This window comes from Pseudophryne corroboree, chromosome 4 (assembly GCF_028390025.1).
Source record: "Pseudophryne corroboree isolate aPseCor3 chromosome 4, aPseCor3.hap2, whole genome shotgun sequence".
NCBI lineage: Eukaryota > Metazoa > Chordata > Amphibia > Anura > Myobatrachidae > Pseudophryne > Pseudophryne corroboree.
This window is the reverse complement of record NC_086447.1, coordinates 890,065,362-890,353,719: the sequence shown is the minus strand read 5'-3', so window position 1 is coordinate 890,353,719 and position 288,358 is coordinate 890,065,362. Positions and strand designations below refer to the sequence as shown.

Genomic DNA, 288,358 nt, shown 5'->3' with positions numbered 1-288,358 from the left:
TCTACTGTCTCACTCTCTTCTCTATAAACGGAGAGGACGCCAGCCACGTCCTCTCCCTATGAATCTCAATGCACGTGTGAAAATGGCGGCGACGCGCGGCTCCTTATATAGAATCCGAGTCTCGCGATAGAATCCGAGCCTCGCGAGAATCCGACAGCGGGATGATGACGTTCGGGCGCGCTCGGGTTAACCGAGCAAGGCGGGAAGATCCGAGTCGCTCGGCCCCGTGTAAAAAAAAATTAAGTTCGGGCGGGTTCGGATTCCGAGGAACCGAACCCGCTCATCTCTAGTATACATGTGCCGCAGCATGTGGATACTTGTGTTGGTACTGTAAGCCAAAAAAGTACCAGTAAGGACAAAAAATATACACTGTACTGTACCATATGCCATCTTGAATGGGGTATAACTGGGTAGGACACGCACATACTGCACATGTAAGCTGTAATACTTAGTAAATATGTATACATAATTAAAAAAAATTTAATTGCAGCTTTTTTTTATTATTCTATTAAATTGGCTATCATTAAATGAGGGCTTATTATAACCAATCAATAAACATAATAAAATTAGGCAGGTGGGGATGAGGGGTCATTATTATTGTGCCTAGGTGTGCCCTCACCCCAAAATCCACCCCTGGTTCAGCCCCTGAAGCCCAACATTGATTGAGATCGATTTTCATTGATTTTTAAATTAATTAAAATTGATGAAAGTCGACCTTTAGTAAATATCCCCCCCCCCACCCCCAAGTATATGAGGACACATATATAGAGACTTTTTATTAGTACACACAATACCACAATACTAAGTTTCCTATAAATGCTATGCTTATTTGACAACCTTTTTAGTGCCCCCTCTGGGTAATCCCGGTTAGGAGGTCCAAAAAATTGCATCACCGCCCACTACACTGGCAAAGGGCAGGAACCCTGAAACTGATGTTCTCCTTCAAGAGTCCAAGAGGATTCTCAGAAATTCGGGCGTGTCCCCAGACGTCCGAGGAGAATTAGGGGTATATTCAATTGAAGACGAAAACTGCTGCCTGTTGAAAAGACGTCAGTTTTCGACTTTTTAAGGTCGAATCCTGATTCGACCTATTCAATATATACCAAAATTTTTCGACAAGTCGATGAATTCGACTTGTCAAACAGCATGTGGATCGGCGGAATAGATGCCAATCCATGTGCTTGTGTCAAAAACTGTCGGTTTTGGCCCCCTTTTCGACCATCTCAGTCCGACATAAAAAAATGTCGGACTGAGATGAGGGATTAGAGCAGGAGAGGGGGAGAGCCGCAGGGAGACGGGGGGATAGCCACGGGCAGCCAGGGGAGATCAGTGCTACACCACAGCGCTGCAGCAGGATGTCTCACAGCCGCGCCGCTCACGGCAGCTTCCACCCGGCTCCAGCAAATGAGATCACGCTTGCTGGAGCCGGGTGGACAATGCCGTGAGGTCGGGCGGCTGTGTGACATCCTTCTGCAGCGCTGCTGTAGCGCTGATCTCCTCCGTCTGCTGGCGGCTGTCCCCGCTGCTCTCCCCACGGCCCCCCCCTCCTCTCCTCCTCTGGGTCCCTCAATTCGACTTGAAAAAGTCGAATTAAGATGAGATTTGAATAGGGGTTGTCGGATCCATTCTGACAAATGCATGTCGGAATGGATCCGACTTCAGTTGACAAAAGTTGGTGTTATGCGGACAATGGGGCGGGTCACCTGACAGCATTGTCAAACACTTGAATTGGATTAAACCCCCCCCCCCCCCCATCCCCCACGTGGGGAAGATTATTTAAAAAAACGCCCTGAATATCTACCAGCAAGCAGCATGCATTCACTGGCAGGTGAGCAGTTTACAATCCCACTACGCTGATGCATCAATCCATTGGAACCAGTGTGTACTACAAAGAGTGTGGCTGATGGTACCTTTTATACTTTAATAAATCAAGAGCCATCTGCTGGTGTGTGCCTCCACACACATCATCCCCAACAGGTGTGGATTAAAAAGATCAACAGTGTCTAAATAGACAGTCAACAGGTCTACAGCATATGGCCGACAGTCAATAGGTCACCATGGTCAAAAGGTTGAAATGTAAATTGTCAACACGGACTTATGTCATCAGGTTTAAAAAGTATACAGGGGTCAAAATGTTAATATGCAAATGGTTGACACAAAAAAAAGGATGGCAGGTGTTTTTTTGTGTGTTATTTTAACCCTAATTCTAAACCTAACCCTCCCCCTAGAGCCTAACCCTAAACCTTACCCATGGTGCCTAACCCTGCCCCTGGTGCCTAAAGGTCAGTTATCCCAATAAGAGCTGTCATTTGTGATACTAGGACTTCTGGACATTTAACCCGGGAGTCCTCCTGCACGAGTCGGATGAATCAGAGGGATCTGAATGGATCCCTCTGTGTGCACATTGCGAAAAGAAGCCTATAGGCTTCTATGAGGCAACACAATCTACAGATGGCCTTTTCTACCAGGTTCAGGCTCCTAAATGTATCGCATTCTGGAACTTCTGAGAAATGCGACCAAATCTCAGAAAACTGCATTTTTGGAGGTCTGACCACATTTTTACCTTTGATGCATCCCGCCCTGTACACCATGGCTGTAATGTACCGATATGTGTGCCGATTGGCGTTTATGGGCGTCACCAGGAAACCACGATCAGAGCTGAGCCTTGTCTTCCCCAGCATTACTCTTGAAGGGGATGTAGATAATATCCCGGGAGTCACCATCCTGACAGAAGGAATACCAATGGTAAGTACTGGGGTCAGGGTTAGGGACTAGGGGGAGGGTTAGGGTTAGGCTACTGTTGGGGTTAAGGTTATGCTGTGGGAGGTGTGACAGGGTTAAGTTGTGGGAAGGGTGGGTTAGGATTAGGGTAAGGGTTAAAATACTAACCGGGATCCGTCTGGGTTTCTAATGCCGGGATGCCGCTGTCGCCATTCTGACCTTCGAGAGGGTGACTGCCGATATTTAAATAGCATTCCCTCTGGATGAGCTGCATTGTTGTGTCGATGTAATAGAGGTTGTATGTGCGTTGTTGTGTCGATGTAATAGAGGTTGTACTGTATATGCGTTGTTATGTCGATGTAATAGAGGTTGTATGTGCGTTGTTGTGTCGATGTAATAGAGGTTGTATGTGCGTTGTTGTGTCGATGTAATAGAGGTTGTATGTGCGTTGTTGTGTCGATGTAATAGAGGTTGTACTGTATGTGCGTTGTTGTGTCGATGTAATAGAGGTTGTATGTGCGTTGTTGTGTCGATGTAATAGAGGTTGTACTGTATGTGTGTTGTTGTGTCGATGTAATAGAGGTTGTACTGTATGTGCGTTGTTGTGTTGATGTAACAGAGGTTGTATGTGCGTTGTTGTGTTGATGTAATAGAGGTTGTACTGTATGTGCGTTGTTGTGTCGATGTAATAGAGGTTGTATGTGCGTTGTTGTGTTGATGTAATAGAGGTTGTACTGTATGTGCGTTGTTGTGTCGATGTAACAGAGGTTGTATGTGCGTTGTTGTGTTGATGTAATAGAGTTTGTATGTGCATTGCTGTGTTGATGTAATAGAGGTTGTACTGTATGTGCGTTGTTGTGTCGATGTAATAGAGGTTGTATGTGCGTTGTTGTGTCGATGTAATAGAGGTTGTACTGTATGTGCGTTGTTGTGTCGATGTAATAGAGGTTGTACTGTATGTACATTGTTGTGTCGATGTAATAGAGGTTTTACTGTATGTGCGTTGTTGTGTCGATGTAATAGAGTTTGTATGTGCGTTGTTGTGTTGATGTAATAGAGGTTGTACTGTATGTGCGTTGTTGTGTTGATGTAATAGAGTTTGTATGTGCGTTGTTGTGTCGATGTAATAGAGTTTGTATGTGCATTGCTGTGTTGATGTAATAGAGGTTGTACTGTATGTGCGTTGTTGTGTTAATGTAATAGAGTTTGTACGTGCGTTGTTGTGTCGATGTAATAGAGCTTGTATGTGCATTGTTGTGTCGATGTAATAGAGGTTGTATGTGCGTTGTTGTGTTGATGTAATAGAGGTTGTACTGTATGTGCGTTGTTGTGTTGATGTAATAGAGGTTGTATGTGCGTTGTTGTGTAGATGTAATAGAGGTTGTATGTGCGTTGTTGTGTCGATGTAATAGAGGTTGTACTGTATGTGCGTTGTTGTGTCGATGTAATAGAGGTTGTACTGTATGTGCGTTGTTGTGTCGATGTAATAGAGCTTGTATGTGCATTGTTGTGTCGATGTAATAGAGGTTGTACAGTATGTGCGTTGTTGTGTCGATGTAATAGAGGTTGTACTGTATGTGTGTTGTTGTGTCGATGTAATAGAGGTTGTACTGTATGTGTGTTGTTGTGTCGATGTAATAGAGGTTGTACTGTATGTGTGTTGTTGTGTCGATGTAATAGAGGTTGTATGTGCGTTGTTGTGTCGATGTAATAGAGGTTGTACTGTATGTGCGTTGTTGTGTCGATGTAACAGAGGTTGTATGTGCGTTGTTGTGTCGATGTAACAGAGGTTGTATGTGCGTTGTTGTGTTGATGTAATAGAGTTTGTATGTGTGTTGTTGTGTCGATGTAATAGAGGTTGTACTGTATGTGCGTTGTTGTGTCGATGTAACAGAGGTTGTATGTGCGTTGTTGTGTCGATGTAATAGAGGTTGTACTGTATGTACATTGTTGTGTCGATGTAATAGAGGTTGTACTATATGTGCGTTGTTGTGTCGATGTAATAGAGTTTTTTATGTGCGTTGTTGTGTTGATGTAATAGAGGTTGTACTGTATGTGCGTTGTGTTGATGTAATAGAGTTTGTATGTGCGTTGTTGTGTCGATGTAATAGAGTTTGTATGTGCATTGCTGTGTTGATGTAATAGAGGTTGTACTGTATGTGCGTTGTTGTGTTGATGTAATAGAGTTTGTATGTGCGTTGTTGTGTCGATGTAATAGAGCTTGTATGTGCATTGTTGTGTCGATGTAATAGAGGTTGTATGTGCGTTGTTGTGTTGATGTAATAGAGGATGTACTGTATGTGCGTTGTTGTTTTGATGTAATAGAGGTTGTATGTGCGTTGTTGTGTAGATGTAATAGAGGTTGTATGTGCGTTGTTGTGTTGATGTAATAGAGGTTGTACTGTATGTGCGTTGTTGTGTTGATGTAATAGAGTTTGTACATGCGTTGTTGTGTCGATGTAATAGAGCTTGTATGTGCATTGTTGTGTCGATGTAATAGAGGTTGTATGTGCGTTGTTGTGTTGATGTAATAGAGGTTGTACTGTATGTGCGTTCTTGTGTTGATGTAATAGTGGTTGTATGTGCGTTGTTGTGTCGATGTAATAGAGGTTGTATGTGCGTTGTTGTGTCGATGTAATAGAGGTTGTACTGTATGTGCGTTGTTGTGTCGATGTAATAGAGGTTGTACTGTATGTGCGTTGTTGTGTCAATGTAATAGAGCTTGTATGTGCATTGTTGTGTCGATGTAATAGAGGTTGTACTGTATGTGCGTTGTTGTGTCGATGTAATAGAGGTTGTACTGTATGTGTGTTGTTGTGTCGATGTAATAGAGGTTGTACTGTATGTGTGTTGTTATGTCGATGTAATAGAGGTTGTATGTGCGTTGTTGTGTCGATGTAATAGAGGTTGTACTGTATGTGCGTTGTTGTGTCGATGTAACAGAGGTTGTATGTGCGTTGTTGTGTCGATGTAACAGAGGTTGTATGTGCGTTGTTGTGTTGATGTAATAGAGTTTGTGTGTTGTTGTGTCGATGTAATAGAGGTTGTACTGTATGTGCGTTGTTGTGTCGATGTAACAGAGGTTGTATGTGCGTTGTTGTGTCGATGTAATAGAGGTTGTACTGTATGTACATTGTTGTGTCGATGTAATAGAGGTTGTACTGTATGTGTGTTGTTGTGTCGATGTAATAGAGTTTGTATGTGCGTTGTTGTGTTGATGTAATAGAGGTTGTACTGTATGTGCGTTGTTGTGTTGATGTAATAGAGTTTGTATGTGCATTGTTGTGTCGATGTAATAGAGTTTGTATGTGCATTCTGTGTTGATGTAATAGAGGTTGTACTGTATGTGCGTTGTTGTGTTGATGTAATAGAGTTTGTATGTGCGTTGTTGTGTCGATGTAATAGAGCTTGTATGTGCATTGTTGTGTCGATGTAATAGAGGTTGTATGTGCGTTGTTGTGTTGATGTAATAGAGGTTGTACTGTATGTGCGTTGTTGTGTTGATGTAATAGAGGTTGTATGTGCGTTGTTGTGTAGATGTAATAGAGGTTGTATGTGCGTTGTTGTGTTGATGTAATAGAGGTTGTACTGTATTTGCGTTGTTGTGTCGATGTAATAGAGCTTGTATGTGCATTGTTGTGTCGATGTAATAGAGGTTGTACTGTATGTGCGTTGTTGTGTTGATGTAATAGAGGTTGTATGTGCGTTGTTGTGTAGATGTAATAGAGGTTGTATGTGCGTTGTTGTGTTGATGTAATAGAGGTTGTACTGTATTTGCGTTGTTGTGTCGATGTAATAGAGCTTGTATGTGCATTGTTGTGTCAATGTAATAGAGGTTGTGTGCAGTACCTAGGGGTGTCAGTAACTCAGTTTATCTTTAATAAGGTTCATTTAACGAGGGTGCGGGAAAAGGAGGCATCGTAAGTAGACAGGACCTGCTTTACAGCAGGGAAAAGTGGGCATTGGCACGTAGCGGGTACGTGTACCTGTGTTTGCTTTTTGAGGTGTTGTGTTTAAAACAAATAGAAAAAAAGGGAGATTAACAGCACTGCATTCAGTGTCTGTTATCAAGAATACAAATCAGATAATGCTGCAGTTAACAGGTAAATGATTATATCAGCATTTATTGACAATGAAATAGTGAAATATTAAGTGTACACAGAGCTCTGATAGTTTTATCATATGATTTTATATTGCTTATATCTATGTATGTGTACATTTAATATTTCACTGTCAATAAATGCTGATAGAATAATACACCTGCGAACTGCAGCATTATCTGATTTTTATTCCTGATTATAGACACTGAAGATAGCACTGTAACTCGCCCTTTATTTCATGTTATTGATTTATGGTTGACAACCTACTAAGAGCTGCTTGGTTCAGTCAATTTAAAGATACAATTATTCAGTTCAGTTAATTACTCTCCTATTTCAGTGCATTGGGTGTATGCCGTTTGTGTTAAAAACAAATGTTTTGTTTTTGTTGTTACCCCATTTCTCTGTCAGCTCATATAATCATACTTTTGATGCCCTCTGTTCTAAACAAAATATGTACCAATTGTTATCCCATTTGCTGTCAGACATATTTCTATGAGATCATTTCCCCCCCGGTGTCTAGAAGCTCAAAACATGAGTGCAGCGTCATTGGACACTGACAGTGAGCATATCAGTCCTTGCACATTCAGACACACCCACGTACACTGATGGGTCAGTACGGATGGTGTAATGGTTAGCATTACTGCCTCACAGCACTGAGGAAATGGGTTCGTTTACCACCATGGCCCTAACTGTGTGGAGTTTGCATATTCTCCCCGTACTTGTGTGGGTTTCCTCCGGGGACTCGGTTTATTCCCACAAACCAAAAATGTACTGGCAGGCTTCTCAACAAAAAAAATCACCCGCGTGTGTGTGTGTGTGTGTGTGTGTGTGTGTGTGTGTGTGTACATGGGCAGACTAGATGGGCCTAGTGGTTCCATCGTCAAATTCTGTGTTCTATGAAGGGCTTTGTAGCGACATTAGCATAAAGTCGTAGACGAGACTGCAGGAAGGCTGTGTCCAACTCACAATCAGGCCATATGAGGAGGAATCCTGTCCCCTTAACAGACCGTACCCACTCAACAGACCCCACCGCCAATAGGGCTGCTTACAGAAATTTCCTGAGTTGATTTTCCATCCCAATCTGCCATTGACTGACGAGGCTGCCATCAGAAATTGTGGGGCCCGGGACTGACCCTAGCACTGCCGCACTGCTTTCATCCGGAGTTTCCCAGTAGGAGAGAGAATTGACAGCATAGGAAAGGAATGAGTTAAACATCTTGTGAGGGGTGGACCTAGCTGGAAGGAAAGTACAGCCCTTGGGAAAAGGGGAGGGTTAGTATATATAGGGAAGGATAGGCCATTTTGCTTCTCTCTTGTTGGTGAAATTGTTAGTTAAACGTGATGCTTCCTTGTGTTCCACTTCCTATGTATTTGTTAGTCCATTTTGTCAGTTGCATTGTCTCCGCCATAGTGGTGGCCATTTTGTTGAGGACATTTCTATACAGTTATAACCTCGTCCACAACTGCAGAGGCGGTACCCCTGTTTGTCTGGGCCCAGGACAACAGTCCCGGCAGTCCTGCTTACTGTTCACTGTGCAATGGACAGTCCCGGTGACCCTGCTGACTGGCAGTGTGCAATGGATTCTGGGTCCTTGGTTCAATTATGCTGCCTCCCCCCTCACCATGCTCTGGCTTGTATGAGGAATGTGCGCTATGCTTCGATTCTATGACCACCTCCACCTGCCGCTGTTGACATATTTCAACCACACATGTCTACGGTATGTCAAATCACAGGTGAGTGTGGTCAGGTGGCTAGCTTTATCCCCAGGGCCTGCGATGAAGGGGGGGGGGGCACCTGTACCGGGCCCCAAGGATTAGAGGGGCGCCAAGGGTAGGCCACTTAGTGTCCGGTAGGAATGTGAGCCAACTTGTCAAAATGGGGCAGCAAGCTATAGGCAATGTGAGCGCAGCCTCAGAGTGAGAGGAGCCTCTCACACAGTGACTGTGTGGCACAAGTGTGCACCCACTCTTCTGGGTCCAGCTCTGTAGCAGGCGGTTATGGTACATGGAAGCAGCTCCGTTGGCCAGGATTCCCGTGACCAGTGCTGCCAACCTCTTCTGGTGGTGTGTGAGGGCTGCATGGTACCTGCTCTGTGGTGTTCAGGTCTGGACACTGGGGAGTGTAGCGCTGGTAAGGGGATACAGGGCTCTGGGATGGGATGAGGGAGCTGGGAATTCAGCATGGAGTCATTGGGGAGAGACAGATTGTGGGGTGTGAGGGAGCAAGTAGAGAGGGAGACACAGACTGTGGAGTGTGTGTGGTAGGCAGGAGAGATATATATTTATATATGTGTATAGATAAACAAATATACTGTAAATATATTTTATTTATAGTTTCGTATATAGCGCAGCATATTCCGTTGTACTGTAATATATAAATATAATCTGGGGGGCCCCAGAGATATCACTGTACTGGGCCCCAAGATTTTTGTTGCCGGCCCTGTTTATCCCTCTAGCAATTTCAATATGCATGTTGCCGGAACTTGTACAAAAATCTTCCCATTCACTAGCCTTTGCCTACATTGCCTTAAAACATGTCTCTGGCACTTGTATTTATCAATATCATGTAGAGTTATGATGCGCTCATATTAATAATATGATATAAGGCGCCCATAATTTTATTGCGATTGACATAAACACTTCTTTAAGCTAGCTTACCACTAAAATAACGACACACTAAAATAACGACATGGACACGGTTAGCTGTAGTTAAAGGTCAGACGATATTTATTGATTGCTGACCTGTTCTTTGAACTATAATTGTAATTGAATTGATTTTATATTGGTGGATGGCAAAGGAAAAGTCGCTACCAGACACCAGCTCCAGTCATTTAGATTGAAACACAAAAACTGAGGAGGGGACTAAACCACCACACCGCCTCCTCCCTGCATAACCCGCATTGTGCAGGACTCACCACTCTTTTCTCTGGCAAACGTTCGGTTCCCGCAGGGGAAGTCGAAATGTCCAACCGCAAGGTAAGGACACACCTGCCATCCTTCTAAAGAGGGTGCCCCACAATGACCACTTATGCCCATCTGACCGCTGGTTGGTAGCGACTTCCCGCCAATCTGGCTGTCAAGAGCCCACCGAGAAAGACAAGATGCAGGAAAAAATATAGTCAGGGCGAGCGGGAGGGCATTACAAAATTGCAAGAGGAAGTCTGAGGCACATGACCATGGCTTATATATTATTCCAAGACCAACCCCTAAAACCCTTGACGGACAGCCCTATAATCCTATAGGAAAAATACCCGAGAAAAACACTAATCTACCTAGCAACTGCTTAGTCATAAACAACCAATCACAAAAAATTGGGCTCTTATATGGCCTCAGGCTTATGCAGCCTTCAGCTTATCTGAACGTACATATTCTGAAATAAAACATCCATATTGTATTATGCAGTATATGTATTACGAAATTCATATCACATGCCCGAATTTTGTTTATATCATTAGTCTTCCACTACATTGCAATAGACAATGTTTATAACCACATCAGTGTACTAGTTTGTACAGTTTTTTTTAACACTTGTTAAACCTTCTATCGGATGAAGTGTGTCATGCGTGTAAATCACTTCAACAACTAAAAAGTACAGTAACAATTTATAAAGACATGGAGATATAGATTTGTCTGAAAAAATATTAGTTGTTTATTAACTTAACTTTAAATTTAGTTAAGGGACAGTATGGTGGCAAAGAAAGGATGGCCAAAGTCACTGCAGTCTACAACGCCCAATCTGAATCAACCACTTCATTGCCAAGGGATACCGCCCAAGGTGCACAAACACAGCTACAAACTACAAATCCTTTTAACAACAAAGGTGGATAGTCAGACTTATAACTTGACTATCCACCTGTTTGGGTGTGTCAGGAATCTGCATTCTCCATCGCATCACTACTGTGGAACTACAGGTTCCAGCAGTTCAGTTCTGTTCCAGTTCCAGTTTTCAGTCTACTGCAGCCTGGAGTACGCAGTGCTTCAGCTAACCCACAGCTGATCTGAACACCTAATCCAGCAGGGTGTGTCCTCACAGATGCAACATCCAATCATCACAGACCAAGGTGTATAAACTCCAGTTCCTGGCTCAGTCTCATCGCTTTGGACAACACGTCACATTCTGTGAACAGGCGTCTCCTGTTTGCAGTCCACTGTCTGCAGAGATACCCCTGTGTATTGGACCTGTGGAACTACAGGTCCCAGCAGTTCCGTTCCAGTTCCAGGTTCCAGTCTTCAATCCTTTGTTTCCAGCAGTCTTCTATTTATTGCATCTCCAAGTCATCTCCCTGTTCCAGTGTTCCTGTGGAACTACAAACTCCAGCCACAGCCAGCCACAATCCACCAGCAGTAAGAGACTCTCCTCAGGTGTTTTATCATTATCTACCTGTGCACTCATTATCAGTTACCATCTGTGCATCTCAGCAGTTAACATCTATTTGCTTAGGCCCTCATTCCGAGTTGTTCGCTCGCAAGCTGCTTTTAGCAGCTTTGCACACGCTAAGCCGCCGCCTACTGGGAGTGAATCTTAGCTTATCAAAATTGCGAACGAAAGATTAGCAGAATTGCGAATAGACACTTCTTAGCAGTTTCTGAGTAGCTCCAGACTTACCGGTACTCGGCATCTGCGATCAGTTCAGTCAGTTTCGTTCCTGGTTTGACGTCACAAACACACCCAGCGTTCGCCCAGACACTCCTCCGTTTCTCCAGCCACTCCCGCGTTTTTCCCAGAAACTGTAGCGTTTTTTCGCACACACCCATAAAACGGCCAGTTTCCGCCCAGAAACACCCACTTCCTGTCAATCACATTACGATCACCAGAACGAAGAAAAAACCTTGTAATGCCGTGAGTAAAATACCTAACTGCATAGCAAATTTACTTGGCGCAGTCGCACTGCGGACATTGCGCATTAGCGACTAATCGCTCCGTTGCAAGAAAAAAATAACGAGCGAACAACTCTGAATGACCCCCTTTGAGACTGTCTCCTGCTTAAGCCCATTAGGCTATCTGGACTTGTGCTTCATAGAGACTGTACAGTTATCAGAGTTCTGTTTTTCCAAAGTTATTTCATCCTGAGTTATACTGAGACTGTGTGCTTTTTACAATTACCGGAGTTCTGTTTGTTTCAATCATAGTTACCAGTGACTTTTGAATATTTATTTCCTGTTATTTCTGATTTTGCATTTCCACTGCACCTGTTATTCAATTGCTTTGTGATCCCTGTGACATAATAAATATCAGCGCCTATGCGCAGGACTATTCTTCGGTCTCCTCGTGTATTACGTCACACCAACACTGACCCACTAGCGCCCCCGCCGGGGACAGACAGAATCCTGACAGTTTGTCCAAGGCCCATGGACCCGGATGTTGGTCAGAGTGTAGGGTCAGGGTCACTCCAAAGTTTGGTGTCTACAGCCCAAGGAGGGGTATCCAATGTTCAAGCTCTAGTAGAGGCATATGAGTCTTCTCAAAAAGGAGTTTCTGATCTGTCAACCCCAGGAGGGGTGCTGGAGAAAACAACCCTGAGAGAGGTGTCTGATTCGTCAACCCCAGGAGGGGTCACCGAAATTTCAGCCCCAAGGGAAGTATCCAGAGCCAAGTTCCCAGATGGAAATTTTTGTGCTACAGATGCAGTTATGAACTCCTGTTTGCCGTCTTCAGAGAGCACCACCCTGTTGGCATCCAGCATGGACCAGATCCAGGATGGTCTAACTGAACACTTGGATACCACTCATTCCGGTTCTAACCGGATTCTGACTCCATCAGTTCCAGCTGATTCAACTGTCTCCGGACCCAATCCGGTCCCATCCGTCTGTCCGGTTCAGCCTCCTTCGGTTCCAGCCGATTCCAGTAAGCCTCCTTCGGTTCCAGCCGATTCCAGTAAGCCTCCTTCGGTTCCAGCCGATTCCAGTAAGCCTCCTTCGGTTCCAGCCGATTCCAGCATCCTCGGATCAAATCCGGTCCTATCCGTCAGTCCGAGGACTCCACCGGTTCCAGCCGATTCCAGTAAGCCTCCTTCGGTTCCAGCCGATTCCAGTAAGACTCCTCCGGTTCCAGCCGGTTCAAGCTCTTCTGGACCCAATCCGGTCCCATCCGTCTGTCCGGATCAGCCTCCTTCGGTTCCAGCCGATTCTAGCATCCTCGGATCAAATCCGGTCCTATCCGTCAGTCCGAGGACTCCACCGGTTCAAGCTTTTATGGACACAATCCGGTTCCATCTGTCTGTCCAAAGTTGCCGTCGGTTCCTACCGATTCCAGTTCCTCCGAACCCGGTGTGGTTCTCTCCAGTGTGTCAAGTAATGAACTCCTGTCAGTCAGTTTTGGAGATGACGTCCTCTCTCCACCCTAGAGTATTTCAAGTTGATTCTACTCCTGCTTATGAATGCTTATTCCAGTCCTCTACTCTCAAGTATCCTACAGTGTCTTCTGAGACTTCAATTGACATTCAGCCTTCCAAGTTCCAGCGTGGGTGTTCGGTGCCCACCCATAAAAGGGGGGTACTGTCAGGAATCTGCATTCTCCATCGCATCACTACTGTGGAACTACAGGTTCCAGCAGTTCAGTTCTGTTCCAGTTTTCAGTCTACTGCAGCCTGGAGTACACAGTGCTTCAGCTAACCCACAGCTGATCTGAACACCTAATCCAGCAGGGTGTGTTCTCACAGATGCAACATCCAATCATCACAGACCAAGGGGTATAAACTCCAGTTCCTGGCTCAGTCTCATCGCCTTGGACAACACGTCACATTCTGTGAACAGGCGTCTCCTGTTTGCAGTCCACTGTCTGCAGAGATACCCCTGTGTATTGGACCTGTGGAACTACAGGTCCCAGCAGTTCCAGTTCCGTTCCAGTTTCCAGTTCCAGGTTCCAGTCTTCAATCCTTTGTTTCCAGCAGTCTTCTATTTCTGGCATCTCCAAGTCATCTCCCTGTTCCAGTGTTCCTGTGGAACTACAAACTCCAGCCACAGCCAGCCACAATCCACCAGCAGTAAGAGACTCTCCTCAGGTGTTTAATCATTATCTACCTGTGCACTCATTATCAGTTACCATCTGTGCATCTCAGCAGTTAACATCTATTTGCTTAGAGACTGTCTCCTGCTTAAGCCCGTTAGTCTATCTGGACTTGTGCTTCATAGAGACTGTACAGTTATCAGAGTTCTGTTTTTCCAAAGTTATTTCATCCTGAGTTATACTGAGACTGTGTGCTTTTTACAATTACCGGAGTTCTGTTTGTTTCAATCATAGTTACCAGTGACTTTTGAATATTTATTTCCTGTTATTTCTGGTTTTGCATTTCCACTGCAATTGCATTCCACTGCACCTGTTATTCAATTGCTTTGTGATCCCTGTGACATAATAAATATCAGCGCCTATGCGCAGGACTATTCTTTGGTCTCCTCGTGTATTACGTCACACCAACACTGACCCACTAGCGCCCCCGCCGGGGACAGACAAAATCAGAATCCTGACAGTGTGATGATACTAACCCCCATTAGAGTGGTACTTCCAGGGCCGTAGAGACCCACACTGGGCCCCATTAAAGGGGGGCATGACAATGACCTTAACTATTATAATATGGGGGTGCAATTTTAACCTAGGGGAGAGGGCAGGGGGTGACGCAGGGGAGGGCAGCCGCTTCCTGCCTTACTTTCTCGGACGCGGGTCTCTCCTCTCCAACTGGCGCCATCTTCCCAGTGATATTTGGGAAGATGACACTGTCCACTAGAGAGCAAAGACTCTGGCACAGAGTCTTTGCTTTGTACAGTATGTGTGGCGCCATCTTCCCAGGTCCGACGCCAGCAACAGCAAAAGTATACTGGTGGTATCGGACCCAGGCCCCTCCCCTCTTAGTACCACTGGGTACAGAAAACTACCAGTGAACAAAGGGAGTGCACCTAATCAAATAAACTGTAGCCATACTAACTCCTGACATTTCATGCCACAAAAATAGCCAACACAAAAACCACCAAGCATGCACAAAGGGAAGGGAGGGTGAAAAGACGTGAAACAGTCTCACGCCCCTTTACCCATGGCAGCGGTGCAAGTATGCGGGTACGCTCGGGTACGGAGTACCCTTAAGAATCTCACAGCGGGTACCACCTGCCACACACTTTGCCATTACCACAATCATAATGTGCCACAAAGCAACAAGACCATGGTGCTTGGCAGCATGATGGCTCCTCCCATTTTGTCAGGGTTACTGGGAGTGCGACAGTGGCTGTATTTTCCTGTTATAATGGAGGCATTACTATATATTGTTACTAAATTGGGGACATTACTATATATTTCTATTATACCGGAGGTATCACTATATAGTTTTAGCCTTGCCTCCAGATTCCCTCCCAAAAAAGGGGTTGTTGTATCGCCATGCCGCTAGTGTCATATAGCCACTCCCACTAGCAGCATGTGGCCACGCTCCTCACAACACATTACCACGCCCATTTTTCAGCACTCAGTACCACTAAGAAAATATTTCTACTTGCACCACTGACCCATGGCCACACCCCCGTTACCTTTGGCTGTGCCCCCTTGAATTCAGTGTTCCAATTTTTGAATGCAAAATGTTGGAGGGTATGCAACCATAGGCTACCAGGGATAGTGATCAGCATTCATGCAACCCCCATACCACAGATTTAAAACACCTCTGTTCTTATGACAGGCATTCCTGTACTATTTAAGTCATCTGTGCTCAAGCATAGATATCACTAAAACCTGGACTATTAGGGCGGTATTCAATTCTTTTCACCCCCTTCCACACCCATTCTATTTCTGCCGATGGGTGTACTATAATCATTGCAGCTTGCTACCACCAGGGTAGCGAGAGCGCACAACCCTTTACGCAGCTAAACCTGATTACTATGGAAGCGATATGCGCAATAACGGGGATCACTTTAGAAAGGAGATTGAGCGTGATATATCATTTTAATACCACCCTTAGTATGCCTTGAAGGCCAATGTTGGGAATGCCTGCTTTATGGCAATAATAATAATTATAATAAAGGATAGGAAACAAGTCTTCAAAATAATCTGTAAAAACAAAAAAAAAATTAGACAACATTCAGCGCTACTAAAATGTATTTTTTATTGTTAATGTTTATGTGTAAGGGGGGAGTTGTTTGAGTGCAGTGGTTACAGTAGTTGCAGAGTGCTTCTTGGAGCGCTGAAGCAGGATCTATTTATATTTATATATTGTATAGAACCCTAAGGAGTGATATAAGGAGATGGGGAAATTTTAGGAGTCAAAGCGGAGAATATTATAGGGTCTGAGTTTATTGTGTGGGACAAACTCGCACCTTCTCGCACAATTGAAGGTGTGAGTTTGTCCCACAACTCGGTAAATGTAATAGCCTATGAGTTTGCAAATTTGGGACTGTTGCATTATGTGAGTTTTATTACAAGGTGCAAGTTTGACAGAAGCATGCACGGATCAGTGAGATCCATGCATGCTTCTGTTGTAAAAGTGAAGAAATAGTTCAAATAAAAAAATTAAAAATGACATTGGGTGCCCCCACCAAAGCATATCCAGCCCCTGGCTCTTTGAGCCGGTTCCAAAAATACAAGGGAAAAAATGTGTAGGGTTCCCCTGTATTTTAATATCCAGCACCAGGCTCTTTGATGGGTCCTGGTTTCAAAAATATGGAGGAAAAAAAGATGTAGGGGTCCCCCATATTTTAACCCCAGTGCTATCCCTGGCACCCCTGGGCTGTGGGTACTGAGTTGATAGCCTATTAGTTTAGTTTAGAGTTGTTAAAAAATATTAGCTATTACAGAAGTGACTACAAGTCCCAGCAAGCCTCCCTCACATGCTGGTACTTGGAGAACTACAAGTACCAGCATGCAGGGCATTAAGGGCCCACTGGTACCTATAGTCCCCTTGTAAAATAAATATTTGACACACATACCGTGAAAGTATAACTTTAATAAGCACTTTTGTACACTCACACACACTTACCTACACTCCCTGTATACATTCATGTCCTCTTGTCCAGTAGCAACCACGTATCCTGTAAAAAAATAAATAAATCCATACTCACCTATTCTTAGTGTAGATTACATCCTCTTTAGTCCAAGTAGGTATCCCAGGGCTTAAAAAGATAACAAACTGAAGACCCGAAACTATATGGACAAGAGTTAACACACACACTTTCTTTTCATTAATGGCCAGGACACATGTGAGTTCTTTCACTGTAAAAGCCGCCAGCCAATCAGGAGACACCTACATTGGATCTGAGTGCTGATTGGCTGCGAGCGGCAGGCTGTCAATCAAGCCCATCCCCATAGTCTTCAATGGTGGGAAACCTCCAATGTAGTCTATGGTACACACCGCTACATTGTATCCTATGATGGGAACCACAATATTCACCTCATTTAACCTTGTGGTTTCCATCACTAACCACAAGGTACTCTACATGTCCACAAAACTAGAAGTCAGATTAATGGTCCACACAATGCACCTAATGCTCAATGACTAGACCTAGGATTGGTCATAATATGAGAAGTATGTCTTGGAGATGTACACAAACAAGCTTCTGTCAACAGCATGCATGCCTGTACTTTACAAAATGGACACTCTTCTCTTTTCCAGCCATGTCACAATTACTTCCTCGTAAAAGAATTATCACACTGTAATGTCAAATTCGCCTAGTGACAACTACGTCTGTGACAACTATTAAAATCATCTGGGGTACACATTCTTTCAAAGAACAAAAAAAGATGACCAGGTGGCAATGTCCACAGCGGACAAACTATTCTTGGAAATAATGGAGGATGGACCAGTCAAAGATGATGCAAACAGCTGGGTTGCACCCCTACCCTTTAGGACACACAGACGATTCCTACCTAACAACTGTCAAAGTCGAAAAATCTTGTAATGCATGCCCCACGTACTAACCCCATGCACATGCCCGCTGCGCGTGCACTCAGTCTGCCGTGCGTGCACATATATCCGCAATTTGCGTAAAGGAGCTTTCCACGGCCATGCGCCTTAAGCGCGTGGTATGCGCATTTACGGTAGAGTTTGTGAGCGCGTAGAGGGTTATTTGAACATTACATATTTAACCAAAATAGTGCATTTTGTACCCATAGCTCCCCTACACCACATCAGCGAGTATTAATAGTTTAAACCGTTCCAGGACTAAGAGATTCGCCTTTGCATGATAGGAAGGGTCAGATAAAGGTTGGAAGGTGATGTCTAGTATCCAGCTGTAGGGTATTTTGAGGGTAACATTCCGGTGTTGGTTAGAGAAAGATTGCATGTTCCAGCGTATAGTTATGTACAGAAGTAGAATATAGATATTAACTGTATTTACTGTATATTATGTATGCGGCGGGAATCCAGAGGATACCACCCACAGGAGCAGTTGGGGAAAGACATCGCCCACCTTTTCAAATCAACCTATGACCTCACCTGTAATGAAAAGACACATATCTGCGTCCAATGGACAATGAGATTACAGTGACCATTGTATTGTGTATGTAAGTTGTGTATAAAAAGACCGTTGTTGCCTGGCCGGTCAGAAGACTCTGAACGATTTCTATCTGACTAGCGGAGGACCGGCCGGGTTGCGCTTGCGAACATTCTCACGTATGTACATTCTCTGTAGCCATTATTCTGTTTAGATTTATCTTGTTAGCCTGTAGTGTATGATTTGTACTGTTTACCTTTTGGAATAATCCACAGTGGCCTTAGAACCCTGTGGTTTCAACTACAAATCGGTGTTGTGTCTTCACTTTCCTGCAAGGGTTTTAAAGTGTATTTATCTGTATGAAGTGTATAAGTATTGATAAGGTGTACGCACTGCAGGTACTTTATACCGTCAGCGCTACTTAAGGTTTAAGGTATAACATCATTGCAGTACTTTGCTGCTAAGGGTTTAAAGCGTAATCACATCATTGCATTGTATCACTATCAAGGTTTAAAGGTTATCAATTGTGTGTGCGCACGCTGTGTGTACTCTGTACACTCAGCGCGGCGTGTGTACGCCAAGTACGTACCACGTGCAGGACTCTGTACGCAAATAGCGTACAAAGTGCGTAGCACGTGCATTCAGTCTAGCGGCCATAGCGGCTCCACGGTAATAGAGTACTTAGAGGTTTAGCTTTTCGGTCTAAGGTAATATCGACATTATCAATTGGGAGCTCGTCCGGTTCCTCCTCATACCCGCAGCCTAGCAGGTTTACGCAGACTTTATCTATCAGCAAAGGGCGGAAAGGTATCCCCTGTAAGCCTTCTCACTAGTGCTGATTCGATAAGCGTCTGCCCTGCATGGTTTGTAGGGATGCTGGAGGGATCCATAAGGTAAGAACGCAAAGCTATTTTTTTATTTTTTTTAAATCTGTGAAATTTCTGTTTTGGCGCCAAATGCGCACACAACACACGCATACACCTGTATTTTGTACTTTGCATATCTGCTCGCATTATTGCCATAAGCATTGATTACTAGATTCATTTTGACCTGTACTGAGAAAATTTGTTGCTATTTAGTTAAAATATATAGTTAATAGTTAAGGAAGTAAGTGTAAGACGCACACGCAGCCTGGCCTAGTTGTAAAGGTTTATACAGTAGAAACTGTGTGGTGTGTCAAGTGAGCGATTATAGTTAAATATCGCTTACATTTATAGAAGTGTGGGATTTGTAGTACTGCGGACGTACGGCCTTTGTACACGTGTCTCTGACAAAGTACGGGACTGCGTACACAACGTAAAGGCATACGCACGTGGCGTGTTTACGCAATGTGCCTAAAGGTACGCCCACTAAGTACAAATCACACAATAGCAGTGTTTTAGTTTAGGCGAGACGGTAGCCACGCGATAATACCACAAATTGATCAGTTTTCCAATATTTAGTTTAAAAACCTTTTTTACTGTATTACCTCTGGAACTAAGGCTGTTTTATCTGAATGAAAGTTAATTTTCTGTACAGAAAAACCAAAGTGTATATGAGTGAACGAGAGTGAGTGTGCAAACAATAAAGGTTTTGTGGACCCAGGGAATTCGGGATCCCGTAGGAGACCACACCAGGTGAGTGGACACTTGGTGGCGTGAGAGTAACTTGCTCAAGTTAACATTGATTAGAGTACAAAGGAGCAAGTAGTAGATAACAGCAGACCAAGAGGTCAGCGAAGTCAGAAAACCGCTGACAAAGTCAAGCGAAGCTCTGAATACCGCGGCCTAAAAGGTCAGCGGAGAGTTGTGTAGAGAGCGCAGCCCAGGTGGTTGGCGTAGAACCCATATAGGCCCGTTTTTAAACGCTCCGGCTGAGGTTTCGCAGCCTGAAAAACTATTCCATTGGTCGCATGGCGGATAAGTAACAGTGACCTATACGCTGGGCGATTGGACCGCGCGTTCGTGGGTGCAATACTTAGCGCATCGCGATACCCTTTTACGAGTTTTGCGTAAAAATCGCGGGATCATAAGCGCTAGGTGTAGCACAGGCAACGTGATTTGTGTAATAATTTTTTTGTTTTAAGGGAGTTTTCGCTGGTCACTCAGGAAATCTCTAACGACCAATATTTACTGGGAAGGGTAAGTCACTCCCATATACTCTCAGTAAATAGAGGTTACACAGGGGCCCTAGGTTGGGTACGACCGGCGCTGACGACAGTGTTTAGGTATATTGGCCAACGTGGACGTGAGTGGGTGAGAGCACTCGTTGAACTTTCACCGTTGCCTTATAATTGAGTATTTTGGTTTTTTGTAGGAATTAGCTGAGAAGGCAATACCTGCAAAATATGGGGGCCAGTTGCTCAAGTAAGGGACGATCAACCAGGGTTCAGGTTGATATTCCGCAACCCAAGGGGTCGGCGAGGTACATAATGTGTGAGAAATATGGATCACACGCAGAGGTTTTATGCAATGAATGGGAACGAATGACTGCGGAAGATAGGGAACCATTCCCTAAGGTAGGCAGTTTTAATCCAGAGGTGTTGCAGAATTTAAGGATTAGGATATGTCTGTTAAAATCCCGAAAAGAAAGGATCAGACACTCAAACTGTTTACATTTATGGCAACGAGAGAGTGATATGCAAAGGGAACTAGCTCACGCAGCCGGTTCCAACCCTAGCAGGAAACTGATTGCAACTGCACCACCACCACCACCGTATATTACAGGGGAGAAAGTGGCTACAGACAATGGCATACTAATATATGATAAGAGTGAACTTGATAAATGAATTAATGTTAACCCGTGCAAGTTGTATCCCATCTTAAACTTCCCTCAGGACTGCGACCAAGAGGGACAACGACAGGTGTTGTGAGTTAAGAGAATCTCTTTCACCCCCTGCAATACCGGGTGTGTGGCTCACAACCTCCACTGACCGGCCGGTGAACTGTTTTCATTCATACCCCAGTGCACAGGGGAATGAGTGTTTTAAAGTTTTGGTTACCCTTTGAATCATATGCTGCTAGCTTGTGCAGCCAGAAAGGATATAATCTATGTTGAGTGCTTTGGCTAAATGTGCTCTAATCCTGGATCAATGCAAGATGTGGGTTAACCTATTTTACTAATTCTGCTTCTATCCTTTGGCAATTGGTCTGCCAGTCTTTGCAGTCTTACAGGAAATCATTTATATCATTTCTGCTTCATCCATTTGGGCTGAAAGAACTTTGTGTGGCTACATAATAATACTAACTCTGCCATATATCCCTTAAATAGGGATGATTAGAAGGCTGCTTGGATAAAAGGAATGCATGCTTGCTTACTGGTGCTTACTAATCCATTGTGCTAATTCCCTGGACTTTCAATACAGTGCTTTCCATCTTTTACACTTTATATTATAAGTCTGGATACTCCTTCTTATCATACTGTTAGGGCATTTTTATGCATGAATCATTATTAGTACAATATCAATGCTAGTATTAAATGATATAATATCAATTTGAGTGTAAGCTTTTTTAGGATAGATCTTGAATCAATTGGTACATATATTTTATGATTAAATTTCAATTATATTTATTAGTGTGATACTGGCCGGTATCTTTATGTTTGTATTTTTGTGAACATCTTTACATATATATATATATATATATATATATATAAAAAGTGAAAAACCACAGTGGGTAGCGCTGTCTTTTTTTTGTTTCCATCTTAAACTTCCCTCAGGACTGCGACCAAGAAGATGAGCCCAGCACGATATCGGCACTCTCTCTAGCAGCCACCATACAAGACACACAAGTGGGCACGGCCCAACCAGTAAGAACAGTAGCAAAGGCCCCTAGCGGAGGGACAGGTGAGGTCGTGTCCACAGGTAAGTACGGTACAGTACATTATGCAGAGACAATTGCACCTCACATTGTAGAAGCAACTCAGAATGATGTAATTGAACTAAATCCTGTCAGGGTGATCGCAGTCCCCAATGGGAAGACTGATGCTCAGGGAATCACTCCCGTCAGGAACATTGCTATGCATTGTCCTTGGTCCCGGACAGAATTGAGGACAATTATGTCTGAATTTCCCGATCCCAGAAAGGATCTAGCTGCATGTCAGAGGTTTATTAGAGAACTAGGTAACGCCACCGAACCCACAAACAAAGATTGGCGGACAGTGCTACGGGCATGTTTGCCCTCCAATATTGACCCTGTGAAATTCATTGCTGATTGTAAATTAGACGCAGAAGTACCTCTCACTGATGAATACACTCAGGAGAATGCACGACAGATCAATCTGCAGTTAGGAGTATATTTCCCTACTGTTGTCAAGTGGAATAAAATCTTTTCCATAAGACAAAAAGAAGGTGAAACTGCTTCTGAATATTTCCATCGAGCACTGCAGGAAATGGCTAGATACACTGGGGTCGAGGACATTAAGGAAAATGTACATCATAGAGAGGTAGCTGTGTCCGTATTAATGGACGGCTTAAAATAAACGTTGAGAACAAGGGTACAAACCACTCAACCTAACTGGAGAGGTATCTCGGTGGCTGCATTAAGAGAGTCCGCTATCGAGCACGATCGGAACATCATTAAGCACAGGGAGTCACAGGGGGATAAGCTGATGACCGTAAGTATCAAAGCCCTGACAACGAAGCCACATCAGCCAAAACCCCAGACCCCTAATGGTAAGTCGTATGTAGTAAAATTTTATAATTGTCAGAGAGAAGGACATTACGCATGGAATTGTAATTATAAAAGCAACGTATATCGACCCCCTAGACCAGAACATGACTCACAGCATAACACACGTAATTGGGATCTGGGATCGCACAGGAGGAATTATGAGCCATGCGCAGGGGAAACAAGGAGGTACCCACCTAAGAGGGACTGGCAGACCTCTGGAAATTCTCAGCTACCCCCCTCACACATTGTAGCTGCCAGCGCGCTGCGGGAGGGTCACAACATACAATAGGGGTTAGGCCACACCTGTAGTCTGCAGCCAGTGAAGTTAATTGCTAGCCTTGGAAGTGAACCCGAGGTTACGGTTGATGTAGCTGGTAGATCACTACCTTTCCTTGTAGATACAGGGGCGGCCAGGTCAGTGTTAAATTCAACGGTAGGTATAAAAACCACGGGTAAAACAATTTAAGCAATGGGGGTAACAGGAGTAGTGCAACACTACCCTTTAAGTAAACCAGCGGAGATTACGATAGGGCCTTTGCAAACCAAGCATTCCTTTTTGCTGGCTGCATCGGCTCCGACTAATCTACTTGGGAGAGATTTCTTGTGTAAAATGAGGTGTGTCATATATTGTACTCCTGAGGGTGTCTTCTTAGATATACCTGAGAATCACGTTCAGGAAGTGCAGGATATGTTAGACACCCCACAAAGGTTAATGTCACACTCTGCTGTTATAGACAGGTGTCCAGCCAAGGTAGAGGAAATGATCTCCCAGATACCGGAATCCCTCTGGACCAAAGATGGACAAGACACTGGATTGATGGCAAATGTAGCTCCTGTAGTAGTGCAAGTAAAAGATGGTAGGATAGCTCCAAAAATCCCACAGTATCCTCTGAAGCCAGAGGTGGAATTAAGAGTGTACCCAGTCATAGAGCGCTTGCTACAACAGGGCATCCTAGTCCAGCACTGCCAATAGTCCCATTTTCCCTGTGAAAAAGAGTGGGGGTAGGGGTTACAGGCTAGTGCAGGATCTAAGGGGGATAAACAAGATAGTTGAGAGCCAATTCCCCGTAGTGCCAAATCCAGCTGTCGTCCTCATGCAAATTCCCCGTACTGCGAAATTTTTCACTGTCATTGACCTCTGTTCTGCTTTCTTTTCGGTCCCCCTGCACCCTGACAGCCAATATTTGTTTGCATTTACATACAGGGGAGTACAGTATACCTGGACTCGCCTACCCCAATGTTTCATTGACAGCCCAAGTATTTTCTCCCAGGCTTTGCATGACTGTTTACAATCCTTTCAACCTGAGAGCGGATCAGTATTAATACAGTATGTAGATGACTTACTGCTGTGTTCTGATTCACTCGAATCGTCCTTGAAAGACACGAAACAGCTTCTGTTTCACCTTTCTAATACGGGACACAAGGTTTCAAAGGATAAGTTACAGTTGTGCCAGACCAAGGTAAAATATTTGGGACATTGCTTGACACAAGGACTTAGACACCTCACCGCTAATAGGATACAGGCGATTCGCGACATGACTCTGCCACAAACCCAGCAGCAGATCCGCACTTTCCTTGGAATGTGTGGGTACTGCCGAAACTGGATCCCAGGGTTCTCCATACTAGCTTTACCTTTGCAGGAAATGGTCTCCTCGAACAAACCAGATCGGATCTCTCACACAGATGAGTCCGAACTGGCATTTGAGAGACTTAAACAATGCTTATCACAGGCACCTGCATTAGGCATGCCAGATTATGGGAAACCTTTTGAGTTGTACGGTACGGAAAGTGCTGGGTGTGCGGCAGGTGTCCTAACCCAGAGACATGGTGATGCCAGCAGGCCGGTAGCTTACTACAGTGCACAGTTGGACACTGTAGCACGGTCTCTCCCCACATGCTTGCGAAGTGTTGCAGCGATAGCCTTGCTAGTGAGTAAAAGCGAAGCTGTAGTGTTGGGACACAACCTGACAATCCATACAACTCATGCAGTGTCAGCCTTACTGAATTCTGCTCAAACCAGACATGTCTCATCAGCACGGTTTACAAGGTGGGAATTAGCACTAATGGCCCCTGTAAACATCACCATAAAGAGATGCAGCGCACTAAATCCTGCAACTTATCTCCCAGGTGTACCTGGACAGGCACAAAGGGTGGAGGATGAGAATGACGGTGAAGGAGGATTTAGTATAGACACTGACACACATGATTGTATGGAATATCTGAACCAAACTTTCACTGCAAGACCCGACATTAGTGACAACCCACTGGAAGGCGTAGATTTTACTTTTTACACTGACTGTAGTTGCCACAGACAGACGGACTCGGGAGACTTGTGTACTGGATACGCAGTCGTAGATGACAAAGGTATCATAGAAGCTGAACCCCTGGGCCCACCGCACTCAGCACAAGTTGCTGAGCTGGTCGCCCTAACCAGAGCGTGTGAATTAGCTAAGGGTAAGTCAGCCAATATATATACAGATTCTAGGTATGCCTTTGGAGTTGTACATGATTTCGGGGCCCTATAGTGCCTCTGAAATTTCATGACGGCAGCTGGCACACCTGTAGCGCATGCATCCCACATAAAAAGCCTTCTAACAGCGATACAGGAACCTGACAGAGTGGCTGTTATCAAGTGCAAAGCCCACACTTACAGTCAAGACCCAGTGTCACTTAGTAACAGCTGGGCAAACGAAGCTGCTAAATCAGCAGCCAGCACCCCCATACAAACAGATATCACATCACTGATGATATTCAACACCGTCAATACACAAAAATTAAGTGAAATGCAAAATTTGTGTTCTCCACAGGAAAAGGCAGTCTGGAGGTCAAAAGGATATGGCCAGGAGTCCTCAGGACTCTGGACAGGGTAAGCCAGTCACCCCCAGAGCATATCTTCCAAGCTTAGCCGAGGCGGCACACGGTCTGACTCATCTGGGCAAAGAGGGTATGTGTAAGCTGGTGAGAGCCTACTGGTGTGCGCCAGGATTCTCTTCTCATGCGGGTAAGAGAGCAATGACATGTCTTATCTGCTTGAGGAAGAATATTGGAAAGTCAATACCAACAGAACCATCCCATATCCCGCCAACAGACGGCCCTTTTCAGGTAATACAAATTGATTTCATACAGTTGCCACCCTGCAGAAATTTAAAATATGTGTTAGTTTGTATTGACGTGTTTTCAAATTGGGTAGAAGTGTTCCCCGCTGCCACAAATACTGCTACGTTCACTGCAAAGAAAATTGTGCTGGAATTTGTGTGCAGATATGGTATCCCTAGGATAATTGAAAGTGATAGGGGTACCCATTTTACAGGTGAAGTCTTTCAGGTTATGTGCAAACTGATGGGAATTAATAGCAAGCTGCATACTCCGTACCGCCCACAGGCGAGTGCGAAAGTGGAAAGAGTAAACAGCACTATTAAGAACAAGCTGAGCAAAGTGATGACTGAAACAGGATTGTTGTGGCCAGAAGCTTTGCCACTTGTATTGTACAGCATCAGAACCACTCCCAGGTCCCCCCTTAACCTATCACCCTTTGAGATTCTTTTTGGTCGACAACCCCATGTAATGATTGACCCCCAGGATGATTTGAAATGCAATAATGAAGTGACTGTAAAATATTTGGTTAAGATGAGACAGCAGTTGAGGAATCAAAACAGAAATCTAAAGCTGGTGATTCCTGACCTACCAAACAGAAATTGTCATGACATTGAACCTGGGGATTATGTAATGATTCGAAATTTTCTACGCTCAGGTTGCCTTATTGACAGATGGGAAGGACCGTACCAAGTCTTACTAACCAGCACGACAGCATTAAAGGTTGCCAAGAGAGAGACTTGGGTCCACTCGTCCCACTGTAAGAAGGTCGCTGACCCAGAGAAAGCCCGTGACAAAGAGCAGACTGTAGAGAACATCGTATCACTGGAGTGTCTGTTCCGGGAAGATTGAGGTGGCACATGAGCAAGGAGAATAACAAGACCAGAGGCGGTTGTCGCACCAGTTTTCTTTTTCCTTTTTTATTATTTTCTCCACCTCCCATTACCCTCCTTTCCTCCCCCTCCTTGTTTACTTTCTCTCCCCTTAACAAGATGGACTTACCCCAAGAGACTGCATTCCGGGTTTTCCTGTTGACCCTGTTGTTGACCAGAGCAGTCTGTTTCGGTGAGAGTACCAGAGAGGTCGAGAAAGGATCTGGAATGGGTTCTGATGACAAGGACGGATTTGTAGAATTCCAAGAGCAACACATCCACAGAGCAAAGGCGAGTATCAGAACACGATCAGGTAGTCAAGAAACTAGGAGACACTGTGAAGGGTTATTGGCTGAGGAAAATTGTATTTGTAGAAACTGTGAAAACATAGTTGAGGATGGGTGCATCCAGAGATGTCAGTCCAGCCTTAATATCAACATGGACCGTCATCCATTGAGTGATTATCACTCATTAGTGGGTAAGGTTTTAAACCAAACAGAATGTTGGGTGTGCTCACAAGTAACTCAAGGTCAGAGCAAGTCAGGACTAGTACCGTATCCTTTAACAATAGATGAGGTACTTGAATTACGGGGTGGGAGACCGGTGGACAAGAAATTTAATATTTCTAAGCCCCCTAGTTTGAAGCTCCACCAATATCATGTGGATAGGTCCTTAGTGTGTTTCAACATTTCCAATTCCCGAAAGCCGGGAAATGGGACGTGACATGGAATAACCAAACCATGGCATTTTCACACAGAGCCGACAGAATGTCCGTAGACCCTGAACTTATACGCCAAATAGCCGACGGTGGAAGGTATTTTCGGTATAAGTATACTCTAGGAAGTAAGGCCATGCGGGTTGGAGAAGTATCACCAGGGTACTGTGCGCATATCATACAGCCTGATACGTGTACTGAACAGATGAGAGAGATAGGGATAGAATTTTTCACTTGGAAAGTTTGCAATATGGTAATGTCATATTCTGTCCCATATGTTCTCCCCGATGATGCATATTTCATATCCGGGAGGAAGGCGTATAAGTGGCTTGCCCCAAACTCAGAGGGATTGTGTTACATTGGAAGAGTGTTGCCTGAGGTTATGACCATAACCCATAATAAGATGAAAGACGTTCACCGCAATGCTCAAGATCCTTACACTCACACACTATGAACACATCGTTAAGAGACACCTTATAGATAGGACAGAGCACGCAGCCTCTGATTTGATCCACGAATCCACCGGGATTCAATTCCTTCTCGCGTTAGACATCACCCGTATTGCCAGAGGAATTATAAATTATAGGTATATCCACGCGTTAGCGAACCTAATAGATAATATCACTGAGATGTATGATGACACCTTCAGGTATACAGGGAGGGAGTTGCAAGCTTACAAAACGGAACTGATCCAGCACAGGATGGTTCTCAATTATATCACAGCGGTGACAGGCGGGTACTGCGTCACTTTGGCAACTCAGTATGGTGTGAAGTGCTGCACGTATATTACAAACAGCACTGATGACCCAACCGAGGTCATAGATCAACAGATGGACGATATCTTGCAGTTGAAGTGGGAGTTCCGAAGGAGACACAACCTTACCCTTACTGCTGTGAGTAATGAACTGACCGGCTGGGTCTCATGGTTGAACCCACGCAATTGGTTCTCAGGTTTAGGAGAATGGGCTCAAAATGTTATCGTGAGTGTAGGAAAGTTTCTCCTTTGTATCCTGGGAGTTGTCATAATGATTGGCTTGATATTTAGGTGTGTTCGAGTTTTAACACGGCGCAAGCGCAGTACCAAAGTGATGAGTTTGAAGAGCGGGGGCATTGTTACAGCAACTGATTTAATTTATGACCCATCAATAGAGACAATGTTGTGATAAGACGTGATTCCATGGTCCGTTTCTTTCACCCGTTTCTCCTTTGTTTTCCCTCAAGCAACAATACATCCATTCGGAAAGACTTTGATGAACAATACATCCATCCAGAAAAGACTTTGATTAACACTTTCAGCAAAGATACACCTATCCAGACAAGACTTCAACCAACACCAAAGAACGATTGCACGAATGTTATGTGAATGTATTTGTGATACGTGTCTTATCTTCATCTCTACAACCTTCAGGTAGCGTCACACATAGTCGATAGGTAATACCCATATATTAGCATACACATATGTTCCCCCTCCATGTATCATCAACTAAATGTGCACCCCATTTGTTGGAACAAGAAGCCGAAAAGAGCTCGGTAGTGTTTGTTGGCCCACTTACAGACCCTTAATATGGGATAAGAAGGATTTAATGTATACTTTGCAATACCTTGAAGCTTATCTAGAACATGTACGGCACGATGATACATGCCCCTCAGACGGATTTCATACATACATGCTTTTACTATCCCACTAGGTCATACATTTCCCACCTACACCTCTCCTCCTACCATCCAATCATCTGAAGAGATTGTATTGTATATTTTTCTGTTTAATGTTTAGATAGTGGCAGTTATTGTTGACTGCCAAAGGGTGGACTGTCAAAGTCGAAAAATATTGTAATGCATGCCCCATGCACATGCCCGCTGCGCGCGCACTCAGTCTGCCGTGCGTGCACATATCCGCAATTTGCGTAAAGGAGCTTTTCACGGCCATGCGCCTTAAGCGCTTGGTATGCCCATTTACGGTAGAGTTTGTGAGCGCATAGAGGGTTATAAGAATATTACATATTTAACCAAAATAGTGCATTTTGTACCCATAGTTCCCCTACACCACATCAGCGAGTATTAATAGTTTAAACAGTTCCAGGACTAAGGGATTCGCCTTTGCATGATAGGAAGGGTCAGATAAAGGTTGGAAGGTGATGTCTAGTATCCAGCTGTAGGGTATTTTGAGGGTAACATTCCGGTGTTGGTTAGAGAAAGATCGCATGTTCCAGCGTATAGTTATGTACAGAAGTAGAATATAGATATTAACTGTATTTACTGTATATTATGTATGCGGCTGGAATCCAGAGGATACCACCCACAGGAGCAGTTGGGGAAAGACATCGCCCACCTTTTCAAATCAACCTATGACCTCACCTGTAATAAAAAGACACATCTCTGCGTCCAATGGACAATGAGATTACAGTGACCATTGTATTGTGTATGTAAGTTGTGTATAAAAAGACCGTTGTTGCCTGGCCAGTCAGAAGACTCTGAACGCTTTCTATCTGACTGGCGGAGGACCGGCCAGGTTGCGCTTGCGAACATTCTCATGTATGTACATTATCTGTAGCCATAATTCTGTTTAGATTTATCTTGTTAGCCTGTAGTGTATGATTTGTACTGTTTTACCTTTTTTTTTTAATAATCCACGGTGGCCTTAGAACCCTGTGGTTTCAACTACAAATCGGTGTTGTGTCTTCACTTTCCTGCAAGGGTTTTAAAGTGTATTTATCTGTATAAAGTGTATAAGTATTGATAAGGTGTACGCACTGCGGGTACTTTATACCGTCAGCGCTACTTAAGGTTTAAGGTATAACATTGTTGCAGTACTTTGCTGCTAAGGGTTTAAAGCGTAATCATATCATTGCATTACTATCAAGGTTTAAAGGTTATCGATTGTGTGTGTGTGTGCACGCTGTGTGTACTCTGTACAAGTACGTACCACGTGCAGGACTCTGTACACAAATAGCGTACAAAGTGCGTAGCATGTGCATTCAGTCTAGCGGCCATAGCGGCTCCACGGTAATAGAGTATTTAGAGGTTTAGCTTTTCGGTCTAAGGTAATATCGACATTATCACGACAGAGAGCAAGTACTTAAATGCTTCTCTTCACTTAAAATCAACTCTCACAGGAAACCAGAGATGAAAGATAATTTATTTTCTTTTATGGACAAAATATTTGAGAATGGTCACGTTGCGAAAGCTCCCATTCTTAAAGGCACAGAAGAATGCAAACTCCTCAGAGTACTCATATGTTTCCGAAAGAACTCTATTGCCTTCACAGCCAACATTCAACAAATGCTCCATTGCTTCCTTGAGAGAGAAAAATACAGGAATTGTTTAAGATTTCTTTGGTTCAGAGACAATGACCCTTATAAAGATATTGCAGAGTATCACACAAAGATACATATCTTTGGTAACAGCCCTTCCCCTGCAGTTGCCATCTACAGATGTTCAGCAAGTGACGACAAGCTAGAGTATGTTTCTGATGTTGATGAAAAAGATTTCTACTTGGATGAATGTTTAAAATCTACGCCAACAGATGAGACAGCAACCAGCCTCCTCAAGAGAGCTCAGGAAATACTGTACTCTCATGTTATAATCTCATGCTTCACAAAATAGCCTCCAACAGTAAATGAGTGATAGAAGCCTTCCCTTCCCAAGATCATACAGTATTAGTCACTTAAGGGATTTAGATTTGGGAACTGAGTCTCCACCAGTTCAACATAGGCTTGGACACTTATGGGACCTGAAATCTGTGTTCTTTGCCTTCCAAGTGAACAGGTAAGAAAGGCCCTTCACTCGCAGAGGTGTCTTGTCTGCTATAAATAGCTTGTACAACCCCTCAAGATCTGCAGCTGTCACAATCCAAGGTGAAGCTCTGCTCAGAGATGTAACTTGTGAGTCATCTGACTGGGATGCTCCACTGACTCTACAAAAAATATATTTGTGGAAAGAGTGGAAAAATTCTCTGTCTGCCTTAACCAACCTTTATATTACACATCCATATGATCCTTTGCGTTCTTAAGAGACTTTGTGTATTCTCTGATGCTTCCATCCAAGCAATTGCTACTGTTGCATATCTTAAAACTGTGGACATTAAAGGACAAAGTGACATTGGATTTGTCATGGGCAAAGCAAAGCTAGCACCACTTTCAGAGCACACCATGTCCAGACTAGAACTTTGTGCTGCAGTACTAGCTGTAGAACTAGCTGAACTCAGAGTCACCTACTGAACTCGCAGGAACAGAATTCTACACAGACAGTAGTGTTTGCAATGAGACCAGATGATTCCATGTTTATGTCAGCAATCGTGTGCTACGGATCAAGAGATCCACCAATCCAAAACAGTGGCACAATGTATCTACTGCTCAGAATCCTGCAGACCACACTACAAGAGCCACCTCTGCCTGTCTCCTTAAAGACACTTCATGATTTATTGAGAGTAGAAGGTTGTCTTCAAGAAGCAAACTTAGGGTCAAATGAGAAAAATCCTTTAATCATCCCTGGAAGTCACCACGTTACTACTTTAGTTGTGAAACACTATCACAATGAAGTCAAACATTAGGGACAATTGTTTACTGAAGGAGCTCTATGATCATCTGGTTTCTGGATTATTGGATCAAAAAGGTGTGTAAGTAACACAATCTTCAAATGTATCACTCATCGCAGACTTCGTGGTACTTCTCAAACTCAGAAGATGGCTAATCTTCCAGCAGACAGGCTTAGTTCAGACTCTCCTTTTCCAATGTAGGTCTTGATGCATTCGGTCCCTAGACTATCATCACCTGACACGCTAAAGAAGTGAATGCAAATAGCAAGCACTGGGCAGTCATTTTCACCTGTATAAGCATCAGGACTTTTCATATTAAGGTGCTTCATTGCTATCTGTGGCCCTGTAAAACACATTGACTCTGACAGAGGTACTAACTTCGTTGCAGCAGCCAAAGAATTTCAAATTCACTCAAATATCGACACTAAAGGTGTGGAGAGATACCTTAGTGAGCAAGGTTGTACATGGACTTTCAACCCACCTCATTCTTCTCATATGGGGGGATCTGATAAAGGGTGATCAGCATAATATGCTAAATCCTTGATTCCATCTTACTGCAAGTTGGATCGGCAAGACTTACCCGGAAGAGTTTAACAACTTGGCTGAAGTGTTAGCTATTGTCAATGCCAGACCTTTGACTTCAGTTTCTAATGACCCAGAAGACCCACTTCTGCTTACTCTTGCCACTCTTCTTACTCAGAAGATCGGAACTATATGTGCTCCTTTTAGAGAATTCAACACCAAGGACTTATTCAAATGTCAAAGGAGACAAGTTCAAAGCCTTGCAAACACCTTTTGGGGCAGGTGTAAAAGGCAGTATATCTCTACTTTGCAGCCAAGGCACAAGTGGCAAGTTGCCAATCCCAACCTAAGACCAGGTGACATTGTGCTCATCAGAGATCACCAGTCCAAGCATAATGAACGTCCTTTAAGTCTTGTTACCAAAACATCCCCAACTAAGGATGGGAAGGTCCGTATGATCGAGGTCAAGATCTGTAAACAAGGAGAGACTAAGTTGTTTCTCGGACCAGTGTCTGAACTGTTCTTACTGTTACCATATTTTAAACTCTAAGAAGGTATCAGTGATACAAGACATGTTGTGTCATGCCTTCAGCATATGTCTGTTATGTATATCTTATTTCTGTGTTTCATGCCTCCATCATATACTATACATCTTACTTCTGTGTACAGTCATTTATGTTATCAACCCCATCTAGTGGTCAGCACGAAGTACAGCTGATCATTTGTGAACCTCACAGCCCACCATAGTAAGGTTCTCAGGGTATTCTGGGTAATTCACTGAAGGCATCTATTTTCAACGTCCCTCGTGGTACCAGCCAAACATCACACGCGCTTATCAACAGTATAGAATCCGATGGTAAGAAACTGTGTCAGATCTATGGTAGATTTAAGGGTCAATCAGTTGTGTATGCCAGCTGCAGCCAATCCTATGTACATGGATTAAGTAATGTTTGCATACTTTGTTCATGTTTATGCATCACAAGTGTTATGTTTGCATTGCATCTTATCTTTGCACATTGTAATTGCATTTCATAATTTGTAATTTCACAGTTTTACCAGTTTCCTCTATTGCATAATAAACACCATTCTTCAGATCATCAGGTCTGATTGGGGTAATTGAAAAGTAGAGGTGGTTATGCTATCTGTCTGAATTTGGTTAAAAGAAACTCCATAGTGAAGGCAGAACAGAGTACATTAATAAAACATTGCAGCAGGTAAAGTATTCTCTCCATGAACAATCACAAATGCACATTCAAACAAAATGTTAAGTAAATAAAAATCTTGTGCATAGTTCCCATTACTAAAAAGAAGAATTACACTCACATTAATACACAACAAGAAAGCTATTGTACATTACTGACAATGCACAACACTGTATCTGCAGGGGCAGAACACAGTGCTGCTGGGTACTTTGGAGCTTTGTACCACTGCTCATGCACTGGACTGTTGCTTACGCAATGAAACTCCAAATGGGCCCTGCAGCCTTGTTGACGCACTGAGCAATCCTTGTGAGTCACACATGATATCACATCATCAGATATACCACCAGTCCAAACTTCCAGTAATCAAAATGGCTTCATTCTCCATATGCCTGTAGTTTAATGGAAATGGGGTTGTTGTTCCCACCACAACTGTAATCTGTTCACCAATTAAAAGAACCATGGAGGGACGAATAGGCCTGACGGCTTCAAAACCACAAGTCAGCAAAAGATCGAGTTAATTAAATGTGCGGGGGAGGGGTTTTGGTTACTTAGGAAGGGTTGTTGATTTGTCCAATAGGAATTTAGAAGGGTGGCTAATGGGAGTGTTTTATCACATGATGGTCAACATTGACATTATAACTGTTGAGATTTTGTACCCAACCGTCCTGATAAATGTGCCCCTAGTAGTCTCTGGGGGAACAAGATCAAGGCAGGGGAAACTGGTATGGATAAAGTCCTGTTACTTGTCTCCCCAGGATCTAGAATATGCACCTCTTATAGCCCAGATTCAGTTTGTCTTATAGAACAACACTCAACTAGAGTAAATTAGATTTCTATAAAACGTAAGTTATTTGAAAGCATTATCATTGTGACTTTGGAATTCTGAAATAACTAATTATTTTATTCATCATTCATAAATATCCCCAAGTGCCTACATTGGTTACTAAGATGCCTCTCCCATCCCAGTGGTGGAACCATCAGCACTGAGAGCACAATAATAGGGTCTCTCCTCTTCATATGGTTAGATAATACCCTATAGGGTGTCTTTGCTGAGAACACCTTGTTAATCATTGCAGCCTCCTGTAGGACGATGGCTATGTACTGTCCTCTTACTGTGGAAGTTAATGAATGAGTTATGTTTGTGGTCTCGCTTACAATAGCTGTTTGTGTTCATTGTGTGTGCGCTCTTCTTAATCATTAATAAATATAACACATCTACACAATGGACTGTTGAGTTATAATTCTGTCTCTGGCATATATCCCAATTCTGGCCACCTGGGATGTTAAAAACACTGACCCATCGCAGCAAAGGAGCGTGTGAATGGCTAGGGTCCTGCACAATGTGTACCGAAAAGGCAGAGAACTCTTGTGCAATGTTTAAAGGCCAAGAACTCCACTGGGAATTGACTTGCACCGGAACCACCACCCCACCTCCCCCGGTGTGCACCAGGCAGTACCCAAGAGACAAGAAATAATTTCATCAGCGGTGATGATAATATGTGGGTCAGATGCTAGCAGTCTTTACATTACTCTCCAGCCTTTGCCTCCAGGTTTTATGGTCAGCTTTAAAAGATTTAAATAAATCAGGATTTGTAGATTTGAACTCAACCCTATGCAACTAAGATGAGCTAATCATTGATTCTGTCCCTTAAATAGCTGGTAGGTAGAACGTATATAATGAGGCACACGTCTAGGGGCCACAGTGTTTATCTTCTGATACCGAAAAAAAACCAAGGGCTAAAATTTATATTACATGACCTATGTTTATTCAGATGTCCTAAAAAACTACAGTAATCATGTCAGACATGGTTGGGTAGCCCCAAGACAGATGTATCTTCTTCCTTCTAAACCTTCACTCAGTGGTAATCTGTGAATCAGTTTTATAGGTCCTACATACTTCCTAAGAAAGGAACAGGACCACTTACCTGTATGTCAACGCTAGAGTGGGCACTGGAGCCTTCCACAAAGAAGCTGCCATCTCCAGTGTTGGGATCAGCAAGTTGGAGATCTCTTCTGGCTCTGGCTCCTCCAATCAGGAGTCAGAATTTTTTTAAATTGGCGCCATTGGCTAATCAAACCGGGCTCGGCAATCAGAGATGTACTGTATATTCAGAGATATATTACTCATTGTGCATGGAGCGGGTTTGTCTTCCAGCAGAGGAGCAGCAAAAAGCTCCTGAAGACAGAAGAAAGACGCCGCACCAAAAAGACGCCGCGCCAAAGAGATAACAGGCACCCACTTTGACCCCATATCTTATTATAGTTAACAAATGAGAGGAGACTGTGTGTGCCCCACAGTAGTTTGAGTCCATTCCACCATGCTACCAAAAGTTTTCCATACAGCACAGTAGGCGTCTGATTAGTGGATGGGTGCCTGCAATGCTGTGGACAGTTGCTAAGATGGTTGTAATATAATTTTCCACATGGCGGGTAAAATGGAGAGTAAAAAAGTTTCAGCCAATCAGCTCCTAACGGCCATTTTTTTTAAACACAGCCTGTGACATGGTAGTTATGACCTGATTGGCTAACACTTTTTCTCTATTTCATCACTCTCCAAGCGTTGATGCATCTATCCCTGAGAGTAATGCTACCACCTCCACTTAATTAACATTTGCATATCTCTGTACTTACAGTATTATATTTGTAAGTATAAACATACAGTTTTATTATTGTTGATTCAGGTCCAGTTGCATGGTGGGGAATCACGCAATGTACCTGCATTGGACCAGTACAATGCATGTACAGTACGGGTCCTGCGACCTCGGACGCAGTAAGGCTGCAGACGTCAGTTTATTGACAGGCTGCAGCCATTTGGGGGCGGGGAGTGGGCGGCGTGTTGCCTCCGGTTTGTGGGACTGCCGAGGGTTTCTGTCTTCCAGTGGAGATTTCCTGGCGTCGGCGAAGGAAGCTGCTGCAGCCATTCTGCATAACCTCATGGGTTACTCAGCCAACTAATGGTGTCGCAGGTAATGCAATGCTGCATCCTTGGAAGCAGCAGAGGAACACACATGCATGCAGGAGGTGGCTACTTATACCACACGCCTCTTGCAAGTTCTTAAGAGTCAATTTAAAAAAAAAAAGAACAAGAAGAATTGTCAGTCTGTGAAGTCTGCGTGTGAGAGCCGCGTTGCTCAATCATCAACCGGCAATACAGTGACCACAGAAGGTTTCTGTGGTGAGATAGCACATTCACATTGAACTGATAAATGCCGCTGAGGACACGTGGTTGGTGATTCCAGCTCTGGGTTAGTGTCGGTTTGAGAATGAGATGAGTTTTAGTACATTCATGGAATGACTCAGCTGACCAGTGCTGTGTATGAGAGAGAAAACGTCCATACTATATGTCAGGGCTGGAGGCAGAGACCGGTTGCCGCTGGGATCCCAGCGTGCAGGATACTGACGAAGAAATCCCAACAGCCGACAATGCCAACAGACGGAATACCAGCGCACTAGGCCTATTCGCACTCGTGGGTATCCACGACACCCATAGAGTGGAAACAGATTCTGTGGTGAGCGCAGCGAGCCACCGAGCCTGCAGCTTGGCAAACGCAGTTAGCCTGCAAGGGGACTTTTAGCGCTCGCCCCGCTGCCGTCATTCTGGCTGGGATGCTGCTGCCGCAACCAGGGTTTCCCCCGGCAATGACCCGGATTACTGCGGTGGTATGAAAGGGGTACAATCTGCATTCCCTAACTGTGCAACAAAAATGACTCTGAGATGTGGAATGGGGGTGGGCGAGAGGAAGGGCGAGATGACATGTCTGTAAAAGTAGATGAGAGCTATACTCACACTCGGATTGCCTTCTTCAGAGGTGTATTTTATTTGCGGAGGACCCTGGAGGCCTTTTGTAAAGAGATGATGATTATGATGACGATGACCATGAAGATGAAACCAGCTGTGGTACAAACTAGCGGCTTCTGATTGGCTGTTTGTACCCGTCTGTTCGGATTTCTTTTTTTATAATTTCCACTCGGACTACAGCATAAAAGAAGCGTCCCATGGGATTTATAACACTTTATACGAAAAGTAATCTGGCATTTATTTTTGATGACTTTATTTTTGCACTTATTAAGAATACTGTAAAGACGCCATTCCTTTTGTATACAGTATGTGACACATTATTTCATCATATAGTATGCGAAGCATACAAACGCTGAAAAATACAGATTGGTCTCTGTGGCCGGGATCCGTTCCACGCGGCCGAGATGGTGCTGCGGCACTGCAACGGGTAAAGCCTCGATGCACCAGTGGTGTATTTATTAATTTAAAGCCAAAAGTACCATGGCCCTCATTCCGAGTTGTTCGCTCGCAAGCTGCTTTTAGCAGCATTGCACACGCTAAGCCGCCGCCTACTGGGAGTGAATCTTAGCTTAGCAAAATTGCGAACGAAAGATTTGCAATATTGCGAAAAGACTTCTCTGTGCAGTTTCTGAGTAGCTCGAGACTTACTCTTCCAGTGCGATCAGTTCAGTGCTTGTCGTTCCTGGTTTGACGTCACAAACACACCCAGCGTTCGCCCAGACACTCCTCCGTTTCTCCAGCCACTCCCGCGTTTTTACCAGAAACGGTAGCGTTTTTTCAAACACTCCCATAAAACGGCCTGTTTCCGCCCAGAAACACCCACTTCCTGTCAATCACATTACGATCTCCAGAACGAAGAAAAAACCTCGTAATGCCGTGAGTAAAATACCTAACTGCATAGCAAATTTACTTGGCGCAGTCGCAGTGCGAACATTGCGCATGCGCAATTAGCGGAAAATCGCTGCGATGCGAAGAAAATTACAGAGCGAACAACTCGGAATGACCACCCATGTGCAGTGAAATTAGGGCCATTCTAACAGCTTTGTAGACCCTCGGCAAAGCAATGCACTGAGGCCCCTACCCACTCATTCATGGGGACCAAATTGTAAAAAATCATAACATACTCCTCCTGCGGTCCTGCGCTTTCTCTCCATATGCTTCCATGCAGTGAATGGTGGTTATCACATCTACCAATCAGTATGGCTGTTAGCTCCAGCCATCCACCAATCAGCATGCTGGCAGCCATTTACTCCCTGGCTGCAGGCTGGGGGGCAGGTGGCGAATGCTGCCTGGTCTCTATGATTGTGTTACCACCATCTGCCACTGATTGGAGGCCCCTAGAATTGTGTGGCTTTGGGCAGCTGCCCATTGTGCCTATACATTATATAATCAGATGACCCTGATTGTTCAACATGACTGCAGCTAGTAAAAACCCACTTCTGCAGCTCTCCGGAATCCTGTGGGGATTTGCACAAAGACCACTTTACAGATTGGATTAGAAGTCCCTGACCCCCCGATAATCCTAGTTACTTGGTCAGACCACTGCCCCGTCTGTATCTCAGTCATAACCCCACAAAATGAGTCCACTATGTATATGACCAGGTATCGTTACTTCCCAGCCCATGATAGCAAATTGGGATCTCTCTCCCGAAGTGGGTGCCTGTGAGGTCCTTCTATTGCTCATTTGTACATAGTAGTAGGGATGTGGCAGCCACAATCAGTGTCGGACTGGGGCATGAAGGGCCCACCGGGGGGATGCTGTGGAGGGGCCCATGCTTAAGGGTGTGGCCAGGCTCCACTGAAGCGTGGCCAGCCACCACAGAGGTTTGGCTAACCATTACAGAGTACATGTTCTGTGCCCCTTGGTAAATATATAATAAACCATATTATTGTGAAGTATAATGTAACATATGTATAATGCATAATTCAAGTGCACTAGGATAGAGTCTGGAACCTGATCCCTAGAGGAGGAGGAGGGCCCAAAGGCAGTGGGGACCACCGGTGCTTTCCCCTGTTAACCTGTGGGCCAGTCCGACCCTGGCCGCAATGGATACTATTGCTCCAGTTTTACACAGCCAAACTTACCAGACTTCAAAGTACTTTGGTATGATATCATTATCGGGGAGCTGATGAAGAGGAGTTGCAGGCTCGAAAGAAGAAGGCAGAACCAGGTGCGTATTAAAAGAGGAGGGTCCTGTGCATACAGTCTGTGTACCCCCCTCCCCCTCTCTAGCCGGCTGTGCAAGGGAGTACACTCCCGGGAACATGGCACCCCTGTGGGACTCCAGAGAGATGAGTATTAAGTTGTGGGTGCCCCTGGATCCTGCACTAGTTATAGGTTTACCACTGGGTTGGGTAGAACTATGGCATGGTAGAGGGTAAGTTGAAGTAAATCAAGCCTGCTGAATACCAATCCTCAGTCACTGCCAAGAAAGGAAGGGGATGAGGTTACCGGCGGCCACAGTCTTTGCTTTCTAGTGCACATGCACCATCTTCCCAAATGTCACTGAGAATATGGCGCTGGTCGAGGAGGAGGGACTCGCTTCCCACAAGCAAGGTAGAAAGCGGGTGCCTGTCCCGCCCCCACCCCCTCACCCCCAGAAGTAGAGTGCCGCTCCATAATTTTTTGCATTGCATTATTTTTAGGTGGTGTGGACACGCACCCTTTTTAGGCCACGTTCCCATTCATCACCGTAACCTGGTGTGGCTCTCTACGCATCTGAGCAGCGGGCACGAGGGTAATTAGTACATGCCCCCTCCCCGCCCCTTGTTCTGCTCTAGCCACATAACATACTGTACATTTCCCATTAAAAAAAAAGTGACACTACAGTAAATTTCCAAAATTCATTGAGGGAAAGAAATTTGTTTACAGATGAAGCAGTCTTTACTGTAATATTTAACTTATGTGACCTACCAGTTTCCAAGTCAACGAATGAGATTTGCTTTCAATGAAGTCTACTCCATCTGTAAGCTGTACAGTGAAACACAATACATATGCTGCAATATAAACTTTAATGTAGAGGATTATGTGCTGATTTACTAAAACCTCTTCATTTTCATGCCGCTCCTCAGCTGTGGGAGGGTGACTGCCTGCAAGAAACTCTTGTGTTATTGTTGCACTTGGTTAAGAATCACACAGTATATTGATTTCTTCATTATATCTCTATGAAATGAGGCGAGAACTACGTGAGAAATGTATTTCTCTCTCCTGTGCTGCTGCTCTGGAGCTTTGAAGATAAAAGGCATTTTCCACCACTTTCCCTGTGTTTGGTCAGACGTGTGATTTAATATGCTCAACAAGGTCACAATGATCTCGGTACCAGCTTCTATCTGATATGCAGCCCAAGATAAGGTCATTGAGTAACGCCATGCAATTAACCCTGCGCTGCCACAACAGGCGGCTCTGCCGGAGACCGGGATCATGACACAGAAGGCAATGAGCCGTGGTTTAATCAGCCTGTGTTATGAAACGTCTGGACGCTTTTATCATCCATCATCACTAGCAATTTTATTTCCACTGTTTTATAAAATGTTGATAAACAGATTCCAGGTTTACTTGATTTTCCTGTTCAAAATGGCAGCTATGAGGGCTTACTGTAAACAGGGGCTTATCAGGTAGCACATCTCCTCCACAAGAGATTTAGGGATCTATTTACTAAGCCTTGGATAGAGATAAAGTCGCTGGAGACAAAGTACCAGCCAATCAGCTCCTAACTGTCATGTCACAGGCTGTGTTTGAGAAATGACAGTTAGGAGCAAGGCTTAGTAAATAGACCCCTAAATCCTCTCAAAGATACAATAAACTTTTCAAAATCCAAGACTTATACCAGGGGTGGGGAGCCTTTTTCTACCAAGGGTCATTTGGATATTTATAAAATCCTTCGGGGGGGCCGTACAAATATCAACTTAAAAATTAGCCTGCCCACAGTAGATATACCCCCAGTCAGTTGTTATGCCCCAGTAGATATGCCCCCAGTATATATGCCCCCAGTCACTTATTATGCCCCATTAGATATGCCCGCAGTCAGTTGTTATGCCCCATTAGATATGCCCCCAGTCAGTTGTAATGCCCCATTAAATATGCCCCATTAGATATGCCCCCTAATAGCAACACTTACACACACACACACACACACACACACACACACACACACACACACACACACACACACACACACACACACACACACATTAAAAGGAAAAAAAAAACAATATTCACCGGCCCCACTCCTGCTTCCGGACCATTGCCTTCCGCCTGGCCGCCGGCTCCTCAGAACTACGGGAGAGACATCATGACATCTCTCCCATAGCACCGCACGCGCACACTGCCAGAGCCGGAAGGCGGAGCTCAGGAGTGAGCTCCTGCCTCTGGATGCTGCTGTCCCCTCCCCTAGAAGCCAGGGAGGGGACAGCTAATAACAAAATCTCAGTGGGCGCCCAGCATCTCCCTCGGTTAGGTGAGCCTGGCCGGGCCAGATCAAGTGGCGTGGCGGGCCTGAGGTTCCCCACCCCTGATTTATACCATACCCTCCTACACTCCTTGAAAAGTGCCAGGAGACATCTGAATCTTGGATGGCTGTCCTGGATGGCTGGAAAAATGGACAAGTCTCTGTCCTTCCCAACCTCCCCCCACCTCGGTTTGCCATTTGAACAGAGAGCTGGGAGTCTGCGCTCCTTAGTCATGGACCGGCCCAATAGGTAATTGGCCTTTCTGGCATTTGCTAGACGTGCCCTGCTGTCAATTAAAGTCTCTGCAATCTCAGGCACACTACAGGTTCTCGCATTCATAGAACAGGGTCAGTAGTGTGTGTGGGGGAAGGGGGGGGGGTAAGTACTCCAGACGTAGGATTTGAGGGGATCACCTCACCTCCACTCTCTAAGCAGCATCCCCCATGTCCCTGCTCTCATACAGAGTAGCAGCATACTCACTGTGGCCATGCCGAGGGGTGGGGAATCTTCTGACCAGGGTCAGCTTCAAAGAGTCCACCGCTGTGGAGGACTGCTACTCCACCTGGGAGACCAACTCCGGGGGTAAAAGAGCAGCAGGGGACGATGAGGAATAGGAGGCATTGAAGGATGGGAGAGAGCTGAAGGATGAGCAGCAGCAGAGCGTTGGGGAAGAGAGTGGCACAGACATCCTAGGATCAGAGGTTAAAGTAGCAGCAGGAGGCACAGAGCAGGTACAGTCTGGAAGCAGCCACCATGTGCAGCCTCCCCAGATAGCTCCCAGCCTTTCAGTGAGGGCATCAGGCACATCTGTGTATGGATGTGAGGTTTATACCATGCATGATGCTAATCTCCTTTATGATGCTGTCACTGAAGCCCATAGGGTAAGGAGTACAGAACCAGTGCCCATAGCCAGATGAAGGAGGGGGCTCAGGGCATACTGTACCCTGGGCCCCCTTTGTCAGGGTCCCCCAGCCAGAGGACATTGATATCACTATCTTTCCCTCTTATGCAGCAGTAGAACCAGGCAGCCAGACTGTGAGCAGGACAGTATGCAGCTCAGGCAGAGACACAGGAGTATCAGGTTTCATAAGCTACTGTACCTACAGAGCTTTCCGACCAGAGGAGAGATAAGAGGAGGGAGAGAGCTTTAAGTGACCCAGGGATCCCAGTTTTCCCTCCTCCCTGCCTGGGTGTCTACAGAGAAACCTCCTGAGTCCTGTCCCAGTGTGTAAGTAGTACAGTAGCTGAGTCTATTCTTGCATGTGACAAGATAAATTATAGATTTTATTTTTCTATGTGTATTTCAAGGTTGTTTGTGTTGTCTTTGTTCCACTATAAGAAGATTTTATAAAATAGTTTACTTTCAATTAAGAGAAGCTATAAAAAGTACCCAGGAATTTTTAAACTACTAGCTGTATACCAGTGCTTCAGTACGGAATTTCAAGTATTTCCATATGAATAACTTTAGTTTTGAAGCACTTCCTGGTAAACTAATTAGACTTACAACAGGACATGCTTCGCCCGTCGCTGCCAATCTTTGTCAGGCCGCACCTCTGGGCGGGCCTTCTCCGGATTGATGCTGTCAAAAGGCTGGTGCTGAGGGGAATAATCCTCCTTCTTCTCTGACCCATCCCGCCTCTGATGCTGCCCTGCTCAGGCTGTAAATGCTGGGATGACAGGCCAAGTTCTGCCCGCTGTATGTTAACTATGTAAGGTTTGTAGGAATAGGCTGACTCTATTCCAAAGGGCCCTAGGTCTCCTTGCTTAGCTTCTTGCTCTTCTTAGGGATCCTCCTTTGAGGTAAAAAGGTAAAGATTTTTGTACAACACCTAAGGTCACTGTTAGAGCTGTCGGTACCCTTTACACTGCAGATAAGCAGTTGCTGACTATCAAGCTTTCCTTTAATGTATTTAAGAGTCAAAATATCTATGTCTCCTTTCCTCCAATTGATCCCTGACAGGTTCAGCAGAGTTTAGTTCAAATGACAGGTTAACCTCTGATAATTGAGACACTATCCTCTCCTGACTGGAAATACTGTTGGTTGGTTGGTTGGTTGGTTGGTTGGTTGGTTGGTTGGTTAAGTACTTATATCTGAAATATATATATATATATATATATATATATATATATATATATAAAAGGAAAATACCACTGACTCATAACAAAATCTCTGAAACCATAAGGCTGGACTTCCTTGCCAGTGGCAGTTTTAGAGCAGTCCATTATTCAAATAGGGGAGCCACACCCAGCGATGTTTGACAGTGTTTATGGGTGGCAGTTGATTTGGCTCCTCTATTTGAATAATGGAACAAAGCATTGTGTCCTTCCCCCTCTGCGACTTGGTATCGCCGGCACCATGCATTCTTCATAGCCCTGGCTGAGTGGGTTGTCTTAACTCTCCTCTGTGAATGGGGAATTGTCTTACACCTTTTAACCCCTTTGTGGGTGGAATTTTGAAAAATCCCTTCTTAGTGCGTGCCTACATTACAAAAGCAAGCTACTGTCCAAATTTCAAGTTCCTGGTCCTTATGGTTCAGGAGATTTTGTGATGAGTCAGTGGTATTTGCCTTTTATATAGTGTACATAGATAAGTTCAAATCTAATATACACCATTAGCTTACATTTAATATACACAATCCATACATCCCAACATGACCCATTCCAGGAGGGACAAAATGCTTTCTACCTGGACTTCTCTCTTAAGTAATGATTGCAATCACCTGTGTTGAAATACTGAACCTTTCTTATCAATTAAATAGTTGAACACAGGTGACGTCAATCATATGTTAAGATGGAAGTCCAGGAGCATTTTGTCCCTCATGGAATGGGTCATGTTGGGAGGAATGTACAATCTAATGTATCCCCCCTCCACCGGGGCCCCCCTGCTTTAACTGGCCCGCAACCCCCAAGGCTTAATCTGGCCCAACCAGTGTCTACCTGTGTGGTGTTGTATGTTCGCACAGCAAGAAGAAATACAATGGCATTCCTATGGCATTCCTAAGAGATAAATCTAGGTAATACACTGTAACACACTGTATGGCACTGCTGTGTTATTATTCAGCAATTTCGTGTGATAGATTTGGAAAGTGCGTGTGCCAAATTATTGCCTCACTCTGGGTGCCGAAAATCCTAATTTTGGCAATGCATAGACCCACTAAGGTACCAAAGCAGAATTGAATGCAATTAATGACACTGGTAATGTACGTACAGGGCATATTCATCCAACCACGTTTGCATACCTCCCAACATTTATAATATAGGAAGAGGGACATCTGCACCCACCCAGCCAGAAAGGGGGCATGACCTATGAAAAAGGGGCACAGCTTCGCGGCAGTGTTGCGCTTGATAGCCACGCCCCCTGTTGTCAGTGAGGGGGCGTGTCCAGTGCTCTATGAGCAGCTGGCCTGCCCTCTCTCCCTCTGTCTCCACTGAATAGACGGCAAGCAGCAGTGACAGGAGCCACCCAACTGCCCCTCCCCCCCCCCCACACACTGCGGGACAGTGCTGCCCGCGGGTGGGACATACCACAAAAAAGGGGCTGTCCCGCGAAAATCGGGACAATTAGCAGGTACACATCTGTGGTTGGTGCCATCATTATCATGCACATTTACACTAGCCCCATACTTAGTGTAAGAAATTTGTCTGAAAGCAGGTGTAATCCCACATAGGCACAATTCCATCAACATGCCCTCGTCACTCTCTCGCTACAGTTTGCGAACGCCCCCTTGGCACCCCTTATGCCTGTTGTGCCGCAAGGTGGAAATGTGCCGTGATATGTGTACAACTCTGGGTCACCTGTGGTTGCATATGAACGTCTCAGGTGCATGATATTCCCGTGTTCTCTTACTGTGACTATTTATGAGCCAGGACTTTAGAACACCTCTGCTGTGTAAAAGATTTAACTATTCTGCTTCACATAAATAATATACTGTACTTCATGATTTTAATATGGAACATTTAATGCCCCGTAGCTCCGCTAGTCATAGGAAAGGCTGAGCTCTGTTATATGTTTAATGTTTAATAAAAGGTGATTCTTTGTGAACGTATCCCATTTAGCTGTCGCCCTAGGGAAAAGCTCAGTGTCACACAGGCATCAAACCTTTAACCAATGCGCCCGGTTTAGGAGAAAGTACTTAGATCTGAAAGCCAAGGTGGCCATGTCTGTGCAATGCAGCGTGTTACAGTACATGGACCAATGTGCAGAGGTGGGCACTACCTGGTCTATTCACCAACATGTGAAATGAGATATTGGTGGTCATTCCGAGTTGATCGCTCGATATTTTTTTTCCACAATGGAGCGATTAGTCGCTAATGCGCATGCGCAATGTCCGCAGTGCGACTGCGCCAAGTAAATTTGCTATTAAGTTAGGTATTTTACTCACGGCATTACGAGGTTTTTTCTTCGTTCTAGTGATCGGAGTGTGATTGACAGGAAGTGGGTGTTTCTGGGCGGAAACTGGCCGTTTTATGGGTTTGTGCGAAAAAACGCTGCCGTTTCTGGGAAAAACGCGGGAGTGGCTGGAGAAACGGGGGAGTGTATGGGCGAACGCTGGGTGTGTTTGTGATGTCAAACCAGGAACGAAACTGACTGAACTGATCGCAGTTGTCGAGTAAGTGTGGAGCTACTCAGAAACTGCTAAGAAGTGTCTATTTGCAAATCTGCTAATCTTTCGTTCGCAAATCTACTATGCTAAGATTCACTCCCAGTTGGCGGCGGCTTAGCGTGTGCAAATCTGCTAAAAGCAGCTTGCGAGCGAACAACTCGGATTGAGGGCCTTTGTTTTACTGAAAGAGATTAAGGGGCGGATCTACTAAACCTTGCTGCGTGGTAAAGTGGGGAGAAATAAAGTACCAGCCAATCCGCTCCTAACTGCCGTGTTACAGGCTGCGTTTGAAAAATGACAGTTAGGAGCTGATTGTTGTTGGGGTTTTTTTGGGCTTTATCTCTGTCCACTTTATCACTGTCCAAGGAACATTTTCCCATTGCAGTAAGGAAAGTGCATTTCTAAGAAAACGTATACAACTGTGTATAACTTTCAGCACACAAAAAGGACACACAAGAAACGGAGACAATCCAGGTGTCCCTTCTGTTTCAGGTGTATCTGAAAACCCACCAAGCTAATGTAGGTAAGGACGCAGGGACTCCCCTGAAGGCCAAGGAGTACAGTAGAGGTAATTACTAGATATTAAGGGGGTAATTCAGACCTGATCTCTAGGCTGCGTTTTCGTACAGCTGGTGATCAAGTCTAAACTGCGCATGCGTATGCATTGCAATGCGCAGGCGCGTCGCATGAGTACAAAGCGGGTCGCCGCTCAGCAATGGGTTTGTGTGAAGGATCCATTCGCACAGATGATCGCAAGGAGATTGACAGGAAGAAGGCGTTTGTGGGTGGCAACTGACCGTTTTCAGGGAATGGATGGACAAAAGCAGGCGTGTCCATGCGTTTGCAGGGAGGGTGCCTGACGTCAATTTTCGGTCCCAGAGAGGCTGAAGTGATCGCAGCGGCTGAGTAAGTCCTGGGCTGTTCAGAGACTTCACAAGATCTGTTTGTACAGTTCTGCTACACATGCGTTCTCACCAGGCCTACCATCAGGTGGGTACTGCAGGCACAGCTGTCCCGGGCCCTGCCTTTCTGACAGAGAGGGGAGGGACCGGGCTGCTCATGCAACTGGCCGCACGAAAACCATCCGCCGTCCGTCCACCACCATTGCCTTTGTGTGCCGACTCCCAGCGCCCGCAGCAGGCTATTGAATATGTTCCTCTAAAGATGGCCACCGCCTCAGAGGAGACGGTTATTAAAGATACTAGAGGAGGCTCTAGTATCTTTTACAACTGTCTCCTCTGAGACAGCGGCCATTTTCAATAGTTTTACTAGAAGCAGGCTGCTGAGGCCCTAAGTTGCATTTGGATGAAGCATTGATGTGGTTTGTTTGAGCAGAGTAAGCGCATTTGTCAAAGAAGTCTAATGTGTTCTAAGTGTGTCCACAAGGCGTAACTGAGAGTCAGTTCCAGCACACATTCTCTGTGCAGTCGCTGTGTTGGTTAAGGGCTTGGAATCTGGAACTCTGCGCACAGAGCACGAGATGAAGACACAATAGAGGGATCTGGCCCCGTATCTGCTAACACAATCTATGTTTCTGCTGTACAGTCTGTCAGGACGTAAACTCATTATCAGGGTATTACCTCGCCTGCAGCATTTATATATCCATCACACATTATCCAAACCACATCATCTTGGAAAATATGTCATATTTCACAGAAGTGCTTCCAACTCAAACAGCAAATGCTGTGCACAAAGCTCTTATCAGCATCCGGGTGATAGGAGCTAGGTAGACAGGGCCGTCAATGAAAGCCTTTGCAGTCTCAGTCACGCTATAGGTTTTGAGATGTTGTGAGAGGGCCGGGGGCCCTGCAGACGGTGGGTATAGTACATATCATTCCTGTGATGTTAGCGTGCAGAACTCACTTTATTTTACTTTGGAGAATTATAGGCGTCTTGCTGCCTCATCAACCTGACGGATTTCAAACATGGATAATGATTCCGTCTGTGTTTGCAAGTTACAAGTGCTTCCCAGTGACCTTAAACACACATGTTACGGGTCCCCTATCTGACTTAACACTTTATCTGCCGCAACAGACAACGACACCTTGCGGACGTCAGGAGTCGGGAATTGTTGTAACGTTTACTATTCATGACCACTGATTGTTTATACTGTATGTGTTATGCATGTCTAGCCGCTGTCGGCAAACTGACAGCCGACATCCCGTCTGCCGGGATATCGAATGTATCCCCTAGCAAACTAGCTTTGTTCTGATTATTATGCAATGCAGAAAGGACACATCAAGACTATGTAGTCTCAGTTCCTATGAATATATATATATATATATATATATATATATATATATACACAGGTAGCAGTTAATTTACCGACGAACAATTATGCCAGCATTTTCAAAATGCTGACATAGTCAGAATATGACATTTGAAATGCCGACATGTCAATGCTTACATGCATTTTTAAGAAAATTTTTGCCCCAAAACAGACTTGTTCATACTTTACCATCCCAGTGGACCTGGAATACGGTGCCTCGCTACACTCGGCACCGTGCCCGAAGCATGGCGAGCACACGCGGTACACTTACATGGTGTCCATGTTGACCTATGTCGACACTGAAACAAAAAGCAGAAAAATTCATGTCGGTATTTTGACATGTCGGCATTTCAAATGCGGATATTCTGACTATGCCAGCCTTTTGAACATGTCGGCATAAAGAATGTCGGTATTTTAAACGTGTTGGCATTTTAACTGTAGGCCAATGGCTGTCTGGATTATGATGGTCGGTAAATCATACTGAACCCGCTGGTCACTTACACACTCCTTAGTGCGACACTCGAAGGCATAACAAATGACGAAGGACACTGTATTAATTGATATAAAGGGGAGAGAGAGAGGAGGAGAGCGATAGAGAGAGATACAGTAGCGAGAGAGAGAAGAGAGACAGAGGGAGAGCGGAAGACAGACGAGAGGGGGGAGGGCGGAAGGGAGAAGGAGATACAATCAGTGTCAGATGTGACAGCAATAATATGACTTGTGTTCCATCGCTTGTTTGACAAATACTTATTGCTACACAACTATGTTGCAACTTGTATAGGAAGAGACACAAATGTTTGTAAGGCTCTTTGAAGTGCAGGTAAAGTTTGGAATGAAGCGTCGGCTCGGAGCTGCTGCACAATAATCTCTTACTTCATCATCCTACTTATTTTTAAACAAAATACTTACACTTTATGGGGGTCATTCCGAGTTGTTCGCTCGCAAGCGGATTTTAGCAGATTTGCTCATGCTAAGCCGCCGCCTACTGGGAGTGAATCTTAGCATCTTAAAATTGCGAACGATGTATTCGCAATATTGCGATTACACATCTCGTAGCAGTTTCTGAGTAGCTCCAGACTTACTCGGCATCTGCGATCATTTCACTGCTTGTCGTTCCTGGTTTGACGTCACAACCACACCCAGCGTTTGCCCAGACACTCCCCCGTTTCTCCGGCCACTCCTGCGTTTTTTCCGGAAACGGTAGCGTTTTTTCCCACACGCCCATAAAACGGCCTGTTTCCGCCCAGTAACACCCATTTCCTGTCAATCACATTACGATCGCCAGAACGATGAAAAAGCCGTGAGTAAAATTCCAAAATGCATAGCAAATTTACTTGGCGCAGTCGCAGTGCGGACATTGCGCATGCGCATTAAGCGGAAAATCGCTGCGATGCGAAGATTTTTACCGAGCGAACAACTCGGAATGACCCCCTATATACACACTTTGTTTTGAAAGTGTCAGTAAAACATGAGCATGTTTGTGAACATGAAAGTAATGTGATTCCATTACAAGTGACAGATTGGCTATTTGTATATTTTTAAGTATATTATTATTATTATTATTATTGGGGGTGATTCCGAGTTGTTCGCTCGCTAGCTGCTTTTAGCAGCATTGCACACGCTAAGCCGCCGCCCTCTGGGAGTGTATCTTAGCTTAGCAGAATCGCAAACGAAAGATTAGCAGAATTGCGAATAGAAATTTCTTAGCAGTTTCTGAGTAGCTCGAGACTTACTCAGCAATTGCGACCAGCTCAGTCCTTTTCGTTCCTGGTTTGACGTCACAAACACACCCAGCGTTTGCCCAACCACTCCCCCGTTTCTCCAGCCACTCCTGCGTTTTGCAACTCGAACGCCTGCGTTTTTCCGCACACTCCCATAAAACGGCAAGTTTCCGCCCAGAAACACCCACTACGATCAGCACAGCGATGAAAAAGCTTCGTTATGCCGTGAGTAAAATACCTAACTTTTGTGTAAAATAACTAAGCGCATGCGCTCTGCGAACATTGCGCATGCGCAGTTTGCGGATAATCGCAGTATAGCGAAAATCGGCAACGAGCGAACAACTCAGAATCACCCCCATTATTATTAATATTAATAATAATAATAATAATAATAATAATAATAATATTACTTATGTTTTGTAACTGAGCAGTTGTTTATGATTCTCCAGCTGTTGTGGAACTACAAATCCCATTATGGCTCACATGCCAAATGTTTCAGTCTAGAAGTAATTTGTTACTCCATCCTGATGGGGTGTACTGCTATAGGCCCTCATTCCGAGTTGTTCGCTCGTTATTTTTCTTCGCATTGGTGCGATTAGTCGCAAACTGCGCATGCGCAATGTTCGCAGTGCGCCTGCGCAAAGTAAATTTGCTAACAAGATTGGTATTTTACTCACGGCTTAACGGAGAAATTTCTTCGTTCTGGTGATCGGAGTGTGATTGACAGGAAGTGGGTGTTTCTGGGCGGAAACTGGCCGTTTTATGGGTGTGTGCAAAAAAACGCTGCCGTTACTGGGAAAAACGCGGGAGTGTCTGAAGAAACGGGGGAGTGTCTGGGTGAACGCTGGGTGTGTTTGTGACGTCAAACCAGGAACGAAACTGACTGAACTGATCGCAGTGGCAGAGTAAGTGTCGAGCTACTCAGAAACTGCAAAGAAATTTCTATTCGCAAATCTGCTAATCTTGCGTTCGCAATTCTGCTATGCTAAGATTCACTCCCAGTAGGCGGCGGCTTAGCGTGTGCAATGCTGCTAAAAGCAGCTAGCGAGCGAACAACTCGGAATGAGGGCCATAGAGCGATAGGGAAATCATGACCTCAGGTAACAGGAACCAGAGACTGAAAAAGTGTTAATGGCGTAACAATATAAAGTAATGACACTGTGTGCAGGGCCGTCTTTTCGTATGGGCTCAATGGGCTATTGCCCAAGAGCCCCAGGAGTAAAAGGGCCCTAGGCTGATTGCTGAGGGTCCCCTCTTTCCAGTGGTACCAGATTTTTTAAAATCGGCCCAGGGGAACCGGAGATATCCGACTTCAAAGCAGTGGTCCCCATCCAAGCCCGTTAATTGTTCTTCCCAGCCAGATATCTCGGGTTCTGGCTGACTTAGAGTTTTTCTGAGGGTACACTCCAAAAGCTGGGACTCTCCCCTTTCAGTGGACACTGGCAGCTTGTCTCTACTATGCCCAGAACCAGAAATATCAGCCTTCAAGCTGCTGGTCCCTACTCCAGCTCGAAACACCTAATATGCAGTTTTATATATTTGTTGGTGGATTGCTCTGGCACCTGAAGTCTGATCCCCAAGTCCCCAGTATCTCCTGAAAGGTGGGACTCTAGTTTTTTTTAACCCATTAAAGCTAAGAAAACTATTTCCAGGAACTAGAGATATCTGCAGTAAAGCAAGCTGCCCTGACCCCCGGAAAATTATGAATATTAAGCCCACTCCACTATCCAACCCTCCCCTGTGTATTAAACACCCCATACCACCATGGAAGTTATGTTCCAGGGCCCCTTCATTCAGCACAATGTCCCCTTCTACAGTTTAGTGTTCTCCTTCCCGCCCCATTTGTGCAGTAAAGGAGTAATTAGCAGAAATGATTTCTCCAGGTCCTATATGCTGAGCGAAAGATAGAACCCCCTACCCCCCGCGGAACATCAAAGATGCCGCTGATAACACCCCCCACCCCTACTGCTGGTGGGTGGGTAGGGGCCCCAGTGCATTGCTGTGCCCAGGGGCATACACTGCTGTTAAGACGGCTCTGACTGTGTGAGCCTAAGGCCATACTTAGAATTACCCTGGCTCCATGTTTGATATGGCCCTGGCTCAAGGTGGGACTGGGTAGTAGCCCAACTGATAAAGTGGGAGTGATTATATTAACGCAAGCACCACATAGAATGAAGGGGGTAATTCCAAGTTGATCGCAGCAGGAAATTTTTTAGCAGTTGGGCAAAACCATGTGCACTACAGGGGGGCAGATATAACATTTGCAGAGAGAGTTAGATTTGGGTGGGTTATTTTGTTTCTGTGCAGGGTAAATACTGGCTGCTTTATTTTTACACTGCAATTTAGATTGCAGATTAAACACACCCCACCCAAATCTCTCTCTCTCTGCACATGTTATATCTGCCTCCCCTGCAGTGCACATAGGGGGTCATTCCGAGTTGTTTGCTCGGTAAAAATCTTCGCATCGCAGCGATTTTCCGCTTAATGCGCATGCGCAATGTCCACACTGCGACTGCGCCAAGTAAATTTGCTATGCAGTTAGGATTTTTACTCACGGCTTTTTCATCGTTCTGGCGATCGTAATGTGATTGACAGGAAATGGGTGTTACTGGGCGGAAACAGGCCGTTTTATGGGCGTGTGGGAAAAAACGCTACCGTTTCCGGAAAAAACGCAGGAGTGGCCGGAGAAACGGAGGAGTGTCTGGGCGAACGCTGGGTGTGTTTGTGACGTCAAACCAGGAACGACAAGCAGTGAAATGATCGCAGATGCCGAGTAAGTCTGGAGCTACTCAGAAACTGCTACGAGGTGTGTAATCGCAATATTGCGAATACATTGTTCGCAATTTTAAGATGCTAAGATTCACTCCCAGTAGGCGGCGGCTTAGCATGAGCAAATCTGCTAAAATCCGCTTGCGAGCGAACAACTCGGAATGACCCCCATGGTTTTGCCCAACTGCTAAAAAATGTCCTGCTGCGATCAACTTGGAATTACCCCCGTAGTGTGGTTATGTACATCACTGCCAGTATCTAACTCACCGCTCACCACTGATCACTGCCATTATCTTACTCACCACTGATCACTGCCAGTATCTAACTCACCACTGATCACTGCCAGTATCTAATTCACCACTGATCACTGCCAGTATCTAACTCACCGGTCACCACTGATCATTGCCAGCATCTAACTCACTGCTCACCACTGATCACTGCCAGTATCTAACTCACCGCTCACCACTGATCACTGCCAGCATCTAACTCACCTCTCACCACTCATGACTGCCAGCATCTAATTCACCTCTCAACACTCATCACTGCCAGTAACTCACTGTTCATTATTCATTACTGCCAGTATCTAACTCACCTCTCATTACTGATCACTGACAGTATCTTACTCACTGCTCATCACTGATCACTGCCAGTATCTAACTCACCTCTCATCACTTATCACTGCCAGTATCTAACTCACCACTCATCACTAATCACTGCCAGTATCTAACTCACGCTCACCACTGATCACTGCCAGTATCTAACTCACCTCTCATCACTGATCACTGCCAGTATTCAACTCACCTCTCATCACTGATCACTGCCAGCATCTAACTCACCACTCACCACTGATCACTGCCAGCATCTAACTCACCTCTCATCACTGCAAGTATCTAACTCACCACTTATCACTGATCACTGCTAGTATCTAACTCACCTCTCATCACTGAAAGTATCTAACTCACCACTCATCACTGATCACTGCCAGTATCTAACTCACCTCTCATCACTGCAAGAATCTAACTGACCACTCATCACTGATCACTGCTAGTATCTAACTCACCACTGATCATCTATCACTACCAGTATCTAACTCACCACTGATCACTGCCAGTATCTAACTCATTACACATCATTTATCGCTGCCAGTATATAACTCACTGCTCATCACTGATCACTGCCAGTCATTGATCACTGCCAGTACCTAACTCTCCTCTCATCATTGATCACTGCCAGCATCTAACTCACCTCTCACCACTGATCACTGCCAGTAACTAACTCACTGCTCATTACTCATCACTGCCAGCATCTAACTCACCTTTCATCACTGATCACTGCCAGAATCTAACTCACCTCTCGTCACTGATCACTGCCAGTATCTAACTCACCTCTCATCACTGATCAATGCCAGTATCTATCTTACCACTCACCACTGGTCACTGCCAGTATCTAACTCACCACTTATCACTTATCACTGCCAGTATCTACCTCACCACTGATCATTCCCATAATCTAACTCACCGCTCATCAATGATCACTACCAGTATCTAACTCAGGCTCACCACTGATCACTGACAGTATCTAACTCACTTCTCATCACTTATCACTGCTAGTATCTTACTCACCACTTACCACTGATCACTGCCATTACAGGTTGAGTATCCCATATCCAAATATCCGAAATACGGAATATTCCGAAATACGGACTTTTTTGAGTGAGAGTGAGATAGTGAAACTTTTGGTTTTTGATGGCTCAATGTACACAAACTTTGTTTAATACACAAAGTTATTAAAAATATTGTATTAAATGACCTTCAGGCTGTGTGTATAAGGTGTATATGAAACATAAATGAATTGTGTGAATGTACGCACACTTTGTTTAATGCACAAAGTTATAAAAAATATTGGCCTAAATGACCTTCAGGCTGTGTGTATAAGGTGTATATGAAACATAAATACATTCTGTGCTTAGACTTGGGTCCCATCACCATAATATCTCATTATGGTATGCAATTATTCCAAAATACGGAAAAATCCCATATCCAAAATACCTCTGGTCCCAAGCATTTTGGATAAGGGATACTCAACCTGTATCTAACTCACCACTGATCACTGCCAGTATCTAACTCATCACTGATCACTGCCAGTATCTAACTCACGCTCACCACTGATCACTGCCAGTATCTAACTCACACTCACCACTGGTCACTGACAGTATCTAACTCACTTCTCATCACATATCACTGCCAGTATCTAACTCACCACTTACCACTGATCACTGCCATTATCTAACTCACCACTGATCACTGCCAGTATCTAACTCTTCACTGATCACTGCCAGCATCTAATTCACGCTCACCACTGATCACTGCCAGTATCTAACTCACACTCACTACTGATCACTGCCAGCATCTAACTCACCGCTCACCACTGATCACTGCCAGCATCTAACTCACCTCTCACCACTGATCACTGCCAGCATCTAACTCACCTCTCATCACTGCAAGTATCTAACTCACCACTCATCACTGATCACTGCTAGTATCTAACTCACCTCTCATCACTGAAAGTATCTAACTCACCACTCATCACTGCTCACTGAAAGTATCTAACTCACCTCTCATCACTGCAAGAATCTAACTCACCACTCATCACTGATCACTGCTAGTATCTAACTCACCACTGATCATGTATCACTACCAGTATCTAACTCACCACTGATCACGGCCAGTATCTAACTCATTACACATCATTTATCGCTGCCAGTATCTAACTCACCGCTCATCACTGATCACTGCCAGAATCTAACTCACATCTTATCATTGATCACTGCCAGTACTTTACTCTCCTCTCATCATTGATCAATGCCAGCATCTAACTCACCTCTCACCACTCATCACTGCCAGTAACTAACTCACTGCTCATTATTCATCACTGCCAGCATCTAACTCACCTTTCATCACTGATCACTGCCAGTATCTAACTCACCTCTCATCACTGATCACTGCCAGCATCTAACTCACCTCTCGTCACTGATCACTGCAAGTATCTAACTCACCTCTCATCACTGATCAATGCCAGTATCTAACTTACCACTCACCACTGATCACTGCCAGTATCTAACTCACCACTTATCACTGATCACTGCTAGTATCTAACTAACCACTGATCATTGCCAGTATCTAACTCACCGCTCATCAATGATCACTGCCAGTATCTAACTCGCGCTCACCACTTATCACTGACAGTATCTAACTCACTTCTCATCACTTATCACTGCCAGTATCTAACTCACCACTTACCTCTGATCACTGCCATTATCTAACTCACCACTGATCACTGCCAGTATCTAACTCACCACTGATCACTGGAAGTATCTAACTCACCGCTCACCACTGATCACTGCCAGTATCTAACTCACCTCTCATCACTTATCACTGCCAGTATCTAACTCACCACTCACCACTGATCACTGCCAGCATCTAACTCACTGCTCATCACTGATCACTGTCAGTATCTAACTCACACTCACCACTGATCACTGCCAGTATCTAACTCACCTCTCATCACTGATCACTGCCAGCAGGGCCGGTTCGAGCCCTCTCTGCACCCCGGGCAGAAAATGGGGGCATGGCTTAATACAGGGGGCGTGGCCATTTACGCGCCCTGTACAATAGTAGCGCCGCTTGAATACTGAGCGGTTCGCCGCACAGCAAAAGGTCCTATCCACGAAGGGAAACTAGACGCGTAGCGTCTAGTTCCCTTCGTGGAGAGGACCTTTGCTGTGCGGTGCGCGATTATGTCATCGCGCACCGCTCAGCAAAGGTCCTCTCCACATAGGGAAACTAGACGCGTAGCGTCTAGTTCCCTTCACAGGGGACATAGCCGCACAGCCGGGGGACACAGTGGGCAGCGGAGGGCACAGCAGTGGCTGATCTTGCCATGGTGCAGCGCCCTCCGGATTGCGCCCTCCGGAAGGCGGCACCCCGGGCAAAAGTCCTGTTTGCCCGTGGCAAGATCCGCTACTGACTGCCAGTATCTAACTCACCGCTCACCACTGATCACTGCCAACATCTAACTCACCTCTCATCACTGATCACTGCCAGTATCTAACTCACCGCTCACCACTGATCACTGCCAGCATCTAACTCACTGCTCATCACTGATCACTGCCAGTATCTAACTCACCTCTCATCACTGATCACTGACAGCATCTAACTCACAACTCATCACTTATCACTGCCAGTATCTAACTCACCACTGATCACTGCCAGTATCTAACTCACCACTTACCACTGATCACTGCCAGTATCTAACCCACCTCTCATTGCTTATCAATACCAGTATCTTACTCACTCACTACTTATCACCAGTGCCAGTCTTAGATATGAAGAGTCCACTAGGAAGGATAGTGTGGTAGGGACCCATGTCAGCCAAGTCCCTGACCCACTAACAGAGTAACAATGGGGGTGATTCAGAGTTGATCGTAGCTGTGCTAAATTCTATGATCATCCACACTGCGGGGGGATGCTCAGCACACTGCTAGCCCGCCCCGCATGTCAGTCCCTGCCCCATTTCTGAAGTGCAAAAGCATCGCACAGCTTCAATGCTTTTGCACTAAAGGAGTAGCTCCTGGCCAGCGCAGCTTTTGCGGACTGGCCGGGAACTACTCGTCGCTACCCGGCTCACAGCGGCTGCGTGTGACGTCACGCAGCTGCTGTGGCCTGCCACCGGCACGGTCCAGCCACGCCTGCGTTGGCTGGACCATGTTACAAAACAGTGGCCAAATGCCGCCATGCAGCCCCCTCCCTCCCAGCAACCGCCTCTGCCTGTCAATCAGGCAGCAGTGACTGCTAGGCAATGACAGCCATCAACTCACCTCTCATCACTGATCACTGTCAACATCTAACTCAACTCTCATCACTGATCACTGCCAGCATCTAACTCACCGCTCACCACTGATCACTGCCAGCATCTAACTCACCTCTCATCACTGCAAGTATCTAACTCACCACTCATCACTGATCACTTCTAGTATCTAACTGAACTCCCATCACTGAAAGTATCTAACTCACCACTCATCACTGATCACTACCAGTATCTAACTCACCTCTCATCACTGCAAGAATCTAACTCACCACTCATCACTGATCACTGCTAGTATCTAACTCACCACTGATCATGTATCACTACCAGTATCTATCTCACCACTGATCATGGCCAGTATCTAACTCATTACACATCATTTATCGCTGCCAGTATCTAACTCACCGCTCATCACTGATCACTGCCAGTATCTAACTCACATCTTATCATTGATCACTGCCAGTACCTAACTCTCCTCTCATCATTGATCAATGCCAGCATCTAACTCACCTCTCATCACTGCCAGTAACTAACTCACTGCTCATTATTCATCGTTGCCAGCATCTAACTCACCTTTCATCACTGATCACTGCCAGTATCTAACTCACCTCTCATCACTGATCACTGCCAGCATCTAACTCACCTCTCATCACTGATCAATGCCAGTATCTAACTTACCACTCACCACTGATCACTGCCAGTATTTAACTCACCACTTATCACTGATCACTGCCAGTATCTAACTCACCACTGATCACTGCCAGTATCTAACTCACCACTTATCACTGATCACTGCCAGTATCTAACTCACCACTGATCATTGCCAGTATCTAACTCACCGCTCATCAATGATCACTGCCAGTCTCTAACTCACGCTCACCACTGATCACTGACAGTATCTAACTCACTTCTCATCACTTATCACTGCCAGTGTCTAACTCACCACTTACCACTGCCATTATCTAACTCACCACTGATCACTGCCAGTATCTAACTCATCACTGATCACTGCCAGTATCTAACTCACACTCACCACTGATCACTGCCAGTATCTAACTCACCTCTCATCACTTATCACTGCCAGTATCTAACTCACCACTTACCACTGATCACTGCCATTATCTAACTCACCACTGATCACTGCCAGTATCTAACTCATCACTGATCACTGCCAGTATCTAACTCACACTCACCACTGATCACTGAAAGCGTCTAACTCACCACTCATCACTTATCACTGCCAGTATCTAACTCACCACTGATCACTGCCAGTATCTAACTCACCACTGATCACTGGAAGTATCTAACTCACCGCTCACCACTGATCATTGCCAGCATCTAACTCACTGCTCATCACTGATCACTGCCAGTATCTAACTCACCTCTCATCACTTATCACTGCCAGTATCTAACTCACCACTTACCACTGATCACTGCCATTATCTAACTCACCACTGATCACTGCCAGTATCTAACTCATCACTGATCACTGCCAGTATCTAACTCACACTCACCACTGATCACTGAAAGCGTCTAACTCACCACTCATCACTTATCACTGCCAGTATCTAACTCACCACTGATCACTGCCAGTGTCTAACTCACCACTGATCACTGGAAGTATCTAACTCACCGCTCACCACTGATCATTGACAGCATCTAACTCACTGCTCATCACTGATCACTGCCAGTATCTAAATCACCACTCATCACTAATCACTGCCAGTATCTAACTCACGCTCACCACTGATCACTGCCAGTATCTAACTCACCTCTCATCACTGATCACTGCCAGTATTCAACTCATCTCTCATCACTGATCACTGCCAGCATCTAACTCACCTCTCATCACTGCAAGTATCTAACTCACCACTCATCACTGATCACTGCTAGTTTCTAACTCACCTCTCATCACTGAAAGTATCTAACTCACCACTCATCACTGATCACTGCCAGTATCTAACTCACCTCTCATCACTGCAAGAATCTAACTCACCACTCATCACTGCTAGTATCTAACTCACCACTGGTCATGTATCACTACCAGTATCTAACTCACCACTGATCACAGCCAGTATCTAACTCATTACACATCATTTATCGCTGCCAGTATCTAACTGACCGCTCATCCCTGATCATTGCCAGTCATTGATCACTGCCAATACCTAACTCTCCTCTCATCATTGATCACTGCCAGCATCTAACTCACCTCTCACCACTGATCACTGCCAGTAACTAACTCACTGCTCATTATTTATCACTGCCAGCATCTAACTCACCTTTCATCACTGATCACTGCCAGCATCTAACTCACCACTCGTCACTGATCACTGCCAGAATCTAACTCACCTCTCATCACTGATCAATGCCAGTATCTAACTTATCACTCACCACTGATCACTGCCAGTATCTAACTCACCACTTATCACTGCCAGTATCTACCTCACCACTGATCATTGCCATAATCTAACTCACCGCTCATCAATGATCACTACCAGTATCTAACAAACGCTCACCACTAATCACTGACAATATCTAACTCACTTCTCATCACTTATCACTGCCAGTATCTAACTCACCACTTACCACTGATCACTGCCATTATCTAACTCACCACTGATCACTGCCAGTATCTAACTCAACTCTCATCACTGCCAGTATCTAACTCACCTCTCATCTCTGAAAGTATCTAACTCACCACTCATCACTGATCACTGCCAGTATCTAACTCACCTCTCATCACTGCAAGAATCTAACTCACCACTCACCACTGATCACTGCTAGTTTCTAACTCACCACTGGTCATGTATCACTACCAGTATCTAACTCACCACTGATCACAGCCAGTATCTAACTCATTACACATCATTTATCGCTGCCAGTATCTAACTGGCCGCTCATCACTGATCACTGCCAGTCATTGATCACTGCCAGTACCTAACTCTCCTCTCATCATTGATCACTGCCAGCATCTAACTCACCTCTCACCACTGATCACTGCCAGTAACTATCTCACTGCTCATTATTCATCACTGCCAGCATCTAACTCACCTTTCATCACTGATCACTGCCAGCATCTAACTCACCTCTCGTCACTGATCACTGCCAGTATCTAACTCACCTCTCATCACTGATCAATGCCAGTATCTAATTTACCACTCACCACTGATCACTGCCAGTATCTAACTCACCACTTATTACTGCCAGTATCTACCTCACCACTGATCATTGCCTTAATCTAACTCACCGCTCATCAATGATCACTACCAGTATCTAACTCACGCTCACCACTGATCAGTGACAGTATCTAACTCACTTCTCATCACTTATCACTGCCAGTATCTAACTCACCACTTACCACTGATCACTGCCATTATCTAACTCACCACTGATCACTGCCAGTATCTAACTCACGTTCACCACTGATCACTGCCAGTATCTAACTCACCTCTCATCACTGATCACTGCCAGTATTTAACTCACCTCTCATCACTGATCACTGTCAACGTCTAACTCACCTCTCATCACTGATCACTGCCAGGATATAACTCACCGCTCACCACTGATCACTGCCAGCATCTAACTCACCTCTTATCACTGAAAGTATCTAGCTCACCACTCATCACTGATCACTGCTTGTATCTAACTCACCTCTCATTACTGAAAGTGTCTAACTCACCACTCATCACTGATCACTGCCAGTATCTAACTCACCTCTCATCACTGCAAGAATCTAACTCACCACTCATCACTGATCACTGCTAGTATCTAACTCACCACTGATCATGTATCACTACCAATATCTATCTCACCACTGATCACGGCCAGTATCTAACTCATTACACATCATTTATCGCTGCCAGTATCTAACTCACCGCTCATCACTGATCACTGCCAGTTTCTAACTCACATCTTATCATTGATCACTGCCAGTACCTAACTCTCCTCTCATCATTGATCAATGCCAGCATCTAACTCACCTCTCACCACTCATCACTGCCAGTAACTAACTCACTGCTCACTATTCATCGTTGCCAGCATCTAACTCACCTTTCATCACTGATCACTGCCAGTATCTAACTCACCTCTCATCACTGATCACTGCCAGCATCTAACTCACCTCTCATCACTGATCAATGCCAGTATCTAACTTACCACTCACCACTGATCACTGCCAGTATTTAACTCACCACTTATCGCTGATCACTGCCAGTATCTAACTCACCGCTGATCACTGCCAGTATCTAACTCACCACTTATCACTGATCACTGCCAGTATCTAACTCACCACTGATCATTGCCAGTATCTAACTCACCGCTCATCAATGATCACTGCCAGTATCTAACTCACGCTCACCACTTATCACTGACAGTATCTAACTCACTTCTCATCACTTATCACTGCCAGTGTCTAACTCACCACTTACAACTGCCATTATCTAACTCACCACTGATCACTGCCAGTATCTAACTCATCACTGATCACTGCCAGTATCTAACTCACACTCACCACTGATCACTGCCAGTATCTAACTCACCTCTCATCACTTATCACTGCCAGTATCTAACTCACCACTTACCACTGATCACTGCCATTATCTAACTCACCACTGATCACTGCCAGTATCTAACTCATCACTGATCACTGCCAGTATCTAACTCACACTCATCACTGAAAGCGTCTAACTCACCACTCATCACTTATCACTGCCAGTATCTAACTCACCACTGATCACTGCCAGTATCTAACTCACCAATGATCACTTGAAGTATCTAACTCACCGCTCACCACTGATCATTGCCAGCATCTAACTCACTGCTCATCACTGATCACTGCCAGTATCTAACTAACCTCTCATCACTTATCACTGCCAGTATCTAACTCACCACTTACCACTGATCACTGCCATTATCTAACTCACCACTAATCACTGCCAGTATCTAACTCATCACTGATCACTGCCAGTATCTAATTCACACTCACCACTGATCACTGAAAGCGTCTAACTCACCACTCATCACTTATCACTGCCAGTATCTAACTCACCACTGATCACTGCCAGTATCTAACTCACCACTGATTACTGGAAGTATCTAACTCACCGCTCACCACTGATCATTGCCAGCATCTAACTCACTGCTCATCACTGATCACTGCCAGTATCTAAATCACCACTCATCACTAATCACTGCCAGTATCTAACTCACGCTCACCACTGATCACTGCCAGTATCTAACTCACCTCTCATCACTGATCACTGCCAGTATTCAACTCACCTCTCATCACTGATCACTGCCAGCATCTAACTCACCTCTCATCACTGCAAGTATCTAACTCACCACTCATCACTGATCACTGCTAGTATCTAACTCACCTCTCATCACTGAAAGTATCTAACTCACCACTCATCACTGATCACTGCCAGTATCTAACTCACCTCTCATCACTGCAAGAATCTAACTCACCACTCATCACTGCTAGTATCTAACTCACCACTGGTCATGTATCACTACCAGTATCTAACTCACCACTGATCACAGCCAGTATCTAACTCATTACACATCATTTATCGCTGCCAGTATCTAACTGACCGCTCATCACTGATCACTGCCAGTCATTGATCACTGCCAATACCTAACTCTCCTCTCATCATTGATCACTGCCAGCATCTAACTCACCTCTCACCACTGATCACTGCCAGTGACAATCTCACTGCTCATTATTCATCACTGCCAGCATCTAACTCACCTTTCATCACTGATCACTGCCAGCATCTAACTCACCTCTCGTCACTGATCACTGCCAGTATCTAACTCACCTCTCATCACTGATCAATGCCAGTATCTAATTTACCACTCACCACTGATCACTGCCAGTATCTAACTCACCACTTATTACTGCCAGTATCTACCTCACCACTGATCATTGCCATAATCTAACTCACCGCTCATCAATGATCACTACCAGTATCTAACTCACGCTCACCACTGATCAGTGACAGTATCTAACTCACTTCTCATCACTTATCACTGCCAGTATCTAACTCACCACTTACCACTGATCACTGCCATTATCTAACTCACCACTGATCACTGCCAGTATCTAACTCACGTTCACCACTGATCACTGCCAGTATCTAACTCACCTCTCATCACTGATCACTGCCAGTATTTAACTCACCTCTCATCACTGATCACTGTCAACGTCTAACTCACCTCTCATCACTGATCACTGCAAGGATATAACTCACCGCTCACCACTGATCACTGCCAGCATCTAACTCACCTCTTATCACTGAAAGTATCTAGCTCACCACTCATCACTGATCACTGCTTGTATCTAACTCACCTCTCATTACTGAAAGTGTCTAACTCACCACTCATCACTGATCACTGCCAGTATCTAACTCACCTCTCATCACTGCAAGAATCTAACTCACCACTCATCACTGATCACTGCTAGTATCTAACTCACCACTGATCATGTATCACTATCAGTATCTATCTCACCACTGATCACGGCCAGTATCTAACTCATTACACATCATTTATCGCTGCCAGTATCTAACTCACCGCTCATCACTGATCACTGCCAGTATCTAACTCACATCTTATCATTGATCACTGCCAGTACCTAACTCTCCTCTCATCATTGATCAATGCCAGCATCTAACTCACCTCTCACCACTCATCACTGCCAGTAACTAACTCACTGCTCATTATTCATCGTTGCCAGCATCTAACTCACCTTTCATCACTGATCACTGCCAGTATCTAACTCACCTCTCATCACTGATCACTGCCAGCATCTAACTCACCTCTCATCACTGATCAATGCCAGTATCTAACTTACCACTCACCACTGATCACTGCCAGTATTTAACTCACCACTTATCACTGATCACTGCCAGTATCTAACTCACCACTGATCACTGCCAGTATCTAACTCACCACTTATCACTGATCACTGCCAGTATCTAACTCACCACTGATCATTGCCAGTATCTAACTCACCGCTCATCAATGATCACTGCCAGTATCTAACTCACGCTCACCACTGATCACTGACAGTATCTAACTCACTTCTCATCACTTATCACTGCCAGTGTCTAACTCACCACTTACAACTGCCATTATCTAACTCACCACTGATCACTGCCAGTATCTAACTCATCACTGATCACTGCCAGTATCTAACTCACACTCACCACTGATCACTGCCAGTATCTAACTCACCTCTCATCACTTATCACTGCCAGTATCTAACTCACCACTTACCACTGATCACTGCCATTATCTAACTCACCACTGATCACTGCCAGTATCTAACTCATCACTGATCACTGCCAGTATCTAACTCACACTCATCACTGAAAGCGTCTAACTCACCACTCATCACTTATCACTGCCAGTATCTAACTCACCACTGATCACTGCCAGTATCTAACTCACCAATGATCACTGGAAGTATCTAACTCACCAATGATCACTGGAAGTATCTAACTCACCGCTCACCACTGATCATTGCCAGCATCTAACTCACTGCTCATCACTGATCACTGCCAGTATCTAACTAACCTCTCATCACTTATCACTGCCAGTATCTAACTCACCACTTACCACTGATCACTGCCATTATCTAACTCACCACTAATCACTGCCAGTATCTAACTCATCACTGATCACTGCCAGTATCTAATTCACACTCACCACTGATCACTGAAAGCGTCTAACTCACCACTCATCACTTATCACTGCCAGTATCTAACTCACCACTGATCACTGCCAGTATCTAACTCACCACTGATCACTGGAAGTATCTAACTCACCGCTCACCACTGATCATTGCCAGCATCTAACTCACTGCTCATCACTGATCACTGCCAGTATCTAAATCACCACTCATCACTAATCACTGCCAGTATCTAACTCACGCTCACCACTGATCATTGCCAGTATCTAACTCACCTCTCATCACTGATCACTGCCAGTATTCAACTCACCTCTCATCACTGATCACTGCAAGCATCTAACTCACCTCTCATCACTGCAAGTATCTTACTCACCACTCATCACTGATCACTGCTAGTATCTAACTCACCTCTCATCACTGAAAGTATCTAACTCACCACTCATCACTGATCACTGCCAGTATCTAACTCACCTCTCATCACTGCAAGAATCTAACTCACCACTCATCACTGCTAGTATCTAACTCACCACTGGTCATGTATCACTACCAGTATCTAACTCACCACTGATCACAGCCAGTATCTAACTCATTACACATCATTTATCGCTGCCAGTATCTAACTGACCGCTCATCACTGATCACTGCCAGTCATTGATCACTGCCAATACCTAACTCTCCTCTCATCATTGATCACTGCCAGCATCTAACTCACCTCTCACCACTGATCACTGCCCGTGACTATCTCACTGCTCATAATTCATCACTGCCAGCATCTAACTCACCTTTCATCACTGATCACTGCCAGCATCTAACTCACCTCTCGTCACTGATCACTGCCAGTATCTAACTCACCTCTCATCACTGATCAATGCCAGTATCTAATTTACCACTCACCACTGATCACTGCCAGTATCTAACTCACCACTTATTACTGCCAGTATCTACCTCACCACTGATCATTGCCATAATCTAACTCACCGCTCATCAATGATCACTACCAGTATCTATCTCACGCTCACCACTGATCAGTGACAGTATCTAACTCACTTCTCATCACTTATCACTGCCAGTATCTAACTCACCACTTACCACTGATCACTGCCATTATCTAACTCACCACTGATCACTGCCAGTATCTAACTCACGTTCACCACTGATCACTGCCAGTATCTAACTCACCTCTCATCACTGATCACTGCCAGTATTTAACTCACCTCTCATCACTGATCACTGTCAACGTCTAACTCACCTCTCATCACTGATCACAGCCAGGATATAACTCACCGCTCACCACTGATCACTGCCAGCATCTAACTCACCTCTTATCACTGAAAGTATCTAGCTCACCACTCATCACTGATCACTGCTTGTATCTAACTCACCTCTCATTACTGAAAGTGTCTAACTCACCACTCATCACTGATCACTGCCAGTATCTAACTCACCTCTCATCACTGCAAGAATCTAACTCACCACTCATCACTGATCACTGCTAGTATCTAACTCACCACTGATCATGTATCACTACCAGTATCTATCTCACCACTGATCACGGCCAGTATCTAACTCATTACACATCATTTATCGCTGCCAGTATCTAACTCACCGCTCATCACTGATCACTGCCAGTATCTAACTCACATCTTATCATTGATCACTGCCAGTACCTAACTCTCCTCTCATCATTGATCAATGCCAGCATCTAACTCACCTCTCACCACTCATCACTGCCAGTAACTAACTCACTGCTCATTATTCATCGTTGCCAGCATCTAACTCACCTTTCATCACTGATCACTGCCAGTATCTAACTCACCTCTCATCACTGATCACTGCCAGCATCTAACTCACCTCTCATCACTGATCAATGCCAGTATCTAACTTACCACTCACCACTGATCACTGCCAGTATTTAACTCACCACTTATCACTGATCACTGCCAGTATCTAACTCACCACTGATCACTGCCAGTATCTAACTCACCACTTATCACTGATCACTGCCAGTATCTAACTCACCACTGATCATTGCCAGTATCTAACTCACCGCTCATCAATGATCACTGCCAGTATCTAACTCACGCTCACCACTGATCACTGACAGTATCTAACTCACTTCTCATCACTTATCACTGCCAGTGTCTAACTCACCACTTACCACTGCCATTATCTAACTCACCACTGATCACTGCCAGTATCTAACTCATCACTGATCACTGCCAGTATCTAACTCACACTCACCACTGATCACTGCCAGTATCTAACTAACCTCTCATCACTTATCACTGCCAGTATCTAACTCACCACTTACCACTGATCACTGCCATTATCTAACTCACCACTGATCACTGCCAGTGTCTAACTCAAACTCACCACTGATCACTGAAAGCGTCTAACTCACCACTCATCACTTATCACTGCCAGTATCTAACTCACCACTGATCACTGCCAGTATCTAACTCACCACTGATCACTGGAAGTATCTAACTCACCGCTCACCACTCATCATTGCCAGCATCTAACTCACTGCTCATCACTGATCACTGCCAGTATCTAACTCACCTCTCATCACTTATCACTGCCAGTATCTAACTCACCACTTACCACTGATCACTGCCATTATCTAACTCACCACTGATCACTGCCAGTATCTAACTCATCACTGATCACTGCCAGTATCTAACTCACACTCACCACTGATCACTGAAAGCGTCTAACTCACCACTCATCACTTATCACTGCCAGTATCTAACTCACCACTGATCACTGCCAGTATCTAATTCACCACTGATCACTGGAAGTATCTAACTCACCGCTCACCACTGATCATTGCCAGCATCTAACTCACTGCTCATCACTGATCACTGCCAGTATCTAAATCACCACTCATCACTAATCACTGCCAGTATCTAACTCACGCTCACCACTGATCACTGCCAGTATCTAACTCACCTCTCATCACTGATCACTGCCAGTATTCAACTCACCTCTCATCACTGATCACTGCCAGCATCTAACTCACCTCTCATCACTGCAAGTATCTAACTCACCACTCATCACTGATCACTGCTAGTATCTAACTCACCTCTCATCACTGAAAGTATCTAACTCACCACTCATCACTGATCACTGCCAGTATCTAACTCACCTCTCATCACTGCAAGAATCTAACTCACCACTCATCACTGCTAGTATCTAACTCACCACTGGTCATGTATCACTACCAGTATCTAACTCACCACTGATCACAGCCAGTATCTAACTCATTACACATCATTTATCGCTGCCAGTATCTAACTGACCGCTCATCACTGATCACTGCCAGTCATTGATCACTGCCAATACCTAACTCTCCTCTCATCATTGATCACTGCCAGCATCTAACTCACCTCTCACCACTGATCACTGCCAGTAACTAACTCACTGCTCATTATTTATCACTGCCAGCATCTAACTCACCTTTCATCACTGATCACTGCCTGCATCTAACTCACCTCTCGTCACTGATCACTGCCAGTATCTAACTCACCTCTCATCACTGATCAATGCCAGTATCTAACTGATCACTCACCACTGATCACTGCCAGTATCTAACTCACCACTTATCACTGCCAGTATCTACCTCACCACTGATCATTGCCATAATCTAACTCACCGCTCATCAATGATCACTACCAGTATCTAACTCACGCTCACCACTGATCACTGACAATATCTAACTCACTTCTCATCACTTATCACTGCCAGTATCTAACTCACCACTTACCACTGATCACTGCCATTATCTAACTCACCACTGATCACTGCCAGTATCTAACTCACGTTCACCACTGATCACTGCCAGTATCTAACTCACCTCTCATCACTGCAAGTATCTAACTCACCACTCATCACTGATCACTGCTAGTATCTAACTCACCTCTCATCACTGAAAGTATCTAACTCACCACTCATCACTGATCACTGCCAGTATCTAACTCACCTCTCATCACTGCAAGAATCTAACTCACCACTCATCACTGATCACTGCTAGTATCTAACTCACCACTGGTCATGTATCACTACCAGTATCTAACTCACCACTGATCACAGCCAGTATCTAACTCATTACACATCATTTATCGCTGCCAGTATCTAACTGACCGCTCATCACTGATCACTGCCAGTCATTGATCACTGCCAGTACCTAACTCTCCTCTCATCATTGATCACTGCCAGCATCTAACTCACCTCTCACCACTGATTACTGCCAGTAACTATCTCACTGCTCATTATTCATCACTGCCAGCATCTAACTCACCTTTCATCACTGATCACTGCCAGCATCTAACTCACCTCTCGTCACTGATCACTGCCAGTATCTAACTCACCTCTCATCACTGATCAATGCCAGTATCTAACTTACCACTCACCACTGATCACTGCCAGTATCTAACTCACCACTTATTACTGCCAGTATCTACCTCACCACTGATCATTGCCATAATCTAACTCACCGCTCATCAATGATCACTACCAGTATCTAACTCACGCTCACCACTGATCACTGACAGTATCTAACTCACTTCTCATCACTTATCACTGCCAGTATCTAACTCACCACTTACCACTGATCACTGCCATTATCTAACTCACCACTGATCACTGCCAGTGTCTAACTCACGCTCACCACTGATCACTGCCAGTATCTAACTCACCTCTCATTACTGATCACTGCCAGTATTTAACTCACCTCTCATCACTGATCACTGTCAACGTCTAACTCACCTCTCATCACTGATCACTGCCAGGATATAACTCACCGCTCACCACTGATCACTGCCAGCATCTAACTCACCTCTTATCACTGAAAGTATGTAGCTCACCACTCATCACTGATCACTGCTTGTATCTAACTCACCTCTCATTACTGAAAGTGTCTAACTCATCACTCATCACTGATCACTGCCAGTATCTAACTCACCTCTCATCACTGCAAGAATCTAACTCACCACTCATCACTGATCACTGCTAGTATCTAACTCACCACTGATCATGTATCACTACCAGTATCTAACTCACCACTGATCACAGCCAGTATCTAACTCATTACACATCATTTATCGCTGCCAGTATCTAACTCACCTCTCATCACTGATCACTGCCAGTATCTAACTCACATCTTATCATTAATCACTGCCAGTACCTAACTCTCCTCTCTTCATTGATCAATGCCAGCATCTAACTCACCTCTCACCACTCATCACTGCCAGTAACTAACGCACTGCTCATTATTCATCACTGCCAGCATCTAACTCAACTTTCATCACTGATCACTGCCAGTATCTAACTCACCTCTCATCACTGATCACTGCCAGCATCTAACTCACCTCTCATCACTGATCAATGCCAGTATCTAACTTACCACTCACCACTGATCACTGCCAGTATTTAACTCACCACTTATCACTGATCACTGCCAGTATCTAACTCACCACTGATCATTGCCAGTATCTAACTCACCGCTCATCAATGATCACTGCCAGTATCTAACTCACCACTGATCACTGCCAGTATCTAACTCACCACTTATCACTGATCACTGCCAGTATCTAACTCACCACTGATCATTGCCAGTATCTAACTCACCGCTCATCAATGATCACTGCCAGTATCTAACTAACCTCTCATCACTGATCACTGCCAGCATCTAACTCACCTCTCGTCACTGATCACTGCCAGTATCTAACTCACCTCTCATCACTGATCAATGCCAGTATCTAACTTACCACTCACCACTGATCACTGCCAGTATCTAACTCACCACTTATCACTGCCAGTATCTAACTCACCACTGATCACTGCCAGTATCTAACTCACCACTTATCACTGATCACTGCCAGTATCTAACTCACCACTGATCACTGCCAGTATCTAACTCACCGCTCATCAATGATCACTGCCAGTATCTAACTCACGCTCACCACTGATCACTGACAGTATCTAACTCACTTCTCATCACTTATCACTGCCAGTATCTAACTCACCACTTACCACTGATCACTGCCATTATCTAACTCACCACTGATCACTGCCTGTATCTAACTCATCACTGATCACTGCCAGTATCTAACTCACGCTCACCACTGATCACTGCCAGTATCTAACTCACCTCTCATCACTGATCACTGCCAGTATCTAACTCACCACTGATCACTGCCAGTATCTAACTCACCACTGATCACTGGAAGTATCTAACTCACCGCTCACCACTGATCATTGCCAGCATCTAACTCACTGCTCATCACTGATCACTGCCAGTATGTAACTCACCTCTCATCACTTATCACTGCCAGTATCTAACTCACCACTCACCACTGATCACTGTCAGTATCTAACTCACCGCTTACCACTGATCACTGCCAGCATCTAACTCACTTCTCATCACTGATCACTGTCAGTATCTAACTCACACTTACCACTGATCACTGCCAGTATCTAACTCACCTCTCATCACTGATCACTGCCAGCAGGGCCGGTTCGAGCCCTCTCTGCGACCCGGGCTGCAAATGGGGGTGTGGCTTAATACAGGGGGCGTGGCCATTTACACCCCCTGTACAATAGTAGCGCCGCTTAAATGCTGAGCGGTGCGCCGCACAGCAAAAGGTCCTCTCCACGAAGGGAAACTAGACGCGTAGCGTCTAGTTCCCTTCGTGGAGAGGACCTTTGCTGTGCGGTGCGCGATGATGTCATCGCGCACCGCTCAGCAAAGGTCTTCTCCACGTAGGGAAACTAGACGCGTAGCGTCTAGTTCCCTTCACAGGGGACATAGCCGCACAGCCGGGGGACACAGCGGGCAGCGGAGGGCACAGAAGTGGCAGATCTTGCCATGGTGCGGCACCCTCCGGATGGCGCCAGCGTCCTCCGGAAGGCGGCACCCCGGGCAAAAGTCCTGCTTGCCCGTGGCAAGATCCGCTACTGACTGCCAGTATCTAACTCATCTCTCATCACTGATCACTGCCAGTATCTAACTCACCGCTCACCACTGATCACTGCCAGTACCTAACTCACCTCTCACCACTGATCACTGCCAGCATCTAACTCACCTCTCATCACTGATCACTGCCAGCATCTAACTCACCGCTCACCACTGATCACTGCCAGTATCTAACTCACCACTGATCACTGCCAGTATCTAACTCACCACTTACCACTGATCACTGCCAGTATCTAACCCACCTCTCATTGCTTATCAATACCAGTATCTAACTCACTCACTACTTATCACCAGTGCCAGTCTTAGATATGAAGAGTCCACTAGGAAGGATAGTGTGGTAGGGACCAATGTCAGCCAAGTCCCTGACCCACTAACAGAGTAACAATGGGGGTGATTCAGAGTTGATCGTAGCTGTGCTAAATTCTATGATCATCCACACTGCGGGGGGATGCTCAGCACACTGCTAGCCCGCCCCGCATGTCAGTCCCTGCCCCATTTCTGAAGTGCAAAAGCATCGCACAGCTTCAATGCTTTTGCACTAAAGGAGTAGCTCCTGGCCAGCGCAGCTTTTGCGGACTGGCCGGGAACTACTCGTCGCTGCCCGGCTCACAGCGGCTGCATGTGACGTCACGCAGCTGCTGTGGCCCGCCACCGGCACGGTCCAGCCACGCCTGCGTTGGCTGGACCATGCCCACAAAACGGTGGCCAAACGCCGCCATGCTGCCCCCTCCCTCCCAGCAACCGCCTCTGCCTGTCAATCAGGCAGCAGTGACTGCTAGGCAATGACAGCCATCAGCTGTCAGCCATGCACCGGCACACTGCGGCGCCGGCGCACTTCTGACCTGATTGCTGCGCTGCGATGAACGTCAGCGAGCGATCAGGTCAGAATGACCCCCAGTGTACTGTATTATTTGAGTGCATGGTCTGCAACTTGACCCAATGTGTTTTAACACCATCTGAAGATGGCACTGGCTATTTAAGAGAAATTTGGAAAGCTCAGATTCTGCAGTTGGCCGAACAGCAGCTCCTTTTCAGACTTACTATGGTCTGCCTAATGCAGAATAATGCTGGATATATCTGGAATATCTCCTGTGTTAGGGGTATATTTACTACAGCTTTTAATACGGAGAATTGGTAATATTGCCTTTCACAAACTGATAGACAGCATCTGATTGGTTGCTATGGGCAACATCACCAATTCTCTGTTTTAGAAGCTTCGGTAAATTTACCCCCTAAATAGCTATGTTGCTTACAGAAAGTCATGCAGAAAATATCATTGCCAGGTGGTATTGCAGGAAAATAAGTTTAATGAGTAGGCCCTTGGGGGGGGGGGGGTCTATTTATCATTCAATATTTGCAGCATATGTGTGTTTTCAAGGATACCTGCAAATATTAAGCATCACCCTAATGTACACTATGAAGGAGGGATAGCAGCAGATATCCACCAAGGTTCCTCTAGAAGCCACAGTCCCCATAGGTTTCTATGGCCGCGGCAAAGCTCTCTGCAAATATTACCGAATATTACTTCTGCAATGGTCACCGCACATTTATTTATTTATTAGAGGTAGGAGGGCCCTGCTCACAAGCTTACAATCTATGGGGAAATACATGCATGCGTGCTCATTGGATGGTACATACACATTGGCGCTGCGGAGGTACAAAACAGCTAATAGCGGTGATAAGAAATTTCAGGTATCCAGTCTAAGGGGGTCATTCGGACCGATGGCAGCAAACTGTGCATACCCAGTGGGGGCACAGTAGCTGCATGGCAACACACATTGCGGTCACATCCCCGATGGATGCATTGACAGCGGCGGGAATTTGTTGGGCAGCAATGCAGCGTGGGGGGGGCGAACCGGGGTGGGCCAGAACCGTTTTCGGGGCAGCCATGTGACATCACACACAGCCGCTCTACGCTAGGCTGCCCTGCAGGAGTCAACCTTAGTTCTGAATCTCAGATGCATCCGCAATTAGATTGCGGACGCAATGGAAGGCGGCCTCACACACGATCTGCATTAATATCTGAATAACCCCCTAAATCCTAATTATTGATACATAATGCCCCTCAGTGTCCTACCTCAGTGATAAGTGGCAGCACACATGTGTATGTTAGTAAGGGGCAGTACTGATGAGAACATCCACTCATTCTGACAAGTCTTTAGCAAGGCAGCGAGTAGGGGATCAAGGTTTGAAAGATTTTACGAATACACTGCATGTCTGGAATTCACTTCATGTCCATCAAGATCAGGCTGTCAATCCCAGTGATACCCATCTAGCAAACCTCTGTGCACTGGAGTCTCACCCATGACACTGCACACCTGCACAAACGCTTCTTATTCGTCTATTTCTGTCTACTACATAAATTGCAAGAGTTCTCCTGTCGTCGCCGGAATCCAGGAATCCTCATCACTCGAGGCGCCCAGAAACATCAGCAATTTCCACGTCTCTATATATTACTCTCTCACGTACTCAGACCCATTCTGTCTACCTCTAGCTCTCCTTCACGTCCATGCCTGTATAGCACCCCCCCCCCCCCCCGCCCCCCTTCTTTGTCTGTCTTTTCATTACTGCATCACACAAAAACTACTGGATGAATTTGGATCATGCTTTCACTGTATAACTTGTGCACCTAGATAGAAACTGAGCTATGTATGATCTCGATGTGACGTCAGGGAGAGGAGCAATAAAGGAAACACCAGACGTTTGACGCTCAGGGCAAACGCTCAGGGCAAACGCCCAGGGCTGCAGGCGTAGATCTTAGAACCAGCTTCTTCTCCCAATGGCAGCTTTACGTGGCTTGCGTACAAGTTACCAGCCCCAAGCATCTGTTTTAGTTAATTCCTCAAGGAAGAACTGCAAATAATGTTTACAGAGACATTTTGTGATCAATATAAAATATACATCACAATATTAGATTGCACTACTGTCTTTACTAGTCACGTCACTGCCGCGATGCATAAGCACCATGACGCAGCGTATACTGTACATATATATGTATATATATATATATATATATATATATATTGTGTATAATATATATATATATATATATATAATATATATATAGAGTGTAACAAGCCCTGCTTTCTGTAGCTTGCCCCAACACTTCATTTCAATACAAAGATTGTGTGTTATAAGAATATAACCTCAATGACAGGTTACGGCTCATCCTGACTGATGCAGGAACCAGATCCTATGCAGCACAAGAAACACAGTGGCTAATTCACTAAGGATCACTACTGTGATCCCCTGTGCAGTTTCCAGATTATTGATAGAGATGAGCGGGTTCAGTAACCTGAGAACCGAACCCTACCGGACTTCACTACCCGAGCCTGGATCCGAGCCCGGCTCGGGTTTTCCCGCCAGACTCGGAAACCAGAACGAGGCAAAACGTCATCATCCCGCTGTCAGATTCTCGCGGAATTTGGATTCCAAATAAGGAGCCACGCGTCCCTGCCATTACCACTCCGGCATTGGAGAGTGTAACGAGAGGCTGTGTCTCCATCCTCAGTGTCTGTGCGTGTGGGAAAGTGGGGTGGCGATTCCAGTGCTGTCTTGTGCTGCTCAGTCCAGTGTAGTGTCTTATGCTGCATCAGTCTAGTCACAGTGGTGTCCTCTGCTGCCATATGTCCAGTGCTGCTGTATAAGTCCAGTCCAGTGGTAGTGACTTGTGCTGCATCAGTCCAGTCACAGCGGTGGTGTCCTCTGCTGCCATATGTCCAGTGCTGCTGTATAAGTCCAGTCCAGTGGTGATGTCTTATGCTGCATCAGTCTAGTCACAGCGGTGGTGTCCTCTGCTGCCATATGTCCAGTGCTGCTGTATAAGTCCAGTCCAGTGGTGGTGTCTTGTGCTGCATCAGTCCAGTCACAGTGGTGGTGTCCTCTGCTGCCATATGTCCAGTGGTGCTGTATAAGTCCAGTCCAGTGGTGGTGTCTTGTGCTGCATCAGTCCAGTTAGAGCGGTGGTGTCCTCTGCTGCCATATGTCCAGTGGTGCTGTATAAGTCCAGTCCAATGGTGGTGTCTTGTGCTGCATCAGTCCAGTCACAGTGGTGGTGTCCTCTGCTGCCATATGCCCAGTGGTGCTGTATAAGTCCAGTCCAGTGGTGGTGTCTTGTGCTGCATCAGTCCAGTCACAGCGGTGGTGTCCTCTGCTGCCATATGTCCAGTGGTGCTGTATAAGTCCAGTCCAGTGGTGGTGTCTTGTGCTGCATCAGTCCAGTTAGAGCGGTGGTGTCCTCTGCTGCCATATGTCCAGTGGTGCTGTATAAGTCCAGTCCAGTGGTGGTGTCTTGTGCTGCATCAGTCCAGTCACAGTGGTGGTGTCCTCTGCTACCATATGTCCAGTGCTGCTGTATAAGTCCAGTCCAGTGGTAGTGTCTTGTGCTGCATCAGTCCAGTCACAGCGGTGGTGTCCTCTGCTACCATATGTCCAGTGCTGCTGTATAAGTCCAGTCCAGTGGTAGTGTCTTGTGCTGCATCAGTCCAGTCACAGCGGTGGTGTCGGGTGGTCTTCAGTTTGCCGGCTGTCGGGGTCCCGGTGCAGAGTATACTGGCGCCAGAATCCCAACAGCCGGCATACCGACACCTTTTCTCCCTCTTGGGGGTCCACGACCCCCCTTGAGGGAGAATAGATAGCGTGGCATGCGTAGCGCACCACCGTGCCCGCAGCGTGGCAAGTGCAGCGAGCTCGCAAGGGGCTCATTTGGGCTTGCCCAGCTGTCGGTATGCCGACGGTCGGGATTCCAGCACCGGAATGCTGTGCGCCGGGACCCCGAAAGCCAGCATACCATACTACAACCGTGGTGTCCTCTGCTGACATATGTCCAGTGCTGCTGTATAAGTCCACTCCAGTGCTACTGTATTGTGCTGCATCAGTTCAGTCACAGTGGTGGTGTCATCTGCTGCCATATGTCCATTGCTGCTGTATAAGTCATGTCCATTGCAGTGGTGCTGTGTTGTCCTGCATTAGTCCAGTGGTAACAATAATATAGAGTAGCAGCGCTGGGATATAAATACTAACAAAGTGACATGGATCGGATGAAAATAAATTAAAACAGTTATTTATAACTGTAATAAAATATCAATAAAAATCAATATGATCACCGACAGAATTTTCCAATCAGAAATGTCCGTTCCTTATTAGTAGTAACTGGACAATACTTAGTGCAGACTTTTATAGGCTTAGGGGCTGGTAGCACAGTCCCAATAATGGAATTTACCGCTTCTTATACCACTGGAGGGAGAAAGTCCCTTGTGACAGTTCTTCAATTAGGGGTTAGTAGCATATTCTCAATCCTCACCAGAGCGCGGAGCCTTGTTTGCGGAATGGGTCCCAGACAAGCCTGTTATATCCACCAAAGTGTTGAGTCTGAACGTTCAGTATGGTCCGGGCACTGTTTCTGTGGCAAGTGGTCGGTGATCAAGGTAGCACCTGACGCGTTTCGCTGCAGGTCCTGCAGCTTTTTCAAAGGTGATCTGTCTTGTGTGGAGGCAGGGTATTTATACCTATGGTGATACTTAATCAGTCCACACCTGTTCACCCAATCCATCTCAATTAACCTTAATTTTCATAAAACACATAATATTTCATATATTTTACACCTCAATTTAATGTATTATAGACTCAGCAGAACAAAACAACCCTTTATAACTTCCTAGTTTAAAAAAACAATTTTTTTAATATCACCTTTCCTCATTTATTTCCAGGTTAAATAAGGTAATGACCATGTGACCATAGTATGTGTACAGTTGCTTCTGTACTTCCGCTGTATACAGCGTTTTTGATGTCTCTTAGAAAAGTGGGATGTGGTCACGTGACTCATGGTGTGATACGCATCCAAAGTACATTTCCGCCTCTTGGAACACATATCGGTTCCTCATATCATTCAGACTTCCTTTCCATATGGTCACATGATCATATACAGCAGATTTCGTGAGCAATATTTAACAACACATTGTTGCCTAGCGACACAGCGCAATAGTGATAGTGATATCTTTTAACCAAATTATATTTTCCTTTATGTTAGAAATCACATATAGCTGGTAGTATCTCATCTCACATGTAGCTCATATTGCAAAAACATAGTGGTATACTTAAATATCTATACAGCTTAATTTGCTTCAATTAATTATACAAATACAACTGAAAAATCATGATTTATATGGAAAAACAAAGTCAAATATATATATATATATATATATATATATATACACACCCTATCCACAAAAGATATATTGTCCATCTTCAAATCTAAAACAGCATATAAATAATAAACAATATAGACATCACCCCTAGTCCTACCTCTGATAGTTTCAAATATGTCTCCACCAATGGTGTGGTTATTCTATCCTCTTGTTTTAAGGCCCCAGTTTTCATTTAGAGCCTATTAAAAAGGCAGAATATCCCCCAACAGATTTAATCTCCTAAATCTTCTCAATTAATATAGGTTGGTAAGGATATATCAAATAACTGTATTCAGTTCAACCGATTCATTAAGTCCCTCAGGAAAAATACTGTTCATCCTGAACATCCACAGGACTTCTTGTTTACACAACTTCCGGAACCTGTCCCCCCCCCAAGGGTTCTGGGGATGAACTTAAGACTTACCAATTTAAGGCAGGTTGGATCCCGCAGATGACACTCACTATAGTGTTTGGACACACTATGTGTTTGAATTTTGTTGAGAATGTTTCTACGGTGCTCTAGAAATCTTATCTTGAGAGTTCGGGTAGTTCGGTCTACGTATTTTTTTCTGCATCCGCATATTAATAAATATATTACGTAGGACATTTCACAATTTATAAAACTTTTAATTTCGTAGAATTTATCGCTTAAATCATCTATCAAGACTCAATTTGTTTTATTTTGGATATAATTACAAGTAATGCATCTATTTTTGCCGCATTTATAGCACCCCTTGATCTTAATTTGCGGTTTTAACCACTCACAACCTCCTTACAGATTTTTTAGGGATTTTTAAACAACTTGGAGCCAGAAGATTTTTTAGGGATTTGTTTTTACGAAAAATAAAACGTGGATTCTGTGGCAGATATGAAGAAAGATAAACATCCTGTTTTAAAATATTATATTTTTTTTAAACAATATTCTAAATCTCACTGTGGCAATTATTGAATGTGGAAATAAACGCAACCTCTTCCTCTCTGCTAAACCCCACCTCCTCTTTCTTCTTTTTAGTAGGTATCAATAATTGATTTCTTTCTAATTTTCTAACTTCTTGTAAAGTGGTACTCACAAGGGATTCGGGGTATCCTCTAGTAATGAAGGAATTAAACATCTTTCTGGCCTGATTTTCAAAGGAACTCAAATCCGAACAGTTCCTTCTGATACGTAAGAATTGGCTTTTCGGGATACTTTTCTTCCAGGGCATATAGGGGGTCATTCCGAGTTGTTCGCTCGTTATTTTTTTCTCGCAACGGAGCGATTAGTCGCTAATGCGCATGCGCAATGTCCGCAGTGCGACTGCGCCAAGTAAATTTGCTATGCAGTTAGGTATTTTACTCACGGCATTACGAGGTTTTTTCTTCGCTCTGGTGATCGTAATGTGATTGACAGGAAGTGGGTGTTTCTGGGCGGAAACTGGACGTTTTATGGGTGTGTGTGAAAAAACGCTACTGTTTCTGGGAAAAACGCGGGAGTGGCTGGAGGAACGGAGGAGTGTCTGGGCGAACGCTGGGTGTGTTTGTGACGTCAAACCAGGAACGATAAGCACTGAACTGATCGCACTGGCAGAGTAAGTCTCGAGCTACTCAGAAACTGCACAGAGAAGTCTTTTCGCAATATTGCGAATCTTTCGTTTGCAATTTTGATAAGCTAAGATTCACTCCCAGTAGGCGGCGGCTTAGCGTGTGCAAAGCTGCTAAAAGCAGCTTGCGAGCGAACAACTCAGAATGACCCCCATAGTGGGCACTTTTAAAATGTAGATAAGCATCAGTGCCCACCTCTTAGGAAATATTTGAGGTACAGATCTGATTATTATTGATCTCCAAGGATACATCCAGAAACGTGATTTTCTTGGGATGATATGTATGAGTGAATACCAAATTAAAAGTGTTCGAATTAAGGTGATTAACAAATAATTGTGCTGAAGTGCTATCCCCATTCCAAATAATAAACAAATCATCTATATAACGGCCATAGAGAACCAGGCTCGCGCCAAAGCCGCCCCCCCCCACACAAGCTTTTCTTCGACCTTGCCCATGTAGAGATTGGCATAGCTGGGAGCGAACCTGGTTCCCATGGCCGTTCCCATCACCTGGAGATAAAAAGTGTCGAGAAATAAAAAATAATTGTGCTGTAATATGAAACGTATAGAATCCAGCAAAAATTTCTGATGTTTTACAGCCAGATCACCATCTTTACTTAGCCTTTTGGCTAAGGTGCTAACCCCCAATTCATGGGGGATATTCGTATACAAACTTTGTACATCGAGTGTGAGGAACGCATAAGTCTCCCTCCACTCGATGTCACCAATCAGATTAAGAAAATCTGTAGTGTCTTTAATGTGTGACTTTAATCTACAAACTCGTGACTGTAAAAAAGAATCAACATACTGTGACAAATTAGAAGTGAGGGAATTCGTGCCTGAAATAATAGGGCGACCAGGTGGTGTGGTGAGGGACTTGTGAATTTTAGGGAGGTGATAATAAATTGGGACGGTCGGGTGTGTGCACAAAAGAAAATTAAATTCATCCTTGGAGATAATACTATCATCCAATGTCCCGGTTAGGAGATCCCGAATTGCTAACAGAAAGGCAGCTGTGGGGTCCCTGGGTAGTGTTTTATAAAAGGTGGTATCGCTTAGCTGCCTGAGGGCTTCTTTCACGTAGTCTGCTTGATCTTGTATGACTAACCCTCCCCCTTTATCTGCTTGTTTTATAATGATGGAACTGTCCATTGTTAGGTTACGTATTGCTTGTTTTTCCCATTTGTTGAGATTATTATGTTTCTTAGACTTTTTTGAAGTATTGGAACAAAGACTCTTAAATTCATCTAATGTTGTTTTATAGAAACTATCGATACTTGATCCCTTCGATTTTATGGGGTAGAATTCTGATCTGTTCTTGAATTTGTTCTGTATTAATATCAAATACTTTTAGTGGTTCAATTGTGCTCGTGGGGTTCTCATCTAGAAGGTCAGTTAGTGCTTCTACAGCTAATGTATCCTCTGTATCGAGAACTATTGGGTAGGAGTCGTCCCTATTTTTTAGGAGTGCTTGCTTTGCGAAATATTTTTTTCTACAAAGTGTCCTGACAAAGCGATTTAGTTCAACAAATAGGTTGAAAATATTGGGGGAAGCAGAAGGGGAGAATTTTAAACCTTTATTTAACACTTGTATTTCATTTTCGGTTAGTTTTTTAGAAGATAAATTAAATACAGTTTGAGGCTGTGTCTTTTTTCTAAGAGCTTTTAGTTTCTTGAATGCTTCCTTCCGGCCTCCTCTTCTTCCCCTTCGCTGATGGCTCTCCCCCTCTTTCCTGTTTCTCCCTGCCACTCTCTGTCTCTGTACTGGGTTCCCTTTCTGCGCTGTTCTAAAAAATTAGAATCATGTTTAGATGTCCTTTCCGCATTAGATTTTGGTCTGGCACCTAACTCTCTAGTAGGTGTCCTATGTTCTCTTATTGGTGTCCTAATTTCTTCACCTTCAGATAGTTTTCTTCTAATAGAATATTTTGAAATTGGACCATAATTATGTTGTGTCTGTCTAGTCCTATTTCATGATGAGAATCTGGGGGTTTCCTGCTGTTTAATCATATAGGGGGCTCTATAATGATGTGAGCTGTTTTCTGCATCAGGATGATAGTTCTGAGGCCTTGGGTTTCTCCGTTGTCTAAATGATCTCACACAATCTGACTTGTAGTCTTCTATATCTCGTTGGAACTTTTTACATTTAGTTTCAATCACAGCTTTCTCAAACTTAGAAACCCTTTCTGTAATGGCTTCATCCCTTTCTTTAAATTCATTACTATGACTATGGGGCTCCAACTTAATCTTCAGAGCCTCAATTTCGGTTTCTATATTTCTGAGTTTTTGTGTCCTGTATTCAATTACAAGTTCCATAAGACTAAAAGAACATTTGTCTAATAGTGAATTCCACCTATTCTGATAATCCTCACTGTCTTGAAAAATGGAGGGTTTTGAAAGCCTTAGGCCTCTGGGGATAATTTTCTTATCTAAATATTTTTGCATGTTAACAGTATCCAACCAGTTCCTAATTTCCGACTTTAATAAATCCTCCAGTTTCAAGCACTCCTCTCTCAATTGATTTTCATGATTCATAACTTTATTATCAATGGGTTTATCCCATCTAGAAAAATAAGATTGCCTCCTGCTGAGTCTATCTGTGAAATTAGAAAAGCAGCCCATGCTGCCCAAGCCAAACTGTGTGTGTGTGTAACAAAGAAAAAATAACCAAGGTTATTGCTCGGGCACAATTTGAGTCGCTGTTCTAATGCTGCTGCTAAAAGACAGGATTAGTCAATCCTGATGACAAAAAACATGAAAACAATAATATAGAGTAGCAGCGCTGGGATATAAATACTAACAAAGTGAGATGGATTGGATGAAAATAAATTAAAACATTTATTTATAACTCTAATAAAATATCAATAAAAATCAATATGATCACAGACAGAATTTTCCAATCAGAAATGTCCGTTCCTTATTAGTAGTAACTGGACAATACTAAGTGCAGACTTTTATAGGCTTAGGGGCTGGTAGCACAGTCCAGAGGTGGTGTCCCTGTACTGCCATATATGTCCAGTGGTACTGCCGTATAATTCGAGTGAAAATGCCATATAAATCCAGTGGTACTGTCGTATAATTCCAATCCAGGGATACTGCCGTATAGGTCCAGTGATACTGGTGTATAAATCCAGTCCAGTGGTACTGTCATATAATTCCAGTAATACTGCCATATATGTCCAGTGGTACTGTCATATAAATCCAGTGGTACTGGCGTATAAATCCAGTCCAGTGATACTGCCGTATAAGTCCAGTGATACTGCCGTATAAATACAGTCCAGTGGTATTGCCATATAATTCCAGTGATACTGCCGTATAAATCCAGTGATACTGCCATATAAGTCCAGTCCAGTGGTGCTGCCATTTAATTCATTGGTGCTGTCCTGTGCTGTATATTATTTACTCCAAATAAAGGGGTTATTAATATTTAATCCAAATAATTTTTACTGGGTTTTCCCTGTGTGGTGTAGAGGTACGCTCTCCTGTGCTGCATTTTGTTATACAACTCCAGAAAAATAATGGAGAACAAAAATTTGGAGGATAAAATAGGGAAAGATCAAGAACCACTTCCTCCTACTGCCGCTGCTGCTGCCGCTGCTGATGTTGTTGTTGCTGGGAGTCAATCGTCATCCCAGAGGGGAAGTCAGAAGACCACTTGTACTACTTCAACTAAGCAACTGACTGTCCAATAGTCCTTTGTGAGGAAGATGAAATATGACAGCAGTCACCCTGTTGCAAAGCAGATTACTAAGGCCATAACAACTATGCTGGTGTTAGACGTGCATCCAGTATCCACCATTAGTGCAGTGGGACTGCAGTGCCACTCCTAGATGGGCCAGCTTTGTGCCGCACACTTGTGTTGCTTAGCTTAGTCATACAGCTACCTCAATTGCACCTCTTTTACTTCTTTGCATGATGTGCTGTTTGGGGCCTAGTTTTTTTAAGCGCCATCCTGTCTGCAACTGTAGTGCCACTTCTAGATGGGCCAGGTGTTTGTCCTGCACACTTGTGTCGCTTAGCTTAGTCATACAGCTACCTCATTGCACCTCTTTTACTTCTTTGCATGAGTGCTGTTTGGGGCCATGGCCCTCATTCCGAGTTGATCGCTAGCTGACATTGTTCGCAGCGCAGCGATCAGGCAAAAAATCTGCAGTTCTGCGCATGCGTATGGTGCGCACTGCGCACGCTCAACGTACTTTCACAAAAGCTGATGCAGTTTCACACAAGGTCGAGCGATGCTTTTCAGGCGCTCTGCTGATCGCTGAGTGATTGACAGGAATGGGGCATTTCTGGGAGGCAACTGACCATTTTCAGGGAGTGTGCTGAAAAACGCAGGCGTGTCAGATACAAACGCAGGCGTGCCTGGGGAAACGGGGGAGTGGCTGGCCGAATACAGGGCGTGTTTGTGACGTCGAAACAGGAACTAAAAAGTCTGAAGTGTACGCAGGGTAGGAGTAGGTCTGCAGCTACTCAGAAACTGCTTGAAAAAATGTTGCCGCCGTTCTGCGATCCTTTCGTTCGTACTTCTGCTAAGCTAATATACACTCCCAGAGGGCGGCGGCTTAGCGTTTGCACTGCTGCTAAAAGCAGCTAGCGAGCAATCAACTCGGAATGAGGGCCCTAGTTTTTTTAAGTACCAACCTGTCTGCAACTACAGTGCCACTCCTAGATGGGCCAGGTGTTTGTGCCGCACACTTGTGTTGCTTAGCTTAGTCATACAGCTACCTCATTGCACCTCTTTTACTTCTTTGCATGATGTGCTGTTTGGGGCCTAGTTTTTTTAAGCGCCATCCTGTCTGCAACTGTAGTGCCACTTCTAGATGGGCCAGATGTTTGTCCTGCACACTTGTGTTGCTTAGCTTAGTCATACAGCTACCTCAGTGCACCTCTTTTACTTCTTTGCATGATGTGCTGTTTGGGGCCTAGTTTTTTTAAGCGCCATCCTGTCTGCAACTGCAGTGCCACGCCTAGATGGGCCAGGTGTTTGTGCCGCACACTTGTGTCGCTTAGCTTAGTCATACAGCCACCTTTGTGCAACCTTTTGGCCTAAAAACAATATTGTGAGGTGTTCACAATAGACTGGAAATGAATGTTATTGAGGCTAATAATACCGTAGGATCAAAATTACCCCCAAATTCTGTGATTTTAGCTGTTTTTATGTTTTTTTCAAAAATCATCCAGATCCAAAACCAAAACACGAAAGGGTGGTTTTGGCAAAACCAATCCAGATCCAAAACACAAGCATGGAACCAGAACCAAAACACAAAACACGAAACGTGCCCGCCGCACATCTCTACTTTATCGGTAAACTACGCAGACGCAGGACCCGTACTCCACATGTGCAAGATGGTGAACGCAGACAGCCCTATGTAAACCTTTGCCTGATTGACAGGCAGAGGCTCTTGAGGGGTGGATTCAGGGTTGGAACGGACAGTATTGCCAGAAACGGGGTGTGTCATCCCCGTTTTCCTATAGTGGCGAGGCCAAGGTCTACGTCTAGAGATGCAGATTTATTGGCTGTGCAAGGCCCCCTGCGAAGCTGGGGATTACTCAGTTGGCCATTTGCGCGGAACATCGCGTTGATCCCAAGATGTGATGCCAGTCGCAGCACTGGGATCGCAAATGCAGCAAGGATTGTTTAACACCGTATTTGCATTTTTAGTGATCGCATTTGCAAAGCTGTACGCAAATGCAGTCAATGGTGAATGAGGGCCACAGATCAAAGTTGCACATTCATTTTATCGCAGGTATTTTGCAGCTGTGATAATGTATCAGATGCATGCCTGAACCAAACCGACCCCTCAAATAAGGTGTTATGATCACAGTGTATGATTGCCTTCATTTGCTATACAGTTATATAGATGAGAAACCAGCGATCACAGGTTACATAAAACCACAGGTAAGTGTAAACAATGACACTGAATTTAATAATGGAATAATGGGCACCTCCAGCTTATGTATTATTATGAGTCAGCTGTTAGCTGTGTTTCATGATGGATATAGCAGCCAGGAGCCAGGCACCCACAACATCAGTCTCAGAATGAATCAGCAGCTATCTCCTCCACACATCTCTCCCTGTCAGACATGTTTAAACTGTCGTGAAGTTCACATGCAAAGACAAGTAAGAGAGGGAGAGGCTGCTGATAGGGGCCGCTTGCTAGAAGTACTGTATCACCGCAGCTTGCACGCCATTAGCATATATCAGATATAATGATCAGTGGAATGATTCCATCCAGTACTAGAGGAAAACTTACAGTAAGTCATGTGAAATAAAGAGAGTTCAACTCTGTGTGTTTACAACATGTCTGACAATCATCAGTCCTGACCAAGGGGGTGATTCAGAGGCGATCGCGCTCTGAAGGCTTTTGTGGAGTGCGCAGAGGCTGTCACGTGGTGGGAGGAGGTGTGCCAACTTCGTTAGAACGCCATTGCTGGGGCGTGGCCCGGACAACACAGGCGTGTCCGTACCGCTGAGGGTGCGGGCCAGTATCCGGTCTCTAGGTCGACAAGACTTACAGTAGGTTGACAGTGTCTAGGTCGACCACTATTGATCAACAGTAACTAGGTTGACGGTTTCTAGGTCGACAGGGTCTCTAGGTCAACATGTTCTAGGTTGACAGGTCAAAAGGTCGACATGAGTTTTTCCCATTTTTTTTATTTTTTTAAACTATCTCATACTTTACGATCCAGGTGGACTACGATTGGGAACGGTAACCTGTGCTGAGAGCAGCGGTAGCGGAGCGAGGCACCTTGCCCGAAGCATGGCGAGCAAACGCGGTGCACTAATTGGGGTTCTCGGTCACTGTACGGCGAAAACAACACCAAAAAAGATTAAAAACATCACGTCGACCTTTTGACCCGTCGACCTAGAGACCCTGTCGACCTAGAATTCCTGTCGACCTAGTTACTGTCGACCAATACTGGTTGACCTAGACACTGTTGACCTAAGTGTGGTTGGCCTTCAATACCAAACCGGGTGGGCCGCAGCATCTGGCCAAATTGGCCGTTACGGCTGCTGAGATGCCCGGGTTCCTGGAGCTGTGCTCGGATTAAGGTGTGAGTGGCCAGTTGTGGCTGCTGCTGCTGGCAAGGACCCCATGCCTGCAATGCTAGTGTAATCAGCAGAGCGCATGGAAGGTCCGGGATCATCCGGCACAATAATGGGGGGGTTTCTCTGATTCGTGCGTGCACCGAAGAACAGAGTAAGGCATTGAGGACTAGAGGATCCTGCCATGAGGAGGAGGAGCAAGGGTAATATCCAGATAAGCGAGGCTGAGGAACAGAGGCCGCTGTAGAAACACCAGGAAGGGTGAGGCTGCTGCAGAGACACAGGGGAACAAAAGAGGGACACTATTACTGCGTGGCATAATGAGGCAGTGCCTAAAGTAGTCCTAGGGACTGGGAGCTCATTCTCATTTCACAGTACCTCCCAACTGTCCCAATTTTAATGGGACAGTCCCTTTTTGGGGGGCTGTCCCTCCTGCGGGCCACAGTGTCCTGTGGTGGGGGGCAAGATGGGAGGCTACTGTCACTCACTGTCAGTGGTGCAAGTAGAAAAAAATGTCCTATAGGTACTGTGTGCATGCGCCAAAAAATGGTTGAGGCCAAATGCCACATGGGGCGTGGCCAATGAAAATGAGGGCGTGATACACATATGGGTGTCCAGATACACAAATGACCCCAATAGTGCCAGATACACATATGCCCCCACAGTGCCAGATACGCCCCCACCGTGCCAGATATGCTCCTACAGTGCCAGATACACAAATGCCCCATGGTGCCAGATGCACAAATGCCCCACGGTGCCAGCTGCACAAATGCCCCACGGTGCCAGATGCACAAATGCTCCCAGTAGTGCCATATATGCCCCCACAGTGCCAAATACACATTGCCCCAGTGTGTCAGATACACATTGCCCCAGAGTGCCAGATATGCCCCCACTGCGCCAGATACACATATGCCTCCACAGTGCCAGATACACATATGCCAGATATGCCCCCACAGTTCCAGATATGCCCCCACAATACCAGATACACATATGCCCCAACAGTGCCAGATATGCCCAAACAGTCCCAATATGCCCCCACTTTGCCAGATACACATGCCCCCACAGTGCTAGCTATGCCCCCACAGTGCCAGATACACATATGCCCCCAGAGTGCCAGATATGCCCCTTCAGTGCCAGATATGCCCCCACAGTTCTAGATATGTACCCACTTTGACAGATACACATTGCCCCAGAGTGCCAGATATGCCCCCAGAGTGCCAGATACACATGCCCCCACAGTGCTAGATATGCCCCCACAGTGCCAGATACACATTTGCCCCTTCAGTACCAGATATGCCCCCACTTTGCCAGATACACATGCCCCCACAGTACCAGATATGCCCCCACAGTGCCAGATATACCCCCACAGCGTCAGATACACATATGACCCCAAAGTGCCATATATACTTCTTCAGTGCCAGATATGCCCCCACAGTGCAAGATACACATGCCCCCAGAGTTTAGATATTCCCCCAGAGTGCCAGATATGCCTCCACAGTCCCAGATATGCCCCACAGTTCCAGATACACATGCCCCCAGAGTTAGAAATATGCCCCCAGAGTGCCAGATATGCCCCAGCAGTGCAACTCACCGTTGTTGCTTCTGCCTGGGGCTGGCACAGTCTTCTGTTGCTGGCCTGCTGCTGGGGAGAGGAGAGCGCAGCACGCGCTTCTCCTGCCCCTCTCCTTCCCTCATTCCGGTCTCCACGATGCATCGTTCTGTGGCGGCGGCATCCTGCATATTAGATCAGGTGATGGTCCGCGAGCCAATCAGGGCTCGTGGTCCGGCAGCAGCGGCTCAAGATTGGTTGCTGGTCCGCGAGCTTTGATTGGCTCACGAACGCGTTTCAGAGAATGCCGCCGCCGCCAGGCTCTGGGGACTTGAGCAGGCAGGAGAGGGGCAGGAGAGGAGAGCCGCATGCTGCGCTCTCCTCTCACCATACCCGGTGTCTGCAAGGTGGTGGCCCGGCGGTACTGCGTACCGGCTGGGAATTTCTTACCGGTACGTCCCGTACCGCCATACTTGCAGTGTTGCTCACTGCTCTGCTTAGTGCAGAGCAGAGCAGCGATGAATAGATGCTGTACGCAACTACGCACTTCATCTATTCCCGGGAGGAAGAGGGACTGGGGACATGGTCAGCAGCTCACAAAATTGGAGACGAGGCCGGCGATCGCGGCATCTCCGCAAAGCCACGCCCTCTTTTCCACAGGTGATGGTAGCAGACTGCGGTCAGTCTGCGGAAGCCAAAACTTTCTCAGACTTACCATAGGATCCGGACAGCCGGGTCCAGGGAGACTGCATCCAACAGCGCAGACCCTTGGATATGGCACACCTGCAAAAACGATGGCGACGGCGCCAGTTTCTGCCCCTGCTCCACCCCCAAGAAAAATACTACAGCATGCCAATCATGCTATGGCTAAGAGGGGGCTGTGAGCGATATTGCAAGATGCGCACATTAACTAAATAACCATCAGATTTGTACGTAAGCCATCGGGTTAGTGCACAAATCCAAACCAGGCTCTTAATGCTGGGGCTGGGGGCTCAGTCTTACCTGAGCTCGTTCTCATCTCCTAATACAAGGACACGCAGTTTATTCTCAGTACTGGTAGCTTGTTCTCACTTGTTGGGACTGAGCTGTCATTCTCACCCCTCAATGTAGGGGCAGGGATCTTGTTCTCACCCCTCTATGCAGGGACTGGGGGCTCATTCTCACCTCTCGTTTCTGGGACTGTGTGCTAGTTCTCACCACTCAAAGCACGGGCTGGTAACTTGCTCACTCTTGAGACACCAAAAAGCGTTCATGGGAGTGCATCTGTTTACTGTGCAGCATACAACAGGACGGCGGCATCTGCGGCGCTGACAAATATTCTGATCGGAGCAGCTGGTCGATTCAGTGGCGCTCACAACTAATGACGGGCAGGGGCTTCCTATCCCTTCATGCAAATGATTTTGTTGTACGGTGCAATCATAGTACTTATTATTATTATTATTATATAATGTTTATAATGTACCGCATAAGACCAGAGTAGAGACTCAGACGCACAGCCACAAGCATAGGAGGCCCTAGTCAGATGGGGAAAATGCACCTTCCAACAGGCTAGAGCAAGTTTCAATGGTGGCATATGAGGACGCACAAATCATGCACAAACGCTAATAGTGGGTGTCTCAATCTTTGTACATCCAGCTGGACAGATGTACACAAGGGGAGGAGATTGTAGCTGCATTTGCATAAATTCTCAGATGGGCGACCGCCAATGCAGGCTGCTGCGTGTGACTAAAGGGTAGATGCTAGTGACCTAAGGGACCTTTTTTTTACGTAAGGGGGAGGAGCCACGTCACAAGGGGGAGGAGCTAGGCCAGCGGGATAGTTCCTCTACTATCCATGCCACCAACTATTACCTTTAGTAATTAGGTGGCGAGCGAAGCGGGCCACCGAGCCTGAAGCATGGCGAGCCCGCGAGGGTACTTTTCGGATACCCTGTTCGGCCGTAGCTCCTCCTCCTGGTGATGTGTCTCCTCCCCTAGTGACGTCAGAAGGTCCCTTCTCCCACTCCGATTTAGAACCAACCGTGACTAAAGGGCTTTGCACACTTAAAGAATATCTGTCCAATCTGGTTGATTGAAAAGAAAATCTGGCAATGTCTGGGAGCAAATGACAATTGACTATTTGCTCTCAAACACTGGAAAACAGACAAAAATAGGCTTTCAGACAGATTGGTTAAGTTTGTTTCATTAAACCAGTTTATCTGAACAACCGTTTTTGTCCATTTTCTTGATTTTGGGAGAAAATGGTTGATTGTGATTTGCTCCCAGACATTGCCAGATTTTCTTACCAATCAGCCAGATTGCACAGATAATCTTTAAGTGTGTAGGGCCCTTAAGATTTAGGCCTAATGATTGGTTCAGTATAGAACAAGCAGGAGGGTTGGTGCAATGTTGCTCAATGCAGTCCAACAGATGGAGAAGACACTTTTATGGGACAATCAGTGGTTGGTAGCAAGGGCTTGGAGGGGGCGTGGTCAATGCAGGGAGGTGTGGCCAGCCCCCCTCCTTAGAAAATGTAAAAAACAAAATAGTTTCCGAGGGGACCTATGGGCGGAGGGGATGACCCCCCACACACATTACGCAGAGAGAGAGTATTATGCCTGCTGGGCTGGAGAGAGAGGCTGTTGCTGCAGCAGCAGTCAGTTTTCTCCTCAGGACGGGATGTGCTATCGCTGATTGCGGGTCATCGTCGGTTATCGCAGCGATGCCAATCGCATGTGTACTAACATATGTGATTAGTATCGCAATGCGATGCCAGGGGTGCCCTGCGATCAGTGATAGTCCTGAGGAGAGGGTGCGTGCTGGCCTCCGTCACCTCCCAGCCCCAGCAGGTGATGTGTGCAGGGAGTCCCTGTGCTCCTCCTACTCCCGCCTGCAGCCGGAAGGAGACAAGGCTGTGCTGCGAGGGAGAAGGAGGAGGGGGCATAGTTGCCTACCCTCCCTCATTCTACAGGAGACTCCCTGAAACAGTAGCGATCTCCCTGACTCCCTGAATAGACCAGCAATCTCCCTGATTGCCATTATATGGCTGGTAAAAAAAATCAGAGATATATACATTAAAATGGGATCATCAGTGCCATTTCCCTGCTTTAGTTATAAGGCACAATGATCCCTATGGCTACATGAATTATAAATAAGATTTCTCGTGGCCCCTTACAGTATATGGAACCTCTTGTAAAACACAATACTCAAACAAATCCTGCAAAATATCACTGTCTTTTCTTCAACAAGTAGGTCTTACTAACTTTGCAGCTCATTTACATTTGGATGTAAGTCATTTTCATGACACGCCTCTCCGATGTAGCAGTACGTGCCTGCGCTGATAGGTGTTACTTTCACAGTCTCCCTGAAATGCCTTTTCAAAAGTAGGCAAGTATGGGAGGGGGGCCGCACCAGCTTACTGCACACAGGTATGTCGGGGGTGGGAGGTCGTCGTGAGCGGCGCAGGGCGGTGACGGTAAGAAGCTCATAGGCTTCAATAGGGTATCGCCATCAAGAGATGATGATACCCTAAGTGGCGAAAAACCCGGTGGCCGGGTCTTTGCATTGCCAGATTAAGGGAGGGTTGCAGGGCATACAACACCCAGGCTCTCTTTTGTTAGGGGTCCCCCCAACCAAAGCACACCGACATCACCAGCCTTCCCTCTCACGCAGTAGCAGAACCAGACAGCCAGAAATTGAATGCGAGGAGGGCAGTATAGAATGCGAGCAGGGCAGTATAGAATACGAGCAGGGCAGTATGCATTGCAGGTAGAGTATCAGGTTCTATATGTTACCAACTGAGCTTTCCGAGGAGAGATAGGAGGGTGGAGAGAGCTGGAAGTGACACAGGGATCCGAGCTTCTCTTCCTCTTTGCCTGGGTTCCTGGGTCCTATGTAACCTGGCATTATTCAACTATTAGTTTAAATCTAATATACCCCATTGGATTAAATTTAATATACACAATCCATACATCCTAACATGACCCGGTCCTGTAAGGATAACATGCTATATTAAGTTATGATTGCAATCACCTGTGTTGAAACACCTTTCTTATCTATTAAATAGTTCAACACAGGTGACACCAATCATACATTAAAAAGAAAGTCCAGGTAGAAAGCATTTTGTCCCTCCTGGAATGGGTAATGTTGGGGGGTATGCACAATCTAAAATACACTCCTCCCTTGTGTTAAGTGACCCGGACATCCCCACAGCTTAATCCAGCCCTAGGTCTTAGTACAGTTGAAAATGCGTTAAAAAAATGGGTGTGGCCAAATGCCACACGGGCGTGGTCAATGAAAATGGGGTGTGGCCAATGAAAATGGGGTGTGGCCAATGAAAATGGGGCGTGATACACATATGGGGGGAGGGGCAGATACACATACGACCCCAATACTGCCAGATACACGTTGCCCCACAGTGCCAGATATACATTGCCCCACAATGCCAGATACACAAATGCCCCCAGAGTGCCAGATACACATTGCCTCACTGTGCCAGCTACACAAATGCCCCCAGAGTGCCATATATACATTGACTCACTGTGCCAGCTACACAAATGCCCCCAGAGTGCCAGATATACATTGCCTCACAGTGCCAGATACACATTGCCCCACAGTGCCAGATACACATTGCCCCACAATGCCAGATACACAAATGCCCCCAGAGTGCCAGATACACATTGCCTCACTGTGCCAGCTACACAAATGCCCCCAGAGTGCCAGATATACATTGCCTCACAGGGCCAGATACACATTACCCCACAGTGCCAGATACACAAATGCCCCCACTGTGTCAGATATACATTGCCCCCCAGTGCCAGATACAGAAATGCCCCCACAGTGCCAAATATGCCCCCAGTGCCAGATACAGAAATGTCCCCAGTGCCAGATGAACATGTTCCCCCAGTGCCGGATATGCCCTCAGTGTCAGATACACATGTCCCCCCATGCCAGATATGCCCCCAGTGCCAGATACACATGTCCTCCCCCCCAGTGCCAGATACACATATGTCCCCCCATGCCAGCTATGCCCCAAGTGCCAGATACACATGTCCCCCAGTGCCAGATATGCCGCCAGTGCCAGATACACATGTCCCCCCCAGTGCCAGATATGCCCCCAGTGCCAGATACACATGCACCCTCTCCAGTGCCAGATATGCCCCCAGTGCCAGATACACATGCACCCCCTCCAGTGCCAGATACACATGTTCCCCCAGTGCCATATATGCCCACAGTGCCAGATACACATGTCCCCCCAGTGCTAGATATGCCCCCAGTGCCAGATACACATGCACCCCCTCCAGTGCCAGATACACATGTCCCCCCAGTGCCAGATATGCCCTCAGTGTCAGATATGCCCCCAGTGCCAGAAACACATGTTCCCCCAGTGCCAGATATGCCCACAGTGCCAGATACACATGTCCCCCCAGTGCCAGATATGCCCCCAGTGCCAGATATGCTCCCAGTGCCAGATATACATGCCCCCGCCCCTCTCCCCCCCCCCCCCCCACGCTGCTCACCGCTGCTGCTGTCCTGTGTGTGTGAGGGGAGGAAAGCGCAGCCTGCGCCTCTCCTTCCCCTCAGTCTCTGGCGGGTGCGGGTGTCTTCGTTCAATTCACGCCGATCCATGAGCCAATCAATGCTCGCGGTCTGGCATCCTCACGGACGGCGCTGAATTGAATGAAGACACTGAGGGGCAGGAGAGGCGCAGGCTGCGCTCTCCTCTCCTCGCATCAGCGCCCGTCAGCAGCAGAGGGAGGGAGGGACGGAGCGGCGAGGAGTGGCGGCCCATCGGCATGGGTACGGTGTACCCACGGCTAAATTCTTACGGGTACGTCGTACCCACCCATACCCGCACACTTGCACTGCTGGATAAAACCCCTGAAAACGGGGGTTTTACAGCATTTTTCTGTTAGTACATCCAGCCCTCACTGCTCCAGGTACCACTGTCCACGGTGGGGTAGGCGAGGCATCAGGTCCAGGTAAAGAGTACTCCCCTCCCCCCGCCTGACCCCCCCCCCCCCCTGCCACCCCTCTCTGCGCCACTGGTTAGTAGGAGAACTTTTTTATTATATTTATTTTTATGTTGTCCTACACTTTTCAGGTGCCCTTATATGGGAAATAACATTTCTAAGTGCGTTTCTGCCCAAATAATAAAACCATAAAAACCCGGAAAAGCTCCACATGTAAAAAAAACACAGCCCAATGTCCTTTCCAACTCATTTTCCATAAATAAGTGTAAACAGAGACGTATTGTAGGGGTAAATTTACTAAAGACTCTAAAAATAAAAAGTGGTGATGTTGCCATAGCAACCATTCAGATTCTGTCTATCATTTTCTAAGATGCAATACAGAGATGATAGACAGAATCTGATTGGTTGCTATGAGCAACCTCACCACTTTTCATTTTTAGAACCTTTAGTAAATTTACGCCTAAGACTGGTAAGAAAGCTGAAGTGAATGGGGGTGTTAGTCCTCACGTGGTAGAGAGCTGGACATTGACGACTTTCCTTTTGTGATAATGCGCAGTTTCTGCCAGACCGACAAAACCTACAAAACGTTTCCACGTTGGCACTTCCAAATAACTTAATGAGGGTGTGTTCCCTGTTATGTGCGAGAAGGCCAATTACCGTATGTTCATCTGGTAAATAAAATCTGCTCCGTGTGGCCAAATATTTTGTGGTTATTGGTCAGACTGGTGCCACCTCCAACCTTTTATATTGTTTTTCTTGCAATAAAAATGGCTTGGTTATATTTACGCCTGTTTTGAGAAAAGAGAAAAAACTATATCTGACATTTTAACACTACAGCACTTGTCTCTGAGTTTTGCAGAGGCCACAGACCTAAGGATTTTGCATTATTGTATAATATTTTATTATTACTCTCATTGAGCTTAAAATCTAGTTTTCATGTCTGAGGTTACAATGAAGGAACTGAAGACTACAGGAGCACCTGAAAAACAGACCTGGCTTCTCCCCCCACAGGGTTTCCTAATGTGTTATTGAGTTACAGAAGTCACACGGACTGTACACATTGTTCTGTTACATAATTGGGAAAGGTGTAAAATCAGATTAGTTCAGCAGGTCCACCAGATCTCTTACTCACTGATCCAGGGAAGATGGGAAAAGAAGAAAAGAATTGTCCCTCGGGCAAGTGTATGCAGTATGTAAATTTCAGATTATTTCTAAATAAACATTTCAAATGCCAGCATTAATATATGCTGCGGACGCATGGCGCATCTTATTACCATATTACCATACTATACCATACCATAAAAGTGCGCTGTACGTCGCAAACACTACATACCTTAAGAGAAAGCAAGCAGTGCACACATTGTAGGCTGAGGTCCAATGCTCAGAGATGTATATATTTGATATTAAAAGGGTATGCATACAATGTAACATATATACAATATATCATTCAGTTATAAAACATATATATATGGTTACAGAGTTACAATTACATAAGAAGCAGTTGTAGTTACATAAGGATCCGTTACAGCCAGCATACATCACCCTATTTGCTCAATGCACAGTCCTCTCCAGCTTTGAATCTGCACCAACAGCAATGAACAGAGCTTCCTGGGTGAGGGGAAATACCCATATACTGTGTATTGGGGGAGGTACATGTCTGGGACTGAGTCTTCTGTTATTGGTCCAGGGGAGGGAGATTTCTCATTCATGATGTGTTATTGGTCAGTTCATATGCAAGCAATGTCCAGTTTTGAAGAAGCCATTATAGGGATTAGCCATGCTGTCTTTCAGGAAATTCTTTTATTCAATGTGGCTTCATATTCATACATTTAATCATAACTAATTGTTGCAATGTGCTACAATCTAACCATAGCTATCAAATTAACACACACATTCTCCTGATCATTTTGACACCAAGCATGATAAGTTGAACTTGTTCCGTTCCACTAATACATATGTATATGATGTTACACTCTATTATATAAATACATTATAATGTCTAGTGCTTGACATGTATTGTTTATGTGTAATTTATGTGTTGTATGAAATATGTGTTGAATATATCTTTGTGGCTTGTCTGTGTGAATGTGTATGCTACCATATATCGCTGTACATGCTGCGTGTATGCGCACGCACAGAGACCCATCTGTTTGGAGTTTGTACTTTGTATGTGGTATGTATGTAATATTTTTGACTTCGACAAGTATGACATATATTCAGCCTAGGGGTGTAGCCAGAACTTTGTGGGCCCCATAGCAAAATATTGAAGGGGCCCCTGTTCCAGTGTTTTTAGAGAGACACCTCTCCGCAGCAGTTGGTAATGTTATGCCCCCTAATAGTGCCCTAGTTTATTTTATGAACCATTAGTTCACACTATATCACATTGTAGGGCTGCCAGTGCACATTACGTAACACACAATGGGCCTAATTCAGACCTGATCGCTCGTTAGTGTTTATTTGCAGTCCAGCATTCGCATAGGCGCCGCCCAGCGGAGAGTGTATTTTAGCTGTGCAAGGGTGCGATCGCATGTGCAGCCGAGCGGTCCCAAAAAACTTTGTGCAGTTTCTGAGTTGCCCACAACTTACTCAGCCGCTGCGATCACTTCATCCTGTCCGGGGGCCGGAATTGACGTCAGACACCCGCCCTGCAAACGCTTGGACACGCCTGCGTTTTTCCAACCACTCCCAGAAAATGGTCAGTTGCCACCCACAAACGCCTTCTTCCTGTCAATCACCTTGCGATCGGCTGTGCGAATGGATTCTTCGTAAAACCTATCGCACAGCAGCGATCCGCTTTGGCGCATACGCATGCACAGTTCTGACCTGCAAAAAAACCTGCCGTGTGATCAGGTCTGAATGACCCCCATGGTTCCCTGTTCATATTATGCCACATTACAGTGCCCCTGGTTCTGGGCCTCATAGCAGCTGTACTTCCTGCACCTATGCAGCTCCTGTTCCATCCACCCTGCTTGGCATTAGAGATGAGCGATTTCGGTTCCTCGGAATCCGAACCCCCCCGAACTTCAGCCTTTTTACACGGGTCCGAGGCAGACTCGGATCTTCCCGCCTTGCTCGGCTAACCCGAGCGCGCCCGAACGTCATCATCCCGCTGTCGGATTCTCGCGAGGCTTGTATTCTATCGCGAGACTCGGATTCTATATAAGGAGCCGCGCGTCGCCGCCATTTTCACACGTGCATTGAGATTGATAGGGAGAGGACGTGGCTGGCGTCCTCTCCGTTAGAATAGATAGAGACACTTGAGTTGATTACTTAGTAATTTTGGGGAGCATTAGGAGTACTCAGAGTGCAGAGTTTTGCTGATAGTTAGTTACTAGTGACTGACCACCACCAGTTTTATTTATTATTTAATATAATCCGTTCTCTGCCTGAAAAAACCCGATACACAGTCACATACCATATCTGTGCTCAGCCTCAGTGTGCTGCATGATAATATCATCTATGTATATCTGACTGTGCTGAGTGCTCACTGCTCACACAGCTGAATTGTGAGGGAGACTGGGGTGCAGTTATAGCAGGAGTACAGTGCACACTTTTGCTGCCAGTGTGACTGACCAGTGACCACCAGTATATTGTCTGCCTGAAAAAGTTAAACACTCCTGTGGTGTTTTTTTTTTTTATTCTATAAACGCATTCTGCTGACAGTGTCCAGCAGGTCCGTCATTCATTATATTATATAAATATTTACCTGCAGTAGTGTTATATTTTTTTTGTTCATCTCTATCATCTTTATCATCTCTATACTAGCAGACGCAGTATGGTAGTCCACGGCTGTGGCTACCTCTGTGTCGTCAGTGCTCGTCCATAATTGTATACCTACCTGTGGTGGGTTTTTTTTTCTATCTTCTTCATACTAGTAGTTTAGGAGTCTGCTGACAGTGTCCAGCAGGTCCGTCATTATATTATATATACCTGCAGTAGTGATATATATATATTTTTTATATCATTATCATCTCTATATTAGCAGACGCAGTACGGTAGTCCACGGCTGTGGCTACCTCTGTGTCGTCAGTGCTCGTCCATAATTGTATACCTACCTGTGGTGGGGTTTTTTTTTCTATCTTCTTCATACTAGTAGTTTAGGAGTCTGCTGACAGTGTCCAGCAGGTCCGTCATTATATTATATATACCTGCAGTAGTGATATATATATATTTTTTATATCATTATCATCTCTATACTAGCAGACGCAGTACGGTAGTCCACGGCTGTAGCTACCTCAGTGTCGTCAGTCACTCGTCATCCATAAGTATACTAGTATCCATCCATCTCCATTGTTTACCTGAGGTGCCTTTTAATTGTGCCTATTAAAATATGGAGAACTAAAATGTTGAGGTACCAAAAATAGGGAAAGATCAAGATCCACTTCCACCTCGTGCTGAAGCTGCTGCCACTAGTCATGGCCGAGACGATGAAATTCCATCAACGTCGTCAGCCAAGGCCGATGCCCAATGTCATAGTACAGAGCATGTAAAATCCAAAACACAAAATATCAGTAAAAAAAGGACTCAAAAATCTAAAATAAAATCGTCGGAGGAGAAGCGTAAACTTGCCAATATGCCATTTACCACACGGAGTGGCAAGGAACGGCTGAGGCCCTGGCCTATGTTCATGGCTAGTGGTTCAGCTTCACATGAGGATGGAAGCACTCAGCCTCTCGCTAGAAAAATGAAAAGACTTAAGCTGGCAAAAGCACAGCAAAGAACTGTGCGTTCTTCGAAATCACAAATCCACAAGGAGAGTCCAATTGTGTCGGTTGCGATGCCTGACCTTCCCAACACTGGACGTGAAGAGCATGCGTCTTCCACCATTTGCACGCCCCCTGCAAGTGCTGGAAGGAGCACCCGCAGTCCAGTTCCTGATAGTCAGATTGAAGATGTCAGTGTTGAAGTACACCAGGATGAGGAGGATATGGGTGTTGCTGGCGCTGGGGAGGAAATTGACAAGGAGGATTCTGATGGTGAGGTGGTTTGTTTAAGTCAGGCACCCGGGGAGACACCTGTTGTCCGTGGGAGGAATATGGCCATTGACATGCCTGGTGAAAATACCAAAAAAATCAGCTCTTCGGTGTGGAAGTATTTCAACAGAAATGCGGACAACAGGTGTCAAGCCGTGTGTTGCCTTTGTCAAGCTGTAATAAGTAGGGGTAAGGACGTTAACCACCTCGGAACATCCTCCCTTATACGTCACCTGCAGCGCATTCATCATAAGTCAGTGACAAGTTCAAAAACTTTGGGCGACAGCGGAAGCAGTCCACTGACCAGTAAATCCCTTCCTCTTGTAACCAAGCTCACGCAAACCACCCCACCAACTCCCTCAGTGTCAATTTCCTCCTTCCCCAGGAATGCCAATAGTCCTGCAGGCCATGTCACTGGCAATTCTGACGAGTCCTCTCCTGCCTGGGATTCCTCCGATGCATCCTTGAGTGTAACGCCTACTGCTGCTGGCGCTGCTGTTGTTGCTGCTGGGAGTCGATGGTCATCCCAGAGGGGATGTCGTAAGACCACTTTTACTACTTCCACCAAGCAATTGACTGTCCAACAGTCCTTTGCGAGGAAGATGAAATATCACAGCAGTCATCCTGCTGCAAAGCGGATAACTGAGGCCTTGGCATCCTGGGTGGTGAGAAACGTGGTTCCGGTATCCATCATTACTGCAGAGCCAACTATAGACTTGATTGAGGTACTGTGTCCCCGATACCAAATACCATCTAGGTTCCATTTCTCTAGGCAGGCGATACCGAAAATGTACACAGACCTCAGAAAAAGACTCACCAGTGTCCTAAAAAATGCAGTTGTACCCAATGTCCACTTAACCACGGACATGTGGACAAGTGGAGCAGGGCAGACTGAGGACTATATGACTGTGACAGCCCACTGGGTAGATGTATTGACTCCCGCCGCAAGAACAGCAGCGGCGGCACCAGTAGCAGCATCTCGCAAACGCCAACTCTTTCCTAGGCAGGCTACGCTTTGTATCACCGCTTTCCAGAATACGCACACAGCTAAAAACCTCTTACGGCAACTGAGGAAGATCATCGCAGAATGGCTTACCCCAATTGGACTCTCCTGTGGATTTGTGGCATCGGACAACGCCAGCAATATTGTGTGTGCACTAAATATGGGCAAATTCCAGCACGTCCCATGTTTTGCACATACCTTGAATTTGGTGGTGCAGAATTATTTAAAAAACGAGAGGGGCGTGCAAGAGATGCTGTCAGTGGCCAGAAGAATTGCGGGACACTTTCGGCGTACAGGCAGGGCCGGTGCAAGGTTTTTCGACGCCCTAGGCAAAACTTCAGCATGCTGCACCCCCACCCCCCCACCCCACCACCACCACCACACCACACACCGAGTCTTAGTACATACAGGAAATGCGGTAGAACACAGAAAACAGGTTTTTACTGCCTTTTCCGTTTAGTACATCCCGTCCAGCATGTTGACTCTAATGGGCCCTACACACTGGTCGATATCTAAGAACGATATGAACGATATTGTTCAGAAAAGAACGATATATCATTCATATTGTTTAGTATGGAGGCACCGACGATGAAAGATGCGCATCCCCGCGGTCGTTCATCGTTGGTTTTGAATAGTTTTTCAATGCAAGCCAATTTGAATGATATCGATCATCATTTATATCGATCATCGTTCAAATCGCACTAATCGTCCACTGTGTAGGGCTTATTAGTGGGAACTTCAGGACAGGTTGCTGCTGTAATGCTGCAGGTGCTCTACCCAGGGTGCGCAAGAACCGCTAGACAAGGGCTGGATTAAGCCTTCGGGGGGCCCAGGGCACTTAAAACAGGGGCTGTGCCTGCAGGTTGGGTCTGCGTGACAGGCGGTCAGCATACCTCCGCCGGGATACCGGCAGCGAAATGCCAGCGGGTGAGCGCAAGAAGACCCTTGTGGGCTCGTTGTGCTCGCCACAGGTTCTATCCACACGAGTGGGAATAGTCCCTACTAGTCGGCATGCCGACTGTCGGGATTCTCAAGGGGTGGGATGTAGGGGGAAGTGTCTTGATCGGTCACATAACTACATCCCGTGCCTGCTGTTTCTCTAATCCCTTGTGCATGCATATATATATATATATATATATATATATATATATATAGACGAGAGGAAATCAGCGGCACTCAGCAGACTTGTAGTGAAGTAAAAAAGTCTTTAATCTGGTTTGGACCGGATTAAAGACTTTTTTACTTCACTACAAGTCTGCTGAGTGCCGCTGATTTCCTCTCGTCTATATTGGATCTTGCCTCTGATCCTCGGAGGGCACCGCAGCAAGTAAATTGATACCCTTATTTTTGAGGGCCGAGCCATAGCCGCTACCTATATATATATATATATATATATATATATATATATATAAAATAAAAGGCTAACGCTACTCCTCACCTGTTTGGGGGGGAATTCAAGTGCTTTGCGTGCTGGCAGACACTATATGGCGCCCGAATAAGCATTTCAAGTGTTGCTCCGTCCAGGTGTGCACAGCCACTGGCTCTGACATTACTGTTATGATGTTCCGTCATTTTGACGGGCTGGTACCTAGTGTATAATATATATATATATATATATATATATATATATAATGTCATGTCTTTCTCCCTTCCAGCACCTCCATCCCTTATATATTTAAAGATGCACCCTCACCTCCCGCCCTTTGCTGTATAGATTAAATAATCCCCCCCACCCCTTAAGTATTTCCCCCCTCTCACCCCCACCCTTTATATATCAAATTAAGCTCTTACTTACCCAACGAGCCCCCAGTCCTTAATCCTGCCATGACTGGTGGTGCAGTAGGAGGGACCCGACCCCTTGATCGCCATCTGTGTTGCGATCATGAAGGGTAGGGCAGGAGGGCCCGCAGGGGCAAACACAGGATTTCTAAGAGGGGTTTTCCAGATAAATGCTATATATTTAAAGAATATATATATATATATATATATATACACACACATGCACATAAATATACCCAAATGTGTAAGACTGCCCCCCCCCCCCCCCCTATTCAATGAATTTCAGCAACCAGATGACACTCCATGGGTTTAAAAACAAAACAAAACAGAAAAACAGTGGCTGCATAATTTTTTATAAGAGGAGCTGTTGTTGTGTGTGTGTGTGTGTGTGTGTGTGTGTGTGTGTGTGTGTGTGTATACAGTATATATATATATATATATTTATTACTCACATACTTACTGTATATTTATATACATAAACACACCACACACACACACACACACATATAAATACATACACATAAAGTAAGGTCACACTTAAACATCTGGAGGAGCTTGGAGTCCTTCTGACAAACTTATGCTGCATAACAGGGCAGCCGACTGGCTGCCTCTCCCCGGAGCTCAGTGCAGCCGTGTACCTGCCTATCCTGTCGCTGCCGAGTTCCTGCTGCTGCAGTGCTGCCAACATTGCCGGGTGCCGAGTGTCCGCCGTTGCCGACTGCCCGCCACTGCTGCAGTGCTGTGGGTGCCGACTGCCCGCTGCTCCTGCCTCCTGCCAAGTTCCTGCTGCAGCTCCCCTCCGATCCTGGCAGCGGCAGTCACTCTCAGTGTGACTGTGTAAAGCTGCCTTCGTCCACCCAAAAAACCCAAACTTGTCCCATCGGGGGGGGGGGGGGGGGGGGGGAATGCAGGGTGAGATCGCGGACGTCTGTGGTGCGGGGCGGCAACATGTGGAGCGTTCCCGCGGAGAGGGGGGAGAGGGGAGAGGGGGATCGCGGACGTCTGTGGTGCGGGGCGGCAGCATGTGGTGCGTTCCCGCGGAGAGGGGGGAGAGGAGAGAGGGGGGGGATCGCGGACGTCTGTGGTGCGGGGCGGCAGCATGTGGAGCATTCCCGCCGAGAGGGGGGGGGGGGATCGCGGACGTCTGTGGTGCGGGGCAGCAGCATGTGGAGCGTTCCCGCAGAGAGGAGCAGATTGAAGACAATTGCTAGAACAATTGTAACCATAGCCGGCAGCACGCTGCTTACTCTATGTAAGTATTGAAGCCGCTGCCGATGGGTTACATTCACACTGACAGTGCAGCAGGGATGTCGCGGCTGGCCAACTGTTACGGCAGCGGCTTCAATACTCTATGCACATAGAGTAAGCAGCGTGCTGCCGGCTATGGTTACAGTTGTTCTAGCAACTGTCTTCTGCTCCTCTCCGCGGGAACGCTCCACATGCTGCAAGGGACAAGAAGGAAAGCATTCATCGGCAGCGTGAGCTGCCGCCCTCCAGTGGTCTGCGCCCATAGGCAGCTGCCTAAAGCTGCCTAGTGGTGGCGCCGGCCCTGCGTACAGGCACCACGTACAGAAGACTGGAGCAACACCAAAAACGCCTGAACCTGCCCTGCCATCATCTGAAGCAAGAAGTGGTAACGAGGTGGAATTCAACCCTCTATATGCTTCAGAGGTTGGAGGAGCAGCAAAAGGCCATTCAAGCCTATACAACTGACCACGATATAGGAGGTGGAATGCACCTGTCTCAAGCGCAGTGGAGAATGATTTCAACGTTGTGCAAGGTTCTGCAACCTTTTGAACTTGCCACACGTGAAGTCAGTTCAGACACTGCCAGCCTGAGCAGGGGCGGAACTCTGGGAGGCAGTGGAGTCGGCTGCCGCCGGGCTCCTGGCCTCAAGGGGGCGCATCTCCTCCACTGTCCCCAGTGCCGCTCACCGCGCTGCTGCTGCTGTCTGTGAGGGGAGGGGATCGCAGCGTGCGCCTCCCCTGCCCCTCACTCTCCGGCGGCGGCGCGCTTCAATTCAGCGCCGGTCCGTGAGCCAATCAGAGCTCGCGGACCGGCAGCTAAGGCTGCCGGTCCACGAGCTTTGATTGGCTCATGGACCGGTGCATAATTGAAGAGGGACACAGCCGCCGGAGAGTGAGGGGCAGGAGAGGCGCACGCTGCACTCTCCTCCCCTCACAGACAGCAGCAGCAGCGCGGTGAGCAGCACAAGGGATGGGGGGGAGGGTCATCTATATGTGGCACTGGGGGCATTGCTGGCACTGTGGGGACCTGTATACCTGGCACTGGGGGTCATATCTGGCACTGTGGGGACACTGGCATTGGGGGCATAGCTGGCACTGTGGGGACCTGTATACCTGGCACTGGGGGTCATATCTGGCACTGTGGGGACACTGGCATTGGGGGCATAGCTGGCACTGTGGGGACCTGTATACCTGGCACTGGGGGTCATATCTGGCACTGTGGGGACACTGGCATTGGGGGCATAGCTGACACTGTGGGGACCTGTATACCTGGCACTGGGGGTCATATCTGGCACTGTGGGGACACTGGCATTGGGGGCATAGCTGGCACTGTGGGGACCTGTATACTTGGCACTGGGGATCATATCTGGCACTGTGGGGACACTGGCATTGGGGGCATAGCTGGCACTGTGGGGACATATATATCTGGCACTGGGGTCATATCTGGCACGGTGGGGACACTGGCAATAGGGGCATAGCTTGCACTGTGGGGACATATATATCTGGCACAGGGGGGCATATCTGACACTGGGAACACTGACATTGGGGGCATAGCTGGCACTCTGGGTACATATATATCTGGCACTGGGGGCATATCTGGCACTGGGGGCATGGCTGGCACTTTGGGGACATATATATCTGGCACAGGGGCATAGCTGGCACTGGGGGGACACGTATATCTGGCACTGGGGGCAAAGCTGGCACTGTGTGGGGACATGTATATCTGGCACTGGGGCATATCTGGCACTGTGGGGACACTGGCATTAGGGGCATAGCTTGCACTGTGGGGACATATATATCTGGCACTGGGGCAGAGCTGGCACTGTGTGGGGACATGTATATCTGGCACTGGGGGGCATATATGGCACTGTGGGGACACTGCATTGGGGGCATAGCTGGCACTTTGGGGACATATATATCTGGTACTAGGGGCATAGCTGGCACCGGAGGCATATCTGGCACAGGAGCATAGCTGGCACTGGGGGGACACGTATATCTGACACTGGGTGCAGAGCTGGCACTATGTGGGGACATGTATATCTGGCACTGTGGGGACACTGCATTGGGGGCATAGCTGGCACTTTGGGGACATATATATCTGGCACTAGGGGCATAGCTGGCACTGTGGGGACACTGGCATTGGGGGCATATCTGGCACTGGGGGGACAAGTATATCTGGCACTGGGGGTCATGTGTATCTGGCACTGTGAGGCATATATGTATCTGGCACTGTGGGGACATATGTTTCTGGCAGTGTGGAGGCACCCATTTTTTGACATTTTTATATGTATGTGGCACTGTACAGGGGCATTATAGGTGGTCTTCAGGTTGCCAACTGTCGGGATCCCGGCGCACAGTATACCGTCGCCGGAATCCCGACAGCCGGCATACCGACAGTTTTTCTCCTTCGTGGGGGTCCACGACCCCCCCTGGAGGGAGAATAAATAGCGTGGCGCGCGTAGCGAGCCCGCAAGGGGCTCATTTGCGCTCACCATGCTGTCGTTATGCCGGCGATATGTAGGGGGGGCACCAACATTTATCATGCCTCCGGGCGACTGGGGCGAACTTACGCCACTGAGCCTGAGTCAGGTCATTCCCCTCATCAGGCTTTTGCAGAAGAAGCTGGAGACATTGAAGGAGGAGCTAACACTGAGCGATTCCGCTAGGCATGTGGGACTTGTGGATGGAGCCCTTAATTGACTTAACAAGGATTCACGGGTGGTCAATCTGTTGAAATCAGAGCACTACATTTTGGCCACCGTGCTCGATCCTAGATTTAAAACCTACCTTGGATCTCTCTTTCCGGCAGACACAAGTCTGCAGGGGTTCAAAGAACTGCTGGTGAGAAAATTGTCAAGTCAAGCGGAACGCGACCTGTCAACATCTCCTCCTTCACATTCTCCCGCAACTGGGGGTGCGAGGAAAAGGCTCAGAATTCCGAGCCCACCCGCTGGCGGTGATGCAGGGCAGTCTGGAGCGACTGCTGATGCTGACATCTGGTCCGGACTGAAGGACCTGACAACGATTACGGACATGTCGTCTACTGTCACTGCATATGATTCTCTCACCATTGAAAGAATGGTGGAGGATTATATGAGTGACCGCATCCAAGTAGGCACGTCAGACAGTCCGTACGTATACTGGCAGGAAAAAGAGGCAATTTGGAGGCCCTTGCACAAACTGGCTTTATTCTACCTAAGTTGCCCTCCCACAAGTGTGTACTCCGAAAGAGTGTTTAGTGCCGCCGCTCACCTTGTCAGCAATCGGCGTACGAGGTTACTTCCAGAAAATGTGGAGAAGATGATGTTCATTAAAATGAATTATAATCAATTCCTCCATGGAGACATTCACCAGCAGCACACAAAGTACACAGGGAGCTGTGATGGTGGATTCCAGTGGGGACGAATTGATAATCTGTGAGGAGGGGGATGTACACGGTGATGAATTGGAGGATGATGATGAGGTGGACATCTTGCCTCTGTAGAGCCAGTTTGTGCAAGGAGAGATTAATTGCTTCTTTTTTGGTGGGGGTCCAAACCAACCCGTCATTTCAGTCACAGTCGTGTGGCAGACCCTGTCACTGAAATGATGGGTTGGTTAAAGTGTGCTTGTCCTGTTTATACAACATAAGGGTGGGTGGGAGGGCCCAAGGACAATTCCATCTTGCACCTCTTTTTTCTTTCATTTTTCTTTGCGTCATGTGCTGTTTGGGGAGTGTTTTTTGGAAGGGCCATCCTGCGTGACACTGCAGTGCCACTCCTAGATGGGCCAGGTGTTTGTGTCGGCCACTAGGGTCGCTTATCTTAGTCACACAGCTACCTCATTGCGCCTCTTTTTTTTCTTCTTTGCGTCATGTGCTGTTTGGGGAGTGTTTTTTGGAAGGGCCATCCTGCGTGACACTGCAGTGCCACTCCTAGATGGGCCAGGTGTTTGTGTCGGCCACTAGGGTCACTTATCTTAGTCACACAGCTACCTCATTGCGCCTCTTTTTTTTCTTCTTTGCGTAATGTGCTGTTTGGGGAGTATTTTTTGGAAGGGCCATCCGGCATGACACTGTAGTGCCACTCCTAGATGGGCCAGGTGTTTGTGTCGGCCACTAGGGTCGCTTAGCTTACTCACGCAGCTACCTCATTGCGCCTCTTTTTTTCTTTGCGTCATGTGCTGTTTGGGGAGTGTTTTTTGGAAGGGCCATCCTGCGTGACACTGCAGTGCCACTCCTAGATGAGCCAGGTGTTTGTGTCGGCCACTTGGGTCGCTGAGCTTAGTCGCACAGCTACCTCATTGCGCCTCTTTTTTCTTTGCATCATGTGCTGTTTGGGGAGTGTTTTTTGGAAGGGCCATCCTGCGTGACACTGCAGTGCCACTCCTAGATGGGCCAGGTGTTTGTGTCGGCCACTTGGGTCGCTGAGCTTAGTCATCCAGCGACCTCGGTGCAAATTTTAGGACTAAAAATAATATTGTGAGGTGTGAGGTGTTCAGAATAGACTGAAAATGAGTGGAAATTATGGTTATTGAGGTTAATAATACTTTGGGATCAAAATGACCCCCAAATTCTATGATTTAAGCTGTTTTTTAGGTTTTTTAAAAAAAAACACCCAAATCCAAAACACACCCGAATCCGACAAAAAAAATTCGGTGAGGTTTTGCCAAAACGCGTTCGAACCCAAAACACGGCCACGGAACCGAACCCAAAACTAAAACACAAAACCCGAAAAATTTCTGGTGCACATCTCTAGTTCCTGATAGTCAGATTGAAGATGTCAGTGTTGAAGTACACCAGGATGAGGAGGATATGGGTGTTGCTGGCGCTGGGGAGGAAATTGACAAGGAGGATTCTGATGGTGAGGTGGTTTGTTTAAGTCAGGCACCCGGGGAGACACCTGTTGTCCGTGGGAGGAATATGGCCATTGACGTGCCTGGTGAAAATACCAAAAAAATCAGCTCTTCGGTGTGGAAGTATTTCAACAGAAATGCGGACAACAGGTGTCAAGCCGTGTGTTGCCTTTGTCAAGCTGTAATAAGTAGGGGTAAGGACGTTAACCACCTCGGAACATCCTCCCTTATACGTCACCTGCAGCGCATTCATCATAAGTCAGTGACAAGTTCAAAAACTTTGGGCGACAGCGGAAGCAGTCCACTGACCAGTAAATCCCTTCCTCTTGTAACCAAGCTCACGCAAACCACCCCACCAACTCCCTCAGTGTCAATTTCCTCCTTCCCCAGGAATGCCAATAGTCCTGCAGGCCATGTCACTGGCAATTCTGACGAGTCCTCTCCTGCCTGGTATTCCTCCGATGCATCCTTGAGTGTAACGCCTACTGCTGCTGGCGCTGCTGTTGTTGCTGCTGAGAGTCGATGGTCATCCCAGAGGGGAAGTCGTAAGACCACTTTTACTACTTCCACCAAGCAATTGACTGTCCAACAGTCCTTTGCGAGGAAGATGAAATATCACAGCAGTCATCCTGCTGCAAAGCGGATAACTGAGGCCTTGGCATCCTGGGCGGTGAGAAACGTGGTTCCGGTATCCATCATTACTGCAGAGCCAACTATAGACTTGATTGAGGTACTGTGTCCCCGGTACCAAATACCATCTAGGTTCCATTTCTCTAGGCAGGCGATACCGAAAATGTACACAGACCTCAGAAAAAGACTCACCAGTGTCCTAAAAAATGCAGTTGTACCCAATGTCCACTTAACCACGGACATGTGGACAAGTGGAGCAGGGCAGACTCAGGACTATATGACTGTGACAGCCCACTGGGTAGATGTATTGACTCCCGCCGCAAGAACAGCAGCGGCGGCACCAGTAGCAGCATCTCGCAAACGCCAACTCTTTCCTAGGCAGGCTACGCTTTGTATCACCGCTTTCCAGAATACGCACACAGCTAAAAACCTCTTACGGCAACTGAGGAAGATCATCGCAGAATGGCTTACCCCAATTGGACTCTCCTGTGGATTTGTGGCATCGGACAACGCCAGCAATATTGTGTGTGCATTAAATATGGGCAAATTCCAGCACGTCCCATGTTTTGCACATACCTTGAATTTGGTGGTGCAGAATTATTTAAAAAACGAGAGGGGCGTGCAAGAGATGCTGTCGGTGGGCAGAAGAATTGCGGGACACTTTCGGCGTACAGGCACCACGTACAGAAGACTGGAGCAACACCAAAAACACCTGAACCTGCCCTGCCATCATCTGAATCAAGAAGTGGTAACGAGGTGGAATTCAACCCTCTATATGCTTCAGAGGTTGGAGGAGCAGCAAAAGGCCATTCAAGCCTATACAACTGACCACGATATAGGAGGTGGAATGCACCTGTCTCAAGCGCAGTGGAGAATGATTTCAACGTTGTGCAAGGTTCTGCAACCTTTTGAACTTGCCACACGTGAAGTCAGTTCAGACACTGCCAGCCTGAGTCAGGTCATTCCCCTCATCAGGCTTTTGCAGAAGAAGCTGGAGACATTGAAGGAGGAGCTAACACTGAGCGATTCCGCTAGGCATGTGGGACTTGTGGATGGAGCCCTTAATTCGCTTAACAAGGATTCACGGGTGGTCAATCTGTTGAAATCAGAGCACTACATTTTGGCCACCGTGCTCGATCCTAGATTTAAAACCTACGTTGTATCTCTCTTTCCGGCAGACACAAGTCTGCAGGGGTTCAAAGAACTGCTGGTGAGAAAATTGTCAAGTCAAGCGGAACGCGACCTGTCAACATCTCCTCCTTCACATTCTCCCGCAACTGGGGGTGCGAGGAAAAGGCTCAGAATTCCGAGCCCACCCGCTGGCGGTGATGCAGGGCAGTCTGGAGCGACTGCTGATGCTGACATCTGGTCCGGACTGAAGGACCTGACAACGATTACGAACATGTCGTCTACTGTCACTGCATATGATTCTCTCACCATTGAAAGAATGGTGGAGGATTATATGAGTGACCGCATCCAAGTAGGCACGTCAGACAGTCCGTACGTATACTGGCAGGAAAAAGAGGCAATTTGGAGGCCCTTGCACAAACTGGCTTTATTCTACCTAAGTTGCCCTCCCACAAGTGTGTACTCCGAAAGAGTGTTTAGTGCCGCCGCTCACCTTGTCAGCAATCGGCGTACGAGGTTACTTCCAGAAAATGTGGAGAAGATGATGTTCATTAAAATGAATTATAATCAATTCCTCCATGGAGACATTCACCAGCAGCAATTGCCTCCACAAAGTACACAGAGAGCTGTGATGGTGGATTCCAGTGGGGACGAATTGATAATCTGTGAGGAGGGGGATGTACACGGTGATGAATCAGAGGATGATGATGAGGTGGACATCTTGCCTCTGTAGAGCCAGTTTGTGCAAGGAGAGATTAATTGCTTCTTTTTTGGTGGGGGTCCAAACCAACCCGTCATTTCAGTCACAGTCGTGTGGCAGACCCTGTCACTGAAATGATGGGTTGGTTAAAGTGTGCATGTCCTGTTTATACAACATAAGGGTGGGTGGGAGGGCCCAAGGACAATTCCATCTTGCACCTCTTTTTTCTTTCATTTTTCTTTGCGTCATGTGCTGTTTGGGGAGTGTTTTTTGGAAGGGCCATCCTGCGTGACACTGCAGTGCCACTCCTAGATGGGCCAGGTGTTTGTGTCGGCCACTTGGGTCGCTGAGCTTAGTCATCCAGCGACCTCGGTGCAAATTTTAGGACTAAAAATAATATTGTGAGGTGTGAGGTGTTCAGAATAGACTGAAAATGAGTGGAAATTATGGTTATTGAGGTTAATAATACTTTGGGATCAAAATGACCCCCAAATTCTATGATTTAAGCTGTTTTTTAGGGTTTTTTGAAAAAAACACCCGAATCCAAAACACACCCGAATCCGACAAAAAAAATTCGGTGAGGTTTTGCCAAAACGCGTTCGAACCCAAAACACGGCCACGGAACCGAACCCAAAACCAAAACACAAAACCCGAAAAATTTCCGGTGCACATCTCTACTTGGCATGTTATGATAATAATGTGAGTATCCGCCTGTCTATGCCGTTCATATAGCCTGACATGCGGGGCGGACTAGCCCTGTGCTGGGCGTCCCTACGCATGTCAGCGTAAGTGATCATAGCTGTGCTAAATTTAGCACAGCTACGATCAGGTTGGAATGACCCCCATTATCCCAATAAAAGAGGTAGATTTTTTTTTAAATTGTACCCCTAAAAACTGAACGACTCACCTGGTCCGACCACTTGAGGAAAAAATCAGCACGGTGTACTGGCAGCAAAGCAAAATCATTACCAGTATTTTCATACGTTTTTTCATCGTCTTTAGGAACATATTGCAGGTAAATAAACTGAAAATCGGGTAATTCATAGAAGATTATTGCCTGAAAAATATCGAGAAACAAAACTAAATCACTGTCCTGATGCTCTATTCTGCTAAGTGAGATTTATCAAAGCTTGGAGAGAGATAAAATAGAGAGAGATAAAGTTCTAATCAATCAGCTTCTGTCATTTTAAAGGCTGCATTTGAAAAATGACAGCAGCTGATTGGCTGATACTTTATTTCTTGCCGCTTTATCTCTCTTCAAACTTTGTAAATTCCGCACCTCCCCATCTTTTCATTGTCCACTGTATACATAACAGCAGCGACCACTGTGTAGAGGGAGTGTTAGCACACGGTCCCTGTGTGGTTTGCCCCTTCTTGTAATGTCCTGATGTGTGAGGCAGGAGTTTGGGGTGTAGGAGCCAACTGGTGGGAGCTGCTTCTTCGGAGAAGGCACCATTAATGTTAGTGTCATATAGGGCTGCCAGAGACTGGATGCAGGACACACGCACACACACACTACAAGAAGCTCAACCTGGCATCATGTGTAAAAGGGGCTCTACCTGGTGTCATGTGTAAAAGTGGCTCTACCTGGTTTCATGTGTATAAGCGGCTCTACCTGGCGTCATTTGTATAACGGGGCTCTACCTGGCATCATGTGTATAAAGTGCTCTACCTGGTGTCATGTATATAAGGGACTCTACCTGGTGTCATATGTATAAGGGGCTCTACCTGGCATCATGTGTATAAGGGGCTCTACCTTGCGCCATGTGTATAAGATGATCTACCGTGAGGCATCATCTGTATAAGGAGCTCTTCCTAGCGTCGTGTGTATAAAGTGCTTTACCTGGCATCAAGCACAAAAGGGGCTCTACCTGGTGTTATGTGCAACATGTGCATCACGGGGCTTTACATGGCATCATGTGCATAAGGGGCTGTGCGTGGTATCATATGTAAAAATGGCTCGACCATGTGGCATCATTTGAATAATGAACACTACTGTGCGGTATAATATGAATTGATACTGTTCTGTGGCCCGTACCCCTATATTTTCAAAGCGCACCTTTGGCACATGCTGTCCCTATTTTAAATATGGGGGAAGGAGACAACAATTTTTTTCAGGCACCAGCCACCAAAATGTCTAGTTATGTCTCTACCCCACAGAGATAGAGTATGGGAAATGTCAGTGCTTGTCCTGCTCTTATAGCAACAACCATAGCCAATAAGACCAACTCTAATTGACCCTCCCCTAATCAGTGTAGTTGGCCCCACCCTTACCTCCCTCCAGCCTATCACAGTCATCAGATTCAAACAGGATGTGAACCTTGGGGGTTGGCTATAGTTTCCCCTTGCCTGATAATTGCATTATGACCAGTGATCATATCCCGTGGTGCATACAGTGCTAGGGGCCGAGAACGTCCTTCTCATTACCTAGAAGGACTGTGTACAGTAATTAAAAGTGCCCACATTATGTATAATAATAATTTTATTTATATGGCACTCTTTCTTCAATAGGAGATCAAGGCAATTAACATACTCCAGCCATACTTGCCTACCCTCCCGGAATGGCCGGGAGGCTCCCGAAAATCGGGTGGCCCTGCCGGCTCCCCGGAAAGGTGGGCAAGCCTCCCGCTTACCCTGCAGCCCCTCTACGATCCTCCTCAGCCGCCCGCAGCAGAGAACAAGTGGGCGGTACGAGGGGGTCTGATGACGCGATTCGCGCTGAATCGCGTCATTGTAGCTCCGCCCCCCTGCTATACAGCGTCTCTCTTCTCGGCACTGCACAGCGGGGGGCGGAGCCACGATGACACAACTCTGATGCCACGCCCCTGGACTGTCCGCTTCCCTGTCAGCCACGCCCCCGGACCGCCCATCCTGCTGCCAACCACACCCCCATGCACCTACAACGCTGCCTCCTCCTGGAAGAGGGGGCAGCAAAGTAGGTAAGTATGACTACAGCATGCATACCCTGCAACAATTTACACATAAAAATCGGTACAAATTCGAAAAGGGGGCGTGGTTACAGGTCCTTTTCCTATACTTTCAATGGAAGTTTGGAGAGCCAAAAATCGGTACAGACCATTAAAAAATATATACTGTACCTGCCAAAAAGATACAGTTGGAGGGTATGCAGCATGTAATAATTTTCCCACATTTGCATAACACAGTCTCCAGCCCTTCTTTTTCACACGTAAGGTGTTATGAAAGAAAAATGGTTTTACACTGCCAATTTATTATTATTTTATTGACTTTGCTGTAAGTGAGCTGTATACAGTACGTGAAAACAGATTGCATAAAGTTTCCCACCAAAGGTACGGACAAGCCCTAATTACCCTGATTGTGGCAGTCTCCAGCTGGGAGCAGTACATGAGGGCCACACAATTGATTAAATTTCGCACAGAAATATTTTCATTGTGAAATCCTCATATTTGCATGTAGGTCAGCATAGGGGTCGCGGAATGATGTCACCGGCAGCGGTCATGTGACCAGCGTTAGATAGCAGGACACAGCACAAGGACATTCCAAGTATTTAGCCATGGAAATCAGCATTGTGATTCCCTACTGTTCTGCTTAACCCTACTCCAACCATGTATGCTGTGCCGCAGTGTGATATGCACTACAGCAGCCAATCAGGACACCCGCATTAGATAAAGCCATGGGTGTAACTATAGTGGGTGCAAGGGGCGGCACTGCCATGGGGCCCAGAGGCTTAGGGGAGCCTGGAACCCGGTTATAATGTTGTAAACCAATTCCCCTGATTTACCAGTAGTTGGGTCTGATCCATTGCTCAGCCTGAACTGTGTGACATTACATTGTCAGTGAGAGGAGTGTCTAGTGGATATTACAGTGGTAAGGCGGCACTGTAGTGTGGCATTCTTTGAACTGGAGGCCACTGTAATGTGTCAAATAATCTGATCTGAACATTGTAATGTGTTGGGCACTATAAAGTTACAAAATAAGAACTGGGGCATTGTAATGTGGCACAATATGAAATGGAGGCACTCTAGTGTGGCATAATATGAACTGAGTCACTGTAACGTGGCAAAATGTGACCTGTAGGGAACTCTAATGTGGCACAGTATGAACAAGGGGCACTATAATGTGGTACAGTATGAGCAAGGGACACTGTAATATGGCACAGTATGAACAGGGGGCCCTATAATGTGGCACAGTAGGAACAGAGGACACTGTAATGTGGCACAGTATGAACAGGGGGCACTGTAATGTGGCACAGTATGAACAGGGGGCACTGTATTGTGGCACAGTATGAACAGGTAGCACTGTATTGTGGCACAGTATGAACAGGGGGCACTGTATTGTGGCACAGCATGAACAGGGGGCACTGTAATGTGGTACAGCATGAACAGGGGGCACTGTATTGTGGCACAGTATGAACAGGTAGCACTGTATTGTGGCACAGTATGAACAGGGGGCACTGTATTGTGGCACAGCATGAACAGGGGGCACTGTAATGTGGCACAGTATGAACAGGAGGCACTGTATTGTGGCACAGTATGAACAAGGGACACTGTAATATGGCACAGCATGAACAGGGGGCACTGTAATGTGGCACAGTATGAACAGGGGGCACTGTATTGTGGCACAGTATGAACAGGTAGCACTGTATTGTGGCACAGTATGAACAGGGGGCCCTATAATGTGGCATAGTATGAACAGGGGGCCCTATAATGTGGCACAGTATGAACAGGCTGGCACTGTATTGTGGCACAGTATGAACAGGGGGCACTGTAATGTGGCACAGTATGAACAGGGGGCACTGTATTGTGGCACAGTATGAACAGGGAACACTGTAATATGGCACAGCATGAACAGGGGGCACTGTAATGTGGCACAGTATGAACAGGGGGCACTGTATTGTGGCACAGTATGAACAGGGGGCACTGTAATGTGGCACAGTATGAACAGGGGGCATTGTATTGTGGCACAGTATGAACAGGGGACACTGTATTGTGGCACAGTATGAACAGGGGGCACTGTAATGTGGCACAGTATGAACAGGGGGCACTGTATTGTGGCACAGTATGAACAGGGGACACTGTAATATGGCACAGCATGAACAGGGGGCACTGTAATGTGGCACAGTATGAACAGGGGGCACTGTATTGTTGCACAGTATGAACAGGGGGCATTGTAATGTGGCACAGTATGAACAGGGGGCACTGTATTGTGGCACAGTATGAACAGGGGGCACTGTATTGTGGCACAGAAAGGAACAGAGGACACTGAAATATGGCACAGCATGAACAGGGGGCACTGTAATGTGGCACAGTATGAACAGGGGGCACTGTATTGTGGCACAGTATGAACAGGGGACACTGTAATATGGCACAGCATGAACAGGGGGCACTGTAATGTGGCACAGTATGAACAGGGGGCACTGTATTGTGGCACAGTATGAACAGGGGACACTGTAATATGGCACAGCATGAACAGGGGGCACTGTAATGTGGCACAGTATGAACAGGGGGCACTGTATTGTGGCACAGTATGAACAGGGGGCACTGTAATGTGGCACAGTATGAACAGGGGGCACTGCAATGTGGCACAGTATGAACAGGGGGCACTGTATTGTGGTACAGTATGAACAGGGGGCACTGTAATGTGGCACAGTATGAACAGGGGGCACTGTATTGTGGCACAGTATGAACAGGGGACACTGTAATGTGGAACAGTATGAACAGGGGGCACTGTATTGTGGCACAGTATGAACAGGTAGCACTGTATTGTGGCACAGTATGAACTGGGGACACTGTATTGTGGCACAGTATGAACAGGGGGCACTGTATTGTGGCACAGTATGAACAGGGGACACTGTAATGTGGAGCAGTATGAACAGGGGGCACTGTAATGTGGCACAGTATGAACAGGGGGCACTGTATTGTGGCACAGTATGAACAGGGGGCACTGTATTGTGGCACAGTATGAACAGGTAGCACTGTATTGTGGCACAGTATGAACTGGGGACACTGTAATGTGGAGCAGTATGAACAGGGGGCACTGTATTGTGGCACAGTATGAACAGGTAGCACTGTATTGTGGCACAGTATGAACTGGGGACACTGTAATGTGGAGCAGTATAAACAGGGGGCACTGTATTGTGGCACAGTATGAACAGGTAGCACTGTAATGTGGCACAATATGAACTGGGGACACTGCGTGTCATAATGGTAAGTGGGGGTACTGTGTGGCATAACTGTACATGCTGTAAACCATTTGCAGGGTATCTTCTCACTAATCCGGGTAATTTTGGCTTACCAGGAATCTAAGTTATATTCAGTTAAAAGTTCTAGAGCCATTTATGCTCAGTGAGTGCAGCACATAACCAGCATCTCTCAGGGCGTGAATGGAACTGTCTCCGGGGGGGCGCTGTTATGTAGACAGTTGCTCGCTGATCTTGGCCTCATTCAGATGTTATTGTGACCCTTTTATAATATAAACACGAGGGCCTCCCATGTGTCAGTCCTTACACACAGGCTGCCGTCACTGTATTATCTGCTCCATCTCCCGGCTCAATCTCCCTCTAAAGGGCATTTCCTTTTTTGATCAATCCTTTCTCAATTAAATGTATAGCTCCACTGTGAGCGCTCAGCATTGATGGCCCAGTCCATTCTCAGCTCACAACAGAGTGGGAAGAGAATGCTTCTATGGTGGCGGATAATGCAGTTGTTTTCTTTGCAAAAGAATCAGCACAATTCAGCACTTCACCACGCTCAAGTACGGTAACAGGGTGAAGGTCCGAGAGGGGAAAAATCCCCTGTTTACCAGGTTAGACTAAAAAGGGGCTTCCAAAAGGCAGATCTCCACTTTGACGGCTGTGACACTTGAAAATAAGGGTGGGGGATGTAAATGAGAGAGTGGAGCAAGTGATTTGTATGAGGAAGTGCCCCAATGATTTAAGTCTGTACAATGTTCCCCAGCCAAAGACTTACAGCCAATCACGATCCGCGGATCAGGTCATGAACTGGTCCAGATTTGCCCAAAGTTTGCTTATTACTTTGATAATTAGGCCAATCACAGTGCCGGTGGCGTGGAGGGGCCAGTCACTAAGTATCAACACATATAATATGTCTTTAACCCCTAAACCTCCTAATGATAATGTGTGGACCTCCATTCTAAAAGTAAAACATTCAATACCCTTAATACCATGAAATAATGACACAGAGACTTGAATTTGGCAGAAAATTGTTAGCTATTTATTGTACCCTAACCATTAGAAAAAACCTGTAAAGTAAAATTTAAGTTAACATGCCGATTCAACCGACATATGGTGGCAGAAAAAAGAACGGCTATATTCCACTGACGATAACCTCAGAAACATTAAAAACCCAAACGATCCTAATTTACCACAAACCATACATAGGTAATAGGTGGCCGACTCAGACCTCCACGCTGACTGCCCACCCTGATGGGTGATGACGCTGCCCCCTGTTGGGTGATCTAGCGGCCTTAAAAGTCAATGGAGGTGAGTGCACCTAAACCACACCAATACTGTAAAAACTGTAACTAACAAGTCAAACTATAACCTGCCGTTCTTTTCCGCCAACAAATAGCCAACGATAAACCACAACTAACAATCCAGAGCCAAGCCACTCCGTGCCAGAACATCTACCTAATGGGGTGGGAAGGCGGGAAAGCAAACCAGAAGTAAGAGACCCCTAGATGACCTATACCTCCCTATATATGCTGATCCCTCCCCTATCTACCATTGGCTGTACTTTTCATAACAATTAAGTCCTCACCCATCACAGGAGGTTTAACTCTCTCCATTCCTATGCCTGTCATTTCGTTCTCCTTAGATGCTTAATATTATTGAGGGCGTGGAATATAAGGTCGACATGATTGAAATGTCAACGTGCCGATTGTCGACACATCATGTGGACACGACTAAAATGGCAAAATAGTAGAAGGTCGACAGGCCGTTCCTGGCGATAGCGGTAGCTTTGAGTAACAGCACTCACATGTGGAGCAGTTCCGTGCAGAGTGGCGACTCCAATAAGTGTTCTGTCCCTGGGAGAGATGTTAAGTCTTGGAGAGTGATAAAGTGGAGAGAAATAAAGTACCAGCCAATCAGCTCCAGACTGCCATGTTACAGGCTGTGTTTGAAAAATAACAGTTTAGAGCTGACTGGCTGGTACTTTATCTCTCTCCATTTTATCACTCTGCACCCTCTCCCTAAATTTTTCTGAGGGAAAACATCTGTGATTGTTTCTACATGAGACTAGACCAAGGATGGGGAACCTTCGGCCCTCCAGCTGCTGTTGAACTACACATCCCAGCATGCCTTGCAACAGTTTTAGCATGGCCAAATAGCAAAACTGTAGCAAGGCATGCTGGTATGCAGAGCCGGCGGAACCCGCTCAGCGAAGGGATGCACTGCAGGTAGGCGCCAGGCAGGAGAGGCGCTCTAACTACTCTAACTGCTCTGCATCCCTTCACTGTTCTTGCCGGCTGCCGCTGCGCCTATCACTGTACAAGCAGCGGCAGCCGGCAGCCTGGATTGCGGATCTTCTTGTCCCCCACTCCAGCCCCGCTGCTGATGACATCTCCTCCCGTCCTGTGTCAGCGCTGTGACACTAGCAGGAGGAGGTGTGGGGGCGGGACCAGCAAAGGACGGCTTCGGGAGCAGAGAGCTGCAGTCACAGCTGACTGCAGTACTGCCAGGAGCCACTAGATGCCCCCACTTCTATGGACGGAGCCATCTCATCACCTGAGGACTCAGGAACAAACGAGAGACTGCTGCCTGGGGCCAGTACAGAGGAACTAAAGTGAGTTTTCTTTTTATATGTGAATGTCTATCTATCTATCTATCTATCTATCTATCTATCTATCTATCTATCTATCTATCTATCTATCTGCCAATTATCTATCTATTTATCTATCTATGTGTCTGCCTATTATCTATCTATTTATCTATGTGTCTATCTATCTATCTATCTATCTATCTATCTATCTATCTATCTATCTATCTATCTATCTCATATCTATGGGGGAGTGTATTTTAGCATAGCAGGGATGCGATCGCTTGTGCAACCATGCTATGCTAAAAAAGTTTCCTGCAAAACAAGACCAGCCCTGCAGCTACTCACCAGTGCGACGGATCCAACGATGATGTTCCCGGCTGTGACGTCAGACATCCGCCCTCCAAACGCCTGGATCCGCCTGCGTTGGACTCACCACGCCTGGAAAATGGTGAGTATCCGCCCCGGAACGCCTCCTGCCTGTCCGTCTTCTTGCGATCGCCGATGCGATCACATTTCTCACTTGCGGCGTCGCTTCCCGGCGACGGCCGTCGCCAGGCAACAACGCACGTAGTTCCGACCCGTTTGCTCCACAGCGAAGAACCTCTGCATGCGAACGGGTCGGAATGATCCCCAATGTGCGGTGTAATGTGAACAAGATTGTGCTACTTTGTGGAGTAATTTCAATTGGTACTATTGTGTGGCCACACCCCACCCACTTCTTGTGGCGTGCGACTTCGGTGCGCACTGTCCCTTTATTAAGTATGGGAGGGAGGGCGCAAATTTATAGTTTGCAGGGAGGCGCCGAACACCCTTGCACCGGCCCTGCTGGTATGTGTAGTTCAACAACAGCTGGAGGACCGAAGGCTCCCCATCCCTGGACTAGACCAATATGGCAGGCACGGTGAAACAGAGGGGTGTGGTCACATATGGGAGGCGTGGCTATGCCCACTCTGGGGAAAAAGAAAATAAACATAATATGGAGGCATTTCTTCTCCTCCATAGCTGTGCAATTAGTATCCCCCACCCTACCAACCAACCCACCCAATCCACACACACACTGCACGCCCGTTTAAGGTATTGCTATACTCTGCAGTGTATTTTTTAAAATGTATGGCTGGTGCAAAAGAAAACTATCTGTTCAGCACTTGTAGTCACTATCACTATTCAGTCTGTCCATCGACCATAATTAATTAAAGACCATATTATATTGAAAATCCCAACCTAGATGCATTTGCCACACCAACTACTTCCAAGGAGACCAATTACTCCCAGCTGGACCTCTCCTCACAATAAAATGTGCTATAAAGGAAAGTGAAATGCATTAGAGGCTGAGTGAAACGCATAACGCAATAGAGACAGTGGGGCTACTTCAGACCTGATCGCTGCTGTGCGTTTTTGCAGTGCGGGCGATCAGGTCTGAACTGCGCATGCGCCGCAGTGTGCTGGCGCATGCCAGAGATACGATCGGCATCTCAGCCCAGCGATAGCCTCTGTCTGATTGACAGGCAGAGGCGATTGCTGGGCGGGAGGGGGCGGGCCTGCGGCGTTGGGCCGCTGTTTTGGGGCACGGTCTGGGCACCGCATGCATGCCCGGACCATTTGGGGGGGTGGGCCGCAGCGGTTGCGTGACATCACACGCACATCTACGATCAAGTCTGAATTACCGCATGTGTCATGGCTTCACTTACAAGCTTAGCACAAAGTTCCCAGTTAAAGACATATAAGTTGTGCACTACCTAAATGGCCAAATGTCATTTCACGTGGCTGCTTTCAGAGTGACCAGAGTTTAGTGAGTGCAGGGCAATGCCCGTGGCCAGAGGACAGAGCTCGGAGTGTTGGCCTGGATCCAGCATCAGGGAAGGCTTCGTATACTCCTTTGGAGCAAACGCCTGACAGACCAGATGACAGTCTCCAAAAATAAAATGGTCATGTTAATTGGACATTGTTGTTCTGGCTGACGGTGACTGGAATCAATGCTGACGGATGTAAGGTCTCGGTCGACGTCACTTAATGTTTGCGGTATTTCCACAGGAAAATTCTAAAGTGGCCAAATTAAATACAATGCAAGATTAAAGTAGTCATTTTCTGCCAATATGTAATTAGCGTACAGTGTAAAGTTGTTCTGCGAACTGTATTTGTTTTTTGCAACAAAAACATATAGAATCAGAATGAGATGTATCAAAGCTTGGAGAGAGATCAAGTGGAGAGAATTAAACTACCAGCCAATCAGCTCCTGTCACTTTTCAAACACAGCTTGTAACATGGCTGTTAGGAGCTGATTGGTACTAGGGGTGAGCGTTGGGCCATTTTTCGGGTTTTATGTTCTGGTTTTGGACCTAGATCTTCTGTATTGGTTTTGCCAAAACCGGCCTTGCAGGTTTTGGTTTTGGTTTTTGATCTGGATTTTTTTTAAATCGTAAATACAGCTAAAATAACAGAATTTGGGGTGTTTTTGTTCCTACAGTATTATTAACCTCAATAACATTAATATCCACCTCACAATATTGTTTTTATCCAGTTTAGGCAAAAAAGGTTGCACTGAGGTAGCTGGATGACTAAGCTAAGCAACAGCAGTGGGCAGCAAACACATGGCAGTTAACAATATATTTTTAAATGTAATCATCTGTTAAAATTATTTTAAAATTAGGATCAAGTTCTTCTGTTCCGAAAAAGATATCTTTGACACAGAGAAGGGGGGTCATTCCGAGTTGTTCGCTCGCTAGCTGCGTTTAGCAGCATTGCACACGCTAGGCCGCCGCCCTCTGGGAGTGTATCTTCGCTTAGCAGAATTGCAAACTAAAGATTAGCAGAATTGCGAATAGAAAATTCTTACCAGTTTCTGAGTAGCTCCAGACTTACTCCTACACTGCGATCAGCTCAGCCCATTTTGTTCCTGGTTTGACATCACAAACACGCCCAGCGTTCAGACAGCCACTCCCCCATTTATCCAGACAATCCTGCGTTTTATCCTGGCACGCCTGCGTTTTTCCGCACACTCCCAGAAAATGGTCAGTTTCCGCCCAGAAACACCCACTTCCTGTCAATCACACTCCGATCACTTCAACGATAAAAATTCTTCATTCAGACGCGAGTAAATCTACTAAGTTTTGTGCTAAATTACTTAGCGCATGCGCACTGCGTACCATGCGCATGCACATTTTCGCCTTAATTGCTCCGTTGCGAAAATCGGCAACGAGCGAACAACTCGGAATGACCCCCAAGGTTCACTAATCATCTGTTAAAAATTATTATCAAATTAGGATTAAGTTCTTCTGTTCCTCAAAGATATCTTTAACATAAAGAAGGTTCGTTATATTAATTAAATAAAAATGTTGTTAATTTATAATTATTAGTAATAAAATTAATATGAATTAATCACAATATTGTGATAAGAGGAATTATGAAAATAGGACAATCAATTATAACATAAGAATTTGATCTATGGACACAGCACACGTGGATGTATACTGGGAGGATACAGCACAAAATATTTAAAAAAATTATGTATTTTATTTTGGGTGGATCGACAGAACAGCCCTAAATGGACGGAGTATCTGCAGTCCCTGGATGTATACACATAAAATTTATTAAAAAAAGAATGTATTTAAAAAAAATTATGCATTAGGCTAGGCTCAAGATTTCAGTTCACAAAAAGATGAATTGGGCAAAGAAGAATAAAAAAGACAATATTTTAGATACTGTAATCATGATTTTAATTTATTTTGGATCAAGTTCTTCTGTTCCTCAAAGATATCTTTGATATGCGTAATGTTAGCTATACAAGTGTGAAGAATTTAGTTATATTAATTTAATTAAAATTTTGTTAATTTATAATTATTATTATTAGTATTATTAATAATAATATTATTAATTTAAATTAACCACAATGTGTTGATAGGAAGAATTATGAAAATAGGGCAATAAGTTATAACATATGAGCTATGGACACAGCACCCTGAAATGGACGGAGCATGTCTGGATGTATAGTGGGAGGATACAGAACAAAATATTGAACAAAAAAAGATGTCTTTTATTTTGGGTGGACTGACAGAACATCCCTAGATGGACGGAACAGCTGCATTCCCTGAATGTATACTGAGATGACACAGCACAAAATATTAATGGTTTCGCACAAATGAATCAAAGATATGTATTATTTTTTATATCACACACCGGCGTTTACAGTGTCGCACAAATGAGTCAGAAATATATATTATTACACACTGAGGTTTAGCTTCACCAACAGCATCGCACAATACATGTATGAGTAGAAAATAATATACTGCGGTCTGACTGGCAGTGTCACAGTACTTATGAAATAAAATAAAATTGTATAGTACACTGGGGTACAGCACAAACAAACAAAAAAATATTTTTTTAAATTTGAATTTTAGGCTTTTTGTTTTTAGCTTATTTTAATTTTACACTGGGGCGGAGCCCCTGGATGGACGGACAGATTACACCTTTCAGATACAGCAGACAGAGAGAGCACTCCATTCAGGTACAGCAGAGAGAGCACACCTTTCAGATACAGCAGACAGAGAGAGCACCCCTTTCAGATACAGCAGAGAGAGTACCCCTTTCAGACACAGCAGAGAGAGCACCCCTCTCAGATACAGCAGAGAGAGCACCCCTTTCAGATACAGCAGAGAGAGTACCCCTTTCAGATACAGCAGAGAGAGTACCCCTTTCAGATACAGCAGAGAGAGTACCCCTTTCAGATACAGCAGAGAGAGCACCCCTTTCAGATACAGCAGAGAGAGTACCCCTCTCAGATACAGCAGAGAGAGCACCCCTTTCAGATACAGCAGAGAGAGTACCCCTTTCAGACACAGCAGAGAGAGTACCCCTTTCAGATACAGCAGAGAGAGTACCCCTTTCAGACACAGCAGAGAGAGCACCCCTCTCAGATACAGCAGAGAGAGCACCCCTTTCAGATACAGCAGAGAGAGTACCCCTTTCAGATACAGCAGAGAGAGCACCCCTTTCAGATACAGCAGACAGAGAGAGCACCCCTTTCAGATACAGCAGACAGAGAGAGCACTCCTTACAGATACAGCAGACAGAGAGAGCACCCCTTTCAGATACAGCAGACAGAGAGAGCACCCCTTACAGATACAGCAGACAGAGCACATGACCCACGCCAGACAACACAGTACTGAGACAGACACGTCCGTCCAGTACACTCTCCACAGCCGCAGTGAAGATGGTGCCGATGCACGGGAACTTATATAGAATCCAAAACCCGAGAGAATCTTCGCTTTGGGATCCGAGTATGGTGGGAAGTCCCTGGCTCAGATCTCAATGTTTGGTGGGTTCGGTTCTCGGAGAACCGGACCCGCTCATCTCTAGTTGGTACTTTATCTCTCTCCACTTTATTACTCTCCAAGATTTAGTACATCTCCCCCACAGCCTGTAACATGACAGTTAGGAGCTGATTGGCCTGTACTTTGTCTTTATCCACATTAGGCCTATTTCAGGATGGATCGCAGTGTGCGATCCAACAGCAAAAACTGAGAAAAAAGATGCAGGTGCACGCGCAGCGCCCATACTGCAAATGTGGGGGGTGAGCGCAGAAAATGCGATTGCCTCTGCCTGTCAATGAGGTAGAGGTGGTTGCGGGGTGGGGCTGCAACTCTCCGTTTCCACGGCGGAGATGGAGCGTTTCGGTGGCAGAGGGGGCCAAACGGGCGTGGGGGGGTGGGGGTGGCGGAACGGTACGAACGGGCGCACTGGCAGAAGGCATACTCTGTTTCTGCTAACAAGCAGAAATTGCGATGCATCCGCAATTTCTGATTGTTGAAGGGGGGGGGGGGGGAGATGGTGGTCAGCATGCTAGCAAAAGGATTGCAAATTCTGCTATTTAGCAGAATTTGAAATCTTTACTGAATTAAGGCCCTCATTCCGAGTTGTTCGCTCATTATTTTTTTTCCGCAACGGAGCGATTAGTCGCAAACTGCGCATGCGCAATGTTCGCAGTGCGCCTGCGCCAAGTACATTTGCAAAAAAGTTTGGTATTTTACTCACGGCTTAATGAAGAAATTTCATCGTTCTGGTGATCGTAATGTGATTGACAGGAAGTGGGTGTTTCTGGGCGGAAACTGGACGTTTTATGGGTGTGTGTGAAAAAACGCTGCCGTTTCTGGGAAAAACGCGGGAGTGGCTGGAGAAACGGAGGAGTGTCTGGCCGAACGCTGGGTGTGTTTGTGACGTCAAACCAGGAACGAAACTGACTGAACTGATCGCACTGGCAGAGTAAGTCTGGAGCTACTCAGAAACTGCTAAGAAGTGTCTATTCGCAAATCTGCTAATCTTTCGTTCGCAATTCTGCAAAGCTAAGATTCACTCCCAGTAGGCGGCGGCTTAGCGTGTGCAATGCTGCTAAAAGCAGCTAGCGAGTGAACAACTCGGAATGAGGGCCTATGGCCGTAGGGCCTAATTCAGAGTTGATTGCAGCAGCAAATTTGCTGGCTGTTGGGCAAAACCATGTGCACTGCAGGGCGGGCAGATGTAACATGTGCAGAGAGAGTTAGATTTGGGTGGGGTGTGCTCAGACTGAAATCTAAATTGCAGTGTAAAAATAAAGCAGCCAGTATTTACCCTGCACAGAAACAAAATAACCCACCCAAATCTAACTCTCTCTGCACATGTTATATCTGCCTCCCCTGCAGTTGCCCAACTGCTAACAAATTTGCTGCTGCAATCAACTCTGAATTACCCCCATTATCTCTTTGATAAACCTCCCTCATAGTAACTTATTTGATTAGCACTTTGTGTAGCTTGTTTTCTTTTTACGAATTTGACTGTTATTCCGACCCGATCGCTCGCTGCAGTTTATCGCATGCCAGACGGCCGAAGGCCGTCGGTGCCTAGCGATCGCCTCTGAGGCAGAGGCGGTCCCTGGGCGGGAGGTGGCTGGACGGCGGCATTAAGCCGCCATTTAGGGGGAGCGGTTCGGCCAACGCAGACGTGGCCGGACCGTTGGGGGGGCGGACTGCGGTAGCTGCGTGATGTCATACGCAGCCGATGCACCCCGGGGCAGCGAAGAGGTTCTCTTGGCCAGCTGCAGAAGCTGCGCTGGCCGGGAGTAACTCCTGAGATGCAAAAGCATCACCGCTGTGAGATGCTTTTGCATTTTTTTTTTTTTTTTTTGGGGGGGGGGGGCACTGACATACGGGGCATCCCCCCGCATGTCTGAGTGCCTGATCTTAGCTGTGCTACATTTAGCACAGCAACAATCATTTCGGAATAACCGCCTATATCAGTTTCAAAGAAAAATTGATGTATGCCATACTTACCTACTTAATTTTTTTCCTTTCCAGTAGAAGCCCGTAGAGAAGACGCACCAAGTCACTTTGGTGGGCGGGGCTGTACTGTCATCAGGGTTAAATGATTCCTTTGCCGTCTTTTAGCACCACCCCCTCCACACCAACATTGAATTTCCACAGTTTTTATACTCAACCTGCCCACTTCCCTAGGAAGTGGGTAGGTGTGAGAGGAATGTGGGAGAGCCACACACTCTTCCGGGGCTGCGGAGGGCTAACCTAAAAATCGTAAGTCTCCCGCAGCTTCCAGGAGGGTAAGCAAGTATGATATATACAACACAGGAAGTATGTTTTGAATGCAAAATGTTTTTTTGAAATATAAAGAACCAAAGAGGAATAAACGTATCATACTATTCACAAGACATAGGGTGGGACGCACCATACTTACCTGCTTTGAATGTCTCCACTTCGGGAGAAGCCTGGAGAAGAGATGATGCACGAGGCTTCAAGGGGCGGGGCCGGGCTGTGATATCATCAAGCCCCGCCCCCACATCCGGAAAACAATACGATTCGTGGGTCCGCGGGAAGGAAGCAGGGCTAAAATGATGCGATTTGCGTCATTTTAACCCTTTCCCCACTCCACAGACCTGCGAACTCAGGAGAGTATCTCTCCATCCTGTCCGCATCACTAGGATGCGAGCAGGATGCGGGAGACTTGCCTACTCTACCCGGGGGCTGCGGTGGGCTACCCCAAAAAATGGGATCCTCCCGCAGCTTCCGGTAGATTAGGCCGGTATGGGATGCACTAAAAGAAAAATGTGGTAAAAAACCCAGTTTTCAGGGTTTATACCGCATTTACATATGCACTTTGTTGCGTAGAGTAACTTTTGCTGGCGTTACCCTATAAAAGCCTATGAGCTTCTTTCCGTGACACCATATGTGAGGGACACGATCAGATCCCTCCCAGCATGCCCTGCAACCACCGCGTTCTTCTGCACATGCGCACACAGACTACCAGGTCCGATACCCGGAAGTCCAGTGACGGGAGGACATCACATAGTACAGCTCTTATTGGGAGAGCTGTCCTTTGCAGTACTAATCGCATATGTTTGTGCATTCTGTATGCTATTAGTACCAGGGCTGTCTTTCCGTATGGGCTCAATGGGCTCTTGCCCAAGGGCCCCAGGAGTAAAAGGGCCCTAGGCTGATACCTTTGAGAAAGTCACGTGGAGCGTGACGAAACCGGTCAGGACTCAATTCCTTTTTACCTACTGGACTTTTACACTCTGCCTAACAAGCATTTTGCACGATTAGCACTTTAATTTCTATTACTAGACCAATATTGGCCTTACAGCCCCTGCAGCGGCTCATCATTCTTTGTACGCCGCAGCTGACATTGAGGCCCGCCGAGCGGCATTGGCAACATAGTCTCCATAGCGGCTCCTTTATACTTCCAGCAGCTGCTCCGTGTAGGACTCCGCCCGGTGCAAGCCCTGCGCTCTCCCTCCCAGTGACAGCTACGCAGGATGCTCGGTTAGAAACCAGCCCACGGGAGAGGTAATTTTGACTTTATCTGACATCGGAGCATTTCTATATACAGAGCCATATTAACACATTCATGGGACTGCAGTTACCTTTCTAAAACTTATGAACTACTCTACATTATAACATTTCATTCATACCCAGGATATGATACTGTTTCTATTTGTTGGATACAAATGTTGCATATTGTTACCGCTCACATCACAAGTGCTTGTTTTATCTGATATCCACTACAGCAGTGTTTTTCAACCACTGTGCCGTGGCACACTAGTGTGCCCTGAGCAGTCTCCAGGTGTGCCGCCATAGAAGCACAGCCAGTTATCAGTATTTTGCCGCTACTGAGGCCCTGGAACGATCAATACTGGTGGAGTTAGTGGTTGCAGAACCAGTTCTAATTTTGGGCCCGGGCAGTGTTGGGCTCTTCTGTCTTTCTCAGATGTGGCTCAGGCGTTACCTATGGAGAAGCTGCGACATGACATCCTAGGGCACGCAACTGCACCCTGCATCACCATTATATTTGAGTGTACCTTGGCAATATTTAATTCTTGTTCAGTGTGCCGCGAGTTGTAAAAGGTTGAAAATCTCTGCACTACAGGGCATTTGACTATTTCCCTATAAGGTTTAAGTCCAGATTATATGGTTTATTGTATGGGGGAAAAAAATAATTGTCATTTTAAATTCTTTTTTATAATATATCTCAGCATATGTCAGCTTTTGTTCATGTTTCCAATTTCATTGCGCAGCTGAGTCCTTTTTCAATCGGGGCGTGGTTTCGTTGGAATGGGCGTGGTTTCTCATAAAGGGGCGAGGCATTGCAGGAAAAGACTACCTTATACCCCAGTTTTGCAACCTGCACGCCCAGACGTTAGCCACCACAGGAAAGAAAAATAATCCTGATTCATGCCCCTTACATTATTTGTCATTTTTCCTCCTTATAGTAATGCCCAGTATACATTATTCCACATACTGCAATGGCCCTTAGACATTATGCCACACACAATAATGCACATGACACAATATGCACACACCGTAATGCCCCAGACATATTATGCCACACACTGTAATGCCTGTGACACATTATGACAGGAATCGCAATGCCCGTTATACATTATGCTACACACTGCAATGCCCCTGATACATTATAGCACATACAATGCCTGTGACACATTATGACACACACCGCAATGTCCGTGATACATTATGCCACACACTGCAATGCCCGATACATTATAGTACATACAATGCCTGTGACACATTATGCCACACACTGCAATGACCTTGAGACATTATACCACAATGCCCGTGATATAGTATACCATACACCGTAATGCCTGTGACACATACCGCAATGCCCTGCCCGTTATACCCTATGCCACACACCGCAATGCCCGTTATGTATTATGCCACACTGCAATGACCCTGAGACATTATACCACATATCACAATGCCCGCGATATAGTATACCATACACCGTAATGCCTGTGACACATTATGACACACACCGCAATGTCCGTGATACATTATGCCACACACCGTAATGCCCATTACACATTAAGTCCTACAGTAAGGCTTCTAATTACTTTTCAATTACCTGCTCGTTGTCAGGGGTTTCATGCACTGGGTGTCATGCTCGTTGCCAGGGGTTTCATGCTCTTGGTTCCATGCACGGTGCCAGGGGTTTTCATGCTCAGGGTGTCATGCTCGTTGCCAGGGGTTTCATGCACTGGGTGTCATGCTCGTTGCCAGGTGTTTCATGCACTGGGTGTCATGCTCGTTGTCAGGTGTTTCATGCACTGGGTGTCATGCTCGTTGCTAGGAGGTAGTCCTTGTTGCTAGGGCTGTGCTCCCAGTGCCACATATGTCCCCAGTGCCAGATATTCCCCCCCAGTGCCGAATATGCCCCCAGTGCCAGATATGCCCCCAGTGCCATATATTCCCCCCCAGTGCCACATATGCCCCCAGTGCCAGATATTCCCCCCCAGTGCCAGATATTCCCCCCCGTGCCATATATGCCCCCAGTGCCATATATTCCCCGACAGTGCCATATATTCCCCCCCAGTGCCAGATATGCCCCCAGTGCCAGATATCCCCCCCCCCAGTGCCATATATGCCCCCAGTGCCAGATATCCCCCCCCCAGTGCCAAATATTCCCCCAGTGCCAGATATTCCCCCCCAGTGCCATATATGCCCCCAGTGCCAGATATCCCCCCCAGTGCCATATATGCCCCCAGTGCCAGATATCCCCCCCCCCAGTGCCAGATATTCCCCCCCAGTGCCAGATATCCCCCCCCTGCCATATATGCCCCAGTGCCAGATATCCCCCCCCCAGTGCCAGATATTCCCCCAGTGCCAGATATTCCCCCCCAGTGCCATATATGCCCCCAGTGCCAGATATCCCCCCCCCAGTGCCAGATATTCCCCCAGTGCCATATATTCCCCCCCAGTGCCATATATGCCCCCTGGGCCAGATACTCCCCCCCCCCCCTGTGCCAGATATTCCCCCCCAGTGCTAGATAATCCCCCCCTCCCAGTGCCATATATGCCCCCAGTGCCAGATATCCCCCCCCCCAGTGCCAGATATTCCCCCAGTGCCAGATATTCCCCCCCCCCCTCCAGTGCCATATATGCCCCCAGTGCCAGATTCCCCCCCAGAGCCAGATAATGCCCGCCGCCGCTGCTGCCGCTTGTTGGAGGGACACGGAGGGCACAGCGTCTCCTGTGTCCCTCCTGCATCATCTCCGGCGGCCGCGGGTCTAATAGGGGGAAGTGCCGGTTCGTGAGCCAATTAGAGCTCACGGACGGCACTTCCCCCTATTAGACCCGCGGCCGCCGGAGATGATGCAGGAGGGACACAGGAGACGCACACGCTGTGCCCTCCGTGTCCCTCCAACAAGTGGCGGAGGGAAGGAGAAAGCAGACTGACATGCGGACGCTCGTCCGCATGTCAGTCTGCTGTAAATCAGTGGCGCCCCCGCAGCCCCTCGCCCCCAAGCCACCGCGAGGACTGCGGGGGCAGTAGTTACGCCACTGGGTGCAGGCTGATCGGGAATTTCACCGAGTCCATCCTTATTTTTTAAAGCGGCACTCATAAACTAGGCAAAACCAGGACGGTTTCAGGGGTGGGCCTTTGGCACATGCAGATATCCGTCTTCATGCAGCAAGTTTGGATGGTATAGTATATCTCAATACATTTTTCCTATTGTGTGCAAAGACAGATTACAGGAGCGGGAGTGAGTACATAGCAACCATGCCTGGGCCTCCCCGGGGCCCCCAAGAGGTACAGCCACACCTCAGAGATGGCTATGCCCCCTCCAATGTTGTGGGACACCAGTACTCACCACGGGATGTGACAGCACCCTTTTAGTACCACACCCAAAAAGTCTCTTAGTGGCCCAATGTACATATACAGTAAAGTGAATTTAGCATATACTCCTAATTAGAGATGAGTGGGTTCAGTTCTCAGAGAACCGAACCCTACCGAATTTCACGTCTTGAGCCCGGATCCGAGTCAGGCTCAGGTTTTTCCCGCCTGACTCGGAAACCCGAACGCCGCAAAACGTCATCATCCCGCTGTCGTATTCTCGTGGGATTTGGATTCCATATAAGGAGCTGCGCGTCGCGGCCATTTTCACTCCAGTCTCGGAGAGTGTATAGAGAGTACGTGTCTCCGTCCTCAGTGTCTGTGTGGGGGAAAGTGGGGTGGCAAGTGTTGTGCTGCCCAGTCCAGTCCAGTGTAGTCAGTGTATTGTGCTGCATCAGTCCAGCCAGTCACAGTGTTGGTGTTCTCTGCTGCCATATATCCAGTGTAGCTGTATAAAGTGGTGCTGTGTTGTGCAGACCAGTCCAATGTAGTCTGTGTATTGTGCTGCATCAGTACAGCCATTCACAGTGTTGGTGTTCTCTGCTGCCATATATCCAGTGTAGCTGTATAAGTGGTGCTGTGTTGTGCAGACCAGTGGTAGTGTCCCCTGTCATCAGTAATTCCAGTGATGATATACGCTGTTGCTGCTGTATATCCACTGCTGCAGTATAATCAGTGCCGTTTCATGCGGCGGGCGAGCCGTGCAATCGCACGGGGCGCCCGCCGCGGCACTTTGCGGCTCCCTTTATCCCCCTCCTACCTCTTCCCGAGCACTCATGCTCGAGGGGCGGAGTTTCACAGAATGACGCGGTTGCGTCATGATGCAATCGCATCATTCTGCGAATCCCGCCCCCCCCCCCCCTTCCCCCCCCCCCCCCCGAGCAGGAGTACTCGGAAGAGGGAGGTGGAGCAGACAAGCTGGAAGAAACCGAGGAGGCGGCCGGCGCGAAGAGCGGGAAGATCCTGATTGCTGTTCATGGGTAAGTAGTCTCGCCCCCCCCTCCCTCTCCCTTCCCCCCCCCCACTTGACACTTGCCTGCCATACTGAGTAAAATGGGGACACTTGCCTGCCATAATGAGGACACTTGCCTGCCGTACTGAGTAAAATGGGGACACGTGCCTGCTGTACTTAGTAAAATGGGGACACTTGCCTGCCGCACTGTGTAAAATGGGGACACTCGCCTGCCGCACTGTGTAAAATGGGGACACTTGCCTGCTGCACTGTGTAAAATGGGGACTATTGCCTGCCGCACTGTGTAAAATGGGGACACTTGCCTGCCATAATGGGGGACACTTGCCTGCCGTACTGAGTAAAATGGGGACACTTGCCTGCCGTACTGAGTAAAATGGGGACACTTGCCTGCCGTACTGAGTAAAATGGGGTCACTTGCCTGCCGTACTAAGTAAAATGGGGACACTTGCCTGCCGCACTGTGTAAAATGGGGACTATTGCCTGCCGCACTGTGTAAAATGGGGACACTTGCCTGCCGTACTGAGTAAAATGGGGACACTTGCCTGCCGCACTGTGTAAAATGGGGACTATTGCATTCCACACTGTGTAAAATAGGGACACTTGCCTGCCGTACTGAGTAAAATGGGGACTATTGCATTTCACACTGTGTAAAATGGGGACACTTGCCTGCCGTACTGAGTAAAATGGGGACACTTGCCTGCCGTACTGAGTAAAATGGGGACACTTGCCTGCCGTACTGAGTAAAATGGGGACACTTGCCTGCCGCACTGTGTAAAATGGGGACTATTGCATTCCACACTGTGTAAAATAGGGACACTTGCCTGCCGTACTGAGTAAAATGGGGACTATTGCATTTCACACTGTGTAAAATGGGGACACTTGCCTGCCGTACTGAGTAAAATGGGGACACTTGCCTGCCGTACTGAGTAAAATGGGGACACTTGCCTGCCGTACTGAGTAAAATGGGGTCACTTGCCTGCCATAATGGGGACACTTGCCTGCCGTACTGAGTAAAATGGGGACTATTGCCTACCGCACTGTGTAAAATGGGGACACTTGCCTGCCGCACTGTGTAAAATGGGGACTATTGCCTACCGCACTGTGTAAAATGGGGACACTTGCCTGCCGCACTGTGTAAAATGGGGACTATTGCATTCCACACTGTGTAAAATGGGGACACTTCCCTGCCGTACTGAGTAAAATGGGGACACTTCCCTGCCGTACTGAGTAAAATGGGGACACTTGCCTGCCGTACTGAGTAAAATGGGGACACTTGCCTGCCGCACTGTGTAAAATGGGGACTATTGCATTCCACACTGTGTAAAATGGGGACACTTGCCTGCCGTACTGAGTAAAATGGGGACACTTCCCTGCCGTACTGAGTAAAATGGGGACACTTGCCTGCCGTACTGAGTAAAATGGGGACACTTGCCTGCCGTACTGAGTAAAATGGGGACACTTGCCTGCCGTACTGAGTAAAATGGAGACACTTGCCTGCGTAATGTGTAATATAGGGACACTTGCCTGCCATACTGAGTAAAATGGGGACACTTGCCTGCCGCACTGTGTAAAATGGGGACTATTGCCTGCCGCACTGTGTAAAATGGGGACACTTGCCTGCCGTACTTAGTAAAATGGGGACACCTGCCTGCCGCGCTGTGTAAAATGGGGCTATTGCATTCCACACTGTGTAAAATGGGGACACTTGCCTGCCGTACTGAGTAAAATGGGGACACTTGCCTGCCGTACTGAGTAAAATGGGGACACCTGCCTACCGTACTGAGTAAAATGGGGACACTTCCCCTGCGGTGGCCGTGATGATATCAGATGAGGCCATGACAATTTTTAAGGAGGTCACGCCCCCTTGCCGGGAGCGCGAGCGCCTTGGCCCCCGCATGATTTTCTTTTAATAGCTATGGGGGAAGGGAGCGCATTTTTTTTATATAAATGGGAGGGGGGGGGGGTGCGCATTTTGAAATCTCGCACTGGGAGCCAAAATGGCTAGAAACAGCCCTGAGTATAATAATTATAACAACAACCTGTGCTGCATCAGACCAGTGGTAGTATCCTCTCTCATCAGTCATTCCAGTGACAATATACACTGCTGCTATATGTTCACTGTTGCAGTATAATAATAATAACAACTAGTGATGAGCGGGTTCGGTTTCTCGGAAACCGAACCCCCCCGAACTTCACCCATTTTACACGGGTCCGAGGCAGGTTCGAACCTTCCCGCCTTGCTCGGCTAACCCGAGCGCGCCCGAACGTCATCATCCCGCTGTCGGATTCTCGCGAGACTCGGATTCTATGTAAGCAGCCGCGCGTCGCCGCCATTTTCACTCGTGCATTGCAATGTTAGGGAGAGGACGTGGCTGGGGTACTCTCCGTTATTGTTGAATTTGATTGTGCATTATTGCTTAATTCATTGTGGGGAGGACTGGGGAGCAGCTGTATAATATAGGAGGAGTACAGTGCAAAGTTTTGCTGATCAGTGACCACCAGTTATCCGTTCTCTGCCTGAAAAAAACGCTCCATATCTGTGCTCAGTGTGCTGCATATATATCTGTGCTCACACTGCTTAATTGTGGGGACTGGGGAGCAGCTGTATTATATAGCAGGAGTACAGTGCAGAGTTTTGCCGACAGTGACCACCAGTATACGTTGTCTGCCTGAAAAACACTCCATATCTGTGCTCAGTGTGCTGCTTTATTGTGGGGACTGGGGACCACCAGTATAATTAATATTATATAGGAGGAGTACAGTGCAGAGTTTTGCTGACACAGTGACCACCAGTATACTATATATAGCAGTACGGTACGGAAGGCCACTGCTGTACCTACCTCTGTGTCGTCATTAAGTATACTATCCATCTACATTCTATACCTGTGGTGCATTTTAGTTTTGCAGTTTGCTGACACAGTGACCACCAGTATACTATATATAGCAGTACGGTACGGAAGGCCACTGCTGTACCTACCTCTGTGTCGTCATTAAGTATACTATCCATCTACATTCTATACCTGTGGTGCATTTTAGTTTTGCAGTTTGCTGACACAGTGACCACCAGTATACTATATATAGCAGTACGGTACGGAAGGCCACTGCTGTACCTACCTCTGTGTCGTCATTAAGTATACTATCCATCTACATTCTATACCTGTGGTGCATTTTAGTTTTGCAGTTTGCTGACACAGTGACCACCAGTATACTACATATAGCAGTACGGTACGGAAGGCCACTGCTGTACCTACCTCTGTGTCGTCATTCAGTATACTATCCATCTACATTCTATACCTGTGGTGCATTTTAGTTGTGCGCAGTATATATAGTAGTAGGCCATTGCTATTGATACTGGCATATAATTCCACACATTAAAATATGGAGAACAAAAATGTGGAGGTTAAAATAGGGAAAGATCAAGATCCACTTCCACCTTGTGCTGAAGCTGCTGCCACTAGTCATGGCCGAGACGATGAAATGCCATCAACGTCGTCTGCCAAGGCCGATGCCCAATGTCATAGTAGAGAGCATGTAAAATCCAAAAAACAAAAGTTCAGTAAAATGACCCAAAAATCTAAATTAAAAGCGTCTGAGGAGAAGCGTAAACTTGCCAATATGCCATTTACGACACGGAGTGGCAAGGAACGGCTGAGGCCCTGGCCTATGTTCATGGCTAGTGGTTCAGCTTCACATAAGGATGGAAGCACTCATCCTCTCGCTAGAAAAATTAAAAGACTTAAGCTGGCAAAAGCACAGCAAAGAACTGTGCGTTCTTCTAAATCACAAATACCCAAGGAGAGTCCAATTGTGTTGGTTGCGATGCCTGACCTTCCCAACACTGGACGGGAAGAGCTTGCGCCTTCCACCATTTGCACGCCCCCTGCAAGTGCTGGAAGGAGCACCCGCAGTCCAGTTCCTGATAGTCAAATTGAAGATGTCACTGTTGAAGTACACCAGGATGAGGATATGGGTGTTGCTGGCGCTGGGGAGGAAATTGACAAGGAGGATTCTGATGGTGAGGTGGTTTGTTTAAGTCAGGCACCCGGGAAGACACCTGTTGTCCGTGGGACGAATATGGCCATTGACATGCCTGGTCAAAATACAAAAAAAATCAGCTCTTCGGTGCAGAATTATTTCAACACAAATGCGGACAACAGGTGTCAAGCCTTGTGTTGCCTTTGTCAAGCTGTAATAAGTAGGGGTAAGGACGTTAACCACCTAGGAACATCCTCCCTTATACGTCACCTGCAGCGCATTTATCATAAGTCAGTGACAAGTTCAAAAACTTTGGGTGACAGTGGAAGCAGTCCACCGACCTCTTGTAACCAAGCTCCTGCAAACCACACCACCAACTCCCTCAGTGTCAATTTCCTCCTTACCCAGGAAAGCCAATAGTCCTGCAGGCCATGTCACTGGCAAGTCTGACGAGTCCTCTCCTGCCTGGGATTCCTCCGATGCATCCTTGAGTGTAACGCCTACTGCTGCTGGCGCTGCTGTTGCTGCTGGGAGTCGATCGTCATACCAGAGGGGAAGTCGGAAGACCATTTGTACTACTTCCAGTTAGCATTTGACTGTCCAACAGTCCTTTGCGAGGAAGATGAAATATAACAGCAGTCATCCTGCTGCAAAGCAGATAACTCAGGCCTTGGCAGCCTGGGCGGTGAGAAACTTGGTTCCGGTATCCACCGTTAATTCAGAGGCAACTAGAGACTTGATTGAGGTACTGTGTCCCCGGTACCAAATACCATCTAGGTTCCATTTCTCTAGGCAGGCGATACCGAAAATGTACACAGACTTCAGAAAAAGACTCACCAGTGTCCTAAAAAATGCAGTTGTACCCAGTGTCCACTTAAACACGGACATGTGGACAAGTGGAGCATGGCAGACTCAGGACTATATGACTGTGACAGCCCACTGGGTAGATGTATTGCCTCCCGCTGCAAGAACAGCAGCGGTGGCACCAGTAGCAGCATCTCGCAAACGCCAACTCGTTCCTAGGCAGGCTACGCTTTCTATCACCGCTTTCCAGAAGAGGCACACAGCTGACAACCTCTTACGGAAACTGAGGAAGATCATCGCAGAATGGCTTACCCCAATTGGACTCTCCTGGGGATTTGTGACATCGGACAACGCCAGCAATATTGTGCGTGCATTACATCTGGGCAAATTCCAGCACGTCCCATGTTTTGCACATACATTGAATTTGGTGGTGCAGAATTATTTAAAAAACGACAGGGGCGTGCAAGAGATGCTGTCGGTGGACCGAAGAATTGCGGGCCACTTTTGGCATTCAGCCACCGCGTACAGAAGACTGGAGCACCACCAAACAATCCTGAACCTGCCCTGCCATCATCTGAAGCAAGAGGTGGTAACAAGGTGGAATTCAACCCTCTATATGCTTCAGAGGATGGAGGAGCAGCAAAAGGCCATTCAAGCCTATACATCTGGCCACGATATAGGCAAAGGAGGGGGAATGCACCTGACTCAAGCGCAGTGGAGAATGATTTCAACGTTGTGCAAGGTTCTGCAACCCTTTGAACTTGCCACACGTGGAGTCAGTTCAGACACTGCCAGCCTGAGTCAGGTCATTCCCCTCATCAGGCTTTTGCAGAAGAAGCTGGAGACATTGAAGGAGGAGCTAAAACAGAGCGATTCCTCTAGGCATGTGGGACTTGTGGATGGAGCCCTTAATTCGCTTTTCCAGGATTCACGGGTGGTCAATCTGTTGAAATCAGAGCACTACACTTTGGCCACCGTGCTCGATCCTAGATTTAAAACCTACGTTGTATCTCTCTTTCCGGCAGACACAAGTCTGCAGAGGTTCAAAGACCTGCTGGTGAGAAAATTGTCAAGTCAAGCGGAACGTGACCCGTCAACATCTCCTCCTTCACATTCTCCCGCAACTGGGGGTGAGAGGAAAAGGCTAAGAATTCCGAGCCCACCCGCTGGCGGTGATGCAGGGCAGTCTGGAGACAGTGCTGACATCTGGTCCGGACTGAAGGACCTGCCAACGATTACTGACATGTCATCTACTGTCACTGCATATGATTCTCTCACCATTGAAAGAATGGTGGAGGATTATATGAGTGACCGCATCCAAGTAGGCACGTCAGACAGTCCGTACGTATACTGGCAGGAAAAAGAGGCAATTTGGAGGCCCTTGCACAAACTGGCTTTATTCTACCTAAGTTGCCCTCCCTCCAGTGTGTACTCCGAAAGAGTGTTTAGTGCAGCCGCTCACCTTGTCAGCAATCGGCGTACGAGGTTACTTCCAGAAAATGTGGAGAAGATGATGTTCATCAAAATGAATTAGAATCAATTCCTCCGTGGAGACATTCACCAGCAGCAATTGCCTCCAGAAAGTACACAGGGACCTGAGATGGTGGATTCCAGTGGGGACGAATTAATAATCTGTGAGGAGGGGGATGTACACAGTGAAAGGGGTGAGGAATCGGAGGATGATGATGAGGTGGACATCTTGCCTCTGTAGAGCCAATTTGTGCAAGGAGAGATTGATTGCTTCTTTTTTTGGTGGGGGCCCAAACCAACCAGTCATTTCAGTCACAGTCGTGTGGCAGACCCTGTCGCTGAAATGATGGGTTCGTTAAAGTGTGCATGTCCTGTTTATACAACATAAGGGTGGGTGGGAGGGCCCAAGGACAATTCCATCTTGCACCTCTTTTTTCTTTAATTTTTCTTTGCATTATGTCACATGCTGTTTTGGGACAGTTTTTTTGAAGTGCCATCCTGCCTGACACTGCAGTGCCACTCCTAGATGGGCCAGGTGTTTGTGTCGGCCACTTGTGTCGCTTAGCTTAGCCATCCAGCGACCTCGGTGCAAATTTTAGGACTAAAAATAATATTGTGAGGTTTGAGGTGTTCAGAATAGACTGGAAATGAGTGGAAATTATGGTTATTGAGGTTAATAATACTATGGGATCAAAATGACCCCCAAATTCTATGATTTAAGCTGTTTTTTTGGGGTTTTTTTTTAAAAAAAACACCCGAATCCAAAACACACCCGAATCCGACAAAAAAATTTCGGTGAGGTTTTGCCAAAACGCGTCCGAATCCAAAACACGGCCGCGGAACCAAAACCAAAACACAAAACCCGAAAAATGTCTGGTGCACATCACTAATAACATTAACAACAACCACAAGTCCCTTATAGTGTTGTTGTGTTGTGCTGCATCAGACCAGTGGTAGTGTTCTGTCCATCAGCCATCAGTCATTCCTGTGCCGCATATTGTCTTATATAACTCCCAAAAAATAATGGAGAACAAAAATTTTGAGGATAAAATAGGGAAAGATTAAGAAGAACCACTTCCTCCTAGTGCCGAAGCTGCTGCCACTAGCCATGACATAGACGATGAAATGCCATCAACGTTGTCTGCCAAGGCCGATGCCCAATGTGATAGTAGAGGACATGTAAAATCCAAAAAGCCAAAGTTCAGTAAAAAAAATAAAAAATGTAAATCGTCTGAGGAGAAACATAAACTAGCCAATATGCCATTTACGACACGGAGTGGCAAGGAACGGCTGAGGCCCTGGCCTATGTTCATGTCTAGTGCTTCTGCTTCACATGACGATGGAAGCCCTCATAACTGAGGCCCTGACACTTATGTTAGTGTTAGACGTGCGTCCGGTATCCGCCATTAGTGCAGTGGGATTTACACAATTGATGGAGGTATTGTGTCCCCGGTTACAAATCCCATTTAGATTCCACTTCACTAGGCAGGCGATAGTGAGATTTTGCCATTTAATTCCAGTGATTTGGACGTATAATTACAGTGATTTTGCCAATTAATTCCAGTGATTTGGACGTATAATAACCACTTAATTCAGTGATTTATAATTATTAATTATAGTGATCTTGCCAATTAATTCCAGTGATTTATAATTATTAATTACAGTGATCTTGCCATTTAATTCCAGTGATTTGGACGTATAATTCCAGTTGGGCCAATTGTTTCTGTTGCTTGGCTTAGTCATACAGCTAATACAAAGAACAAGTGTAAATTTGGTGCGTCAAACGGAGAGCTGCAAAAACCTCTATGCCCACCTGTAGGGCCAAAATATGGTTTAGAGGAAAATGTGTGGTTTCTGCGCTATCTCCAGTTGAGATAGGGAAAGAACCTTCTTTAGGAAAGTTTAAGATGAGTGTACAGTTTAAAGTTCCAAAAATGCCCAAAAATTATTGCTTTCCTTATTCTTTCTGGTGAGTCATTGGGTCTCCAAATCTTTCTTCCAATTTTTGGTTCAGAGGGATGTTAATTCTTCATCTCCAATGTATAAAAGAAAAGATAGGAGAAACCACAATAGTGTAACTCAATTTTAATAAGAACAAATGCAATAAAACATATGGCTGGCAGCGTACCTTAAAATAAGGTGTATATATCACACCAAGTCTCGTTTGTAAAATGTCTGTGGTGAATTCCTGGTATGGGAATCCCTTCAGGATCAAAGCTGGGTCGCTGTCCAGGCAGATGCTGTTCACCAACGCGTTTCGGCTCTCCTGAGCCTTTTTCAAGGTGTTTGGGCTAGTAGTATTCTGGGTATATATATACCCCTTACTGCGATATCATTGGTGGATCCTTTCCAGGAAGTGAATTTTCCTTAATGTATCTTTAGGGAGCTCAGCTTAAGACCCACACAAGGCTGTATGTTCCTTGTGTCACATACAGCCTTGTGTGGGTCTTAAGCTGAGCTCCCTAAAGATACATTAAGGAAAATTCACTTCCTGGAAAGGATCCACCAATGATATCGCAGTAAGGGGTATATATATACCCAGAATACTACTAGCCCAAACACCTTGAAAAAGGCTCAGGAGAGCCGAAACGCGTTGGTGAACAGCATCTGCCTGGACAGCGACCCAGCTTTGATCCTGAAGGGATTCCCATACCAGGAATTCACCACAGACATTTTACAAACGAGACTTGGTGTGATATATACACCTTATTTTAAGGTACGCTGCCAGCCATATGTTTTATTGCATTTGTTCTTATTAAAATTGAGTTACACTATTGTGGTTTCTCCTATCTTTTCTTTTATACATTGGAGATGAAGAATTAACATCCCTCTGAACCAAAAATTGGAAGAAAGATTTGGAGACCCAATGACTCACCAGAAAGAATAAGGAAAGCAATAATTTTTGGGCATTTTTGGAACTTTAAACTGTACACTCATCTTAAACTTTCCTAAAGAAGGTTCTTTCCCTATCTCAACTGGAGATAGCGCAGAAACCACACATTTTCCTCTTAGTCATACGGCTACCTCATTGCACCTCTTCGACATCTTTGCATCATGTGCTGTTTGGGGCCTTTTTTTATATCTGCCATCCTGTCTGACACTGCAGTGCCACTCCTAGATGGGCCAGGTGTTTAGCTTAGTTATCCAGCAACCTTGGTGCAACCTTTTTGGCTAAAAACAGTGGTTGTCATTCCGAGTTGTTCGTTCGCTAGCAGTTTTTAGCAGCCGTGCAAACGCTATGCCACCTCCTACTGGGAGTGTATTTTAGCTTAGCAGAAATGTGAACGAAAGGATCGCAGAGCGGCGGCAACATTATTTTGTGCAGTTTTAGAGTAGCTCAATACCTACTCAGCGCTTGCGATGACTTCAGACTGTTCAATTCCTGTTTTGACATCACAAACACGCCCTGCGTTCGCCCAGCCACGCCTGCGTTTTTCCTGGCACGCCTGCATTTTTTCGAACACTCCCTGAAAACGGTCAGTTGACACACAGAAATGCCCAATTCATGTCAAGCACTCTGCGGCCAGCAGTGTGACTGAAAAGCTTTGCTAGGCCTTGTGTGAAACTACATCATTCGGTGTAATAGTACATCGCGCATACGCATGCGCAGAAGTGCCGTTTTTTTGCCTGATCGAACGAATGCGCTAGCGATCAATTCGGAATGACCACCAATATTGTGAGGTATGATGTGTTCAGAATAGACTGGAAATGAGTGGAAATGTATGTTATTGAGGTTAATAATACCGTAGGATCAAAATTACCCCCAAATTCTGTGATTTTAGCTGTTTTTATGTGTTTTTTTTCTCCAAAAATCATCCAGATCCAAAACCAAAACTCGAAAGGGTGGTTTTGGCAAAACCGAACCAAAACCAAAACACGAAAGTGGAATTAGGACCAAAACCAAAACACGAAAAGTACCCGACGCACATCTGTACTCCTAATACTGTCTCTGTGCTGTGTTCAGGCATAAGTATTACATTTGTACTCCTGATGTACACATAGCGCAGATGCCGCCACATCTGTTTCAAGAGATATATATTTTTGTTATGCAAGTCTTTTCCATATACTGTAAACATTCTATAGAGCAGGGCTGGCCAAACCTGTCCTCGAGATCTACCAACAGTTCATGTTTTCCAGGCCTCCTGGAGATCTAGAATTGTCAGTTAGAAATGAATGCAGCACATCTTAATTAGTAATGACTACACCTGTGCACCAGCTAGGTGGTCTGGAAAATGTGAACTGTTGGTAGATCTCGAGGACTGGTTTGGCCAGCCCTGCTATAGAGAGACTTTCTGTTACCTAGAAGACTGTAAGTCAATCAATCAGGCTCAACTTTTCCCTACTGATTTTTTAGGGTCTGTCCGAATAGACAGCATTTTAAACATCAGCAAAGCAATGTAATATAAAGATTCTCTGAGAAGGAAATCCTACTTTAAAACAAACAACAGCAATATTTTGGTGAATGTCAGGAAAGAGTTATGCAATATTTATTCTTTAATATGATTCCGCTCAGTGCACTGGCTTTGAAATATTTAATGTACAACAAATGTATTTTCTGTTCTTTGTACTTTAATGGTTGGACGAGTTCCATTGTGTAATATTGGTTGATTCACAGGCAGATTGTTTCCATATACTGTTGCTTCAGTGGTTACTGTAGTTAGTGCGGGTGACATTTGGTGGTCTGTAACGTGTCTGCTCATTTAAATCCCCCCGATGGGAATGTTTCTACAACTAATTTATCGTCCTCTAATTAAAACACACACAAGTTCTGCTGAACATAACAGGAATCGCAGACGTTTTAGCTTTGTGGCCTGGTTATTCGTTTTACAGTTCATTATTAAACGTGTTCAGTTGATGTGAATAAACAGTGTTATAGAAAGTGAATATCTAGTAAGAACTTATACTTAGTAACAGATGTGGGGGACTAGTGTCCGCTGCTTGCCAGTTACTATGGTGGAGAAAACAGACACAGGGCCTGGGGGGTAATTAAGATCTGATTTCGCTCAGCGGGCGATCAGATCCGAACTGCGCATGCGTATGCATTTCACTGCGCAGGCGCATCGCACAGCTGTAAAGGGGATCGCCGGTCAGTGACGGGTTTGTTCGAAGGATCCATTCGCAAGGGCGTTCGCAAAGAGATTGACGGGAAGAGGGCATTTGTCGGTGACAACTGACCATTTCAGGGAGTGTTTGGAAAAAATGCAAGCATGTCCAAGCGTTTGAAGGGCGGGTGTCTGACATCAAATCCGGTCCCGGACAGGATGAAGTGATCGCAGCGGCTGAGTAAATCCTGGGCTGCACAGAGACTGCACAAAATCAGTTCGTGCGGCTCTACTACACATGCTTTCGCACACTTGCAAAGCAAAAATACCCTCCTCCTGTAGGCGGCGACTATCTGATCGCAGCAGTGCAAAAATCGCATCCCAGTGATCAGGTCTGATTGCAGCAGCAAATTTTTTAGCTAATGGGTAAAGCCATGTGCACTGCAGGGGGCAGATGTAACATGTGCAGAGAGAGTTAGATTGGTGGGGGTGGTGTTCAAACTGTAATCTAAATTGCAGTGTAATAATAAAGCAGCCAGTATTTACCCTGCACAGAAACAATATAACCCACCCAATCTAACTCTCTCTGTACATGTTATATCTGCCGCCCCCCCCCCCCCAAGCCCCCTGCAGTGCACATGGTTGTCCCCATTAGCTAACAAATTTGCTGCGATCAGATCTGAATTTGGCCCATAGGCCCTCATTCCGAGTTGTTCGCTCGCAAGCCGTTTTTAGCAGCTTTGCACACGCAAAGCCCACGCCTACTGGGAGTGAATCTTAGCTTCTTAAAATTGCGAACGAAAGATTCGCAATATTGCGAAAAGACATCACTGTGCAGTTTCTGAGTAGCTCCAGACTTACTCGGCATCTGCGATCAGTTCAGAGCTTGTCGTTCCTGGTTTGACGTCACAAACACACCCAGCGTTCGCCCAGACACTCCTCCGTTTCTCCAGCCACTCCCGCGTTTTTCCCTGAAACGGTAGCGTTTTTTCACACACACCCATAAAACGGCCAGTTTCCGCCCAGACACACCCACTTCCTGTCAATCACATTACGATCGCCTGAACGAAGAAAAAGCCGTGAGTAAAATACCTAACTTCATAGCAAATTTACTTGGCGCAGTCGCAGTGCGAACATTGCGCATGCGCACTAAGCGGAAAATCGCTGCGATGCGATGAAATTTACCGAGCGAACAACTCGGAATGACCACCATAGTTCACATTACAGTTTATGTAAAATTATTTCTCTATCGTCCTAAGTGGATGCTGGGGTTCCTGAAAGGACCATGGGGAATAGCGGCTCCGCAGGAGACAGGGCACAAAAGTAAAGCTTTTACAGGTCAGGTGGTGTGTACTGGCTCCTCCCCCCATGACCCTCCTCCAGACTCCAGTTAGATTTTTGTGCCCGGACGAGAAGGGTGCAATTCTAGGTGGCTCTCATAAAGAGCTGCTTAGAGAGTTTAGCTTAGGTTTTTTATTTTACAGTGATTCCTGCTGGCAACAGGATCACTGCAACGAGGGACAGAGGGGAGAAGAAGTGAACTCACCTGCGTGCAGGATGGATTGGCTTCTTGGCTACTGGACATGAAGCTCCAGAGGGACGATCACAGGTACAGCCTGGATGGTCACCGGAGCCACGCCGCCGGCCCCCTCACAGATGCTGAAGCAAGAAGAGGTCCAGAATCGGCGGCTGAAGACTCCTGCAGTCTTCTTAAGGTAGCGCACAGCACTGCAGCTGTGCGCCATTTTCCTCTCAGCACACTTCACACGGCAGTCACTGAGGGTGCAGGGCGCTGGGGGGGGGCGCCCTGGGAGGCAAATGAAAACCTTTAAAAAGGCTAAAAATACCTCACATATAGCCCCAGAGGCTATATGGAGATATTTACCCCTGCCTAAATGTACTAAATAGCGGGAGACGAGCCCGCCGAAAAAGGGGCGGGGCCTATCTCCTCAGCACACGGCGCCATTTTCTGTCACAGCTCCGCTGGTCAGGAAGGCTCCCAGGTCTCTCCCCTGCACTGCACTACAGAAACAGGGTATAACAGAGAGGGGGGGCAAAATAAATGGCAATATATTAATATAAAAGCAGCTATAAGGGAGCACTTAATCATAAGGCTATCCCTGTCATATATAGCGCTTTTTGGTGTGTGCTGGCAGACTCTCCCTCTGTCTCCCCAAAGGGCTAGTGGGTCCTGTCTTCGTATAGAGCATTCCCTGTGTGTCTGCTGTGTGTCGGTACGTGTGTGTCGACATGTATGAGGACGTTATTGGTGTGGAGGCGGAGCAATTGCCAAATATGAGGATGTCACCTCCTAGGGGGTCGACACCAGAATGGATGCCTTTATTTGTGGAATTACGGGATAGCGTCAACTCGCTTAAGCAGTCGTTTGCCGACATGAGGTGGCCGGACACTCAATTAGTGCCTGTCCAGGCGCCTCAAATACCGTCAGGGGCTGTAAAACGCCCCTTGCCTCAGTCGGTCGACACAGACCCAGACACAGGCACTGATTCCGGTGGTGAAGGTGACGAATTAACCGTATTTTCCAGTAGGGCCACACGTTATATGATTTTGGCAATAAAGGAGATGTTGCTTTTAGCTGATACTACAGGTACCACTAAACAGGGTATTATGTGGGGTGTGAAAAAACTACCAGTAGTTTTTACCGAATCAGAAGAATTAAATGACGTGTGTGATGAAGCGTGGGGTGCCCCGATAAAAAAACTGCTAATTTCAAAGAAGTTATTGGCTTTATACCCTTTCCCGCCAGAGGTTAGGGAGCGCTGGGAAACACCTCCTAGGGTGGACAAAGCGCTAACACGCTTATCAAAACAAGTGGCGTTACCCTCTCCTGAGACGGCCGCACTTAAAGATCCATCAGATAGGAGGATGGAAAATATCCAAAAAGGTATATACACACATGCAGGTGTTATACTACGACCAGATATTGCGACTGCCTGGATGTGCAGTGCTGGGGTAGTTTGGTCAGAGTCCCTGATCGAAAATATTGATACCCTGGACAGGGACAATATTTTACTGTCGTTAGAACAAATAAAGGATGCATTTCTTTATATGCGTGATGCACAGAGAGATATCTGCACACTGGCATCACGGGTAAGTGCTATGTCCATTTCGGCCAGAAGAGCTTTATGGACACGACAGTGGACAGGCGATGCGTAGAGTAGTTATTTGGGGTCGGTCTATCGGGTTTGGTGGCCACGGCTACGGCCGGGAAATCCACCTTTCTACCTCAAGTCACTCCCCAACAGAAAAAGGCACCGACCTTTCAACCGCAGCCCTTTCGTTCCTTTAAAAATAAGAGAGCAAAGGGCTATTCATATCTGCCACGAGGCAGAGGACGAGGGAAGAGACAGCAACAGGCAGCTCCTTCCCAGGAACAGAAGCCCTCCCCGGCTTCTACAAAAGCCTCAGCATGACGCTGGGGCTTCGCAAGCGGACTCGGGGGCGGTAGGCGGTCGTCTCAAGAATTACAGCGCGCAGTGGGCTCACTCGCAGGTAAATCCCTGGATCCTGCAGATAATATCTCAGGGGTACAGGTTGAAATTAGAGACAGAGCCACCTCGCCGTTTCCTGAAGTCTGCTTTACCAACGTCCCCCTCAGAAAGGGAGACGGTTTTGGAAGCCATTCACAAGCTGTATTCTCAGCAGGTGATAGTCAAGGTACCTCTTCTACAACAAGGGAAGGGGTATTATTCCACTCTTTTTGTGGTACCGAAGCCGGATGGCTCGGTAAGGCCTATTCTAAATCTGAAGTCCTTGAACCTGTACATAAAGAAGTTCAAGTTCAAGATGGAGTCACTCAGAGCAGTGATAGCGAACCTGGAAGAAGGGGACTTTATGGTATCCTTGGACATCAAGGATGCGTATCTCCACGTTCCAATTACCCCTCACACCAGGGGTACCTCAGGTTCGTTGTACAAAACTGTCACTATCAGTTTCAGACGCTGCCGTTTGGTTTGTCCACGGCATCTCGGGTCTTTACAAAGGTAATGGCCGAGATAATATTTCTTCTTCGAAGAAAAGGCGTATTAATTATCCCATACTTGGACGATCTCCTAATAAGGGCAAGGTCCAGAGAACAGCTAGAGATGGGTTTAGCACTATCTCAAGAGGTGCTAAAGCAGCACGGATGGATTCTGAATATTCCAAAATCCCAATTATTGCCGACAACTCGTCTGCTGTTCCTGGGGATGATTCTGGACACAGTTCAGAAAAAGGTTTTTCTTCCCGAAGAAAAAGCCAAGGAGTTATCTGACCTGGTCAGGAACCTCCTAAAAACCAGGAAAGGTGTCTGTACATCAATGCACAAGAGTCCTGGGAAAAAATGGTAGCTTCTTACGAAGCAATCCCTTTCCGCAGATTCCATGCAAAGGGATCTGTTGGACAAATGGTCAGGGTCGCATCTTCAGATGCACCTGCGGATAACCCTGTCGCCGAGGACAAGGGTATCCCTTCTGTGGTGGTTGCAGGAGGCTCATCTATTGGAGGGCCGCAGATTCGGCATGCAGGATTGGATCCTGGTGACCACGGATGCCAGCCTGAGAGGCTGGGGAGCAGTCACACAGGGAAGAAATTTCCAGGGAGTGTGGTCGAGCCTGAAAACGTCTCTTCACATAAGCATTCTGGAACTAAGAGCAATCTACAATGCTCTAAGCCAGGCGAAACCTCTGCTTCAAGGAAGACCGGTGTTGATCCAGTCGGACAACATCACGGCAGTCGCCCATGTAAACAGACAGGGCGGCACAAGAAGCAGGAGGGCAATGGCAGAAGCTGCCAGGATCCTTCGCTGGGCGGAGAATCACGTGATAGCACTGTCTGCAGTATTCATCCCGGGCGTGGACAACTGGGAAGCAGACTTCCTCAGCAGACACGACCTTCACCCGGGAGAGTGGGGACTTCATCCAGAAGTTTTCCACATGCTATTCAACCGTTGGGTAAAACCAATGGTGGACATGATGGCGTCTCGCCTCAACAAGACACTGGACAGGTATTGCGCCAGGTCAAGAGATCCGCAGGCAATAGCTGTGGACGCGCTGGTAACACATTGGGTGTACCAGTCGGTATAGGTGTTTCCTCCTCTGCCTCTCATACCAAAGGTTTTGAGGATTATACGGCAAAGAGGAGTAAGACTAGTGGCTCCGGATTGGCCAAGAAGGACTTGGTACCCGGAACTTCAAGAGATGGTCACGGACGATCCGTGGCCTCTACTTCTGAGAAGGGACCTGCTTCAGCAGGGTCCTTGTCTTTTTCAAGACTTACCGCGGCTGCGTTTGACGGCATGGCGTTTGAATGCCAGATCCTAAAAGGAAAAGGCATTCCAGAAGAAGTCATTCCTACCTTGATAAAGGCAAGGAAGGAAGTCACCGCGAAGCATTATCGCCGTATTTGGCGAAAATATGTTGCGTGGTGCGAGCAGCGGAGTGCTCCGATGGAGGAATTTCAACTGGGTCGTTTTCCTACATTTCCTGCAATCAGGATTGTCTATGGGTCTCAAATTGGGATCTATTAAGGTTCAAATTTCGGCCCTATCAATATTCTTCCAAAAAGAATTGGCCTCAGTCCCTGAAGTCCAGATTTTTATCAAAGGAGTACTGCATATACAGCCTCCTGTGGTGCCTAAGGTGGCACCGTGGGATCTAAATGTAGTTTTAGATTTCCTCAAATCCAATTGGTTTGAACCACTAAAGAATGTGGATTTGAAATATTTCACATGGAAAGTGACTATGTTACTGGCCCTGGCTTCGGCCGGGAGAGTATCTGAACTGGCGGCTTTGTCTTATAAAAGCCCTTATTTAATTTTCCATTCGACATAGGACAGAGCTGCGGACGCGTCCGCATTTTCTCCCTAAGGTGGTATCAGCGTTTCACCTGAACCAGCCTATTGTAGTGCCTGCGGCTACAGACGACTTGAAGGACTCCAAGTTGTTGGACGTTGTCAGAGCCTTAAAAATATACATTTAAAGGACGGCTGGAGTCAGAAAATCTGACTCGCTGTTTATACTGTATGCACCCAACAAGTTGGGTGCACCTGCTTCTAAGCAGTCGATTGCTCGTTGGATTTGTAACAAAATTCAACTTGTACATTCTGTGGCAGGCCTGCCACAGCCTAAATCTGTTAAGGCCCATTCCGCAAGGAAGGTGGGCTCATCTTGGGCGGCTGCCCGAGGGGTCTCGGCATTACAACTCTGCCGAGCAGCTACGTGGTCAGGGGAGAACACGTTTGTAAATTTTTACAAATTTGATACCCTGGCAAAGGAGGACCTGGAGTTCTCTCATTCGGTGCTGCAGAGTCATCCGCACTCTCCCGCCCGTTTGGGAGCTTTGGTATAATCCCCATGGTCCTTTCAGGAACCCCAGCATCCACTTAGGACGATAGAGAAAATAAGAATTTACTTACCGATAATTCTATTTCTCGGAGTCCGTAGTGGATGCTGGGCGCCCATCCCAAGTGCGGATTATCTGCAATACTTGTACATAGTTATTGTTAACTAATTCGGGTTATTGTTTAGGAAGCCATCTTTCAGAGGCTCCTCTGTTATCATACTGTTAACTGGGTTTAGATCACAAGTTGTACGGTGTGATTGGTGTGGCTGGTATGAGTCTTACCCGGGATTCAAAATCCTCCCTTATTGTGTACGCTCGTCCGGGCACAGTACCTAACTGGAGTCTGGAGGAGGGTCATGGGGGGAGGAGCCAGTACACACCACCTGACCTGTAAAAGCTTTACTTTTGTGCCCTGTCTCCTGCGGAGCCGCTATTCCCCATGGTCCTTTCAGGAACCCCAGCATCCACTACGGACTCCGAGAAATAGAATTATCGGTAAGTAAATTCTTATTTTTTTTTGTACATTTCATTCTTACTTTCCCTCCAAAACTGCTACTGCTAGGTTCCTTCTTCTCCGTCTTCTAATGCTTGTCAATCCAGCTTCCCTCCTTCTCCGACAAAGATGGTGAGGAAGTTTATTCTCTCTTCTCTTCCTCCACCCCATTCTCCTCCTCCTCCCTCAAACCCTCTCCTTCCCACCACATCCGCTCCATCTTTCTCAACACTTGATCACACCTCACCGACCTCTAGTACCATTGCTCTTCTTCCCTTTGTTTTCTAACCACTCGTCTACTAATGCTTACCTGTCTAATTTTCTTTCCTCCCGTTCCATCTCATCAATGTGGCTTTCACTCCCTTTAGTCCATGGTAACAGCCTTCACCAAGGTTACTAATGACCTTCTCACCACTAAATCTAACGGTCTCTTTTCCATTCTCATCTCATCCTCCTGTATCTGTGAGCTGACTTTCACACAAGTAACCACCTGCTCTTCCTTCAAGCTATCCACTGTCTTAAGTTCTATGATACTGTCCTCTCATGAATTCTACCTACCTTTCTAACCATCCTTCCTTCCTTTGTCTCTACCTCCAACTCTGCCTGCATTCACCTATCTTCCTTTTCCTGTTGGTGTTCCCCAATGATCTATCCTTGGCCCTTGGTCTGTTTTCTCTGCAACTAAAAAATCTAAAAAATGTCACCTTTATGTTGATGATACACATGTCTACTTCTTCACTGATATCTTCATGTCCACCTACTCCCACACCTCCAGCTTTCTCTCTTCCATCACTTCCTTGATGTCCTTATGCATTCTTAAACTCAACATGTCAAAGACTGAGCTTATTGTCTTACTGCCATTTCAGGTCCATTTTCCCTCGCAGCTCACTCTTTTAGTTGTTAACACTATCATCTCTCCTTTACCTCAAGTATATTGCCAAGGTATTACCCTCAACTCTAGTCTCTCCTTCTTACCCTACATTCATGATACTGTACCTCTCATGCGCAGACTAGATGGGCCAAGTGGTTCTTATCTGCCATCAAATTCTGTTTCTATGTTTCTCTCAATCCTGTTGATTTCAGCTCTACAACATCTCCAGGATTTAACCTTTCCTCACCCTTGACGCTACTAGAACATCTCTTGTGCACATCATTGTTATTTCCACCCTGGACTACTGCAAACTCCAAGTTTCTGGTCTTTGCTTCTCCCACATCTCCATTCCTGCATCTACACTCAGTCCTGCTGATCCTCTAATCTTCTATCTCCTCACTGTGATTCAACCTTTGCTCTCCTTCAACTCCGTCACTTCTCCCCTTTCTCTGCAGAATCCAGTTTAAATTTCACTGCTCCCTATCCGATCTCATCAGAGTTCACAATCCCTTTTGCTCTCTCTTTCTCTCTCAATGTTCTTCCTCAGACTCTCCTTGCTCTCACCCACTCCGTGCCTTATCAGACTATCAACCGGCATTTTTCAACCATACCCCTGTTCATTCAAGCCTAACGACCCTCCTCACACTTTTAACCCACATTCTCTGCCCTCTTCATTTCCTAGCTTGCCTCCCAGTTATTCCGCCTCCCACTCTCCTAGACTGTAAGTTCTCACAAGCAGGGCCCTCCACCCTCATAACTCTTTCCCTGCACTGTCCTTGCCTCCAGTGTGTTTCCAACTAACAAGTCTGATCCTTTTTGGTTTGTTGTTTGCCCTTCTCAGGGCACTGGGTCATTGAATACTACTCCTATTATTTTATTTATATCCTTGTTTGATTCTTCCCTTTGTACCGTGTGTTTAAGTATTTAATATTATATTGATTGTGTGCAATTTTGTAATTTTTCCACTACGGAGCTACATACACTTGGTGGCACCATATAAACAAAAGATAACAGTAATAATAATTCTTGCAATTTATCACTTCATTTGCGTATAATGTTGACTTTGTGAAATTTACTCTGTGTGGAAAATGTTGACCAATCTGTAACATAGTCCAATAATAAAGCAATTACTACAGTATACTTTCTTTGTGTGACTGTGAACCAACCAGCACTGAGTCTATTAGTGACTGAAGCCAGTGTTTACTAATACTCCTGGAAGGCGCAGCAAATTCCAGGGTCTGATTAAAGGTTCTGGATACCCGGGCTAACACACTTGTAGTGCCCTCTGTAATGCTGCTAAACACAGAGCACAGGGCGTGTGTGTGATTAGGAGATTCATGGTGCACGTGTGCAGGTTATGTGTACTATTCCGTGGTGTACACAAAGTGGCAAATAGTAGACATTAGTGGAAGGAACTATTGGACTCGGTGAGTAACGCCAGTAGAAGATTATGGGTTTCTTTTCCCTTACTGCCAGGTCCTGAATCCGCAAGTACAGTAATTGCAAAGGACAGCTGTTATCGGGCGAGCTGTCCTTTGCAGGAATCTTCATGCATATGGCATTGATAAATGCTGAGATGCATGCGATGGGTTACGGGATGCATCCCATCCATGGTCACATGGATACAGCCATCTGGAACCTCAGGACGGCCAGATAACTAATGTAGAGTGACCATATTATCTCTTTTACCTGGGACGCTCATGATTACACAGGGTCTGTGGCTGGCTGACTTCATGCCTACATTTCAGCTGGTTTTAATCAGCCGCAGAACCTGTGTAATCCATGAGCGTACCAGGTAAAAGGGATAATATGGTCACCCTAACTAACAAGCTTCTTTAATTAAGCTGTGCGGTAACCACCAACATGGAAGGAATTAGGTCTCATTTTATGGCTGGACTGCCAACTCCTGGCATTCCCCCAAGACCTGGCGCCCCATGCTGCGACCTATTTATCCTAGATGTCGACTGGCAAAATCTGGCCTCACACATTTCCTGATCACTGTCCAAATTAACACTGAACACAATCTACCAATGAGTCCACTTTACAGTACGCCACGTCCTTTTCTGGTCCCGAAATCGGGACAGTTCTGCGACAGTCTGGTCTGTTGGTAGGTTTGCAGTGACACATGACTGATGCCCATTACTGTTCCTTTTTAATAGGATTGTTATCATGTATCCCAATTGTTTTGAGACCACAAACATATTTGTATTGAATCAATTGCCTAATATCACGTGAGATGTCACAGCACCTTCAGCCAATAAAAATAAACTTCCCTTGTGGCATAGGCGTATGAGTGGCGGCCTTTCTAGTGAAAGCATGGCCATAAACAGAAATCATGAGACCCGGTACACCCATTTTTTTAGGGGCCTCCTATCCCCAGGTCCCCTCCAGCATCCCTCCGGTCTACCCCACAGCATTACTCCAGATGACCCCTATAGTGTCTCTCCAGCTTCCATCAGTCTCTCCAGCCCTAACCCCCACACCATCCCTTTTGTTTCCCCTCTGGCCCTAACACCCCTAGCCCCGACACCGTCTCTTTAGCCAGCTGCATTGTCACTCCAGCCCTGACAACCCTAGCACCCACAGTGTCCCTTTAGCCAGCTGCAGTGTCCCTCCAGCCCTGACACTTTCATTCTATGTTTTCTGCTGCCTACTGTGGCTCCTCCAACGTCACCGTGGTGTGGCGCTGCATGATGTCATACATGCCTCTTTGCAATAAAAAAAAAGTTATTGCACCAGCGATGGCCAGAGCAAAAATACTTCAGAAAGCTTCTCCAGAATGGGCCCCATACCTGCCTGCATTCTACTGAACATGCAGCAGCACAGGAAATGGTGAGAGATCTATCTGGGGGATAGAATGGTGGGGCCCAGTACAGCTGTACCCCAAGACCCCACCACCACCACCATACTGGTCATGAGTGAGAGATGGGTGAAGCTATGCAAGAAAATGTAGGGCGATTGGGAATGAAGAGAGATTGGGTGAGTTTTTGGAGATTGTGGGAGTGAGTGAAAGGAGGGAGATTCATTACCTAATTGCGATCTATCAAGAAGAACTTGGATATCCTGGTCAAGGGCATCACTTGGTCCAAACGAGAGTAATTACTGGAGGGTATTGTGAACCTATAGCACATGATATACATGAGTAAATACCAGGCCTGGCCTACTTACTAGAAGATACAGGACAATATTGTGGCCTCTGCAATAGGCTTATTAATGTAAACATTTGGTTACTAACTGTGAAATAACAAATGGAAATACAGAAATCATCTGTCGACTACGCCAATCTTTTTCCCATTTTTCAGGACTTATTGGCTTTACTGTCATTTCCAGCCGCCGGCCTCCAGGATCTGACAAAAGCCGCAGCTCTTAGCAGGAGATTTGTGGGACGGAGGTCTCTGGCAGCGAGGATTACGCTCTCATTACCTACAGTATGTGCCAAGGAGTCTTTCTCTAGGAAAAGGCAATTTACAGAGGATCGGAATACATATCTCCAGCCACAATCGGAGCCTGACCTCAGCTGCCCTCTCCCACACCTGTACACTATGCATTAGCAGTTACTTTAATAACAGTTGTAAATTATTATTGACCATAACTAATCTATATTGAATAGCGGTGAGATCTCTCGCGCTGTGATGTTTATCCTTGAACTTATGCGAGCACCAATTTATATGGATTTTTTTCCCTATCAGCCCTGTTGTTTAAGTGCTTTTGCTGGAATAACTGCGTACACCTTATGGGGCAGATGTACTAAGCCCTGGATAGAGGTAAAGTACCAGCCAATCATCTCTGTTACAGGCTGTGTTTGAAAAAATGACAGTTAGGACTAGTGATGTGCACCGGACATTTTTCGGGTTTTGTGTTTTGGTTTTGGATTCGGTTCTGCGGCCGTGTTTTGGATTCGGACGCGTTTTGGCAAAACCTCCCTGAAATTTTTTTGTCGGTTTCGGGTGTGTTTTGGATTCGGGTGTTTTTTACAAAAATCCCTCAAAAACAGCTTAAAGCATAGAATTTGGGGGTCATTTTGATCCCATAGTATTATTAACCTCAATAACCATAATTTCCACTAATTTCCAGTCTATTCTGAACACCTCACACCTCACAATATTATTTTTAGTCCTAAAATTTGCACCGAGGTCGCTGGATGACTAAGCTAAGCGACCCAAGTGGCCGACACAAACACCTGGCCCATCTAGGAGTGGCACTGCAGTGTCAGACAGGATGTCAGATTTAAAAAATAGTCCCCAAACAGCACATGATGCAAAGAAAAAAAGAGGTGCAATGAGATAGCTGTGTGACTAAGCTAAGCGACCCAAGTGGCCGACACAAACACCTGGCCCATCTAGGAGTGGCACTGCAGTGTCAGACAGGATGGCATTTAAAAAAATAGTCCCCAAACAGCACATGATGCAAAGAAAAAAAGAGGTGCAATGAGGTAGCTGTGTGACTAAGCTAAGCGACACAAGTGGCCGACACAAACACCTGGCCCATCTAGGAGTGGCACTGCAGTTTTCTAGCGAGAGGCTTCCATTCTCATGTGAATCTGAACCACTAGCCATGAACATAGGCCAGGGCCTCAGCCGTTCCTTGCCACTCCGCGTCGTAAATGGCATATTGGCAAGTTTACGCTTCTTATCAGATGCTTTTAATTTTGATTTTTGGGTCATTTTACTGAACTTTTGTAGTATACTTGACGACACAGAGGTAGAGCAGTGGCCTACTGTACCGTACTGCTATATATTATATACTGGTGGTCAGCAAAATTCTGCACTGTCCTCCTACTATATATACTGCGCAAAACTTAAATGCACCACAGGTATGGATGGATAGTATACTTGACGACACAGAGGTAGGTAGAGCAGTGGACTACTGTACTGTACTGCTATATATTATATAGTGGTGGTCAGCAAAATTCTACACTGTCCTCCTACTATATATATACTGCGCAAAACTTAAATGCACCACAGGTATGGATGGATAGTATACTTGACGACACAGAGGTAGGTAGAGCAGTGGACTACTGTACCGTACTGCTATATATTATATACTGGTGGTCAGCAAAATTATGCACTGTCCTCCTACTATATACAGTATATACTGCACAAAACTTAAATGCACCACAGGTATGGATGGATAGTATACTTGATGACACAGAGGTAGGTAGAGCAGTGGACTACTGTACCGTACTGCTATATATTATATACTGGTGGTCAGCAAAATTATGCACTGTCCTCCTACTATATATATACTGCGCAAAACTTAAATGCACCACAGGTATGGATGGATAGTATACTTGACGACACAGAGGTAGGTAGAGCAGTGGACTACTGTACCATACTGCTATATTTCTCTTACGTCCTAGAGGATGCTGGGGACTCCGTAAGGATCATGGGGAATAGACGGGCTCCACAGGAGACATGGGCATTAAAAAGAACTTTAGGTATGGGTGTGCAGTGCACTGGCTCCTCCCTCTATGCCCCTCCTCCAAACCTCAGTTTAATACTGTGCCCAGAGGAGACTGGGTGCACTACAGGGAGCTCTCCTGAGCTTCCTGAAAAGAAAGTATTTTGTTAGGTTTTTTATTTTCAGGGAGACCTGCTGGCAACAGGCTCCCTGCAGCGTGGGACTGAGGAGAGAGAAGCAGACCTACTTAAATGCTAGGCTCTGCATCTTAGGCTACTGGACACCATTAGCTCCAGAGGGAGTCAGAACGCAAGTCTTCCCTAGCGGTTCGTCCCGGAGCCGCGCCGCCGTCCTCCTCGCAGAGCCGGAAGATAGAAGCCGGGTGAGTATAGGAAGGCAGAAGACTTCACAGGCGGCAGAAGACTTCAGAGCTTCGGAGAGGTAATGCGCAGCGGTAACGCTGCGCGCCATTGCTCCCACAACACACACAGTGCACATTGTGGGGTGCAGGGCGCGGGGGGGGGGGGGGCCTGGGCTGCAACGTAGACCTCAGCACTGGCTTTTAGGAATATAATTACTCAGTTTGATATTATTTCAGAGCCCCCGCCAGTTTAAAGAAAGAGCGGGACCGAAGTCCGCCACTGAGGGGGCGGGGCTTCTCCCTCAGCACTCACCAGCGCCATTTTCTCCTCAAGCACACCTGAGAAGCTGGCTCCCCGGACTCTCCCCTGCTGATCACCGGTGACAGAGTGTTTTAAAGAAGGGGGGGCACATAATTGGGCGCAGTGAATAGCATTGTATCTGGGTAATATTTTTTCTTTTTCCCTAGATTATTGGCGCTGGGTGTGTGCTGGCATACTCTCTTTCTGTCTCTCCAAGGGGCCTTGTGGGGGAACTGTCTCCAGATAGAGCTTTCCATGAGTGTGTGGTGTGTCAGTACGTGCGTGTCGGCATGTCTGAAGCGGAAGGCTCTCCTAGGGAGGAGGGGGAGCGCATGAGTGTGGTGTCGCCGTCGGCAACGCTGACACATGACTGGATGGATATGTGGAATATTTTAAATGCAAATGTGAATTTATTGCACAAACGTTTGGACAAAGCAGAGTCCAGGGACAACACAGAGGGTCATACCCTGCCTTTCCCTATGTCACAGGGACCTTCTGGGTCTCAAAAGCGGCCGCTTTCTCAGTTAGTTGACACAGATACCGACACAGAGTCTGACTCTAGTGTCGATTATGATGATGCGAGGTTGCAGCCAAAATTGGCAAAGAGTATTCATTATATGATTATTGCTATAAAGGATGTGCTGCATATTATAAATGACCCCGCGGTGCCTAATCCTAAGATCCACATGTTTAAAGAAAAGAAGCCTGAGGTTACTTTTCCACCTTCTTTTGAATTAAATGAGTTATTTGAAAGTGCTTGGGAAACTCCAGATAAGAAGCTGCAGATTCCCAAAAGGATTCTTATGGCGTATCCTTTCCCTATCAAGGACAGGATACGGTGGGAATTCTCCCCAAGGGTGGACAAGGCGTTGACGCGCCTTTCCAAAAAGGTGGCGCTGCTGTCTCAGGATACAGCGGCCCTCAGGGATCCTGCTGACCGCAAGCAGGAAACTACCTTGAAGTCAATTTACACACATACCGGTACATTACTCAGACCGGCAATAGCGTAGGCTTGGGTTTGTAGCGCTGTACTAGCGTGGACCAATACCTTATATGCTGATACGATGGATAAGGAAACTATTTTATTGACCCTGGGACATATTAAGGATGCGGTCCTCTATATGAGAGAGGCTCAAAGGGATATAGGCATACTGGGGTCCAGAGCTAACGCTATGGCGATTTCGCCCAGGCGGGCGCTGTGGACCCGACAGTGGTCGGGTGATGCCGACTCAAAACGGCATATGGAGGTTTTGCCGTACAAAGGTGAGGAGTTGTTTGGAGAAGGTCTCGCGGACCTAGTTTCCACAGCTACTGCTGGTAAATCAACTTTTTTACCTTATGTTTCCTCACAGCCTAAGAAAGCGCCACATTATCAGATGCAGTCCTTTCGGCCGCATAAATCCAAGAGAGCTCGGGGATCTTCCTTTCTTGCCAGAGGTAAGGGCAAGGGGAAAAAGCTGCCAGCTACAGCCAGTTCCCAGGAACAGAAGTCCTCCCCGGCTTCTACTAAATCCACCGCATGACGCTGGGGCTCCGCTGGGGGAGTCTGCTCCAGTGGGGGCACGTCTTCGTCTTTTCAGCCAAGTCTGGGTTCACTCTCAGGTGGATCCCTGGGCAATAGACATTGTTTCCCAGGGGTACAAGCTGGAATTCGTAGAGGTGCCTCCTCGCCGGTTTTTAAAATCGGCACTGCCGACTTCTTCCCCAGAGAGGGAGGTAATTTTGGCAGCAATTCAAAAATTGTGTCTCCAACAAGTGGTGGTCAAGGTTCCCCTGCTGCAGCAGGGGATGGGCTATTACTTAACCCTGTCTGTGGTCCCGAATCCGGACGGTTCGGTCAGACCCATTCTAAATTTAAAGTCCTTAAACCTATACTTAAAGAGGTTCAAGTTCAAGATGGAGTCGCTCAGGGCGGTCATTGCAAGTCTGGAAGGGGGAGAATATATGGTGTCTCTAGACATAAAGGATGCATACCTTCATGTCCCCATTTATCAACCTCATCAGGCATTCCTGAGATTTGTGGTGGAGGATTGTCACTACCAATTTCAGATGTTGCCGTTTGGGCTGTCCACGGGCCCGAGAATTTTTACCAAATTATCGGCGGAGATGATGGTGCTCCTGCGCAAGCAGGGGGTCACAATTATCCCATACTTGGACGATCTCCTGATAAAAGCGAGATCGAGAGAACAGTTGCTGGTCAAAGTTTCACTCTCCCTGAGGGTGTTACAACAACACGGTTGGATTCTAAACCTGCCAAAGTCACAGTTAGTTCCCACAACCAGATTGCCTTTCCTAGGCATGATTCTGGAACGGAACAAAAGAGGGTCTTTCTCCCGACGGAAAAGGCCCAGGAACTGCGGGACTTGGTCAAGGACCTGTTGAAGCCGGACAGGGTGTCGGTACATCACTGCACGCGAGTGCTGGGAAAAATGGTGGCGTCTTACGAGGCCATTCCATTCGGCAGGTTCCATGCCAGAACCTTTCAGTGGGACCTTCTGGACAAGTGGTCCGGGTCACATCTACAGATTCATCAGATGATCCGCCTGGCCCCCAGGGCCAGGGTATCTCTTCTGTGGTGGCTGCAGAGTACTCACCTTCTAGAGGGTCGCAGGTTCAGAATCCAGGACTGGGTTCTGGTGACCACAGACGCGAGTCTCCGAGGATGTGGAGCAGTCACACAGGGAAGAAACTTCCAGGGTCTGTGGTCAAGCCAGGAGGCTTGTCTACACATCAACATTCTGGATTTAAGGGCCATATACAACGGCCTTCGTCAGGCGCAGACCTTACTTCAAGGTCTACCGTTTCTGATTCAGTCAGACAACATCACAGCAGTGGCTCATGTAAACCACCAAGGCGGCACAAGGAGCAGAGTGGCAATGGCAGAAGCCTCAAAGATTCTTCGATGGGCGGAGAGTCATGTAAGCGCTCTGACAGCAGTCTTCATTCCGGGAGTAGACAACTGGGAAGCAGACTTCCTCAGCAGACACGATCTGCATCCAGGAGAGTGGGGACTTCATCAGGAAGTCTTCGCAGAGATTGCAAGTCAGTGGGGTCTGCCTCAAATAGACATGATGGCTTCACGCCTCAACAAGAAACTTCCGAGATATTGCGCCAGGTAAAGGGACCCTCAGGCGGTTGCAGTGGACGCACTGGTGGCACCGTGGGTGTTTCAGTCGGTCTATGTGTTCCCTCCTCTTCCTCTCATCTCAAAGATACTGAGACTCATAAGACGGAGAGGGGTTCAGGCGATTCTCATCGTACCAGATTGGCCTCGAAGGGCCTGGTATCCGGATCTACAGGAAATGCTCTCAGAAGATCCGTGGCCTCTTCCTCTCAGGGAAGACCTGTTACAACAAGGGCCCTGTCTGTTCCAGGACTTACCGCGACTGCGTTTGACGGCATGGCAGTTGAACGCAGGATCCTAGCGGAGAAGGGTATTCCGGAGGAGGTCATTCCTACTCTGATAAAGGCTAGGAAGGAGGTGACATTGAAACATTATCACCGTATCTGGAGGAAGTATGTGGCTTGGTGCGAAGCCAGAACTGCTCCTCCGGAAGAGTTCCATCTGGGCCGTTTTCTCCACTTCCTGCAAGCAGGAGTGAATTTGGGCCTAAAGTTAGGCTCCATTAAGGTTCAGATTTTGGCCTTATCCATTTTCTTTCAAAGGGAATTGGCTTCTCTTCCAGAAGTCCAGACTTTCATGAAAGGGGTGCTGCATATCCAGCCTCCTTTTATGCCTCCAGTGGCACCATGGGACCTTAACGTGGTGTTACGGTTCCTTAAGTCTCACTGGTTTGAACCGCTTCAAACAGTTGAATTGAAGTATCTTACTTGGAAAGTGGTCATGTTATTGGCCTTGGCTTCGGCACGGCGAGTGTCAGAGTTGGCGGCTTTGTCTCACAAAAGCCCTTATCTGATTTTCCATGTGGATAGAGCTGAATTGCGGACTCGTCCCCAATTTTTGCCTAAGGTGGTTTCTTCTTTTCATATGAAAGAACCTATTGTGGTGCCTGTGGCTACAAGGGACGTGGAGGATTCCGACTCCCTGGATGTGGTCAAGGCATTGAAAATTTATGTGGCCAGAACAGTTCGGGTTAGGAAAACAGAGGCTCTGGTACTCCTGCATCTAAACAGACTATTGCTCGCTGGATCTGTAACACGGTTCAGCAGGCTCATTCTACGGCTGGATTGCCGTTACCGAATTCGGTTACGGCCCATTCCACTAGGAAGGTGGGCTCTTCTTGGGCGGCTGCCCGGGGCGTCTCGGCATTACAACTTTGCCGAGCCGCGACTTGGTCGGGTTCAAACACTTTTGCTAAATTCTACAAGTTTGATACCCTGGCCGATGAGGACCTAATGTTTGCTCATTCGGTGCTGCAGAGTCGTCCGCACTCTCCCGCCCGTTTTGGAGCTTTGGTATAATCCCCATGGTCCTTACGGAGTCCCCAGCATCCTCTAGGACGTAAGAGAAAATAAGATTTTAAACCTACCGGTAAATCTTTTTCTCGTAGTCCGTAGAGGATGCTGGGCGCCCGTCCCTGTGCGGACAACATCCTGCAAGACTTGTATATAGTTGTTGCTTACAAAAGGGTTATGTTTCAGTTGGATCAGTTTTGGACTGATACTGGTTTTGTTTCATACTGTTGACTGGTTCGTATATCCCATGTTATACGGTGTGAATGGTGTGGCTGGTATGAATCTTGCCCTTGGATTTACAAAATCCTTTCCTCGTACTGTCCGTCTCCTCTGTGCACAGTTTCTTTAACTGGGGTCTGGAGGAGGGGCATAGAGGGAGGAGCCAGTGCACACCCATACCTAAAGTTGTTTTTAGTGCCTATGTCTCCTGTGGAGCCCGTCTATTCCCCATGGTCCTTACGGAGTCCCCAGCATCCTCTACGGACTACAAGAAAAAGATTTACCGGTAGGTTTAAAATCTTATTATTATATACTGGTGGTCAGCAAAATTATGCACTGTCCTCCTACTATATATATACTGCGCAAAACTTAAATGCACCACAGGTATGGATGGATAGTATACTTGACGACACAGAGGTAGGTAGAGCAGTGGACAACTGTACCGTACTGCTTTATATTATATACTGGTGGTCAGCAAAATTATGCACTGTCCTCCTACTATATATATACTGCGCAAAACTTAAATGCACCACAGGTATGGATGGATAGTATACTTGACGACACAGAGGTAGGTAGAGCAGTGGACTACTGTACCGTACTGCTATATATTATATACTGGCGGTCAGCAAAATTATGCACTGTCCTCCTACTATATATATATACTGCGCAAAACTTAAATGCACCACAGGTATGGATAGATAGTATACTTGACGACACAGAGGTAGGTAGAGCAGTGGACTACTGTACCGTACTGCTATATATTATATAGTGGTGGTCAGCAAAATTATGCACTGTCCTCCTACTATATATATATACTGCGCAAAACTTAAATGCACCACAGGTATGGATAGATAGTATACTTGACGACACAGAGGTAGGTAGAGCAGTGGACTACTGTACCGTACTGCTATATATTATATAGTGGTGGTCAGCAAAATTATGCACTGTCCTCCTACTATATATATACTGCGCAAAACTTAAATGCACCACAGGTATGGATGGATAGTATACTTGACGACACAGAGGTAGGTAGAGCAGTGGACTACTGTACCGTACTGATATAATACTGGTGGTCACTGGTCAGCAAAATTCTGCACTGTCCTCCTACTATATACTACAATGCACCACATATATATATAGAGCGTTTTTCAGGCAAAGAACGTAGATATTTTCAGCACACTGAGCACAGATATTTGCAGCACACTGAACACAACTGAGAGAACGCTGCACACGTCCTCTCCCTATCATCTCCGATGCACGAGTGAAAATGGCGGCGACGCGCGGCTCCTTATATAGAATACGAATCGCGCGAGAATCCGACAGCGGGATGATGATGTTCGGGCGCTCGGGTTAACCGAGCAAGGCGGGAGGATCCGAGTCTGCCTCGGAACCATGTAAAATGGGTGAAGTTCGGGGGGGTTCGGATTCCGAGGAACCGAACCTGCTCATTACTAGTTAGGACTGATTGGTTAGTAGTTTATCTCTCTCCACTTTATCACTTTCCAAGGCTCAGTACATCTGCCGCTATGGGTGGTCTTCTGTTTGCCGGCAGCCGGGCTCCCGACGACCAGCATACCGGTGCCAGAATCCCGACCGCCGGCATACCGACATCTTTTCTCCTTCTTAGGGGTCCACGACCCCCGTGGAGTGAGAAGAGATAGCGTGGCGAGCGCAGCGAGCCCGCAAGGGGTTCATTTGCGCTCGCCCAGCTGTTGGTATTCCGGCGGTCGGGATTCCGGCGCCGGTATGCTGGTCGCCGGGAGCCTGGCCGCCGGCATACCCTACTACACCCGCCGCTATAACACTAAACAACTTACCAATGGGCTTCATACAGTTGGATGTAAAACGGGCATATTGTATGGTATGTTGCTGGGCGACAAATTTTTTAAACTTAATAAATTCATGTTGATCAATAGAAATGTGTCATTCCATAGTGTAAATTAACTCTATTTTGGTAATAATTAATAATTAGTTGTCTGAAATGATAGGCTATTACTTTTATTTCATATGAAGCAGTAGCGTAACTACTGCCCCTGCAGACCCCGCCGTGGCGTGCAGGCGCCGCCACTCTGGAGTACAGTATGTATATGTGTGACTCGGAGGGCACAGCGCGCACATATCCTGTGTCCCTCCTGGGTCTTTGGCTGGGGCGTGTCGGTCAAACAAAGTGCCAGTTATGAGCCAATAAGAGCTCGCGAACCAGCAGCCAATCAGGAGCCGCAGCTGCCGGTCCGCAAGCTCTGATTGGCTCACGAGCTGGCACTTCATTTGACAGACACGCCGCTGGAGACACAGGACGGACACAGCCAGGAGAGGTGCGCGCTGTGCCTTCCCGCCACCGGCTCCTTCCCAGACTCACAGCAGTGGGGGAGGGTGTGTACCTGGCACTGGGGGACATATTTGGCACTGGGGGGCATATGGGGCACTGGGGGTATATGTGTTTCTTGCACTATGGGGGTATATTTTTATCTGGCACTGTGGGGGAATATCTGGCACTAGGGGCATATGGGGCACTGAGGGTATATGTGTTTCTGACACTATGGAGGTATTTTTATCGGGCACTGTGGGGGAATATCTGGCACTGGGGACATATGTGGCACTGGGGGCATATGTGTTTCTGGCACTATGGGGGTATATTTTTATCTGGCACTGTGGGTGAACAGCTGGCACTGGGGGCATATGTGGCACTGAGAGCACAGCCCTAGCAACAAGCATTACCCCCTGGTAACAAGCACAACACCCAGCACATGAAATCCCTGGAAGCAAGCTTTACCCCCTAGCAACGAGCATGACACCCAGTGCATGAAATCCCTGGCAACAAGCATTACCCCCTAGCAACGAGCATGACACCCAGTGCATGAAACCCCTGGCAATGAATATTACCCCCTAGCAACGAGCTTGACACCCAGCACATGATACCCCTGGCAACGTGCATGGAACCAAGAGCATGAAACCCCTGGCAACGAGCAGGTAATTTAAAAGTAATTAGAAACCTTACTGTAGGACTTAATGTGTAATGGGCATTGCGGGGTGTGGCACAATGTATCACAGACATTGTGGTGTGTGTCATAATATGTCACAGGCATGACGGTGTGTGGTGTACTGTATCACAGGCATTGTATGTGCTATAATGTCTCAGGGGCATTGCAGTGTGTAGCATAATGTATAACGGGCATTGCGATGCGTGTCATAATGTGTCACAGGCATTACGGTGTGTGGCATAATGTGTCAGGGGCATTACGGTGTGTGGCATATTGTGTCATGGCCATTATTGTGTGTGGCATTGCAGTATGTGGGCCATTGCAGTACGTCTAAGGGCCATTGCAGTATGTGGCATAATGTATACTGGGAATTACAATAAGGAGGAAAAATGACAAATAATGCAAGGGGCATGAATCAGGATTATCTTTTTACTGTGGTGGCCAACGCCTGGGTGTGCAGTTTGAAACACTGGGGTAAAAGGTAGAGATGTGCACTTGAAATTTTTCGGGTTTTGTGTTTTGGTTTTGGGTTCAGTTCCGCGGCCGTGTTTTGGGTTCGACCGCGTTTTGGCAAAACCTCACCGAATTTTTTGTGTCGGATTCGGTTCATTGGGGGTCATTTTGATCCCAAAGTATTATTAACCTCAAAAACCATAATTTCCACTCATTTTCAGTCTATTCTGAATACCTCACACCTCACAATATTATTTTTAGTCCTAAAATTTGCACCGAGGTCGCTGGATGACTAAGCTAAGCGACCCTAGTGGCCGACACAAACACCGGGCCCATCTAGGAGTGGCACTGCAGTGTCACGCAGGATGGCCCTTCCAAAAAACACTCCCCAAACAGCACATGACGCAAAGAAAAAAAGAGGCGCAATGAGGTAGCTGTGTGAGTAAGATAAGCGACCCTAGTGGCCGACACAAACACCGGGCCCATCTAGGAGTGGCACTGCAGTGTCACGCAGGATGGCCCTTCCAAAAAACACTCCCCAAACAGCACATGACGCAAAGAAAAAAAGAGGCGCAATGAGGTAGCTGTGTGAGTAAGCTAAGCGACCCTAGTGGCCGACACAAACACCTGGCCCAACTAGGAGTGGCACTGCAGTGTCACGCAGGATGGCCCTTCCAAAAAGCACTCCCCAAACAGCACATGACGCAAAGAAAAAAAGAGGCGCAATGAGGTAGCTGTGTGAGTAAGATAAGCGACCCTAGTGGCCGACACAAACACCGGGCCCATCTAGGAGTGGCACTGCAGTGTCACGCAGGATGGCCCTTCCAAAAAACACTCCCCAAACAGCACATGACGCAAAGAAAAAAAGAGGCGCAATGAGGTAGCTGTGTGAGTAAGATAAGCGACCCTAGTGGCCGACACAAACACCGGGCCCATCTAGGAGTGGCACTGCAGTGTCACGCAGGATGGCCCTTCCAAAAAACACTCCCCAAACAGCACATGACGCAAAGAAAAAAAGAGGCGCAATGAGGTAGCTGTGTGAGTAAGATAAGCGACCCTAGTGGCCGACACAAACACCGGGCCCATCTAGGAGTGGCACTGCAGTGTCACGCAGGATGGCCCTTCCAAAAAACACTCCCCAAACAGCACATGACGCAAAGAAAAAAAGAGGCGCAATGAGGTAGCTGTGTGAGTAAGATAAGCGACCCTAGTGGCCGACACAAACACCTGGCCCATCTAGGAGTGGCACTGCAGTGTCACGCAGGATGGCCCTTCCAAAAAACACTCCCCAAACAGCACATGACGCAAAGAAAAAAAGAGGCGCAATGAGGTAGCTGTGTGAGTAAGATAAGCGACCCTAGTGGCCGACACAAACACCTGGCCCATCTAGGAGTGGCACTGCAGTGTCACGCAGGATGGACCTTCCAAAAAACACTCCCCAAACAGCACATGACGCAAAGAAAAAAAGAGGCGCAATGAGGTAGCTGTGTGAGTAAGATAAGCGACCCTAGTGGCCGACACAAACACCGGGCCCATCTAGGAGTGGCACTGCAGTGTCACGCAGGATGGCCCTTCCAAAAAACACTCCCCAAACAGCACATGACGCAAAGAAAAAAAGAGGCGCAATGGGGTAGCTGTGTGAGTAAGATAAGCGACCCTAGTGGCCGACACAAACACCTGGCCCATCTAGGAGTGGCACTGCAGTGTCACGCAGGATGGCCCTTCCAAAAAACACTCCCCAAACAGCACATGACGTAAAGAAAAAAAGAGGCGCAATGAGGTAGCTGTGTGAGTAAGATAAGCGACCCTAGTGGCCGACACAAACACCTGGCCCATCTAGGAGTGTCACTGCAGTGTCACGCAGGATGGCCCTTCCAAAAAACACTCCCCAAACAGCACATGACGCAAAGAAAAAAAGAGGCGCAATGAGGTAGCTGTGTGAGTAAGATAAGCGACCCTAGTGGCCGACACAAACACCGGGCCCATCTAGGAGTGGCACTGCAGTGTCACGCAGGATGGCCCTTCCAAAAAACACTCCCCAAACAGCACATGACGCAAAGAAAAATTAAAGAAAAAAGAGGTGCAAGATGGAATTGTCCTTGGGCCCTCCCACCCACCCTTATGTTGTATAAACAGGACATGCACACTTTAACCAACCCATCATTTCAGTGACAGGGTCTGCCACACGACTGTGACTGAAATGACGGGTTGGTTTGGACCCCCACCAAAAAAGAAGCAATTAATCTCTCCTTGCACAAACTGGCTCTACAGAGGCAAGATGTCCACCTCATCATCATCCTCCGATATATCACCATGTACATCCCCCTCCTCACAGATTATCAATTCGTCCCCACTGGAATCCACCATCTCAGCTCCCTGTGTACTTTGTGGAGGCAATTGCTGCTGGTCAATGTCTCCACGGAGGAATTGATTATAATTCATTTTAATGAACATCATCTTCTCCACATTTTCTGGAAGTAACCTCGTACGCCGATTGCTGACAAGGTGAGCGGCGGCACTAAACACTCTTTCGGAGTACACACTTGTGGGAGGGCAACTTAGGTAGAATAAAGCCAGTTTGTGCAAGGGCCTCCAAATTGCCTCTTTTTCCTGCCAGTATAAGTACGGACTGTGTGACGTGCCTACTTGGATGCGGTCACTCATATAATCCTCCACCATTCTTTCAATGGGGAGAGAATCATATGCAGTGACAGTAGACGACATGTCCGTAATCGTTGACAGGTCCTTCAGTCCGGACCAGATGTCAGCATCAGCAGTCGCTCCAGACTGCCCTGCATCACCGCCAGCGGGTGGGCTCGGAATTCTGAGCCTTTTCCTCGCACCCCCAGTTGCGGGAGAATGTGAAGGAGGAGATGTTGACAGGTCGCGTTCCGCTTGACTTGACAATTTTCTCACCAGCAGGTCTTTGAACCCCAGCAGACTTGTGTCTGCCGGAAAGAGAGATCCAAGGTAGGTTTTAAATCTAGGATCGAGCACGGTGGCCAAAATGTAGTGCTCTGATTTCAACAGATTGACCACCCGTGAATCCTTGTTAAGCGAATTAAGGGCTCCATCCACAAGTCCCACATGCCTAGCGGAATCGCTCCGTGTTAGCTCCTCCTTCAATGTCTCCAGCTTCTTCTGCAAAAGCCTGATGAGGGGAATGACCTGACTCAGGCTGGCAGTGTCTGAACTGACTTCACGTGTGGCAAGTTCAAAGGGCAGCAGAACCTTGCACAACGTTGAAATCATTCTCCACTGCGCTTGAGACAGGTGCATTCCACCTCCTATATCGTGCTGAATTGTATAGGCTTGAGTGGCCTTTTGCTGCTCCTCCAACCTCTGAAGCATATATAGGGTTGAATTCCACCTCGTTACCACTTCTTGCTTCAGATGATGGCAGGGCAGGTTCAGGCGTTTTTGGTGTTGCTCCAGTCTTCTGTACGTGGTGCCTGTACGCCGAAAGTGTCCCGCAATTCTTCTGGCCACCGACAGCATATCTTGCACGCCCCTGTCGTTTTTTAAAAAATTCTGCACCACCAAATTCAAGGTATGTGCAAAACATGGGACGTGCTGGAATTTGCCCAGATTTAATGCGCACACAATATTGCTGGCATTGTCCGATGCCACAAATCCACAGGAGAGTCCAATTGGGGTAAGCCATTCCGCGATGATCTTCCTCAGTTGCCGTAAGAGGTTTTCAGCTGTGTGCGTATTCTGGAAACCAGTGATACAAAGCGTAGCCTGCCTAGGAAAGAGTTGGCGTTTGCGAGATGCTGCTACTGGTGCCGCCGCTGCTGTTCTTGCGGCGGGAGTCCATACATCTACCCAGTGGGCTGTCACAGTCATATAGTCCTGACCCTGCCCTGCTCCACTTGTCCACATGTCCGTGGTTAAGTGGACATTGGGTACAGCTGCATTTTTTAGGACACTGGTGACTCTTTTTCTGAGGTCTGTGTACATTTTCGGTATCGCCTGCCTAGAGAAATGGAACCTAGATGGTATTTGGTACCGGGGACACAGTACCTCCAACAAGTCTCTAGTTGGCTCTGCAGTAATGATGGATACCGGAACCACGTTTCTCACCACCCAGGATGCCAAGGCCTCAGTTATCCGCTTTGCAGCAGGATGACTGCTGTGATATTTCATCTTCCTCGCAAAGGACTGTTGGACAGTCAATTGCTTGGTGGAAGTAGTAAAAGTGGTCTTACGATTTCCCCTCTGGGATGACCATCGACTCCCAGCAGCAACAACAGCAGCGCCAGCAGCAGTAGGCGTTACACGCAAGGATGCATCGGAGGAATCCCAGGCAGAAGAGGACTCGTCAGAATTGCCAGTGACATGGCCTGCAGGACTATTGGCATTCCTGGGGAAGGAGGAAATTGACACTGAGGGAGTTGGTGGGGTGGTTTGCGTGAGCTTGGTTACAAGAGGAAGGGATTTACTGGTCAGTGGACTGCTTCCGCTGTCGCCCAAAGTTTTTGAACTTGTCACTGACTTATTATGAATGCGCTGCAGGTGACGTATAAGGGAGGATGTTCCGAGGTGGTTAACGTCCTTACCCCTACTTATTACAGCTTGACAAAGGCAACACACGGCTTGACAAATGTTGTCTGCATTTCTGTTGAAATACTTCCACACCGAAGAGCTGATTTTTTTGGTATTTTCACCAGGCATGTCAACGGCCATATTCCTCCCACGGACAACAGGTGTCTCCCCGGGTGCCTGACTTAAACAAACCACCTCACCATCAGAATCCTCCTTGTCAATTTCCTCCCCAGCGCCAGCAACACCCATATCCTCCTCATCCTGGTGTACTTCAACACTGACATCTTCAATCTGACTATCAGGAACTGGACTGCGGGTGCTCCTTCCAGCACTTGCAGGGGGCGTGCAAATGGTGGAAGGCGCATGCTCTTCACGTCCAGTGTTGGGAAGGTCAGGCATCGCAACCGACACAATTGGACTCTCCTTGTGGATTTGGGATTTCGAAGAACGCACAGTTCTTTGCGGTGCTTTTGCCAGCTTGAGTCTTTTCATTTTTCTAGCGAGAGGCTGAGTGCTTCCATCCTCATGTGAAGCTGAACCACTAGCCATGAACATAGGCCAGGGCCTCAGCCGTTCCTTGCCACTCCATGTGGTAAATGGCATATTGGCAAGTTTACGCTTCTCCTCCGACAATTTTATTTTAGATTTTGGAGTCCTTTTTTTACTGATATTTGGTGTTTTGGATTTTACATGCTCTGTACTATGACATTGGGCATCGGCCTTGGCAGACGACGTTGCTGGCATTTCATCGTCTCGGCCATGACTAGTGGCAGCAGCTTCAGCACGAGGTGGAAGTGGATCTTGATCTTTCCCTAATTTTGGAACCTCAACATTTTTGTTCTCCATATTTTAATAGGCACAACTAAAAGGCACCTCAGGTAAACAATGGAGATGGATGGATACTAGTATACTTATGGATGGACGAGCGACTGCCGACACAGAGGTAGCTACAGCCGTGGACTACCGTACTGTGTCTGCTGCTAATATAGACTGGATGATAATGAGATGAAATCAATATATATATATATATATAATATCACTAGTACTGCAGCCGGACAGGTATATATATTTATTATGTAATGACTGATGACGGACCTGCTGGACACTGTCAGCTCAGCAGCACCGCAGACTGCTACAGTAAGCTACTATAGTAGTATGTATAAAGAAGAAAGAAAAAAGAAAAAACCACGGGTAGGTGGTATACAATTATGGATGGACCAGCGACTGCCGACACAGAGGTAGCTACAGCCGTGGACTACCGTACTGTGTCTGCTGCTGATATAGACTGGATGATAATGAGATGAAATCAATATATATATATATAATATCACACTAGTACTGCAGCCGGACAGGTAGATATATTTATTATGTAATGACTGATGACGGACCTGCTGGACACTGTCAGCTCAGCAGCACCGCAGACTGCTACAGTAAGCTACTATAGTAGTATGTATAAAGAAGAAAGAAAAAAAAAAACACGGGTAGGTGGTATACAATTATGGATGGACCAGCGACTGCCGACACAGAGGTAGCTACAGCCGTGGACTACCGTACTGTGTCTGCTGCTAATATAGACTGGATGATAATGAGATGAAATCAATATATATATATATAATATCACACTAGTACTGCAGCCGGACAGGTAGATATATTTATTATGTAATGACTGATGACGGACCTGCTGGACACTGTCAGCTCAGCAGCACCGCAGACTGCTACAGTAAGCTACTATAGTAGTATGTATAAAGAAGAAAGAAAAAAAAAAACCACGGGTAGGTGGTATACAATTATGGATGGACCAGCGACTGCCGACACAGAGGTAGCTACAGCCGTGGACTACCGTACTGTGTCTGCTGCTAATATAGACTGGATGATAATGAGATGAAATCAATATATATATATATATAATATCACACTAGTACTGCAGCCGGACAGGTAGATATATTTATTATGTAATGACTGATGACGGACCTGCTGGACACTGTCAGCTCAGCAGCACCGCAGACTGCTACAGTAAGCTACTATAGTAGTATGTATAAAGAAGAAGAAAGAAAGAAAAAAAAACCACGGGTAGGTGGTATACAATTATGGATGGACCAGCGACTGCCGACACAGAGGTAGCTACAGCCGTGGACTACCGTACTGTGTCTGCTGCTAATATAGACTGGATGATAATGAGATGAAATCAATATATATATATATAATATCACTAGTACTGCAGCCGGACAGGTATATATATTTATTATGTAATGACTGATGACGGACCTGCTGGACACTGTCAGCTCAGCAGCACCGCAGACTGCTACAGTAAGCTACTATAGTAGTATGTATAAAGAAGAAGAAAGAAAAAAAAAAAACCACGGGTAGGTGGTATACAATTATGGATGGACGAGCGACTGCCGACACAGAGGTAGCTACAGCCGTGGACTACCGTACTGTGTCTGCTGCTAATATAGACTGTATGATAATGAGATGAAATCAATATATATATATATAATATCACACTAGTACTGCAGCCGGACAGGTAGATATATTTATTATGTAATGACTGATGACGGACCTGCTGGACACTGTCAGCTCAGCAGCACCGCAGACTGCTACAGTAAGCTACTATAGTAGTATGTATAAAGAAGAAAGGAAAAAAAAAAAACACGTGTAGGTGGTATACAATATTATATATATATTATATACAATTATATATATATATTATATATATTAAACTGGTGGTGATTATTAAACTGGTGGTCAGGTCACTGGTCACACTATCAGCAACTTGCAAGTAGTACTCCTAAGCAGACAATCACAATATATATTATACTGGTGGTCAGTGTGGTCACAATGGCAGTGTGGCACTCTGGCAGCAAAAGTGTGCACTGTACGTTATATGTACTCCTGAGTCCTGCTCTCAGACTCTAACTGCTCCCCACTGTCAGTGTCTCCCCCACAAGTCAGATATACATTATACAGTCACACTATCTATCTATCACTTCAGCAAGTAGTAGTACTCCTCCTAATGCTCCCCAAAATTACTACTGTGTCTCTCTCTACTCTAGTCTCACTCTCTTCTCTATAAACGGAGAGGACGCCAGCCACGTCCTCTCCCTATGAATCTCAATGCACGTGTGAAAATGGCGGCGACGCGCGGCTCCTTATATAGAATCCGAGTCTCGCGATAGAATCCGAGCCTCGCGAGAATCCGACAGCGGGATGATGACGTTCGGGCGCGCTCGGGTTAACCGAGCAAGGCAAGAAGATCCGAGTCGCTCGGCCCCGTGTAAAAAAAAATGAAGCTCGGGCGGGTTCGGATTCCGAGGAACCGAACCCGCTCATCGTAGTCTTTTCCTGCAATGCCACACACCTTAATGCAAAGCCACACTCATTTCAGCAAGGTCCCCTTTTTGCGGCACGTGCGCCAACGGCACATGCATATTCATCACTTTTCAAATAGCATTTGTGCGGGGGGGGGGGGGGGGGGGGGGGCAGAGTGTGTTTTGGCTTGGGGGAGAAAAATTTCGAGTTATGCCACTGATATGAAACATACATACAGTGTATATATTTTTTTCCCTTATCCAATGTAATGTCAGGTTCAAAGCCATATAGAATAACTTTCAACACATTGCTCAGAGTAGGTTTTCAGAGTAGGTGTGAACTTACTCAGCCCTTGCGATCACTTCTGTCTTTTTGGTGCCGGAATTGACGTCACACACCGGCCCTCTAAACGCCCAGACACGCCTGCGTTTTCCCTACCACTCCCAGAAAACGGTCAGTTGACACCCATGCACGCCCTCTTCCTGTCAATCTTCTTGCGATTGGCTGTGAGTATGGATTCTTCGTTAAATCCATCGCTCAGCAATGATCCGCATTGTACCCGTACGACGCAGAGACCTGATCGCAGCGCAGCGAAAATCGGCAGCGTGCGATCAACTCGGAATGACCCCCATGGTTTTGCCCAACTGCTAACAAATTTGCTGCTGCGATCAATTCTGAGTTAGGCCCATTGAAAATGGCAATTCAATTAACAATAAGGTGCTTTGGATGGAACAAACTCAGTCTCTCTCAGTTGCCAGACTCTACTTTTATTTGCATAATCACTCAGGGGGTAATTCAGAGATGATAGTAGGGGGGACGCCAAGCACAGTGCTAGTCCGCCCCGCCTGTCAGGACCTACCCCCCCCCCCCCCCCCCTCCTTTCCCACACAGGTACAAATACATCGCACTGCTCGATGCTTTTGTACCTGACGGGTAGCAGCTGCCTGCCAGCGCAGCTCCTGTGCGCTGGCCGGGAGCTACTGGCCGGGTCCTGGGTCGCAGCAGCTGCGTGTGACATCACTTTTACCGGACCGCACCCCGCCAATGGCGTTCTGCTGCTGCAGCAATCCAGTCTGAAGAACCCCCTCAGTCCTTGTAGAAATAAATCCTCACCTTGCTCTGCATAGAACTCTGGGCCTAATTCAGATCTGATCGCAGAAGCAAATTTGTTAGCAAATGAGCAAAACCATGGGGGGTAATTCTGACCTGATCGCTGCTGTGCATACGTATGTACCGCAATGCGCAGGCGCGTCGCACGGGTACAAAGCGGATCGCCACTCAGCGATGGGTTTGTGCAACGAATCCGTTCGCACGGGTGATCGCAAGGAGATTGACAGGAAGTGGGTGTTTGTGGGTGTCTACTGACTGTTTTCTGGGAGTGGTTGGAGAAACGCAGGCGTCTCCAAGCGTATGCAGGACGGGTGTCTGATGTCAATTCCGGTCCCGGACAGGCTGAAGTGATCGCAGCGGCTGAGTAAGTCCTGGGCTGCTCAGAGACTGCACAAAATCAGTTTGTACAGCTCGGCTACACAGGCGTCCGCACACTTACACAGCGAAAATACCCTCCCGTATGGGTGGCGACTATCTGATCGCAGCAGTGCAAAAATTGCTTGCTAGCGATCAGGTCTGAACTGCGCATGCGCCGGCGCCGCAGTGCGCCAGCGCATGCCAGACAGCCGACAGCTATCTCAGCCCTGCGATCGCCTCTGCCTAATTGACAGGCAGAGGTGGTCGCTGGGCGGGAGGGGGCGGACCGGTGGCATTTGGCTGCCATTTTTGGGGCGCGGCCCGGGCAATGCAGGCGTGCCCGGACCGTGTCAGCGGACGCTGCAAACCAGACAGCGATGAGTAGCTCTCTGCCAGCGTGCAGGAGCTGCGCTGGTAGGGAGCTACTCGTCAAGTACAAAACCATCGCTGATGCTTTTGCACTTGTGCAGCGTTGTTCGGCGGGGCAGAGCCAGACATGCGGGGCGGACTAGCCCTGTGCTGGGCGTCCCCCCGCATGTCTGTGTAACTGATCCTAGATGTGCTAAATTTAGCACATCTACGATTAGGTCTGAATTAGGCCCCATGTTGCAGTGCAGGTGGGTCAGATGTAACATGTGCAGAGAGAGTTAGATTTTGGGGTGTGTTCAAACTGAAATCTAAATTGCAGTGTAAAAATAAAGCAGCCAGTATTTACCCTGCACAGAAACAAAATAACCCACCCAAATCTAACTCTCTCTGCACATGTTACATCTGCTCCACCTGCAGTGCACATGGGGGGTCATTCCGAGTTGATCGCTCGCTAGCAGTTTTTAGCAGCCGTGCAAACGCTATGCCGCCTCCCACTGGGAGTGTATTTTAGCTTAGCAGAAGTGCAAACTGTTGTATCGCAGAGCACCTGCAAAAAATGTTTGTGTAGTTTCAGAGTAGCTCAAAACCTACTCAGCGCTTGCGATCACTCCAGCCTATTCAGTTCCGAATTTGACGTCACACACCCGCCCAGCATTCGCCCAGCCACGCCTGCGTTTTCCCTGGCACGCCTGCGTTTTACCGAACACTCCCTGAAAACGGTCAGTTGCCACCCAGAAGCGCCCACTTCATGTCAATCTCTCTGCGGCAACCAGTGCGACTGAAATGCATCGCTAGAGCCTGTGCAAAACTGCATCGTTCGTTGTGCCCGTACGTCGCGCGTGCGCATTGCGCCGCATACACATGCGCAGAACTGTAGGTTTTTTTTGCCTGATTGCTGCGCTGCGAACAAATGCAGCTAGCGATCAACTCGGAATGACCCCCATGGTGTTGCCCATTAGCTAACAAATTTGTTTCTGCAATCAGATCTGAATTAGGTCCTCAGGCTGTCAAAATAAATGTCTACCTTATACTTGCAATAAACTTTTCAGGACAAATATTTGCTTTGTGCTTGCATAAAAAAAAATAAAAAAAATTGCTGCACCCCTTTAGTAGGTTTTAGCTTGTAAGATATGGTGCTGCTGTCTGCGCCCTTTTACCACTGCACTGTCAATGACCAGAGTTGTGAAGTTTGGAGGGCACACTTGCCTGTAGCTTAGGATTTCAGTTTCTCATAGTACTCACTCAGACCCTTGGGACAGTGGTATATATTTGCTGAATCTTACTTAGTTGGTTCCTCACTGACACGTGATGACCGCAGCATCTGCGCTTCTCAACAGGCCTGGCGGTGTCCGGTCCTCTGCGGCGGCGTCTCAACACCTGCTTCTCTTCTACGTGCAAAGCCACCTCTTCAGGGGGTCATTCAGTTCGGATCGCTGTTGGGAGAATTTGCAAGGCGGACGATTATCAATTGACTATGCGTGCGCACAGATCGTAGTGCGCAAGGATCGTAGTGCGCACGTGCGAGGCCAAACTGCTAAAAAATCCTGCATCTTTTTTGATCGCCAGGCGTATGCACGTTGATTGACAGATGAGGATGTTTGGGGCGGTAACTGCCCATTTTCTGGGAGTTTCAGTAAAAACGCAGTTGTACCCAAGCATTTTCAGGGAGGGTGTGTGACGCCATCTCCGGCCGCAATCAGCCTGTTTCTATCGCACTGTAGGAGTAGGTCCTGGGCTGCGCACAGACTGCACACACTGGAAAAATTATTAGATGGGAGTGAATAGCGAACATATTTGCAGCTGACCGGCGTTTGCAAATCTTTTCACACGGCGTATGCAGACTTGCACGGGACGGGTATTCACTCTGTCAGGGCGGTGACCATCTGATTGCAAACCCCTGCAAGTTCTCAGAGGAGCGCTCAGGTCTGTAGTAGGCCCTTAGGTGCATAGGTCATGCATTACACTGCCCCATTAAAAATACTCAGAGGCTAATTTAAATTAAGTTATGAGTAATGGCAAAACTCATAAATACATTGTTTTCCACCAGTATAATAATTAAACATCCTAATGACATTTGGTGGACCCCTTCGTTCTAAGTAAGCATTCGTTACCTCTTATACCCATAAATAAAGACACGGAGACTTGAATTTGGCAGAAAATTGCTAGCTATTTATTTGACCCTAACCATAGCACACCTGTAATGAAAAGCTTTGGTTAAGATGCCGAATCAGCCGGCATATGGTGGCAGAAAAAAGAACGGCTCTATTAAACTGACGCTAACCTTAAAAAACTGCTAAAATCAAAACTATCTTAATTTAACTACAAACTATCAAAAACGGTAATAGGTGCTAGCTCCACCCCCACAATGACTTCCCACCCGGAGGGGTGCCCCATTCCGCTGCCATCCCGGTCGGGTGGTCGAGCAGCAAATAAGTCGATGGAGGTGAGTGCACCTAAACCAAATCCAACTGTAAATCACTACAGCTTACCATACAACTACAAACTGCCGTTCTTTTTCGCCAACAGCGAAAGACTCCTCCCCAGAGTCTTCGCACCGCCACCATAACCTCACCCTAACTCCTGCAACACTAGGAACAGATCCTCCAGGAAAAACATCATCCCCTCATTGGATAGGTGCGCACCATCAGGCCGAAAAAGGTGACTGTCTCGGAACCGAATCCTAGGGTGGCGAACTACCTTGCCTCCGTGGGACAGCACCCACTTCGCCACCGCCCCATTCACCTTCTTTCTGGCCTCCTCAATTACGCGTCCGTCCGCCACACCTCGCCAACTCAATCTTGGCACCATCAGTGAGAACACCAATATGCAATTGGTCCATGCCGCAGCCACACTTGCCAGATCCTGTATCATGGCCCACCGCAACTCCAAAGACGTCCTCTTCCCCAGGTCGTTGCCACCCAGATGGACAACCAATACTCTAGGAACTCCATGCTTGCTGGCCTGACTGACTAGTCTACTCCTCAGATCTTTCCACATCATTCCTCGCCAACCAAGCCATCTAACTCCCTGAGCCCTAGGAAACCGCTGAGCCCCAGCCAAGGCTAAAAACTTTGCGGCCCAAAAAACATACGAGTGGCCCACCACCCAAACGGTCAAGTCGTCAGCAAACCAACCTGAAGAGGAGGAAAAGGGGGTAAAATTGGTTACTAAATATCTAAACCATAATTCAGTAAGTGCATTAACCTGAAGGATCTGCCAAAAAGAAAAATTTTGTTTCCGAATATTGCAGAAATCTCGGCCTAGCCGATCTGCACGAGCTTCGAGCCAATTTGAAGCATAACATGAACACACAAATGGGGAAAGTGAAACAAAATTTAAGAAAATAAAAAATGGGGGGGGGGAGGGTAAAAAAGGGGTAACACATGGAAGAACTCAGCTGGAGGTGAAAGCGTAAAGACCTGCTGAGGGACTCTGATTAGAACAGATCAGCCGAATTGAGGATTAGAATTCAGTCCCTCAAGTCAAGCAAAAATCGCAAAATAACTCCAGACCCCCGCTGCCGGCTCATGCCAGCAACGGCGAGTAGCTAATCCCTGAGTAGGATAAAAAGGGGGGGAAGACAAACAAACGCACAACACCATAACGTACTAAACTGTACAACATGACTGAAACAACTGTAATTAAAACCCAACAAACTACGCGCAAGCCAACATCTCACGCAACGGGGCGAATATACCGTCTGTAACTCGACGACTTCCATCGCCCCACCGCCTGGATCTCAGCCATGGAAAATCCCGCCGCCGCAGCCGACGTCGCAGCCCCTATGCGGAAGGAATGCGTCCCGAACGCAGCGGGTGGAAGGCACAAGCTTGCAAGACAGCGACCCAGCATCCAACGAAATTGATACTTCGTCACCGGCAGCCCGTCATAATGCAGCAGCCATGACCCCCGACCGCCGGGCCGTACTGCCGCATACTGTACTGCCAAACTTACTGGGCAAATGCTCTCATCCAGTGCCGGAACCAACGTGACCCAACGACCTCTCCCCACTTGGTCCGTCTTAGAGCGACGCAATCTGCAAAGCAAAGACCTCTCACCCACCACCACGTCCCCGACCAGCATGCGCGAATCTGCTCGCTTAGAAGGCGCTACCAATTCCGAAACCCTAAAGGCCCCGTGGTAAGCCATGGAGAATGCCAGGCTAAACAACAGCGACTCAAACATGGACGATGCGACACCTCCTACCGCCCTGATGACAGCCGGCAACAAGGCCGCATCAATGGGCCGCCTCCTGTCAGGCGGCGTCGGCACGACTCGCGCCCATCCCTTCATCGCCTTCAGCAGAATCCCACTTTTCGTCACGTCGGGGACGCCCTTTATTTTGCTGAAAAACGAAATGCCAGCCAAGTACCGGGATACCACCGCTCTGGACCTACCCGAAACATACAGCTGCCAAATAAAAGAAAGCATCATCCGATGCCCGCTCTTACCTTGTGAATTTCGTCCTTGAACAAACTCCTCCCACTCGCTCCAAGCTTGCCTGTAAGCCTTAAGCATGGTTGGCGCGACTGACCGCAACGCTAGACCCTCCAGTCCGGCCCGATCACCTGCCAAACATAACCAGGACAATGAAAACCATGCTCGTCGGCCTCGGGTGCCAACAAACAAAATCTTTCCCACTGCCCTCGCGATAACGCGTCAGCAATTCCGTTCTCTAGCCCCGGCACGCGCTGCGCGCGGAACCACACGTTCCGACGTAGGCATGTCAACCGCAACTGCCCCAGCACCCGCAGAACGACCAGCGACTTTGCCCTCTGATTATTAATCGCATGCACCACACCCAGATTATCACATCTAAACAAGATGCTGCGATGAGCCAGCCGATCGCCCCATACCTCCAGTGCCACCATAATAGGGAAAAGCTCCAGAAGCAAAGGTCCTTAGTTAAACCTTCGCGATGCCATTCCGCCGGCCACGAGGCCGCGCACCAAGATCCCTCCAGATAGCAACCGAATCCAGAGACACCCGCTGCGTCGGTGAACAACTGCAACCTAGCGCTGTCCACCATTGGGGCCTGCCATATACACACCCCGTTGAAGTCCTCCAGGAACGAGGCCCATATAGCCAAATCCCTCTTAATCTCTGAGGACAAACGCACGAAATGTTGTGGTCTGGCACACCCCGCAGTCGCCCTTTCTAGCTTCCGGCAGAAAACCCTGCCCATCGGGATTACCCGACAAGCAAAGTTCAACATGCCCAGCAAGGACTGTGCCTGCCGTAGTGTGACCTTACGCGACCCGTTAAACCGGCAAATAGCGTTGCGGAGCTTCACCACCTTGTCCCGAGGAAGCCGACACGAACCTGCCACCGTGTCGATCTCAATCCCCAAAAAGGACAAACAGGAGGCCGGGCCCTCTGTTTTATCCTCGGCCACAGGAACGCCGAAGTGGAAAAACAGTGCTCGGATGCTGAAAAGCAAGTCGCCGCACCGTGGTGATTTTTCCGGACCCGCGCACAGGAAGTCATCGAGGTAATGAGCAACCCCGTGACCCCCTGATGAAGACTCCACGCACCAATGCAGAAACGTGCTAAAACGCTCGAAAAATGAGCATGAAACGGAACATCCCATCGGCAAACACTTGTCGATGAAATACTCCGCTCCAATCCGGAAACCCATAAAACGGAATGAGTCCGGATGTAATGGCAGCAACCGAAAAGCTGACTCAACATCAATCTTAGCCATGAGGGCCCCAGTCCCGTAACTGCGTACCATCTCCAACGCTTCGTCAAACGACTGATACACCACCGTGCAATGAGCCGGCGGTATTGCATCGTTGACCGACGCCCCTGCCGGGTAAGAAAGATGCTGAATGAGCCGGAAAGCGCCTGGAGTCTTCTTGGGAACCACCCCCACTGGAGAGATGACCAAGTCATCCACCGGGGGCGATGGAAACGGTCCCTCCATCCTGCCCAACCTGACCTCCTTATCCACTTTCTCCCTTAGTACTAACGGCAAGGCTCGTGCAGACTGGAGGTTCCGCTGGGCCCGCACGGACACCTCGCTCGCAACAGGCAAGCGAAACCCGAACTGAAAACCGGAAAACAAAAACTGTGCATCCTCCCTATTCGGATACAAATCCAACCACCGGCCCATATTCTCCAATTTAATTGGTGTTTGCGCTCTGCGGAGCGCTCCAGCCCGCGGCTTGTCTGGGGTAAGCTTGCTTACCCCGGGCACCCTGCCGACTGCCCTTGAAGCAGGAAGAGGCTGGGTGGGATCCGCCACACTGCAGGCACGAGTGTCGAAAGCGACACTGCTTGCCGAAGGAACACGCCGCGTTGTTAAACGCAAAACATTTTCCTTTTGTGGCAGCTCGCCCCCCTGCGCGGACGTCCGACCTACCTGGCTTGGCCAATCCGCCTTCCGCGCCGGATCCTTGGGCGGACGACCCTGCGCTGTGCCCATCCACCCCCGGCTTCCGGGGCTCCTCAGCCTGTTGCGAAGCCCGAGTGACCTTGAGCCAGACCTCAACGTCCTTGAACCCAAAGTCCATGACCTGCAAACCGTCCTGCTTTTCCCTGAATTCCTGGTCGTACCTGCGCCACTCAGATCCCGAAGACGTGCGCTGCATGTCGTGCACGAGATGTAGGTACCGAATTATGTTCATGTGCTCGTTAGGCCTGTCCTCCAAGTAGCACGCCGCGAAGACCCAAAACCCGGCCAGCCAATTATCGAAGGTACGGAATGCCTCCGCCCCTATACCCTTCTTACCGGCAGCCGCCTTATACTCCTTCTTCGCGTCCCTGGTCAAGACGAACACATCAACAAAGTCCCCTCTGCGAATCTTCCTGCGGCAGCTATCTCGCAGCCCCCGCATAACGGCAGTATAATCGCGGCGCTTCTTGGCCCTACGAGCTTCCTCGCTAAGCCGCTTGCGCCTCTTCCGCCTCTTCTGCTGGCCCGCTGCCCTCTTGGCAAATTTCGTCGCCCGCTTCCTTGCCCTAGTCGTGCTACTGACCGCGGACACCTGCGACGACAGAGAAGACGAAGAGGAGGAAAAGGAAGAGCTACTAGAATTAGAGCTCGTGGAGGAACTCGATACCGCCTGCACCACCTCACCTGACGTCGCCGACCCCGACATGGAATCCTCCGACGTCTTCCTCCTCGTATTCTGCCATCTCAACTTCCTCGAGATCCCCTGTAACAGAGAAAGAGGAGGAGGACCCAGCCAGCACTCGCGGCGCATGCCGAGCCCTCCGTGAGGGGGGGGTAGCTGCCGAGCACCCCTGCGTATCCTGCCCCGGACCCTGCCCAATTCTGCGGCCGCCCCGAGCTCCCGGCAGGCGCGCGCCACTCGCTGCGCCGCCGCAGCCCTCCGACCACCAGACCCGCCTGCCACCGCATGGCCACCGGAACTAGCAGTCGCCCTCGGGGAGGCAGTCGCGGCTAACGGCCCTAACGCCTCCACCACAGTGGCCAGGGCCGACTCCAGCGCTCCAGGGGGGTCGCGACCCCCCCAAAATGAGGCATCGGGTCCCGAGGGACCACCCGCCGGGGTCCGCGCGCGACCACGCGCCCGCTTCCCCACAGGCGGCAACCGGGCACCCAATGCCCGCCGCCCCGGTGGGAAGACGGGGGCGCCCCTGTCGGCGCCCGCGCTGTCCTCACTCTCCACCTCCAAGAGCGCCCCCTCCCCCTGCGAATCGGAATTATTTCCTGCCGCTTGGGGGGAGACGCCCCGAGAATAAGCCGCGCGTGCCGCAGCCCTGCGGCCGCTGACCCATTCCCTGTCCCCCTTCCTCCCCCGTGGGCCGCTGTATTCTGGCCCCAGGGGAGTACTTAGGGGAGACCGAGAAACCCGCGGCGCAGCTGCGCGTGCCCGCACGCACCGCGCCGCTCGCAGTGGGCACGGGCTCGCGCGCCTCCCGCGCGCGCGCCCCGTCACCGTGCGCAGCTGCACTCCGGTGCGCAATTCCCACCGCCACCTGCGCCTCCTGCCTGCCCACTAAAGCTGCCCTGCCTCTCCTGTTCCCCCGGCCCCCGCCGGACTCCGGCTGCCGGGGAGTTAACTGTTGTGAAACAGGGGGCAATGGGGCTGGCGGCGCCGCTGCGCGCACACGTGCGTGGCCGGCGCCGCCGGAGGCAGGCGTGCGCGCGTCCCACTGTTCTCCGCCATAGCTCCCCCGCCAGCCACACTGAACCTACCCGCCGCGCGAGGCCCCGAAGCAAGCCCCGCGCGGCGAGCCACCGACCCCCGTCCGGCCTCCACCCCCCGCCCGGCACTCAGCTCCGGCTGACCCGACCCGCCTGACTGCGCTTCTGCCCGCACTTGTGGAGGCCGCGGAGGACGGAGCCCCATCCCCCAGGCCTGCCATCCCTTCCCCCGGCCCAGCTCCACCACCAGAAGCGCGGTATCGAGCTGGGGTCCCGGCGGAACGGCGAGGGCGGGCAGCCATGTCGAAGGGCAGAGGAGGAATGCAGGGGAGAGTTTAAGAAATTCAATGAGACCCAGTGAAAGCACAGTAAAAGTTGGGAAGCCTGCTATGCAGCACTCACCCACTCACAGGCAATTTCACCAACAGAGAGAAACAAAATGGCCTATCCTTCCCTATATATACTAACCCTCCCATTTTTCAAGGGCTGTACTTTCCTTCCAGCTAGGTCCACCCCTCACAAGATGTTTAACTCATTCCTTTCCAATGCTGTCAATTCTCTCTCCAAGGAATTACAATATCCACTATGAAAGAATTTCACTGAACACAACAGATTTTCAGTTACGGCAGAAAATAAAATTCTTTTTTTTACGTTTCTCTATCTGTTAGCACCATGCTGAGGTGACATTAGCAAAATAGGTATAATGGCAGTAAAAGAACCAGCATGAGACGTGGTAAATAGGCTATGCCATATAAATCAGAGAAGCTAATAAATAATAATAATAATAATAATACAAAATTATTACTTTTTTTTCATTGGATTCTGATTAAATGAGTGGGGCTATTGCTCAGTCCCCATAAAATAAATTATCCACAATATAAGATAATTTTTATTTTATATATATATATATATATATATATATATATACTGTATATACAGTATTTACTTGTTTCATGGTAAAACTGGCATTTCAAACTGAGTCTTTAGTTCCATGCATGCGCCAAGCCCTCCACCCGAACGATTTTTTTATTTATTTATTATTATAAAACGGATTAATATATAATCTCAATGATAGCGGGCACTTTGCATGCTCCGCATATTTTCTGCAGCATTCCCTCATTACAATTGATGATGTGTAAAACTTTTCACCACCTTCCAAGGTGCAAACTGATTTTAGGGAATTTATCATCAGTTCACACGAGATAACCTCACGGTCCTGGGAAACTGTACTGAGCTTTTCACGCTCATTGATACTTTTGCACCAAAGAGAAAAAAAACCAGTGCAGTAAAATAATTTAAAAACAAATGAATACTGATTGCCATCTCAATGTCTACTTTTGTGGGACCTTGTGACTTGTGGTGCTGCATGTTATTAATGCAGAGGTGACCTAACTGTGCACCTTTTTACATTTATCACCAAAAATACTGCTGAAGTTTTCTTCCGTTATGTCTTAAATCAGTCACGAGAGCTAAAAAAACATTGGAACTGTCTATTAAGTTTGTAATCCTAATAAAAGTATAGGATGACTCCCGCTTACCAGCCTTACTACATCATACTAGTTTTTGGTGTAGGAATTAATTACCCAATAAAGTTGGACCGACTGAGTAAATTCTATAGGTCTGTGTATCATTAATCGCATATTCAGTGCAATCACCCAGAATCCATTGCAGTATGCGATTATAATGGCCATATGTATGATGCAGCACCCGCAGGGACAGGGGCTTTGAAAGCAGCCTGTCCCTGCAAAGTGCTCATTGTGGACTGCTACGCAGTCCCGCTGACCACACATATACAGAGCCTATTTCTGGGGAGGGTTCCGGAATAACCCTCTCCCGGCTGAGTTTGCGATGTGTAGCCCATACGCTACAGTGGGCTGCAGCTGCGGTGGCCAATCTAGAAATTTATGGAGCTGCGGCTGTCGGCAGGAATGGAAGGATCGCAGCAGGTATAGGAGATATCTGCTGCGGTCCCTCAGTGATACATTTGGGGAATACTAATTATTTGCAGTTAAGCCCCCAAAACGGGTGTTTTGACAAATGGGCCCCCATTTCTGCTAAATAAAATCTCGGTTGGTTAATCCTACCACAACACCAGGTGCAGAGTGAAATGGCTCTCGTCGCTGTTATGCAACGCCGGCGACTATAAATTATGCGAAGTGGCTCTCGTCGTTATGCAACGTCGTCGACTATAAATTATGCGAAACGCGAAGACTGCATTGGAGCAACTTTGCATCTCTGTCCATCCACAAAACTGTGGCTGTGGAAAATTTCACCTCAGCTTCACTCAGCTCAACACCTACTCTGTATACCGCCAGGAATGTTCAGCTCCGTTCAGCTACAAATATAAAATCTGTACAGACAGATATCACTTATCACAAATCAGACTCGCAGAACGTGTCAGGTATGCCTTTATTTATCTGTCCTAATTATATTTTATTTGTTGCAGCATGTCAGTGAAAGTTTGCCTGACTTGCAGGTATGTTTTGCAGAGATAGATTTACTTTTCAGGAAAGTTGTCTTTTGCAGCAATTACTGGCAGAGGTGATGTTAAATGAGCAGAAGAAACTCATGTATGGAAGAGTGGGCTATTATGTCAGGGGAAAATGCTTTATCAATGAGTATTATCTCCTTATTCTTAGGCCAGACTCTACAGATACAACCAGGCAACATGGAGGATACAGTGGGTGAAACGCGTCGTGCTATTTTCTCTAGATCATCATTTGCTTATCACCAGCATTCTCTCCTTTCTCTAACAGGGTTATATTGGGGCATATGCAATAGGGTCCAGGTTTGCCAGCCCATCTTTTTTAAAGCGGTAATCAGTTACAAGGAGTGGTTTTGTATTGTAACTGATTGCCGCTTTAAAAACCCGTCTGAGATTGTCTGCCATCCCACACTTCTGGCAAAGCTGAACCCTATTACATATGCCCTATAGTCTATTAGTGTTTGTGTGGCTTCATCTTCTTAGATGTGACATGTTTACTAAACTGATTGCTCAAGTGTTGGCTTTGATACCTTGCTGTGCTGCATTTTCCCAGAAGGTGGGGTGTAGGTCTAAGCATGGTATGAAAATGTCCACAGGCTTTTGGCAGACACGTTAAATGTTATTTTATGTATATTACTTGGCAGACACTTGTTTGTTAACTACTAATGTTACCATTCTTCACTGTGTCTCATTACTGGAACTACTGAGCTGTAGGGAATTTGGAAGAACAAGCTCTTAGGGGTATATTTCAGAAACATTAAAAATCCTTTTTGGTGGCATAAACATTGCAAGTTAAAATGCCGGCTGTCGGGATCCCGGTGTTCAAGATACTGACGCCGAAATCCCAACAGCCGACAATGCCGATAGCTGGAATCCCGGCGCAATAGGGCTATTCCCACTCGTGGTGAGCGCAGCGAGCCTGCAAGGGGACTTTTAGTGCCCACACCGCTGCCGGCATTTTTTTGATATTGCACCCCGCTGCCGCTGTCTGGATATTGTCAGCCGGCATCCCGTCCGCCGTAAAATGTATGTAATCCTTGCAAAATGCTCTATAATTTCCTCTCTTTAGCAAACAGGGGAATAATGTCAGAGAAATTAGAGATTCAGAAGTCGGCTAAACTCTATTTACTAAGTGTCGAAAAGCCCACGCTTTCCCATGCTAGCTAGTTTGTAATACCTATATGTGGTAATAGGAGCCAGCAAATTCATTCCAGCTTATTTCCGTGAGTAGTGTCAATAAGAAATTAAAAATTTTGGGTCTAGAACTCAATAATTAATAAATATACTCCCTAATCTGATGTGTACAGCACTCACAGCGCAGAGGTGTACAGCACAGTGCAAAAGTGACGAACTGGTTCACTGAGAGATACCATACACGGCGAACCAGCAGGGGAAGGGTTTCTAGATAATTAATTAGCGACTTGGCCATCAGGATGTTCCGTGAAGAGTAATTAACGACTGGTCTGTAGCATTCTAATATCCATTTTCCACCTATGAGCACGGGTCGCAGCCGGGAGCCTGACACAGGTGCTACCCAGCTGCGGCCCGTGCTCAGCCCCCTTTTCCACTGCGCTCACCAACCCGGCATATTGCCGGGTTGGTGACGCTGCTAGTGACGTGGCAGGGGCGGCGCTGGGAGATCACATGATCTCCCAGCGCTGCCCTTACATACAGTGTAAATGGGAGCCGTGTCGCATCGACACGACTTCCGTTTACACTACAACCCTACCCGGATACGAGTCCCACCCAGGTATTTACCCGGGTAGGATTCACGGGTCACTTGATCCGGGTTTTTTGCGGGGGGACCCTTTTCCACTTGCAAAAAACACGGGTAAATGCGCGCCCCCGTGCATTTACCCGTGTTTTTTGAGCTAGTGGAAAAGTGGTATTAGTTTGACTCTTGAGTCACACTTGTTCCAGCTAATTCTGCTGAGTGTGGCGTTTGCGTAACGGAACCTCAGACACACAAGGCATCTTTACATATCTCTCCCAAATAAAATAGCTTAAAGTTAATAAAATAAATACAAGAGGCGAATACCAGGCGGTGAAAGGACTTCCGCCTTCCTGACGGCACTTAAAAGCTGAGATTAAAAAATTCTCTCTAAAGTCCTCTCTGCGAATAAGATTCTTATCAGACTGTTAGGACTTCACTTATCGATGGAGAGATAACGCAGCGGCAGGAGCACCTCTCCAGACCAGCACAGTTCTATCTGCCTGTCTGAAAGCTTCTCACTCCTCATGCCATTCGTGCTTGTTTTCCAGCCAAGATATTTTTTTGTTGACAGAAGGATTAGACGCTCCAAACAACCTTATTGCCTCATGACATGTTTTAGGAATGTTCCACAATAATGTCTGCAGATATATGGTGCAAGGCGGTGAGGGGGAGATACAGCTAAGGTGAGTTTAAAGTTTAACTCTATTGGAATTTTTTTTTATATACAGTACTGTGCAAAAGTTTTAGGCAGGTGTGGAAAAATTGCTGCAAAGTAAAAATGCTTTAAAAAATAAAAGTGTTAATAGTTTATTTTTATCAATTAACAAAATGCAAAGTGAATGAACAGAAGAGAAATCTAAATCAAATCAATATTTCAATATCTAAATCAAATCACCCGTTGCCTTCAAAACAGCATCAATTATTCTAGGTACACTTTCACACAGTTTTGGAAGGAACTCGGCAGGGAGGTTGTTCCAAACATATATATATATATATATATATATATAGGAAATGGAAGGCGGCACTCAGGAGACTTTCTTGAACGTAGAAAACGTGCTTTAATGTGTATCAACGTTTCGGGAGACGTACTCCCTTCCTCAGGACACAGCAATACTGTATTGCTGTGTCCTGAGGAAGGGAGTACGTCTCCCGAAACGTTGATACACATTAAAGCACGTTTTCTACGTTCAAGAAAGTCTCCTGAGTGCCGCCTTCCATTTCCCATATCCAGAGCTATTTTGCTTAAGGAGGGCACCGGAGCAGATTCCCTGCGGGAAAGAGGAGTGCCAGACCAAGGAGAGTGTTTTATATATATATATATATATATATATATATATACACAGTATTTGCTGGCGTACAAGACTACTTTTTTGCCCTGAAAAACATGCCTCCAAGTGGGGGGGGTCGTCTTATACGCCGGGTGCACTTCAGTTGGGATAGACATAGCTGCCATAGTGGCCTTCCGATACTCGCCCGGTGCCCATAGTGGCCTCCCGATGCCCGCCCACCTCATTCTACTCACCATCCAGTATCGCGCGATATCCAGTGCGGCCACGGCTGGTCACTAGTGCCAATTACAGGGAGATGCAGGGACTGGCCGGAGGCGCTGCGGTCGCGTTGTGGCCGTACAATGGTGACAATGACAGGTACTGTAATGGCACTAATACTAATACTAATGGCGCTCATGTGAAACCGGTAACACTAAATGCACACAGGGGTATACTTTTATACATTTTACAACTTTCTCCTCGCCCCCTCCCCCCTTCTTATGCATACCTTGATAAATACTCCCTATCCAAATTTCTTATCAGGTCATAATATACAGTATGTCACAAATCTGATGTTCTTTTACGTTTTATTTGGTGTGTGGAAGGGGGTAGTCTTATACGGCGAGTATATAACAAACTCTATATTTTGAGTGGAAATGTTGGGGGTCGTCTTATACGCCGGCAAATACGGGTATATATATAATAATGAGGGGGATTCCGTAATGCGCTGAAGTTGTACACTGTGATGAGGTCCAACCACAACAATTAAACAATTAATGTTCAATTATATACCAAATGTTGGTGTCTTAGGCAGCTTTCCCAAAAAGAAGGCCCCTTGCCAATATGGGCCTGCAGAGTTAATATAGAGATAGATTTTTCGAAGATGCTCTCATTCAATAAATATTTTTATCAAGGATAGATTCTTGTGACCCTATATACAAATACACCCAATGTATAAAACCAGTTTTTATTAAAATTTTAATAAAACATTCAAAAATTAATTTGCATTATCTTAATACTTCAAACAGATGTCTACAATTCAAGGGCTTACAAGCCCTATTTAACTCTCTGTTAATATATAAAATAGTGTTTCAGCCAACGCATTTCGTCTATGGCGACTTCTTCAGGGGTGTTAGTTCTCAGATAATTGAATTTTCATCTTTCAATGATAAGGATCATTTTCTCAGATGGGATTTTGAAAAAATTGCACCACATACAAGGGCAGGCTATTGTTCTGGATATATAGAGATTGTTCTCACATGAATTCTCAAAAATGGATATTTTCAATTTCGTGAGACCATGTCCACATAGCTTGTGGTCAATATCGTAAGAATTTGTATTGAAGTTCTTATTAGTTGTCAAATCTTGTATTGACCAGCAGCAATCAATCACCTCTGTGTGGTCTAAAGTCCAAATTGTAGACATCTGTTTGAAGTATTAAGATAATGCAAATTAATTTTTGAATATTTTATTCTAATTTTAATAAAGACTGTTTCTATACAGTGGGTGTATTTGTATATAGGGTCACAAGAATCTATCCTCTGTTCATATCCTTGATAAAAACATTTATTGAATGAGAGCGCTTCCCAAAAACTATATATATATATATATATATATACAAACGCTCGGCTCCGGCACTCCAGTACACAATAACCTGCTAAGGTGCCTTCCCTGTGGGACCAGCCCACCTAGACATGCAGAACGAATTGAGGCGGCACTCAGAGACTTAGTAGAATGGTGAAGCAGGCATCCGAGCAGGGATGCTGTTTTTAATCGTGTTACGTTTCGGGGACGTATCCCCTTCCTCAGACAATGACACAGTGCATAAAACAGGTATATACACAATACATAATTAGTGCAACTTACCCCCCTTCCCCCGCTCACAGCAGCATGCATCGCGGTCCACCTGGCTTCCCCGTCCGGCACCTCCGGTCTCTGCGTCACCACAGTCCAGGAAGTGACGTGCGTGGGCCGGCCGGTTGCCACGACGACGCGCCGCAAGCTGTAATACAATAAGATGTACACAAATATACAACATCTAAATATTAGACACGTATAATGCATATTTAAAAAAAACATTGTGATGAATACCAAAACATGACATACATGAAAGCGCTAATACAAGCTCGAGTATGTCAGTCACATAAAAAAGTAACAAACAAAGTGATAACAAACATACATTATACTCCTATGGTGCATACACTGAATAATAGGAGCCTTCGACCTGTAATGTGAGTTTTACATGAAAATTAGTTGTACCTATCGTTTAAATATTAAATATTAAATGTTAAATGTTAACTAATAAATGGACTTGCACGCAATTGCTACATTTTTTACTGGGAGATCATAAGTAACCAGATCTGAATAAATGTCATACCAGTGTCACCTGTTGACCCTGATAGTCTATTGTTATTCTCAAACACAATAGATGTTTACTTGCCACCCTCAGAAAACCCTTATAAGAAGTTGATGAGTCCTAAGGATTCATTAAGGCCCCTTGGTGACATACAATCTAATTTAAAAATCCATTTGGATTCCAATTGGAGCAATTTCTTACCCCTATCGCCTCCTCTTAGAGAGGCTGGGACATGATCTATCGCCTTATATCTGAGGCTGGCTAGATTGTGTAGCTGAAGGGCAAAATGGCGAGCAACAGGCTGGTCACTCGTACCGGCTATTAATGCTGCCCGTATAGTGGACCTGTGTTGTGTCAGTCTCACTTTGAGCTGGCATTCGGTTTTTCCGACATAGTACAGCCCACAAGGGCATACTATGACGTAAATATGCATTATACGTGTCTAATATTTAGATGTTGTATATTTGTGTACATCTTATTGTATTACAGCTTGCGGCGCGTCGTCGTGGCAACCGGCCCACGCACGTCACTTCCTGGACTGTGGTGACGCAGAGACCGGAGGTGCCGGACGGGGAAGCCAGGTGGACCGTGATGCATGCTGCTGTGAGCGGGGGAAGGGGGGTAAGTTGCACTAATTATGTATTGTATATATACCTGTTTTATGCACTGTGTCATTGTCTGAGGAAGGGGATACGTCCCCGAAACGTAACACGATTAAAAACAGCATCCCTGCTCGGATGCCTGCTTCACCATTCTACTAAGTCTCTGAGTGCCGCCTCAATTCGTTTTGCATATATATATATATATATATATATATATACAGGTTGAGTATCCCATATCCAAATATTCCGAAATACGGAATATTCCGAAATATTGACTTTTTTGAATTAGAGTGAGATAGTGAAACCTTTGTTTTTTGATGGCTCAATGTACACACACTTTGTTTAATACACAAAGTTATTAAAAATATTGTATTAAATTACCTTCAGGCTGTGTGTATAAGGTGTATATGTAACATAAATGCATTCTGTGCTTAGACTAAGGTCCCATCACCATGATATCTCATTATGGTTAGAGATGAGCGGGTTCGGTTTCTCTGAATCCGAACCCGCCCGAACTTCATGGTTTTTTTCACGGGTCCGAGCAGACTCGGATCCTCCCGCCTTGCTCGGTTAACCCGAGCGCGCCCGAACGTCATCATGACGCTGTCAGATTCTCGCGAGACTCGGATTCTATATAAGGAGCCGCGCGTCGCCGCCATTTTCACACGTGCATTGAGATTGATAGGGAGAGGACGTGGCTGGCGTCCTCTCCATTTAGATTAGAAGAGAGAGAGAGAGAGATTGACCTGATTTACTGGAGCTTAGGAGTACTGTAGAAGTGTAGAGAGTGCAGAGTTTACTAGTGACTGACCACAGTGACCACCAGACAGTGCAGTTTTGTTTTATTTAATATATCCGTTCTCTGCCTGAAAAAAACGATACACACAGTGACTCAGTCACATACCATATCTGTGTGCACTGCTCAGCCCAGTGTGCTGCATCATCTATGTATATATATCTGACTGTGCTCAGCTCACACAGCTTATAATTGTGGGGGAGACTGGGGAGCACTGCAGTGCCAGTTATAGGTTATAGCAGGAGCCAGGAGTACATATTATATTAAAATTAAACAGTGCACACTTTTGCTGCAGGAGTGCCACTGCCAGTGTGACTGACCAGTGACCTGACCACACTGACCACCAGTATAGTTAGTAGTATACTATATTGTGATTGCCTGAAAAAGTTAAACACTCGTCGTGTGACTTCACTTGTGTGGTGTTTTTTTTTTTATTCTATAAAAAACTCATTCTGCTGACAGACAGTGTCCAGCAGGTCCGTCATTATATAATATATACCTGTCCGGCTGCAGTAGTGATATATATATATTTTTTATATCATTATTTATCATCCAGTCGCAGCAGACACAGTACGGTAGTTCACGGCTGTAGCTACCTCTGTGTCGGCACTCGGCAGTCCATCCATAATTGTATACCACCTACCCGTGGTTTTTTTTTCTTTCTTCTTTATACATACATACTACTACATCTCTTTATCAACCAGTCTATATTAGCAGCAGACACAGTACAGTACGGTAGTTCACGGCTGTAGCTACCTCTGTGTCGGCACTCGGCAGTCCGTCCATAATTGTATACCACCTACCCGAGGTTTTTTTTTCTTTCTTCTTTATACATACATACTACTACATCTCTTTATCAACCAGTCTATATTAGCAGCAGACACAGTACAGTACGGTAGTCCACGGCTGTAGCTACCTCTGTGTCGGCACTCGGCAGTCCGTCCATAATTGTATACCACCTACCCGTGGTTTTTTTTTCTTTCTTCTTTATACATACATACTACTACATCTCTTTATCAACCAGTCTATATTAGCAGCAGACACAGTACAGTACGGTAGTTCACGGCTGTAGCTACCTCTGTGTCGGCACTCGGCAGTCCGTCCATAATTGTATACCACCTACCCGTGGTTTTTTTTTCTTTCTTCTTTATACATACATACTACTACATCTCTTTATCAACCAGTCTATATTAGCAGCAGACACAGTACAGTACGGTAGTCCACGGCTGTAGCTACCTCTGTGTCGGCACTCGGCAGTCCGTCCATAATTTTATACCACCTACCCGTGGTTTTTTTTTTCTTTCTTCTTTATACATACATACTACTACATCTCTTTATCAACCAGTCTATATTAGCAGCAGACACAGTACAGTACGGTAGTTCGCGGCTGTAGCTACCTCTGTGTCGGCACTCGGCAGTCCGTCCATAATTGTATACCACCTACCCGTGGTTTTTTTTTCTTTCTTCTTTATACATACATACTACTACATCTCTTTATCAACCAGTCTATATTAGCAGCAGACACAGTACAGTACGGTAGTCCACGGCTGTAGCTACCTCTGTGTCGGCACTCGGCAGTCCGTCCATAATTGTATACCACCTACCCGTGGTTTTTTTTTCTTTCTTCTTTATACATACATACTACTACATCTCTTTATCAACCAGTCTATATTAGCAGTAGACACAGTACAGTACGGTAGTTCACGGCTGTAGCTACCTATGTGTCGGCACTCGGCAGTCCGTCCATAATTGTATACCACCTACCCGTGGTTTTTTTTTCTTTCTTCTTTATACATACATACTACTACATCTCTTTATCAACCAGTCTATATTAGCAGCAGACACAGTACAGTACGGTAGTCCATGGCTGTAGCTACCTCTGTGTCGGCACTCGGCAGTCCGTCCATAATTGTATACTAGTATCCATCCATCTCCATTGTTTACCTGAGGTGCCTTTTAGTTGTGCCTATTAAAATATGGAGAACAAAAATGTTGAGGTTCCAAAATTAGGGAAAGATCAAGATCCACTTCCACCTCGTGCTGAAGCTGCTGCCACTAGTCATGGCCGAGACGATGAAATGCCAGCAACGTCGTCTGCCAAGGCCGATGCCCAATGTCATAGTACAGAGCATGTCAAATCCAAAACACCAAATATCAGTAAAAAAAGGACTCCAAAACCTAAAATAAAATTGTCGGAGGAGAAGCGTAAACTTGCCAATATGCCATTTACCACACGGAGTGGCAAGGAACGGCTGAGGCCCTGGCCTATGTTCATGGCTAGTGGTTCAGCTTCACATGAGGATGGAGGCACTCAGCCTCTCGCTAGAAAAATGAAAAGACTCAAGCTGGCAAAAGCAGTAGCACCGCAAAGAACTGTGCGTTCTTCGAAATCCCAAATCCACAAGGAGAGTCCAATTGTGTCGGTTGCGATGCCTGACCTTCCGAACACTGGACGTGAAGAGCATGCGCCTTCCACCATTTGCACGCCCCCTGCAAGTGCTGGAAGGAGCACCCGCAGTCCAGTTCCTGATAGTCAGATTGAAGATGTCAGTGTTGAAGTACACCAGGATGAGGAGGATATGGGTGTTGCTGACGCTGGGGAGGAAATTGACCAGGAGGATTCTGATGGTGAGGTGGTTTGTTTAAGTCAGGCACCCGGGGAGACACCTGTTGTCCGTGGGAGGAATATGGCCGTTGACATGCCTGGTGAAAATACCAAAAAAAATCAGCTCTTCGGTGTGGAGGTATTTCAACAGAAATGCGGACAACAGGTGTCAAGCCGTGTGTTCCCTTTGTCAAGCTGTAATAAGTAGGGGTAAGGACGTTAACCACCTCGGAACATCCTCCCTTATACGTCACCTGCAGCGCATTCATAATAAGTCAGTGACAAGTTCAAAAACTTTGGGTGACAGCGGAAGCAGTCCACTGACCAGTAAATCCCTTCCTCTTGTAACCAAGCTCACGCAAACCACCCCACCAACTCCCTCAGTGTCAATTTCCTCCTTCCCCAGGAATGCCAATAGTCCTGCAGGCCATGTCACTGGCAATTCTGATGATTCCTCTCCTGCCTGGGATTTCTCCGATGCATCCTTGCGTGTAACGCCTACTGCTGCTGGCGCTGCTGTTGTTGCTGCTGGGAGTCGATGGTCATCCCAGAGGGGAAGTCGTAAGACCACTTTTACTACTTCCACCAAGCAATTGACTGTCCAACAGTCCTTTGCGAGGAAGATGAAATATCACAGCAGTCATCCTACTGCAAAGCGGATAACTGAGGCCTTGGCATCCTGGGTGGTGAGAAACGTGGTTCCGGTATCCATCATTACTGCAGAGCCAACTAGAGACTTGTTGGAGGTACTGTGTCCCCGGTACCAAATACCATCTAGGTTCCATTTCTCTAGGCAGGCGATACCGAAAATGTACACAGACCTCAGAAAAAGAGTCACCAGTGTCCTAAAAAATGCAGCTGTACCCAATGTCCACTTAACCACGGACATGTGGACAAGTGGAGCAGGGCAGGGTCAGGACTATATGACTGTGACAGCCCACTGGGTAGATGTATGGACTCCCGCCGCAAGAACAGCAGCGGCGGCACCAGTAGCAGCATCTCGCAAACGCCAACTCTTTCCTAGGCAGGCTACGCTTTGTATCACCGCTTTCCAGAATACGCACACAGCTGAAAACCTCTTACGGCAACTGAGGAAGATCATCGCGGAATGGCTTACCCCAATTGGACTCTCCTGTGGATTTGTGGCATCGGACAACGCCAGCAATATTGTGTGTGCATTAAATATGGGCAAATTCCAGCACGTCCCATGTTTTGCACATACCTTGAATTTGGTGGTGCAGAATTTTTTAAAAAACGACAGGGGCGTGCAAGAGATGCTGTCGGTGGCCAGAAGAATTGCGGGACACTTTCGGCGTACAGGCACCACGTACAGAAGACTGGAGCACCACCAAAAACTACTGAACCTGCCCTGCCATCATCTGAAGCAAGAAGTGGTAACGAGGTGGAATTCAACCCTCTATATGCTTCAGAGGTTGGAGGAGCAGCAAAAGGCCATTCAAGCCTATACAATTGAGCACGATATAGGAGGTGGAATGCACCTGTCTCAAGCGCAGTGGAGAATGATTTCAACGTTGTGCAAGGTTCTGCTGCCCTTTGAACTTGCCACACGTGAAGTCAGTTCAGACACTGCCAGCCTGAGTCAGGTCATTCCCCTCATCAGGCTTTTGCAGAAGAAGCTGGAGACATTGAAGGAGGAGCTAACACGGAGCGATTCCGCTAGGCATGTGGGACTTGTGGATGGAGCCCTTAATTCGCTTAACAAGGATTCACGGGTGGTCAATCTGTTGAAATCAGAGCACTACATTTTGGCCACCGTGCTCGATCCTAGATTTAAAGCCTACCTTGGATCTCTCTTTCCGGCAGACACAAGTCTGCTGGGGTTGAAAGACCTGCTGGTGAGAAAATTGTCAAGTCAAGCGGATCGCGACCTGTCAACATCTCCTCCTTCACATTCTCCCGCAACTGGGGGTGCGAGGAAAAGGCTCAGAATTCCGAGCCCACCCGCTGGCGGTGATGCAGGGCAGTCTGGAGCGACTGCTGATGCTGACATCTGGTCCGGACTGAAGGACCTGCCAACGATTACGGACATGTCGTCTACTGTCACTGCATATGATTCTCTCCCCATTGAAAGAATGGTGGAGGATTATATGAGTGACCGCATCCAAGTAGGCACGTCACACAGTCCATACTTATACTGGCAGGAAAAAGAAGCAATTTGGAGGCCCTTGCACAAACTGGCTTTATTCTACCTAAGTTGCCCTCCCACAAGTGTGTACTCCGAAAGAGTGTTTAGTGCCGCCGCTCACCTTGTCAGCAATCGGCGTACGAGGTTACATCCAGAAAATGTGGAGAAGATGATGTTCATTAAAATGAATTATAATCAATTCCTCCGCGGAGACATTGACCAGCAGCAATTGCCTCCACAAAGTACACAGGGAGCTGAGATGGTGGATTCCAGTGGGGACGAATTGATAATCTGTGAGGAGGGGGATGTACACGGTGATATATCGGAGGATGATGATGAGGTGGACATCTTGCCTCTGTAGAGCCAGTTTGTGCAAGGAGAGATTAATTGCTTCTTTTTTGGGGGGGGTCCAAACCAACCCGTCATATCAGTCACAGTCGTGTGGCAGACCCTGTCACTGAAATAATGGGTTGGTTAAAGTGTGCATGTCCTGTTTTGTTTATACAACATAAGGGTGGGTGGGAGGGCCCAAGGACAATTCCATCTTGCACCTCTTTTTTCTTTTATTTTTCTTTGCGTCATGTGCTGTTTGGGGAGGGTTTTTTGGAAGGGACATCCTGCGTGACACTGCAGTGCCACTCCTAAATGGGCCCGGTGTTTGTGTCGGCCACTAGGGTCGCTTATCTTACTCACACAGTCAGCTACCTCATTGCGCCTCTTTTTTTCTTTGCGTCATGTGCTGTTTGGGTAGGGTTTTTTGGAAGGGCCATCCTGCGTGACACTGCAGTGCCACTCCTAGATGGGCCCGGTGTTTGTGTCGGCCACTAGGGTCGCTAATCTTACTCACACAGCTACCTCATTGCGCCTCTTTTTTTCTTTGCGTCATGTGCTGTTTGGGGAGGGTTTTTTGGAAGGGACATCCTGCGTGACACTGCAGTGCCACTCCTAAATGGGCCCGGTGTTTGTGTCGGCCACTACGGTCGCTAATCTTACTCACACAGCTACCTCATTGCGCCTCTTTTTTTCTTTGCGTCATGTGCTGTTTGGGGAGGGTTTTTTGGTAGGGACATCCTGCGTGACACTGCAGTGCCACTCCTAGATGGGCCCGGTGTTTGTGTCGGCCACTAGGGTCGCTAATCTTACTCACACAGCTACCTCATTGCGCCTCTTTTTTTCTTTGCGTCATGTGCTGTTTGGGGAGGGTTTTTTGGAAGGGACATCCTGCGTGACACTGCAGTGCCACTCCTAAATGGGCCCGGTGTTTGTGTCGGCCACTACGTTCGCTAATCTTACTCACACAGCTACCTCATTGCGCCTCTTTTTTTCTTTGCGTCATGTGCTGTTTGGGGAGGGTTTTTTGGAAGGGACATCCTACGTGACACTGCAGTGCCACTCCTAGATGGGCCCGGTGTTTGTGTCGGCCACTAGGGTCGCTAATCTTACTCACACAGCTACCTCATTGCGCCTCTTTTTTTCTTTGCGTCATGTGCTGTTTGGGGAGGGTTTTTTGGAAGGGACATCCTGCGTGACACTGCAGTGCCACTCCTAAATGGGCCCGGTGTTTGTGTCGGCCACTAGGGTCGCTAATCTTACTCACACAGCTACCTCATTGCGCCTCATTTTTCTTTGCGTCATGTGCTGTTTGGGGAGGTTTTTTTGGAAGGGACATCCTGCGTGACACTGCAGTGCCACTCCTAGATGGGCCAGGTGTTTGTGTCGGCCACTAGGGTCGCTTAGCTTAGTCATCCAGCGACCTCGGTGCAAATTTTAAGACTAAAAATAATATTGTGAGGTGTGAGGTATTCAGAATAGACTGAAAATGAGTGGAAATTATGGTTTTTGAGGTTAATAATAATATGGGATCAAAATGACCTCCAAATTCTATGATTTAAGCTGTTTTTTAGGGTTTTTTGAAAAAAACACCCGAATCCAAAACACACCCGAATCCGACAAAAAAAATTCGGTGAGGTTTTGCCAAAACGCGGTCGAACCCAAAACACGGCCGCGGAACCGAACCCAAAACCAAAACACAAAACCCGAATAATTTCAGGCGCTCATCACTAATTATGGTATGCAATTATTCCAAAATACGGAAAAATCCGATATCCAAAATACCTCTGGTCCCAAGCATTTTGGATAAGGGATACTCAACCTATATATATATATATATATATATATATATATATATATACCAAACAAATACTCTCCTCCTGCGCTATTTTATAGGTATTAGATAGAGTGAGATAAGAAATTTCTTAAGAAGGGCAGCCTGTTTCACTGAGTTCCTTGTTAGACTGAACTGGATATAGAAATGTGGAAAAAAAGAGGAAATTGGCGCCCAGGGATTAGTATAACCCGTAGAATGTACAGAACCCTATGGGTTTCACAAATATTACTGATTTTAAAACAAAAACATGAACTGTTCCTTCATAAAAGTTTATTCAAATTTACAGAAACAAAATGACATGTCCATCATGTTACATAGACATTATGATGTAATTTCTCTTATAATGATCCATCACTGAAGTTGTGGAGGAATGTAGACAATTTTAAGCAATATCTTAAATCCTTCCTCATAGGATATTCAGAGATCACATCAAGTACAAAAACCCAACGCGTTTCGTCTAGTAACTAAACTTCATCAGGGGTATGTCTAAAAATCATAAGACAACTAGTCAATATATTGTACAGTATTACATAAAATAGGACAATAAAACAATATAGTACATGGAACAGTCCAATAACAAAAATGTGCGAGACATGTTGGAACAGAGCTAGAGATGATCAATAGACCATCAACATGATTGAAAACATTCCAAAAAATAATAGTAATAATGTAAGTCCATTTGTATCTTAGATACTTGACATACCTTTTGATATTAACGTCAATCTAAAAGTACTCAGTCAAGGTGGTCAATCAGAATTGTACGAGGGATGACTTCAAAGCATCACTAATAGGTACTGCTGAGGCTTCAAGCCAGCCTAATTTTAGAACATAATCGATTCTTAATTGCAATCTAATAAGTTGCTAAATATTATAAAGTCCATATGTCTAAGGGAACACATACCTCGTGGATTCAGTATTCAGAATTCATATAATTCCTATGTTTAGCCTTCAAAGGAATAGCGGAATCAGCAAATTCATGCCAAAATGGACCTGGCAAGTTAATCAGTACTAATTAGTATATGCCAGATCCCCTTAGGACTAAGAGATAAGAAGAGAGGGGGAGGGAGCTAACCTTAACAATTTTAACAATTTTCAATAGTGTCCCCAATTGAAGGGACACCCATATATCTAATATATAAATCACAATGTATCCGCCTAACTGGTTAGTGTATACTGACATATTTTAAGTGAGGCATCCTGATGTTAATTAAAAACGATACTATTGGGCATATCATAAAGGCCCCCAATGGTAAAGGGCTACTACGTACAACAGATTTCACAATCATATAAATATACTGGGGTTTTTACAGACAAGGCTCATCAAATACCATAACATACCTCATGGATCAACTATAGGCGTGAAATATGGATACGGATATGTTGTCCTTACAGTTTCACACAGGTAAAGACCTAAAGGGTCAAGTAAATAATAATAATAGATGACTATAAATTATATAATGATGCTATACCAATGTGCAAAAGGACTAATTAGATCCCATACCTATGTGTATATATAATACATCAAAGAACTAGGGGATTAGACATTGCTCACAGCATAACAGGTATGTAATGAGACATCCGCCTGAATGGAGTTGTTTGTCATCATATAGAGAACACACTACAATTTGTAGATCATAACAGGGTATCAAACCAAAATATCTATATATATATATATTTATATGTATTTTTAAACATAATGTTTACCAATATATAGGTTAATTCAAAAGTTAAGCACCTTTTGGGCCTATTGGTAAAAATATACATACAAAATCATAAATTAAATGGAGCCTTTTTCTAAAACATATGAAAGATCCTTACTTTCCCAAGAACAGCCAGTTGTGATCCAGTATCCATGCAATGCAGCATGGGAGCTAGATTTGAACTTATATAGGGGAAGTGATATGACATCACTTCCCTAATTGGGCTAATAGATACTAAGTTTACCTGTGCTTATCTAATATAAAGATATACTTTTATTGTTAGTGCAGTTAATTCTGTGTGTAAACATAAAACTTCTGATATGTTTACATCAAATCTTATTATATGAAAAGTGCTATATAAACCTTAATTAGTCCAATTGCCCCTAATATAACAATGAAAATAGTCAAGTGTGCACCTGAGCTATACCGAGTGACAGTATACCTAACCAATGGGGATAATGGGGGGCGGGACATACATCAAGCTGGATGTTTAAATAAACAGTGGAGGTGGTATAGATTAAATTGTCTCACATTCCACCTATACACGCCATACATTGCGCCCATCCCAGACATACAATTTCGGCGCCACGATCCGAGCACCGCAAAGCGCCAGGGGAGCCGTCCCCGTCAGTCCGTGTCCCGTGGGCCAACCACGTGATGCAGAACTAGAGCTGCTTGCGTTCCAGTGCTATGACGACCAGCGCTACGCAAAGCCGCCTGTGTGTTCCCTTATTAGCTCCGGCCGAGAGGTGCTGGTGTCCCAGTGGGGAAGCAAAGAAATCAGTAGTTAGTGAACAGAAGTGTTAGTTTAGCAATATAGAGTGAACAATACCTTATTTAAAGGTTTAACCCTATATATTGGTTAGAATACTATGTGTACTATAACATGCTATCTTAAAAGTGTATATAAAAATAAAAATAATTATAAAGATAAGGCCATGGATTTAGTTTGTGTTTACAGTTCTGGTGTTGATCCAGGCAGTTATATTGCTTTATACAGTGCTTCCTTAATCCAATATCCTAATAACTATCACATTTTAAATTAATGCTGACAGTAACTTGTGACTCAATCTAATTCATATTATAAAGAGAAAGGCTCCATTTGTACAATTTTTTTTCCTTTTTCCTCCTTTCCTTAGAATGAATACAGTATATATAATTATTTTTTTGCAATGTGAACATATACAATTTTGCTTTGCCCCCCAACGTGGTGTTATTCCTAACTGTTGTCATTATACAAAAACTCAGCATTCTAAACACTGTGTTAACTAATTAGTAACATATTGACCCAGTTACACTACGTTGCTACATACAATAGGTAGGGGGGGGGGGGGGGGGAGACAGAACCAGTAAATTGAAAAAAGAGAAAAAGGGAGAGAACAAGGCTTGGCCTATAGGGGACAAGACGTGATATTGTTCTCTTTTGAGAAGCCTTCACTAAAGGAAACATGACATGTCAATGTTCTCATTGAGTCCATTAGGGATAAGGGTGTTCAAGGTGTATATCCAGTAGGATTCTCTCTGGGCTAAATGAAGATCCCTATCACCTCCTCTTTTGTTCTCCGTGATGTGATCAAGGACTGTGAACGTCAAACCCTGGATTTCAGAATTATGACATTCCTGAAAGTGTCGAGGGAGACTATGATTCTGAACTTTATTCCTGATGTTACGTAAGTGCTCCTGAATTCTTGTTTTCAGACATCTCTTGGTTTTACCAATATAAGAAAGCTTGCAGGGACAATCAATTTTATAGATGACATAATTAGTGTTACATGTTACTACAGTTCTCAATTTATGTAGTCGGCCTCTTTCATCTTTCCAGCTAGAACTTTTTTTGTCGACGTGACAACAGCAAATGCATTTATTGCAAGGGAATAGACCTGTTCTTAACATTAAAGGGTGCTTAATAGAGCTACCTCTTTGAGGTTGGCAGGATTGTAACTGGCTTGGGGCCAGAATGTTTTTAAGGTTTCTGGACTTTCTAAATACAACATTTGGTCTATCAGGCAAGTGTGGACCCAAAATGGGATCTCTGAGCAGGAGATGCCAGTGTTGGTTCAAAATACGTCTAATTTTCACGTTCTCTTGATTAAATTGGGTAATGGATGGTCTCTCAATCTTTTCATTCTCCTTTCTTATACCTTCTATTGCAAAGAATCTCTTTCTATCAATCTTTGATGCTCGGATTTGATCGTTTCGAAGCACTGTCTTATCATATCCCCTATCAACAAATTGTTCTACCAAGGGTGACGATTGTTCCCAATAGCTCGACAAATCACTACAGTTCTTTCTCATCCTCATAAATTATTCACAATTTATGAGGATGAGAAAGAACTGTAGTGATTTGTCCAGCTATTGGGAACAATCGTCAGCCTTGGTAGAACAATTTCTTGATAGGGGATATGATAAGACAGTGCTTCGAAACGATCAAATCCGAGCATCAAAGATTGATAGAAAGAGATTCTTTGCAATAGAAGGTATAAGAAAGGAGAATCAAAAGATTGAGAGACCATTCATTACCCAATTTAATCAAGAGAACGTGAAAATTAGACGTATTTTGAACCAACACTGGCATCTCCTGCTCAGAGATCCCATTTTGGGTCCACACTTGCCTGATAGACCAAATGTTGTATTTAGAAAGTCCAGAAACCTTAAAAACATTCTGGCCCCAAGCCAGTTACAATCCTGCCAACCTCAAAGAGGTAGCTCTATTAAGCACCCTTTAATGTTAAGAACAGGTCTATTCCCTTGCAATAAATGCATTTGCTGTCGTCACGTTGACAAAAAAAGTTCTAGCTGGAAAGATGAAAGAGGCCGACTACATAAATTGAGAACTGTAGTAACATGTAACACTAATTATGTCATCTATAAAATTGATTGTCCCTGCAAGCTTTCTTATATTGGTAAAACCAAGGGATGTCTGAAAACAAGAATTCAGGAGCACTTACGTAACATCAGGAATAAAGTTCAGAATCATAGTCTCCCTCGACACTTTCAGGAATGTCATAATTCTGAAATCCAGGGTTTGACGTTCACAGTCCTTGATCACATCACGGAGAACAAAAGAGGAGGTGATAGGGATCTTCATTTAGCCCAGATAGAATCCTACTGGATATACACCTTGAACACCCTTATCCCTAATGGACTCAATGGGAACATTGACATGGCATGTTTCCTTTAGTTAAGGCTTTTCAAAAGAGAACAATATCACGTCTTGTCCCCTATAGGCCAAGCCTTGTTTTCTCCCTTTTTCAATTTACTGGTTCTGTCTCTCCCCCCCCCCCCCCTACCTATTGTATGTAGCAACGTAGTGTAACTGGGTCAATATGTTACTAATTAGTTAACACAGTGCTTAGAATGCTGAGTTTTTGCATAATGACAACAGTTAGGAATAACACCATGTTGGGGGGCAAAGCAAAATTGTATATGTTCACATTACAAAAAAATAATTATATATACTGTATTCATTCTAAGGAAAGGAGGAAAAAGGAAAAAAAGAAAAATTGTACAAATGGAGCCTTTCTCTTTATAATATGAATTAGATTGAGTCACAAGTTACTGTCAGCATTAATTTAAAATGTGGTAGTTATTAGGATATTGGATTAAGGAAGCACTGTATAAAGCAATATAACTGCCTGGATCAACACCAGAACTGTAAACACAAACTAAATCCATGGCCTTATCTTTATAATTATTTTTATTTTTATATACACTTTTAAGATAGCATGTTATAGTACACATAGTATTCTAACCAATATATAGGGTTAAACCTTTAAATAAGGTATTGTTCACTCTATATTGCTAAACTAACACTTCTGTTCACTAACTACTGATTTCTTTGCTTCCCCACTGGGACACCAGCACCTCGCGGCCGGAGCTAATAAGGGAACACACAGGCGGCTTTGCGTAGCGCTGGTCGTCATAGCGCTGGAACGCAAGCAGCTCTAGTTCTGCATCACGTGGTTGGCCCACGGGACACGGACTGACGGGGACGGCTCCCCTGGCGCTTTGCGGTGCTCGGATCGTGGCGCCGAAATTGTATGTCTGGGATGGGCGCAATGTATGGCGTGTATAGGTGGAATGTGAGACAATTTAATCTATACCACCTCCACTGTTTATTTAAACATCCAGCTTGATGTATGTCCCGCCCCCCATTATCCCCATTGGTTAGGTATACTGTCACTCGGTATAGCTCAGGTGCACACTTGACTATTTTCATTGTTATATTAGGGGCAATTGGACTAATTAAGGTTTATATAGCACTTTTCATATAATAAGATTTGATGTAAACATATCAGAAGTTTTATGTTTACTCACAGAATTAACTGCACTAACAATAAAAGTATATCTTTATATTAGATAAGCACAGGTAAACTTAGTATCTATTAGCCCAATTAGGGAAGTGATGTCATATCACTTCCCCTATATAAGTTCAAATCCAGCTCCCATGCTGCATTGCATGGATACTGGATCACAACTGGCTGTTCTTGGGAAAGTAAGGATCTTTCATATGTTTTAGAAAAAGGCTCCATTTAATTTATGATTTTGTATGTATATTTTCACCAATAGGCCCAAAAGGTGCTTAACTTTTGAATTAACCTATATATTGGTAAACATTATGTTTAAAAATACATATAAATATATATATATAGATATTTTGGTTTGATACCCTGTTATGATCTACAAATTGTAGTGTGTTCTCTATATGATGACAAATAACTCCATTCAGGCGGATGTCTCATTACATACCTGTTATGCTGTGAGCAATGTCTAATCCCCTAGTTCTTTGATGTATTATATATACACATAGGTATGGGATCTAATTAGTCCTTTTGCACATTGGTATAGCATCATTATATAATTTATAGTCATCTATTATTATTATTTACTTGACCCTTTAGGTCTTTACCTGTGTGAAACTGTAAGGACAACATATCCGTATCCATATTTCACGCCTATAGTTGATCCATGAGGTATGTTATGGTATTTGATGAGCCTTGTCTGTAAAAACCCCAGTATATTTATATGATTGTGAAATCTGATGTACGTAGTAGCCCTTTACCATTGGGGGCCTTTATGATATGCCCAATAGTATCGTTTTTAATTAACATCAGGATGCCTCACTTAAAATATGTCAGTATACACTAACCAGTTAGGCGGATACATTGTGATTTATATATTAGATATATGGGTGTCCCTTCAATTGGGGACACTATTGAAAATTGTTAAAATTGTTAAGGTTAGCTCCCTCCCCCTCTCTTCTTATCTCTTAGTCCTAAGGGGATCTGGCATATACTAATTAGTACTGATTAACTTGCCAGGTCCATTTTGTCATGAATTTGCTGATTCCGCTATTCCTTTGAAGGCTAAACATAGGAATTATATGAATTCTGAATACTGAATCCACAAGGTATGTGTTCCCTTAGACATATGGACTTTATAATAGTTAGCAACTTATTAGATTGCAATTAAGAATCAATTATGTTCTAAAATTAGGCCGGCTTGAAGCCTCAGCAGTACCTATTAGTGATGCTTTGAAGTCATCCCTTGAACAATTCTGATTGACCACCTTGACTGAGTACTTTTAGATTGACATTAATATCAAAAGGTATGTCAAGTATCTAAGATACAAATGGACTTTCATTATTACTATTATTTTTTGGAATGTTTTCAATCATGTTGATGGTCTACTGATCATCTCTAGCTCTGTTCCAACATGTCTCGCACATTTTTGTTATTGGACTGTTCCATGTACTATATTGTTTTATTGTCCTATTTTATGTAATACTGTACAATATATTGACTAGTTGTCTTATGATTTTTAGACATACCCCTGATGAAGTCTAGTTACTAGACGAAACGCATTGGGTTTTTGTACTTGATGTGATCTCTGAATATCCTATGAGGAAGGATTTGAGATATTGCTTAAAATTGTCTACATTCCTCCACAACTTCAGTGATGGATCATTATAAGAGAAATTACATCATAATGTCTATGTAACATGATGGACATGTCATTTTGTTTCTGTAAATTTTAATAAACTTTTATGAAGGAACAGTTCATGTTTTTGTTTTAAAATCAGTAATATTTGTGAAACCCATAGGGTTCTATACATTCTATGGGTTATACTAATCCCTGGGCGCCAATTTCCTCTTTTTTTCCACATATATATATATATATATATATATATATATATATATCTCCTATATAATAGCCCAGATCTGTGACTTTGTGATTCATTTGCTAACGCTGGGCGGAGTCACAACAGTGGGCGGAGTTAGTCAAATGAGTCACAGATCTGGCCAAATCTACAGGAGACTAGGAGCAGAAGCTGATAGTATGGGCATGGCACAGGCAGGGGTGCATACCTCCCAGCTTTCTGCAGGAGTTTTCTTCAGACAGAAGGAGGGACACACACTCGGCGAAAAGGGGGCGTGGCTTCACGGGAGGGCCCCGTTTTCGTCAATGAGGGGGCATGCCCAGCGCTCTGTGAGCTGCTGGCATGCCCCCAGGGGCTGATTATGAGTCCGGGGGGGCCAGGGCACTTGAGGCAGGGGAGCCCTATCTCATTGCTGTGCCTGCTGTGGGTTGGGGGCGTGGCATGATCGTGGGACGTGACGCCACGCCCCCTTACGCAAATTTTGTGTGTTTTTTTTAAATGGCATTTTGGCCCCTCAGCTAGGGGTAAATCCAGAGGAGGTGGTCGCTCCCACCTACACACCCACACAGGCAGAAGAAAGCAGGGAGACTGCTGCCTCCCTGCAACACCACAGACCTGCCAACACGCAGCAGCGTGTGCTGACAGTAGCACAATGCTGCCGTTGTTGCTGGCAGGACGGGGGGGGGGGGGGCTTTCTAAGCTGGGACAGAGCTACTCGAGCCGGGGGCCCCCTAAAACTGTGGGGCCAACGGTACGTACCCCCTGCCCCCCCCCCTAATCCGGCTCTGCTGCTGGAACCCCCCCTTAATCCATACCCCCTGATGCCCCCTCTCCCTCTGTCTCCACTATTCACCGCTGCTCTGCTAAGCAGAACAGCGAGTACAGGAGCTTTCCAAATGACCCCCCCGTTACCGCGGGACACTGCGACATGCGGGTGGGACAGCGGGACAGACCCAAAAAAATGGGACTGTCCCGCGAAAATCGGGACATTTGGGAGGTATGGGGGTGTGTGAGGGGGTATGCCTTACAGACAGACGGGCACCGGCTCACTGTGTGCTTGACCCCCCCCCCTCTCTGGCGCGGAGGAGCGTCACTTTCTGGCACACTCCACGCTTCTTAGCTGCAGTTTTGTGGGGCACCTGCCGCTGTGCAGGTTCCGTACTGCCTCTGTTATCTCCAGCCCCGGCAACCCCACCACTAGCTGCAGCGCTGCCACCCACAGTGAGGTGCGCCCAGCTCCTTCACACAGTTTAGCCGGCGGGTAACGCTGCAGAAGTCCGAGCTGCTTGCAGGCTCCGACCCCCTCCTCCCTCCAGCTGCAGCATCTCCTGGGGGCTAACCAGTCACTCCCAGTCTCCCCTTACCACAGTGCCCGGCAGCTGCGCGAGGTCTGCGGTGTGTGACTGAGGAGGGGGGGAGGGATGCGGACGGGCAGAGGAAGCAGGACTCCAGCCTAAGAGAGTCAGCCATGCCAAGTCTCCACCAGCAGCAGATCCCAACAGGTTGAAGTGGAACAGCAGCAGACAGCAGCAGTGACTCCGGTAAGACACATCTGTCTGTCACCACTGTTTTGTCCCTAATACCAATCTCTCCCGTGCCCTGTGTTCTGTCATGTCCCTGTCACCCCTGGCCTTGCCCTGCCACCCTTATCCTGGCCCTTTCACCCTTATCCTGGCCCTTTCACCCTTATCCTGGCCCTGTCACCCTTATCCTGGCCCTTTCACCCTTATCCTGGCCCTTTCACCCTTATCCTGGCCCTTTCACCCTTATGCTGGCCCTGTCACCCTTATGCTGGCCCTGTTACCCTTATGCTGGCCCTGTTACCCCTATCCTGGCCCTGTTACCCCTGTGCTTGCCCTGTCAACCCTATACTGGCCCTGTCACCCCTGTCCTGTTCCTGCCACCCCTACCCTGGCCTGTCACCCCTATCCTGTCCCTGTCATTTCTGTCCTGGCCCCGTCGCCCCTGTCCTGGCCCCGTCACTTCTTTTCTGACCCTGTCACCCCTGTCCTGGCCCCGTCAACCCTGTTCTGACCCTGTCACCCCTGTCCTGGCCCTGTTACTGCATACCCTCCAACTACCTTTTTGGCAGGTACAGTACCCGCAGCGCCTCCAGACCTCTCCCCAATGCACCACACCTCCGCACCTTCCCCTCCACCTCTCCCACACACGCTGTGCCTCCAGACCCCCTACACCACCCGCGGCTCCCACTCCTCCGCCCCTTCACCACCCACAGCACCTCCAGGCCCCCTCCACCATCCACCCCCTTTATATGTCTCCCCCCACACCTGCCCCCCTCCACCCGCAGCATCTGCAGACACCCTCCTCCTTCCGCGGTCCCCCCCTCACCCACCCCTCCCCCACCAATGGCACCACCGCACCTGCCCCTCCACCACCAGCAGCACCTCCGGACCTCCTTCCCTATGCGCTACACCACCCGTACCTGCCCCTCCCCTACCCATGGAGCCTGCGGACCCCTACCCCACCCCCGGCACTCCTGCCCCTTCCCATCCCACAGCACCTCCGGAACCCTTCACCCATCCACAACATCCCCACACCTGCCCCTCTCCCACCCATGGCACCCCTGCCCCTCCCCCACCTGCAGTGCCTCCGGACACCTCCCCAATCTGCATCCCCCACTCCTCTGCCCCTCCCCCACCCGCAGCACCTCCCGACTCTTCCCCATCTGGGCCCCACCCCCACTTCTGCCCCCCCTCCACCTGCAGCATCTACAGACACCATCCGCAGTCCCCCCCGCACCCGCTACATTCTGTACATCGTGACCTGCAGGTGCTGTTCACGCCGTCGCAAGGGGCTGCGCCTCCTTGACCATCGCACGCCCTTTCATTGTGCAATATTTAACCACTAACAAAGGAATGCAGGTAATACTTTATATAATACAAATATTGAACCCCAGAAAGGCATGCAAGGGTTAAGGGGGCGTAGCCCCTTGCGACGGTGTGAAGAGCGCCCGTAGGGCGCGATGAAGCACCTAGTATATTCATATTCACACATCATTAAATTAAGAACACTGTGAGTCTAAATTATCAATTCAATTAATATTTGTCTACTCCCCGAAAGTAAGGTGCAATTGTGAAGCACGTCTTTGCACAGTGGGGGCAGAGCCTCGTTTTCAAAACCTACCCCACGCATTTCACAATAAAAGAGATGTAGGATCCCGGAGGGTGACCTACTCTCCAGGGAGTTTCTGGGACTTTGTGGGAGAATAGACATTTGTTGTTTTAATATAAATTGTACATTTTTATAATATATTTTGAGGAAGCGAAGGGAAAGGGGATGAGCTACATAGAGAATACAGTTCTAGCACCAGAATTTGACCTTACAGGGAACAATTAATATATTACCCGCTATTAGTAATGATCAGAGTATGGATCTATAGAGATATTCTAGGGAGAATGGTTATTTTATTTTTAAACAAACAAACTAATGTTTCCATATTGAATTAAATTCATCCCCTTTGTTTTGCAATTGTTCAGTATTTTTATTTTCCATAACAGCAATAAAACAAATAGAATTTAGAACATTTTAGAGGGGTGGAGATGGTAAGCCCTTCCAATGCTTATCTAAAACAGATTCAGCTGCACGAAGTATAAGGAAAGCCAGTTTGTCTGAAGTATTACTGAGGTTAAGCATAGAGTTGTGACCAGGGACGGATCTAGACTTTTCTTTAGGGGGGGGGGGGGGGGGGCGGTTTACTGTTTAATCTTGACTCCTCCCTCTACAGTCCCAACTCCTCCCATCTGCAATCCTAACTCCTCCTCTCTCAATTCTGACTGAACTTTTTGAGTGAGACTGAGATAGAGCTTTGTGATTGTTCTATGTACCTGTGACTGTGCTATGGGGTAATTGTATTTATTAGCCCTAGTACCCACACACCAGCAAGTGAGGGGCAAATGCTCTGTAACCCTTGCTCTCCTGGCTTCTCTGTGCTGCTGTGGTATAATCTGCAGCACATCGTTCTGCCTCAGGCTCTCCACGGAGAGCTCTCTTCTGCTCAAAAGTGGGCGTGGCTATGACTGTGTTAGGGGAGTGATCGCCGCCTTCGCCCCCCCTAAATCCGTCCCTGGTTGTGACTGAGATTATCTCTGAACCCTGAGACAATTGAATAGTTGTCCTAAAGACGCTGTTTATCAGAGCCTGAAATTCATTCATCAATTTACTTTCTTTCCACAACAAAGAGAAGATGAACTGACATTTTTGAGGAGTATATTAAGTACAAATGATCATCTTGCAAAAACTTTAGCGTGTATTTGTGATACCCTGGAATCTGCAGAGTTGATAGATGCGAGTTAGGATCCTGCAGATATCGGCCAGTGCCGCAGGGTTAACAAGAGACACTATAGTACCAGTGGGAGTCCTGAGTGTTGGGTTCTGTCTGGCTTAGTTTGTGGGCTATGGAGAATTGTTGGGGTTGGAGCTGGGTAGTGCGGCTGGGGATGGAGAGAAGGAAAGAAAAAGTACACATTGCTGAAGGGAGAGCCCTACCTGCTGGTCAGGAAAGTGCTGCAGAAGGCCAAGGGAGCCAGGACTGCAGAGAGAAGAGCAGGCAAGCTGCGTGAGTGTGACTGCTGCAAGGGGCCACGTGTAGAGCAGGGACCTTGTCCGGGAGCGAGCTGGGCCTACTTCTAAATACAGGACCAGGCTGTGCTCCCTACACTAATAGTATACTACTGTACAGTCTGCATCCAAGAAACTGGGTGCTAGATTACAGAGACATTGATCCAACCCTCAGTGCCGGCAGTCAGTCCGATCATAATCGCCATTTCATACTGTAGGGTATAGTACGTACGGACCCCTGCATTAACCCACAGTGTGCACAGAGTGCATTTCACCTGTTACAGCCCGGAAGCATTGAAAAAGGGACATTGGGCCTAATTCAGACCTGATCGTAGATGTGCTAAATTTAGCACATCTACGATCAGCTTCCCTGACATGCGGGGGGACGCACAGCACAGGGCTAGTCTGCCCCACATGTCAGGCCCTACCCTGTCGTACAAGTACAAAAGCATCGCACAGCGGCAATGCTTTTGTACTGGAAGAGTAGCTCCCAGCCAGCGCAGCTCCTGCATGCTGGCAGGGAGCTACACGTCGCTGTGAGGGTCGCAGCCACTGCGTGTGACGTCACGCAGCTGCCGTGGCCTGCCGCCCCCAGCGGTCCAGGCACGCATGCGTTGCCAGGACCGCGCCCACTAAACGGTGGCCAAATGCCGCCGGTCCGCCCCCTCCTGCCCAGTGACCACCTCTGCCTGTCGATCAGGCAGAGGCGATTGCAGGGCTGAGACAGCCGTCGGCTGTTTGGCATGCGCCGGCGCATGAGCCCCATTGTCATTGTGCCTTATTTCTGCAAGACTGTGTTACACTTACCTGGGGTAGGTCCTGTGTTAAGTTTAGTGTCACCAGCACTGACACCCTACAGAGTCACACTAACCCTGGGATAGAATTATACAGCAATTGTGTTATACCAGAGTTACGGGACTGCCATTCTCGTCCATGTGTAGGGGCACTGAGTCAGTTCTATGTAGCTTACCATTACCTTCTTTGCCCTGTTTGTGTGTGCACCAACCAAAGAGCTGGCCAGTGTAGACCGCAGATTATTTATATATTAATCATATTACGGCCACATTGTGTGTTGCTGTAGGACATTAGAGTCACTTGACAGTATTCTGGGTGTAGAGTATAAAAGTTACACCTATGGTGTACAGTATCAAAAGTATTTATCCTTAGAAACTATTTTGAATATAACATTATTGACAGTGCACCATTTGTCTGCACTAGGCTCAACAGTGTTGCCCATAGTTTTGCCTATAGCAACAGCCTGGATCTCAGATATTACAGTAGCAGTGGCCAAAATGGGTTTGTATTGTGTTATTGTAAATTTGCAAATGACTCCTTTACCTCAAGCAGTTACAGAGACGCAGTGTTGCAGTTTAATAAACTTAAATGTCACACTATTTCCTGTCTGCCTTATTTCTGGAAATTGGGGTTCTCTGTTCCCCTGCCATGCTGTGACAAGAAGATGACTTAGAAGAGCCTTCTGAAACCAGGGGGATCCTTCCGAGTTGTTCGCTCGTTGTCGATTTTCGCCACGCTGTGAATAGGTGGAAAATGCGCATGCGCATGGTATGCAGAGCGCATGCGCTTAGTAATTTTACTAAGAACTTAGTAGATTTACTCACGAGCGAACGATGTTTTTTCCACGCTAAAGTGTTCGTAGTGTGATTGACAGGAAGTGGGTGTTTCTGGGCGGCAACTCAGCGTTTTCATGGCGATTGCGGAAAAACGCAGGCGTGCCAAGGAAAAACGCGGGAGTGTCTGGAGAAACGGGGGAGTGGCTGGCCGAATGCAGGGCGTGTTTGTGACATCAAACCAGGAACGAAACTGACTGAACTGATCGCTATCTGTGAGTAAGTCCGGAGCTACTCAGAAACTGCTAAGAATTATTTAGTAGCAATTCTGCTAATCTTTCGTTCGCTATTCTACTAAGCTAAGATACACTCCCAGAGGGAGGCGGCCTAGCGTGTGCATTGCTGCTAAAATCAGCTAGCGAGCGAACAACTCGGAATGAGGGCCCAGGAACGATCCTGTACACACGCAACACCAACCACTGGGGGTGTCACATATTTATTATTTATTTATTTATTTGAATAAAGTTGAGATAGCAAATTTGTTTCTAATTTTATGCCAACCTACACTTATCTGGGGTAGGTCCTGGGTTAATAGTAGTGATGAGCGGGTTCGGTTTCCGAGAAACCGAACCCCCCCGAACTTTACCCTTTTTACACGGTTCCGAGCCATACTCGGATTCTCCCGTATGGCTCGGTTAACCCGAGCGCGCCCGAACGTCATCATCCCGCTGTCGGATTCTCGCGAGATTCGGATTCTATATAAGCAGCCGAGCGTCGCCGCCATTTTCACTCGTGCATTGGAGATGATAGGGAGAGGACGTGGCTGGCGTCCTCTCCGTTTATTTATTGTAGAAGAGACAGTTGATTCTTGTTTGTTTTTTATTGCTTAATTGTGGGGAGGATTGGGGAGCAGCTGTTAGGAGTACAGTGCAGAGTTTTGCTGATAAGTGACCACCAGTTTTTTTTTTATCCGCTCTCTGCCTGAAAAAAAACGCTCCATACCATATCTGTGCTCAGTGTGCTGCATGATATATCTGTGCTGAGTGCTCACACTGCTTAATTGTGGGGACTGGGGAGCAGCTATAGCAGGAGTACAGTGCAGAGTTTTGCTGACAGTGACCACCAGTATACGTTGTCTGCCTGAAAAAAACTCCATATCTGTGCTCACAGTGTGCTGCTTTATTGTGGGGACTGGGGACCACCAGTATAATTAATATTATATAGGAGGAGTACAGTGCAGAGTGCACCGCTGTACCTACCTCTGTGTCGTCACTCGTCATCCATTAAGTATACTATCCATCTACATTGTATACCTGTGGTGCATTTTAGTTTAGCAGTTTGCTGACAGTGTCCACCAGTATACTATATATAGCAGTACGATAGGCCACTGCTGTACCTACCTCTGTGTCGTCACTCGTCATCCATTAAGTATACTATCCATCTACATTGTATACCTGTGGTGCATTTTAGTTTAGCAGTTTGCTGACAGTGTCCACCAGTATACTATATATAGCAGTACGGTAGGCCACTGCTGTACCTACCTCTGTGTCGTCACTCGTCATCCATTAACTATACTATCCATCTACATTCTATACCTGTGGTGCATTTTAGTTTAGCAGTTTGCTGACAGTGTCCACCAGTATACTATATATAGCAGTACGGTAGGCCACTGCTGTACCTACCTATGTGTCGTCACTCGTCATCCATTAAGTATACTATCCATCTACATTGTATACCTGTGGTGCACTTTAGACTAGTTTAGCAGTTTGCTGACAGTGTCCACCAGTATACTATATATAGCAGTACGGTAGGCCACTGCTGTACCTACCTCTGTGTCGTCACTCGTCATCCATTAAGTATACTATCCATCTACATTGTATACCTGTGGTGCATTTTAGTTTAGCAGTTTGCTGACAGTGTACACCAGTATACTATATATAGCAGTACGGTAGGCCACTGCTGTACCTACCTCTGTGTCGTCACTCATCATCCATTAAGTATACTATCCATCTACATTGTATACCTGTGGTGCATTTTAGACTAGTTTAGTAGTTTGCTGACAGTGTCCACCAGTATACTATATATAGCAGTACGGTAGGCCACTGCTGTACCTACCTCTGTGTCGTCACTCGTCATCCATTAAGTATACTATCCATCTACATTGTATACCTGTGGTGCATTTTAGACTAGTTTAGCAGTTTGCTGACAGTGTCCACCAGTATACTATATATAGCAGTACGGTAGGCCACTGCTGTACCTACCTCTGTGTCGTCACTCGTCATCCATTAAGTATACTATCCATCTACATTCTATACCTGTGGTGCATTTTAGTTTAGCAGTTTGCTGACAGTGTCCACCAGTATACTATATATAGCAGTACGGTAGGCCACTGCTGTACCTACCTCTGTGTCGTCACTCGTCATCCATTAAGTATACTATCAATCTACATTGTATACCTGTGGTGCATTTTAGACTAGTTTAGCAGTTTGCTGACAGTGTCCACCAGTATACTATATATAGCAGTACGGTAGGCCACTGATGTACCTACCTCTGTGTCGTCACTCGTCATCCATTAAGTATACTATCCATCTACATTGTATACCTGTGGTGCATTTTAGACTAGTTTAGCAGTTTGCTGACAGTGTCCACCAGTATACTATATATAGCAGTACGGTAGGCCACTGCTGTACCTACCTCTGTGTCGTCACTCGTCATCCATTAAGTATACTATCCATCTACATTCTATACCTGTGGTGCATTTTAGACTAGTTTAGCAGTTTGCTGACAGTGTCCACCAGTATACTATATATAGCAGTACGGTAGGCCACTGCTGTACCTACCTCTGTGTCGTTACTCATCATCCATTAAGTATACTATACATCTACATTGTATACCTGTGGTGCACTTTAGACTAGTTTAGCAGTTTGCTGACAGTGTCCACCAGTATACTATATATAGCAGTACGGTAGGCCACTGCTGTACCTACCTCTGTGTCGTCACTCGTCATCCATTAAGTATACTATCCATCTACATTGTATACCTGTGGTGCATTTTAGTTTAGCAGTTTGCTGACAGTGTACACCAGTATACTATATATAGCAGTACGGTAGGCCACTGCTGTACCTACCTCTGTGTCGTCACTCATCATCCATTAAGTATACTATCCATCTACATTGTATACCTGTGGTGCATTTTAGACTAGTTTAGTAGTTTGCTGACAGTGTCCACCAGTATACTATATATAGCAGTACGGTAGGCCACTGCTGTACCTACCTCTGTGTCGTCACTCGTCATCCATTAAGTATACTATCCATCTACATTGTATACCTGTGGTGCATTTTAGACTAGTTTAGCAGTTTGCTGACAGTGTCCACCAGTATACTATATATAGCAGTACGGTAGGCCACTGCTGTACCTACCTCTGTGTCGTCACTCGTCATCCATTAAGTATACTATCCATCTACATTCTATACCTGTGGTGCATTTTAGTTTAGCAGTTTGCTGACAGTGTCCACCAGTATACTATATATAGCAGTACGGTAGGCCACTGCTGTACCTACCTCTGTGTCGTCACTCGTCATCCATTAAGTATACTATCCATCTACATTGTATACCTGTGGTGCATTTTAGACTAGTTTAGCAGTTTGCTGACAGTGTCCACCAGTATACTATATATAGCAGTACGGTAGGCCACTGCTGTACCTACCTCTGTGTCGTCACTCGTCATCCATTAAGTATACTATCCATCTACATTGTATACCTGTGGTGCATTTTAGACTAGTTTAGCAGTTTGCTGACAGTGTCCACCAGTATACTATATATAGCAGTACGGTAGGCCACTGATGTACCTACCTCTGTGTCGTCACTCGTCATCCATTAAGTATACTATCCATCTACATTGTATACCTGTGGTGCATTTTAGACTAGTTTAGCAGTTTGCTGACAGTGTCCACCAGTATACTATATATAGCAGTACGGTAGGCCACTGCTGTACCTACCTCTGTGTCGTCACTCGTCATCCATTAAGTATACTATCCATCTACATTGTATACCTGTGGTGCATTTTAGTTGTGCGCATTATATATAGTAGTAGGCCATTGCTATTGATACTGGCATATAATTCCACACATTAAAATATGGAGAACAAACATAGAAACATAGAAACATAGAATTTGACGGCAGATAAGAACCACTTGGCCCATCTAGTCTGCCCCTTTTTTATTTTATCCTTTAGGCAATCTCAACCCTTTTTTAATCTTGATTCTTTGTAAGGATATTCATATGCCTGCACCCGCAGTCCAGTTCCTGATAGTCAAATTGAAGATGTCACTGTTGAAGTACACCAGGATGAGGATATGGGTGTTGCTGGCGCTGGGGAGGAAATTGACAAGGAGGATTCTGATGGTGATATGAACAAAAATGTGGAGGTTAAAAAAATAGGGAAAGATCAAGATCCACTTCCTCGTGCTGAAGCTGCTGCCACTAGTCATGGCCGAGACGATGAAATGCCATCAACGTCGTCTGCCAAGGCCGATGCCCAATGTCATAGTACAGAGCATGTAAGATCCAAAACACAAAAGATCAGTAAAATGACCCAAAAATCAAAATTAAAAGCGTCTGAGGAGAAGCGTAAACTTGCCAATATGCCATTTACGACACGGAGTGGCAAGGAACGGCTGAGGCCCTGGCCTATGTTCATGGCTAGTGGTTCAGCTTCAAATGAGGATGGAAGCACTCATCCTCTCGCTAGAAAAAAGAAAAGACTTAAGCTGGCAAAAGCACAGCAAAGAACTGTGCGTTCTTCGAAATCACAAATCCCCAAGGAGAGTCCAATTGTGTCGGTTGCGATGCCTGACCTTCCCAACACTAGACGGGAAGAGCTTGCGCCTTCCACCATTTGCACGCCCCCTGCAAGTGCTGGAAGGAGCACCCGCAGTCCAGTTCCTGATAGTCAAATTTAAGATGTCACTGTTGAAGTACACCAGGATGAGGATATGGGTGCTGCTGGCGCTGGGGAGGAAATTGACAAGGAGGATTCTGATGGTGAGGTGGTTTATTTAAGTCAGGCACCCGGGGAGACACCTGTTGTCCATGGGAGGAATATGGCCATTGACATGCCTGGTCAAAGTACAAAAAAAAATCAGCTCTTCGGTGTGGAATTATTTCAATACAAATGCGGACAACAGGTGTCAAGCCGTGTGTTGCCTTTGTCAAGCTGTAATAAGTAGGGGTAAGGACGTTAACCACCTCGGAACATCCTCCCTTATACGTCACCTGCAGCGCATTCATCATAAGTCAGTGACAAGTTCAAAAACTTTGGGTGACAGCGGAAGCAGTCCACTGACCACTAAATCCCTTCCTCTTGTAACCAAGCTCCTGCAAACCACACCACCAACTCCCTCAGTGTCAATTTCCTCCTTACCCAGGAAAGCCAATAATCCTGCAGGCCATGTCACTGGCAAGTCTGACGAGTCCTCTCCTGCCTGGGATTCCTCCGATGCATCCTTGAGTGTAACGCCTACTGCTGCTGGCGCTGCTGTTGTTGCTGCTGGGAGTCGATCGGCATCCCAGAGGGGAAGTCGAAAGACCACTTGTACTACTTCCAGTAAGCAATTGACTGTCCAACAGTCCTTTGCGAGGAAGATGAAATATCACAGCAGTCATCCCGCTGCAAAGCGGATAACTGAGGCCTTGGCAGCCTGGGCGGTGAGAAACGTGCGTCCGGTATCCATCGTTACTTCAGAGCCAACTATAGACTTGTTGGAGGTACTGTGTCCCCGGTACCAAATCCCATCTAGGTTCCATTTCTCTAGGCAGGCGATACCGAAAATGTACACAGACCTCAGAAAAAGACTCAGCAGTGTCCTAAAAAATGCAGTTGTACCCAATGTCAACTTAACCACGGACATGTGGACAAGTGGAGCAGGGCAGACTCAGGACTATATGACTGTGACAGCCCACTGGGTAGATGTATTGCCTCCCGCTGCAAGAACAGCAGCGGCGGCACCAGTAGCAGCATCTCGCAAACGCCAACTCGTTCCTAGGCAGGCTACGCTTTGTATCACCGCTTTCCAGAATAGGCACACAGCTGAAAACCTCTTACGGCAACTGAGGAAGATCATCGCAGAATGGCTTACCCCAATTGGACTCTCCTGGGGATTAGTGACATCGGACAACGCCAGCAATATTGTGCGTGCATTACATCTGGGCAAATTCCAGCACGTCCCATGTTTTGCACATACCTTGAATTTGGTGGTGCAGAATTATTTAAAATTGACAGGGGCGTGCAAGAGATGCTGTCGGTGGCCCGAAGAATTGCGGGCCACTTTCGGCATTCAGGCACCGCGTACAGAAGACTAGAGCACCACCAAACATACCTGAACCTGCCCTGCCATCATCTGAAGCAAGAGGTGGTAACGAGGTGGAATTCAACCCTCTATATGCTTCAGAGGATGGAGGAGCAGCAAAAGGCCATTCAAGCCTATACATCTGGCCACGATATAGGCAAAGGAGGTGGAATGCACCTGACTCAAGCGCAGTGGAGAATGATTTCAACGTTGTGCAAGGTTCTGCAACCCTTTGAACTTGCCACACGTGAAGTCAGTTCAGACACTGCCAGCCTGAGTCAGGTCATTCCCCTCATCAGGCTTTTGCAGAAGAAGCTGGAGACATTGAAAGAGGAGCTAAAACAGAGCGATTCCGCTAGGCATGTGGGACTTGTGGATGGAGCCCTTAATTCGCTTAACCAGGATTCACGGGTGGTCAATCTGTTGAAATCAGAGCACTCCATTTTGGCCACCGTGCTCGATCCTAGATTTAAAACCTACGTTGTATCTCTCTTTCCGGCAGACACAAGTCTGCAGAGGTTCAAAGACCTGCTGGTGAGAAAATTGTCAAGTCAAGCGGAACGTGACCCGTCACCATCTCCTCCTTCACATTCTCCCGCAACTGGGGGTGCAAGAAAAAGGCTCAGAATTCCGAGCCCACCCGCTGGCGTTGATGCAGGGCAGTCTGGAGCGAGTGCTGACATCTGGTCCGGACTGAAGGACCTGACAACGATTACTGACATGTCGTCTACTGTCACTGCATATGATTCTCTCACCATTGAAAGAATGGTGGAGGATTATATGAGTGACCGCATCCAAGTAGGCACGTCAGACAGTCCGTACGTATACTGGCAGGAAAAAGAGACAATTTGGAGGCCCTTGTCCAAACTGGCTTTATTCTACCTAAGTTGCCCTCCCTCCAGTGTGTACTCCGAAAGAGTGTTTAGTGCAGCCGCTCACCTTGTCAGCAATCGGCGTACGAGGTTACTTCCAGAAAATGTGGAGAAGATGATGTTCATTAAAATTAATTATAATCAATTCCTCCGTGGAGACATTCACCAGCAGCAATTGCCTCCAGAAAGTACACGGGGACCTGAGATGGTGGATTCCAGTGGGGACGAATTAATAATCTGTGAGGAGGGGGATGTACACAGTGAAAGGGGTGAGGAATCGGAGGATGATGATGAGGTGGACATCTTGCCTCTGTAGAGCCAGTTTGTGCAAGGAGAGATTGATTGCTTCTTTTTTGGTGGGGGCCCAAACCAACCAGTCATTTCAGTCACAGTCGTGTGGCAGACCCTGTCACTGAAATGATGGGTTCGTTAAAGTGTACATGTCCTGTTTATACAACATAAGGGTGGGTGGGAGGGCCCAAGGACAATTCCATCTTGCACCTCTTTTTTCTTTCATTTTTCTTTGCATCATGTGCTGTTTGAGGACTATTTTTTTGAAGGGCCATCCTGCCTGACACTGCAGTGCCACTCCTAGATGGGCCAGGTGTTTGTGTCGGCCACTTGTGTCGCTTAGCTTAGTCACACAGCGACCTTGGTGCGCCTCTTTTTTTCTTTGCATCATGTGCTGTTTGGGGAATATTTTTTTGAAGGGCCATCCTGCCTGACACTGCAGTGCCACTCCTAGATGGGCCAGGTGTTTGTGTCGGCCACTTGGGTCGCTTAGCTTAGCCATCCAGCGACCTCTGTGCAAATTTTAGGACTAAAAATAATATTGTGAGGTGTGAGGTGTTCAGAATAGACTGGAAATGAGTGGAAATTATGGTTATTGAGGTTAATAATACTATGGGATCAAAATGAGTAATGACCCTCAAATTCTATGATTTAAGCTGTTTTTTAGGGTTTTTTGAAAAAAAACACCCGAATCCAAAACACACCCAAATCCGACAAAAAATTTTCGGTGAGGTTTTGCCAAAACGCGTCCGAATCCAAAACACGGCCGCAGAACCGAACCCAAAACCAAAACACAAAACCCGAAAAATTTCCGGTGCACATCACTAGTTAATAGGTAGATTTAGCAAACCTTTTAAATAGGACACAAGGTGGACTAGCCTCAATAACATCCAAGGGGCAAATTATTTAGACCTCCATATTCCTTTTGCGGAATATGTATCAAACTTAGGAGAAAGATAAAGCGGAGAGAGATAAAGTACCAACCAATCAGCTTCTAATTGTTATTTTTAGAACACAACTTGTAAACATGGCAGTCAGGAGCTAATTGGTTGGTGCTTTATCTCTCTCCAAGGTTCAATAGATCTCCCCCTTTGAGACAGCGATAGGGGAGAATTTTCAAACCTTTTAATGAGGCGAATTTTAGGTGGTGTCCATAGCAACTGATCAGATTCTAGATATCATTTATAAAGAGAAGTTGCCCAAAGCAACCTATCATCTAAATTGCCACTTGTCTAACCTTACGGCATAGGTATCAAAGCTTGGATAGAGATAAAGTGGAGAGATATAAAGTACCAGTTAATCAGCATGACATTTAGGAGCTGATTGGTTGGTACTTTATCACTCTCTCTACTTTATCTATTTCCAATCTTTGATGCATATGCCCAATAGTCTTTGAAATGAAAGTGAGAAGTTGATTAGTTGCTTTGGGTAACAACTCCACTTCAATTGAAGTCGAGAGCTGCCGTCTGTCGAAAAGACAGCAGTTTTCGACTTTTTAAGGTCGAATCGTGATTCGACCTATTCAATATAACCCAAAATTTTTCGACAAGCCGATGAATTCGACTTGCCGAAAAGTTCGTGGATCGGCGGAATAGCTGCCGATCCACGTGCTTGTGTCAAAAACAGGGCCAAAACCGACAGGTTTTGGCCCCCTTTTCGACCATCTCATTCCGACATAAAAAAATGTCGGACTGAGATGTGGGTCCCGAGAGGAGGAAAGGGGGGAGAGCCGCAGGGAGATGGGGGACAGCCGCGGGAATACAGGGGAGATCAGCGTTACAGCACAGCACTGCAGCAGGATGTCGTACAGCCGCGCCGCTCACGGCAGCTTCCACCCGGCTCCAGCAAGTGAGGTCACGCTTGCTGGAGCCGGGTGGACACGCCCGTGAGGTCGGGCGGCTGTGTGACATCCTCCTGCAGTGCTACTGTAGCGCTGATCTCCTGCGCCTGCCGGCGGCTGTCCCCGCTGCTCTCCCCGCGGCCCCCCCCCCCCCTCCCCCTCTCCTCCTCTGGGTCCCTCATCTCAATTCGACTTGAAAAAGTCGAATTGAGATGAGATTGAATAGAGGTTGTCGGATCCATTCCGACAAATGCATGTCGGCATGGATCCGACGCTAATTGAATATACCCCTAAGGCTTGTTACTTCATTTTCTCACACACTGAGAGTAAAAACCATCTATAATTGTAAGCTTCCAGGGTTTTCAAATCAATTGATCCTTATGTGATACAGTCCGTCTATCTTTATTGGGAATATGTAAAGTGAGGGCTGCAGAATTAATATTTTAACCTGAAATAAGAGCAGTATAAGGTGAGAAAAGTCATCATCAAAGTGGGAGATATTCTGGAGTTTCTATTGTCAACTATAATCCTTATACTGTTCTTGTTTGGTCTAATGAAATAAGATAGGACATCACAGTATAGGACACCCTTGTCTTTCCAATCTCCATATGTATCAAAAAGGTCTGCAGTAGATAGATATACCGTAGGAGATAATCTGTTGCACACCTGCGGCACAGCAAACCCCATAGAATTCTATAGGGCTGCAATGTGGACATCAAGCTCCAGAAAGCTTAACTTTTCCGGAATCTGAACCCTGATAAGCAACACCATTTACAGATGGCGGAGTCTGCAGAAGCTTACAGTATGGGCATCTGTGGGTAATAAGTTCCCGGAGAGGGATCCACAGGCGCAATAGGACTCCCAGGGCCGCATTTTATCAATACGGCTCGCGGGTCATAAACACTAAAGTCAGTACTTCAACAGGACACCTATATGTTGGAAGAGCTATGCCGCAGGCAAAGTAATCATACCTATCGGTGTTAAAAAACGTTGGAATGCATGCGAATAGGGGCAGATGTATCATAATATCATTGAGACCTGTAACAGCAACATAAAAAGTCACAGGATCCAGTGAAGTGTTTTCTAAAGAGAGGGTCAAGGATGGAGTTTACAGTATATGGAGTTACTTTCTTTTTAATACTGATTACAGATATGTCCCCATACATCTTTGCTGCAGTCACATCAAACAGTCCTGCACGGAGCGCCAGGTCCTGTGAGACTATGCTAAAATGCATTTTAGTCACAATGTAATGTGACAAGGGTGCACCAGGAGACTGTGGGGGTCATTCCGAGTTGATCGCAGCCAGCAACTTTTTGCTGCTGCTGCGATCAACTAATCCCCGCCTATGGGGGAGTATATTTTAGCATAGCAGGGCTGCGATCACTTGTGCAGCCCTGCTATGCTTAAAAATTTTCCTGCAAAAGAAGACCATCCCTACAGCTACTTACCCAGTGCGACGGATCCAGCGATGAAGGTCCCGGATCTGACGTCAGACAATCGCTCTCCGTTCTCCTGGACACGCCTGCGTTCTTCTTACCACTCCCCGAAAATGGCCTCCAACGGTGAGTATCCGCCCCGGACCGCCTCTCCGCTGTCAATCTTCTTCCGTCCAGTCCTGTGTCTTTTATTCTTGCTAGGCGCTCTGTTGCCTGGCAACGTCTGTCGCTGGGCAACGGCGCACGATGCCGCGCATGCGCAGTTCTGACCCGTTCGCACAGCATCGAACAACCACTGCGTGCAAACGGGTCAGAATGACCCCCTGTATTGGGGAATCTGATACAAGGATGACGCAGCGGTCGCGGTTTATTTCCATGCCAAGTTCCATTGTACTTCATATACAGAGTCAGTCGCGCACAGATATACAAGTGTCGCATATCAAACTAAACAGCACAGTCTCCTGCTGCGTAATACAGTAGCTGTATCGTCATTGTGCCTAAGATGCATTTCTGGAAAAAAGACGCCTGAATCTAGCGCGGGACCTCTCCCGCTGCATGGAGTATTGAGGCTAGATGTATGAGGACACATCTATAATAGTTCACCTAGCTGTATCCTTGGCTGTCTCTTATGGAAAGGAAAGGGCTTGATTAAGTCAAGTATTGAAATTTTGTAAGAGTAATTTAACAACATTGTTTACTAAGGATATGGGGCCATAACTAGCAAAGGAATTTGGGTCTTTTCAAGGTTTATATATAAGAAAATTACGGGTTTGTCATGAGGTTCACCTGTAATAACTTTGTTAAAAAGCGTATGAGTATGTAACCAATATTTTTTGAAACTTCTGATAGTAATCAGCCACAAAGCTTTGCAGACCTTGGGACCTTTCCTGATTTGTGACACTGAAAAGCAAGGCCAACCTCTGCTACCATAATCTCCTGTCCTAAGTTCTCCACTTTGATGCTGGTACTGGCATCGCAAAAGTACCACAATGCATGCGCAATCTACCGATAATCTCTCAGTTGCAATAGAGATGAGCGGGTTCGGTTCCTCGGAAACCGAACCCGCCCGAACTTCATGTTTTTTTACACGGGTCCGAGCGACTCGGATCTTTCCGCCTTGCTCGGTTAACCCGAGCGCGCCCGAACGTCATCATCCCGCTGTCGGATTCTCGCGAGGCTCGGATTCTATCGCGAGACTCGGATTCTATATAAGGAGCCGCGCGTCGCCGCCATTTTCACACGTGCATTGAGATTCATAGGGAGAGGACGTGGCTGGCGTCCTCTCCGTTTATAGAGAAGAGAGTGAGACTAGAGTAGAGAGAGACACAGTAGTAATTTTGGGGAGCATTAGGAGGAGTACTACTACTTGCTGAAGTGATAGATAGATAGATAGATAGATAGATAGATAGATAGATAGATAGTGTGACTGTATAATGTATATCTGACTTGTGGGGGAGACACTGACAGTGGGGAGCAGTTAGAGTCTGAGAGCAGGACTCAGGAGTACATATAACGTACAGTGCACACTTTTGCTGCCAGAGTGCCACACTGCCATTGTGACCACACTGACCACCAGTATAATATATATTGTGATTGTCTGCTTAGGAGTACTACTTGCAAGTTGCTGATAGTGTGACCAGTGACCTGACCACCAGTTTAATAATCACCACCAGTTTAATATATATATATATATATATATATATATATAATTGTATATAATATATATATATATAATATTGTATACCACCTACCCGGTTTTTTTTTTCTTTCTTCTTCTTTATACATACTACTATAGTAGCTTACTGTAGCAGTCTGCGGTGCTGCTGAGCTGACAGTGTCCAGCAGGTCCGTCATCAGTCATTACATAATAAATATATATACCTGTCCGGCTGCAGTACTAGTGATATTATATATATATATATATATATATATTAATTTCATCTCATTATCATCCAGTCTATATTAGCAGCAGACACAGTACGGTAGTCCACGGCTGTAGCTACCTCTGTGTCGGCAGTCACTGGTCCATCCATAATTGTATACCACCTACCCGTGTTTTTTTTTTTTCTTTCTTCTTGATACATACTACTATAGTAGCTTACTGTAGCAGTCTGTGGTGCTGCTGAGCTGACAGTGTCCAGCAGGTCCGTCATCAGTCATTACATAATAAATATATATACCTGTCCGGCTGCAGTACTAGTGATATTATATATATATATATATATATTAATTTCATCTCATTATCATCCAGTCTATATTAGCAGCAGACACAGTACGGTAGTCCACGGCTGTAGCTACCTCTGTGTCGGCAGTCGCTGGTCCATCCATAAGTATACTAGTATCCATCCATCTCCATTGTTTACCTGAGGTGCCTTTTAGTTGTGCCTATTAAAATATGGAGAACAAAAATGTTGAGGTTCCAAAATTAGGGAAAGATCAAGATCCACTTCCACCTCGTGCTGAAGCTGCTGCCACTAGTCATGGCCGAGACGATGAAATGCCAGCAACGTCGTCTGCCAAGGCCGATGCCCAATGTCATAGTACAGAGCATGTAAAATCCAAAACACCAAATATCAGTAAAAAAAGGACTCCAAAATCTAAAATAAAATTGTCGGAGGAGAAGCGTAAACTTGCCAATATGCCATTTACCACACGGAGTGGCAAGGAACGGCTGAGGCCCTGGCCTATGTTCATGGCTAGTGGTTCAGCTTCACATGAGGATGGAAGCACTCAGCCTCTCGCTAGAAAAATGAAAAGACTCAAGCTGGCAAAAGCACCGCAAAGAACTGTGCGTTCTTCGAAATCCCAAATCCACAAGGAGAGTCCAATTGTGTCGTTTGCGATGCCTGACCTTCCCAACACTGGACGTGAAGAGCATGCGCCTTCCACCATTTGCACGCCCCCTGCAAGTGCTGGAAGGAGCACCCGCAGTCCAGTTCCTGATAGTCAGATTGAAGATGTCAGTGTTGAAGTACACCAGGATGAGGAGGATATGGGTGTTGCTGGCGCTGGGGAGGAAATTGACCAGGAGGATTCTGATGGTGAGGTGGTTTGTTTAAGTCATGCACCCGGGGAGACACCTGTTGTCCGTGGGAGGAATAGGGCCGTTGACATGCCTGGTGAAAATACCAAAAAAATCAGCTCTTCGGTGTGGAAGTATTTCACCAGAAATGCGGACAACATTTGTCAAGCCGTGTGTTGCCTTTGTCAAGCTGTAATAAGTAGAGATGAGCGGGTTCGGTTCCTCGGAAACCGAACCCGCCCGAACTTCAGGTTTTTTTACACGGGTCCGAGCGACTCGGATCTTCCCGCCTTGCTCGGTTAACCCGAGCGCGCCCGAACGTCATCATCCCGCTGTCGGATTCTCGCAAGGCTCGGATTCTATCGCGAGACTCGGATTCTATATAAGGAGCCGCGCGTCGCCGCCATTTTCACACGTGCATTGAGATTCATAGGGAGAGGACGTGGCTGGCGTCCTCTCCGTTTAGAGAAGAGAGTGAGACAGTAGAGAGAGACACAGTAGTAGTAATTTTGGGGAGCATTATTAGGAGGAGTACTACTATACTACTACTACTTGCTGAAGTGATATAGATTAGATAGTGTGACTGTATTAATTATCTGACTTGTGGGGGAGACACTGACAGTGGGGAGCAGATAGAGTCTGAGAGCAGGACTCAGGAGTACATATAACGTACAGTGCACACTTTTGCTGCCAGAGTCAGTGCCACACTGCCATTGTGACCACACTGACCACCAGACCAGTATAATATATTTTGTGATTGTCTGCTTAGGAGTACTACTTGCAAGTTGCTGATAGTGTGACCAGTGACCTGACCACCAGTTTAATAATCAATCACCACCACCAGTTTAATATATATATATATATATAATTGTATATAATATATATATATATATATAATATTGTATACCACCTACCCGTGGTTTTTTTTTTTCTTTCTTCTTTATACATACTACTATAGTAGCTTACTGTAGCAGTCTGCGGTTCTGCTGAGCTGACAGTGTCCAGCAGGTCTGTCATCAGTCATTACATAATAAATATATATACCTGTCCGGCTGCAGTACTAGTGATATTATATATACATATATATTGATTTCATCTCATTATCATCCAGTCTATATTAGCAGCAGACACAGTACGTTAGTCCACGGCTGTAGCTACCTCTGTGTCGGCACTCGGCAGTCCATCCATAATTGTATACCACCTCCCCGTGGTTTTTTTTTTTTCTTTCTTCTTTGTACATACTACTATAGTATAGTAGCTTACTGTAGCAGTCTGCGGTGCTGCTGAGCTGACAGTGTCCAGCAGGTCCGTCATCAGTCATTACATAATAAATATACATACCTGTCCGGCTGCAGTACTAGTGATATTATATTGATTTCATCTCATTATCATCCAGTCTATATTAGCAGCAGACACAGTACGTTAGTCCACGGCTGTAGCTACCTCTGTGTCGGCACTCGGCAGTCCATCCATAATTGTATACCACCTCCCCGTGGTTTTTTTTTTCTTTCTTCTTTGTACATACTACTATAGTATAGTAGCTTACTGTAGCAGTCTGCGGTGCTGCTGAGCTGACAGTGTCCAGCAGGTCCGTCATCAGTCATTACATAATAAATATACATACCTGTCCGGCTGCAGTACTAGTGATATTATATTGATTTCATCTCATTATCATCCAGTCTATATTAGCAGCAGACACAGTACGTTAGTCCACGGCTGTAGCTACCTCTGTGTCGGCACTCGGCAGTCCATCCATAATTGTATACCACCTCCCCGTGGTTTTTTTTTTCTTTCTTCTTTGTACATACTACTATAGTATAGTAGCTTACTGTAGCAGTCTGCGGTGCTGCTGAGCTGACAGTGTCCAGCAGGTCCGTCATCAGTCATTACATAATAAATATACATACCTGTCCGGCTGCAGTACTAGTGATATTATATTGATTTCATCTCATTATCATCCAGTCTATATTAGCAGCAGACACAGTACGTTAGTCCACGGCTGTAGCTACCTCTGTGTCGGCACTCGGCAGTCCATCCATAATTGTATACCACCTCCCCGTGGTTTTTTTTTTCTTTCTTCTTTGTACATACTACTATAGTATAGTAGCTTACTGTAGCAGTCTGCGGTGCTGCTGAGCTGACAGTGTCCAGCAGGTCCGTCATCAGTCATTACATAATAAATATACATACCTGTCCGGCTGCAGTACTAGTGATATTATATTGATTTAATCTCATTATCATTATTATTATTATTATTATCAATTTATTTATATGGCGCCACAAGGGTTCCGCAGCGCCCAATTACAGAGTACATATGCACATAATCAAAACAGTGACTTACAGTTGAAATCAATTTTGGACAAGTACAGGGTAACTAAGCATAACTACACCAGTAAATGACAGAGATAAGTTCCAGGTGGCCCAAAAACTGATTTGGGCAGTTGAGAATTATTAAAGAAGAAAAGGGTGAGCACATGAGGGAAGAGGGCCCTACTCGTGAGAGCTTACATTCTAGGGGTAGGGGTAGACAGACAGGGGTGACACAGATGGGGTACATAGAGAGCATGGAACAGGGGGTTAGGATGAGATTTGGCTGGGTTTGGTAAAGAAATGGGTCTTGAGAGCCCGTTTGAAGTTTTGTAGAGAGGTGGAGAGTCTGAGGGGGAGAGGTAAAGAATTCCAAAGGAAGGGAGCAGCACGTGAAAAATCTTGGAGATAGGAGTGGGAGGAAGTAATCAGGGGACAGGAGAGGCGGCGTGCATTAGCAGAGCGAAGAGGACGGGTGGGAGAGTAAAGGGAGATAAGGTCAGAGATGTAAATGGGAGAGGATTGGGTGAGAGCTTTGTAAGTGAGAGTGAGAAGTTTGAATTGGATTCTGAAGGGGAAGGGAAGCCAGTGAAGGGCTAGTAGGAGAGGGGAGGTGGATGTAGTGCGTTTGGTGAGGAAGATGAGCCGAGCAGCAGCATTGAGGATAGACTGGAGTGGAGAGAGGTAATTGTCAGGGAGGCCAGTTAGGAGGAGATTACAGTAGTCCAGTCTGGAAATAATCAGTGAGTGAATAATGATCTTAGTGGCATCCTGGGTGAGAAAAGGTCTGATCCTGGAAATGTTTTTGAGATGAAAATGACAGGTTTGTGAGAGGTGCTGAATGTGTGGTTTGAAGGAGAGGGAGGAGTCAAGGATTACACCAAGACAGCGTACTTGGGGGCTAGAGGAGATAGTCGTGCCATCAATGGATAATGAGATTGTGGGAGGTGAGGTTGTGCGGGAGGGTGGGAAGATGATCAGCTCAGTCTTAGACATGTTGAGTTTAAGAAAGCGCTGGGACATCCAGGAAGAGATAGCAGAAAGACAGTTAGAGGCACGAGTGAGGAGAGCCGTGGAGAGATCAGGGGAGGAGAGGTAGATTTGAGTGTCATCAGCATAGAGGTGGTACTGGAAATTAAAAGAACTAATGAGTTCACCTAAAGAGGACGTATAGAGAGAGAAAAGGAGAGGCCCAAGAACAGAACCTTGGGGGACACCAACAGTTAGTGGAAGTGGGGGCGAGGTAGCATCATGAGAGGAGACAGAGAAGGAACGATCGGAGAGGTAGGAGGACAGCCAGGAGAGGGCAGTATCACGTAGACCAAGAGAGTGAAGGATTTGCAGAAGAAGAGGGTGGTCCACAGTGTCAAAAGCAGCAGAGAGGTCAAGAAGAATAAGCAGAGAGTAGTGGCCCTTAGATTTGGCGGCATGGAGGTCATTGCAGACTTTTGTGAGGGCAGTTTCAGTGGAGTGGAGAGAGCGGAAACCAGACTGGTATGGGTCAAGCAGTGAGTGAGAGGAAAGAAAGGCAGTAAGGCGATTATAGACAATTCGCTCAAGAAGTTTGGAGGCAAAGGGGAGGAGAGAGATCGGTCGATAGTTGGAGAGAGTGTTAGGATCAAGGGTAGGTTTTTTAAGAATAGGGGAGACAAGAGCATGCTTGAAGGCAGAGGGGACAGTGCCTGATGAGAGGGAGAGATTGAGAAGGTGGGCAAGATGGGAACAGGCAGAAGGGGAGAGGTAGCGAAGGAGGTGGGAGGGGATAGGGTCGAGTGGGGAGGTTGTGGGGGGGGAGGAGTGTAAGAGGGCCATGACTTCCTCACCAGATACTAGGGAGAAAGATGTCAGAGTTGGTAAGAGGGTAGGGGAGGGGTGGCAAAGGATGGGTGGTGGCTGGTTGCTGGACTGGTGGGATGTGATGTCCTGACGTATGGAGTCAATCTTGGATGTGAAGTAAGTGGCAAAGTCAAGAGCAGACAATGAGGAAGGGAGAGGGGGTGGTGGTGGGCAGAGGAGGGAGTTAACAGTGGCAAAGAGGCGCCGGGGGTTGGAAGAGTGGGTAGAGATGAGGATTTTGAAGTATGATTGTTTAGCAAGGGAAAGGGCAGCACTGAAGGATGAGAGCATGAATTTGAAATGGAGGAAGTCTGCTTGAGAGCGTGATTTCCTGCAGTGTCGCTCGGCAGTACGTGAGCATTTTTGTAGATATCTGGTGCATTTGGTGTGCCAGGGTTGAGGTGTTGATCTGCGAGGGTGAATAGTGGTTGGCGGAGCAACAGAGTCAAGGGCTGAAGTAAGAGATGCATTGTATAGAGATGTGGCTTGTTCAGGGCATGTGAGAGAGAGAAGAGGAGAGAGAATCGAGTCAAACAGGGAGGATAGGGATGAGGTGTCAATAGCCTCAATATTACGCTTAGTGATGGTAGCCTTAGGAGGGAGAGATGGGGGAGCAGAGATAGATAAGTTGAATGAGAGCAAGTGGTGGTCAGAGAGGGGAAAAGGGGAATTGGAGAAATCAGAAATAACACAGCGGTGAGTGAAAACCAGATCCAGTGAGCTCCCGTTCACATGGGAGGGTGAGGAGGTCCACTGGTAGAGACCAAGTGAAGAGGTGAGGTTAAGGAGTTTAGAGGCAGGTGGTTTTGTGGGGTTATCGATAGGGATGTTGAAATCACCTAGGATAATGGTGGGAATGTCAGAAGAGAGGAAGTGAGGAAGCCAGGAGGCAAAGTTGTCGAGGAATTTAGAGGAAATGCCAGGTGGACGGTAAATGACAGCAACTCGAAGATTAGTGGGTTGGTAGAGGCGAATTGCATGGACCTCAAATGTAGAGAATGTAAGAGATGGTTCTGGAGGTATAAGTTGGTATGTGTAGCTTGAGGGTAAAAGGATCCCAACACCACCCCCATGACGACCCCCAGGTCGGGGTGTGTGTGAGAATGTAAGGCCCCCAGCCGAGAGAGAAGCAGGAGAAGCGGTGTCATAGGGTGTAATCCAGGTTTCAGTAATGGCCAGGAGGTGCAGGGAGTTGGATATGAAGAGGTCGTGAGTGGGGGTCAATTTGTTGCAAACAGATCTGGCATTCCAGAGCGCACAGGATAGGGGGTATGAGTTTGTTGGAGAGATGTGAATGAGATTATCTGGATTGCTATGGCGTTGAGGTAAGCTTGATGGGGAAGGAAGGGATAAAGAGGGTGAATTGCTGGGGCCTTGGCTAGGAAGGGTGACTGCAGGAGTGAGGCAGGGAGGGAGTGCAGTATGATACTGGTGGAGGAGAGGTGAGGAGACAGGCAGAGGAGGGAGAGAGCAGGGTTGAGTGCTGGGGTATAAATGGTGTGAAGGGGCAGAAGTGAATTGCAGTGGGGAAACAGAAGCGGAGGGGAAGGGAGGCAGACAGAGGAGAGGAGACAGCATGAGATGTAGGAGACTGGGAGAGAGGGATAGAGGTGGTAACAGGGGACAGAAAAAAGGAATAGGAAGACGAGGATTAATGAGGGATGTTGCCAGCCTGGCCATAGTGTGGATGGGGTAAATAGTGGTAGCAAAATGAGAGTAGGAGGAGGAGTGGTGGCTGAATAAGAGAGCAGTGAAGTTTGCAGAAATAAATTCAATGTTAAACTATCGTTATTATCTACAGGTAACAGTAAATCAAATATTTGCTGATGTTAGTTGGAAAATTACACAGTGTTGGCAAACTGCAAGTCAGTGTTACTTCATTAAATATGCTTCTCAGTGACCCATTTGTTGTCCAGGTGTTTGCAGGGTCAGAGTAGAAGTTGCAATGCAGGTGTTTGTGCAGAAAGTGAATGTATAGTTTTACAAATAAGTGAGGTTTGGAGAATATTAGGAGTAAACAAACATTTGTAGCTGCAGTCCAAGTATTGGGGTTTGTGTTGTTTTTTTGTGTGCAATTGATGGTGCTTCCTTTCAGTTTCCGTCCAGTAGAAGTCCAGTAAAAGTCACAGATGACACCCTTAGAAAGTTTCTCCCTTTGAAAGCTTTCACCCCACACTGAATCAGCTACGCTGTTTCAGCTAGACTACAAGCTAATATAAAGAGCAACAAACATGTGTATGTAAGCACATTGATTGATTGGACCCACCCCTAGCCCATCACCCACTTAAAGCAATAAAACTTACACAGACAAATGGTGTGGGGTATGAAACCATCACACATTCCCCAAATGCAAAAAATAGTTTGCTTAAATCTGCTAATGATTAATAAGCTAAACATACCTATTGCTAAGCATTCATGAAAGTCATATATGATAATTAACAGATGCAGTGTGGCTTGCTGGCGCTTGTAGTCCCACTAGACATACCTATTGCTAAGCATTCATGAAAGTCATATATGATAATTAACAGATGCAGTGTGGCTTGCTGGCGCTTGTAGTCCCACTAGACATACCTATTGCTAAGCATTCATGAAAGTCATATATGATAATTAACAGATGCAGTGTGGCTTGCTGGCGCTTGTAGTCCCACTAGACATACCTATTGCTAAGCATTCATGAAAGTCATATATGATAATTAACAGATGCAGTGTGGCTTGCTGGCGCTTGTAGTCCCACTAGACATACCTATTGCTAAGCATTCATGAAAGTCATATATGATAATTAACAGATGCAGTGTGGCTTGCTGGCGCTTGTAGTCCCACTAGACATACCTATTGCTAAGCATTCATGAAAGTCATATATGATAATTAACAGATGCAGTCTATATTAGCAGCAGACACAGTACGTTAGTCCACGGCTGTAGCTACCTCTGTGTCGGCACTCGGCAGTCCATCCATAATTGTATACCACCTCCCCATGGTTTTTTTTTTCTTTCTTCTTTGTACATACTACTATAGTATAGTAGCTTACTGTAGCAGTCTGCGGTGCTGCTGAGCTGACAGTGTCCAGCAGGTCCGTCATCAGTCATTACATAATAAATATACATACCTGTCCGGCTGCAGTACTAGTGATATTATATTGATTTCATCTCATTATCATCCAGTCTATATTAGCAGCAGACACAGTACGGTAGTCCACGGCTGTAGCTACCTCTGTGTCGGCACTCGGGGGTCCATCCATAATTGTATACTAGTATCCATCCATCTCCATTGTTTACCTGAGGTGCCTTTTAGTTGTGCCTATTAAAATATGGAGAACAAAAATGTTGAGGTTCCAAAGTTAGGGAAAGATCAAGATCCACTTCCACCTCGTGCTGAAGCTGCTGCCACTAGTCATGGCCGAGACGATGAAATGCCAGCAACGTCGTCTGCCAAGGCCGATGCCCAATGTCATAGTACAGAGCATGTCAAATCCAAAACACCAAATATCAGTAAAAAAAGGACTCCAAAATCTAAAATAAAATTGTCGGAGGAGAAGCGTAAACTTGCCAATATGCAATTTACCTCACGGAGTGGCAAGGAACGGCTGAGGCCCTGGACTATGTTCATGGCTAGTGGTTCAGCTTCACATGAGGATGGAAGCACTCAGCCTCTCGCTAGAAAATGAAAAGACTCAAGCTGGCAAAAGCACCGCAAAGAACTGTGCATTCTTCGAAATCCCAAATCCACAAGGAGAGTCCGACTCCAATTGTGTCGGTTGCGATGCCTGACCTTCCCAACACTGGACGTGAAGAGCATGCGCCTTCCACCATTTGCACGCCCCCTGCAAGTGCTGGAAGGAGCACCCGCAGTCCAGTTCCTGATAGTCAGATTGAAGATGTCAGTGTTGAAGTACACCAGGATGAGGAGGATATGGGTGTTGCTGGCGCTGGGGAGGAAATTGACCAGGAGGATTCTGATGGTGAGGTGGTTTGTTTAAGTCAGGCACCCGGGGAGACACCTGTTGTCCGTGGGAGGAATAGGGCCATTGACATGCCTGGTCAAAATACCAAAAAAATTAGCTCTTCGGTGTGGAAGTATTTCACCAGAAATGCGGACAACATTTGTCAAGCCGTGTGTTGCCTTTGTCAAGCTGTAATAAGTAGGGGTAAGGACGTTAACCACCTCGGAACATCCTCCCTTATACGTCACCTGCAGCGCATTCATAATAAGTCAGTGACAAGTTCAAAAACTTTGGGTGACAGCGGAAGCAGTCCACTGACCAGTAAATCCCTTCCTCTTGTACCCAAGCTCACGCAAACCACCCCACCAACTCCCTCAGTGTCAATTTCCTCCTTCCCCAGGAATGCCAATAGTCCTGCAGGCCATGTCACTGGCAATTCTGACGATTCCTCTCCTGCCTGGGATTCCTCCGATGCATCCTTGCGTGTAACGCCTACTGCTGCTCGCGCTGCTGTTGTTGCTGCTGGGAGTCGATGGTCATCCCAGAGGGGAAGTCGTAAGCCCACTTGTACTACTTCCAGTAAGCAATTGACTGTCCAACAGTCCTTTGCGAGGAAGATGAAATATCACAGCAGTCATCCTGCTGCAAAGCGGATAACTGAGGCCTTGACAACTATGTTGGTGTTAGACGTGCGTCCGGTATCCGCCGTTAGTTCACAGGGAACTAGACAATTTCTTGAGGTAGTGTGCCCCCATTACCAAATACCATCTAGGTTCCACTTCTCTAGGCAGGCGATACCGATAATGTACACGGACGTCAGAAAAAGACTCACCAGTGTCCTAAAAAATGCAGTTGTACCCAATGTCCACTTAACCACGGACATGTGGACAAGTGGAGCAGGGCAGGGTCAGGACTATATGACTGTGACAGCCCACTGGGTAGATGTATGGACTCCCGCCGCAAGAACAGCAGCGGCGGCACCAGTAGCAGCATCTCGCAAACGCCAACTCTTTCCTAGGCAGGCTACGCTTTGTATCACCGCTTTCCAGAATACGCACACAGCTGAAAACCTCTTACGGCAACTGAGGAAGATCATCGCGGAATGGCTTACCCCAATTGGACTCTCCTGTGGATTTGTGGCATCGGACAACGCCAGCAATATTGTGTGTGCATTAAATATGGGCAAATTCCAGCACGTCCCATGTTTTGCACATACCTTGAATTTGGTGGTGCAGAATTTTTTAAAAAACGACAGGGGCGTGCAAGAGATGCTGTCGGTGGCCAGAAGAATTGCGGGACACTTTCGGCGTACAGGCACCACGTACAGAAGACTGGAGCACCACCAAAAACAACTGAACCTGCCCTGCCATCATCTGAAGCAAGAAGTGGTAACGAGGTGGAATTCAACCCTCTATATGCTTCAGAGGTTGGAGGAGCAGCAAAAGGCCATTCAAGCCTATACAATTGAGCACGATATAGGAGGTGGAATGCACCTGTCTCAAGCGCAGTGGAGAATGATTTCAACATTGTGCAAGGTTCTGATGCCCTTTGAACTTGCCACACGTGAAGTCAGTTCAGACACTGCCAGCCTGAGTCAGGTCATTCCCCTCATCAGGCTTTTGCAGAAGAAGCTGGAGACATTGAAGGAGGAGCTAACACGGAGCGATTCCGCTAGGTATGTGGGACTTGTGGATGGAGCCCTTAATTCGCTTAACAAGGATTCACGGGTGGTCAATCTGTTGAAATCAGAGCACTACATTTTGGCCACCGTGCTCGATCCTAGATTTAAAGCCTACCTTGGATCTCTCTTTCCGGCAGACACAAGTCTGCTGGGGTTCAAAGACCTGCTGGTGACAAAATTGTCAAGTCAAGCGGAACGCGACCTGTCAACATCTCCTCCTTCACATTCTCCCGCAACTGGGGGTGCGAGGAAAAGGCTCAGAATTCCGAGCCCACCCGCTGGCGGTGATGCAGGGCAGTCTGGAGCGACTGTTGATGCTGACATCTGGTCCGGACTGAAGGACCTGACAACGATTACGGACATGTCGTCTACTGTCACTGCACATGATTCTCTCACCATTGAAAGAATGGTGGAGGATTATATGAGTGACCGCATCCAAGTAGGCACGTCACACAGTCCGTACTTATACTGGCAGGAAAAAGAGGCAATTTGGAGGCCCTTGCACAAACTGGCTTTATTCTACCTAAGTTGCCCTCCCACAAGTGTGTACTCCGAAAGAGTGTTTAGTGCCGCCGCTCACCTTGTCAGCAATCGGCGTACGAGGTTACATCCAGAAAATGTGGAGAAGATGATGTTCATTAAAATGAATTATAATCAATTCCTCCGTGGAGACATTCACCAGCAGCAATTGCCTCCACAAAGTACACAGGGAGCTGAGATGGTGGATTCCAGTGGGGACGAATTGATAATCTGTGAGGAGGGGGATGTACACGGTGATATATCGGAGGATGATGATGAGGTGGAGATCGTGCCTCTGTAGAGCCAGTTTGTGCAAGGAGCGATTAATTGCTTCTTTTTTGGTGGGGGTCCAAACCAACCCGTCATTTCAGTCACAGTCGTGTGGTAGACCCTGTCACTGAAATGATGGGTTGGTTAAAGTGTGCATGTCCTGTTTATTCAACATAAGGGTGGGTGGGAGGGCCCAAGGACAATTCCATCTTGCACCTCTTTTTTCTTTAATTTTTCTTAATTTAATTAATTAATTTTTCTTAATTTAATTTTTTGCGTCATGTGCTGTTTGGGGAGGGTTTTTTGGAAGGGCCATCCTGCGTGCCACTGCAGTGCCACTCCTAGATGGGCCCGGTGTTTGTGTCGGCCACTAGGGTCGCTTATCTTACTCACACAGCTACCTCATTGCGCCTCTTTTTTTCTTTGCGTCATGTGCTGTTTGGGGAGGGTTTTTTGGAAGGGACATCCTGCGTGACACTGCAGTGCCACTCCTAGATGGGCCAGGTGTTTGTGTCGGCCACTAGGGTCGCTTAGCTTACTCACACAGCTACCTCATTGCGCCTCTTTTTTTCTTTGCGTCATGTGCTGTTTGGGGAGGGTTTTTTGGAAGGGACATCCTGCGTGACACTGCAGTGCCACTCCTAGATGGGCCCGGTGTTTGTGTCGGCCACTAGGGTCGCTTATCTTACTCACACAGCTACCTCATTGTGCCTCTTTTTTTCTTTGCGTCATGTGCTGTTTGGGGAGGGTTTTTTGGAAGGGCCATCCTGCGTGACACTGCAGTGCCACTCCTAGATGGGCCCGGTGTTTGTGTCGGCCACTAGGGTCGCTTATCTTACTCACACAGCTACCTCATTGCGCCTCTTTTTTTCTTTGCGTCATGTGCTGTTTGGGGAGGGTTTTTTGGAAGGGACATCCTGCGTGACACTGCAGTGCCACTCCTAGATGGGCCAGGTGTTTGTGTCGGCCACTAGGATCGCTTAGCTTACCCACACAGCTACCTCATTGCGCCTCTTTTTTTCTTTGCGTCATGTGCTGTTTGGGGAGGGTTTTTTGGAAGGGACATCCTGCGTGACACTGCAGTGCCACTCCTAGATGGGCCAGGTGTTTGAGTCGGCCACTAGGGTCGCTTAGCTTAGTCATCCAGCGACCTCGGTGCAAATTTTAGGACTAAAAATAATATTGTGAGGTATTCAGAATAGACTGAAAATGAGTGTAAATTATGGTTTTTGAGGTTAATAATACTTTGGGATCAAAATGACCCCCAAATTCTATGATTTAAGCTGTTTTTTAGTGTTTTTTTAAAAAAACACCCGAATCCAAAACACACCCGAATCCGACAAAAAAAAATCGGTGAGGTTTTGCCAAAACGCGGTCGAACCCAAAACACGGCCGCGGAACCGAACCCAAAACCAAAACACAAAACCCGAAAAATTTCCGGTGCACATCTCTAGTAATAAGTAGGGATAAGGACGTTAACCACCTCGGAACATCCTCCCTTATACGTCACCTGCAGCGCATTCATAATAAGTCAGTGACAAGTTCAAAAACTTTGGGCGACAGCGGAAGCAGTCCACTGACCAGTAAATCCCTTCCTCTTGTAACCAAGCTCACGCAAACCACCCCACCAACTCCCTCAGTGTCAATTTCCTCCTTCCCCAGGAATGCCAATAGTCCTGCAGGCCATGTCACTGGCAATTCTGACGAGTCCTCTCCTGCCTGGGATTCCTCCGATGCATCCTTGCGTGTAACGCCTACTGCTGCTGGCGCTGCTGTTGTTGCTGCTGGGAGTCGATGGTCATCCCAGAGGGGAAGTCGTAAGCCCACTTTTACTACTTCCACCAAGCAATTGACTGTCCAACAGTCCTTTGCGAGGAAGATGAAATATCACAGCAGTCATCCTGTTGCAAAGCGGATAACTGAGGCCTTGACAACTATGTTGGTGTTAGACGTGCGTCCGGTATCCGCCGTTAGTTCACAGGGAACTAGACAATTTCTTGAGGTAGTGTGCCCCCGTTACCAAATACCATCTAGGTTCCACTTCTCTAGGCAGGCGATACCGAGAATGTACACGGACGTCAGAAAAAGACTCACCAGTGTCCTAAAAAATGCAGTTGTACCCAATGTCCACTTAACCACGGACATGTGGACAAATGGAGCAGGGCAGGGTCAGGACTATATGACTGTGACAGCCCACTGGGTAGATGTATGGACGCCCGCCGCAAGAACAGCAGCGGCGGCACCAGTAGCAGCATCTCGCAAACGCCAACTCTTTCCTAGGCAGGCTACGCTTTGTATCACCGGTTTCCAGAATACGCACACAGCTGAAAACCTCTTACGGCAACTGAGGAAGATCATCGCGGAATGGCTTACCCCAATTGGACTCTCCTGTGGATTTGTGGCATCGGACAACGCCAGCAATATTGTGTGTGCATTAAATATGGGCAAATTCCAGCACGTCCCATGTTTTGCACATACCTTGAATTTGGTGGTGCAGAATTTTTTTAAAAACGACAGGGGCGTGCAAGAGATGCTGTCGGTGGCCAGAAGAATTGCGGGACACTTTCGGAGGACAGGCACCACGTACAGAAGACTGGAGCACCACCAAAAACGCCTGAACCTGCCCTGCCATCATCTGAAGCAAGAAGTGGTAACGAGGTGGAATTCAACCCTATATATGCTTCAGAGGTTGGAGGAGCAGCAAAAGGCCATTCAAGCCTATACAATTGAGCACGATATAGGAGGTGGAATGTACCTGTCTCAAGCGCAGTGGAGAATGATTTCAACGTTGTGCAAGGTTCTGCAACCTTTTGAACTTGCCACACGTGAAGTCAGTTCAGACACTGCCAGCCTGAGTCAGGTCATTCCCCTCATCAGGCTTTTGCAGAAGAAGCTGGAGGCATTGAAGGAGGAGCTAAAAGGGGGCGATTCCGCTAGGCATGTGGGACTTGTGGATGGAGCCCTTAATTCGCTTAACAAGGATTCACGGGTGGTCAATCTGTTGAAATCAGAGCACTACATTTTGGCCACCGTGCTCGATCCTAGATTTAAAACCTACCTTGGATCTCTCTTTCCGGCAGACACAAGTCTGCTGGGGTTCAAAGACCTGCTGGTGACAAAATTGTCAAGTCAAGCGGAACGCGACCTGTCAACATCTCCTCCTTCACATTCTCCCGCAACTGGGGGTGCGAGGAAAAGGCTCAGAATTCCGAGCCCACCCGCTGGCGGTGATGCAGGGCAGTCTGGAGCGACTGCTGATGCTGACATCTGGTCCGGACTGAAGGACCTGACAACGATTACGGACATGTCGTCTACTGTCACTGCATATGATTCTCTCCCCATTGAAAGAATGGTGGAGGATTATATGAGTGACCGCATCCAAGTAGGCACGTCAGACAGTCCGTACTTATACTGGCAGGAAAAAGAGGCAATATGGAGGCCCTTGCACAAACTGGCTTTATTCTACCTAAGTTGCCCTCCCACAAGTGTGTACTCCGAAAGAGTGTTTAGTGCCACCGCTCACCTTGTCAGCAATCGGCGTACGAGGTTACTTCCAGAAAATGTGGAGATGATGATGTTCATTAAAATTAATTATAATCAATTCCTCCGTGGAGACATTGACCAGCAGCAATTGCCTCCACAAAGTAGTACACAGGGAGCTGAGATGGTGGATTCCAGTGGGGACGAATTGATAATCTGTGAGGAGCGGGATGTACACGGTGATATATCGGAGGATGATGATGAGGTGGACATCTTGCCTCTGTAGAGCCAGTTTGTGCAAGGAGAGATTAATTGCTTCTTTTTCGGTGGGGGTCCAAACCAACCCGTCATTTCAGTCACAGTCGTGTGGCAGACCCTGTCACTGAAATGATGGGTTGGTTAAAGTGTGCATGTCCTGTTTATACAACATAAGGGTGGGTGGGAGGGCCCAAGGACAATTCCATCTTGCACCTCTTTTTTCTTTCATTTTTATTTGCGTCATGTGCTGTTTGGGGAGAGTTTTTTGGAAGGGCCATCCTGCGTGACACTGCAGTGCCACTCCTAGATGGGCCAGGTGTTTGTGTCGGCCACTAGGGTCGCTTATCTTACTCACACAGCTACCTCATTGCGCCTCTTTTTTTCTTTGCGTCATGTGCTGTTTGGGGAGGGTTTTTTGGAAGGGCCATCCTGCGTGACACTGCAGTGCCACTCCTAGATGGGCCCGGTGTTTGTGTCGGCCACTAGGGTCGCTTATCTTACTCACACAGCTACCTCATTGCGCCTCTTTTTTTCTTTGCGTCATGTGCTGTTTGGGGAGGGTTTTTTGGAAGGGACATCCTGCGTGACACTGCAGTGCCACTCCTAGATGGGCCAGGTGTTTGTGTCGGCCACTAGGATCGCTTAGCTTACCCACACAGCTACCTCATTGCGCCTCTTTTTTTCTTTGCGTCATGTGCTGTTTGGGGAGGGTTTTTTGGAAGGGACATCCTGCGTGACACTGCAGTGCCACTCCTAGATGGGCCAGGTGTTTGAGTCGGCCACTAGGGTCGCTTAGCTTAGTCATCCAGCGACCTCGGTGCAAATTTTAGGACTAAAAATAATATTGTGAGGTGTGAGGTATTCAGAATAGACTGAAAATGAGTGTAAATTATGGTTTTTGAGGTTAATAATACTTTGGGATCAAAATGACCCCCAAATTCTATGATTTAAGCTGTTTTTTAGTGTTTTTTTAAAAAAACACCCGAATCCAAAACACACCCGAATCCGACAAAAAAAAATCGGTGAGGTTTTGCCAAAACGCGGTCGAACCCAAAACACGGCCGCGGAACCGAACCCAAGACCAAAACACAAAACCCGAAAAATTTCCGGTGCACATCTCTAGTAATAAGTAGGGATAAGGACGTTAACCACCTCGGAACATCCTCCCTTATACGTCACCTGCAGCGCATTCATAATAAGTCAGTGACAAGTTCAAAAACTTTGGGCGACAGCGGAAGCAGTCCACTGACCAGTAAATCCCTTCCTCTTGTAACCAAGCTCACGCAAACCACCCCACCAACTCCCTCAGTGTCAATTTCCTCCTTCCCCAGGAATGCCAATAGTCCTGCAGGCCATGTCACTGGCAATTCTGACGAGTCCTCTCCTGCCTGGGATTCCTCCGATGCATCCTTGCGTGTAACGCCTACTGCTGCTGGCGCTGCTGTTGTTGCTGCTGGGAGTCGATGGTCATCCCAGAGGGGAAGTCGTAAGCCCACTTTTACTACTTCCACCAAGCAATTGACTGTCCAACAGTCCTTTGCGAGGAAGATGAAATATCACAGCAGTCATCCTGTTGCAAAGCGGATAACTGAGGCCTTGACAACTATGTTGGTGTTAGACGTGCGTCCGGTATCCGCCGTTAGTTCACAGGGAACTAGACAATTTCTTGAGGTAGTGTGCCCCCGTTACCAAATACCATCTAGGTTCCACTTCTCTAGGCAGGCGATACCGAGAATGTACACGGACGTCAGAAAAAGACTCACCAGTGTCCTAAAAAATGCAGTTGTACCCAATGTCCACTTAACCACGGACATGTGGACAAATGGAGCAGGGCAGGGTCAGGACTATATGACTGTGACAGCCCACTGGGTAGATGTATGGACGCCCGCCGCAAGAACAGCAGCGGCGGCACCAGTAGCAGCATCTCGCAAACGCCAACTCTTTCCTAGGCAGGCTACGCTTTGTATCACCGGTTTCCAGAATACGCACACAGCTGAAAACCTCTTACGGCAACTGAGGAAGATCATCGCGGAATGGCTTACCCCAATTGGACTCTCCTGTGGATTTGTGGCATCGGACAACGCCAGCAATATTGTGTGTGCATTAAATATGGGCAAATTCCAGCACGTCCCATGTTTTGCACATACCTTGAATTTGGTGGTGCAGAATTTTTTAAAAAACGACAGGGGCGTGCAAGAGATGCTGTCGGTGGCCAGAAGAATTGCGGGACACTTTCGGAGGACAGGCACCACGTACAGAAGACTGGAGCACCACCAAAAACGCCTGAACCTGCCCTGCCATCATCTGAAGCAAGAAGTGGTAACGAGGTGGAATTCAACCCTATATATGCTTCAGAGGTTGGAGGAGCAGCAAAAGGCCATTCAAGCCTATACAATTGAGCACGATATAGGAGGTGGAATGTACCTGTCTCAAGCGCAGTGGAGAATGATTTCAACGTTGTGCAAGGTTCTGCAACCTTTTGAACTTGCCACACGTGAAGTCAGTTCAGACACTGCCAGCCTGAGTCAGGTCATTCCCCTCATCAGGCTTTTGCAGAAGAAGCTGGAGGCATTGAAGGAGGAGCTAAAAGGGGGCGATTCCGCTAGGCATGTGGGACTTGTGGATGGAGCCCTTAATTCGCTTAACAAGGATTCACGGGTGGTCAATCTGTTGAAATCAGAGCACTACATTTTGGCCACCGTGCTCGATCCTAGATTTAAAACCTACCTTGGATCTCTCTTTCCGGCAGACACAAGTCTGCTGGGGTTCAAAGACCTGCTGGTGACAAAATTGTCAAGTCAAGCGGAACGCGACCTGTCAACATCTCCTCCTTCACATTCTCCCGCAACTGGGGGTGCGAGGAAAAGGCTCAGAATTCCGAGCCCACCCGCTGGCGGTGATGCAGGGCAGTCTGGAGCGACTGCTGATGCTGACATCTGGTCCGGACTGAAGGACCTGACAACGATTACGGACATGTCGTCTACTGTCACTGCATATGATTCTCTCCCCATTGAAAGAATGGTGGAGGATTATATGAGTGACCGCATCCAAGTAGGCACGTCAGACAGTCCGTACTTATACTGGCAGGAAAAAGAGGCAATATGGAGGCCCTTGCACAAACTGGCTTTATTCTACCTAAGTTGCCCTCCCACAAGTGTGTACTCCGAAAGAGTGTTTAGTGCCACCGCTCACCTTGTCAGCAATCGGCGTACGAGGTTACTTCCAGAAAATGTGGAGATGATGATGTTCATTAAAATGAATTATAATCAATTCCTCCGTGGTGACATTGACCAGCAGCAATTGCCTCCACAAAGTAGTACACAGGGAGCTGAGATGGTGGATTCCAGTGGGGACGAATTGATAATCTGTGAGGAGCGGGATGTACACGGTGATATATCGGAGGATGATGATGAGGTGGACATCTTGCCTCTGTAGAGCCAGTTTGTGCAAGGAGAGATTAATTGCTTCTTTTTCGGTGGGGGTCCAAACCAACCCGTCATTTCAGTCACAGTCGTGTGGCAGACCCTGTCACTGAAATGATGGGTTGGTTAAAGTGTGCATGTCCTGTTTATACAACATAAGGGTGGGTGGGAGGGCCCAAGGACAATTCCATCTTGCACCTCTTTTTTCTTTCATTTTTATTTGCGTCATGTGCTGTTTGGGGAGAGTTTTTTGGAAGGGCCATCCTGCGTGACACTGCAGTGCCACTCCTAGATGGGCCAGGTGTTTGTGTCGGCCACTAGGGTCGCTTATCTTACTCACACAGCTACCTCATTGCGCCTCTTTTTTTCTTTGCGTCATGTGCTGTTTGGGGAGGGTTTTTTGGAAGGGCCATCCTGCGTGACACTGCAGTGCCACTCCTAGATGGGCCCGGTGTTTGTGTCGGCCACTAGGGTCGCTTATCTTACTCACACAGCTACCTCATTGCGCCTCTTTTTTTCTTTGCGTCATGTGCTGTTTGGGGAGGGTTTTTTGGAAGGGACATCCTGCGTGACACTGCAGTGCCACTCCTAGATGGGCCAGGTGTTTGTGTCGGCCACTAGGATCGCTTAGCTTACCCACACAGCTACCTCATTGCGCCTCTTTTTTTCTTTGCGTCATGTGCTGTTTGGGGAGGGTTTTTTGGAAGGGACATCCTGCGTGACACTGCAGTGCCACTCCTAGATGGGCCAGGTGTTTGAGTCGGCCACTAGGGTCGCTTAGCTTAGTCATCCAGCGACCTCGGTGCAAATTTTAGGACTAAAAATAATATTGTGAGGTGTGAGGTATTCAGAATAGACTGAAAATGAGTGTAAATTATGGTTTTTGAGGTTAATAATACTTTGGGATCAAAATGACCCCCAAATTCTATGATTTAAGCTGTTTTTTAGTGTTTTTTAAAAAAAACACCCGAATCCAAAACACACCCGAATCCGACAAAAAAAAATCGGTGAGGTTTTGCCAAAACGCGGTCGAACCCAAAACACGGCCGCGGAACCGAACCCAAAACCAAAACACAAAACCCGAAAAATTTCCGGTGCACATCTCTAGTAATAAGTAGGGATAAGGACGTTAACCACCTCGGAACATCCTCCCTTATACGTCACCTGCAGCGCATTCATAATAAGTCAGTGACAAGTTCAAAAACTTTGGGCGACAGCGGAAGCAGTCCACTGACCAGTAAATCCCTTCCTCTTGTAACCAAGCTCACGCAAACCACCCCACCAACTCCCTCAGTGTCAATTTCCTCCTTCCCCAGGAATGCCAATAGTCCTGCAGGCCATGTCACTGGCAATTCTGACGAGTCCTCTCCTGCCTGGGATTCCTCCGATGCATCCTTGCGTGTAACGCCTACTGCTGCTGGCGCTGCTGTTGTTGCTGCTGGGAGTCGATGGTCATCCCAGAGGGGAAGTCGTAAGCCCACTTTTACTACTTCCACCAAGCAATTGACTGTCCAACAGTCCTTTGCGAGGAAGATGAAATATCACAGCAGTCATCCTGTTGCAAAGCGGATAACTGAGGCCTTGACAACTATGTTGGTGTTAGACGTGCGTCCGGTATCCGCCGTTAGTTCACAGGGAACTAGACAATTTCTTGAGGTAGTGTGCCCCCGTTACCAAATACCATCTAGGTTCCACTTCTCTAGGCAGGCGATACCGAGAATGTACACGGACGTCAGAAAAAGACTCACCAGTGTCCTAAAAAATGCAGTTGTACCCAATGTCCACTTAACCACGGACATGTGGACAAATAGAGCAGGGCAGGGTCAGGACTATATGACTGTGACAGCCCACTGGGTAGATGTATGGACGCCCGCCGCAAGAACAGCAGCGGCGGCACCAGTAGCAGCATCTCGCAAACGCCAACTCTTTCCTAGGCAGGCTACGCTTTGTATCACCGGTTTCCAGAATACGCACACAGCTGAAAACCTCTTACGGCAACTGAGGAAGATCATCGCGGAATGGCTTACCCCAATTGGACTCTCCTGTGGATTTGTGGCATCGGACAACGCCAGCAATATTGTGTGTGCATTAAATATGGGCAAATTCCAGCACGTCCCATGTTTTGCACATACCTTGAATTTGGTGGTGCAGAATTTTTTAAAAAACGACAGGGGCGTGCAAGAGATGCTGTCGGTGGCCAGAAGAATTGCGGGACACTTTCGGAGGACAGGCACCACGTACAGAAGACTGGAGCACCACCAAAAACGCCTGAACCTGCCCTGCCATCATCTGAAGCAAGAAGTGGTAACGAGGTGGAATTCAACCCTATATATGCTTCAGAGGTTGGAGGAGCAGCAAAAGGCCATTCAAGCCTATACAATTGAGCACGATATAGGAGGTGGAATGTACCTGTCTCAAGCGCAGTGGAGAATGATTTCAACGTTGTGCAAGGTTCTGCAACCTTTTGAACTTGCCACACGTGAAGTCAGTTCAGACACTGCCAGCCTGAGTCAGGTCATTCCCCTCATCAGGCTTTTGCAGAAGAAGCTGGAGGCATTGAAGGAGGAGCTAAAAGGGGGCGATTCCGCTAGGCATGTGGGACTTGTGGATGGAGCCCTTAATTCGCTTAACAAGGATTCACGGGTGGTCAATCTGTTGAAATCAGAGCACTACATTTTGGCCACCGTGCTCGATCCTAGATTTAAAACCTACCTTGGATCTCTCTTTCCGGCAGACACAAGTCTGCTGGGGTTCAAAGACCTGCTGGTGACAAAATTGTCAAGTCAAGCGGAACGCGACCTGTCAACATCTCCTCCTTCACATTCTCCCGCAACTGGGGGTGCGAGGAAAAGGCTCAGAATTCCGAGCCCACCCGCTGGCGGTGATGCAGGGCAGTCTGGAGCGACTGCTGATGCTGACATCTGGTCCGGACTGAAGGACCTGACAACGATTACGGACATGTCGTCTACTGTCACTGCATATGATTCTCTCCCAATTGAAAGAATGGTGGAGGATTATATGAGTGACCGCATCCAAGTAGGCACGTCAGACAGTCCGTACTTATACTGGCAGGAAAAAGAGGCAATATGGAGGCCCTTGCACAAACTGGCTTTATTCTACCTAAGTTGCCCTCCCACAAGTGTGTACTCCGAAAGAGTGTTTAGTGCCACCGCTCACCTTGTCAGCAATCGGCGTACGAGGTTACTTCCAGAAAATGTGGAGATGATGATGTTCATTAAAATGAATTATAATCAATTCCTCCGTGGAGACATTGACCAGCAGCAATTGCCTCCACAAAGTAGTACACAGGGAGCTGAGATGGTGGATTCCAGTGGGGACGAATTGATAATCTGTGAGGAGCGGGATGTACACGGTGATATATCGGAGGATGATGATGAGGTGGACATCTTGCCTCTGTAGAGCCAGTTTGTGCAAGGAGAGATTAATTGCTTCTTTTTCGGTGGGGGTCCAAACCAACCCGTCATTTCAGTCACAGTCGTGTGGCAGACCCTGTCACTGAAATGATGGGTTGGTTAAAGTGTGCATGTCCTGTTTATACAACATAAGGGTGGGTGGGAGGGCCCAAGGACAATTCCATCTTGCACCTCTTTTTTCTTTCATTTTTATTTGCGTCATGTGCTGTTTGGGGAGAGTTTTTTGGAAGGGCCATCCTGCGTGACACTGCAGTGCCACTCCTAGATGGGCCAGGTGTTTGTGTCGGCCACTAGGGTCGCTTATCTTACTCACACAGCTACCTCATTGCGCCTCTTTTTTTCTTCTTTGCGTCATGTGCTGTTTGGGGAGTGTTTTTTGGAAGGGCCATCCTGCGTGCCACTGCAGTGCCACTCCTAGATGGGCCAGGTGTTTGTGTCGGCAACTAGGGTCGCTTATCTTACTCACACAGCTACCTCATTGCGCCTCTTTTTTTCTTCTTTGCGTCATGTGCTGTTTGGGGAGTGTTTTTTGGAAGGGCCATCCTGCGTGACACTGCAGTGCCACTCCTAGATGGGCCAGGTGTTTGTGTCGGCCACTAGGGTCGCTTATCTTACTCACACAGCTACCTCATTGCGCCTCTTTTTTTCTTTGCGTCATGTGCTGTTTGGGGAGTGTTTTTTGGAAGGACCATCCTGCGTGCCACTGCAGTGCCACTCCTAGATGGGCCAGGTGTTTGTGTCGGCCACTAGGGTCGCTTATCTTACTCACACAGCTACCTCATTGCGCCTCTTTTTTTCTTCTTTGCGTCATGTGCTGTTTGGGGAGTGTTTTTTGGAAGGGCTATCCTGCGTGACACTGCAGTGCCACTCCTAGATGGGCCAGGTGTTTGTGTCGGCCACTAGGGTCGCTTATCTTACTCACACAGCTACCTCATTGCGCCTCTTTTTTCTTCTTTGCGTCATGTGCTGTTTGGAGAGTGTTTTTTGGAAGGGCCATCCTGCGTGACACTGCAGTGCCACTCCTAGATGGGCCAGGTGTTTGTGTCGGCCACTAGGGTCGCTTAGCTTAGTCATCCAGGGACCTCGGTGCAAATTTTAGGACTAAAAATAATATTGTGAGGTGTGAGGTATTCAGAATAGACTGAAAATGAGTGGAAATTATGGTTTTTGAGGTTAATAATACTTTGGGATCAAAATGACCCCCAAATTCTATGATTTAAGCTGTTGTTTTTTAGTGTTTTTGAAAAAAACACCCGAATCCAAAACACACCCGAATCCGACAAAAAAAATTCGGTGAGGTTTTGCCAAAACGCGGTCGAACCCAAAACACGGCCGCGGAACCGAACCCAAAACCAAAACACAAAACCCGAAAAATTTCAAGTGCACATCTCTAAGTTGCAACACCATCAAAGTTGCGGTCGCATCTGAAACAGGCCCATTGAGTTAACAGTGTGTACTATGTAGACCTCGTGCCTCCTACTGGGAATTGTCTCTTCTACCCTGAGGATCAGGAAAACCTTAAGGTGGTGAGGTTGCATCTACTGACGTGGGTCCATGAGTTTCCATGAGCACTGAAGACCTGGGAGAGGAAGTCAAGGATGAGCCTTCAGAGGAGAGCAGTGGAGAAGATGGACCTCTACCCATGAATAGACCTCTAACCTTCAGCTGGATGAACTGCCCAGGTGTCCAATATACAATAGCCAAATGGATCTGATGCAATAACATTAGCACTCAAGCAGGTGGATGATTATTATACCAGCGAGCTTTGACCAGTAGCACTAATTGTATTGTCCACATGTCAAGCCTAATATTTTAGTGAAGGAAACTAAACACAGTTCTCAGTTTACATGCAATGTCTATTCTCTATAATACATTCCACACCGTGCATAGGATTACAGGATGAGACCCCTGACACAGTAAGAAGTTAATGTTCCCTGTGCACGCTCAATGGAATTTGGGGCAACCTGTCAGTATGGAGGGGACAGTTGCACACAGTGCCTCGCACCAATGACTCCTTCCACAAGTCGATTTTCCTAAGCCTGTGTTATTTGTGTATATACAGCTGTTTCTTGTCATTAAGCAGGAGCTGGATAAAACCTCCTCCTAGTTCTTTCAGCATTCACAAGCTCGGAGGAATGACGTTAGGAGCAGATGGGTGACTCCTTCTGTGCCCAACAGTGCAGAACCATTAAGATTTTGCTGATAAAACATATCTCTCCATCGCAAGAGCAATTGCTGCGGTCAGACTCCTGCCAAATTCTCCTGGCCAGGAACCCAGCTTGCTACACTGTCACACCGGGAAGATGCCGGGTCATTTCACCTTCGTTGGTGATTACAGAGAGATTGATATCATAATGCCAGTGCAATCATATTACTGACATGGTGTCACTCATTACATTGTTCTTCAAGGACAAAGGTGGTTTTACAGGATGATGCATGCTGCAGAATGCTTTTCTCTAGCAGTCTAAAAACTTCATTGATAAATACATGGTAAAGGCATAAAAATGTAAATCAGCAGCAGAGATTTGGGAATGCAACTGTGGCATTAGGCTAAAAAAACTGACACCATGTTGGATTGCGCTAATGCACTTATTTGTTATACCTCTTCCGCGCTCTGGGTCATCGGTGGAGAGAAGCCTAGCTGTAGTAAGATTCATCTGCTTTTACAAAGCCCCCATTACAATATAGTGGTTGGACTACTACAGCTGTGGTCTAGTACGATAACAGGTTCAAATCTTGTATTGTATTTATTTTTATTGTATAAAGGTTTTGACGTTTTGGGAATTTATTTGATCACTTTTTATCTATTTTTAACTTTTTTTTAAATTAAGCTGATACCCTTTTAGACCAAAATGTCAGTTCGCACCCAGGATTTTGTACATGGGGCCAACTTGGATGCAACCCGGCTGAGAGCCCTTTCAGACTGGCCGCAGGACCCAGATTATTGCAGGGGCGGTGACATCACCGCCCAGAGGTGCAGCCTTGGCACTTGGAGATGAGTTCATTGCCTAGCACCGGCTCTCCCTATGCTGTAAATGGGTGCCAGGTGGCATCAACCCGGCTCACCCGTTTACACTGCACCACAACACGGGTCTTTCCCGAGACCAACCCTGCAAGTTAGCCAAGTTGGATTCCCAGGTCACTGGACCTGGGTTAACCACTTTCCGCTGAGTCACTCCCGGGTTATCACAGCGATAACCCAGGTTTTAGTGGCAGTGGAAAAGGGGTATTAATGTAACTGAGAATACAAATCTGGGCATTTTTAATTTTCACTGTGCGTGAATGAGATGCCACACAATCGTTACTGTACCCGGCCAGTATTGTCACTGCAGCAGAGTATCAATTTGCAACAATAAATAAACAGCCTTTAGCAGAATTAGCAGACTAATGATAAATTGGCCCCTACAGCTGTGTGTCTTCTTTACCGAAACTGGAGGGGACAGATGGGAGTGTCATCCTTAAGATGTGTAGTGACTGTGGTGGTCATTCCGAGTTGATCGCTCGCTAGCTGTTTTTAGCAGCCGTGCAAACGCTATGCCGCCGCCCACTGGGAGTGTATGTTAACTTAGCAGAAGTACGAACGAAAGGATCGCAGAACAGCTACAAAATAATTTTGTGCAGTTTCAGAGTAGCTTCAGACCTACTCAGCGCTTGCGATCACTTCAAACTATTCAGTTCCTGTTTTGACGTCACAAACACACCCAGCGTTCTCCCAGCCACGCCTGCGTTTTTCCTGGCACGCCTGCATTTTTCCGAACACTCCCTGAAAACGGTCAGTTGACACCCAGAAACGCCCACTTCATGTCAATCACTCTGCGGCCAGCAGTGCGACTGAAAAGCTTCGCTAGACCCTGTGTGAAACTACATCATTCGTTGTAATAGTACGACGCGCGTGCGCATTGCGCCGCATACGCATGCGCAGAAGTGCAGTTTTTTTGCCTCATCGCTGCACATCGAACGAATGCAGCTAGTGATCAACTCGGAATGACCACCTGTGTCCTTCTGTCTGATGTCAGCAGGGAGCAATGGAGAAGAGTCAGCAGTCTCTCCTGCCTGCACACTTCAGCAATAAAGTCCAACCCACACAGAAGGTTGCGAGTTCTGTGTTGCGATGAATCAAGTTCTTGAGCTCCAAATTGAGAGCTCAAGATGCTAAAAGAAGGGCTTGAGAACTTGAAAAGTTAATGAAACTGAATAAGAGGAACAAAGACAAAAACTTTAAAAAGCCCTTTTAGTCTGTGCAAGTATACGCAATGAAATGTCCTTGTTTGATAAATTGCCCTTATGGCATGAGTCCTGGCCTGCACCAATATAAGGATTGTGGGACCTGAATATTAATTATTGGGATTTAGACCAGAATAATTATCATTTATCGCCACTTATCTTATTAAGAAACACATGCAGGGACACCGTGATCGCTAATCAGACAACACATGTGCCAAGTTCAAAAGCATCGCACAGCGTCAGCGTCACGCAGCCACCGCAGCCCGCCCCCCCAACGGTCCGGGCACGCCTGCCTTGCCAGGACCACGCCCCCTAAATGTCTTCCAAACACCACAGGCCCGCCCCCTCCTGCCCAGTGACCGCCTCTGCTGTCTGGCATGCGGCAGCGCATGCGCAGTTCAGACCTGATCGCCCGCTGTGCGAAAACGCCCAGCAGCGATCAGGTCTGAATTAGGCCCATTGTTTCCAGCTGTCTTCAGCACAACCAGCTTTTAGTGTCAACAAAGATAACAATTCGTGTTGATGCTGGGTAACTAGCAAATCACTGATTGTCCATCACTCCCAAGTTTCCACAGTCATATAAAAACATTCTAACTGAAGACAGATGTGTGTGTGATTCCAGGGGCTATTGGTGAGGTCCAATGTTGCTGATTGCATAATGCGTCTGAGAGTAATTTGTGCTGGTAAACACTGACAAATGCAGCAAGTGTTTCACTTCTAAGTCGGAGAAATCTCAGCGAGTGATCTCCTCTCCAGCGCCCATGTTCCCGTGATAACAATCGCAGAACGAGGGCTCTCCGTACATTTCCCCAACATCTGTGTCAGGTTTCCCCTCTCATAATCGCATCAGGCGGCGAAAGTAGGACGAGTTTGAAGTATAATTACAAGATACAAATGACTGAGCCAACTTCTGTTTTGTTAGCAACTGACTCCCAACTGGATGTCTCCCGTCTCCATATGTGAGATTCCTGGGCACTTTCTTCCAAAAAGTAATTTAATAGCCCCGGAAAAGCTGGACGTTTCTTTTTCATTAAGCCTTGCTTCGAAAGCAGAGCCAAGTAATCAGGGGAGCGGTGTCCGCTGGGAAAGACTTATGGGAAACAATTACAAGACGGGCTTGCAGGAATAATAGAGGAAAGACCCTTTTCTGTCACTATCAGTGATATGAAAGTACGGTTAGAAAGCACAGACACTTTCCGCTGGATCATGGGTGGTGGTTTCCACTGCATCATGCCATAAAGTTATGACACAACAGTTCGCCTTTGGGGGAGATGTGTCAAACCTTCAAAAGAGGACCAGTGGCAGTATTGCCCACTGGCTTCCTGGCTGCCCCATGTGGGAGGATGCAACCAGGGCGGTATAATAGGGGGCGTGGCCTTAACATGGGTGGGAGGTGTGGGGGCATATACATGCGATCACACCATCGTAACCCTGCTATTCATTGCCCAGATTACTAGCATTAACTAGCGGGGGAGGGGCTATCATGATGCAATTCAGTGCGAACCGCGTCATTGGTTTCCCCAGATCCACCACTTTTAAGGACGACTGCGGGGAGGCCGGGGAAGGAAGGGGGGGGGGGGGGTAATGGGGAAGTGATTAACAAAGTGGTATCCGTGAGACTTGCCTGCCTTCCGGGGGCTGGAAGTGCCACCCAATTTACTGCAGCCTCCCAGCTAATCTGGGAGAGTAGGTAAGTAACCAATGAACCCTGCCTCTGCCAAGGGAGAGGGAGGTGCAAAAAGCTAATTCCTTCAGAATATTATGTATCTGATACATGTGCAGATGATTATTTTATTCATTTCTGAAATCATTTCACTGGTCTCTTCTAAAACATAACGATGATGATAACTCTTAAAAATTAGACCAAAAATGTATGCATCCCCTCTCAAACACCCCTCCCCCCCATCCCCCTTGTTGTAATAAGCAGGAACTGAATTGGATTGATGCAGGACACGTTCAGTGTCCCTCTCATGACAGTATCACACAAACTTCATATGTTCTGCTTGTTTCAAGGACTATACAAGGCAGAGAGTATGCGCGAACCTGTGGCTGAAAGTACTGAGAGGGAGATGGAACCTGTTTTATTTTGTTTCCGATCACTTCTGGCAATTCATTGTGCTGCTAGTTAATGAATACATATATTGCAAATTTCCACCCAGTTAATCAAATTAAAACCTTAAACAAAACATGCTTCCTCTTCTCAAACAAATGTAATTTACATCAGCAAATGAAATCAGCAGGATGGGAGGAAGCCGTAAGTTACATCACTGTCTCTGAAAGTTCTATTTCATTAAAGCGATTTTACATTCTGCTCTAATTAATGCTCCTTTTTACTGTTTTTTAGTGCAGTATTTTTAATTATGTAAATTATTTGACTGATCTGTCGTCATATCATTGAATATACAATGGGGCTGATTCTGATGTGGTTGGAGTGATAGCGCTGTACGGTGATGCAGCAGGAGGCGTCTAACTTAAGCAGATGCCTCGTAATGCAGTAGAGATCCCACCTGCGTCCCAGGACAAAGCGTTGGATCACTCACTCAAGATCGGTGGTGCTCCACAAGCCACCCGTCGCAGAGGCGAGAAAATCTCTGTGCAACCACGAAGATCCCTGGTCTTTTCCCTCCTCTAAATGACGGAGAAACAGAGGCCAACACTGCCCCCTCCCCGCCCCCAAACGACATCAGACTGTCAATCACTGACAGTCTGATGTTGGATTGTGTCCTGTGCCGTAGGACCAGTTCGTACAGAATGAGTCCTGCACATGTGCAAAGCACAGGTAATCGGTACTTTGCGGCGCAGGGCACACCTCCGTCCACATCTGAATCAGTCCCGATATCAGAATCAGCTTTATTGGCCAGGTATACTTGCGTATACTAGGAATTTGTTTTCGGTTTACAGTGCAGCAGACACAAGGGAACAAGTAAACAAGGAAGGGGGGACATGTGCAGTCTTCAGGTTAAAGAACCATAGGGAACAGAGTGATCATTACGTGCAGAGAAAAAGAGTAGAGCGACTGGGCGGTCTACCAGGGGGTCAGTTGGTCAGGAGTTCAGCAGGTGGACTGCTTGAGGAAAGAAGCTTTTGAGGCTACTGTTGGATCTGGTGGGGATGGCCCTGTATCATCTGCCAGATGGCAGCAGGTTGAACATGCCGTGGCTAGGGTGAAGCGGGTCCTTAACTATTCTAGTTGCCTTTTTTTGGGATCTGGACAGATACAGATCATGTACGTGTTATCCTGGTGCAGAGAGTTTCACCATTGGAGTCTCCAGTGTGGCCACTTATGAGGAAATACTGTACAAATACCATACACTACAGCAGTGTTTCCCAAATCCTCAGGTACCCCTAGCAGTGCATGTTTTACAGATTTCCTTAGTATCACACATTAAACAATTAGTAGCATCTTGTGTGAACATCAAGCATCTGAGTAACCTTCAGGTTAGGTAGGATGGCCGGGCTGTTCATGCTCCCGGTGCCAGGAAATCAGCACCCAAGGACGCAGACCCTGGCCTCTTCACTCCCAAAACACAGGGACGACACCCCCCTCTTTTCTGAAAACACAGCCAAGCTCTGTCCACCCCCATCCCCAATTGCCCGCCGCCCGTTTACAGGCTGGGCTTGAGGGCCCTGCATGAGAGGACGGAAGATACTTTCTGCTCATGCTCAGGTGCCCCACCTTTGGAGTTGTATGTGAACCATTGCGTTTACGTATATATCTCAGAATCAGGGCCACAATACTTAAATCCCCACCAGGCCAGGTAGTCCTTGTTTTTTATATTTTGACCTGCACATCACTTTTACACCTGATAACATAAAATCATAAATCAGACACTTTATCCCATTCTTTCAGAGGCTAATGAAGTCTCAAATACTCCAGAGATTCATCCCATCTTCAATTCAAGGTGACTTCTCACAGCATCAAGTCCATCCTCTCCCATAAAGGTAAAGCTTGTGCCAATCCTAGGTTACCTATGAAACTGTTGCAGTGGGTCCACTCCTCCCAGTTCCCTGGGCATGCAGTAGTCTGAAACACCTGGTATCTCTGATGGCTCTCTCTCCACCAGGAGAGATAGACAATTTACCCAATTTACTAAGATGGGAGTTCTGTTTAAGATGGGATGTTGCACATATTTAGCTAGCATCCTCTAGAAGATAATACCTGGAATCTGATTGATTGCTATGAGCAACATCCAATCTTAAATAGAACTCACATCTTGGTAAATTTACCCTTTTGTTGCAGCCTGTCCAGATTCCCTGACATGTTCCTATTGGCTCCTTACACCCTCTGCCCATCTCTAACAGGCCATGGGCACATCATACTACGGACTTCAATCTCCCAAATTTTCCCAAATGATTCGCTGTATTCCACTTGTTGGTCTTCCTTCAGCTCCAAATTTGGCCTCTCTTTCCATCAGAGATTTCATGTCTCTACAGATGCCCTCAATTGTTTCAGTTCAATAGGTTCAATTTGCCTTCAGAGTCTATAAATCTATGTATTTGCCAACCGGGATAATTGGGTAGACCTCTTGCATTTGGTAGAGTTTACGCACAACAACTACTTCCATGAGTCTTCCTCTCCCTTGTTCATAGTGTATGAATCCTGTCCCAAATCTGTAAGTAGAGGACGCACTTTGGCATCAAATCAAAATTTATGACTATAAGTTCTCAGCATAAAATTTGCAGCTTCAGTTATCCATTCAGACTACTGTATGTTCTGTTGTTCCAGCCTCTAGTCCTGAAGTTCCATGTGCTTCATCACAGCTAGTCTTTCCAACTACAGTACTCCTATCTGTCGTGGCGGATCTGAGAACATACGCCAATTCCACAGGAGCCATCTTTCATGATGAGATGCCCTCATCCAGTTTCTCAGATACGGCGCTTGAGTACAAAGACAAAGTTTCAGACGAACATTGGTCGCAGTATCCGTTGTGACTAAGCTGCCAGGGCCAGCAAAACTGCATCCCAAGCAAATAACTGTAAAAGATAATATGGGCATAGGGATGGAGTTAATGTTCTGAAATACCAGTATATATGTGAAAAGCAATTAAGGGAATTTTAGCTGGGAGTGGGGATGTATTTTGCCAATATGGCCTGGTGTCAAAAACACCTTGCACCACCACCAGTTACAGATGTCCTGACTCACAGAATACGTGAATAACCTCAGTGAGATTTCTTGAGTTCATAGCGTGGTAGTAGGACATGAGGAATAATCTGTTTTTATGGCAACAGCCCTTAATCTTTATGTGTGACCGCAACCATAAGAGATCCACACTATGAAGCCATTGTGTAATCTGGTTGGTCACAAAATAATTGATTATTATCACGGGAAATCTGCAAATGCATCTGATTGTACCTTTGCTGTGGCAAAATATTTCTGTCAATCATCAACAAAGCCGAAACTGTAATCCTTACGTAATTCCCTTTCTTGATGCACTAATTGGCATGAGTAGTACATTGTGACAAAATAAAAAGTTTTTGAACAATTTTTTTTAAAAATAATTATTTGTCTGAATGATTGCTTTATTGATTGATTGATTGATTGATTGACTGATTGATTGATTGATTGATTGATTGACTGATGCAGAAGACCAACAAAAAATATATTGCAACTTAATACTGAAATAAATCAAAGGTTAAAAAAAAAATGTCAGTTGCTTTGCCCTCTTACAAGACACAGCCAAGTTGCGGAACACTGATGCTTACTGATGTTGACAGAACAGCCTTTTCCGCATACACCCCATTACACCTTGTGCACTTGGAAATGCCACTTTTCAATTCCCCCCCCCCCCTGCATGATTTAAACCCCTTCAAATGCCCTCAAGATCCCCATAAATTTGATCTCTCCAATCTGGCGGTCTCCCAGAGATTATCCCCTGCAAACACGCATTAAAGATAAACATTGTTCACAAGCAAAGGTTAAATCCTGTTCCATGTTAGTTCAAGTGGGTGCTGCCAGTGCCAGCTGCTCTTGTGCCAGTCTCTGTTTATTAAACAAGGGGGCGCCTGCTGCCCCAACAATATCAGGAGAAAGAAAACAAATTGAAAGTACAGTCTGTGAGCGCTGGTAATTACCGGCAGACTACGGACCTTTGTCAACATTGGTTGAATGACCTCAAAGTTACTCTTCGTTGATAAAAGCTGATTCAGCGTCCTCTCGGCTCACACAGACGGAGGACCCACCGGCACCATGCAATGGCTTCTGGCTGCTTCATATCTTTCGTTCACATAAAGTAAACAAGTTGAAAAAAATAATAAGACACAGAAAAAACTGAAAAACAGTTTATCATATTTATCTACCGGTCACTGTTTCCTTTCAGCAGTAACAAAGATAATGCCATCATCACCATTGTTTCACAGAATGTAACATCTCTTATCATGCCACGGGAAGTTGTACCCAAATATCACAGCCCATTACGTAACGTGGAACCAGTAATGTATTCCAGTGGGCATATATATGCTGTATACGGTTGCATCTGGGCCCACGGAGTTGGGTTGGTAGCCCCCACATGTATCCTACTACCGGAAAAACAGAAGCTGTGACCTCACTTATAGGACAGAACTGAGGGTTGTTGAACCTTGCATCTGAGATAGACAAGACAATAAGAGAAGACTTTGCCTTCTAGAGAATTTTCTTGAATATGTGAAGAATTTTTATAAGTTGCATCATTTCCAAGCGCTTCCTCCAGGGCGCTGCCCCGCAATGTACTCCCTCAGGTCAGTGATACACAAGTGGTTTTCAGTCTCTGAGATTAAATCTCCCAATGAGCATTTCCTTCCCCAAATTGCTGGAAATCTCCTGAGCGGTTAATCAATCATCCCTTTAAACTGTATGTGGGAGTCTAATTTCCTGGCTTTCATGCTAGGAGCATTGTCAGGTAAAGAGACCAACACGCCAGTTACAAACTTACATCAGAGCCTGTAGGAAATGGTGAGCTACCAAACCAGGAGTCTCTTAAATGACCGATATTTACTCTCCTTTGCAGAACCTGCCATATTATAGAGTGCGGTGCCTCATGGAAAGGTGGAATGGCTGATGGTCATATGTAAAAGAATAAAGGGCATACCAGGAAAAGGTTATTCTTTATAATGTGATATCATACGGAAGTGTAGGGGATGGTAGTTCCCCAGGCTCCCACCTAGACCAAGGGGTAAATTTACTAAGATGGGAGTTCTATTAAAGATGGGATGCCCATAGCAACCAATCAGAGTCTATTTCTCATTTATCTAGCACCTTCTAGAAGATAATACCTGGAATCTGATTGGTTGCTATGAGCAACATCCCATCTTAAATAGAACTCCCATCTTAGTAAATTTACCCCCAAGTTTCCTGTTTATGATGTGCAGGGAAACGACTGCACTCTTGTTTCTGGTCTTTTACAAGATGGAGGGGGAGATGTACTAAGCAGTGAAAAGAGTGGAGTGAGCCAGTGGGGAAGATGCCCAATCAGCATTAAAGTAACAGCTGATTGGTTGCCATGGGCAACTTCTGCACGGGCTCACTTCTCCACATTTACAGTATCACTGCTTAGTACATGTCCCCCGTAGTTACTCTGGTGTAGGTGTACTAAGCGGTGAAAAGAGTGGAGAAGTGAGCCGATGGAGAAGTTGCCCATGGCAACCAATCAGCTGCTCTGTATAATTTATAGTATGCAAATTACAAATGTTACTTTAATGCTGATTGGTTGCTATGGCTCACTTTTCCACATTTATCACTGCTTAGTAAATCTCCCCCATAGGGATATATTTACTAACCCTTGGGGAGTGATAAAGTGGACAAAGATAAAGTACCAGCTAATCAGCTCCTGTCATTTTTCAAACACAGCCTGTAACATGACAGTTAGGAGCTGATTGGCTGGTACTTTATCTCCGTCCACTTTATCTCCATCCAAGGCTTAGTAAATAGACCTCATAGTCTTTCAGTTGTATTATGATTGCATATAAAGTATGAGTTGGGAGTGAACTGGGGGCATTGTGACATATTGTTAACTGGGGACACTGTGTGGAGCCACTGTACATTACTGATCCGAACTGTGCCCTAGGACAGAGTATTGGCTCTTCCACATGGGGTCGCGCAGGCCGGACGCAGCAAGTCCTACCTATAGGCCAGGAAATATCCATCGCCTGGCGGAGGATACTGGGCATGATTAAGATGTGGTTGGAGTTGCTTTCATTTCCTTGGAAGCAACAGGCCCTGGGCTGCAGCGCCGTCCACAGTGTGCAGGTGGGAGCTGTCCAAGACATATGAACATACATGTGAAGTTGTATGCAGGGCTGTTTCTAGCCAATTTGGCTCCCAGTGCGAGATTTAAAAATGCGCCCCCCCCCCCCCATGACATAAAAAAATGTGATCACGACCACCACAGGAAAAAAAAAAATTCTACCATATTAAGCCCCACACAGTAATGTCCCATGCACCATATTATGCCACACACCGCAATGCCCTTGATACATTAAATCCCCACACTACGGCAGGCAAGAGTCCCCATTTCACACATTACGGCAGGTCTCCCCATTTTACACATTGAGAGAGAGAGAGAGAGAATACTTACAGAGGTGATTACCGCTCTTCGGCTCGCCTCACCAGTCACTCCTCGCGCCGGCCTTTCCCTCTTCCTAACCTGGATCCCCCTCTGTACTCCGCTCGGGGGGGGAGTTTCGCGGAGTGACGGGGTTGCGTCGTGACGTAATGACGCAACAGCGTCATTCCATGAAACTCCGCCCCCCGAGAGGGTTACTCTGGGAGATATAGGAGGGGGAAGCAGGGAGCCACAGTTAGTGCCGCGGCGGGCGCCCAGTGCGGTTGCACTGCTCGCCTGCCCCAAGAAACGGCCCTGGTTGTATGTAACATATGTCCTGGCTTCCTTCCCCGGGAATCAGCAGCCGCCACAGCACTGAACTCACTGCTCAGCCTGTCAATCGTCATTTAGCCCGCCCCCGGACTCCAGTAAAACCAGGCAATGGGAGTCCGGGGGCGGGCTAAATGATGGTTGACAGGCTGAGCAGTGTGTGGCATGCTGCCGCGGCTGCTAATTCCCAGGAAAGGACATATATTACATACAGCTTCACGTGTTTGTTCATATGTCCTGGTCAGCTCCCCCCTGCATACTGTGTAAGGCACTACAGCCCAGGAGCAGCAGCCGCTGCTGACCCTCACTAATACATACTACTATTTCTAACACATACAGTACTACTACATGCTACCACATTCCACTACTGTACCACCACATATTACTATTACCACCATCACATACTAAAACATACTACTGCTACCACATAATACTACTACCACAACATACTGTACAGTACTAAATCATACTACCACATATTACTACATACTACTATTATCACATACTACTACACATACTACTGCTACCACATATTACTACATACTACTATTATCACATACTACTACACATACTACTGCTACCACATATTACTACATACTACTATTACCACAAACTACTACTACTACTACCACCACCACATCTTACTACATACTACTATTATCACATACTACTACATACTACTGCTACCACATATTACTACATACTACTATTACCACAAACTACTACTACTACTACTACTACTACTACCACCACCACCACCACCACCACCACCACCACATATTACTACATACTATTACCACAAACTACTACTACCACATATTACTACATACTATTATTACCACAAACTACTACTACCACATATTACTACATACTACTATTACCACAAACTAGTACTACCACATATTACTACATACTACTGTTACCACAAACTACTACTACCACATATTACTACATACTACTATTACCACAAACTACTACTACCACATATTACTACATACTACTATTACCACAAACTAGTACTACCACATATTACTACATACTACTGTTACCACAAACTACTACTACCACATATTACTACATACTACTGTTACCACAAACTACTACTACCACATATTACTGCATACTACTAGTACTACTACCGCCACATATTACTACATACTACTATTACCACAAACTACTACTACCACATATTACTGCATACTACTATTACCACAAACAACTACTACTACTACTACATATTACTGCATACTACTACTATTACCACATATTACTACATAATACTACTACAACATAGTACTACATACTTCTACTAATACATACTGCTACTATCACCACCACATACTGCTACCATATACAACTACATACTACTAATACCATATACTACCACATACTACTAATACAATATACTACCACATACTAATACATACTACTATTACCACCACATACTACTACTACTACTATTACTACCATATATTACCACATATTACTGCATACTACTACTACTACCATACAGATGTAGCCAACTTTATCTTGACTGTTTCTCCGCCGAGACGGGCGTTTAGCCACGCTAAGGCGATAGCTGAGTTTAATCACAGGCAGGCGCGTTGAGACGATCTAGATACTCATCATGCATTACACATCTCCACCACTGTGTGGCTAATGCTCCACTAATCCAGTACTTTCGATCGTACAGTATAGCGGCGGATTGATCTACAGCTCTGGCAATACTGTAGGCGTAACGGGAAGCGGTGGAAAAAGTATGGAGTACAGTACTGTATGTGTATGGAGACGCAACTACAGTAATTGTGTAAAAGGAATAATGTACAGTACAATGTATAAACACCGTGCTTTTTAAAATATAAAATATATGAGCGTCTGAGTTCGCTAATGCATAATGGGAATGGAGGACTAGCAGGAGGCGGAGGAAAACACCGTGCTTTACAAATGCGAGCGTCCGAGTCCTCTAAGGCATAAACCAACAGCAATGGGGCGAGGGCCGGGCGCTGTTTGCAGTACTTTCACACATGAAATTAGAAATCTCTCATGAGGCGTCGTGGGCTAGGGGTGAAGGCTCCCACCTCCCTCACTGGGGGTCCAGGGTTCGAGACATGATGTGCTTTCTTTCTTTTTTTTTTTTTTTTTTTTTTCTGTAATAATGCACTGTATTATTTTATTTCCATTGTAAGACAGTCAATGGAAGGATGCACACAGGTTTCACATAAATCAAAGTACATCTGCAGGAGCGATTCTTTACGCTAAATGCACCCAAACAGCGTGAATGAAATGAGTGTATTCTGGCGCTACCAACTAAGCAAAACAGTACTGTAGATCTTCAGCGTTTGTGCATTGCACAGGACCTGAATTTCCTTCCCTGTGCAGGCCCCCAGGGGGGAAGGGCGATGGGGGTAGGGGGGAGACGATGGAAAATACTGTGCCTTTGAAATGCAATTACATGAGCGTCCGAGTACACTACGGCATACTGTAAACCAACACCAATGGGAAGGAAGTGCCAACCTTATTTTTAATGTGTTCCCGTGACATTCACTTTAACATTTTTTTTTTCTCTCCAATACAGTACATCCAATGGAAGGATGCACACAGGTTTCACATAAATCAAAGTACATCTGCAGGAGCGATTCTTTACGCTAAATGCAACCTACAGTACGGTACTGTAAGTGAGCAAAATAGTACTACAGTGGGCGTTTGTGTATTGCACATGACCTGCATTCCCTCCCTGTCTACTGCATGATCTGTGCAGGCTCCCATGGGGGAAGGGCAACAGGCTAGCAGGAGGCGGAGGAAAACACCGTGCTTTACAAATGCGAGCGTCCGAGTCCTCTAAGGCATAAACCAACAGCAATGGGGCGAGGGCCGGGCGCTGTTTGCAGTACTTTCACACATGAAATTAGAAATCTCTCATGAGGCGTCGTGGGCTAGGGGTGAAGGCTCCCACCTCCCTCACTGGGGGGTCCAGGGTTCGAGACATGATGTGCTTTCTTTCTTTTTTTTTTTTTCTGTAATAATGCACTGTATTATTTTATTTCCATTGTAAGACAGTCAATGGAAGGATGCACACAGGTTTCACATAAATCAAAGTACATCTGCAGGAGCGATTCTTTACGCTAAATGCACCCAAACAGCGTGAATGAAATGAGTGTATTCTGGCGCTACCAACTAAGCAAAACAGTACTGTAGATCTTCAGCGTTTGTGCATTGCACAGGACCTGAATTTCCTTCCCTGTGCAGGCCCCCAGGGGGGAAGGGCGATGGGGGTAGGGGGGAGACGATGGAAAATACTGTGCCTTTGAAATGCAATTACATGAGCGTCCGAGTACACTACGGCATACTGTAAACCAACACCAATGGGAAGGAAGTGCCAACCTTATTTTTAATGTGTTCCCGTGACATTCACTTTAACATTTTTTTTTTTCTCTCCAATACAGTACATCCAATGGAAGGATGCACACAGGTTTCACATAAATCAAAGTACATCTGCAGGAGCGATTCTTTACGCTAAATGCAACCTACAGTACGGTACTGTAAGTGAGCAAAATAGTACTACAGTGGGCGTTTGTGTATTGCACATGACCTGCATTCCCTCCCTGTCTACTGCATGATCTGTGCAGGCTCCCATGGGGGAAGGGCAACAGGCTAGCAGGAGGCGGAGGAAAACACCGTGCTTTACAAATGCGAGCGTCCGAGTCCTCTAAGGCATAAACCAACAGCAATGGGGCGAGGGCCGGGCGCTGTTTGCAGTACTTTCACACATGAAATTAGAAATCTCTCATGAGGCGTCGTGGGCTAGGGGTGAAGGCTCCCACCTCCCTCACTGGGGGTCCAGGGTTCGAGACATGATGTGCTTTCTTTCTTTTTTTTTTTTTTCTGTAATAATGCACTGTATTATTTTATTTCCATTGTAAGACAGTCAATGGAAGGATGCACACAGGTTTCACATAAATCAAAGTACATCTGCAGGAGCGATTCTTTACGCTAAATGCACCCAAACAGCGTGAATGAAATGAGTGTATTCTGGCGCTACCAACTAAGCAAAACAGTACTGTAGATCTTCAGCGTTTGTGCATTGCACAGGACCTGAATTTCCTTCCCTGTGCAGGCCCCCAGGGGGGAAGGGCGATGGGGGTAGGGGGGAGACGATGGAAAATACTGTGCCTTTGAAATGCAATTACATGAGCGTCCGAGTACACTACGGCATACTGTAAACCAACACCAATGGGAAGGAAGTGCCAACCTTATTTTTAATGTGTTCCCGTGACATTCACTTTAACATTTTTTTTTTCTCTCCAATACAGTACATCCAATGGAAGGATGCACACAGGTTTCACATAAATCAAAGTACATCTGCAGGAGCGATTCTTTACGCTAAATGCAACCTACAGTACGGTACTGTAAGTGAGCAAAATAGTACTACAGTGGGCGTTTGTGTATTGCACATGACCTGCATTCCCTCCCTGTCTACTGCATGATCTGTGCAGGCTCCCATGGGGGAAGGGCAACAGGCTAGCAGGAGGCGGAGGAAAACACCGTGCTTTACAAATGCGAGCGTCCGAGTCCTCTAAGGCATAAACCAACAGCAATGGGGCGAGGGCCGGGCGCTGTTTGCAGTACTTTCACACATGAAATTAGAAATCTCTCATGAGGCGTCGTGGGCTAGGGGTGAAGGCTCCCACCTCCCTCACTGGGGGTCCAGGGTTCGAGACATGATGTGCTTTCTTTCTTTTTTTTTTTTTTTTTCTGTAATAATGCACTGTATTATTTTATTTCCATTGTAAGACAGTCAATGGAAGGATGCACACAGGTTTCACATAAATCAAAGTACATCTGCAGGAGCGATTCTTTACGCTAAATGCACCCAAACAGCGTGAATGAAATGAGTGTATTCTGGCGCTACCAACTAAGCAAAACAGTACTGTAGATCTTCAGCGTTTGTGCATTGCACAGGACCTGAATTTCCTTCCCTGTGCAGGCCCCCAGGGGGGAAGGGCGATGGGGGTAGGGGGGAGACGATGGAAAATACTGTGCCTTTGAAATGCAATTACATGAGCGTCCGAGTACACTACGGCATACTGTAAACCAACACCAATGGGAAGGAAGTGCCAACCTTATTTTTAATGTGTTCCCGTGACATTCACTTTAACATTTTTTTTTTTCTCTCCAATACAGTACATCCAATGGAAGGATGCACACAGGTTTCACATAAATCAAAGTACATCTGCAGGAGCGATTCTTTACGCTAAATGCAACCTACAGTACGGTACTGTAAGTGAGCAAAATAGTACTACAGTGGGCGTTTGTGTATTGCACATGACCTGCATTCCCTCCCTGTCTACTGCATGATCTGTGCAGGCTCCCATGGGGGAAGGGCAACAGGCTAGCAGGAGGCGGAGGAAAACACCGTGCTTTACAAATGCGAGCGTCCGAGTCCTCTAAGGCATAAACCAACAGCAATGGGGCGAGGGCCGGGCGCTGTTTGCAGTACTTTCACACATGAAATTAGAAATCTCTCATGAGGCGTCGTGGGCTAGGGGTGAAGGCTCCCACCTCCCTCACTGGGGGTCCAGGGTTCGAGACATGATGTGCTTTCTTTCTTTTTTTTTTCTTTTTTTTTTTCTGTAATAATGCACTGTATTATTTTATTTCCATTGTAAGACAGTCAATGGAAGGATGCACACAGGTTTCACATAAATCAAAGTACATCTGCAGGAGCGATTCTTTACGCTAAATGCACCCAAACAGCGTGAATGAAATGAGTGTATTCTGGCGCTACCAACTAAGCAAAACAGTACTGTAGATCTTCAGCGTTTGTGCATTGCACAGGACCTGAATTTCCTTCCCTGTGCAGGCCCCCAGGGGGGAAGGGCGATGGGGGTAGGGGGGAGACGATGGAAAATACTGTGCCTTTGAAATGCAATTACATGAGCGTCCGAGTACACTACGGCATACTGTAAACCAACACCAATGGGAAGGAAGTGCCAACCTTATTTTTAATGTGTTCCCGTGACATTCACTTTAACATTTTTTTTTTCTCTCCAATACAGTACATCCAATGGAAGGATGCACACAGGTTTCACATAAATCAAAGTACATCTGCAGGAGCGATTCTTTACGCTAAATGCAACCTACAGTACGGTACTGTAAGTGAGCAAAATAGTACTACAGTGGGCGTTTGTGTATTGCACATGACCTGCATTCCCTCCCTGTCTACTGCATGATCTGTGCAGGCTCCCATGGGGGAAGGGCAACAGGCTAGCAGGAGGCGGAGGAAAACACCGTGCTTTACAAATGCGAGCGTCCGAGTCCTCTAAGGCATAAACCAACAGCAATGGGGCGAGGGCCGGGCGCTGTTTGCAGTACTTTCACACATGAAATTAGAAATCTCTCATGAGGCGTCGTGGGCTAGGGGTGAAGGCTCCCACCTCCCTCACTGGGGGTCCAGGGTTCGAGACATGATGTGCTTTCTTTCCTTTTTTTTTTTCTGTAATAATGCACTGTATTATTTTATTTCCATTGTAAGACAGTCAATGGAAGGATGCACACAGGTTTCACATAAATCAAAGTACATCTGCAGGAGCGATTCTTTACGCTAAATGCACCCAAACAGCGTGAATGAAATGAGTGTATTCTGGCGCTACCAACTAAGCAAAACAGTACTGTAGATCTTCAGCGTTTGTGCATTGCACAGGACCTGAATTTCCTTCCCTGTGCAGGCCCCCAGGGGGGAAGGGCGATGGGGGTAGGGGGGAGACGATGGAAAATACTGTGCCTTTGAAATGCAATTACATGAGCGTCCGAGTACACTACGGCATACTGTAAACCAACACCAATGGGAAGGAAGTGCCAACCTTATTTTTAATGTGTTCCCGTGACATTCACTTTAACATTTTTTTTTTTCTCTCCAATACAGTACATCCAATGGAAGGATGCACACAGGTTTCACATAAATCAAAGTACATCTGCAGGAGCGATTCTTTACGCTAAATGCAACCTACAGTACGGTACTGTAAGTGAGCAAAATAGTACTACAGTGGGCGTTTGTGTATTGCACATGACCTGCATTCCCTCCCTGTCTACTGCATGATCTGTGCAGGCTCCCATGGGGGAAGGGCAACAGGCTAGCAGGAGGCGGAGGAAAACACCGTGCTTTACAAATGCGAGCGTCCGAGTCCTCTAAGGCATAAACCAACAGCAATGGGGCGAGGGCCGGGCGCTGTTTGCAGTACTTTCACACATGAAATTAGAAATCTCTCATGAGGCGTCGTGGGCTAGGGGTGAAGGCTCCCACCTCCCTCACTGGGGGGTCCAGGGTTCGAGACATGATGTGCTTTCTTTCTTTTTTTTTTTTTTTTTTTTTCCTGTAATAATGCACTGTATTATTTTATTTCCATTGTAAGACAGTCAATGGAAGGATGCACACAGGTTTCACATAAATCAAAGTACATCTGCAGGAGCGATTCTTTACGCTAAATGCACCCAAACAGCGTGAATGAAATGAGTGTATTCTGACGGACTGTGCATCTTCGGTATTTGTGTATAGCATAAGACCTGTGAAGGCTCCCAGGAGGGAAGGGCGTAGGGCAAGACAGTGGAAAATACTGTGGTCAAAGAAAGGGCATATGTAAAACTAAGGGAAACTGTCACAAAGTACAGTAACTACAGTACTGTACGTTGAATGCCTGGAACGCACGACGCCTGAGACGCACGACGCCTGAGACGCACGACGTCTGAGACGCACGACGTCTGGATCGCTCATTGAGCATAAGCATGGCTGCTGTACCTGTAGTACCTGTACGTGACCGTCCCTATGCTATGGGTGAGCTGCGTCTCCTCGTTCGCTGGCGGGACAGAACTCTCGCCAGCAACGAGGAGAAAGTAAGGGCATATAGGAGGGCCAGCAGGGATATTTTAAATTGGTGCATTATTAAAAAAAATGATAAAATTGCCTTTGTCTGATTATTGCATAAACTAATGTAGAATATTATACAGTAGTAATGTTATTGATGTGTACTGTATGAACAGTTATTTTCAGTTTTATAAGTCCTGAATAAGAGTACTGTACATTTTGATCAGTGCAGTACATGGAATCGGATGTTGTAATACTTTATTTTTACATTAATATTGATGTTTTTCCAATAAATATTCAATTTTACAGTATGGTACGGTACAGTACATGAGGGTACCTGTACAGTATGATACGTCATTATGGGGGAGAAATACTGTATCCACTAAATGTACAGTAAAATGTTTTTTTCTTATTACAAACACACAAATGCATCTCAGATGGAAATATGCTATACACAGCAGACAGCTTATGGTGACAGAACTTCCCTACTGTATCCCCACCCATAGTCGTGGTATATTTTAGATTGCCTAATGAGACACTCCTGCAGCATTGCCAATGATTCATGTAAAACCTGTGTGCAAACAGTATCTGTATTGAATGCAAAGTACAGTAAGAGTACAGTATACAGTATTATCAGAGCCAAACCTGACCAACATGATGCCCTAGGCTAGATTTTGGCTGATGCCCTCTTGCACAGATGCTACGTAGTTCCGCCTCTAACCCTGCACCCCTTTCCCAGCACCATCACCCATTTTGGCGCTCCTACCCCCTATAATCTAAATAAGAACAATGTGCACATTTAGTGCCAGCCCAAAACAGTGTACAGTATGTTCTTGCTGGGAAGGGGCATGGTAACACAATAATACCCGAAGATGAAATGACACAACACAGTACTGCAACTTTATTCACATTATATCATGCAGTGGTGTCTCTTATTCTCATGACATCATATCATAGTACCACATTACTCCTAACAGTAATGCCCCTTATTCACATTACACCCCACCACATTCATCTTTATTTACATTAGACCACAGGTTCTCAAACTCAGTCCTCAGGACCCCACACAGTGCAGGTTTTGCAGGTCTCACAGAATCACAAGTGAAAAAATTAGCTCCACCTACTGTATGGACCTTCTAAAATGTGTCAGTTAGTAATGAATACATCTGTGCACTTGCTGGTTTACCTGCAAAACATGCACTGTGTGGGGTCCTGAGGACCAAGTTTGAGAACCACTGCATTAGACCATGCAGTAGTGCCCTTTCCTTATGTTACACCAGAAAATATTGTAGTACACCTTATACACATACAGTACAGTAATGCCACACATTAGTAATGCATTTCATATTTAAATTTTCTGATTTAATTTCATAGAGCCGCAGTCACTCACAGAATATAGGCATGTACTGTAGCATCTCATTTTATTCTGCAGAAGCTGATTATTCCCGTTTGGCTAGTTTGCCGCCTCTGTACAGTATATCACAATAGAAAAAAGTTATAGTGTCAGTGAAAAAAGCACCTCATGACAGATACTGTACACAAGCTCATGTCTAAATACTGTATACTGTAAGCAGTGACATTAAGGGGTACAGTACTGTATATGCAATTGCAGTCGAATTCCGGAAGGAATACGGAAAAAATGGACACGGGATCCCCCATCTTTTTAGAACCAGCACCGGGCTCTGCGCCTGGTCCTGGTGCAAAAAATAAGGGGGACAAAAAAAGCGTAGGGGTTCCCCATATTTTTTGAATCAGCACTGGGCTCCACTAGCTGGACAGATAATGCACAGCCGGGGGAGACTTTTATACAGGTCCCTGCGGCCATGGAATTAAATACCCAACTAGTCACACCTGGCCGGAGTACCCTGGAGGAGTGGGGGCCCCTTAAATCAAGGGGACCCCCCTCCAGCCACTCGATTATCTCTATCACCCCTGTGTATTGTAGCTAGGGGATTGTGACGCTCCTTCAGCATTGCCCCGTAGCCTGCAAAATCTGTGCTGTTATTTGCTCCATAGCTGAGTGCCTCCTAGGAGCTACTGTAGGAGTCACAGGCGGTAGCCATTTCAATTGAGTCTGCCCTGCTATAGAATTGTACAGGTATGTGTACATTACCGTACGGTGCATAGAACCTTTACAGTAGAAACTCTCCTGCAGCTTTGGCCTGCTTTACTGTATGTACTGTAAAACTTGTGTTTTGTCAGTTTGCTATGCGACCGAGCCCGGTGTAACGTACAGTACTGTAATGTGCATAGACCTCGCTTACAGTATCTCTGTGTATTTTGGCTAGGGGATTGTGACGCTCCTTCAGCATCGCCCCGTAGCCTGCACAGCTTATGCCATTTCTCATTCCATACCCAACTGCTGCCTGCCACGAGGTGGGGGTTCAGGAGGTGGGGGTTCATGGGTAGTGGTCGTTTTGACAGTGTGCTATGCGATTGAGTCCGGTGTACCGTAATACTGTATGCAATCCTACAGTAGCTTATCCCTCCCCTGTGTATTTTGGCTAGGGGATTGTGACGCTCCTTCAGCATTGCCCCATAACCTGCACAAGGGTTCAGGGGCGGCGGCCATTTTGCCAGTGTGCTACAGTATGTCATCGAGTCCGGTGTACCATAATATGCATACTGTGTATTTTAGCTAGGGGATTGTGACGCTCATTCAGCATTGCCCCATAGTCTGTACAATCTGGACTATTACTTGCTCCGTAGCCTAGGGCCTCTGTGGGGCAAGGAGTCATAGGTGGTAGCCATTTCTATTCAGTCTGCCCAGCTACAGAATTGTATGTGTACTGTGTACGGAGCATAGTACCTTAACCTGCATAGAACCTGCACATTATGGTACACCGGACTCGATCGCATAGAACCGCTCATGCAGCTACTGTATGCCCTGGTTTGCAGTATGTGAATAAAAAAAATAATAAAGTGTCTGAAAAAAACTACAGTAACATGCATTCGTACAGTACTTAAGGAATCGAACCCTGGACTCTGAGTATAGGAAGCGAAACACTTCACCACTTCGCCGCAGACAAATGTATAAATCCGTTGGTTTTGATTATGCTGTAATGGCTACGGGATTAGGACGATAACACTGTAGAAAATTCCTAATCTTGAGAGGCAATAGTGAACTTGTAACACACATCCATTTGCGACAGTGTACACTACTGGTTTTACAGTACTGTGTTTTGTCTGCGGGACTTGCACGCTCACATACAGTATTCATAAAGTATTGTAGATGGATCATATACTGTATGCTGTACTACTGTATTTGCGTCGGTGTCGTACTGTATATACTGTACAGTACTGTATTAAATAATGCAGCGTAATGAGTACAGTATTTGCTGTATGCAGCGTAATGAGACGCCTTAGTAAAGTAGTCCTTATTATGTATGTCAGTATTGTATTTTACGGGAGACCACACGCATGCGCAGTGGTGATTGTAAAAAGCGACATCTGGTGGCTGATCGCAGGTATTACACGTAAAGGTAACGCCAAACGTCAAATGTCTGTCTCCGTGCGATTAGATAGCCTCTCTGTGGCTAGGCGCGCCTCGCTACGCCACAGTACGCTGCGTATGGTCGAACGGGACAACCGCCGCGGCCACTCAAGATAAAGGTGGCTACATCTGTACATTACCACATATTACTGCATACTACTCCTACATACTACTACTACTACTACTACTATAAATATCTACTACATACTACTAGTACATACCATAGGAGCCAGCTATTTGGCAATATGGTTTCCATGTAGGCCATATAGGGTGTGGTGTAATAGGAACACCCCCAATCATTTTAAAAAATTCCTCAAATGATACACAATACATAATATTACTATACCCTCTGCTAGGGCTACCTGGATACCAGGTGATTAGGCTCAGTCACTACATATATTGTCCTACCTCCTTTTCTACTTCTCTCTTGATGATATCATGAGTACTTTTTATTTCAGAAAACCATCAAAGGAAATCCAATGTTGATTTGAACCATCGTTGAGCATGTGTGATATGGGAACAGCGCAAGTTAATCAAGTGGGGGGAAAACTATCCACCATCGATGACAAACCACTTGTGGTTGCTAACCTTCAGTAGTCAGTGGTCATCCCTACTGCCACACCACCCTGCCCAGCAACTCTCTCTCACTTTCTCCCTCATTCACTTTCTCCCTCATTCTCTCTATTTCTCTCTCCTCTAACTACCCTTCTTTCTTTCTGTTCATCATCTCTCTCCTTCTGTTTTTCACACTCTCTCCATCAGGATACATTGATGAGATGTACACTTACTAACCCATGCTGAAACCTGAGACCTATATGATGTCACGGTAATTACACACCACGTCTTAAATATAACCTAGGCTTTTATGGCTGTCTGAAAAGGAAACGATGAAAGGGGCCAAGGGATTAGCCTAATTAGCAGTCCTCATCCATCTACAGTATTTCCAAATCCATCTGCACTGTTGCAGCTGTGAGCGAGACACACTGTACCGTGCACAAGGGGAAAGGAGAAACACTTCACTGTATTCATAGCAGACACCAAGGACAATTTATAGCTATCACCTCAGCTCATGTCTCATCCATCCATCAGCACGACGCTTTGGTGACCTGCGGACGTAGTGACTTCATGACTGGCTTGTTGTGTCTCGCTGGATCACATTGGAGACAATTGCTTCTGACTGTCTGGGCCAAAGAGACCCTCAGCAACACAAACCTCTCCAACTGCTCGGAACATACACCTGCCACTATAGTGACACAAAGATGACAACTACAACAAACAGCACACACAAAACACCAAGCTTGCCCATGAGTACTCTAGAAAGCAGTGGGTGGCAATGGCAAATCTGTAACAGAAAATGATGTAAGGTGGTCGGACATCCACAACCATTCTCAGTATGGTCAATATAGGACCATGGGCCTGATTCACAGATATATGTAATTCCGATATTTACGCAGTTGAGCGATTATCGGATGACTGAACATGCGACAAGATACCTTTGCGAAGTTGCTCGTAGTGAGGATTTAATTGCAAATTGACTGACAATCAGGGGCTGTTTGTGGACGGCTATGTGAAGTGGCGTAAAAAAAACAGGCATACTGCAACCGTTTCAGTGCATGTTTCAGCCCGCATCTGCGATCTCGTACGCAGAAAACATGGCGTCAGCATAGTCAGATGATCGATTATTGAAGCATGTGAGACCACCACTGCATGTTGGTATGCAGATGTTGATATTTACGAGGCCGCCAGTGGGGGTCTCAATCCATTACCTAACGGGGGAAACTAGCATATTTTCACACATCTGCTGCGTATGGGATCTGTGAATCAGGCCCATGGACCATTATTCACTAAGATGTGTGCATCAAAAAAACACTGAAAAAGTTGATAGATGAATTACAGTATCTGACACCTGAATGGAACTCAGGGGTCTTTTTACTAAGCCATGGAGAGAGATAAAGTGGAGGGAGATAAAGTGCCAGTGGGATGTAGTTATGTGACCGGTGGTCAGGAAACCGCCGGTCACAATACCTCCCCCTACATCCCGCACCCTCACAATCCCGACGGTCGGCATGCCGACCAACAGGGACTATTTCCACGACACCCGTAGAGTGGGAATAGAACCCATCGAGCCTGCAAGGGGCTTGTTGCGCTCGCACATTTTGCTACCAAATCTGTATAAGTCCCTCTGTCTTCTGCCAAATATTAAACCCTGTGGAGGCCCCTAGGCAGAGCTGGCCCTAACCAATATGATGCCCTAGGCAAGATTTTGTCTGGTGCCCCCTAGCACCGCTACTAGTTCCGCCTCTGACCCTGCACCCCTTTCCCAGCACCATCAACCATCACCCATAGCAGTCCTCATGTTGGTGCTCCTACTCACTATATTTTAAATAGGAACAGTGTGCACATTCGCTGCACAGCCCAAAAGGGGGCGTGTTCTTGCTGGGAAGGGGCATGGCCACACAATAGTACCCCCAATTCAAATTACGCCAGACAGTAGTGCAACTTTATTCACAATTTATCATGTAATAGTGTCCCTTATTCACATTACATCACACAGTAGTACCACCTTACCTTACATAAATTACTACTCACAATAGTGCCCCTTATTCACATTACATCACACTGAATTGCTCCTTATTCACATTACACCACACCATATTACTCTTTATTCACAGTCGTGTCCTTTCTATACATTACACCACACAGTAGAGCACCTTATTCACATAATGCCACACATCATTAATGCCTTTATACACATAATACCACACAGTAATCCCCCTTACACATATGACACACATTATTAATGTCCTTATAAACATAATGTCCTTATAAACATAACATAACATAAAACAAATGTATTAATGCCCTTATACACATAATGTCCATTAACCATATGCCACACATCAGTAATGCCTTTATACACATAATACCACACAGTAATCCCCGTTACACATATGACACACATTATTAATGTCCTTATAAACATAATGTGCCTTACACATTATGCCAACTTTTATTAATGCCCTTATACACATAATGTCCCTTACACATATGCCACACATTATTAATGTCCCTACAGACGAAATGTCGTTACACATATGCCACACGTTATTAATACCCTTACACACATAATGCCCCTTACACATATGCAGCACGTTATTTATGCCCTTATACACATAATGACACACATATTGTCCCTTACACATATGACACACATTATTAATGCCCTTATAAACATAATGTCCCTTACACATATGCCACACATTATTAATGTCCTTATACACATAATGTCCCTTACACATATGCCACATGTTATTAATGTCCCTACAGACATAATGTCCGTTACACATATGCCACACATTATTAATACCCTTACACACATAATGCCCCTTACACATATGCAGTTATTTATGCCCTTATGCACATAATGACACACATAGTGCCCCTTACACATATGACACACATTATTAATGTCCTTATAAACATAATGAGCCTTACACATATGCCGCACATTATTAGTGCACTTATACACATAATGACAAACATTGTGCCCTTACACATTTGCCGCAATAATGCATTTATACACAAGACACACATAATGCCCCTTACACATATGCCGAACACTACTGCAGAACCAACCCACCCGCACACAGCACTCACATGGTGGCTCACACTGTGACCTCTGCTTTGATACAGATGTGTCCTCAGACATCTTGCCTCAATACACCATGCAGCTATGTGGCTAAGATGCACAAGCAGCTTCCGTTGATTAAAATGATATGCGGCATGCCTATATTCTGTGTGCAACTGTGCCTGTATCTACATACGAAATGCTACGTTACAGCGATTTCCAGGAATACACTGTAACACAGCATTTCGTATGCAGGTACAGCCGCAGTCACACACAGAATACAGGCATGCTGCATATCATTTTAATCAGCAGAAGCTGCTTGTGTCCCTAGGCATACCAAATGCCCTAGGCATTTGTCTAGTTTGTCTATGCCTAGGACCGACTCGAAATCATCCCCCCCCTCGCTAATTATCTCTGAATGAGTTTTTTTTTTTTTTTTACCAACCAACACTCTACGGTCTGGAAACTGTAATGTGTATCTGACGTCTAAGGTTTATGTACTTTAAGTTGTGAATGGGTACATGACATCAATACAGTATTTTCTCTATAGAGTCTTTAATGTAAGATTTTCGTTTCTTTGAATCAATGAATTTTTTCTATCTTTGGAAACAGTTTAAGAAAGCTTGATTGTAATTTTCTCTCAAGATCAAATCAATGTTATTTTGATCCGTTGTCACTGGCCCCTAAAAGCCGCGGGGCCCATAGGCTGGTGCCTACTTTGCCTATTTAGTAATCCAGCACTGTTGACCGTAGATAGCATAATAACAATGTAATGATTATGTATTGCTACATGTAGTATTAGTAGTGAGCCACTTATTGTCCTCTAGGCGCCATTCACCGTCCAATCACAACATCAGGATGCAGATTGCTTTGCAGCTAAAGAGACGGTTTGTACCTCAGACATCATCTTTCCCAGGCTGAGACCGTCAGTCCTTTGTGTCCGGTCCTGGCTTGGTACGGTTGGAGTGCATGCAACATGTCCCAGGGTCCCTCTAGCCAGGTGACCACAATCCAGACTGAAGTCACCATAAACTGCACCTGGGTGATTGGATTAGTCCTCACCCTCTGATGGGGCAACGGTGAGCTAAGGTGGCAGAATTATTTAATCTGTCACAGCTTGAATTTTACCAATTGTAATCATCCGCTCACATGTGACATATTCATTCCAGTAATGTAGAGATTGGTGTAAGATGTTGTAACAGCAGCAACATTACTAGAAGTTACTTTGAGACAATTATAAAAGCAGAAGTAATCTATCTGTAACAGTCATGCAGCTGTCAGTTGAAAATTACATCATGGACCAACATAATAACCTGTAATCAATCCTTTTACAGTTTGCTTTAAACAGGACTATAACATAAACGCTGTATTATACAAAACCAATTATTTCCGCCATAGCGTCTGTGCAATGTAGTCCGTGAAAGAATACCCGGCATTTTATGGCCTTCTCCAAGCCTTCACTGCTCTCGGGATTCCAGATCTGCTTATGCCATGCTACAGGCACTGTTTGAAAAATGAGAGTTAGCAGCTGATTGGTTGGTGCTTTATCTCTCTCCACTTTATTTCTCTTCAAGCTTTAATAAATCTCCCCCACCTGTGTCTCCAAATGGCCAAATTAACATGAAAAGTGCCACGCCAGACACTTGACTTTACCCTCATATTCCAAACTTCCCCCAAATGTTCCAAACTTCATTAAGACAAGTTTTATTCCAGGGTTGCCAAGCAGAGGAGTAACTAAGGGGGGTCGAACAGGGCACATGCCCTGGGCGCCTTGGCAGGCCCAGCAGAGGAGGGCGCTGCCGGCAGCCTGGGCATCATGCCCACTTGCCCCCGCTATTGCTCTGCTTGCCCCCGGGCCATCCTCCATCCCACGGCTATGTGAGAGGAGGAGAGCGCAGCGCCTCTCCTGCCCCTCAGTGTGCTGCATCTGGTCTCCGTTTGGTTTGTTAGACAATCAGAGCTTGCGGACTGGCTCTTGATTGGCTGCCGGTCCGCGAGCTCTGATTGGCTAATGAACCGGCGCCAAGAAGATATCCACCACCGAAGACCGTAATCGGACTTCATGGAGCAGCATTGACGGGCAGGAGAGGGGCTGTGCTGCGCTCTCCTCCCCTCACATAGCAGAGCAGCGTGGTGAGCGGGGGGGGAGTGGGGGCTATGTGTATCTTTTACTGTGTGGGGCAATGTGTATCTCACTGTGTGGGGCATTGTGTATCTCACTGTGTGGGACAATGTGTATATGACTGACACTGTGTGGGGCAATGTGTATCTGTCACTGTGTGGGGCAATGTGTATCTGGCACTATGGGGTAATATATATCTGGCACTCTTCGGCAAGTGTATCTGGCACTGTGGGGCAATGTGTATCTGGCACTGTGTGGGCAATGTGTATCTGGCACTGTGTGGGGCAATGTATATCTGGCACTGTGTGGGGCAATGTGTATCTCACTGTGGGGCAATATGTATCTGGCACTGTGGGGTAATATGTATCTGGCACTGTGGGGTAATGTGTATCTGGCACTGTGGGGTAATGTGTATCTGGCACTGTGGGGTAATGTGTATCTGGCACTGTGGGGTAATGTGTATCTGGCACTGTAGGGCAATGTGTATCTGGCACTGTGGGGTAATATGTATCTGGCACTGTGGTGCAATGTGTATCTGGCACTGTGGGGTAATATGTATCTGGCACTGTGGTGCAATGTGTATCTTGCACTGTGGGGTAATGTGTATCTGCCACTCTTCGGCAAGTGTATCTGGCACTGTGGGGTAATATGTATCTGGCACTGTGGGGTAATATGTATCTGGCACTGTGGTGCAATGTGTATCTGGCACTGTGGGGTAATGTGTATCTGCCACTCTTCGGCAAGTGTATCTGGCACTGTGGGGTAATATGTATCTGGCACTGTGGGGCAATGTGTATCTGGCACTGTGGGGTAATATGTATCCGGCACTCTGGGGCAATGTGTATCTGACACTATGGGGTAATATATATCTGGCACTCTTCGGCAAGTGTATCTGGCACTGTGGGGCAATGTGTATCTGGCACTGTGTGGGCAATGTGTATCTGGCACTGTGTGGGGCAATGTATATCTGGCACTGTGTGGGGCAATGTGTATCTCACTGTAGGGCAATATGTATCTGGCACTGTGGGGTAATATGTATCTGGCACTGTGGGGTAATGTGTATCTGGCACTGTGGGGTAATGTGTATCTGGCACTGTAGGGCAATGTGTATCTGGCACTGTGGGGTAATATGTATCTGGCACTGTGGGGCAATGTGTATCTGGCACTGTGGGGTAATATGTATCTGGCACTGTGGTGCAATGTGTATCTGGCACTGTGGGGTAATGTGTATCTGCCACTCTTCGGCAAGTGTATCTAGCACTGTGGGGTAATATGTATCAGGCAATGTGGGGTAATATGATCTGGCACTGTGGTGCAATGTGTATCTGGCACTGTGGGGTAATGTGTATCTGCCACTATTCGGCAAGTGTATCTGGCACTGTGGGGTAATATGTATCTGGCACTGTGGGGCAATGTGTATCTGGCACTGTGGGGTAATATGTATCTGGCACTCTGGGGCAATGTGTATCTGACACCATGGGGTAATGTGTATCTGGCACTCTTCAGCAAGTCTATCTGGCACTGTGGGGTAATATGTATCTGGCACTGTGGGGCAATGTATATCTGGCACTGTGGGGTAATGTGTATCTGGCACTGTAGGGCAATGTGTATCTGACACTGTGGGGTAATATGTATCTGGCACTGTGGGGCAATGTGTATCTGGCACTGTGGGGTAATATGTATCTGGCACTCTTCGGCAAGTGTATCTGGCACTGTGGGGTAATATGTATCTGGCACTCTTCGGCAAGTGTATCTGGCACTGTGGGGTAATATGTATCTGGCACTGTGGGGCAATGTGTATCTGGCACTGTGGGGTAATATGTATCTGGCACTCTGGGGCAATGTGTATCTGACACCATGGGGTAATGTGTATCTGGCACCTTCAGCAAGTCTATCTGGCACTGTGGGGTAATATGTATCTGGCACTGTGGGGCAATGTATATCTGGCACTGTGAGGTAATGTGTATCTGGCACTGTGGGGCAATGTGTATCTGGCACTGTGGGGCAATGTGTATCTGGCACTGTGGGGCAATATGTATCTGGCACTGTGAGGTAATGTGTATCTGGCACTGTGTGTACTGTGTAAAATGGGGACTCTGCCTGCGTACTGTGTAAATAGGGAACTCTACTGCCGTAATGTGCAAAAATTGAATGCTGGTGTGCTGAGAGGCAACACAGGGGGTAGGTGATAGTATGCTGAGAGGCGACACAGGGGGTAGGTGATAGTGTGCTGAGAGGCGACACAGGGGGTAGGTGATAGTGTGCTGAGAGGTTACACAGGGGGTAGGTGATAGTGTGCTGAGAGGCGACACAGGGGGTAGGTGATAGTGTGCTGAGAGGCGACACAGGGGGTAGGTGATAGTGTGCTGAGAGGTTACACAGGGGGTAGGTGATAGTGTGCTGAGAGGCGACACAGGGGGTAGGTGATAGTGTGCTGAGAGGTTACACAGGGGGTAGGTGATAGTGTGCTGAGAGGCGACACAGGGGGTAGGTGATAGTGTGCTGAGAGGCGACACAGGGGGTAGGTGATAGTGTGCTGAGAGGCGACACAGGGGGTAGGTGATAGTGTGCTGAGAGGCGACACAGGGGGTAGGTGATAGTGTGCTGAGAGGCGACACAGGGGGTAGGTGATAGTGTGCTGAGAGGCGACACAGGGGGTAGGTGATAGTGTGCTGAGAGGCGACACAGGGGGTAGGTGATAGTGTGCTGAGAGGCGACACAGGGGGTAGGTGATAGTGTGCTGAGAGGGGACACAGGGGGTAGGTGATAGTGTGCTGAGAGGCGACACAGGGGGTAGGTGATAGTGTGCTGAGAGGCGACACAGGGGGTAGGTGATAGCGTGCTGAGAGGCGACACAGGGGGTAGGTGATAGTGTGCTGAGAGGCGACATAGGGGGTAGGTGATAGTGTGCTGAGAGGCGACACAGGGGGTAGATGATAGTGTGCTGAGAGGCGACACAGGGGGTAGGTGATAGTGTGCTGAGAGGCGACACAGGGGGTAGGTGATAGCGTGCTGAGAGGCGACACAGGGGGTAGGTGATAGTGTGCTGAGAGGCGACACAGGGGGTAGGTGATAATGTGCTGAGAGGCGACACAGGGGGTAGGTGATAGTGTGCTGAGAGGTTACACAGGGGGTAGATGATAGTCATGTTGGCATGCCCCATTTCCAGTAGCTATGCCCCTTCTGAAGCATGGCCATGCCCATTATTTCAATGCGCGCACACATAGTTGATTTTATGGGGGGGGGGGGACGCCACTCTTCATCTTGCCCTGGGCTCCGAAAACCCTAGTTACACCTCTGTTGCCATGTGTGTGTGGGGCAGAGCCATCCTGGATATGCTTTCTTTATACTATTTAGCAAAATACAAAGAAACATTTAGGGGCTCATTTATCAAGCCTTGGAGAGTGATAAATAGCTCCGTGATAAAGTATCAGCCAATCAGCTCCTAACTGCCATGTTACAGGCTGGGTTTAAAAAATGACAGTATGAAGCTGATTGTTTGGTACTATTCCGGCGGTCGGGATCCTGGAGCCGGTATGCTGGGTGCTGGGATCCCAACAGCCGGGACATCGTAGGAGACCCCTTTGGGCCTAATTCAAGGTTGAATGCAAAATAACATTTTCCCCTAATGGACAAAACCATGGGGGTAATTCAGACCTGATCGCTCGCTAGCAGGGCCGGTGCAATGTTTCTCGACACCCTAGGCAAAACTTTAGCCTGCTCCCCCCTACCCATGCTTAAACAGTGGTACATGGTGGATGCCGTACATGCAGGAGTCTGCAATTGTGGGGGCTAGCGGGCAACATGTGGGAGTCTGCAATCGCGGGGGGGGGCAACATGTGGGAGTCTGCAATCGCGGGGGGGGGCAACATGTGGGAGTCTGCAATCGCAGGGGGGTGCAACATGTGGGAGTCTGCAATCGTGGGGGGGGGGACATGTGGGAGTCTGCAATCACTGGAGGGATGGTAGTGAAAAACACGCCTGAGACTGAAATCGCGGGGTGTGTGTGGGGGGGAAGGGGATGCGGACAACATGCCAGAGTCTGCAAATGGGCAAGGTGCGGACACTATGCCCGATTCTGCAATCGCTTGGGCAGGGGCTGCGGGCAACAAGCGGGAATTTGCAATCTCGAGGGGGGGGGGGGGGGACATCACTGAGTCTGCAATAGGGGTGGGGATTTGTGTTTTGCGGGCAACATGCCCAATTCTACAATCGCAGTATGTTGGGAGGGGGGGTGCGGGCAACAAGCGGGAGTTTGCAATCGCGAGGAGAGGAAAAGGAAACATCACCGAGTCTACAATAGAAGGGAGGGTTGCGAGCAACATGCCTGATTCTACAATCGCGGTGTGGGGAGGGGAGGTGTTTGCGGGCAACATGTGGGAGTCTGCAATCGCGGGGGAGAAGCACCTGAGTCTGCCATCCAGGGGAGGGGGGAGATGGAAACATCCCAGAATCTGCAGTCGCGCCGGAGTGTGGGGGGCAGATTTGGTGGTGCGTGCTACATGCCCCCGACTCTGCAATCGTGAGGGTGTTGCGGGCAACAAGCTGGAGTCTGCAACCGGGGGACGGAGGATTAGTGGCGATCGGACATCATGCCCAAAAACGCAATTCGCAGGGGGGGTGCCTGGGTTCCGCAATCGTGGGGGACGGGGGGTTCAGACATCATGGCCGAGTCCGCAATTCGCACAGGGGGTGTGTGTATGTTGTGCGGGTGTCCGCAATCCATGGCGGGGGGATGGGTTGCGTGGGCATCCAGGGGCAAACGCAGGATTTATTTGTGTGGAAGGGTTTCCGTGGGATATAGATATAATATACATCATGTATATAGTAGTCGGTGTGCGGGCATCATTACCGAGTCCCCAATTGCAGGGGAGGAGGGGTGCGGGCATCATGCCCGAGTCCGCAATTTGCAGGGCAGGGGTGCGGGCATCATGCGGGGGTTGCAGGCAGGGCCGGTGCTAGGGTGTTCAGCGCCCTTCTGCAAACTATACATTTTGCTCCCTCCTACAAATACAGATGCGGCCACTCTCATCCTACCAGCAAGCAGCCACATTGCGCTGATGACTAGCCACAGCAAGCAGCGTCCCATTCGCAGGAGTGTACACATCATGCGATCCTAATGATAGCGCATTCATGCACACCCACAGGCACGCTTATTGCAGAAAACAAGTTGCATTTGCCACAATTAGCCTTTAAGCTGATGAGGGACACATCTGTATGTCTGCTTTACATGTCTCTTTACTATGTTTCATAAGGGTCTATTCATGATGCAGTGTAAACAGTGGAGAAATGAGCCAGTGGAGAAGTTGCCTATAACAACCAATCAGTGTTGAGGTAACATTTATAAAGTGTATTCTATAAAATTATATAAGCTGATTGGTTGCCATGGGCAACTTCTTCACTGACTTACTTCTCCACACTTTTCACTGCTCCATGAATAGACCCCACACAAATGTGAAAATAGGATTTTAATACCTACCGGTAAATCCTTTTCTCTTAGTCCGTAGAGGATGCTGGGGTCACATCAAGAACCATGGGGTATGGACGGGATCCGCAGGACACATGGGCACTTTAAGACTTTCAAAGGGTGTGAACTGGCTCCTCCCTCTATGCCCCTCCTCCAGACTCCAGTTATAGGAACTGTGCCCAGGGAGACGGACATTTCGAGAAAAAAGGATTTATTGTTAAACTAAGGTGAGATACCTGCCAGCTCACACCTCAAGCAAGCCGTACAACATTGTATTCAACATAACGCAAGTCAACGGCATGAACAATGTCAGCAACAGGCTGACTAAAAAAGTAACACAACATGTGGTGAAACATAACAATAAACTGCAGATACAGTATGCACTGGGATGGGCGCCCAGCATCCTCTACGGACTAAAAGAAAAGGATTTACCGGTAGGTATTAAAATCCTATTTTCTCATACGTCCTAGAGGATGCTGGGGTCACATCAAGAACCATGGGGTTTATACCAAAGCTCTAGAACGGGCAGGAGAGTGCGGATGACTCTGCAGCACCGATTGACCAAACATGAGGTCCTCATCAGCCAGGGTATCAAACTTGTAGAACTTCGCAAAGGTGTTTGAACCCGACCAAGTAGCCGCTCGGCAAAGTTGTAATGCCGAGACCCCGGGCAGCCGCCCAGGACGAGCCCGCCTTTCTGGTAGAATGGGCCTTCACCGATTTCAGTAACGGCAATCCAGCCGTAGAATGAGCATGCTGAATCGTATGACAGATCCAGCGCGCAATAGTCTGCTTGGAAGCAGGAGCCCCAATCTTGTTGTGAGCATACAGGACAAACAGAGCCTCCGTTTTCCTAAACTGAGCCGTTCTGGCGACATAAATTTTCAAAGCTCTGACTACATCGAGAAACTTCAATTCCAGCAAGGCATCAGTAGCCACTGGCACCACAATAGGTTGGTTCAAGTGGAACGACGAAACCACTTTCGGCAGAAATTGCTGACGAGTCCTCAACTCTGCTCTATCTTCATGGAAGATCAAATAAGGGCTCTTGTGAGACAAGGCCGCTAATTCAGACACCCGCCTTGCGGATGCCAAGGCCAACAGCATGACCACTTTCCAAGTGAGGAATTTCAACTCTACCTTCTGTAAAGGTTCAAACCAATGAGATTGAAGGAATTGCAACACCACGTTAAGATCCCACGGTGCCACTGGGGGCACAAAGGGAGGTTGGATGTGCAACACGCCTTTCACAAAAGTCTGAACTTCTGGAAGGGAGGCCAATTGTTTTTGGAAGAAAACTGATAAGGCTGAAATTTGTACTTTAATTGAGCCCAACTTTAGGCCCGCATCCACACCAGCTTGTAGAAAATGGAGAAAACGTCCTAACTAAAATTCTTCCGGAGGAGCCTTCCTGGATTCACACCAAGACACGTATTTTCTCCAAATACGGTGGTAATGTTTAGACGTTACTCCTTTCCTGGCCTGAATAAGAGTGGGGATGACTTCCTTGGGAATACCCTTTCGGGCTAGGATCCGGCGTTCAACCGCCAAGCCGTCAAACGAAGTCGCCGTAAGTCTTGGAACACGCACGACCCCTGCTGTAACAGATCCTCCCTCAGAGGAAGAGACCAGGGATCTCCTATAAGTAATTCCTGAAGATCTGGATACCAAGCCCTCCTTGGCCAGTCTGTAACAATGAGGATCACTTGAACCTTTGTTCTTCTTATGATCTTTATTACTTTTGGAACGAGTGGAAGCGGAGGAACACATACACAAACTGAAACACCCACGGTGTCACTAGGGCGTCCACTGCTATTGCTTGACCTGGAACAATATCTCTGAAGTTTCTTGTTGAGGCGAGACACCATCATGTCTATTTGAGGAATTCCCCAAAGACTTGTCACTTCTGCAAAGACCTCTTCATGAAGACCCCACTCTCCTGGATGGAGATCGTGTTTGCTGAGGAAGTCTGCTTCCCAGTTGTCCACTCCTGGAATGAAGTTCGCTGACAGAGCGCTTGTATGCCTTTCCGCCCAGCGGAGAACCTTTGTGGCCTCTGCCATTGCCGTTCTGCTTTATGTTCCGCCCTGGCGGTTTATGTACGCTACTGCTGTTATGTTGTCCGACTGAATCAAGAAGGGCCGATTGCGAAGAAGATGTACCGCTTTTAAAGGCCGTTGTAAATGGCCCTTAACTCCAGAACGTTTATGTGTAGACAAATTTCCTGGCTTGACCATTTTCCCTGGAAGCTTTCCCCCTGTGTGACTGCCCCCCAGCCTCGGAGACTCGCATCCGTGGTCACTAAGATCCAGTCCTGGATCCCGAACCTGCGTGCCTCTAGGAGGTGAGAGCTGTGCAGCCACCACAGGAGTGAGATTCTGGTCCTGGAAGACAGGATTATCCTTCGGTGCATGTGCAGATGGGACCCGGACCACTTGTCCAACAGGTCCCACTGAAACACTCTGGCATGAAATCTTCCAAACTGAATGGCCTTGTAGGCCGCCACCATCTTCCCCAGCAACCGAGTGCATTGATGGATCAATACTTTTGCTGGCTTCCGAATTTGTTTGACCAGGTTCTGAATTTCCAGAGTCTTTTCCACTGGAAGAAAAACTCTCTGTAATTCTGTGTCCAGAATCATTCCCAAAAACGACAGCCGTCTCGTCGGAACCAACTGTGATTTTGGCAAGTTTAGGAGCCAACCATGTTGCTGCAGAATTGTCAGGGAGAGCGTAATGTTCTGCAGTAATTGGTCCCTGGATCTCGCCTTTATCAGGAGATCGTCCAAGTATGGGATAATTGTGACTCCTTGCTTGCGCAGGAGAACCATCATTTCGGTCATTACTTTGGTGAAAATCCTCGGAGCCGTGGACAGACCAAACGGCAACATCTGAAATTGGTAATGACAATCCTGAACTGCAAACCTCAGGTAAGCCTGATGCGGAGGATAAATGGGAACATGTAAGTAGGCATCCTTTATGTCTACCGACACCATAAAATCCCCCTCGTCCAGACTGGAGATCACTGCCCGGAGAGATTCCATCTTGAATTTGTATTTTCGAGGTAGAAATTTAGCGATTTGAGGTTCATGATTGGTCTGACTGAGCCGTCTGGCTTCGGGACCACGAACAGGCTTGAATAAAAGCCTTCTCCCTGTTGCGACGGGGGAACCCTGACAATGACTTGATTGTGACACAATTTTAGTATTGCGGCTTATACCACCTC

The 288,358-nt window shown here is 46.5% G+C and overlaps 1 long non-coding RNA gene across 1 annotated transcript; it reads left to right on the top strand.

Moving 5' to 3' along the window:
* The first annotated feature begins 120,206 nt into the window (after positions 1 to 120,206).
* LOC134911865 (uncharacterized) lies at positions 120,207 to 259,181 on the top strand. Its single transcript, XR_010176914.1, has 3 exons — positions 120,207 to 120,339; positions 257,570 to 257,661; positions 258,446 to 259,181. It is a non-coding gene; the product is annotated as an uncharacterized LOC134911865 (long non-coding RNA).
* The last annotated feature ends 29,177 nt before the right edge of the window (positions 259,182 to 288,358 follow it).